At 42.0% G+C, this 258,455-nt stretch overlaps 20 protein-coding genes, 1 long non-coding RNA gene, 13 other non-coding genes and 3 pseudogenes across 38 annotated transcripts; 16 read left to right on the top strand and 21 right to left on the bottom strand.

Moving 5' to 3' along the window:
* Positions 1-6,055: 6,055 nt before the first annotated feature.
* LOC117086864 (histone H4) lies at positions 6,056-6,477 on the top strand. The gene has a single exon (XM_033216475.1). It carries the CDS (start codon positions 6,122-6,124, stop codon positions 6,431-6,433), a length of 312 nt encoding a protein of 103 aa, XP_033072366.1. The 5' UTR covers positions 6,056-6,121; the 3' UTR covers positions 6,434-6,477.
* A 1,929-nt stretch (positions 6,478-8,406) lies between these two features.
* H1-6 (H1.6 linker histone, cluster member) lies at positions 8,407-10,839 on the bottom strand. Its single transcript, XM_033216451.1, has one exon. It carries the CDS (start codon positions 10,080-10,082, stop codon positions 9,456-9,458), a length of 627 nt encoding a protein of 208 aa, XP_033072342.1. The 5' UTR covers positions 10,083-10,839; the 3' UTR covers positions 8,407-9,455.
* Positions 10,840-15,084: 4,245 nt separating this feature from the next.
* LOC117086837 (histone H2B type 1-C/E/F/G/I) lies at positions 15,085-26,595 on the bottom strand. The gene is made up of 2 exons (XM_033216450.1): positions 26,032-26,595; positions 15,085-17,043 (listed from the first exon to the last, which is right to left on the bottom strand). The coding sequence occupies exon 1, from the start codon at positions 26,419-26,421 to the stop codon at positions 26,041-26,043; it is 381 nt and encodes a 126-aa protein (XP_033072341.1). The 5' UTR covers positions 26,422-26,595; the 3' UTR covers positions 15,085-17,043; positions 26,032-26,040.
* Positions 26,596-26,665: 70 nt separating this feature from the next.
* Positions 26,666-42,057, top strand: LOC117086835 (histone H2A type 1-C). Its single transcript, XM_033216448.1, has 2 exons — positions 26,666-27,266; positions 40,981-42,057. The coding sequence occupies exon 1, from the start codon at positions 26,750-26,752 to the stop codon at positions 27,140-27,142; it is 393 nt and encodes a 130-aa protein (XP_033072339.1). The 5' UTR covers positions 26,666-26,749; the 3' UTR covers positions 27,143-27,266; positions 40,981-42,057.
* Positions 42,058-58,602: 16,545 nt separating this feature from the next.
* Positions 58,603-60,014, top strand: H1-4 (H1.4 linker histone, cluster member). Its single transcript, XM_033219526.1, has one exon. The coding sequence runs from the start codon at positions 59,296-59,298 to the stop codon at positions 59,953-59,955; it is 660 nt and encodes a 219-aa protein (XP_033075417.1). The 5' UTR covers positions 58,603-59,295; the 3' UTR covers positions 59,956-60,014.
* Positions 60,015-60,909: 895 nt separating this feature from the next.
* On the top strand, positions 60,910-75,031 carry LOC117088328 (histone H2B type 1-M-like). Of its 3 annotated transcripts, none has more exons than XM_033219530.1 (2): positions 60,910-61,387; positions 74,905-75,031. In XM_033219530.1, the coding sequence occupies exon 1, from the start codon at positions 60,926-60,928 to the stop codon at positions 61,376-61,378; it is 453 nt and encodes a 150-aa protein (XP_033075421.1). In that variant the 5' UTR covers positions 60,910-60,925; the 3' UTR covers positions 61,379-61,387; positions 74,905-75,031. The 3 variants fall into 3 exon arrangements, with proteins under 3 accessions (XP_033075421.1, XP_033075420.1, XP_033075419.1); XM_033219529.1 differs by lacking the exon at positions 74,905-75,031 and adding an exon at positions 74,207-74,577; XM_033219528.1 differs by lacking the exon at positions 74,905-75,031 and adding an exon at positions 61,685-62,940.
* A 380-nt stretch (positions 75,032-75,411) lies between these two features.
* On the top strand, positions 75,412-88,971 carry LOC117088337 (histone H2B type 1-C/E/F/G/I). Its single transcript, XM_033219541.1, has 2 exons — positions 75,412-75,546; positions 88,470-88,971. Exon 2 carries the CDS (start codon positions 88,485-88,487, stop codon positions 88,863-88,865), a length of 381 nt encoding a protein of 126 aa, XP_033075432.1. The 5' UTR covers positions 75,412-75,546; positions 88,470-88,484; the 3' UTR covers positions 88,866-88,971.
* A 2,091-nt stretch (positions 88,972-91,062) lies between these two features.
* LOC117088346 (histone H3.1-like) lies at positions 91,063-102,850 on the bottom strand. The gene is made up of 2 exons (XM_033219549.1): positions 101,939-102,850; positions 91,063-93,820 (listed from the first exon to the last, which is right to left on the bottom strand). The coding sequence occupies exons 1-2, from the start codon at positions 102,287-102,289 to the stop codon at positions 93,488-93,490; spliced, it is 684 nt and encodes a 227-aa protein (XP_033075440.1). The 5' UTR covers positions 102,290-102,850; the 3' UTR covers positions 91,063-93,487.
* Positions 102,851-103,433: 583 nt separating this feature from the next.
* On the bottom strand, positions 103,434-104,353 carry LOC117088333 (histone H2A type 1-D). Its single transcript, XM_033219536.1, has one exon. The coding sequence runs from the start codon at positions 104,306-104,308 to the stop codon at positions 103,916-103,918; it is 393 nt and encodes a 130-aa protein (XP_033075427.1). The 5' UTR covers positions 104,309-104,353; the 3' UTR covers positions 103,434-103,915.
* A 191-nt stretch (positions 104,354-104,544) lies between these two features.
* LOC117088336 (histone H2B type 1-C/E/F/G/I) lies at positions 104,545-105,006 on the top strand. The gene has a single exon (XM_033219540.1). The coding sequence runs from the start codon at positions 104,626-104,628 to the stop codon at positions 105,004-105,006; it is 381 nt and encodes a 126-aa protein (XP_033075431.1). The 5' UTR covers positions 104,545-104,625.
* Positions 105,007-106,558: 1,552 nt separating this feature from the next.
* On the top strand, positions 106,559-107,790 carry LOC117088327 (annotated as a pseudogene).
* A 1,638-nt stretch (positions 107,791-109,428) lies between these two features.
* Positions 109,429-146,956, top strand: LOC117088500. Its single transcript, XM_033219801.1, has 5 exons — positions 109,429-110,396; positions 122,170-122,249; positions 122,844-123,237; positions 130,990-131,342; positions 146,444-146,956. The coding sequence occupies exons 1-5, from the start codon at positions 110,087-110,089 to the stop codon at positions 146,774-146,776; spliced, it is 1,470 nt and encodes a 489-aa protein (XP_033075692.1). The 5' UTR covers positions 109,429-110,086; the 3' UTR covers positions 146,777-146,956.
* LOC117088338 (histone H2B type 1-C/E/F/G/I) lies at positions 122,139-122,562 on the bottom strand. Its single transcript, XM_033219542.1, has one exon. The coding sequence runs from the start codon at positions 122,519-122,521 to the stop codon at positions 122,141-122,143; it is 381 nt and encodes a 126-aa protein (XP_033075433.1). The 5' UTR covers positions 122,522-122,562; the 3' UTR covers positions 122,139-122,140.
* On the top strand, positions 122,804-123,357 carry LOC117088332 (histone H2A type 1-B). The gene has a single exon (XM_033219535.1). The coding sequence runs from the start codon at positions 122,853-122,855 to the stop codon at positions 123,243-123,245; it is 393 nt and encodes a 130-aa protein (XP_033075426.1). The 5' UTR covers positions 122,804-122,852; the 3' UTR covers positions 123,246-123,357.
* Positions 140,125-140,914, bottom strand: H1-3 (H1.3 linker histone, cluster member). The gene has a single exon (XM_033219525.1). It carries the CDS (start codon positions 140,838-140,840, stop codon positions 140,175-140,177), a length of 666 nt encoding a protein of 221 aa, XP_033075416.1. The 5' UTR covers positions 140,841-140,914; the 3' UTR covers positions 140,125-140,174.
* Positions 146,957-150,818: 3,862 nt separating the features above from the next.
* Positions 150,819-151,908, bottom strand: LOC117088330 (histone H3.1). Its single transcript, XM_033219533.1, has one exon. It carries the CDS (start codon positions 151,339-151,341, stop codon positions 150,931-150,933), a length of 411 nt encoding a protein of 136 aa, XP_033075424.1. The 5' UTR covers positions 151,342-151,908; the 3' UTR covers positions 150,819-150,930.
* Positions 151,909-152,365: 457 nt separating this feature from the next.
* LOC117088335 (histone H2B type 1-F/J/L-like) lies at positions 152,366-161,122 on the top strand. Its single transcript, XM_033219539.1, has 2 exons — positions 152,366-152,858; positions 160,695-161,122. Exon 1 carries the CDS (start codon positions 152,366-152,368, stop codon positions 152,744-152,746), a length of 381 nt encoding a protein of 126 aa, XP_033075430.1. The 3' UTR covers positions 152,747-152,858; positions 160,695-161,122.
* Positions 161,123-162,610: 1,488 nt separating this feature from the next.
* On the bottom strand, positions 162,611-187,998 carry LOC117088341 (histone H4). Of its 2 annotated transcripts, none has more exons than XM_033219546.1 (2): positions 187,462-187,998; positions 162,611-163,412 (listed from the first exon to the last, which is right to left on the bottom strand). In XM_033219546.1, the coding sequence occupies exon 1, from the start codon at positions 187,928-187,930 to the stop codon at positions 187,619-187,621; it is 312 nt and encodes a 103-aa protein (XP_033075437.1). In that variant the 5' UTR covers positions 187,931-187,998; the 3' UTR covers positions 162,611-163,412; positions 187,462-187,618. The 2 variants fall into 2 exon arrangements, with proteins under 2 accessions (XP_033075437.1, XP_033075436.1); XM_033219545.1 differs by lacking the exon at positions 162,611-163,412 and adding an exon at positions 183,250-183,783.
* LOC117088329 (histone H3.1) lies at positions 172,502-175,020 on the bottom strand. Its single transcript, XM_033219532.1, has 2 exons — positions 174,470-175,020; positions 172,502-174,162 (listed from the first exon to the last, which is right to left on the bottom strand). The coding sequence occupies exon 2, from the start codon at positions 173,709-173,711 to the stop codon at positions 173,301-173,303; it is 411 nt and encodes a 136-aa protein (XP_033075423.1). The 5' UTR covers positions 173,712-174,162; positions 174,470-175,020; the 3' UTR covers positions 172,502-173,300.
* On the bottom strand, positions 174,493-174,876 carry LOC117088499 (annotated as a pseudogene).
* On the top strand, positions 175,166-175,842 carry LOC117088339 (histone H2B type 1-C/E/F/G/I). The gene has a single exon (XM_033219543.1). The coding sequence runs from the start codon at positions 175,285-175,287 to the stop codon at positions 175,663-175,665; it is 381 nt and encodes a 126-aa protein (XP_033075434.1). The 5' UTR covers positions 175,166-175,284; the 3' UTR covers positions 175,666-175,842.
* Positions 187,999-189,005: 1,007 nt separating the features above from the next.
* Positions 189,006-189,077, top strand: TRNAM-CAU. The gene has a single exon. It is a non-coding gene; the product is annotated as a tRNA-Met (tRNA).
* Positions 189,078-202,076: 12,999 nt separating this feature from the next.
* TRNASTOP-UCA lies at positions 202,077-202,149 on the top strand. Its single transcript has one exon. It is a non-coding gene; the product is annotated as a tRNA-Sec (tRNA).
* Positions 202,150-208,392: 6,243 nt separating this feature from the next.
* TRNAS-GCU lies at positions 208,393-208,474 on the bottom strand. The gene has a single exon. It is a non-coding gene; the product is annotated as a tRNA-Ser (tRNA).
* A 6,279-nt stretch (positions 208,475-214,753) lies between these two features.
* On the bottom strand, positions 214,754-214,825 carry TRNAQ-UUG. Its single transcript has one exon. It is a non-coding gene; the product is annotated as a tRNA-Gln (tRNA).
* Positions 214,826-215,308: 483 nt separating this feature from the next.
* TRNAQ-UUG lies at positions 215,309-215,380 on the bottom strand. The gene has a single exon. It is a non-coding gene; the product is annotated as a tRNA-Gln (tRNA).
* Positions 215,381-216,488: 1,108 nt separating this feature from the next.
* TRNAS-UGA lies at positions 216,489-216,570 on the bottom strand. The gene has a single exon. It is a non-coding gene; the product is annotated as a tRNA-Ser (tRNA).
* A 443-nt stretch (positions 216,571-217,013) lies between these two features.
* TRNAM-CAU lies at positions 217,014-217,085 on the bottom strand. The gene has a single exon. It is a non-coding gene; the product is annotated as a tRNA-Met (tRNA).
* Position 217,086: 1 nt separating this feature from the next.
* Positions 217,087-226,357, bottom strand: LOC117088497. Its single transcript, XM_033219800.1, has 4 exons — positions 226,125-226,357; positions 225,536-225,810; positions 225,233-225,328; positions 217,087-217,325 (listed from the first exon to the last, which is right to left on the bottom strand). Exons 1-4 carry the CDS (start codon positions 226,340-226,342, stop codon positions 217,087-217,089), a joined length of 828 nt encoding a protein of 275 aa, XP_033075691.1. The 5' UTR covers positions 226,343-226,357.
* Positions 223,288-223,359, bottom strand: TRNAW-CCA. Its single transcript has one exon. It is a non-coding gene; the product is annotated as a tRNA-Trp (tRNA).
* Positions 226,358-226,960: 603 nt separating the features above from the next.
* Positions 226,961-227,033, top strand: TRNAR-UCG. Its single transcript has one exon. It is a non-coding gene; the product is annotated as a tRNA-Arg (tRNA).
* Positions 227,034-229,004: 1,971 nt separating this feature from the next.
* LOC117088351 lies at positions 229,005-236,446 on the bottom strand. Its single transcript, XR_004439170.1, has 3 exons — positions 236,166-236,446; positions 233,445-233,522; positions 229,005-229,312 (listed from the first exon to the last, which is right to left on the bottom strand). It is a non-coding gene; the product is annotated as an uncharacterized LOC117088351 (long non-coding RNA).
* TRNAS-AGA lies at positions 232,026-232,107 on the top strand. Its single transcript has one exon. It is a non-coding gene; the product is annotated as a tRNA-Ser (tRNA).
* Positions 232,571-232,643, top strand: TRNAR-ACG. Its single transcript has one exon. It is a non-coding gene; the product is annotated as a tRNA-Arg (tRNA).
* On the bottom strand, positions 234,736-234,807 carry TRNAM-CAU. Its single transcript has one exon. It is a non-coding gene; the product is annotated as a tRNA-Met (tRNA).
* TRNAW-CCA lies at positions 235,883-235,954 on the bottom strand. The gene has a single exon. It is a non-coding gene; the product is annotated as a tRNA-Trp (tRNA).
* A 7,787-nt stretch (positions 236,447-244,233) lies between the features above and the next one.
* On the bottom strand, positions 244,234-245,152 carry LOC117088321 (annotated as a pseudogene). The gene has a single exon (XR_004439161.1). The product of XR_004439161.1 is annotated as a 60S ribosomal protein L6-like (transcript).
* Between the last annotated feature and the right edge of the window lie 13,303 nt (positions 245,153-258,455).

Genomic DNA, 258,455 nt, shown 5'->3' with positions numbered 1-258,455 from the left:
CCGAATTAATTGTTTTTCTTCACACTAGGGACATTGTCATCTAAGTTGTAAGACATTGGTTATTTTACCAACAAACCATTCTGGAAGCATATGACAAATTCTTTCTCTCTTAATATGGTACTATACTGAAAGCAGACTGCTATAAGGCTTCACTTACTCTTCTACCTCATAAAGAATATGTTACAATTAATTAATTAGGTAAGCATTTGTTTTATATTGGTTTTATTTCACCTGAGCTGAGATTACAAGAAACACCCCAGTCTTCATAGTAACACATTTTGGTAACACATTTACTAAACATCAGCAACTGTGGCCTGTTAATTTTTTAATAGAAATTTTAAGTACTCATTTTCTTTCAGTGTTTTTTAAGCTTAATTTTTCTGGCTTTATTCATAAATTCTTAAGGTCAACTACATTTGAAAAATCAGCCGGGCGCTGTGGCTCAAGCCTGTAATCCCAGCACTTTGGGAGGCCGAGACGGGCGTATCACGAGGTTAGGAGATCGACACCATCCTGGCTAACACTGTGAAACCCCGTCTCTACTAAAAAATACAAAAAACTAGCCGGGCGAGGTGGCGGGCGCCTGTAGTCCCAGCTACTCGGGAGGCTGAGGCAGGAGAATGGCGTGAACCCGGGAGGCGGAGCTTGCAGTGAGCTGAGATCCGGCCACTGCACTCCAGCCCGGGCGACAGAGTGAGACTCCGTCTCAAAAAAATAAATAAATAGAAAAATCAAAGACCTCATTTAAAATTCTTTCTTACTCACCTCTGGCAAAAACCATTCATAGACCATGGGGGTAAAGAGAAGTGTGACACCTGGTGGCCACAAGTAAACATACCACGGTGGTCCGGTGACCAGAGATGCAGAGCTGAGGGTTTTCCTGAGGGTAAAGGAATAAACAGTGGGTGAAGGGATGTGCACTAGAAATCACTTGTAGAGAAAAGCCCCTGAAAATTTCAGAAAACAAACAAGAAACTACTTACCAGCTATTTGAATTGCTGTAATCCCAGGCCATTGCTGAGCTGCCTGAACTGGGAACACAACAGAAGGAAAACAAACCACTCTGATAATAATTGAGTCAAGTAAAGCAGGTGATTGAGGTCTGCTGAGAGGTACAGGCCAAAATTCTTATGTTGTATTATAATAATGTCATCTTATAGTACTGTCAGTATTGTATAAAACATTCTTCACAAACTCACACACATTTAAAAACAAAACACTGTCTCTAAAATTCCCAAATTTCTCATAAGCTATCAGTTTTAAACTAACGTTTTTCAAACCACAATCTGATTTAATCATGACCATCACTTAAATATTACTGACTTTCAAATTAAAGATTTTCACATACAGGCTGATATTTTTAATTGTGATTCTCTCTGTAGGCTTTGGGTATAATGTGTTCTTTTCCTTTTTTGCATCGGTGATTAACTTCTACACTCTAACATGTAGAATGTTAATACAATATTAAAGTATTTTGTATGACAATTTTATTTGAAAGCCTAGGATGCCTGGGCATCCTGCATACATTTATTACTTGATATGCATGCATTCTGGTATCTCAAGCATTCTATTTCTGAGTAATTGTTTAAGGTGTAGAAGAGATAGATATGGTAGATTTGGGGTGGATACTTATATATTTTCTATTTTTTGGATGAATGAATTTGTATATTAAAACTTTTCCATGGCAGAAATATTTTCAAAAACTTTTTTTTTCCAGTATGGATTGAAGGCCCTGATTTCACCACAGTGCAATATATCAATGTAGCAAAATTGTACTTGTACCCCATGAATATATATAATTAAAAAAACTATTTTTTCCAGCCAATTATTATTCCTTACTAGATATTAGGCTCTGTTCTGAATCTTAATTTAATTCCTCCAAAGAATCTTATGAGATAGGTAGGAATAATTGCTTCTATTCTGTTATCCTTATGTTGCTGTTATGAAACCAAGGCACGGAAAGGTTAGTTAACTTACTGAAGAAAATGATTGTGCTGGATTTTTATTCTAGCCATTCTGGAATAACAACTACACAACCTTGTCTGAGCCAAGGAAACATATGGTGTGGCAACTGTTACCATCTTTTTAGGAATAGCAGCACTCCTAATGTTTGCTGCAGGGAAAAAGGAATCTCAGAATTTGCCTGATCCCTATAATTTTTTTCCTAAATATTTTGAAATATCTTTTAGATGTATTTTAAAATTTAAGGATGTTTTGTTCCATTCGTACAGAATTTGTTTTTTTTTTTCTTTCTTGAGACAGAGTCTCACTCTGTCACCCAGGCTGGAATGCAGTGGCATGATCTCAGCTCACTGCAACCTCTGCCTACTGGGTTCAAGCGATTTTACTGCCTCAGCCTCCTAAGCAGCTGAGACTACAGGCACACACCACCATACACGCCTAATTTTTTTTGTATTTTTAGTAGAGATGGAGTTTCACCATGCTGACCAGGCTGGTCTCGAACTCCTGACCTCAAATAAGCCGCCCTCCTCAGCCTCCCAAAGTGCTGGTATTACAGGTGTGAGCCACTGCTCCTGGCCAAATTTTTAACTTGTTTTGTTATTGTTAAGACAGGGTCTCAGTCTGACACCAAGGCTGGTATGCAGTAGTGTGACCATGGCTCACTGCAGTCTCAACCTCCTGAGCTCAAGTGATCCTCCCACCTCAGCCTCCCGAGTAGCTGGGACCACCACGCCTGGCTCATGTCTTTCTATTATTTATTGAAACGAGTTCTCGCTATGTTGCCCAGGCTGGTCTTGAACTCCGGAGCCCCGGCGATCCACCCACCTCAGTGTCCAAAAGGTTTATCAGCTCTGAGACACCGTCCCTGGCCAGATTTCTAACTTTTGAATTCACATATTCATTTATTCTCTTTATCATTCAGGAAGAAATGTGGGGATGGGTAGCCTTGAAGCATCATCCACCAAGTTATTTTACACACCAGATTTAGATACAAAGTATTTTTTTATTTTTATTTTTTAAATCAAATGCTAACTTTTACTCTGGAGACACTAAAAAGAATTTTGGAGTCTTTAATTCATACTTTGGGGGCAGAGGAATAAGTACCAATATTTGTATAACTTTCAGTGCAAGTCACGTAAGCTAACGTTAGTCTATTGAGTTAAATATCCTTGATTTATTCCTTAAACTGAGTCACCACAACGGCACTTTTTTTTTTTTTTTTTCCAGACGGAGCCTTGCCTTGTTGCCCAGGCTGGAATGCAGTGGCGCGATCTCGGCTCACTGCAACCTCCGCCTCCCGGGTTCAAGCGATTCTTCTGCCCCAGCCTCACAGGTAGGTGAGACCACAGGCACACGCCACCACGCCCGGCTAAATTTTGTATTTTTAGTAGAGACGGGGTTTCACCATTTTGGTCAGGCTGGTCTCAAATTCCTGACCTCGTGATCCGCCTACTCCGGCCTCCCAAAGTGCTGGGATTGCAGGCGTGAGCCACCGCGCCCGGCCGAATGGCACTTTCATAAAACAGTAAATAACCAACTTCACTACTGCCCCAAGAGATTTACTATGTATAAAGGCACCTGTTTTAAGTATGAGTATAATGTTACACAAAGAAGTGTAAATTTGGGTTCACAATTTTATCATTAAAACAAATGTAAAATACTTTGTGTTTTCTGTGTACTATTAAGGAAGTATTCAAGGGAATTTTGAAAATCATATTTAATTACTATCATGTTTGTAAAATTTTTGAAACAAATGTTTAAGAGAGGATAATGTTAAAAATTATCTTTCCAGCCAGATCTGATGGCTCACGCCAGTAATCCTAGTAGTTGGGGAGGACAAGGTGGGCAGATCGCTTAAGCCCAGGAGTTCAAGACCAGCCTGGACAACATGGGGAAAGCCCATCTCTACCAAATACACAAAATTAGTCAGGTGTGGTCGTGCACAACTGTAGTCCCAGCTACTTGAGAGGCTGAGGTGGGAGGATCACTTGAGCTCGGGGAAGTGTAGCTACCATGAGCCATCGTGGTGCCACTGCATTCCAGTCTGGGAAAACAAAAACAAAACAAAACAAAAAACAAGAAAAGAAAAAGAAAAGAAATTTTCTGTCGAAATATCTTTATTTTTAACAAATCAAAATGTATTAATACTGTTTATGGGAGAGTGCCCACACAAGTACAGCAAGCCTAGGAAGTTCAAGTTAAGAAACCTTTTAGTAAAATAATTTAAGCTGAAAAGAAAAAGCAGAGATTTTCTCCTAGAAGAGTAAGGAGTGGAGGTAAAAGAAAAACCCAGCAGAGACATAGGTTATGCTACAGAACCAAAGATGTACCAATGGCAATGACAGTTTAATTCAGAAAAAAATAAATCAGAAAAATGGGTATTTTAAGATTGAATATGCCTGAATTCTTCCCAGAGTGGAAAAATCCATTTTAAATATATATATATATACATCCTTTAATATTTGTTCCGACATTCATTGTTTTTGAGTCATTGTCATTGAGAAAAGTTTAGAAAGGAGATATTAGGAGCAGGAAATAGAAAGTAAATGAAGTATCAAAATAAAAATGGGGTTTTATAAATGATATAATAGGCAAAATAAAGGAAAGGCATCCTAGACCTCTGGTTTAAATGAAGATGGCACTTGGCAAGATGTGTTCCAGGGTAGTTCACATGAGGTATGTTTTCAGAGAATTGTCATATTGCATATGTTGCTTTATTTTTTATTTTCATGAATTAAAAGGCATGTTGAGATTTCAGAGTTTTACTTATGATCTTGGACTCTGCACTTTTTCTCTGTAATGTTTGACATTTGTTCCTAGCTAAGTCTCTAGTTATAAGGTATGTGTTGTGGCATGTGGATAGTGAGTGGAAAAACCTAATAACTCAATTTGGGGCAGAAGAATGTAATCAATTATTTCAGAAGTGATACAAACAATATGACATTTAGAGCATTCTGGCCTTTCCTGGGTCTTTTTTCTCCATTCCTGGATTTCTTTTCATGTGAGCAAGTCTGAGGTTACTATATGATGTCTCTCACAGGCCACAGTTCATTATAAATATTACCAATGGATATTCAATTATTAACCAGAGAGAGGTGGGTGGGGTTGGGTTTTTGTTTTTTAAACAAAAGCGGATCTTATGGGCATTCTGGAAAGCTCCAGCAGGAAGCTAAGAATAAAATTTTGAATTGAGAAGTCCCTTTCTTCAAACCACATTCAGACCCAATTCTGCTATTCTATTTATTTTTCAAGGGGATTAGCCTTATTTTAACACCAATAATCTTATCACAAAAACCTCCCAGAAGAAGACCCTGTAGACTTTGTAATGACCTTAATCAAGTATTAGCCCTACACTTCAATTAATCCCCAACTGTACAAAACGTATGTTCTTTTCTCTAAAGCTGGAGCAAGTTGAAAGGGGATTAAAAATGGTGGGAAAGGAAGAGTGTTTGGAATTTTAGGCACACCAGACAGGCACAGCAGGCCAGGAAGAGCGTCCCGGGAAAACATTTTTTCCAAACTTAAGTTTATGTTTCCTATTTCTCTCACAGACTTCTGCACAAAAATGAGTCATTCAATAAATATTTGAATCGAGATAGGGAAGGTGACGAGGAAGAAGTTTGCACTTATGAGGTTTTAATTTGCAATTATTTGGCTATCTTTTTGCCTTCTCAAATATAGGATCTTTAGGAGTGAAACTTCATAGCCAAACTTGTACTTTGTCCAGCACAGAGAAGGCCATCAAAATGCCTGGTATAAATAAAAATATTAAAATGATTGGGAGGTTAAGTCCCTTGACCTATAAATCTGACCTCCTTTAAACATTATTTGTACTTTCCCCAATAAACTATTGCGTAATTTATTAGTTATTAAGTGGAAATAAAAAGAAATTTGGAATGGGGCTGTGCTTAGCGTCATTAAGCTGACAGGAATACAGTGCATTCAGCTTGTAGAGAACCTTCCAGTCCCACGAAGAGCGAAGTCTCACTGGCCAATCAAAACAATGAACTCTTAATGAAAGTTTTCTTGCTCCACCCACTTGGTGACCTAATTTGAAAAATAAAAAAATCCGCCTCAACTCATGTTGTTTTCAATCAGGTCCGCCAAGTCTGTATTTAAGGGACCGTGTGCTTTCATAACTTCCACTGCTGTGTGAATCATGTCTGGTCGCGGCAAAGGCGGAAAAGGGTTGGGGAAGGGTGGTGCTAAGCGCCATCGTAAGGTGCTCCGGGATAACATCCAGGGCATTACAAAGCCTGCTATTCGCCGTTTGGCTAGGCGTGGTGGCGTCAAGCGCATTTCCGGTCTCATCTATGAGGAAACTCGAGGTGTGCTTAAGGTTTTCTTAGAGAACGTTATTCGAGACGCTGTCACCTATACGGAGCACGCCAAGCGCAAAACTGTCACAGCCATGGATGTAGTATACGCTCTAAAACGTCAGGGGCGCACTCTGTATGGCTTTGGCGGCTGAATCTAAGAATACGCGGTCTCCTGGAACTTGAAAAAAAAAAAAAAGGCCCTTTTCAGGGCCGCTCACAAAGTCGTCTAAAGAGCTGAAATGCGTTGCGATAATGTGAATCTGGATGGCAGAATTCACTGATAACTTGCATAAGAATGATCTGTGTTTACAATGACCGGCCACCTTCTGACAAAATTTTGAAGCAGAAAGTAGGCATAGAGAGGTAAGCGCTAATAAAGTGGCTCCAGAAAAGAAGCATTTGCTGGGCTCACTGGGTCACAACTGTAATCCAAGCACTTTGGTAGGCCAAGGCGGGTGAATCACGTGGTCGAGCGTTCAAGACCAGCCTGGCCAAGACAGCCAAACCCCAGTCTACTAAAAATACAAAAATGAGCTAGGTGTGGTGGCAGGCGCCTGTAATCCCAGCTACTTGGGAGGCTGAGCCAGAGAACTGCTTGAACCCGGGAGACGCAGGTTGCAGTGAGCAGAGTGTGCCACTGCACTCCATGCACTCCAGCCTGGGTGACAGCTGGGTGAGAGAGTGAGTATCCATCAAAAAAAAAAAAAGTGGTCTAATAATCCTCAGAACTGGAGGAAGAACCACAACTGGTTGATTTTGTTTTTAACCTTATGTATGCCAGGCATGCTAGCCTTGTATACATACAAGGCTAAAGGAGCAAAGGTGCAGGAAGCCATCTTGAGGGATTCGCATATTCTTGAGAGACTGGCCAGCTGCTGAGAGAAGTCAGTTTATCCTCACTGTATATGATGAAAATCTGGTGACAGTCCATTGCTGGGCACAGAATTTAGACAAAAGGACTCTGCTATGTCAGGCAAGTGAGGCATATTTTTGCACAATCCTTGTCATTCCAAACTCATTGGGAAACAATACAATTACACGCAAACAGGAAAGGTCTGTGGTTGATGTTATCTATACAAGCTTAAAACATAATGTTTAGTTGCTTCTCATTATAGGACACAATTTTAAAAAAGATGCCAAACTATACAAATAAGTTCAGAAAAGTGAGGTACTATTGAACCATCTGGAAAACATACATGTATGTGAAATAATGCAATGCATAGTTTTGCAGGGGACTTTGTTCAAAGTTTCTTGAAATACCATGGTCCAAGATAGACTAACATTGACTGAATATTTTTGATGGTCTGTAAGAATACTAAATCACAAATCAAGGGAAAATTAAAATAAACTATGTTTGTTTAAAGAGAAACGTACTTTAGCTCAGACTTCGAGACTTAAAACAATTTTGTGATTCAGGAAGGTTGAATTCAGACCCTAACTGGACAGCCTCCAACATTTTCATTAAGGTTTGGATTCTTAAAATTTTTCAGTCTTCGGAATGCTCTGGCAGTCTGATGAAACTTACACTGTTTTATTTATTTATTTTTTTGAGACAGAGTCTCGCTCTGTCGCCCAGGCTGGTGTGTGCAGTGGCGCGATCTCGGCTCACTGCAAGCTCTGCCTCCCAGGTTCACGCCATTCTCCTGCCTCAGCCTCCCGAGTAGCTGGGACTACAGGTGCCCGCCACCATGCCCGGCTAATTTTTTTGTATTTTTAGTAGAGATGGGGTTTCACCATGTTAGCCAGGATGGTCTCGATCTCCCAACCTCGTGATCCGCCTACCTCAGCCTCCCAAACTGCTGGGGTTACAAGCGTGAGCCACCACATCCGACCCAGATTCTTTTCATAAATAAGATACGTAAAGTAATTCATAAGGTTACAACTGTATTAGATCAATAATATTAAAATAATTATCAAACCACTTGACAGTGTGTTTTTGTTGATATATCAAATATCTAATAATAATAGTACTTTGGAAATAAGCACGATTTTCAAGATTCTTGCAACAACTATAACCTACAAATTTGTTATTTCTATCAGTCACACTCAATGGAAGAAAATTATAAATTTCAGCTACAGTTAATGAATAGATAAGAAAAAAAAAAACCAACTCCTCTAATCCATATTCTGGGACACCTTGATTCCTATTTATTGATCCCTTGAAGTCGGTGGACAGCATATTAAGAAACAATAGTTATAATGACACCACAGAAAGACTAGAATGTAGTACTTGTGTTTAAAAAAATAAAAGTATCAGCAAATTGTTTGGATGCTGAATTGCTCTCCACTCCCTTCCTTGACACTGGCATTTCCAGAACTTAGATGCTCTTATATGTAAAAGCCTACTCTAGTGCACCATTGAGTTTTTCAGGATTGGACATCAGATTTTGTAGTTCTTGGACCTCTAGGTATACACCACGTCTCTGACAAGAAGCCCTTTTTCTTTTTTAACTTTCTTTTTTTTTTTTTTTAAGTTTTGAGACAAGGTCTCACTGTCATCCAGGCTGGAGTGAAGTAGCACGATCATAGCTCACTGTATCCTTAAAAGCCTGGGCGCAGGGACTAAGGGAGCGTGCCAACCATGCTTGACTAATTTACTTTTTTGTAAAACCAGTAGTCTCTAACCTTTTTGACACCAGAGACTGGTTTTGTCTAAGACAAATATACCACGGACGAGGGGATGCAGGGGCTGGGGGCGATGGTTTCTGGACTAAAACTGCTCCAACCTCAGATCATCAGGCATTAGATTGTCACAAGGAGCCTGAAAGCTAGTTCCCTTGCATGCGCCATTCACAATAGGGTTTGAGCTTATGAGCATCTAATGCTGCAGCTAACCTAACAGGCGGTGGAGCTCAGGTGGTTAATGTTCGCTCACCCCTCAGCTGTGCGGCCCAACTCGTAACGTGCCACGGACAAGAACCGGTACCGGTCAGTGGCTGGGGAAAATGGGGACCCCGGTATAGATGGTAGTCCGGCTATGTTGCGCAGGATGGTCTTGAATCCTGGACTGAATTCTCCCACCTCAAGACTTTTCAACTCAGCTGCATCACAACTTAAACCTATAGTTAACTGTCACAGAAAATAAGTTTCCAGTGTTACGCCATCTTAAAATAATGTGGGTGGCTCTTAAAAGAGCCTTTGGATTCTTTCGAAATAGTCCTCCTGGAAAGCTCTTTACTTCCTAGATGTGGACTTACTAATATTAGCTTTATGATGCTGAGTCAGTTTTGGCTTTGTGGCCCTTGCCTTCACGGGGCTCTTCTGCTGTTGCTTACCCTTGGCTCCTTTAGCCTTTCTCCCGCTCCTAACAGGTTTTTTAGAAGCTGTCGCCCTCTGCTTCTTGGCTCTCTTACTGGTTTTAGCAGTCTTTGGTGACTTGGAGTCCCTGGATAAAACCAGCTTCTTGGTCTTGGCAGAAGCTGACTTGTTAGCCTTCCTCCCGGTAGATTTAGGAAGGACCTTCTTACTAAGCTTAAAGGAACCGGAGGCACCAGTACCCCTAGTTTGCACCAGGATTCCCTTGTTCACTAAGCTCTTGAGGGACAGTTTGATGCGGCTGTTATTCTTCTCCACGTCGTAGCCAGCAGCGGCCAGTGCCTTCTTGAGCGCAGCCAGAGACATACCTACTCGTTCCTGTGACACTGAAAGGGCCTCGGTGATCAATTTGGACACAGAGAGATAAGATGCTTTGCGACTTGCGCTTGTCAAGCCAGCCGGCTTCTTCCCTCTTTTCTTGGTTAGAGATTTCTCCATGACGGCTGGAACAGCACCGGCAGAAGCTGCAGGCGCGGTTTCAGACATAACAGCAGAGAAACGCAAAATCTAATAACCAGCGAAAAGCGTAAAACGCTGCGGGGCCTCGGGGCCTTATATAGGGTAGGGCGCGCTGTGATTGGTGCATCACCTAGGCACCGCCCCCGCCCCGTGGAGGAGGAGTATTTGTGTTTGTTTTACCCGGAAAAGTTGACTATAACAAACGCCCTCTGTACAGAATCTCCCAGGGTCTAGTGCTGAATGACCTGGGGAGATTTATATTTCACATGACTTTTCGCTTTTTAATGAAAAATGACCCTGGATGCCAAAACTATTCGAGAAAGCCCTCGATTTTCAGTCAAATCAAGGAGAGGAACAAAACTTCCCCTTTCCCTTGTAAATTAATAAGTAATTTTTGGCAGAAAACTTATTTCGTCTCTTCAGAGTGGTCTTCCAAATGGATAGCTTCAAATCGGTAGAGGACATAAATTATTCACGCCATGATTTTTATTTAAAATTATTTATATATGTGATGGAAGTAACACAGATCTCTTAGCTGTCTAATTGCAGAGTCACAAAATGCTTATAGAATTGTCAAAAGACTGCAGAGGATGTCTTTATTTAGGCATGTGCAATCTAATAAACCATAATCCACAGGAACATGGGTTGTCTGTGATTAAAGGTGCTCCCAAGTCCCTGTAGCTTTATAGAGAACTCTCAAGGATGGGGTAATATCAAGATCTCACACATTATGTAAGATTGGCCATAATCAGGCCACTCTCATAACCGGTGTCCTCAACTGAGTTTTGCTTATGGTTTCATTAATTGAAGTCCCCTCTATCCCCCAGCCCATCCCTAACTCCCCAGATAAACCAACACAGCACCTCCCCTAAATTAACTATAAAACACGAGGTAGGGACCCTAGACTCAAGAACCTACTGGAAACTACAGACCCCATGTCTAACAAGACTAGGAGGGTTCGCTGGGCACAGTGGTTCATGCCTGTAATCCCAGCACTTCCGGAGGCTGGAAGCCAGGAGTTCAAGACTGAGTTGGCCTGGTCCCTACCAGAAAAAAAAAAAAAATTAGCTGGGTGTGGTGGCACATGCCTGCAGTCCCAGCTTCTGAGTAGACTGAAGAGGATCACTTCGAGCCCAGGAGTTTGAGGTTGCAGCTATTGCAGTCCAGCCTGGGCAGACCCCCATCTCTGAATTGCTTAATTAATTAATTAATTAACTGAGCTGGCAGATTTGGCTGCATAGCTATAGGGAAAGGGTTGTTGGAATAATGTCCACTATGCTCCCCTGAGCTTCTACTGGAACAGGTCTTTGTGAGAGGCCTGGAGATAAGAGATTGCTCACAAAGGCCAAGGCCTTTCTGGGATGCTGAGTAAGTTTACTGTGGCCACAGCATAGGGTCTCAGCAAAGGAAAACTCCGTAAGGGCTGTTTTGTGAAGATCCCCAAATACTTGTGTGAGACATTTGGTAGACACTGGAAGTTTGTTTTGTTTTGTTTGGGACAGAGTTTTGCTCTTGTTGCCCAGGCTGGAGTGCAGTGGTGTGATCTCGGCTCAGTGCAACCTCCACCTCCCAGGTTCAGGCAATTCTCCTGCCTCAGCCTCCCAATTAGCTGGGATTATAGGCGCCCACCACCACGCCTGGCTAATTTTTTGTATTTTTAGTAGAGATGGGGTTTCATCATGTTGGCCAGGCTAGTCTCGAACTCCCCACCTCAGGTGATCTGCCCGCCTCTGCCTCTAAAGTGCTGGGATTACAGGCCTGAGCCACCACACCCGGCCGACATTGGAAGTTTTTAAGCACATAATTTGTTGTATCGTTGTAGTTGTCTTGGGTTTAGATTTATTACATAAACAATCATTATTGAGAAGGGCCCACAGTCAGAGGTTGGGAGTCTGTTGCAATAGTCTCAGAAACATGGCAAAGACCTTGCCTAAGGGGACAGTGTGGTAAAGAAGAGAGTCTACATTTGAAATATTTCTGAAACAAAAGCCAAAAGATAAGACTTCAAACTTCTGATTGCAAAGTGAGGTAGAAAAGTTTCTTTCTTTCCCTCTCTCTGTTATACCCATACAAACACACATATGCAGAAACGCCTGAAAAAAAAAAAAAAAATTCAGGAAACAGGCCAGGTAAGGTGACTCACACCTATAATCCCATAAATTTGGGAGGCTGAGGCTAGTGAATCACTAGAGCCCAGGAGTTCAAGGCCAGCCTAAGCAACATAGCAAGACCCTACCTCTACAATTAAAAAATTACCTGGGTGTGGTGGCATGTACCTGTGATCCCAGTTACTCAAAAGGCTGAGGTGGGAGAATCACTTGGGCCCAGGAGGTCAAGGCTGCAGTGAGCATGATCGTGCCACTGCACTTTAGCCAGGGCAACAGAGTGAGACCCTGTCTCAAAAAAAAAAAATTTTTTTTTCAGAAAACACCAGCACTTTAGTATATTCTATTGTGGACTAGTTCATTTTTAAAAGAACACTGGCTTGGAAATCATGAGATTGATTTCACAACTCACTAAAGCACTGTGTCACTCAGTTTGGAAAATATTTCTCTTTAGAGAGATTACAGGTATATATTTCTGAGCACCTGTATGTTTTTACATTTGTTTGGCTTCTCTGACCTTTGATATTTTCTGAGTGTTGTACCAGTAAATATTAGTGGCTAGGGGTCGCATTGTGGATCAGGTCGATCCATATTTACAAGTTGACAGATATGTTACTCCATTGCTTTAAAACTAACACAGAATTAGAGAATTTAGAAAATTCTTACATTCCGTAATTTAAGATCCAGAAAAAAAAGATTCATATTTTGCATTAGATAGCTAAAAAGGTACCATAAAAACAAACGATATCCACATATATATTGTATATAGTGCTTCTCCTGTGCCAGTCACTATCCTAAGTTTTTCTCCCCTCCCCCAAAACTGTAGGAATTCACTTTATAGGTGAAAAAACTGAGGCACAGGAATGTCACATGACTTGCCCTCGCTGTGTTGCCCAGGCTGGTCTTGAATTCCTGGACTCAAGCAATTCTCTTTCTTCATCCGCTCAAAGTGCTGGGACTACAGGCATAAGCCACTGTGCCCAGTCAGGAAATTCAGCCTTCTAAACATTCATTATTGAAATCATACTTCCATAAACATTTTCTTAGATAAACTTTGTCATCTCTAACTTCTAAGTAGCAAAGTCATGGAAACAGTCACAAAGAAAATAACTATTCTCTTTTAAAAATAATAAATTCTTATCTCTGGTGACAAGAAAAGTATACAGCCCATTTTTTAAAGTATTAATTTTACATTCTAGTTTTTTTTATGTTTACCATATATTTCTCTTTCTACATATGTATGAGAGTGAATAAAATAAAGGCATCTACAGATTTTTACATGTTCAGTGAGATCAGCAGGGTTTCACTTGACAGCACTCTTACCATACTCACTTCTTGGCTTTTCCTGATATCTAACATTTTTAAAACAAGTACTCCCTTTTCATACGATTCTTCCTTCTTCAAGAACTATTTTTGAACTTTATATTTGATTTGCAATAATTTTTATACATTATTTTACCATTAACCTTAACTCTCTATTCAAATGATTTCTTCATTTTCAAAGTATTTTATTTGAACTGCTTTTTTTTGTTCAACTACTAAGTATTTAATTTGTCTGTTTTGTAGAAAGGGTGTGTAGATAATTCCATGTTTTGTAAAAGTTGTCTCTAAAAATCTACGAAGTGCAAGTACGATGCTATTACAGGGCTGAGAGACACAGAAAAAAAAACAATAAAAAAAATTTTTTTAAGTATTATTTGGTCTCTAAAGAATTTACCATCTATTTGGGGAGATAAAATCCAAACATAAGCAATGACAACAATTATTTTGCGCTTAAATCAACGTCCAAGACAATAATTGACCCAGGATTTCAAGGCAGGGTGTCTTGAAACACTGAGAGAGTATAGCAGAGAGGGTGTCCTCTCTGTTCAGATGAACCTGAATAATTTGCTCAGTAGGTTTCTGCTGCTCATTTATAAACTGCACATCTTCTGTAGTCCTGGAAAATGTCTAAGAGGAGAGAGGAACTAACATCAAGGCCACCATTTAATTAGGAAGTTCTGGAAGTACCTGACCTGGAAGAAAGATTAACATAGCTGAAAATCACCCATAGGGGAAACATCTAGGTAATCTTATTTCTGTTCCACCTGACATTTCAACCTCTCTTTTCAGCTGTAAGTATATAAGCACTTATATGTAAGTAAAGAAATGTACCCACATCATGTTGTTTTTTAAATCTATACTTAACATGTATAATGCTAACAACACAGACTGATGTCCAAAACATTTCTATGAACAGCTCATTACTGGATGACTGACATAATTTTTCCAAGCCACTTGGAGGCTAGTGAGTCAGTTTTCGAAAGCAAGGAGAGAAAAACATTAGAATTTAGGGTGATGTTTCTGTTGCATTGTAATCCAGAATACAGAATAGTCAGAAAAAAACAGAAAGTCTTTCTTCTTAAATTTTCTGAAAACCAAGGTGTGAATTAAGATGGTACATGCCTACTTCCCTTTGCCTTTAGCCTTTTTTCCTGCATGGAACATAGATATGACCCCTAGACATGCTGCAGATGACCATGAGGTTGAAAGCTACATGGAAGATGGCTAACACAGGATGATAGAAGAGACCTGCATACTTGGGCAGCCTAGACAGCTCCTGACAGCCCCCAACAAACCACGCTAGCCTTCTTGCCAATCGAGAAAAACAAATCCCTTTCTGGCTAACCCACTGCAGGTGAATCTCTGTAAAATGTGGCCCAATGTATCCATAATTGATATATAAATATTAGTTTAGTGGGTGGCACCTCTCCATGAGCATGTCGACTTCATGAGGCTAAAATTTTTGTCTGTCATGTGCAATTGTCCCATACAGTGCCTGGTACATGGGAACAGCTCAACTGTGCATACTCATTGAAGAAATAGATGCATGGTCAATCAAATTTCCAAGTATATCTCATATCTTTCCATAAAAAAAGTAAACATACAGCATATCTCCTTCCAGTTTATTTATTTTTCTCTCTAGGACCAATTTACAGTCTATCAGCAGTGCATGAGCACCTGTTTCAACACATACACAAACCCCTCCAAGACTATAAGGATATCATTAAACTTTATATCACTGTCAGTTAAGTGGTAAACATAGTTTTGTACATACTTTGCATTTTTGTTTTTCGTGAGGTTCAATGTTTTACATGGGGAAGTTGTTAGAACATATTTATTCAAGATGAGGCATTTGTCTCCTGGTGAGACATCTTGGTCTAATGCTGACTCTGGGACATTTGGCTGTTGACTGTGAGGTGGCTATCTCCATGTGGAGTGGAGGAGTCCTGACCTGGGATTGAGGAGAACAAGGTCAACTTCTCACCTCACTTGTTTCTGGCCTTTGTGACCTTGGACAAGTTTAACTTTTATCTCTCCTAGTCTTAGTTTTCTTGTCTGTAAGTGACAGCAATGATGCTGTCTTAGTTGGCTTGGGCTGCCAGAACAAAATACCATAGATTGTGTGGTTTAAACAACAAAATTTTATCATAGTTCTGGAGGCTAGAAGTCTCTGAGCAGGGTATAGCATGGCTGGATTCTGGTGAGGGCTCTCTTGCTGGCTTGTAGAGTGCTACCTTCTCACTGTGAACTCACATAGCCTTTCCTCAGTATGTATGCAGAGCTCTCTCTCTTTCTCTTTTTTTAAAAAAAATAATTTAATTTGGAAGACCACGTACAAAATCTTCCTCTTCTTATAAGGCCACCAATCCTGTCCAGTTAGGAACACATCCTAATAACCTCATTTAACCTTAATTACCTCTTATAAGTCCTGTCTAGGAATAGAGTCATATTGGGGCTTATGGCTTCAATATATGAATTTGGGGGGATGGGGAGACAATTCAGTCCATAGTAAACACTTTCTCAAAGAGTAGTTATAATGTTTATAAGAGACAATGTAGGTAACAGTAGTTTCAGTTGCATGCAGCTAAGTGCAGTTTAGTACCCCTTCAGAGTCCTCCGCAGAAGAGGCACCTGATAAATATTATTTATTTGGCCTTAATCTAAGGTATTATTCTTTATATAGTGCCTTCCCATGAAATGATTGATATCATGTTTATCATTTTGTAGCACAGTTTATTTCTAATAGGGTCATGGCTAACAAGAAACATGGGAAAAATGACCCTCACTAATAAAGTCATTAAAATAAAGAAATGTAATTGCAATTTTTTTTCTTTTTGGGGCCTATTAGGTTAACAATGCTTTTAAAAATCTCTTGTAAATATGAGTGCTATAAAACAGGAATTTCCATATTATGGTGGGATTATAAATTGGCATGATGCTGATAGCAATTTGGCAATGTACATATTAAGAACCTTAGAAAATGTTTTTCACTTTTGATTTAGTATTTCCACTTCATGAAGTCTATCTTTAGGAAATAATATTTGAACAAAGATTTATATAGAAAGATGTGTGAGCTTTATAATCTATAATGCATAAAATGGGAATCAATTGAAACAGTCAATAACGAATACATAATTATCAATATATTCATAAATTATACATCCATAAAAAATGTTTCTAAGTAAATTTATCTAAATATATATATCATATGCCACCTAATTTTATATATGATACATGATGTGAGATATAAATATATATGAATATGAATATATATGCTATACATATAAAAAGAATAGGAGATACTAGGAGTTATTTTAGTTTTGTCTTTATGTTTCTCATTTCATAAATTTCTATGAAGAACATTTTAATAGTTTTATACATAGAAAAAAACAAGCTAATTTTTCTTAGCCATGTGTTCATTGGTCTTTTTTTGATTGTTCAGAATACCTCCATTTATCTTCTTCTAGGATCACTCATTCTCATTGGTTCATTTGCAAGATGAAACAGTGTCCAGCAGTGACGACTGTTGGAAAAGATGTGTCTAAAAGCTGTTGTCTCCCCTGGAGAAAAGAGAGAGAGTGATTGATTCACTTCTGTAATTTATCAGATATGAGATATTATATTTGACTCTGAAAACAATGATAATGATGATGGCTAAAGTTCATTGGATGTTTGCTGTCTGCCAGGCAGTGTTTTAGATACTTCACATAATAGATACCAAGGCATTTAGTTGTTACAACAACCTTATGAGACACCTACTGTCATTCTCCCTGTGTTATAGATGAGGAAATTAAGTCACAGAGAGGTCAAGTTTCCCAGGTAGCACAGCTGTTGGATAGTGAGCCTGTGCAGTAAAGCCACACCCTCTAGCTCTTGAATTTCCATATGCTCTTAAAAGATGAACATAACCTAGTCATTGTCCTAAGGTTCCATTTGATCTAACCTTGAAGGATAAGAATTTGTCCAGCAAGGAAAAAGACTTAGTGTTTTTCATAAAGAAGATAGTGACAAAGGTCAGGTTGTGGGGACTGTCTGATTTTGAGAGCCTAGAACCCTGAGCAGTCTCTCTAAACCCTCCAAAATGCCCTTACTCTGTTGCCTGCTGAGCATCTTTGATCCACTCTTGAGGCTAGCAGTTTTCCTTCCATTCAAGATCTCAGAACCTGTATTGTCTCTGCAGAATTTTTAAACATGCAATTTTATTTTTTAATTTCTAAAAATATATTTATTTCAGTGCACTGAAGCTCAAATGTGTGTGTTTTAAAAACTAGTGTCCAAGGTTCATTACTCCAATTATTTAAGCAAGTCTAACAACAAAAGGGGCACATTTTAATTTTCAATTTTTTTTTTTGTTCTATCCTACAGCTGAGTTTGGTCCAATAATGGTAGACAAGAAAGTGAAAAGAAAACTAAGGACGAGACAATAAAGGAAGGGAGAACGGGGGAAGAGGAGGGAGACAAGTAAAAACAAAGTTTATTCATATTTATCTTGAATCCAATTCTTTTACCACTTGAAAACTTGATATGGTCAGAGAATAAGTCTAGAATTTTAAGTGATGAGGACAAGGTTTTACCACAGGTAGCCTCCTCTACATAGGTCTATTACCTCATAGAATGAGAGAAACTCCATCATTTCTATTATTTTACCCTTCTAAGCCAGCAGCAAGGACATCTAATATCAAGGCATGAGCAACTGTAGAAACATGAGACTAGATGTCTCTATTAATTATTCTACAAATTGTGCATTGGATGATAAGGTTACATGAATCTTTACATCAGCAAACCAAACTCCCATTATTATTACATATTTTTTCCTCCTCAGAACTGAGGTGAGGCAGGGTACAGTGACTCACACTAGTAATCCCAACAATTTGGGAGGCTGAGGCAGGAGGATCACTTAAGCCCAGGAGTTTGAGACCAGCCTGGGCAACACAGTAGGACCCCATCTCTACAAAAAACTTTTTAAAAAATTACCTGGGCATGGTGGTGTACACCTGTTGTGGGTCCAGATACTCAGGAGGCTGAGGCAGAAGGATCACTTCAGCCCAGAAGTTGGAGGTTACGGTGAGATGTGATGGTGCCAGTACACTCCAACCTGGCAGCCTGAGCAACAAAGCAAGACCTTGTCTCTGAAAAAAAGAACTGAGGTCAGGGAGTAGTAAGAAAGTGGCTCATCTCCAGATTTACTCCCTTTTTCTTGATTATAATGAACTCATGATACTTCAGACCCCAAAGAACTGACTCAGAGCCTAGAATACCTTTCAGGAAATGTTACAGTGGTACACTCTACTCAATTTAATTTTATGCTTGGTCATCCAGCATTGCACAGGCTAAAGGCAGGAAAAGGTTTACTAATTTTTAATGTCTTTTAATTTAGGACTACTGGGATTGTCTGGTAATGTGCTGAATATATATATCCTTCCAAATCTGGAAGATTTAAGAGAAATGATAGTTATCATTCTTTAAGTCCTTAGGAATATGCCTAGAGAGCTAATTTCATATGTGCGGGGAAAAAATATGTATTTTTTCTCAACATGTTGGACCCAGGTAAACATATTATGATCAACTGGCATTTTTATATCAAATAACTTATGAAATTCTTATAATTTATAGAAGGTCAACTCCTACCAAAGTTATCAGTCATAAGCTGCTTCAAGTCCTTTTAGGAGTGTCAAGATGGTTATAAATAAAATTTGTCAAACAGCAGTAAACACAGTGCTTCATATGCATTAAGGATCTTTAATCCTCACATATTTCTAGAAGGTAGGTGCTATTACCATCACTCATAAGGTATAGAGAAGGATACTAATGCACAGAGAGATTAAATGACCTGCCTCAGAGTCCCACAGCTGATATGTGGTGATCTGAGAGTCAAACTTGGAGTTTGTCTCCAGAGGCTTCACTTTTTGTCATCATTGAGCAATGCTGTGCAGCCATTTTAGTCTCATGATACCATGTCCGGAACTAGTGTTCTATAGTTGCTATTTCATTTAATCCTCACTTCATCTTTATGAGTAGGGCAATTATTACCACTCTATAGGCTCAGGGTAGTTGAGTTTGTTAAACTGTGACTCAAAGACATTTAATTATTGGCATACTATTTACTTGTGCACAGGGTATATCAAGCAATGGACTGATCTCACTCAACAAAGTATTTTAAAAAGATGATTTATAAAATAGAAATGTGAGAAAAAAACACCAAACTGTCTAGGAATAGGATATTATGTCTGCACATTATTTTCAGTAGAAAAGAGTTTAGTATGGATAGTCTCTTCTTGTATGAACCAATACTGTTAAAAGAAAACAATTACTGATTCTCTAGAAACACTTAAGATTGGCTGTGCAGCACTGTGGCTATCTCTGTGTAATATTTTCCACTGACAGTCAACATTTCCATGTTAGGTAGGCCATGTCTTCATGATTTCTGGTAACAGAGTTTTTCAGCTCCTCCATTTTTGGTAATAATAGCTCATAAAGGAGCAAGTCTAACCATGTGAGTTTGTTTATTTATTTATTTATTTATTTTTTGACAGTGGCTTTGTAACATCATTTAATCATTTGCATATTAGAGAAGCAGAGAAGTAGGGCAAAAAAAAAAGTTATGAGGGTAATTGCAAATATTATAAGAATTCCTTAAAGTCCAAATTGTCTTCAAGAATTTAATTAGCTTGTCTTAGCTAGATGAATAGGTCTCAAAGATCAGTTTGGTCAACTTTAGTTAAACAAGTTCATTTTTCCTCATTGATTTTTTGGACTCAAATGTGGCCCATAGGCAGAAATAAATTATCTAGTAAACATTCTTTAATAAATTATCTAGTAAACATTCTTATTTAGGAACTTTTAGTCAAGGTATAAAGGTCCTTGTTACAAACTGCAAAAAGTTAGCATGCCATTCTCTTAGTAAAATGTAACTGAGATTTGTTTATTTGCTTGTTTTTTAATACTTGGGAGGGCCAGATTAAAATTTAATAACTGGAAAGACAGATAATGGAGAAAAGGACAAAACAGAACAATACCACAGGTAAAAGAAGGAAGAAGCTGTCTATTTCAGACCTAATCTTCATCTGTAGACTTTGAAGACGAAACTTCCTACTTCCAGAATTCTGGAGGTCTTTTAATGACTCTCAGAATTGTATTTTCAGTGACAGTATATATCTCAGTGGGATTCCAAATGGGTTTACACTGGGAAGCACATATCCATCTGCTCTGAAGTATAAAAGCAGTATTTGTTGTTTGAAGTACTGAAAATGTAGGTTCCAGCATTGTTATAATGTTGCCAGAGAAGATTGGCTATTACATTAAGATATGAATATAAATCATGGCTATATAAAAATAAGAAAAAGATTGAAGTCTTATTTTAGAGTGACAATCCATAGTAAATTGAATGTACCGCATTAACAAACAGTAACAACTTTTTAAATAAGTAAAGGCTCAAGGTAGTCATTATCTTGAATGCTTACTTGTGTTTCTCTGTAGCTACAGTGCTTGGTAGAGTCATAGCTGTTTGGATTAACCATAGCCCTTAAACAAAGCAGGCAATTGTGTTCCCTCATAGGCATGAAGAAAACAGAGGCAGTCATCCAAAACCTGCATGGTCCTCTAGGCCCACAGGTATACAGCACGCGATTTACAAATCTAAAGTGGCAAAAGCAAGAGTATCTATTCTAAGGCAATCGTATGTTCTCTTATCTGTTTATCAATGGTTATTCTAAACTGTGTAAAAATGTTATTTGCATAAACTACACAGGTTTTTGTGATTTGTATTTTGTACCCTCTAATTTAGAAATTGTCCAGGTATCCAAAGATTAAGCATTAATTTACTTAATTTAATAATATTCACCTAAATGCTTAAAGTTATCACACATTGTGAATTCAGTACTTAAGCTCACACATTGAATCCTTATAATTAGTAACATAAAATTTAATTCAATTTTTTCAAATGACATTATCTACTATGATTTAATTTGGTTCAATGAATAATTTACAATTTTAAAAGTATAAATATGGTGATGTTAACTCATCTCACCAGTACAGCTAGTGGAAGAAATATAGTACACTCAAATTAAATTAGTTTTTGTTTTGTTTTTGTTTTTTAGAAAATGAACCCTAGGCCGGGCGCGGTGGCTCAAGCCTGTAATCCCAGCACTTTGGGAGGCCGAGACGGGCGGATCACGAGGTCAGGAGATCGAGACCATCCTGGCTAACACGGTGAAACCCCGTTTCTACTAAAAATACAAAAACTAGCCGGGCGAGGTGGCGGGTGCCTGTAGTCCCAGCTACTCGGGAGGCTGAGGCAGGAGAATGGCGTGAACCCGGGAGGCGGAGCTTGCAGTGAGCTGAGATCTGGCCACTGCACTCCAGTCTGGGCGACAGAGCGAGACTCCGCCCCCCCCAAAAAAAAAGAAAAGGCCGGGCGTGGTGGCTCAAGCTTGTAATCCCAGCACTTTGGGAGGCCGAGACGGGCGGATCATGAGGTCAGGAGATCGAGACCATCCTGGCTAACAGGGTGAAACCCCGTCTCTACTGAAAATACAAAAAACTAGCCGGGCGACATGGTGGGAGTCTGTAGTCCCAGCTACTCGGGAGGCTGAGGGAGGAGAATGGCGTGAATCCGGGAGGCGGAGCTTGCAATGAGCTGAGATCCGGCCACTGCACTCCAGCCTGGGCTGCAGAGCGAGACTCCGCCTCAAAAAAAAAAAAAAGAAAAAGAAAAAGAAAAAAGAAAAAGGAAAATGAACTCTAAACTTGTGTATACTATAATATTATACTAATATTATTTTTACATTATAAGAATAAAGAAGCCATTTTAAAATGAAATTATTAAGCCAATTTGTCCAAAAAATAATCTTGATTAGATATATTATATATTTTCCTATAAAAGAACATACCTAATAAAAAAAGGTATTAACATTTTTAAGTTATGTAAAAATTGTGAAGTATTTTTTTTTTACAAAATACTTTAACCTGTTAACTAAGACCACTAATGAAACTCACAGTTAAACTTCTTTTCTCTGAGTTACAACTTAAAGAGGTAGCACATTTAAAGCACAAGGAAAATTTTTAATTTTTTTTAGACAAATGAATTTTTATTTAAAATGATGTATTTTAAGTCTTTATGTAAGCCAACTAAAATTTAAGATTACATTATAATTAATTAATTCCCTGAAGTGGATAATTTCACAGTTATTTAATTTCATAAAATAAGATAGTCTTTTCTGGGCACGGTGGCTCATGCCTGTAATGCCATCACTTTGGGAGGCTGAGGTGGATCACCTGAGTTCGAGACCAGCTTGGCCAACATGGTGAAACCTCATCTCTACTAAAAATACAAAAATTAACCAGGCGTGGTCGTGTGCCTGTAATCATAGTTACTAGGGAGGCTGAGGCAGGAGAATCGCTAGAACCCGGGAGGTGCAGGTTGAAGTTAGCTGAGATTGTGCCACTGCACCCAGCCTGGGCGACAGAGCAAAAGTCTGTCTCAAAAAAAAAAAAAAAAAGATAGTCTCAATCTTATTGCCAATTAGAAAAGCTAACCGTGCTAATACAACAGAATTTAAAGTGGATTAAAAATAGAGCCATAGGTTTTCTATTTAGTATGTTGATCAGTTAAAGAAATAAATAAAGGTATGTAATTAAGATCAGATGTCCCTCAGGTGGCACCGTTGCTGAAAATATGAGTAATTCTCTGATTTTCAGTTTAGTAAAAAATTCTAGTTTCCAGCGTCATATCCCTTACAATAAACTCATTAAGGTTTAGAAAATATTAAATCTTTGTTTTATTCAGATATTGAAAGCACTCTTTTTTTTCCTGACTCAATAGTCCAATTTGTAACAACATTATGTTTCTTCTATCCTCTAACCTTGCTTAAAGAACCTGAAGGGGCAATAATGTGAAATTACTAAAATTAATAATAAGCTGTAGAGCCTTTGGCATAGCAGTTACTGAGACCAGACATTCGGTTTCCTTGATTTCCTTTTTGTCTCCTGCTAGTCTTAACACTTTCTTAAAGTCAAAAGTTACAACAGGGCAGCCATTTCATATTCATATCACCTTAACACAGGAATACTGGTTTTGCAGATATCGACAACTATTTGTACTCAAAAAAGACAAGTTTTCGAAGGTAGAAAGAGGCATACAAGCACAAAACATCAAATCCCGTATAAAGCCAGAAAGAAAAACACCAACTCTCTAACCTTGTGTTCTCAGAGAGAATATCGACATCTTCAAACAAAAACACCCCTAAAAAAGGTTAATAAATAAACCAGATTTCCTGTCCTCTCCACTGACTAATCACTTAATGATGTGACCAGAAAACCATAATTCAAATTCTACTACTGCTACCAATATGCAACCAATCAGCCAAGTTCAAATAGAATAACCAAAGTTTATTGTGGACGATAAACTTTCAGGATGCAAAAGCCAAAGGAATGTGAACAGAAAACTCAAAGGGTTCAGGGCTAGACAAGATATTTCCACGACACACATTTCTGTTGGTTCTTATTGTACGACTCACATAAACACTGTCTTGGTGGAAAATTCAGAAATAAATGACCAAGAAGTTAATGATTTGCTTACTGTGTACTTGTACAGAAGAGAGAACAAGCAATAGAATTATTTCATCTAACACAGGCAAAAACATAATTTACGTAAGAGAAAGGGGAAAAGGCGGAGAAAGAATCACCTTGGAAATACTGAATTTTGCTTGCAGATTTTGGTTACACTGATTAGTTAGTTGGCAGGTAGAAAAGAGGTCAGTCTGAATGTGAATAAGTCTTTGACCAGGTCCATTAGAGGCATAGAAAAAAAAAAAAATTTAGGTCCGGTCCGGGGGTTCACACCTGTAATCCCAGCACTTCCGGAGGCCAAGGTGGGCGGATCACCTGACGTCCTGAGTTCGAGACCAGCCTGACCAACATGGAAAAACCTCGTCTCTAGTGAAAATACAAAATTAGCCCGGTGTGGTGGTGCATGCCTGTAATCCCAGCTATTCCGGAGGCTGAGGCAGGAGAATGGTTTGAATCCGGGAGGTGGAGGTTGCTGTGCGCCAAGATCGCGCCATTGCACTCCAACCTGGGCAACAAGAGCGAAACTCCGTCTCAAAAAAAAAAAAAGAAGAAGAAGAAGAAAATTTACTTGTGAGGGACTCTGGAAATTTCATTTCTCATCAGAATTTCTCAGATAAGTTATCTAGGCAAGGCAGCCTGTGATTGCACAGCAGGGTTCAACTATAAGACCTTGTCTGACACCAAAGAGAGGCCTTAGTTTATTTTCCCGTTGTGAAAGAAATTGCAGATTTAAGATCACACAGTCCTTATGTTAAATAACTTTGTAACCTAAATTACATGGTATTTAAATTTGCAAAAATCTGCTTTAACACTAATTTTATTTATTGTATATTCCCAGTTTTTAATGGAGAAAGCAAACTTCACTTCAAGGTGCTAAAAACGTGTTCTAGACTTGAGTAAAAAGATAGGTAAACTACTTCTAAACTTTCATCTTAAAATCTTTGCCTGGAAAAGACCATGAGTAAAATACTTAAGGGAATGTGGCATTTCCCAGGCCATAAAGCAGCCTGCAGTTGTCTAGGAAGGGAAGGTCCTCTAGGAGACACAGCGTATGTGCTAAGTTTAATGGCGTCTCCTCTTCATTCTCTCAACCAGCGTCTAGTCTTTACTGGCCTTCAGTTCAGTGTTCGAATGCTTGTCAATTTACCGAAGTTAGAGTTGGCTTCTCCTAAAGCAACTTTCAACCTTTTCTGCATGTTACAAGCCCCCTACAGAGATTTTAAGTTTCAATCAGGCAACACACCATTTATGGCTGAGCACTGGGATTCAAGTAAAATTTGATTTGAATCTTGAATAAACCAGTTGAATAGAATAAAATGTATGAAGCAACATCTGGCGCGGTGCTTACATCTTTAGGTTCTTACTGCCTTACTCTTATCAAAACCGACGCGTATTATGTTAAAGGACTTTATTACTGGGGCAGTTGGAAACCAAGGAGACACACAGCCTTCAGTATATTAACGAAGGTGTGCGGCACGAAAACAGAGGGGGTGTCCTTTCTTAGCCAGTTAGTCCCCAGGTTTCCACTCCGGTCCGCTATGTAAATAAGGGTATCAAACCAGCTTTCTCTCGATTGGTTAATATTAAAAATGACAGGACAGCCTATTGGCTAGAATCTGATGGCGAAATTATGACTTTAGGGCAGCCGTTGAACCAGGCGACGTAACAGGGACAGACATGGGTCCGAAACCTACGCGAGCCTAAGGTTTCTTCCGGGAACGCAGGGTTAGCAAAATGGCCGCTTGTCTCCATTTTAAATTTAAGCGCAACGAATTGACCCCAAACCCATTTTTAGTGACTGGCTTCTTCCCGGCTCAGGCCCCTTTGTCCCTCCCTAAGTTGCAGTACTTGTCCCCACCCTTCGCCAATCCCTAATATTCTCTTCTGCCGCCAAAAAAATTTGGCGTCTGGCCACAGCTCTTTTAGTGGGTATGTGGGTGGCTCTTAAAAGAGCCTTTGGGGTTAAGTGTTAAGACGCTTACTTGAAAAGTTTACTTGGAGCTGGTGTACTTGGTGACGGCCTTGGTGCCCTCCGACACCGCGTGCTTGGCCAGCTCTCCGGGAAGGAGCAGGCGCACTGCAGTCTGTATCTCCCTGGAGGTGATGGTTGAGCGCTTGTTGTAATGCGCCAGGCGGGAAGCCTCGCCCGCGATACGCTCAAATATGTCGTTAACGAAAGAATTCATGATCCCCATCGCCTTGGAAGAGATGCCGGTGTCGGGGTGGACCTGCTTCAGCACCTTATACACGTAAACAGAGTAGCTCTCCTTGCGGCTGCGTTTGCGCTTCTTGCCATCTTTTTTCTGCGCCTTGGTCACCGCCTTCTTAGAGCCCTTCTTCGGGGCGGGAGCAGACTTGGCTGGCTCAGGCATCCTTAACACCAGGAATGTGTCGGAAGTAAACGGCGGATTTCTTGTACTTATAGGGCTGTTATGCTAATGAGGGATGGAGAGTACGTCTTAGTTAATTGGAAGACAAACTGCAGAGTTGTCATCCGTGGGCCGAGCTATGCAAATAAGGTATGAAAGTGCAGCTTTTCTATTGGCTACCTGACTAGTATTTTCTACCGACCAATCGAAAAGTCGGATTTACTCCCCAGCAACTACCTATAAAAGCAGCCATGTTTTACACATTTCTCGATTTTGTTTGTTTTCTCCTGAGCTTAGACTGCTTGTTTTGGTGCTGTTTTTTTTTATTGAGATGTCTGGACGCGGTAAGCAGGGAGGCAAAGCTCGCGCCAAAGCGAAATCCCGCTCTTCTCGCGCTGGTCTCCAGTTCCCGGTGGGCCGAGTGCATCGCCTGCTCCGCAAAGGCAACTACGCAGAGCGGGTCGGGGCCGGCGCGCCGGTGTACCTGGCTGCGGTGTTGGAGTACCTGACTGCCGAGATCTTGGAGCTGGCCGGCAACGCGGCTCGCGACAACAAGAAGACCCGCATCATCCCTCGCCACTTGCAGCTGGCCATCCGTAACGACGAGGAGCTCAACAAGCTGCTAGGCCGGGTGACAATTGCTCAGGGCGGCGTCCTTCCTAACATCCAGGCCGTGCTTTTGCCTAAGAAAACCGAGAGTCACCACAAGGCTAAGGGCAAGTGATTTGACAGGTATTTGAGTTTCCGGAAACGCTATCAAACCCAAAGGCTCTTTTCAGAGCCCCCCTACCGTTTCAGAGGAAGAGCTAACCTCACTGCTTGTACGTACAAGGAAAAAAGGTACTAAGGTAAGTTAATTCTATCCCAATCTGGAGCAACGTGTATTCCGCTTTTCAGTTTTTTGGGGAACGGTGTTACTAAAGATTGGTCTGTCTGTATGTATTAAAGGTCAGTTACGGATCTAATGTTCGCATGTACTATCATATTCTAACTAAATAGTCTAGTTAGTGTTTTATAATATCGACCATAGATGGTGCCTAACTAGTTTACATGCCAGGGATACCTGGTGATCTAAAAACTGATTACTTTAAAGATGTAAATTGAAGGTAAAACTGCAGCGTGACGGTAACCTTGTTCGGCCCTCCAACTAGTCCCCCTTCTATTTTCTTCTCATTTAGGCTGTAGGCAGCCTCACTTTCTAGGTTCCATTTCTTCTAAAGTGCAGGGTATACTGTCTAAAAGTTAACCAGGAAGTTGAAAGGTGTCTAAAAAACAGACTAATGTCCCTAATCTAGAGCGATGCCTGACACGCAACGTGCTGTTTTATTTTAAGAGACTCAAACGTCTAGGTTTCCAGCACGGCCAGAAAAGGAGACTGGGGCCTGTGGCCACTCAAAAACCTTTGCTTTCTGCTCACCCCTCTAATCCTAGCACTTTGGGAGGCCGAGGGGCGCAGATCACCTGAGGTCACGAGTTCGACACTAGCCTGGCCAACATGATGAAACTCGTCTCTACTAAAAAAATATTACAAAAACTAGTCGGGCGTGGTGGCACATACCTTTCAATTGCAGCTACTCTTGAGGCTGACTCAGGAGAGTCGCTTGAGCCTGGGAGGGAGGTTGCAGTAAGCCGAGATCGTGCCACTGTCCTCCAGCCTAGTCAACAGAGTGAGACACCGTCCCCCAAAAAGAAAACCTTTGCTTCTGTCTGGTAACAGCTGCCCCACCCACAAGAAATGGAGATCTGGGACCGTGGGCGAATTTCTAGGGACCTGTTTTCCTGGATTCTGAGTCTCGCCGAGGTTTTCTTCTGGATCTCGGTTTCTGCGCTTTTTGTCTGTTTGCTTTTTTGAAATGGAGTTTTGCTCTCGTTGCCCAAGCTGGAGTGCAGTGGCGCGATCTCGGCTCACTGCATGCAAACTCCGCCTCCCAGGTTCAGACGACTCTCCTGCCTCAGCCTCAGCCTCCCTAGTAGATGGGATTACAGACGCCCGCCACTAGTAGAAACGGAGTTTCACCATGTTAGCCGGGCTGGTCTCCCGACCTCAGGTGATCCGCCGGCCTCTGCCTCCCAAAGTGCTTGGATTACAGGCGTGAGCCACCGCGCCCGGCCGGTTTCTACTTTGATCGGAATTAAGTGGGCAGGGAAGTCTAGGCGGGCTGAGTCTTGCCTACGCCTCAGCGCCCAGCTCCTCAGACTGGCCAAACAGACCCAGTCATTTAGTCTAACGCTTCTGGAATTCAACTGAAACGTTTTGCATTGTTTCGTTTTGAGCCTTCAAATCCGAGTGTGTGGGCAGGAGATAATAATCCAAGCAGAGGCTGTTTACTGCTGGCGCTCCTCCCACTTCCCAGATACTGACACCGGCTTGGGGCGGGTCCAGCCTTTTCCGCTCTTTCCTCCTTCCACCCACTCCTTTCCCTACAACTACCCTCAAAGGAAAAGGGTTGGACGTCCCGTTTGTGAGAAAACAAAGTAGCATAAAAGCAAATGATCACCTTTGATAGCCACATGTTAGAATTTTCCGAGGATATTTTTAAATTACAACGATTCTAATGGGCAGTTGGGCTGAGAGTCATCAGATTGAGGAAGGTCTGGTTTCACATGGTTCTTGGGCTGAGAGGACCGAATTTTTTCCTCCCAGCATTTCCTGTATGTCCGAGAATTTGTTTTTTTTTTTTTTTTTTTTGAGACGGAGTCTTGTTTTGTCTCCCGGTCTGGAGTGCAGTGGCCGGGTCTCAGCTAACTGCAAGCTCTGCCTCCCGGGTTTACGCCATTCTCCTGCCTCAGCCTCCCGAGTAGCTGGGATTACAGGCTCCCGCCACCTCGCCTGGCTATTTTTTTTGTATTTTTTTTTAGTAGAGACGAGGTTTCCCCGTGTTCGCCGGGATGGTCTCGATCTCCTGACCTCGTGATCCGCCCGTCTCGGCCTCCCAAAGTGCCGAGATTACAGGCTTGAGCCACCGCGCCTGGCCGGAGAACTGCTTTATATGGGCCTTGGAATCCTTTTCATTTCCAGGCCAAATTGCCTTTGATTCCAGCTCTCCTGCCTCCTCCTCCTCTTCCTTGTATGCTTTTGCTCACCTTGAAATGAAAAGAATCTGGCTCAGCAAGTGTAGATTCTGAAATCAGAAAACAGGCTAAATAAGAGAGATGGTTTATTAGGCACTACTGTGTGCCAGGCACATTTCATGAGCTTCCAGTATGTTAATTCATTTAATCCAACAATCTTAGAAATAGGTTTTATCCTTATTCCGAATTTTGAGATGAGCAAACTAAGAAACGGCTTTTAAAAAGTTCCAAGGCCAGAAAAACAGTACTTATAACAGCTGGCTATTCTATAACCACACCTCCTTAAGAGATTATTGTCAGAAAAATAAAAAAGAGTAAAACATCCATACATAATGGGTAAACTTTGTCCACATACCAGAATGTTATTAATGGCTTTCTAACCTCTGAAGAATTTAAGAGAAGAAGGAAAGGTAATTTTCCCCCGGGAATCCACATGAAGAGGTAAATCTTGACAATGTATTAACACTGTAAATCCAGAAAAAAAAAAAGCCAGTACAATTTTTATTTAGGGTGTGACAAATGAAACAAGGGGACAGGTGAGAAGATGGCTCAGTGAAGAGCTACAGGACTTGGCGCAACTGACTTATTGTGGTGAGTGAGAAAAGGAGAGAAAACGAATTTCAATTCTCTGGGCACCAATAACAAGATTTTGTATTTGGTCTGTTAGTAGTGAAACATTGTTAAGTTTGTTAACCTAGAGGCTTTCATTTTAAGCAGTACTTAAGATCTGGACCCCCTCTTTCAATTACTGATAATCAGCATAGAACTTGGCATACAAGAGACACTTGGTTGTTGGGCATTGAGAAAATGTGAAACCGAATGAATCAATGACTAGGCAGCCAGGAAGCACTTTGTTCTAGACTTAGTTTATTACTAAGGAAGACATTAAGTATTAAACACTAAACTAATAGGTTGCTAATCATGTTTTCTCTTTCCAATAGAAAATGTCTTCTAAGGCAGGTATGGTGTCTCACATCTGTAATCCCAGCACTTGGGGAGGCTGAGGTGGGTAGATCACCTGAGGTCAGGAGTTCGAGACCAACCTGGCCAACATGGCAAAACCTCGTCTCTAATAAAACTACACAAATTAGTCAGACATGGTTGGGTTCACCTGTAGGCGCCTGTAGTCCCAGCAGTGCCTGTAGTCCTAGCTACTCAGGAGGCTGAGGCAGAAGAATCACTTGAACCCAGTAGGTGAAGGTTTTAGTGAGCCGAGATCATGCCACCACTGCACTGCAGCCTGGGCGACAAAGTGAAACTCCATCTCAAAAAAAGAAAACCAACCCCATCTCTAAAAAATACAAAAATTAGCTGGGCATGCTGGTGCACGCCTATAGTCCCAGCTACTCGGGAGACTGAGGCAAGAGAATCACTTGAACATAGGAGGGGGAGGTTGTAGTGAGCCGAGATGGCACCACTGCACTCCAGCACTCCAGCCTGGACGACAGAGTGAGACTGTCTCCAAAAAAAAAAAAGTAACAACAACAACAAAAAAGAAAATCTACTCTGAAAATCCAAATTGCATTGGCAGTTTGTTCTGGAAACTTCAGAGAAACAGAAAGTGCCAGTTAACCAGTTCTTACCTAAGAGGTACTGCTAAGGGCCTACTCCCTAAGCAAAGGATATTCCTCATAGCTCTGTCCTGTCTCCTTATCTCCAAAATACTTTACGTTCTACTTTGAAATGCCACTGTTATATCCAAAAGCCCTAGTTACTTCTGGGGAAAATTCTCTATTGAGCAATGAATTTCGGTAGCTTAAATTGGATTCCAACTCTTGAGCAAGTTTTCATCTACCTTGCCTGAATGGCCCTGGGGAGGACTATTTAAATTGGGGTGAGTGGATGAGAATGCTAAACCTAGAGGTCTCCCAATTACCAAAGGCACCAGGGACAAAAGTTTATCTCAGGAATTTACTGAGATAAAATCATTTTTTGGTACATAAGATATCCTGAACAAAGCAGATCAGTTAACACAAAATCAGCAGTTGTAATTTCCCTTTTTAAATTTCCAAATAATCTATGTAGCAATATCCTTTCCTTTAATTCATCCATCATCTCCATTCACTTTTTTTATTCTGTAAATCATTTGAACTCTTTTTTTATAAGAATTATATTTTCCCCTTGAGGTCACAAAAAAGAAAGTATTAGAAATTTTATAACTAATTTTAAAAAATTGTATTTTAAGGTTAAATACAAACCTAAAGGTTTGCCATCTGTTGATCCTAAATTATAATTATAAATTTATATATTCCTGTTAAATATAATGCATGTGTATCACAACATTATTAGCAATTTGAGAATTTTCCATGTGTATTGGAGATGAGCAAATGGAATAAGGGTTCATATGTAGCGACAGGATTCTCTATTTCACTACTTAATATTGTACCAAACCAAGTAAGAGGAGCATCATGAGAAAATGTACTAAAAGACAGTCATTACCTATATTTACACCTAGAAAAAACTATATTATTGATAAACAGATAATTCTATTTTATTTATTTATTTATTATTTTGCTCTGTCACCCAGGCTGGAGTGTATTGGTGCAATTTCCACTCATTGCAACCTCGTGCTCCCAGGTTCAAGCAATTCTCCTACCTCAGCCTCCCTAGTAACTGGGACTACAGGCGTGCACCACCATGCCCAGCTAATTTTTGTATGTATACTACAGACAGGTTTCACCATATTGACCAGCCTTCTCTCGAACTCCTGACCTCAGGTGATTTACCCACCTCAGCCTCTCAAAGTGCTAGGATTACAAGTGTGAGCCACCGTGCCCAGCCTGATAAATCTATATTAAAAAGAATAAATATAACCATTGTACCTTAAACAGAAATTGGAATATGGCATGTAGATTTCAAAATAAAATGAATTTTCTGGCATTGAATTAGTGTAGTCATGTTAAAGAAGTGTCAGAACTTCATTGGATGTTATTATATTACAGTTGTTTGATTTTGATTTGTAGTTTGGGCAGAGTAAAGGAGCCAACATGTCTTACGATTTAGAACTTGTGCACATTGCCTACAGTTGAAAGAAGAAAGTGTGCTACATTCCAGCCTCTTTGGTATGTGGTTGGGACCTAAAGTTTTACCACATCCTTCATCGTCTTAGCCTATTCAGGCTGCCATAACAAAATACCAGAGACTGGATCACTTAAACAACAGAATCTTCTTTCCCATATCTAAGAGGCTTGGAATGGAAATTCGTTTTCTCACACTTTTGGAGCCTGGAAGTTTAAGATCAAGGTACCAACATAGTGTATGGTGAGAATCTGTTCCTGGCTTACAGACAGCTGCCATCACTGTGTGTTTATATGGTGTTTCCTTGCTTCCTGACTGGAGAGAGAGCTCTAAGTGTCTCCTTACCTTCTATAAGGACACCAGCCCCAGTGGGATTAGGGCCCTATCCTATGACCTTTAGTTTTATGTACCTCCTACAGGCCCTATCTCCAAATACAGTCACATTGGGGTTTAGGGTTTTAATAAATGAATTTTGGGGGACACAATTTAGTCCATAACATTCTGTCCCTGGCCTGCCAAAATGTGTGTCCTTCTCCCATACAAGATAAATTTATTCCATCCTGGCCGGGCGCAATGGCTCACACCTGTAATCCCAGCACTTTGGGAGGCCAAGGTGGGCGGATCACCAGGTCAAGACATCGAGACCATTCTGGCTAACACGGTGAAACCCCGTCTCTACTAAAACACAAAAAAATTAGTCGGGCCTGGTGGCGGGCGCCTGTAGTCCCAGCTACTCGAGGCTAAGGCAGGAGAATGGCATAAACCCGGGAGGCGGAGCTTGCAATGAGCTGAGATCACGCCACTGCACTCCAGCCTGGGCAACAGAGCTAGAGTCCTCAAAAAATAAAAATAAAAAAAAATTCCATCCCAACAGCCCCCTGAAAGTCTTAACTCATTCTAGCGTCAATTCTAAAGTTCAAAGTGTCATCTAAAAAATCATCTAAATCAGGTTATGGGTGAGACTCAATGTGCGATTCATCCCGAGACAAAATTGCTTTCCAGCTTTGAACCTGTGAAACCAGAAATGTTACATGCTTCTGAGGTACAATGGTGAAACAGACATAAAAGACATTCCCATTAGAAAATGGAGAAATAGGAAAGAAGGAAGGTGTAATGTGTCCTAATCAAGTCCAAAACCTGGCAAGGCAAATTATATTCGGTCTTAGGAAAAACTCTCTTTGGCTTGATGTCCTCACTTTCAGGCCCAGTGCTGTCGCAGTGTTACCTCTGGCTCTGTGGGTGGCCTACTCCATCTGCCCTGCCTGAAGTCTCACTCTTTCAGTTTGGTGGGGTCCCGCACAGGCAGCCATCTGTGAGGGACTCTCCCGCCCAGTTCTTCAAGGCATCTTTGAAGAAGATGGTAGTCATCTTCTCTACTCTACCTTTGAGGTAGAGTCAGCCTTGACTACCTGTTCCCACCCCCACCCTATCCCATCTATACTCTCTGAGTCTTAAATCAAAGTGGCAGCCCTGATGTCTCCTGCCTGTAATCCCAGCACTTTGGGAGGCCAATGAGAGTGGATCACTTGAGGTCAGGAGTTCCAGACTAGCCTGACCAACATGGTGAAACCCCATCTCTACTAAAAATACAAAAATTAGCTGGGTGTGGTGGCTGGCACGCTACTCGGAAGGCTACAGATTTAGAGCCTGTCATCCCAGCTACTCGGGAGGCTGAGGCAGGAGAATCCCTTGAACCTGGGAGGTGGAGATTGCAGTGAGTTGACATTGCACCACTGCCCTACAGCCTGGGTGACAGAGTGAGACTCTACCTCAAAAAAAAAAAAAAAAAAGTGGCAGCCCTAATGATCTCATAAATTGCCTTTGGTGGGTCAGTCTTTCCTTTTCTTAAAGAGTAGTACACATTGACAGCCAGATAGCTCTATGATCCTGTTCTATACAATTCAAAAAGTCGACAACCTTCCTTTGTTCCTTTCTGGTTTTGCTGCCTACTTTAGTTCAAATTGGCAGTGTCTCTGCTGGAATAATCCCATCTCTCTTCATAGCTCCTGCTGAGATGGCTGATTAAATCCTTGGGTCACACCCATTATCTCTTTATCAAGTGGTTGTTCAGGTCAGGCTCAATGTCTCACGAAAGCCTGTAATCCCAACACTTTGGGAGACCGAGGAGGGCAGATCACTTGAGCTCAGGAGTTAGAGACCAGCCTGGGCAACATGTAAAAACCCCATTTCTATAATCAACAGCAACAAAAAATTAGCCAGGGTGTGGTGGTGCAATTAGCTGGGCATGGTGATGAGCTCCTGTAGTCCCAGCTACTTGGGAGGCTAAGGTGGGAGGATTGCTTGAGCCTGAAGGCAAAGGTTGCACTGAACTGAGATTGTGCCACTGTATTCCAGCCTGGATGATATAGCCAGACCCTGTCTCAAAAATTAAAAAAAAAAAAGAAAAAGAAAAGATTGTTCAACCATACCTCTTCAAGAAAAGCTTTCTCAATGTTTACAATATAGATTGAGAAATCTATCCCAAATCTCCAAGTTATGATTGTGTTTTGCTTAAAAATTCTTTCTTTATTTCAGCTATTTCCTTTCACATTTTACTATAAGCAATAAGGAGGACCTAAACCACACCTTCAATACTTTTCTTAGACATCTCTTCTGCTAAATATCCAGTTTTACTGCTTGTAAGTTCTTTCCAGTAAACGCTAGAGCGTAATTCAGCCAAGTTCTTGACACATTATAACAAGAACAGCGATTTCTACAGTTTCCAATAACCTGTCCCTCATTTTCATCTGAGATCGGAGCTCTGTCTCCCAGACTGGAGTGCAGTGGTGCGATCTTGCTTGTCTCACTGCAACCTCCACCCCCACCCCGCCCTGGGTTTCAGCAATTCTTCTGCCTCCGCCTCCGGAGTAGCTGGGACTACAGGAGCACATCACCATGCCCAGCTAATTGTTGTATTTTTAGTGGAGATGGGATTTTGCCATATTGGCCAGGCTGGTCTCAAACTCCCGACCTCGTGATCTGCCCCCTTCAGCCTCTCAAAGTGCTGGGATTACAGACGTTAGCCACCACGCCTGGCCTAATTTCCATATTTTAACCAACATATTTAACCATATTCTATTCATGATCGTTATAAATCTAAGTTTCTATGAAAATGGAAGCTTTCTTTCCAGCTGTCTTCCTTTCTGATCCTTTGCCAGAATTGCCTTTAATGTCCATATTTCTATCAATAGTCCCTTAACAATTGGCTTTTTCTAGTATGAACCTCAAACTCTTCTAGCCTTTACCCATCACCAATTTCCCAAGCCACTTCCCCGTGTTTAGGTATTTGTTGTTGCAGCATCCCGCGTCTGGGTACCAAAACCTGTTTTAGTCAGCTTGGGCAGCCATAACAAAATACTACAGACTGGTGGCTTAAACGGTAGACATTTATTTTCTAACAATTCTGCAGGCTGGAAGTCTAAAATCCAAGTTGCCAGCATAGTCAGTTTCTGGTGAGGATCTCTTCCTGGCTTAAATTATTTCACAGACACCAGGCAGATAACCATATCCATTCTTTCTTGTATTCATTAATAATCAGAGCTGAAAGTGTAGGGCTCTAAATTTACACTTCAGCAAATTGTTCTGTCATTAAGTATTCACCTCAAAATGACCAGACTGTACTATGCTCTAAATTTTAGAAACTTGTAGCTTGGCTCTGGTCCCTAGTCTTTGCTCTGTCTAGTTAATAGATTCATCAGTACAACGGTTCCAAAGACTGTCTATATGCAGTAAACTTCCAATTTTACATCTCCAGCCTGACCTTTTTTCTGAAATTCAGATGTGTGTAGCCACATTTTCATTTGACATCTCCATTTAGAACTCTAATAGGTCTTTCACCCTAAACACTTCCAAGACACAGGAATAAACATTGTGCTCCTTAAGCCTGTTATCCCTTCCAGTTCTTCCCAGTTCAATAACTGACACTACCATTTACTCAAATCAACATTCTAAGAGTGGCACTTGCTACATTTCCTTCATCTCTACAAATCCAAAGTTATCTGTGAGTCACGTCACCTACATATTCAATAATTCCTTCTCCATACTCCTTACCATGACTTGAGGACCCACTCAGTGACCACCTCTGACCTCTGTTCACCTCTTCTACTGTTCTCCTTTGCTGTTCCAACCACTCTGGTCTCTTTTCCCATCAAGCAGCTAAACTCTGCTGATTTAAGACATTTACCTTATTGGCCTCAGTCTCGGAAATGCCTGTTCTTTGATTTTTCTTCTGGTGAGCTCATTTTCACTCATCAGGTCTTAGCTCTGTTTCAGACAAGCCTATCTACAATAAACCTACCTAAATGGATTAAAAATCAATTTGTGTGTGTATGTGTTTGGAAATGGTGGTGGGAGAGTGTCTTTACTAAGTGAGGAGGAAACACAAAAGCCATTATAGGAAAGGACACAAAGTAGATAGGTCCAAAAGTGGTCTAAGACAGAATATATGTAAAGAGAGTTGTAGAAAGAGCAATAAATTGGGATAAAGGATTTTCAAAATATATACAGGGTTAGTAACCTCAATTTACAAGAACGAACTGGAAATGTTAGTAAAAAGGCAAACAACATAATATAAAAACCGATTAAATGGAATTTTATATCATGTATTAAATTCAAATGGCCAATACATATGAAAAACAAGAAACAAAAAACCTTCCTAGTAATTCAAAATTATGCATATTAATACAACAAAGGGATAGTATTTCTTTTTGAGACAGAGTCTTGCTCAGCTACCCAGGCTGGAGTGCAGTGGTGTGATCTCGACTCACTGCAACCTCTACCCCCCTGGGTTCAAGCGATTCTCCTGCCTCAGCCTCCCGAGTAGCTGGGACTACAGGCGCCTACTACCACGCTCAGCTAATTTTTGTATTTTTAGTAGAGATGGGGTTTTACCATGTTGGTTGGCCAGGATGGTCTCGATCTCTTGACCTCATGATCCGCCCACCTCGGCCTCCCAAAGTGCTGGGATTACAGGCGTGAACCACCGCACCCAGCCTAATTTTTGTATTATTAGTAGAGATAGGGTTTCACCATGTTGGCCAGGCTGGTGTCAAACTCCTCCTGACCTCAGATGATCCACCCACTTCAGGCTCCCAAAGTGCTGGAATTACAGGCGTGAGCCACCGCGCCTAGCCTGGGATACCATTTCTTACCTATGAATAGACAACCACTAAAGCCAGTAATACTCAGGACTGTGAAGGATGAGGAAGAATTGCCATTGTCATATAATTTTTCAGAAGTTTTCCTGGCAATGTCTATTAAATTTTATTAATAGACATTTGGAAAGGGAGAGTGTCAACAATAGAATAAAGGCCCCACTAGGTAAGGTTACATATGTAAGGTCTCTTTCAAAACTGTCACGAGAGGTCGGGTGCGGTGACTCATGTCTGTAATTCTAGCATTTTGGGAGGCTGAGGCGAGTGAATCACTTGAGGTCAGGGGTTTGAGACCCTCCTGGCCAACATGGTGAAACCCTATCTCTACTAAAAATACAAAAATTAGCCAGGCATGGTGGCACATGCCTGTAATCCCAGCTACTTGGTAGGCTGAGGCAGGAGAATAGCTTGAACTGAGGAGGCAGAGGTTACAGTGAGCCGAGACCGTGCCACTGCACTCCAGCCTGGGCAACAGAGTGAGACACTGTCTGAAAACAAAACAAAAAAAACAAATCAAAACTGTGATGAGGAAAAAAAAAAAAAAACTAATTATACATGTAAAATATTTAAGTAACTATAAATAAGAATACTGTTGACATAGTGAGACATCCATTTATACTGTGGAATGTTACACAGCTACCCACAACAATAATCCGGTAAAACAAAATCACACACACAACTGATGAGAGTAAAGAGAGAACTGTATGGAAGAAAACCTATCACATTAATTATCTCAGAGAGCTGAAACTAAGTTGGTGCAAAAGTAATTGTGGTTCTTACCATTACTTTCACTGGTAAAAACTGCAATTACGTTTGTACCAACCTAATAGAATGGGGTGAGGAGAGGTTAACCTTTATAAACATCTCTGTGTGAACTGTTAAAATGAGCAAGTATATATATATATATATATATTTTTTTTTTTGTTGTTGTTGTTGTTGTTGAGACGGAGTCTCGCTCTGTCGCCCAGGCTGGAGTGCAGTGGCGCGATCTCAGCTCACTGCAAGCTCCGCTTCCCGGGTTCACGCCATTCTCCTGCCTCAGCCTCCCGAGTAGCTGGGACTACAGGCGCCCGCCACTTCGCCCGGCCAATTTTTTTTTTTTTTTTTTAGTAGAGACGGGGTTTCACCGTGTTAGCCAGGATGGTCTCGATCTCCTGACCTCGTGATCCGCCCGTCTCGGCCTCCCAAAGTGCTGGGATTACAGGCTTGAGCCACCGCGCCCGGCCCAAGTATATTTTTTAAAAGTATAAAGAGAGAAACAAAAAAGTAAGCTTTCTCCATTTCCCACCTCAAATTATGTTCTATCACTCATTCTGTTTAGATTCTTTCAAATGCAGTTTGAAGTTTTATTTATCAGATTCCTTGTTGTTTGCCTCTTTCCATTAAACCTAGCTCCGCAAAGTGGGGACCTGATCTAGTCATTCACTGTTATGTCCCAGCATCTAGCAGAGGGCCTGACACATAGTGGGAACCCAAGTATCTGGTAAATAAACCAGAGAATAGATATTTTTTAGCCCAGAAATAATTTCTATATAAAAATGATTATATTTCAGGTAGGCACAGAGTGATTATCTGAATTTCTATATAAAAATGTCTTCCTATAAATCATTGTTAATACATTACCTACTCACCTTACCCAGCTACCAGGAACACAGTGAAGTTTAGAATTACACCCCATTTGTTTTCCACACTCTTACCATTTTCCCAGTTTCTACACTAACCTTTCCAGACATCATGTATACTGATAATTCTAAGTTGTCTAGATCGTTAATTCTTTTAAGGGCCAGTTCTCTGCTAGCTGGCATCATGCATAAAATAATTCTCTTTAATATACTCTGGGTCTAGGGTTAATAGATGTTTGCTTAAAATCATGAAAAGAAAATGGTCACACAACTGGTGGGTGTGATCAAATTTATGCTGTTTCATCCACTTAATGTTTGCTTTGTGATAATGGAACCTCCCAGCTTTTATTTTCCTTCCTTCCTTCCTTCCTTCCTTCCTTCCTTCCTTCCTTCCTTCCTTCCTTCCTCCCTCCCTCCCTCCCTCCCTTCCTTCCTTTCTTGACAGAGTTTAGCTCTGTTGCCCAGGCTGGAGTGCAGTGGCGCAATCTCAGCTCACTGCAACCTTTGCCTCCCGGGTTCAAGTGATTCTCCTGCCTCAGCCTCCCAATTAGCTAGGATTACAGGTGCGTGCTGTCACACCTGGCTAGTTTTTGTATTTTTAGTAGACGGAGTTTCAGATGTTGGCCAGGCTGGTCTCCAGCACCGGGCCTCAAGTGATCTGCCTGCCTCAGCCTCCCAAATAGCTGGGATTACAGGCCTCAGCCACTGTGCCCGACCCCAGCTTCTATATTCTAATGCTGAGATTACTCAGTTAACACTCTTACCTACTAAGATAAGTTTGTTGAAGAATTTTACCTTACCTTGTACCCTATACCTTCACATCCTTTCCATATAATAGGTCTGCAGTAAATACAGGAGGAAAAAAACCAGAATGATTATGTTGACAACAAAACATTTTTGTGCAAAAATGGAGTAGTCACTATCTAAGCTACAGAGACTTAGGATTGTATTCCTGAGTTATGTGTCATTTTAGCCATCACTAGATCTTAAATCCCAGTTGCTAAATTGAAGGGAGATACATTACTCTTTTTAGAGCTTTGCTCTCCAATATAGTAGCCATTAGCCACATGTGATATTTTAAATTTAAATAATTAAATCAAAAATTCAGTTTCTCAGTCTCACCACATTTCAAGTTACTGGTGTCTACTGTATTGGATACACATACATAAAACATGTCTATCATCACAGAAAATTCTATTGGATTGCACTGGGCTATGTACATTTTGTGTCCCTGGGCTAATAAGTTCAAGTGTGCTTAACTAGCCTCCTCCAGGTGGAATCAGAGGATAAATTTACCATATAAAATACAGGACACGCAATTATATTTGAATTTCAAACAGGCAACAAATAATGGCTTAAGTATGCCCCTCGCTGCACACCCAAATACTGCATAAGGCATCCTATACATTAAATATATATATATATATATGCTGTATATCTGAAATTCAGATTTAACTGGACATTCAGTATTTTTAATGTGCCAAATCTGGCAATCCTATCTGAAGAGCAACATTGAAGTGTCTAGCCTGGATAGGTCCTTTTACACCATAGGGAGTTATTTGAGAAATTGAGAAGGGCTGGTATCTGTAAAGAAGCTAACTCATTATGAAGAAAAGAATCTGTAAGTTTTTCTGTATGTGTAAGGAGGGCCAAGAAGGAGGTTTCAAGATATATTTACTTTTTCTTCTCTCTCTTAGGTTGCAAAAACTTCTCATTTCAGAGAGATGCCAGGATCCCGAGTGCCTGCCAGACCTACCAATTCTAAGGAATAAGTGGATGGATGGTGTCAGTGTTCCTACATCACTGATTGATTCTGCATCTGCAAATTTTTTAATTAAAAACATTCTACATCATGTGTGGGGGGATAAGGAGGGTAAAATGAAGAGAAAGAATATTATTGAGGGGAAGTTCTTCTGAGTACAAAATGTGTTTAATTTTTTAAATAAGTATTACATTCACAGGGTTCAAACGATTTGAAGTAAAAAGATAAATAGAAAGAATCCACCCCTCAACTTACCCCAGGTGATCACTTTTCTTTTTCTTGTGTATCTGCCCAGTATTCATTCCTGCTAATATCAGTCAATAATGAATGATACGTGTTATCCACTTTTTTCATCCTTGCCCAGATATCAGACTGTATACACTGTTCTGCACTTGCCCTTTTCATAACAATCTATCTTGGAGAACTTTCCCTGTGAGAACACACAGAGCTTCCTGTACATAGTTGCATGTATTGCGTTATGCAAATGCATTATATTTTATGTAACCTGTCTACTGTTGGTAGGCACTTGAGTTCTTTTAGTCTTTTGCTATCAAACAGTTCTGGGATGATTAACCCTGATTTACTGCAAAATTGAAATTGCTGTGCTATTCTGCTGGAATAGTGGTAAGTGAACAGGAAATTCCAGTTACTCTTGGGCTAGACTCAAGGTTCTTAAAAATTATACGGCCATCACCAAGTTAGTTGTTTTGAACCTTAATTTCTTCGCCTCTAAAATGGAGGTAATACTTAACCTTAATAGACTATGAGAATGAAGATCATGTATGTGAATTGCTTGGTGCTCTAAAGAACACCACAAATAAAATTATTTTGTTTTGAAATTAAATTTAATTTTAATTGTACTGTGTGTAATTTCTTAATTTTGAAATTATTTTATTTGTAATGTGCATAATCTTATTTAATGTATAATGTATATACTACATTGTAATAGAAGCAGATTTCCCAAATTCCAGCCTGGCATGAGGTAATAAAAGATAATGCAAAGGGAGAGGAAGGCATGTGTCATTAATTTTCTGCCTAGGTTACCTCCCTGGTTAAATTGCCATTTCCTGCCTTCCTTGCATAGAGATTAGGAAACATCCTCCTGACCTGCCTGCCCTCTTTTGCCTCCTTTTTCATTTGCAGTCAAGGTCTGGTTTTAAGACTGTCTGTTACTCTTACAAAATCTGTGTGTATTGGTGGCTAAGGGCCTGTATGGTCCACTGCTGTATTCCAGCTCCCAGCATGGTGCCTGATGCTGCGTGGCAAATAGTAGTCACTCGAGAAATGGCTGATGAATTCATGAGGCCTACTCTGGATGGAAATTTCAATTCTGGCCCTGAATTTTCAGGAGTTGACAAGACAGCCACCTTAATATCATAGGCTGAGTTGGAAGAAGGGAACACCCAATTTATTCTTAAGAAATACCTTGCCAGTTACTGTGGCTTAGGCCAGTAATCCTAGCATTTGGGGAAGCCAAGTTGGGCAGATGGCTTGAACCCAGGATTTCGAGAGCAGCCTGGACAACATGGCGAAACCTCATCTCTACAAAATATGTAAAATTTAACTCTGCGTGGTGGGCCTGCACTTGTGGTCCCAGCTACTCCGTGGCTGGGGTGGGAGGATTGCTTGAGCCCTGAAGGTGAAGGCTGCAGTGAGCTGTGATTGCAGCACTGCGCTCCAGCTCTGGGTAATAGAGCGAGACCCTGTTTCAAAAAAAACCAAAAATGCCTACACAATAAACCTGTAATAAGTGGGTTTTGTGTGTCTACACACGCACACATACATACCTGCATAGACATGCACTCAGGTATTCTGGAAAGACACAGGAATCTGAAGCCAAAATACCCGTGATTTTGTTCCAGCTTTGCCACTCACCAAGTGTCTGATGGGATTAGCTACCTGCCATCTCAAAATTTTTCTTTTGTAAAATAAGATAATAATACCTCCCAGAGTTGTGAAAAACTATCAAATGAGATGGCAGATGAGAAAACACTATATTCCTTGTAAAACCTGACATAAATATGTGCAAAATTATATAAAGACCATCTTCTGTCTGTCTCATTTTCAAATGTGGAAAAGTGAAAGCAGGAGAGAATGCTGGGATTTCTGTCAGAGATTTGCTGGCTTCCACCTGCAGAAAATGAAGTAATTGGGTATCTTACACCTAAGTACTAACAGATTCTGGTTGCAGTTTGCCCCCATAGCTAAATGAAGCTTGTAGAAGAGTCAGCCTGGTAGACATGGAATGTTGAATGGTGGTGGAGTGTACCCACTCACCTCCCACCAAGTCAGCTCCAGGTTCAGAAGCAGCAGTCCCTGTGGACGGCATGTGTGTTTGTAACTCAGCTGAGCCACCTTTCCAGAAGCAGAGGCTTTCCAAACAGGGATGCCCCCCACTCTGCCCATTCTGCTTTTAGTTCAACTTGACTTCCTACCTGCAGTGAGGAAATGGAGAATTCATCCCAACTGGGTACCTGAGCAAACTTGGCAGAGCAAAGAGAAATGAGGAAGGCCCTAGGTAGATTGACCCTGAGGAAGGAAACAATCAATGGAAGACCACAGAAAGAATCTTCCATTACTTTTAGCACAGTCCCTTCAGATTGAGGATGAAGAGGCTGGGGCTCTGAATTGGTTGGCCTTAGGTGTGGTCACAAAAACAGATCAATGGCTTTTCCACATCCACACACTGAGTTATATTTCTGCCCTTGGTATTATGATTTTCTCTGATCTCCAATTAAAGATCTATGTGTGATTTTAAAGCCTACCTTCCTTTCTACTCTGCAGTCAAACATTGGTAGTTTGAAACTGGCGCATGGGGACTAGCATATGCTAGGGGTTTTTTGTTTTGTTCCTCAAGAGCCAGTAAATATATATCAGCACACCACTGCCTTAAATATTCTCTGCTCCTTCCTAGTAAGGATATCCTTATCTCTCTCTCCACTCCCCAACTCCATCCAGCACATGCACATTGGGTCACTCTATTGTGCTGTTTTTCTTCCCAGAAGGCCCTGTCTCAAATGACCCCTACACTCCTGGTCTCATTTAAGTTCCCTACTCTTTCCTATGATCTGTACCCACTGCATATATTTCTATATTGTTTGCCACCTCCCCTGTTTTCATGTCTGCTCTCCAAATTTTACGAGGAAGCCTAGAACACTCTCTTTGCAGATACCCGCTTAAATGTCACCTCAGTGAGGCCCTCCATTGACCATTTTCCCATTCCCAGAGGGGCAGGGAGGCCTTCTGAGAAAGTGACCATCGTCTGGTGGATGGTGATGCTGGCAATGTGAACTGTCAGCAACAGCATAGCTAGGAATGCAGTGAGCAAAGGCACTGTGAAGACACAAGCAGAGCTCTTCAACCAATGACCCCAGGGACTTTCTCTGGGTTGCCTGGCAATGAACTGGGAACAATGGCTGCTTCTTTTCCTGTGGGAGGATCAGCCAATGTTCCCAGGTGCTGGAAGGCTGGCTTTCTCAGCTGACACCCACACAGAAAATGTTTATTCTCTTTATCAAGTCTGCTCTCATGCTTTCTCTATGAAAAGGAACAGCCCGGGCTGTGTGTGGGTCCCTTTCTGGAGCACAGCCTCTCTGTGCATCAGGCTACCCCCTTCCTGGGCTCAGGGCTCTGTAGGCTGCAGGAGAACAAGCACTGTGTATCTGCAACCCTCTGCCCACTAGTTCCAGCTGGCACAAGCAACACTGTGCCTGCTGACAAGAGAGGCAGAAGCCACGAGAGGAATTAAATTACCTCTGAAGGTGGTAGACAGTGGAAATGAGTGGATATAGGCTTTCATTAAGGGACTAGGATTTAACTTCTTAATCATTATTCCAATCACCTTGTATCTCGTCTTCTCAAATGCTCTTAATGAAAGTCACAAACCAATAGCTCTCTGTAATTTTCCATTTATGCCCCCCTTTCTGTTGTCCATTCTTTGCCCACTATCTCTCTTTCCTCTCTATTTAACATTAGCTATTTTTAAAGGAGCAAAAGAAACTTTTCTAAACTTTTGCACTGGGTAGTGTTTAAATATGTGGAGGCCCTACTGCCACATGCCACAGATGCCCCAGTGGCACTCAGTCATGTAGGACCTGAGTTGAGCTCCTAGTTTCTGGTGGGCCCACATTTGTGTTATAGTGCAGCATATGTGGACTGGTCGTCTGGCTCTGTGATTAGGAATCTAACTTTTAGTTCAGTTCTAACCTTCAGCTCGAAAGCTGAGCCTCAGGTTGAGATTGATATTCCTTGTTGCCCAAACTACTGTGGTTTGCTATGCTATCCAAACTACATGTAATTGATCCATTTCTAAGCTCATTCACATGATTCAGTGAATACAATTATTTCCAGGGCTGTTAGACCAAAGACCTCAAATCCCTATGTGGGCCTCTCCACAGGACAATGCACCACATGGCAGCTGACTTTCTTCCGAAAGAATGAGCCAGTGAGAGGGACCAAGAAAGAAGCCATAACCTTGTGTGACCTAATGTCAAAGATGACACAACATCATTTTTGACATATTCTATTTGTTAGAAGCAAGTCCTTAGGTGCAGCCCACAGGAAAGGAGATAATACCAGAGGATGAACCCTCAGAGGCAGGGATCATCCTAGAGAATACCTACCACACTGGGTAAATCACAACTTGTTTAAAATAAGGCAGAACTGTCTTCTTGATCTGACATCCTTAAAAATGGAAGTGCACCTCTGTGTTTTCTAGGGCACTTTGATAAGTGCAGGTACATGGTCACATGCAGGTACAGGGTCATAATCTAAAATTGCAGAAATATTTGTGGTGTTTGCATTTCTGTTTGTTTCTATCACTTGCCCATTTACTCTCTGATGCTGCTATATCTCACTGGAAACTACATTTCCCAGGTTTCCTTGCTCTCAAGTTTCCAGTAGATTTGGCCAATGGGTGGCACTGATGGATGATGATGGTGGGGCAGGATATTTCTCTTCTTTGTTTCCTGGGGCTTCTCCAGCCTCCTTGGTAGTTTGACTTTAGTCCTACCACAGAGCCTTTCTCCTGGTGGCCTCAGTTCCTGCCTTACCAGCCTGCACTCTTCCTGCTTGATTCCAGCATCACCTCTTCCCTTTGTTCCTAGAGGACAGAGGTGGCAACTTTCTGCTGCAGCTTATCTGTGGGTTGCCCTCACCCCCTCTCTGGGGTTTCTCAACTCTTTCATCACCTGTTTATCTAATTACCTCTATTTAATTCCTTCTATATGAAATCCCTAGAGTGGATTGTACTTGTACACTGACAAACAGTAGGACTGAATGAACATTGCCCTTTCCTGAGCAACTCATGTACAGAGAGCATGGTTTGGAGTGTTTGCTAGTCCTAAATGTCTGACCTGGTGCTCATGCTGCTGGAAATTTAGAGGATGGTCACTTCTTCAGGATGTACCTTCACCACTCTGAGCTCAAGTTTCTTGTTTTGTAAAATGGGAGGATTTGTGATATCTGTGGTCCCTTAAATCTCTGAATATTGGGGACTCTAGAATTTTTCCATAAGGAAGGTATAGGAACTGCATGCTGACTGGGAAATGGTGGAAGCATTTATATGAGACTAGCATGGGACGGTGAGGAGGAATAGTAAATAAGAGGAAAGGAAAGGAAAAGAAAACCCAAAACCCTGAATTGTCCATGTTCCAGAAGGTGAGTGCCACTGATGGACACCATGAAGAAAGCTAACATGAATCATGCCATGGCTTCATAAAATAAGTACATTATCTCACAAATCGCTTCCTGTTTTATATTCCACTTCCTGCTTTCTACCTCACCCCCAAATCAAGGAAGCATGCTTAGGAATAAAGTTCCAGCCTGGGCAACATGGCAACACTCCGCCTCTACAAAAAATACAAAAATTATTTTGGTGGTGTTCACCTGTGATCCCATTTTCTCTGGAGGCTAAGGTGGGAGGATTACTTGAGCCCAAAGGGCGGAGGCTGCAGTGAGCCGAGATCATGCCACTACATCCAGTCTGGGCAATGGGAGTGAGACTCTGTGTTACAGGGGAGAAAAAAGAATAAAGTTAACAAACAGGAAAATAACACTTTGTTGAACTTGGGATAACAATAATTTACAAAGAATGGTAGAATTCGTTACTAGAAAAATCTCAGGAAGAGAGGCAGCTATCTTAGCTGTAAGACCATGGGCAATTGACATCTTTGGGCATCATTTTGTCTTTTGAAAAATGGTTTTAAGAGTATAAGGGTTATTATAAGGACTACTTGTCAAGTGCTTAGAGCAGTATCTAGCACATAGTATCTATTCTATAGTAAACTTCATGAATATATTCCAATAGTCTGAATTGTCATCCACTATACTTATATTGTAACTGACATAATTTTTCTTTTTTTTTAAGATGGAGTCTTGCCCTGTCACCCAGGCTGGAGTACAGTGGCACAATCTTGGCTCACTGCAACCTCTGCCTCCCGGATTCAAACAATTATCCTCCCTCAGCCTCCCTAGTAGCTGGAATAATAGGCATGCACCACCAAGCCCAACTAATTATTTTTGTATTTTTAGTACAGACGGGGGTTTCACCATGTTGGCCAAGCTGGTCTCGAACTCCTGACCTCAGATGATCTGCCCACCTCGGCCTCCCAAAGTTATGGGATTACAGGCGTGAGACACTGCGCCTGGCCATAACTGACATAATTTAAACAGATATATTATACTTAAAACATGTTCCTCCATTAGCAGTTCTAAGCAAACCTGCCTCCAAAGACCAAGGAAACTGGGATGCAAAAGAAGGATAATGACAAATCAAGAAAGAAACTTTTAATAGGGACTTATAAACAGAAGCCATGTCTTCCATGGCATCTAGACAACTTGGTGAATCTGTCCACCCCACCCACCATTACCCCACCCCAAACTCCAGGGCTTATAGATGTAGGGAATTTGCCTAAAGGCAGGATTTATAGTAAGTATGTGTTTACAATAACATCAGGATTGTTTTGACTTAAGGGCAGGATTTATGATAAGTACTGCGAAGTAGAAATCTTAGAGGCATTCCCAGAACTGGAATTATTTAGAAGTCAATACAGCAGCCGGGTGCGGTGGCTCACGCCTATAATCCCAGCACTTTGGGAGGCCGAGGCGGGTGGATTACGAGGTCAGAAGATCGAGACCATCTTGGCTAACACGCTGAAACCCCGTCTCTACTAAAAATACAAAAAAATAGCCGGGCGTGGTAGCAGGCGCCTGTAGTCCCAGCTACTCCGGAGGCTGAGCCAGGAGAATGGCCTGAACCCGGGAGGCGGAGCTTGCAGTGAGCCGAGATTGCTCCACTGCATTCCTGCTTGGGTGATAGAGAGAGACTCTGTCTCAAAGGCAAAAAAAAAAAAAAGAAATCAATACAGCAGGTTAGCATCTCAGATTGAGTTACTTTAGTCTCCATACCACAAATACAGAGAGTTCATGTAAGAGCAACTATGATTAAAAAAAAAAAAAAAAAAGTCTGGTGATCACCTAGAAAATGAAGAGTTCATAGAATGGTGAATTGTTCACTGTATCTTTTCCACAGTGCAGAACGCAGTACTCAAGTGTCCCTGGGATAGAGGAGCCAATTGATCAGGAGACCACTGCTTGATGAAAATGTCTTTTATTACAACTCTATGCTCAGAAATTATCTTCTAATTTGTATCTTTGTCTCTAGACAAGAATGTAATTAAATAAACACACCTCTGATAAGTATTTTTAATATGTAGTATATCTTTCATTGTAAGTTGATAAAGTAATGGTATGGCTTATAAACCTATCTCATGTGAATTTAGGTTTGAATAATCGTAGTAATAGACATCCTTACTATGTGTCAGACATTGTTATAAGCACTTCAAAAATACTGTCTACTCCTACCAACAATCCTACTAAAGTAGGTAATAGTTGTAACTTAAGTTTTTGCCCAGTTATATAACAACTCCCCACATCTTGGTGGATAACAACAAGAAGGGTTATTTCTGGCCCAAATTCTATTTCTGTATGGATCAGCAATGGCTCTGCTCCACATTTTCTTCATAGACAGAACCAGGCTGAGAGAAACTGACATAAAGGGAACTCAATGCTCTCAAAGATTCTGCAGAAAAGTAGACACATGTTACTTCTACTCGTATTTTATTGACCAAAGCAACTCACTTGTAAAGACTGATATATAGATAGTAGGAAAGAGTGCTCCTTACATGGAGAGGAATATAGTAAACCCATATCAATGGGCAAGGATATATAATACTCCCCAAAAGGGCAGTACAATCATGGGAGGAATAGTACAATTTACCACAATATTCTTATCTAAATTTTAGGCATGAGAAAATTGAGAAATAGAGTTTAGTAAGTTTCTTAAAGTCACCTAGTAAATGATACAGGATTGAGATTGAAATGGAGTGGTCTGTCTCCATAACTCTGATACCCAGACTGCAAGATGGCTCAGTGAATTCTCACCTTCTGGCATTGACAGACTTAAGTATCTTGCGTATCTCCCTCCCAAATTGGATAGCTCTGACCTATGAAACTAACAAATATTGTGACTCCTGAGGTTAAGTCATAAATGATATTGTGACTTCTGTTTTGCTGTCTCTTGAATCACTCTGGAGGAAACCAGCTGCAATATACTGAACCCTTGTGTAGCCCTACAAAAGGTCTCATGTGCCAAGGAACAGAAGTCTTCAGCTGATAGCCAACATCAACTTGCCAGCCAGGTAAGCCATCTGGGAATTTTCCAGTTCCATTCTTCAGCTTAAGTCTGCAGATTACTAAAGTCCATGCAAATAGCTTGCCTCCAATCTCATGAGAGATCCCATATTGAAACTACTGTTCACTCACCCTCAAATTCCTTAATCATGGAAACCGTGTGACATAATGAATTTTTTCTATTATTTTAAGCCACTAAATTTTGGGACAATTTGTTTTGTAGCAATAGAGTCCATACCAGAGTCGATCTGTTTAAACACTATGCCAAGCTGCCACCGCATATAAATTAGTGATCATGTGTAAACAGATAATCCTTACATTTACAAACCAGCAAATTCATGTAATGTAAGGGGAATAGAGAGTAAAAAGTAAAGAGATATTAAGGAAACAATTACAGGAAGTATAATAGATAAAGAGAGAAACAGAAAAACTGAAGATACACAAGAAGGCCAAATACAATGTGTTCATTAAACCACCTCTTCCAAAGACAGTGGCGAGAACTTTGAATAAATAGATGCTGAAGAGATTCTTTGAAAAAAGTGATTATGGGTTCAATGTTAAAGTGAATGGAAAGGTTGCTAATATCTCCAAAACCAATGTTTTTCACCCTGCAGCCTATAACATAGTATTTCTTCAGTATTCTGATTGCTGTTCATGAAGTCCAATTAGTTGGTTGTGATCAGCTTTACTGAAATTAGAGAAGGGGGGGAGAAGAGGGAAAAAGTGAGGAAGGGAGGAGAGGAATGCCCAAACATGGTCCCCACATGCTTCTTGGCTTTCACAGACCACAATGGCCTCAGAATAATAAAATTTCTTATGAGATAGTTTAGAGACACAAGCCTGAAGAGTCAACAAAATTAAATATGCCAGCTTTTACAACCAAGAGAATGTCCATGAGGAGTAGACTAGATAAGTAAATACATAGGGCCAAATTCATAATATGAAATAGCAATGCAGATCAACAAACTTGAGCTTTCTGCATCAATATAAGAAAGAGGAATGGATCCTAGTGAAGGAAAAAAGAGCAAGGCACACAATAATACACTATGATTTCATTTATATATGAATTTCAGAAAGAGGACAAACTGAATCATACTGTTCATGGATACATATGTACCAAAAAAAACCTAGAAAATGATTTTAATAAAAGTTCAGATAATTGAGAGAAGGAGAGTACAAAGGGAATAGTATCTGGATGTCCAGTACCACTAAGCAGACATATTTTAAAAAATAAACTTTATCATATTTTTAAGAAAAACATATCGTTTGTTTTTGTTTTTTGTTTGTTTCTTTGAGACAGAGTCTCACATTGTCACCCAGGCTGGAGTGCAGTGACAGGATCTCGGCTCACTACAGCCTCCACCTCCTGGGTTTAAGAGATTCTCCCACCTCAGCCTTCTGAGTAGCTGTAATCATCACCACCACACCCAGCTAATTTTTTTGTATTATTAGTAGAGACAGGGTTTCACCATATTGGCCAGGCTGATCTCGAACTCCTGACCTCAAGTGGTCTACCCACCTCAGCCTCCCAAAATGCTGGGATTATAGGTGTGAGCCCAGCTCTAGAAACATGTTGTTTGCCAATAAAGAAATCCATGTTGACAGTAGAAATTTTGAAAACACATAAAGGTTTACATACAATAATAAAAATAATTTGTATTTCCACCACTATGGAGACTCTCTGTATCACAGTTTGGTGTTTTGCATTTTTTCTTTTTCTTTTTACCGCCTATGAAAAGCATTCTCTTTTTTTTTTTTTTGAGATGGAGTCTTGCTCTGTCACCCAGGCTGGAGTGCAGTGGCTCAATCTCAGCTCACTGCAAGCTCCGCGTCCAGGGTTCACGCCTTTCTCCTGCCTCAGCCTCCCGAGTAGCTGGGACAACAGGCATGCTGCCACGTCTGGCTACTTTTTTTGTATTTTTAGTAGAGACGGGGTTTCACTGTGTTAACCAGGATGGTCTCCATCTCCTGACCTCGTGATCTGCTCGCCTCCGCCTCCCAAAGTGCTGGGATTACAGGCGTGAGCCACCGTGCCCTTCGAAAAGTATTGTAACGTGGTGAAATACTAAGAGAATTATTTTTGCAAAAAATTGCGAAAAAAATGTTGCAAATATAGTATACAACGTTTCTTATTTTCAGCAACTGTTTTCTTCTAATGTTAATGTTTTGTATAACCATATACAATGATCAGAAATAGGAAATAGGCATTGCTAAAATATTAACTAAACTTCAGACCTATTCAAATATTACACATATTCCCACTGCTGTTCTTGCTGTTCTTTTTCTGTGTCAGAATCCTATTCTGGATCCCACACTGAATTTAGTCACTATTTGTTTCTTAGTCTCTTTAAGTCTGTATTAGTTCTGCAGTCTGTTCTTATATTTATCATGTTCACACTTTTGAAGAATGCTGATAGGTTATTTTGAAGAATATCCCCTTAATGAGTGTCCTCTTTTTTTTCTTTTTCCACTGGAGTGAGTTTCTGTGTTTTTGACAGGAAATACTACCAAAATGATAAAATGTCCTTCTCAATGCAATGAGTTTATGATACATAGATGCCTTCTTACTTTGTGATGTTTACTTAGCTAAGGTGGTGACTGCTAGTATTCTTCAATGTAAACTTATTATCTTTTCCTTTGTAGTTGATAAGGCAACTTGGAGAAGCAAATCATGCTTCCTAAAATTTGCCCACTAATTTTAGCATCCATTGATGGATTTTATGTGAAGCAGGATCACTATATTGTTTGCCTAATGACCATTTTCTGTTTCCCTCCTTCCTTCTACATTTACTAATTGCAATTGTACTGGAAGGAAGAATTATCGCTTCTTTTTATTTATAAACATATAAACATATAAGTTAAAATCCAATACTTTTTTTTTTTTTAAGACAAGTTCTTGCTCTGTTGCCCAGGCTGGAGTGAGTGATGCAATCACAGCTTATTGAAGCCTTGAAATCCTGATTTCAAGGGATCCTTCTACCTCAGCCTCCCATGTAGCTAGTACTACAAGTGCAAACTACCACACCTGGCTAATTTTTTTTTACAGGGTTCATTTTAGTTAATATTATTTTTCCACCAGTGAGAACACTGTCATTATCTACAAATAGATCATTTTACTTACTTGCTTAATAGTAACGTGCACATAAAGTAGTTTCAGAATTGATAACCCATATTAATAACAAATACTTTAACTAAATTATAGCATATACTACACTAATCCATATATACTAGATTACAGTGTACATGTATATGTATATATGTGGGTTTTTGTGTGTTTTTTTTTTTTTGTCTTTAGCCTTAAAGTATGCAAGTAAATTTTTTTTTGTTTGTTTTCTTCTTTTTTTTTCTTGACATAAGGTCTTGCTCTATCACTCAGGCTGGAGTGCAGTGACATGATCTCAGCTCACTGCAACCTCTGCCTCACTGGTTCAAGTGATTCTCTTGCCTCAGCCTCCCAAGTAACTGGGATTACAGGTGCATGCCACCACACCTGGCTGATTTTTTTTATTTTTAGTAGAGACTGAGTTTCACCATGTTGGCCAGGCTGGTCTCGAACTCCTGACCTCAGGTGATCTGCCTGCCTCGGCCTCCCAAAGTGCTGAGATTACAGGCGAAAACCACCGCGCCTGCCCAGGGAGTATGCAATTAATATTGTATTCCAATATTACTTAGGTTAACTTTTATCTCCTTCCCTCCCTTAAGTGTTACTATGTTATTAAGTTAATACAGCCGGGCGCGGTGGCTCAAGCCTGTAATCCCAGCACTTTGGGAGGCCGAGACGGGCGGATCACGAGGACAGGAGATCCAGACCATCCTGGCTAACACGGTGAAACTCCGTCTCTACTAAAAACTACAAAAAAACTAGCCGGGCGAGGTGGCGGCGCCTGTAGTCCCAGCTACCTGGGAGGCTGAGGCAGGAGAATGGCGTGAATCCGGGAGGCGGAGCTTGCAGTGAGCTGAGATCTGGCCACAGCACTCCAGCCTGGGTGACAGAGCGAGACTCCGTCTCAAAAAAAAAAAAAAAAGAAAAAAGTTAATATAGCTTGGTTTATTTGTTTAATTCCTTGTATTCCATTTTGTTTCCCCCATTTCTATCAGTTTTAATAGTTTGTATAATAGTTTATTTTGCTAGTATATGAAACATTACTATAGTTGTAAGAGTCACTTATATGAAAAGGTATACTCAAAAAAGTGTCAATCCCTTCTTATCCTTACTGTTTTTTCCCATTCCTCCTTCTTTCCCCGTTTCTTTCTCGTCCACCTCCCACAGGTAGCCAATGATTTTTAGTTTTTGGTTTATCCTTTCTATATTTCTTGTGCACAAATGAATAAAAAATTGTGTGTTTTCTTATATTCCCTTCTTTCTCAGCAAAGGTCATTGTATTTTGTATATTCCTTTGGACTTTGCCTTATCACTTAAACGTATATCCCGGAATTTATACTAGTTCATAGAGATCTTAGTTAGTCATTTTTGTAGCTGCATATTACCACACTGTGTAAATGCATCCTACTTTATCTAACCACTCTCTTATGTAGGGGCATTAAAGTTGTTTGAAATATTTTATAATTCCAAATATTGCTGTGATGAATAACCATGGGTGTGCAAATCACAGCTTTTATTTTGACTTAAGTAAAAAGAAAACAATGTTGAAGATCATATATAGTCCATCTATCTAGTATAAAGCACCTCTTTTCCAAACTCTGTCTTTAATGAAACAATCATGGTAACATTATATTAAAATACAGAAATTCAGAATTAAGCTCTTCGAGTGAAGAACTGTGAGGTAAAAGCAACCAAGCACAATCTTCTCTTTTCTTTCAACTTTTCTGCAAAGCACATTGTCCCCCTTAGTTCATAGTCATATTTGTAGCTGCATATTACTGCTATCATGTCCAAAATAAAAACAATTAGAGTGTCCCCCATTTTCCAATACTCAGGGTACCTTAGAGACTTTTAAAAATGCCAATGATAGGAAATTATTTTCTTAGCTCGTTAAAGAATAACATACTTGATAATATTTTATGACTATAAAAGCTCAAGAAATTGCACAAGGAAGACATACTATCACTGTAGTCATGTGAATAGGCACAGCAGAAATGTCTTTTACTTAGGGGCCTAAAACACAAAGAATTGTGTATATAACTAAAACTACATGCAGTGAAAACTGATATTTTATATTCTATTCTAATTCACTAAAAAGAGAAATAATTTGGCCTTGACAACTAAATTGATTTCACATCTTTTCATGCTTGTTCAGACCTGAAGCTTGAGAAAACACCGTTTAATAACACTGGTTTTTGTTTGTTTGTTTGTTTGTTTGTTTTGAGACAGAGTCTCGCTTTGTGGCCCAGGCTGGAGTGCAGTGGCCGGATCTCAGCTCACTGCAAGCTCCGCCTTCCGGGTTTACGCCATTCTCCTGCCTCAGCCTCCGAGTAGCTGGGACTACAGGCGCCCGCCACCTCGCCGGCTAGTTTTTTGTATTTTTTAGTAGAGACGAGGTTTCACCGTGTTAGCCAGGATGGTCTCGATCTCCTGACCTCGTGATCCGCCCGTCTCGGCCTCCCAAAGTGCTGGGACTACAGGCTTGAGCCACCGCGCCCGGCCAATAACACTGTTTAACATGCTTTGAAGTAAAACCAATGTGCGCTGGAATCTGGAATGTACCTCTTACTAACAGTTTTCTCAAGATAACTTCTTAACCTCTGCATGTCCATTTCCTCCTATGTAAAGTGGAGATTCTATCCATAACAGAGGATTCTTACACTAAGTAAGAATGCAGGTAGCTCAGGCTGCAGCCCAGTTGTAGTGGGAAAAAAAAAATTTGCAGATGGCACATAGTACAGTAGCCAACAAATGGAAAGGATAACTATCATTAAAAATGATAAAAAGGATAAGGAATGTAGATGCTGTACTAGAGGATTCAAGTAGTTCACAGGCAGCCAAGGTTCAGTCTACCTTCTGTGGTTGAAAAATAAAGACTTACTGGATGATTAACTTTACTTACTCTCCTTTCTCCTTCTTCAGCCCACTATAGTGGCCAGCCAGGTGTGAATCAAAAGAAGTCAAGGTTGGACTAATGCTGTCCCCATCTTTCCAATATATGGTCATATTCAGCATGGATATCATTTCTAAGATCTCCATAAATCCATGGGAGAACTCACATGACAGGAAGCACATTTGCCCTGTTGGTCGTCTCTAGTGAGTTCAGCAGAGCTCCCAAACTTGGACCGGCATAAGAGTGACATGAGAAACCTGGTAAATATTCAGATTCTGAGGACCTACTGAAGAGTTATGACATCAGAATAATCTTGAGCAAGGCCTCATAATCTGTTTAAAACACATGCATGACTGGGTGGCTCATGCCTGTAATCCTAGCAGTTTGGGAGGCCAAGGCAGTTGGATCACTTGAGGTCAGGAGTTCAAGACCAGTCTGACCAACATGGTAAAACCCTATCTCTACTAAAACTACAAAAAATTAGCTGGATGTGGTAGTGGGTGCCTGTCATCCCAGCTATTCGGGTGGCTGAGGCAGGAGAATTGCTTGAACCCTGGAGGTAGAGGTTGCATTGAGCCAAGATCTTGCCACTGTACTCCAGCCTGGAAAACAGAGCGAGACCCCGTCTCAGTTTCAAAAACAAACAAAACACATAGGCCAGGCGAGGTGTCTCAAGCCGGTAAATCGCAGCACTTTGAGAGGCCGAGGTGGGTGGATCACCTGATATCAGGAGTTGGAGACCAGCCTGACCAACATGGTGAAACCCTGTCTCTACTAAAAATACAAAAATTAGCTGGGCGTGGTGGCAGTCACCTGTAATTCCAGCTACTTGGGCTTTTGAGATAGGAGAATTGCTTGAACCCGGGAACCAGAGTTTGCAGTGAGCTGAGATAGCACCATTGCACTCCAGACAAGAGCAAAACTCCATCTGAGAAAACAATAATAAAATAAAAAATAAGACATATGCATGAACATGTGTGTGTGCACACACACCTAGTTCTGAGATAGCCAGCCCACTGATCAATAAGAAAGTGAGGCCTTTTGTTATTGTTCATATTTCATCACCAACAAATATCAAATAGATGCTTGATTTAATAGTGGCCAATCCTCAATCTCTGTCACCCAGGCTCAAGAACACGTTCACTGCAACCTCCAACTTCCTGGTTCAAGGAATTTTCCTCCCTCAGCCTCCCAAGTAACTGGGATTGCAGGCGCATGCACACCACCACACCTGACTAACTTTATTATTATTATTTTATTTTATTTTATTTTAGCAGAGATGAGGTTTCAGCATGTTGGTCAGGCTGGTCTCGAACTCCTGATCTGAGGTCATCCATTCGCCTTAGCATCCTAAAGTGCTGGGATTACAAGTGTGAGCCACTGCTCCCAGTCCATGCATTTCAAGGCAGAGACAGTGGTTGCAGTGAACAGAGATCCTGCCATTGCACTCCAGCCTAGGTGACACAGTGAGACTCTGTCATAAAAAAAAAAAAAAGAGAAAGAAAAGAAAACACACCACAGCTTAAGGGGGCAAGCAGTGGAAACTGAAAGACCACAGAATTTGGAGTTTAACTCCTTCCTAGCCATGAGGAATACACTGGATAAAGTGAGGCATGTGAAAGCAAACTTCCATGTGTTGTGTAACTTTCAGCCATTTACAGGAGTGGTTTTTGTTGTCATTAAATAGCTATAATGTTACCATTCTGGAATCAAATGCCCATATAATCAGTTTCCCTAGTATGTTTTGGAGATTTATCCATCTCCCTTTTTATTTCAATAAACACCAAAGGACACATTTATTTTTGCACTGCTGTGCAATAATTAAATTTTATTTATTTACACATGAAGATATTAAAAACATTGATAATTTACATCACTTTTATACCAAATTCAACATTAAACAGTATTGTGTTGACACATTTCACTCATGTTATATCAAAATTCTATATTCTCTTTATTTCAGTAGCAGAATTTTTGTCTGGAGATTTTGGGCAATGAAATTAAAATTTAAAGTGATATCCAACGCCATATTACAATCAGCCACGTCCACAGAACAGTATCATATCAACTTAGAGCATTGGGCAAAATTTTATTTTGTTTCCATGATAAGTGGCTTGTAGTTCCACCCATACTGTTCCAGCCATACCGTTATTCAGAAATAATTCTTTTAGTTGGGCTTTCATTGCCAATCTACATACACTCTTCTTGGTTGGGCAACTACCTAAAGAGATTTACTCAGACATTGTTCAAAGGATATTTTCAGAGGGCAATGATTTATAATAGCTTAGATAGACTCTCAAAGCTCTGCTTCTGAGATCGAAATTTGAACTTGTCATTTAATCACTACAAGTCACTTATTTTTCTTTCTATTGCGCTCTGCGAAGCGATGGGATACAGTCTTCAGGGGGATTGAAACCATACATGGTGAGTGGACTAGTCATTCCTCAACTACTCAGTAATAATAGCGGCTGGGCTTCTCTAATAATGGGAGTAGATATATTTCAATCTACAGTTTTTATTTATTTTCCCTTATCATCAATGTTTGAATTCCAGCTCTAAGCTACTTTATTGCAATTTGGTTCTGAAGCATATGCCAAAAGCACTCAGCAAGGCTGCAGACAAATGCTTTAAAGAAACGTGCACCTCAACTTCCAGTGACTTTATAAACATCACATTCGAAAATTAATCTTTTTTCAACTCTGTACCCTGAGTATATTTTGGACTTCCCTTCGTTCCCAAATACCCTGAATTCAAGGTATCTCAATCCATGGAGCAGTTGTCCAGAGGAAGAGAGAAGCAACAGCCCCGCCCCCAACCCTTGGGAGCAGAAAGGGAAAGAATTATCCAAAGGATTTGTTTAAAAACTTAGATATAGCGGACAGATGTAAAACCATGGCTGCATAGACTGATGTCCCAGGGGTCCAAAACTTAATGTCAAATGAGGAATAATTTGTTTAGCATTAAACTAAACCAGTTTGATGAACTCAAATGCCCTCGGCTCAATAGGCAGGACTCTCCGAGGAGCCTGTGTTACTTCCCTCACTTAAGTGCAGATTTGTAATAAAAATCTTAATGCCAGTGGCATGCTTTTTGGATATATCAGAAGCTAACCACTTGGAGAATCATATTTGAGAGGTCAGAAAACTCCACAGTTAAAGATCGGTTTATAATTTACGAAGAAAATAGAAAGTTTTGTTTCTCTGAGTTGAAATTTGCCAAGCACGGCGGGAAATATTGCAAGTTTTTGGCACAAGGCTTTGTGCTTTCCTCATAATTTGAGATCTGCGTGAAGCCTGAGGGTTCGGGGATCATTATCTGAGAAAAACCGGGTAGTTCGGTGTAGACAATTTTTATATTTTTGGCTTTTTTTGAGGTGTAACAAACACAACTCGGGATCCGAGAGGACACTCTGCGGCTGCCAGCGAGGCGGGCTGGACAGCGCACCAATCACGGCGCAGCTCCGCCCTATATAAACGGGCGGGCGCAGCGCCGCGGCCCGAGTCCCGGCCAGTGCCTCTGCTTCCGGCTCGAATTGCTCTCTGTCTCTCACGCCTGCCTTCAACATGTCCGAGACTGCGCCTGCCGCGCCCGCAGCTCCGGCCCCTGCCGAGAAAACACCCGTGAAGAAGAAGGCCCGCAAGTCCGCAGGTGCGGCTAAGCGCAAAGCGTCTGGGCCCCCAGTGTCCGAGCTCATTACTAAGGCTGTTGCCGCCTCCAAGGAGCGCAGCGGTGTATCTTTGGCCGCTCTCAAGAAAGCGCTGGCAGCCGCTGGCTATGACGTGGAGAAGAACAACAGCCGCATCAAGCTGGGTCTCAAGAGCCTGGTGAGCAAGGGCACTCTGGTGCAGACCAAGGGCACCGGCGCATCGGGTTCTTTCAAACTCAATAAGAAGGCGGCCTCTGGGGAAGCCAAGCCTAAAGCTAAAAAGGGAGGCGCGGCCAAAGCCAAGAAACCCACAGGAGCGGCGAAGAAGCCCAAGAAGGCGACGGGGGCAGCCACCCCTAAGAAGAGCGCCAAGAAGACCCCAAAGAAGGCGAAGAAGCCGGCTGCGGCTGCTGGAGCCAAAAAAGCGAAAAGCCCGAAAAAGGCTAAAGCAGCCAAGCCAAAAAAAGCGCCCAAGAGCCCAGCGAAGGCCAAAGCAGTGAAACCCAAGGCGGCTAAACCAAAGACCGCCAAGCCTAAGGCAGCCAAGCCAAAGAAGGCGGCAGCCAAGAAAAAGTAGGAAGTTCCTTTGGCCAACTGCTTAGAAGCTCACAACACAACCCAAAGGCTCTTTTCAGAGCCACCCACCGCTTTCAGTAAAAGAGCTGTTACACTATCAGGGGGCGTGGCTGGGAATAAGATGCCGCTAAGTAGGGGCGGGTCTCCCGGGAACAAAGTCGGGAGGGAGAAGAGCTGTTTTCTGACCAGGGGGTCGTTAGCGTTCCGTTGGCCAAGCAGGAGTGCAGCCGTGTCATTGAGCTTTTATTGCGTTCTCGAATGCTGGAGTTAAACCCACTTCGACCTCCCTAGTACTTAACACTTAGCAGGACCTGTCCTGCAAATAGTATGGGAAAAAAGTCGGGATTTTCCCGGGCTTCTAGGTTGGAGTTCCGAATAAAGAACTATCAACCGTGCTGGTTCCCTACCGAGTATGGCAGACAATGAAGGAGTGCAGAGGAGTATGTCTCAAGACACAGGTAGCATAGTGCACTATTTCAACCAATGGCCACAACTAAAAGTTAGAAATTGACACTGCAGAAAATACTTGGTCCTCAAATGTAGCATTTGCATAGATGAAGGACTTCCCAAACGCAAAACTGCCAGACTTCCAGGGATATCCCAATTACCATGGCTTATGTGTGCAACGAGTCCTATAATTTGTTAGAGGAAGAAAACAGAGAATGTGAGCTCTCCTAATCTGAAGTATCTTTCAGTATAAGTTCTGACACCACAACGCTAATAAAAAGTCTGATCTCAAAAACAACTGCTCCAAGAGAAATGCACAGCTGACTTGTCTAAAGAGGCCTATTTATAGTAGCCTCGGGTAGTCTGGTCTGGGCTTTCTGATTGGGTAAAAGTAAAGTAATGAAATAGCCAATGAAAAGGTAGACTTTTAAGTGTCGTTTACATTGGCATTTGTGACGACACACGAAAATTAATCCAATCATAAACGAAATCTGATTAACCTCATTTGAATACCGCATCTATAAATGAACGGGGCATCGGTGGGAGTGATTATTTTCTCAGGTGTTTGCGACAGTGTTGTAATTATTAACGTTACTATGCCTGAGCCTACCAAGTCTGCTCCTGCCCCAAAGAAGGGCTCCAAGAAGGCGGTGACTAAGGCGCAGAAGAAGGACGGGAAGAAGCGCAAGCGCAGCCGCAAGGAGAGTTATTCCGTGTATGTGTACAAGGTGCTGAAGCAGGTTCACCCCGACACTGGCATCTCTTCCAAGGCAATGGGGATCATGAATTCCTTCGTCAACGACATCTTCGAGCGAATCGCCGGCGAGGCTTCCCGTCTGGCGCACTACAACAAGCGCTCGACCATCACTTCCAGGGAGATCCAGACGGCCGTGCGCCTGCTGCTTCCGGGGGAGTTGGCCAAGCACGCCGTGTCGGAGGGCACCAAGGCCGTCACCAAGTACACCAGTTCCAAGTAACTTTGCCAAGTAAGCATCTTTACACCTAATCCCAAAGGCTCTTTTAAGAGCCACGCATGTTTTCAGTAAATGAGTTGTAATTTCTTTCAAAAGGGGGATTATTGGATTTCTCAGCACCATACTACCAATCTTTAATGTTACGTTAGTACTGCAGAGGAAATACTTGGAAATTATAGGTAATAACAATAGGTACCAGAAACTGAGTGCTATGGGCACGTACTAGATCATTAGCTCATTTAGTGTCAGATAACACTAACATAAACTGAAAGTACTGTAAGTGTACAGCTCTTTCGTTTCCGTGTGCAGATTTCCAAGTTGATCGTGATGTTGATCTGGGACTTCGCGTGGTGACGGCCCACCCTGAGCACAAAAGAGCACCCTTTTGCAACTTCCTTCTGTTTGGAGCTTTCTCCACCATCACCCCCGCCCCCCATTTTCTTCTAAAATTTTTACTATGCAGATACGTGATAACTGCAAGTAAAGGCTGAAGACAATGTGAGCTGAACACGGAAGTATTACAAAAGTTTCTGGTTTGCTTTGTAATTGAGCCAGTTTCTCTCTGAAGCTCTTAGGCGAGTAGGGGAGGGAAAGGCGGATCCTAGGCGCTGAGGTGCAGGAAAAAAGAAGCAGTTTCTGAGACACCTTAAAATTATTTTGCTAAACCGTCTTTTTCAGAAAGCCATTTAATTTATAGTTTTCTTTTGGCAGCTTTCAGGTTAAAAGTCCACTAGGTAACGGCAGAAACCCAAATAGTCATTAAGGTGTCTGACTGCAGGTAGGCAATAGTTACCGCAGGACTGAAGCCCCATTTGCAGTACAATTTACCCTTTCCTAGGTGCCCCTTAGTACCTAGGACTGGAGAAGGTAGAAAGGGAAAGAAAACCTCCTTCTGGCAGGATGTAGCTTCTGCTGCACAAGATAGAATGATGACAAAAGGTTTTCAATGCTGGGGAATGGATGATTGTGGGAGAAAAAGAATCCCGGAAGAGTCGAGAGGGAACAAGGAGGGAGTGGGCAGAAGGAAAGGAACCAATACTTAAGACGTGAAAAGTGTGAGATGGATGAGGCTAGGTTTGGAGTCAAATGTTAGCTGAGATGGAGAACTTAGGTGGTGGATGATCATTGTCTAAAAGACGAATGAATTTAGAAGTTCATTGTCCTCATGCCCTCATAAACAAACATGAAATCTGGGATTATGGGATACATTTTCCGTAACGTGGCAAGCTTGGTACTTGAACGGATAACTAAAAACCTGAATAACAGTTTCTAAATTCTTAAAAGTAACAAAGAGGGTCTAAAAAAGTAAAGAGAAATCAGAGCCAGGGATTTGGCCCATGTTAAACCCCAAGCACTACAGCTGGCTTTTACCCAACCCTTAACTTTCATTTTTAGGGTGTTATATGGAAACTGACCAGGGTATATAGAATCTGATAAGAAATCTTTTTAGGTGAAGGTGAGACACCAGACGAAAATCTGTCAACTCAGGGTAGAAGGATGAACTGGAAATAAACACACATACAAACCCATCACAGATGAATGCAAATAAAAGAGTCAGCTCTGCAGTTGGGTTCTAAGTGTTTCATGTGTCAGTGTGAAGACATCACCCAACAGGCTTTGTGTGAGCAACATGGCTGTTTATTTCACCTGGGTGCAGGCAGGCTGCATCCGAAAAAGGAGTCAGCAAAGGGTGGTGGGACTATCCTTGGTTCTTACAGGTTTTGGGATAGGTGGTGAAGTTAAGAGCAACGTTTTGGGGGCAGGGGGTGAAGCTCACCAAGTACATTCTCAAGGGTGGGGAGAATTACAAAGAAACTTCTTAAGGGTGCGGAGATTATAAAGAACATTGATTAGTTAGGGTGGGGTAGAAACAAATCACAATGGTGGAATGTCATCAGTTAAGCTATTTTCACTTCTGTGGATCTTCAGTTGCTTTGGGCCATCTGGATGTATACGTGCAGGTTACTGGGGATATGATGGCTTAGCTTGGGCTCAGAGGCCTGACATTGAGCAGTATAGATTCCACTGCTAAGGTCTGGACTACAAGCCATCCTTGATGCTTACTTATTCCTGGCATTCATACCATAGGGATTCAAACACCCAAGCTGAGAATTTAGGCGTATCCCAGGCTGGTTTTGTGCCCCTAAACACCCGGTAGAAACAAATACAAGTCATCTCTGGAAAACAAGCTTCACTTTACACCTCAACAAATTGCCACAGCTAAAATATACTCCCCAAAATGCACAAGCAGCTTCACAATCAAAATTAACCAAACATCGTGAAACCAGAAGTATGACTAATGAAAACAAAAGCAACAGACAAGGGGAGCTGGGTGTGGTGGCTAATGCCTGTAATCCCAGCACTTCGGGAGGCTGAGGCTGGAGGATTGCTTGAGACCAGAAGTTTGAGATCCTGTCTCTGAAAAAAAAAAAAAAAAAAAAAAGCAACAGACAATGGAAATGAAAGGAATGAAAAGGGAGAATTAACAAGATACATACTTGAGACCAGGCACAGTGGCTCACACCTGTAATCCCAGCACTTTGGGAGGCCAAGGCAGGCAGATCACGAGGTCAGGAGTTCAAGACCAGTCTGACCAACATAGTGAAACCCTGTTTCTACTAAAAATACACAAAAAAGTAGCCTGGTGTGGTGGTGTGTGCCTTTAATGCCAGCTACTCAGGAGGCTGAGGCAGTAGAATCACGTGAACCAGGGAGGCGGAGGTTGCAGTGAGCCAAGATCGTGCCACTATACTCCAGCCTGGGCAACAAGAGTGAAACTCCATCTGAAGAAAAGAAAAAAAAAAAAAAGAAAAAGAGTCTTATAAATATATTGAAGGACTAAAGAAATACAAAAAGTGACCACAGAGATTTGAAAAAAGAACCTAATAGAAATTATAGAAAATAAACATATAATTATAAGACAAATTAAAATAAAAGGTTACTCCATGAGTTTAACAGCAGCCAATTGGACCTACCAGTAGAAATTTAATAAACTATGTAATCAGCTCTTAAGGAATTATGTGAAATGCAAAGAGAAAAATGCAAAAGTGAGTTTAAGAAACCTGGAATTAGGGCTGGGGAAGGTGACTCATGCCTGTAATCCCAGCACTTTCAGAGGCCGAGGCAGGAGGATAGCTTGAGCTCAGGATTTGGAGACCAGCCTGAATAATATGGCAAAACCCCGACTCTACTGAAAATACAAAAAATTAGCCAGTCGTGGTGGTGCGTGCCTGTGGTTCCAGCTACTCAGGAGGCTAAGGTGAGAGAATCACTTGAGCCAGGGAAATTGAGGCTGAAGAGAGCCATGATCACACCACTGTACTCCAGCCTGGGCAATGAGAATGAGACTTTGTCTCAAATAATAAATAAATAAATGAAAAGAGACTTGGAATTAGTAGTAAAATATGATCTGGCATGGATCTAATCACAGTACCAGAAGAAACAATCAGGTAGAATGATGCAAGTATGAGATTTAAAAGATCATGGCCAATGATTTTCTAGAATGGATGGATTACTAATAATTAAAAATAATTTAAGAAAATAAAAATTGAAACTAATGTATTGCTCATCAAAGCAAGCCTTGGTTAAAAAAGTAAATATTTAAACAGAGAAAAATGATACCAAAAAAACGGAGTCACTGTGTGCTGTGAATTAATAAACTCTCCAAATTTTTACAAATGTAATACTGATTTTCAAAATATTGTGACTTCTGTTACATATTGACATATGACCTCACACTAAAGCACTGTTTGAAATTCTGCATGTAGGAGGATAATTGGACAATTGGTTATTTACGTGAATTTTGTGTCTAACTATCAAATTCTATTAATCCTAATCAATATTTAGACGACTGACTTGATTTTAATTGCACATAGTACTATCATTAGCAAATACAAATGTTTGATATTCTCTCCAGTAAGTATTTATTGTTTGCTTTAATCATCTTACTGTGCTAGCTACCATCACAAACAATATGTCATATTAGACATGCCAGCAGGTATTGTCTTTTTCCTCATGTTCATAGAAATGACTTCGGTGGTTGATAATTTATAATTCCTTTTGTGTGTATGTGCATGCATGTGTATGTGTAGTTTTCACTGTGTTAATGTAGTTTTTGGTTTTTGTTTCTTTGTTGTTGTTGTTGTTGTTTTGAGACAGAGTTTTGCTCTGTTGCCCAGGCTGGAGTGCAGTGACCGGATCTCTGCTCACTGCAACCCCCACTTCCCAGCCTCCCGCCTTCACTTCAGCCACCTGAATAACTGGGATTACAGGCACACACCACTACACTCGGCTAATTTTTTTGTATTTTTAGTAGAGACAAGGTTTCGTTATGCTGGCCAGGTTAGTCTCAAACTCCTGACCTCAAGTGATCTGCCCGCCGTGGGGTCCCAAAGTGCTGAGATTACAGGTGTCCGCTACCGTGCCGAGCCCTTTAGTTTCCTTCTATTCTTCTTTTAAGATTTCATATTGGGAATGATTTATGAATTTTATTCGATCACTTTGACATCTGAAGAAATCATATGCTTTTTCTTTTTTAACCCTGTTGCCATGAAGTATAGATAGATTTCCTTGTGTTGATTCATACTTTTATTCCTAGTCCAAATCTTATTTGGTCATGTTATATTATTATCTTAAATAATAGCTGGGTAAATTTTGTTAATATTTTTTATGGATTTTTTCCATTTCTATTCACATAAAATCATTCCATGATTTCTTTTTTTTTTCTTTTTTTTCTTTTTTTTTTTTTTAAGATTTAGTCTCTCTCTGTCACCCAGGCTGAAGTGCAGTGACATGATCTCGGCTCACTGAAACCTCCACCTCCTGGGTTCAAGCGATTCTCCTACCTCAGCCTCCTGTGTAGCTGGGATTACAGGCATGAGCCACTGCACCTGGCCCATTCTATGATCTGTTTTGGGCTTACCTTTATCAGGTTTCATTATAAAAATTATGGTAGCTCTGTAAGCTTAATTGTGGGGCTCTCCATCTCTATTAAGTTTTCTATTGCAGTGTAACAAATTATCCCAAAATAATTTCTGTGAGTCAAGAATCCAGAAGTGATTTAGCTAGGTGGTTATGGCTCAGGGTCTTGTTGAGGTTGAAGTCAAGTTGTAAACATAGGCTACAGTCATCCGAATCCTTGACTGTAGCTGGAAGATTCCCTTCCAAGGTGGCACATTCATATATCTGGCAAGTTCAAGCTGACTGTTGGGGTGGAGGCCTCAGTTCCTTGTCCATTAGACCTCTCTAGAGGAGTAACTGATTATCTTCAAAAACCAAACAACTGTTATCTCTTAGCAGGAGAAAACAGAAAGAGAAGGGGGAAGGAATAAACTGCAATGCCTTTTGTGAACAAGATTCGAAACTCACACACTTCACACTTTTTAAACATTATTTATTTATTTATTTATTTATTAGAGACAGAGTCTTGTTCTGTCACCCAGGCTGGGATGCAGAGACCTGATGTAGCTTACTGCACCTTGGAACTCCTGGGCTCAAGCAATCCTGCCTCAGACTCCCAAGTAGCTGAGACTACAGGTGTGAGCCATTTCATCTGGCATATGTTTTTCAATATAAGCAAGTCACTGAAATCTGGCACATACCCTGAAGTAGAATTAAGCTACACTTTTCAGATAAGAATAGTAAAAGAGTTTCTTGAAATATTCCAAAGCCAAAAATTTGGACATTGACCCCAACTGCAAAAATACCTCAGCAAGTTCCAAAATCTTGAAGACTTCTGAGTAGATCCCCCCATGGGTGAGAAGGCCAACCACAAGCAACACTCAGTGGTAGCAGGAGGTGGCAGGGGTGAGGGCAGGAAGCAGTGCCCCTCCCAGTCTCCCAGCAGATCTGTCACCATGATCAGCCAGCCCTCTATATCACCCACCAGCCAGCCCATCCTGGAAAATGACAAGTGGACAAGCCAACACTCCAATTTGGGGAAGTGAAAAACCATTTAGCCCTGGTGCTTGAGGCAGGGAAAGGGATGGGATGGGCAAGAGTCCATGGCCATGCCCAGTCCCAGGACAGGGAACAAAAAAAGGACAGGCCTGGAGTTATTAGCATGGGCCTTTGTACTGAGTAGCAAGGTGCACACCATTTGGACTATCAGAGTAGCCCTGGACAGGAGCCTCCACATCCCCTTCCCTCTCCTCTCTCTATGATTCCTTGCATCCTAACTTCTTCTAAGCGGGGAGAGCAAGGGGGAGATATACATAGATATATATATGTATCTATATATATAGCATATAAATATATATTTTTATATATATGTAAAATTATATATATATATATAATTTTAAAGTATTGATAGTTCATCTGGATTACCAAAATCTGCAGCCCTACCATAGCTAGTAGGCTGCAACCCTGGTCCCCAAACCTAATGTCTTCCTGCTCACCTTCCAATCCCTTCCAGCCAACTATGCAGCCCACAAAAAGGCTCTACAGGCCCCATTGCCCGACACCATCCCATGGAAGGCTCTGGTGGCACCCCTGAGCCCAGGAGAACCAGCACCTTGATCTTGTAGGGTTTGTCATCACTATGTTCTCTCTCTGCTGTCCCTACCATGCCCATCTGCCATTTTCTGGGAGAAGGAAACCAAAGGATCTAAACTTGGGCTTGGGGAGAGATTCTAGCCTCTCCTCACTCCCCTCTTCCCACACTCTTTACTCCCCAGCCCAGACAGATGCTCATATCAAGAAAGAGTATTGAAAGATGATTTCTTTTTCTCTGACCTTTCTGTCCCTGGAAAAATGGGAAAAAAAAAATCAACAATTAAAAAACAAGAAATCAGCTGGGCGCGGTGGGTTGCGCCTATAATCCCAGCACTTTGGGAGGCTGAGGCGGGCGGATCACTAGCTCAGGAGATGGAGACCATCCTGGCTAACACGGTGAAACCCTGTCTCTATTAAAACTACAAAAAAATTAGCCAGGCGTGGTGACTGGCGCCTGTAGGAGGCTGAGGTAGGAGAATGGCGTGAACCCGGGAGGTGGAGCTTGCAGTGAGCCGAGATCACGCCACTGCACTCCAGTCTGGGCAACAGTGTGAGACTCCATCTCAAAAAATAAATAAATAAATAAATAAATAAATCAGAAATCAGAAATCCCCCAACTAATCCACAGAAAATGATGTCTATCCTCTCCCCTTGGATTTTTGTTTTTGGAAATATTTTTAAGTTGCCTTATTGTGCCGTGGGAATCTAAAATACCCAAATGTCTGTTTTCCACGGTGGAGAGCCAACCTAAAGAGCTCCCACCTTCTCTGGATGTGCCTGGTCTTGGACTCCCTAGAATCTTTCTCTGGGCTGCTGCATGTACACAGCCTCTGTCCTGGAGGCAAGAGTTAGTGGTGGCTTGGATCAGAACCATGCCAAGATATCCCTGCTATTGCATCGTTTGAAGCTGACATCCTGTGTCTGCACACAGCTGCTACCGTTGTGTCCTTACTCTGCGTGCTTTTGCCTCATGCCAGGCCCCATCCTGCCATGACATCTTTCATCCTACCCATGAAACCCCAAGGCCAAGTTTGCTTCAAATAAACTTGAGCTGAGAAATATTTCACAGCTGAGGCTTGGAAATATTTCCTGTGTTGACCTGAAAGATCTCTGAGACCTCAAGGAGGCTCTGTCTCTCTTAAAAAGTGGAGAAGGTTGCCATTCTCCTACTAGAGTCTGGTGGAGTATCCCCATCTTGCATCCCCCCTCCGTAAGCCATCTATCTCTGCCCACCCTCCAATTGACCTCACCTGGGAATGAGGGATGAAAAGGAGGTGGGGGCTGGGAGGGATACCTGCCAGCTGGTGAAGCCCGGTGGCAGGAAAATGTATGTGGACATAGAGTATACCTGACTTCTCTTCTTCAGTCACTGACTGGGTTGGGCTGTGAATGACAGTGGAATGACTGAAATCTGCTGTCATCAGAAGCTAGGGAGTGTGATGAAGGACTGACGCACAAAGACTGGGATGTGTGTCGGGTACAGGGATAACTACATGTTCACTCTCGGTGGGATCTGGGCAACACAGAGGAGTTGGAGGTCCTGTTGCTCACTGACTCAATGTCTTTGACCCTCCTTTTCAACTGATTACTATGTTGAGCCCAAAGGCTGGGAGTACGAGACAGTATCACAGGCTGACAAAGGCTTATCTGTTACCTTGGACATCTCATTGCTTTTAGCCTGGGCCCTTCCCTGACTTTGACCTCTCAGTGGTTGGTATGTGGGAAGCCCATTTCAGTTCCTATGACCCATGTCTCAAACCATGGTCTCTGCTATGACAGTGGAATCTGAGGCCTTTCCCTGCTCAGTCTGTTGCCTGCTTCACGTCGTACCAGATACTGGGCTCCTGGATCCCCTCCTCCTTCCCTTTATTTCTCCTTTCCTTCAGGTCATGCAGTCATGTACTATATCCAGCACCACAGAAACTTCATTATTTTTCCTCTGCTGCATCTGGGGGTACAAAGAAACCTTGGGATGTGGGAAAAGGCTGTTCTTATCTGGGGTTTACTCCCAGGTCAGGGAGCTGCCATCTTCTTCACACACATTCCTCAAACAGGAAGCCCCTTTGGGGCAGGGAGGTAAGGACTTCATCTCAACATAGATTGGTGGTTGGCATGAGCAGAGGGGGCTTTTTTTTTTTTTTTTTTTTACACAGATTCTTGCTTTGTCACCCAGGCTAAAGTGCAATTGTTCAATCTCAGCTCACTGCAACCTCTGCCTCCTGGGTTCAAGCCATTCTTCTGCCTTAGCCTCCCTAAGTAGCTGGGACTACAGTCATGCACCACCATGTCCGGCTAATTTTTGTATTTTTAGTAGAGACAGGGTTTCACCATGTTGACCAGGCTGGTTTCAAACTCCTGACCCTCAGGTGATCTGCCCGCCTCAGCCTCCCAAAGTGCTGGGATTACCGGCGTGAGCCACCGCACCCGGCCTCTTTTTTGCTTTTCTTTACATTATTTTCTTTCTTTTTTTCTTTTTGTTTTCTTTTTCTTTCTTTTTTTTTTTTTTGTAACATGATAGCAGTTAATGTTGCAAAGAGTACTTTACATCTTCAACTTCTGAAGACACTTGAATTTAGGACCAATGTATCTGTGACAAGCATGCCAGAAGTGGCAGGGACCATCAGGGCTAGCTACTTCATACCTACCATCCTCCCATGGGGATCCAAGACCTGAGACACAAAGCAACAGCCTGCCCAGATCCCTCTTTTCATCATATCTCTTTCAAGGTTTGTCCATGCCAACACAACCTTTGGGAATCAAACATCAGAAGGTCTGTGTGTCTCAGCCCTGTTAAGGGGCAGGTTTCTCTTTCACCCGCTCTTGTACCTGGGAACAAATGGCCCTCCCCCAGCTTAGACCCGTGAGGCTCAGATAGAGGTGCTAAGCCCCTATGTCAAAGTTGCTAAATATTTTTGTGTTGTTCTATCAATCCTTTTCCTGGTGATTGATTTTACAAAAGTAAGTAAGCTGCTTAGAAGGCCCTGGAAGTGAGGAGAAGAGCAGAGGAAGATGACTATGGAGGGTGAGGGTTGTTTTTGTCAAAAAAGCCTAGGTAGAGTAATCTGAATTATCTGGTACCCTCCTGAATGGAATCCTGCCATGTTGAAGGATCCTTGGATTTTCCCCAGCCTGGACCCTATCCCCCTTCAGGCATGTTGATGGTTGAAAAGATAAGAACTCAGAGCCATTTCTCACTGGAGACAAAAACTTGTCATCTGGCTTCATACAGAAGGTTCCACCTTACGCTCATAGTATATCATCTTTACCATGGGCCAGAGTATCGTATTTAAAAGGACAAAAAAAAAAAAAAAGGGCAACGTAAAATACTTGAATGAGCTTGTATTATAACATTAATATTACTGAAGGTATCTGCTTTCCAGGCGGAAGTGATTCATTTATTATTCTAGTCCTGCTTTAGTCCTTTGTAATTTGTGGTAATTGTGCTTTCCTTTTTAATATAAAAAAAAGTGTATAAAAATAAAACCTTGGGCCGGGCCCAGTGGCTCACGCCTGTAATCCCAGCACTTTGGGAGGTCAAGGCGGGCAGATCACCTGAGGTTGGGAGTTCAAGACCACCCTGGCCAACATGGAGAAACCCCGTCTCTACCAAAAATATAAAATTAGCCGGGTGTGGTGGCACATGCCTGTAATCTCAGCTACTCAGGAGGCTGAGGTAGGAGAATCGCTTGAACCCGGGAGGCGAAGGTTATAGTGAGCCGAGATCACACCATTGCACTCCAGCCTGGGCAACAAGAGCAAAATTCCATTTTTTAAAAAATAAATAAATAAATAAATAAGTAAAAATAAAAATTTGATAAGGCAAAAAAATGTAAAAAAATTTACTGACATAATTTAAAACCTTTTTTATATTTGAAATGTTTGGATGTAAAAAGCATTTGTGCTTTAAAGACTACATAGAAATCAAATGTACAATCACCTGGCTCTACCTTTATAAATGGCAGAACCTTTAAGAATTTCGACAATTCAGACTAAAATTGACCACTATCCACAGAGACAAAGCCCAATAAAATCCCTTCATAATATCCTGATGGACTTTTCCCTGATATTGTAAAGGACAAAGTAGTGCCTCTACAGGTTATATAAAACATTATCCCAGCACATAGCAGGTACTTCTTAAAAAATATGCATTGAATGTATTAATTCATCTGACAAATCTTAAACTGCAGTCTGTAAAGCAATTCTCTAGTGTCTGATTGTTGTTAGAATGTCCAACAAACAGATTGGGCCTTTTTAAAGAAAACAACAAACTGAAGCAGAGAGATTAATACAATAAAAATTTTAAATCCTAGAAAATACTGTAGAGTATGAAAAAATTTTTAAAAATGGAAAAAACAAATTAATGAAATTTAAATTGCACAAAAAGTTAAAACTAAGTTAATAATTTAATATATAAAACTTAAGATTAATGATTAAGTAATAGTAAAAAAAAGTTCCAAGTGTAAGATTAATAAGATTAATAAGATTAACTCAGCAGAGAGAGGTATAAAAAAAAGAAACCAAATAGAAGAAATTAGTCGTGAAGGATTTGTAAGAAAATTCATGAAGTACGCAAAACTCCCTAGGTACTGGCTTGGGCACTGCAGATACATGGAGAGATATGGTGGTCCTTGACCTCCTGGAACCCTCAGTTAAGGAGACTTACAGCTAATTGTTTTCATTTACCTTTGTCTTTCACTAAAGCCTAAAGAAGTGTGTCTCATACTCTGGAAATCTTCAGCAAAGTCAAATGAACTTGGGCTCATACAGGAACTACCAAATTAATTGCATTAAGGCAAACATATTTATTCTAATTTTTGAGTAATAAAATATTCTGTTTTAAAATTTCAAAATATTAGTTATAAATACAAAACAATATTTTATAAATATTATAGCCAAGTTACAATTACTTTCTAGGAAATTGGGGACAGCATGAGAAAAAAGGTGAGAGAAGTTGAGAAGGACTCAGAAAAGGAATGGAAGAAGCAAACCCCTACTAAAAAAGGGAGGGGCCAGCTGCAGTGGCTCACAGCAATTTGGAAGACCGAAGCAGGCAGATCACGAGGTCAGAAGTTCCAGATCAGTCTGGCCAATATGGTGAAACCCTGTCTCTACTAAAAATACAAAAATTAGCCAGGCCTGCAGGCATGCACCTGTAGTCCCAGCTGTACATGGGAGGCTGAGGCAAAAGAATCGCTTGAACCCAAGAGGCGCAGGTTGCAGTAAGCCAAGAGGGCGCCACTGCACTCCAGCCTGGGCAGCAGAGGCTGTATCAAAAAAAAAAAAAAAAAAAAAAAAAGGTGGGGCGGGAAAGAGCTTGGAGACCTAAGAGAAACCAAAAGCAAAATATGGTAGAAAGACAGAGAGAAAACTAAAAGGGGACATAAGTACATAGGCCTTGTCACATATTTGGTGTCTCAGTTGTGTGTAATACCTGTCAAATAATAACTGAAATATTTCTGGCATTTCTTGGGTTTTGGATTAAGCGGATTGATGAAAATGTCACCATATCTGAGAGGTTTTCTCTGACCATCAAATGTAAAATGGCACCCTTCTATCCTCATTCTTAACTTGCTGTATGCATTCCTCATTATACTTAGCACTATCTTAAATTTGTTTATTGTTTGCCTCCCCTTCCAATCCTGAAGACCGTAAGGTCCATAAAAACAGGGAGTTTACCTGTTTTGCTGCTGGTTTCCTAATGCCTAAGGCTGTTCCAGGCACATGGCAGACTCTCAAAAAGTATTTGCAGCATGACATAATTTATAACATAATTGAAGTGCACAAATATCTATAACTACGGGAATAGAGGTCACTACTGAGTTGTCACAACGGTTCAACTGAATGAGTGACTCAGATTTTCTGGGTTTCACTTTCCTCATCTATACAAAGAGAATAATAATAGTAGATCACTTCTTAAAGTTATTTTAAGATAGTTCATGTAAAGCTCTTAAAACAGTGATGGACTTTTAGTAAGCACTTAGCAAAATTTAACAGTTATTATATTTTTCTTTTCACTGAGTTAAAATGCAAATTAGAGTGTTCAAATATTTTCAGGTCAAAAATGAAAGGGAGAGAATATGAGCTTTTGAACTATTTGAATCCCACCCAAGAAGGGTAGTTGGGGAATTTGAAACAAAGATCACATTATTCAGTGATATTTCTTGACTAAGCATGACTTATTATGTGTTAGTGCTACTAAAGTGTAGCTAGAACTGAAGTAGAAATTCCTATAGTTCATCATAGAAGCACATGTAAAAAGAATCCTCTTTATATAGAAAATATTAATGGTGATGGCAAAATGGCACCTAATAACTAAACCCTTCTTATTTCTTCAATCAGGGGAGAGACATGAAGGCAGAGGAGAAATGAATGCATAAAATAACTGGCAATATGAATCTATCCATAGAACTTAGGAAGTCTCGTCTGACTCAAAATGACTGTGTGAATCCCACCCAAATCCAACTCATACTGGTTTGCTACACACTGGTTCATCAAATGAAGGTTACCGAGGGGAAGAAACTAACAAGATGTTTGCACTTCATGTTACTTTTTGAGTTTATAAACATAAAAATAGAATTTACTTCCGTTACAGACCTAGTTAATTCATTACTTGCCATGGACTACCTTTGCTAAGAAAAGTCTGAATGAGAAGATGGCAAGAAGTCTGAAAAGAAAATTTATAATTAATAAAATCTGCGGAGAATTGTAAATTCTGCTTTCATTGTTGATCCAAACCCTTCTTCTAAGACCTCCCCTTTATAGACATGTATCTACCTACCTACCTACCTACCTATCTATCTACCTGTTTTCACTTTACTTTCCAGCATCAAGGTCTGAGTGGGTAAGGCCTAAGCACTGATTTGGCTTTGGTAATGAACCTGAAGTTATAAACAGATTAGCTTATGCTAAGCTGCCATTTGAAAGGTCTCCTCCAGCATCTGAATTAAGGGAAACAATGTTTTGAAGCAGTCACAAAACTTTTCTAATGCATTCGATCTGAGGTAAGACCTCATAATTTGTACTTCTAAATTATCCAGGTGATGCTGATGCTGCTGGTCCGGAGACCGTATCAGGAGAGCTTTACTTTAAAGGAAATGAAACTGCCCTAAAATGTTAATACTGAATAGCCACACAAAGCCGGAAAATCGCACAGAATTTCAAGCAGAAGATGAAAGGTCCTGAAAAATGGCAGCGGTCATCCTACTCCCGGTACGGCTATGCGGGCATGAAAAGGGGTCTTGGGGCCCATCGTGCCCCTCCATGCAGGCTCCCTCATAAGGTCATCCCATCAACCTTTGCCACAAAGGTCCGCCCCCTCATAGGGCCGTCCGGCCATGCCCCTCCGTGCCCTGACTACAGAGCTACACTTTACGCCGCTGCCACGTTACGCCCATCCGGCTCCCGCATACGGCGTCACGAACGTTTAACGTCCGGCCGGCGCGCGTCCGGGACGTTTCCCCGTAGGTCGCTAGCTGGTGGTTCCCAGTCCCCGGCGAGTGGACCTCTTTCTTCTGCGGCCACCAGATCGCCGGACATCGGAGACTTCGAACAATCCGGGGGACAGTTTAAAAACAGAGGACTGGCCGTCGCATTGGCTCACGCCTGTAATCCCAGCACTTTGGGAGGCCGAGGCGGGCGAATGACGTGGTCAGGAGATAGAGACCATCCTGGCTTACACGGTGAGACCCCGTCCCTACCAGGTGTACAAAAAATTAGCTGGGTGTGGTGGCACGCGCCTGTAGTCCCAGCTACTCAGAAGGATGAGGCAGAAGAATTCGCTAGAACCCGGGAGGCGGAGGTTGCAGTGAACGAGATCGCGCCACTGCACTCCAGCCTGGCGACAGAGCGAGACTCCGTCTCAAAACAAAAAAACAGAGGACCGGAAATTTTGAAGACTGAGAAGCCAGGCAACAATCTTCCCTTGATCTTTTTGCTCCTCTCACAAGAGTTTTACAGACTGCTGAAACCAACGAGAAGAGTGAGGAAGCAGGAAGGAAATTTCAGCTTCAGTCTCTCAGCATCCTCCTGCTTTCTTCTCAGAGAGCTGGCACTTCCCCCCCTTCTCTAGTAGCTGAAAATATGCCTCCCATCTCCAAGGAGACGTTTCTTGCACCTCCCTTACTGTTCTCACGCCTGTAGGGCTGTTCGTGTGAGGATTCGGTGTATGTATGTATATGAATGTGTGCGAATAATTATTTTCTAATTGAATTTTTTTTAAAAAAAATCATCTTCAGGTACAGTTAGTGCCGTCCTCCATTAAACAGCAGGCACGGTGTCTAGGACCCACAGTTCTTTTAGGGGCTCATGAAAACATTTTAATTTCTTCTGAAGTCAGAAGGGAAAAAGTGAACATTTAAGTCGAAGAAGACGTTATATATTAATCTTCATATGACTTTAATAAAGGAAGGTGCCCACGAAGGCAGAAGCACCTCAGGTGCAAAAAAGACAATGCAGCCGTTGGTGCACATAGCTGACAACCCTTACGAGTTATTTTTATTTCTTTTTATTTTTTATTTTTTACACATATATTTCTAAGTGATTTCCAGATACTAATGTCAGCCCCAAGACATACCTGTGCACTGTTATCCCACTTTTTTTTTTTTTTTTTTTTTTGACATGGAGTCTCCCTCTGTTGCCCAGTCTGGAGTGCAGTGGTGCGATCTCACCTCATTGCAACCTCCACCTCCCGGGTTCAAGCGATTCTCCTGCCTCAGCCTCCTGAATGGCTGGGATTACAGGCGTGCTCCACCATGCCCTGCTAATTTCTGCATTTTTAGTAGAGACAGGGTTTCACCATGTTGGTCAGGCTGGTCTGGAACTCCTGACTTGTGATACGCCCGCCTCTGCCTCCCAAACAGCTGGGATTACAGGTGTGAGCCACCACGCCCGGCCTGTTATCCCACTTTTGCCCATGAGTATATACCAAGTGAAGCTTAAAATAACTTGTCCAATGTCCTACGTCTAATACATGGCAGAGAGCTTTCTGACCTAGGCAGGTTAGCTCCAGGGTCCCTTCTTTACATTACAAATATTATCTCTTGGTAACTCTAAGGAATTAATTTAACAACATGTAAAAACAAAACCTTGCATTTCACATGATCAGTGAGATTTCTACTTTTCTCTCTGCCAGTAATAGTACTGCACATAAACATAGTACAGTATATACCTGTCTCTTTTTTTTATGGTACTCTCCCCATATCACTCTACACGCCCACGCAATTACCACTTCTCTCGTCTTCAGGGATGCTTCTCTCTTCATCTTGCTTCAGCACCCCAACACCATGTATGGAGATGAAGTCTCCATTCTCTGCATTGAAAACACACACCAACTTGAGTCAACCAGATTCCTATAGCAAACAGTGTGAGTTGAGTTTAGAATCAGAGAAATATTTTATCATCATTCACCCTCTCTACTCCCCTTATTCCCAGGGATACAGAGTTAAAGCATCCAGTGAAGAGCTATCTGTAGGCAATTAGAATATGTGAGCAAAGAGGCTCCTAGAAAACTCCAAAAATGCCTAACTCTGTTCTACTCACCTGCTGATTATGCCTAGACCAAATGCCACACTGTTTTAATTACTGTAGGTTCATATGTTTTCATATATAGTGCTAAGTCACGGTCTATCACTCTCTTCTTTCTTTTCCTTTTTCTTTTTTTCTTTTTTTTTTTTTTGAGAATCATCTTGACGATTTTCATTCATTGATATGAATTTTACAGTGCTCTACAAAATATTCATTAGGGTTTGCTTGACATTACATTTTTCAGTAATTTATAAAACTATCCTTTTAGGAGAGTTTATATGAACATTTTAGTATATTGAATCATCACAAAACATAAACATAGTACACTATAAAGCTGCCTCTTTTTAAAATGGATATTGTTTTATGTACTTAATGACATTACAAAATTTTTATCATATACATCTGGAATATTTACTCTTGGATTTAGAATCTGTTGTACTGTTGTGATGTCTGGCTTTTCTGTAATACCTTGATTTCAGATAGGTAATTGCTAGTGTATAAAAATGCCATGAATTTTTGTATGGTACTCTTATGCCCACTAATTCCAATTCTTTTTTTTTTTTTTTTTTTTTTTGACGGAGCCTTGCTCTGTCACCCAGGCTGGAATGCAGTGACTCAATCTCGGCTCACCTCAATCTCTGCCACCCAGGTTCAAGCGATTCTTCTGCCTCAGCCTCCCGAGTAGCTGAAACTATAAGCACGTGCCACCACACCGAGCTAATTTTTTGTATTTTCAGTAGAGATGGGGTTTTACTGTGTTAGCCGGGATGGTCTCCATCTCCTGACCTCATGATCCACCCGCCTCGGCCTCCCAAAGTGCTGGGATTACAAGCATGAACCACCGCACCTGGCCTATGCCCACTAATTCCAATTCTTATTTGATGTAATTGTTTATAGATTCTCATGAACTTTTACCTTGACAATTATTTTCAAAGATAATCATCTTTTCCTGTTGAATCCTTGCTCTTCTGACTGTCTGTTCCTATCTCATGGTATTGGCCAAACTCTGTGATGCCATGTTGAATAGGAGTAGTTTCACACCACACTTGTCTTCCTTCCACCTCTATGGGAATCCTTCCAAAATGGCACCATTAAGTGTTATACTCACTGTAGCTACTCCTTATGAAGTTCTCTTCTCATTGTAAAGTGTTTATGATGAAAGAGTGTTAAATTGTGTTAAATGCTTTCTCATTATCTTTGGAGATTATCATGTTTTTTATTTTTTTTATTTTTTATCACGTTTTTTATTAATCTCTTTTTTTATTTTATTTTATTTTTTTTTTTGAGATGGAGTTTCACTCTGTCACCCAGGCTAGAGTGCAGTGCCTTGATCTAAGCTCATTACAACCTCCACCTCCCAGGTTCAAGTGATTCTTCTGCCTCAGTTTCCCAAGTAGCTGGGACTACAGGTGCATGTCACCATGTCTGGCTAATTTTTGTATTTTCAGTAGAAGACAGGGGTTCCTGCCATTGGCCAGGCTGGCCTTAAACTCCTGACATCAAGTGACCCACCTGCCTCGGCTTCCTAAAGTACTAGGAATGCAGGCGTGAGCCACTGCTCTGGGCCTTCCTTTATTAATTTCTTAAACTGGCAGATTTAGAATGCTAAACTTCCTTCTATTCTTAGAATAAACCCTATATAATATGCTATTTATTTAAATAATATGGTCTCTGCAATTTCTCCTGGTTTCCATGTTTTCTCATAATAGGCATTTATTTCCAAAAAACAAAAATGAATGTTCATTAGTGAGACAAAGCTATAATTTTGTTTTTTTCTCTTTTTAAAATTTGTATTCTCCTCCAGTTTTGCTAATAACGTTATACAATTTTAAAAGAAAAAAGTAGGAGAGCTATTTTTCTGTAGTAACAGATTCTGTAAAATAGGTATCATGCCATGTGAGGTGGCATGTCCCTGTAGTCCCAGCTACTTAGGAGGTGAAGCAGAAGGACCACTTGAGCCCAGGAATTAGAGACTGTAGGGTGCTGCCATCATGCCTGTGTATAGCCACTGCACTACAGTGGAGGCAACATAGCGAGACCCATCTCAGAAAAAAATAAAAACTAAGAGATAATCTATTCCTTAAAAAATCACTAAAACTTGGAAAATCAGACTGGACTTGGCAGTATTTGGGTGGAAGGACACAGAAAAGATTTTTTTTTAACTGCCTACCTTATTTTCATAATCATAATTTGTTTACTCAGCTTGTCTATTAATTTTCTTCTTTTTCTTGAAAACTATTTTCCACTTGGCCGGGCGCGGTGGCTCAAGCCTGTAATCCCAGCACTTTGGGAGGCCGAGACGGGTGGATCACGAGGTCAGGAGATCGAGACCATCCTGGTCTACACGGTGAAACCCTGTCTCTACTAAAAAATACAAAAAACTAGCCGGGCGAGATGGCGGGCGCCTGTAGTCCCAGCTACTCGGGAGGCTGAGGCAGGAGAATGGCGTAAACCCGGGAGGCGGAGCTTGCAGTGAGCCGAGATCATGCCACTGCACTCCAGCCTGGGCGACAGAGCGAGACTCCGTCTCAAAAAAAATAAATAAATAAAAATAAAAAGAAAATTATTTTCCACTGAGTTTAATTTTTTGTAAACATTACACAGCATTCTCTTGTCGTTCTTTATATCTCCCCTTTTGTAGTTATGTTCCTTAATTTCTATAACTTTCTGAAACCAGGATTAATTTTTTTTGAAATTGTCCAATGTATGCTTTGAAAAATAGAAGGGATGTTTTCTGTGTCAAATGAAGGTAATCATAGATAGATCAAATTTGCTTATTGTCTTATTCAAATCCTAGACAACTATTAGCATTTTTCCTTGTTTGTAATATGAGTGTCTAACACTCATACAGAATATTGAAAGGTTACCCTACAATTGTAAATTTGAAATTCCCCTTCTAATTCTGTCAGTTATTTATTGACATAGTAGTGGTTCAGTAGTCCAGTGCATATAAGGTTTTGAATGTTACATCTTACTTTTGGATTTTTATTTTATCATTATGGAGTATAGCAAAGTTCTCTTTTGTTCTTTTTCAAATGTACTTGGTTTTGATTATCCCGTGCTCCTTGATTGTTTTATTATTCTATTTTGTATTTCATTAAACTTTTAGTAAGTAGTTATTTTTATAGTCTGTATCTAATCATTTCAATATCTGAAATCTTTTGTTTGCTTAGGGATCTAGGAGGAAATAGAAGGCTCTTCTTTTCTTATAAGCCAAACTCTCCATAGTGTCTGTTTTTCTTCAATTTTGTGACATTTGTTATGACCTTATATTTAAACATCCTAAGTTCCTGACAGAGTGTCTGGCATATAATAGGTGTTCAATAAATGATTGCTCAATAAATAGATAATGTGTATAAATGTAGAGAACTTGGGTTCAAGATGATTTCCTCCTGAAGGGGTTTGTGTTTGTCTTCATCAGGCACGAGGGGGCACTATAAGCCTGAGTCAATTTAATTTCAGGACGTCTTCATTGGAACTCAAGACTTCATTAAAATTTAGGGTTAAATCTTTGGGGCCAATTTTCTCCATCCACCTCCTCAGAGCCAGAGTCCTGTAGAGATAAACAAGGTTTTATCTCAGGGATGTTTACTAGTTTTTTTCTTCTTTTTTCCTTTTTTTCTCCAGGCTACCCCTGTTTTAAAGCATTCTGGCTTTATGCTATGTGTCTTCACTTTTGTTTAAGAGCCTAGAATTCTATTCCCCAAAGGGCAGACTTTAATTCCCAGAGCTCAGAATCCTGATTAATAGTATTTGCACCCAGAGAACAAAAGATGTCCTATTTGTCACTCTCGTTTCAGCTTCTAAATTTTATTGTTCTGGATGGTTTATGGGAATTTCCCTTGTGGTTTTTTCTTTGCTTTCTTTTTCTTTGGGGTGTGTGTGTGTGTGTTTGAGACAGTCTTGCTCTGTCACCCAGGCTGGACTGCAGTGGCATGATCTCGGCTCACTGCAACCTCCACTTCCCAAGTTCAAGCGATTCTCCTGCCTCAGCCTCCTGAGTAGCTTGGATTATAGGCGCGCACCACCACGCCCGGCTAATTTTTATATTTTTAGTAGAGATGGGGTTTCACCATGATGGCCAAGCTGGTGTCCAACTCCTGACCTCAAGTGATTCACCCGCCTTGACTTCCCAAAGTTCTGGGATTACAGGCATGAGCCACCGTGCCCGGCCCCTTGTGTTTTTTGTTAATTGAGTAACTAAGTACTAGTTTGTTGGTTGTAGTTTCTCTAGTTCATAGGTGTATTGCTTCAATAGAGTTTTCTGGAATATCTTGTTTTCCACATTGCAGATAAGAGTCCTTACAGTGTCCCTCTCTATCCCTGTAAACACCTTTGCTTTAATATTTTGTCTGATACTAATATTGCTAAACTAGCAATGTCTTGGTAAACATTTTCCGGGGATATTTGTCCCTCATCTTCTTTATGATTGTTATTATTATCTTTTTAAATCCACACATGATTTGTTTTTAGGCCCAAATAAGAGGAGTACTCTCTAAGGCACATTATTGCATATATTCTTTGCTTCAATTTAAAAAAAATGTAAAAAGATAAAATACTGTTCATGTTCAAAAACTGACATATGCTTTTTTTTTTTTAGAAAGGCAAAATAAAACTTCCATGAAATTACAACCATATAGCAAAATACCTTGGATATATTCCATTTAATTTAATATCTCACATTATTTTTGAGTTTCATTGTATGTAAACCTGAAAAAAAAGATCACTGTTCTTGGAGCTGGAGAGAACTTTTATGGGAAAGATGTCCATCAGAGAAATCAACTTATTTGTAAGCATACTAGCCAATTTTGCTTTTAAAGTAGTGATCCTGTGGTCCAGGTAACAGCACCCTTCAGCTCATCATCAAGTGATTACTACCTCAGAAGAGTTGAGAGCAATTGGGATTCAGGAAGTATGACTAGACAGGCAATTTTCATGATATCCAACATATATTGCTTTAAATAATATATGTCAGTAATTTCTGATTACATTAAAATAAAACCAAATGTATTTAATCTTTTACATTTTTATTTTTTTAAACATCAGACCCAGTGAGATTTAAATGATATGTCATTGATTGGAACTAATAATATTGATATTATTTTTCATTTTAATTTTGCCTATTTTATAGGCAGTGTTCAATGGCCTGTTGACCTTTATCTGAGCTCTGTGATCAAAAAACAGCAATGGTTAAAGAACTCCTCCCCACCTTCTTTTGTTCCAAAAATGGCTTACTGCAAAAACCACCCTTCATCATATGTGATTTAAAGAAGACTCATTGGTCGGGCCTGGTGGCTCAGGCTGGTAATCCCAGCACTTTGGGAGGCTGAGGCGGGCAGATGACGAGGTCATGAGATCCAGACCATCCTGGCCAATATGGTGAAACCCCGTCTCTACTAAAATTACTAAAATTAGCCGGGCATGGTTCAACCGATTATCCTGCCTCAGCCTCCCAAGTAGCTGGGACTACAGGCACAGCCACCATGCCCAGCTAATTTTTGTCTTCATCTCTTGACCTCGTGATTTGCCCGCCTCGGTCTCCCAAAGTGCTAGGACTACAGGTGTGAGCCACTGCACCCAGCCAGGGAGCACATCTTCTATAGGGAGGTTTTATCTCCTACTTCTAGGAAGAAAAATGGGAGATCAGAGCACCCCTCTTGCATCTGCTGTTTTTAAGTCCCTTTAGCTCAAAATAATCCTTATGCCAAAATGGCATATTGTAATCTGGAATATTCTGCCAGCTTTCACATGTTTATGTGAAGGTATTATGTGCCAGGCACTATTCTAAGTGCTAGATATACATCAATGGATAAAACAAGCAAAAATTCCTGCCCTCTTGGATCTTACATTTCTATAGGGTTGTCATTCATTTTGTTTCATTTCTTTAACTTAAACAACCAAATCCTACTTGAATTAACACTGAAAATTTTAATTACTGATGCTTTATCTGTGCTTTGATTGAATTATTTAAAAAATAAATTCATGCAATTTATCTTATCAATGAAGGCAACTAATCTAATAAGATTTAAATTCACTAATCCATCTCTACATAATTTCCAGGAAAAAGTGAACAGATTTAATTCATAGAATTTTGTTTTTAAAGATCCTATCATCAATAACAATCAAAATATCTTTAAAAGATTAATCAGGCCCAACCAAGAGTGGTGGCTTACACCTGTAATCCCAGCACTTTGGGAGGCCAAGGCCCGCAGATCACCTGAGGTGAGCAGTTCAAGAGCACCCTGGCCAACATGGTGAAACCTCGTCTCTACTAAAATATAAAAATTAGCTAGGCATGGTGGCATATGCATGTAATTCCAGTTACTGAGGAGGCGGAGGCACAAGAATTGCTTGAATCCAGGAGGCAAAGGTTGTGGTGAGCTGAGATCAAGCTACTGCAGGTGTGTGCTACCATGCCCGCAAAGGAAAAGGAAGGGGAAAGGATGGGAGGGAAGGGCAGGGAAGGGCGGGGAAGGGAACTCAGAAGGTGAAAAAAAATGTATTACCTAGTGAGAAATAGGAAATGGAAAATGGTTCTCTCCATCCAGACATTTCAAACCTTGCAAAGACATTAAGGGTTGAGGGATGGCAGGGTGGCCTGCCATTTTTCTATGCCAGGCTTCAGCCTTGAGCTCTAGATCTATAGAAGTATCTTTGCCCTGAGCAGCTCTATGTGAATGTCTCAACCAGCCTCTCACCTTGTTACATATATACTAGAGAAATGTGTGCACGTCTACACCAGGAAACATGTGCAAGAAAGTTCACAGAAGTAATGACCTCGATAATCCCAGATAGACACAATATGAAGGTCTGTTATAGTAAATTGAGTAAACTAGTGTTACTGTATATTTAACTATTTAAAATAATGAAACTATGGTACTGGAGTGACATATATGAACATGAATGAATCTCAGAAATGTTGGTTTGGATAAAAAACATCATAAAACTATATACAGCTTGTGATTCCATTTATGTGAAGATAAAAATAGGCAAAATGAAATGACTTACAATTTATGGATCCATTCTTAGATGTTTAAACCAAGAAAAACCAAAAAACAAACAAACAAACAAAAATAAGATTGATTAAAACAAAATGTAGGGCCAGGCTTGGTGTCTGACACCTGTAATTTCAGTGACTGGGGAGGCTAAGATGGGAGAATGCCTGGGCATTATAGTGAGATTCCCTTCTCTAAAAAAAAATATATATATATATTTTTTTTTTGAGACAGGGTCTCACTCTGTCTCCCAGGTAGGAGTGCAGAGGCACAATCTTGGCTCACTGCAATGTCCAACTCCTGGGTTCGAGCAATTCTCCTTCCTCAACCTCCCAAGTGGCTGGGATTGCAGGCGTGTGTCACCACGCCCAGCTAATTTTTGTATTTTTAGTAGAGACAGGGTTTCACCATTTTGATCAGGCTGGTCTTGAACTCCTGACCTCAGATGGTCCACCTGCGTTGACCTCCCAAAGTGCTGGGATTATAAGCATGAGCCACTGTGCCCGGCCTGACATTCTAGTTCTTAAACTGCCCTTTATTTTGATGATGTATATGTGTACTCTGTGAAAAGTGAGATATACTGTTCATAAGATTATGTGAGTGATTGCTGTTCGCCTAGCTCAAAGTTCTTCCTGTCTCTCCCACTGAATTGGGGAGAGTTATACAGGGCCTATTAATTACTAATGATATTTTACTTCTTTTTTTTTTTTTTTTTTTTTGAGACGGAGTCTCGCTCTGTCGCCCAGGCTGGAGTGCAGTGACTGGATCTTGACTCACTGCAAGCTCCGCCTCCCGGGTTTACGCCATTCTCCTGCCTCAGCCTCCTGAGTAGCTGGGACTACAGGCGCCCGCCACCTCGCCCGGCTAGTTTTTTTGTATTTTTTAGTAGAGACGGGGTTTCACTGGGTTAGCTAGGATGGTCTCCATCTCCTGACCTCGTGATCCGCCCGTCTCGGCCTCCCAAAGTGCTGGGATTACAGGCTTTAAGTACCAACCATTTGTTTTACAATTCTTGTTTATGTTGCATATACCCTTTTGTACAAATATATTCACTATAAAAAGTTTAAAACTCTCTTGAGATCTCAATCAGAAACAGGAAATCTCCATGCTACTCTACAGTTACTGTCATTTTTTAAATTCCCCATTGTCTTTTTCTTAATTATGTGCCATATCACCATTTTTATTCATATAGATATATAAGTGCAGAAATTTTAGTCTTTAGCAGGAATTTCAAAAATCACAAATGACAGTGTTACCTACCTCATTTAAATCATTTAAGGATCTCAATCCGATCTTGTCAGTTGAATATCTGATATGTGTAGTTTGGATGTAGTTAAGGGCCTTCATCTGAACTTTTCTGTTTCTTCTTGCAGTTGCAGATTGTATCACTGAACGCCTCTCTCTGTGGTTTTCTTTGTGTATGTACATTTTGTGTCTCTCCAACATATTAGTTCATCCTCTTTAGGTGAATTTCTTTCTCTTTTTATCCTACTCTTCACGTCTGTCTCTCCTTCCATTGCGTCTGTTTATTTTTTCTCTCCCTTTGCCACTTTTCCCTTAATACGGTTTAAATTTTCTGTCTCATTTGTCTTTCTCCTTTTTCTCTAAGTTATACCATAGAATCAAAAAAATTTTTTTTCATTTCTAACCTCTTTTAGTCGTTAAAGAAATGCTTCATTTTCTATTCTTTTAACATGAGAAGAACGCTGTTTCTCTTTTTGCAACACAGCCCACCAAGGTAGGTGAAGATGTCTTCTAAGGGACTAGATACAAGTCAGACTGCCTAAATCATCATTCTGGTTACACCTAGTATAAACGATGGGGTTTTAGGCAGGACGCCGCAACTTGGGTTCTCTAATTTCCCTTTCTGTTAAATGAGAAAAAAGTAATATTACATAAGTTTTATTTATTTATTTATTTATTTATTTGAGACAGTGTCTTACTCTTTCACCTAGGATGGAGTGGAATGGTGCGGCCTTGACTCACTGCAACCTCCGCCTCCCGGGTTCTCCCTCAGCCTCTCAAGCAGCTGAGACTACAGGCCTGCGCCACCACGTCCGGCTAATTTTTGTATTTTTAGTATCCACGGGGTTTCACTATATTGGCCAGGCTGGTCTCAAACTCCTGACCTCGTGATCCACACGCCTCGACCTCCAAAAGTTTTGGGATTACAGGTGTGAGTCATCACTCCAGGCCGTTTTCTTGTTTTTTTTTTTCTTTGAGATGGAATCTCTCTCTCTTGTCCAGGCTGCAGTGCAGTGCCAGGATCTCCTCTCACAGCAAGCTCCGCCTCCGAGGTGCATGCCATTCTCCTGCCTCAGTTTCCTAAGTAGCTGGGACTACAGGCGCCCGCCACCACACCCAGCTAATTTTCTTGTATTTTTAGTGTTTTTTGTATTTTTAGTAGAGACAGGGTTTCACCGTGTTAGCCAGGATGGTCTGGATCTCCTGACCTTGTGATCCGCCCGCCTCGGCCTCCCAAAGTGCTGGGATTACAGGTGTGTAATCCCAAAAGGAGAAAGACAAATGAGACAAAACATTTAAACCGTATTAAAGGAAAAGTGGCACCGCGCCCGCCCCAAGATTTTTTGATTAAATAAATACAAATAAAGCGTATTAGCTATTCTGAACACTGCTACATTAGCTAAATTGGAAATTAAAAAAAAAAAGATGTTAAACAGATTTTAAGGTTTTCTCGTCATCACTGAAGTGAGAAAAACAAATTACTTTGTGAAACAAACATAAGACACCATAAATTCAGAGTACACTTTTGTTAGATGCTAACCCACAGAGTGGAATACTTTTTGCGCAGCACCTTCATGTCTGGAGACTTAGGACCCAGGAAGTGGGAATGGTGGCAGGAGAGGAGAGGGGCTAGGGGCCTGGGGACGGTGGGGTGAAGGAGGGGGGCTTAAAAAGGACAGTCAAATTTAGGAAGAACAGTTTCTTAAACTGAACAGTTAGCTAAGATGCGGGCTTTAGCCAAAGATAATAATAAGTTGAAAGTAAATCTCGGCCGGACGCGGTGGCTCAAGCCTGTAATCCCAGCACTTTGGGAGGCCGAGATGGGCGGATCATGAGGTCAGGAGATCGAGACCATCCTGGCTAACACGGTGAAACCCCGTCTCTACTAAAAAATACAAAAAAAAAAAAAAACTAGCCGGGCGAGGTGGCGGCGCCTGTAGTCCCAGCTACTCGGGAGGCTGAGGCAGGAGAATGGCGTGAACCCGGGAGGCGGAGCTTGCAGTGAGCTGAGATCTGGCCACTGCACTCCAGGCTGGGTGACAGAGCGAGACTCCGCCTCAGAAAAAAAAAAAAAAAGAAAGTAAATCTCTTTGTTAAATAGCGGACTCTTTCATTTTAATTTTTTAAATAATATTTTCACTAGTAAGACTGAATATTTATTTCGGATCCTCGCTGTAGGGCTAAACTAGGTGTGACTTGCTTTTCCATTAAGGACTGAAGCCATTTTGGCTAAGACATTCTTTCCTGTCTTAGCTCTCTTCAAGAGATGCTATTTACTTTTGTTGTTGTTGTTGTTGTTTTTCTCCGGACCTTTATTGCCTGCCCTTTATTTTCATGATGTGTTTGTGCACTCTGTAAAAAGTGGGAAACACTGTTCTCGGGATTGTGCGGGTGATCGCCGGTCGCCTAGCTCGCCGTTCTTCAGGTCTGTCCTGCTGCTCTAGAATCTACATCAGAATGCCAAGGCATAGCTTTTCCAGGAGCTGTTAAACCGACCTTACAATTGGAAGACGTAACTGGGCCAGAAGCTTTGTCTCCCTGGCATTTAAAAGCATAGAGGAGAGCAACTTTTAATTTTTAAAATGAATAAGTAAACTAATCTGAATTGTTTGGAATGCCAGGAACGTGTTATATAAAATGTTAATTAGGTGACCCGACCTCGAAAACTGCTCTCAGGATATGACCAATAGGAGAGTAGACCTAGGCTCCTTCATTTGCATGCAGACTTCACGACAAAAGAACGAATCAGAGATAGAGAAACTAAATCTTTATTTACATAGCATTGTCTACAAATTCCGAGGATCAGGAACTGTAGATTTCATTTTGATTTCTACTTGCAGAACAGGGAAGATAGCATGCCTGAGCCAGCGAAATCCGCTCCGGCCCCAAAGAAGGGCTCCAAAAAGGCCGTGACCAAGGCGCAGAAGAAGGACGGCAAGAAGCGCAAGCGCAGCCGAAAGGAGAGCTACTCCGTATACGTGTACAAGGTGCTGAAACAGGTCCACCCCGACACCGGCATCTCCTCCAAAGCCATGGGGATCATGAATTCCTTTGTCAACGACATCTTCGAGCGCATCGCCGGCGAGGCTTCCCGCCTGGCGCATTACAACAAGCGCTCCACCATCACCTCCAGGGAGATCCAGACGGCCGTGCGCCTGCTGCTTCCCGGGGAGCTGGCCAAGCACGCGGTGTCGGAGGGCACCAAGGCCGTCACCAAGTACACGAGCTCCAAGTAAACTTAGCCCTGCAACTGCCTTAGTAAACCCAAAGGCTCTTTTCAGAGCCACTCACCTTTTCACAATTGGAGCTATATACTGACACGTGAAGTTACTGGAAACTCTTGCAGCTGAAATAGGCATGTTTTTAAAACTTAAAATGGTACTTGCTGGGCTGGTGGCTTTATGAAACTAGTTTCCGTGTTTTATGAGGTATCAGTCGATAGCACCTAAGAGACAACAGTAATTTCATAGTTTTGCTCTATGAAAACGAATTTCGTTTCTCTTTTTGAGTCCTTAAAAGTCTACGGGTTTTACAAAAGAAGCCCACAATATGGGGGACTGGAGCGGGGGTGGGGAAGGAGAGGAGACTGCTGCTCTCAAATAGTTCTTAATGTTGAATTTGCTTTTTTCCTTTCTTTCCTCAATTCCTTCAAAAGGTCTTAATTTGGATTTTTAGGTTCTAAAGGAAAAATAAAATCCTCTTCCCTCCACCGCCCCACCTCTGCGACCTGTCTGGTTTCACCAACTAGACAATTCTCAGTGTGCAACCACACTTGTGTTTGCACACAAACACACATCGTTCATTGGTCGACAATCCCCATCTCATCTTAATCATGTTCTTAGAGAAGTTGGGACTCCATTGTTAAGGATTCTCCTAATCACAAAAGCTGACTATATACTTATCCCCAATCCAATCATTAATAAGGGGCATGTGATCTTTAGGACAGGTGTAGTCAAATTAATCAGATCCTTGAGGCTAAAAGGAACTCTGCCTTCTCCGGAGAACAAGTCACGCAACAAAGAAATAAAGCTGTATTAGGAAGAAAGGAGGGGAAATGACTTTTGGGGAGAAGGCATCTGCACTGCCTGATACAAGCACCTTCCAGGAGAAGGTGGATGAAAGCAACATCCTGTAGGTTGAAAATGGATAGTCATTCATTCACATTCAAGTGCCAAGCAGTGAGTTTTGTACTGAGGACTTTTGCACTGAGAACAGTGGTTCTCATACTTGAGTGTGCATCAGAATCACCTGGAGAGCTTGTTAAAGGAGATTGCTGATATAAAGAATATGCTAACCAAGCCTCCTGCTTACATGGAGTTTTCTTGTGATAAAGATGTGGCAGAAGAGTGTGAAGAGTCTGAATATCAAACAATGAAGTTTATATTTATTTTGCAGACAGTTATAGAAAGCTTGTGAACAGGACTAACAAAATTATAACTAGTTCTAGGAATATGCTTCCGGTGGCAGGAGACTGGATGCAGTGGAGGGAAATAATGATGTTGAAAGAGGATAAAGTTTCAAGCCAAAGAAATGGCAGGAGTAATGGAGCTGGGGATACAATAAACAAAGCAGAAAGTAGTTGAAGGGATTTCATTCAGCATTTCATCAAATATTGATTGCATTCCCTCTGTGCCAGGCATTGAAATACTGCAGTGAGCAAGACGGACAAGAGATTTCTCTTCCTAGTAAAAGAAGAGAGACAATAGACTGGGCATGGTGGCTCAAGCCTGTAATCCCAGCACTTTGGGAAGCCAAGGAGGGCGGATCATCTGAGGTCGGGATTTCAAGACCAGCCTGTCCAACATGGCAAAACCCTGTCTCTATTAAAAATACAAAAATTAGCTGAGCATAGTGGCACAGGCCTGTAGTTCCTCAGCCTACTCGGGAGGCTGAGGCAGAAGAATCGGAGAATTGCTTGAACCCAGGGAGGCGGAGGTTGCAGTGAGCTGAGATCACACCACTGCACTCCAGCCTGGGCCAGAGGGAAATTACATCTCAAAGAAAAAAAGAAGAAGAACACATAGGTCTGTTTCACTCAGTATATGGTAACAAAATACACTCATTCCTGTTCAATGTATTATTTAGTATTATGTCTGTGATTCCTCTCCATCTTTAAATTTGGGATCTCTAGATCTCAGACCCTGAAATCCTAGACTTCTGGTTGTTGACAGGAATCCAGGGAGCCCTAGGAGTTCCTTGAGTTTCTGAGCATGAGCCTTAGAAAATGTCTATGTTCATATGTCTATTTTCAACAGATTCTCAAAGGAGTTTTTGATCCATCTATTACTAAAAACTACTCTTGTTTTTTTTGTTTGTTTGTTTGGTTTGTTTGATACAGAGTTTCGCTCTCGTTGCCCGGGCTGGAGTGCAATGGCAAGATCTTGGCTCACCACAACCTCCACCTCCTGGGTTCAAGCGATTTTCCTGCCTCACCCTCCTGAGTAGCTGGGATTACAGGCATGCACCACCATACCCAACTAGTTTTTTTATTTTTAGTAGAGACAAGGTTTCTCCATGTTGGTCAGGCTGGTATCGAACTCCCAACGACCTCAGGCGATGCCCCTGCCTCGCCCTCCCAAAGTGCTGGGATTACAGGTGAGAGCCATCGTGCATGGCAGAACCACTGTTTAAGGAAGTCAGCCCATGAAAATATATAGGTTACCACTGCTGAAGACATGTAGACTATTTAGTCTACCCATTGATCTCTAACTCTTTTTTTTTTTTTTTTTTGGATAGAGTCTCACTCTGACCCAGACCTGGAAGTTGCTGGAACTACAAGCCTGTGCCAGCATGCCAGGCCAATTTTTGTATTTTTATTAGAGATGAGGTTTCTCTGTGTTGGCCAGGAGGGTCTCAAACTCCTGACCTCAAGTGATCCACAAACTTCGGCCTTCCTAATTGCTGGGATTACAGGCATGAGCCATGTGCCCTGCCTGATCTCTAACTTGTAATTAGCCCCACTGTTCTGTCTATAATGGAACACAACAGAGGTGATACCAAGTCGACAGGCTCATTTGGCATCAGCTTTTCTGTAAAGAGCTTTTAGGTCAATGGAAGGACATTCCACAATACTAAATAAGTTCAGGAAAAAAACTGAATTTTGTGTGATAAAATTATGCTGCTTACAAAGAGACTCAACAATAAATAAGCTTAAAGACAGATATTTTTGTTTCATGGAACAAATTCATCGTGATTAGTCCAGCTTTGTGAAGCAGCTCTGCTCCTTCTGATCAATCAGGAAATTTCGTTCCTTCCAAGTCAACATTCTATCATCTCCTAGGGCCTAATGGTCTCTGCTTGCTCAAAACCAAATCAATACCATTATAGCTGGGGAAGAAGGTAACATGAAAGTTTCAAAGCCCAGACCTGGTAGTAACTTTTCTGTGTCTCACCTGTGTTAGAAATAATGTGGCCACATGCTTACATCTGCTCCCAGAAAGACCAGGAAATGTTGCCTCTTGCTAGAAAGCCACCTGTCCAGCTTTCTTTTTATTATGATAAAGTGAAAAAACTTTATTGGAAAAATGAGGGTTTATGCAATATTCTCCACAAACTAAAATCCGTTTTGAGGACAGTGAATAATAGTGTCATACTGATAGTCCTGAGATTGTAATTTTACAGTGATTAAGAACAAGGACTGGAGTAACCCACTAGAGAATAGCTTACTTATTTTTGTCTCATTTCCTGAGGTGTAGAGGGAAAGAAGGTGGGAAATTAATCATGATAACCTCGGTTTTAAATGCCCATTCATGCAACCACAGTAGCCTGATCTATGATTTAAGGTAAAATGACTTGTGTTAATAATAAAGTCTAAAACTATTTAAGATAAAAGGCCAACAACAACAACAAAAACTCGTTCAACATACCTTTAAATTGGCCGCGGGTACATTATTTTAATAAAAAGTCCTTTTAAATTCAACAACAGGGAATCAGTAGCTCCGGATGGAAGGCAGCTCAGAGGAACACAGCCAAACAAGTTGGCCTCTCCCCATTCCACTGAAAAATTTTGAGAGAATCTTATGTACTTTCATGGTTGTTTCTCCCATGGCAATTACTACTTTCTTCTTTAAAGATTGTATTTGTCAGTTAAGTGCCTCCCACACACCTCATATCCCCCTATACCCATAACCATGTGAACGCCATTTTGTCTTCCTTTCATATAACAATGCCTTGGTAGGAACCAGTACCGACCTCAATTTTTTTCCCTATTCTTCACAGCAGAATCAGCCTTTACCACTTGCCTTCTGTGATACAAGTTTTGTTACCTTGTTTCTCCAACAGCTACAGTCTTTGCTACTTTCTTTCTCTGATAGCCATGCAGAATGTTAGCGGCAGTTTGCCATCAGTCTCCTTACAGTAATACAGAAAACACAGGCCAAGCGTGGCGGCTCACGCTTGTAATCCCAACACTTTCGCAGGCCGAGGAGGGGCAATCTCTGAGCTTGAGTTCAAGACGAGCCTGGGAAACATGGCGAAAATCCATCGCTACAAAAAATACAAAAATTAGCGGTTGTTGGTGGAGCAAGCCGGTTGTCCCAGCTACGCGTAAGGCTGAGACACAAGAATCCTTTGAACCCGGGAGGCGGAGACTGCAGTTTGCCGAGATCGCGCCATTGCACTCCAGCGTGGGAGACAGAGCAAGACTGTCTGAAAATAAATTAAAAAATAAAAGATACATTATCCTCACTAGCCAGTAAGATATGAAGCCAAGACGTAATAAAACAATTGAACTTGCAAACCGAAGCTACTAAACACGTGAAACTACATTAATTTTAAGCAGTGACTACTACTCTTTCTCCTGAGTGGATAGGTGGCCCTGAAAAGGGCCGTTGGTTTTGCGATAGCTGTGGAGATAAGCTCAGCCGCCGAAGCCATACAGAGTGCGTCCCTGGCGCTTGAGCGCGTACACCACGTCCATGGCTGTGACCGTCTTGCGTTTGGCGTGCTCCGTGTAGGTGACAGCATCGCGGATTACATTTTCCAGGAAAACCTTCAGCACTCCGCGAGTCTCCTCATAAATGAGGCCAGAAATACGCTTGACGCCGCCGCGGCGAGCCAGGCGCCGGATGGCTGGCTTGGTGATTCCTTGGATATTGTCGCGCAACACCTTGCGGTGACGCTTGGCGCCACCCTTACCTAGACCCTTTCCACCCTTGCCGCGACCAGACATGTTGAAAGCACAGCTGTTAAGCTTGTAGCACAATACCTCTGGTACAGCCGCGCAGCACTTTTATAACAGTATGACGGACCTGTTTGAAAACCTCATGAGCAGTGGCGGGAACCACAGTCAGTTCCCGCCCTTCTGTGCAATTCTCCCTTGCTCAGAATGGAGGAGACCAGGAGGGGCCTGAGGCAACAAAAGAGTCTCAGTTGGGATTTCATAAATACTCCTAGGTATGTATGTGTATGTAGATACACACCATACTTTCAGCCATTAAGCCATCAGTTCATAAACTTTTGACAAAGCCTGACAGCTGTCCCCCACTTTTCCCAGAATATGAAATAATTAGTACACACTGTTTCCCTCACAAGGTGCTGTGTTTTGGGGGGTTTTTTGTTTGTTTGTTTTTGCGACGGGGTCTTGCTCTGTTGCCCAGGATGGAGTGCAGTGGCAGGATCTAGGCTCACTGCAACCCCTGCCTCCCGGGTTTAAGCGATTCTCCTGCCTCAGCCTCCTGAGTAGCTGGGGTTACAGGCGCACGCCACCATGCGCAGCTAATTTTGGTATTTTGTTAGAAGAGACGGGGTTTCACCATATTGGTCAGGATAGTCTGGAACTTCTGAACTTGTGATACGCCTGCCTCGGCCCCCCAAAGTGCTGGGATTACAGGTGTGAGCCAAGCGCCGGGCCACAAGGTGCTTTCAAAGTATTTTAAGCAAATCATATGTTTATTGTCTCTGAGATTATTTTTTATCGATTTATGCATTCCTAGTTAACCAAGCAGGGCTCTTCAGCCTGCAGGCTAGATAGTGCTACTGAGGGAACTAAAAGTATATGACAGTTACACATTTAGAGGTCAAATTAGGATAAGATCACTGAGGGCCCGTTGAAGATATGAATATGTACATCCCCAAAACAATTAGAACCTTGTTGGGCTGAAATTTATGAAAATTTATGCTTTGATTGTCTGCTTTGATTATGCCTTTAATCATGGACAGATTGTAGCCAGCACTGTATCATTCACCACATTCTATTACCCCAACAAATTGGCATCATAGTATCCAGTCAAACTATCATAGAGACAGCCTGCTCCACATACATGCTGTGGGGGTCACACTGGGCAAGCTATACTAAGTTTCCTTGTTTTAAATGTATTTTAAAATTCTAACTTGTAATTATTTGTTAAGTTGGAACGAGATAATCCTATCAAAATGCTTAAAATAATGTCTACATTCCAAATAAGCAATCATTAAACATTAATTATGGTATATTACAATATTGTGGGTGTTCTCAATTCCTATCCTTAAGGTTCATCCTTCCAAAGGGATGAGACAGAGTATTCTAATTTGCTAAAATCTGATTTTGAGAACTCCTCAAAACAATAAATAATGAAAAACTTAACTCATCGTTAATCCCCATAAAAAGTTCCAGGTCCTTTGGGTGGAATATTTGTTTTTTCTCCATGAGTTGTGAGGAGAACCAGGTTTATCACAGTTGTTTGCTGTTTGATGAATTTATGATACATGGAAAAAGATTGCAGAGTAAAGTTCTTAGCCTGGGATACATAGAAAAGCTTCAGGGGATCTCGGAATAAGTACAGAAAAAAAAAAAAAAAAAAAGTCAAAAAAATTTTTTTTATTACTATTCTCCAACAGAAAGTTAGCATTTTCTCTATGTATGAACTCAGGCAACAAACAGTATAATTGGCAGTACAAGTGCTTTTATTTGTATCACAATGCCATTGCCAATATCTCAAAATTGCATTTAAAAATCTCAATACTAAAGCTAGGCGCAGTGGCTCACGCCTATAATTCCAGCACTTTGGGAGGCCGAGGCAGGAGGATCACAAGGTCAGGAGATAGAGACCATCCTGGCTAACACAGTGAAACCTCGTCTCTACTAAAAATACAAAAAAATTAGCTGGGCATGGTGGCGGGCACCTATAGTCCCAGCTACTTTGGAGGCTGAGGCTGGAGAATGGTGTGAACCCAGGAGGCGCAGAGCTTGCAGTGAGCCAAGATGGCGCCACTGCACTCCAGCCTAGGCGACAGAGCAAGACTCCATCTCAAACATAAATAAATAAATAAATCCTTCCAACCTATAATAAGTCTCAGTCACATGAATAGATTATTATTTAATGTATTAATTTAAAAAGCACCTATGCCAGGGCATGGCTTATGCCTGTAAACCCCAGCTCTTTGAAAGGCCCAGATGGGAGGATCACTTGAGCCCAGCAGTTCGAGACCATTCTAGCCAACATGGCAAAACCCTGTGTCTACTAAAAATGCAAAAATTTATCAGGCATCTTGGCGCACAGCTACTTGGGTGGCTAATCTCTTGAACCTGAGAAGCAGAGACTGCACTGAGCCAAGATCATACCATTGCACTCCAGCCTGGGCAACAGAGTGAGACTCTGTCTCAAAATCAGTAAGTAAATAAAATAAAAAATGTTAAAGCACATATGTTAATATTTCACCAATTTGGATTTTTTATAATTTGATAATGGCATATTAATATAATTGTTTTATTTTGTTTTCCTATATATTATCTAATGCATTTAAAACCATTATTCTAGGCGGGGCACAGTGGCTCATGCCTGTAATCCCAGCACTTTGGGAAGCCAAGGTAGGTGGATCACCTGAGGACAAGCATTTGAGACCAGCCTGGCCAACATGGTGAAACCCCACCTCTACTAAAAATACAAAAATTAGCTGGGCATGGTGGCACATACCTATAATCCCAGCTACTTGGGAGGCTGAGGCAAGAGAATTGCTTGAACCTGGGAGACAGAATTTATAGTGAGACAAGATCACACCATTGCACTCCAGTCTGGGCAACAAGAGCGAAACTCTGTCTCATAAATAAATAAATAAATATTATTCTGGCCGGACGTGGTGGCTCATGCCTGTAATCCCAGCACTTTGGGGGGCCAAGGCTGGTGGATCACTTGAGCCCAGTTCAAGAGCAGCCTGGGCAACATGGAGAAACCCTGACTCTACTAAAAATACAAACATTAGCTGGGCATAGTGGCATGCTCTTGTAATCCCAGCTACATGGGAGGCTGAGGCACAAGAATCACTTGAACCCAGGAGGCAGAGTTTGCAGTGAGCCAATATTGTAGCACTGCACTCCAGCCTGGGCAAGAGTTAGACTCCATCTCAATCAATCAATCAATCAATCAATAAAATAAGATCATTCTTAGAAGAAGAGGCATAGTGTGGGCCACTCAGAGCTAAATGGTGAAAACTTGAACAAGTTACCTATTTCATAATTGATCTACATCTTCAATGGTGTATAATGCCTCACCCAGTTATTCAATTTAAAATGAAAAACAAGAGTCAAGCACTACTATGTCAACAATACTGCACAGGGCATACTGCTGCAGAAAACAAGCATTTGGGGAGTAGCCACAAAAGCATAATAAAGAAATGGAAAGTTAAGGACACTTGAATTATGTTCTGGTTTGACACAACTCCCTATATGTATTTCTGCAAGTTTTTTTACGTAAATATTTGTATGCCATACTATAATACCAATCTGTACTTTTAGTTGTTTGTAAACTAATAGAAAGATTTAAAAGTGGACAAGTATGCAGTTAATATGAAACAGATTATAATGGCCTTTTAAGAAATCAATGTAGGGAGCCTGGTGCCGTGGCTCACACCTGCAGTCCCAGCACTTTGGGAGGCGGAGGCTGGTGGATCACAGGGTCAGGAGTTCAAGATCAGCCTGGCCAATATAGTGAAACCCCATCTCTAGTCTCTACTAAAAATACAAAACTTAGCTGGGCGTGGTGGCACGCACCTGTAGTCCCAGGTCCCAGCTACTCTGGAGGCTGAGGCAGAAGAATTGCTTGAACCTGGGAGATGGAGGTTGCAGTGAGCGGAGATCACGCCACTGCACTCCAGCCTTGGCAACAGAGTGAGATTCTGTCTCAAAAAAAAACAAAAGAAAGAAATAAATAAATGTAAGAATTCAAAACAGAGAGAGATCTCATCTATTTTGAGAGACGGGGAATGAAAAATATAAACATTTCAAAATACATCATTAGATTAATTTGAAGTTTAAAACAGGGTGCGGAAGAGAGAAAAAAGAAGAAAAAAACTGAAAAAAGATACTCTGAAAGGTAATATAATTAGACCAAGATCACATAGCTCCTAAGGGGCAAAACAAGACTCAAATACATGTCATCATGTTTGCAAATTCCATACTTCTACTAAACCACAGTGCCAGAGTGTTGATTTAAGGCCATATAAAAGAGTTTGATTGCCATACTAAAGTTATTCTTAAATCTAAAGCTATATGAATCCAGCTTTTTCTCTCTCTTTTTTTTTTCTTTGAGACGGAATTTCACTCTTGTTGCCCAGACTGGAGTACAATGGCGTGTTCTCCGCTCACTGCAACCTCCATCTCCTGGGTACAAGCGATTCTCCTGCCTCAGCCTCCTGAGTAGCTGGGATTACAGGCACGCGCCACCATGCCCAGCTAATTTTTGTATTTTTAGTAGAGACGAGGTTTCTCTGTGTTGGTCAGGCTGGCCTCGAACTCCCGACCTCAGGTGATCCACCCGCCTCAGCCTCCCAAAGTGCTGGTATTACAGACATGAGCCACCACGCCCAGCCAAATCCAGCTTTTTCTTCATGGCTTGTAAGAATAGAGAAAAACAGTTTTTAAGTGAAGAAAACATAAAACTACAAAGAGATGGGGCATATAAATTTGAAGCTCATATGAGGAATATTTCACCCAGAGCAATGAAGAGGATGAATGACAGCAGAGAGGGATGAGAGAAAGGAACCACCTATAAGAAGGCTATAACGATAGCCAGTCCAAAGAAGAGATAGAAGAGCAAGAATTACAACCATGAAAAGGCAAATAAACAAGGAACGATGAATTTAGGGAGAATTCACCAAACTTAGTAACAGATTGGATTTGGCAACAAAGGAAAGGGAATAATTGAAGTGTCAGTTAACAAAGCAATAGTGTTGTTGTGAATAGAATATATAGGAATGTCACTTGAAAGGTTGTTTCCTAGATGTGGTTGGATATGTTGAGGGTGTGTTACAGGTAAACAATAAAGCCAATATCCAGCAATCTTAGTTAGACAGAAGCTACTTAGATGAAGATAGTCATACTGAGAGTCTGGTATAGAAGACGAACAAGCAGATATCCAGCAATCATCCAGAAATGCAAATTTGATACTTAGGCAAGAGGACAGGCCTGAAGGGAGAGACTTTAGTTACCTGCAAGAAACTAACTCCCAAACCTATGAAGGAAAATAGGACAGTACCTTAGAGAAGTCCCGCAGTTGGAAGGCTACAAGTCAGTTCTTCCTTTGTTGGTGCTCCAGGAAATCAAATATAATGGGTCAAAGCCATTTTAAGATTAGAAATACATGGGCTCCATAAAAAGTGAATACACACTCAAAGTAAATGTGATTCATATTTAGCTCATTTCTCATCTCAACCATTTGATTTTAATTTTTATTAACATTTATTAATTTGTTCATGTCCTAGTTGCATTTGCTACATGAAGTCATCTGTATTTTGATGCGATCAAAAAGTGTGAAACCCTCACCTTTTGGGCTTTGCTCTGTCCCCAGCATTTACCTCCTTCATAGTCTTAGTAAAACATAGAAATGTATATGCTCCCCAGATCAACATATGTTCAAGACATTGAGGAGTCAAGAAAATCAGTTAAATCACTTTCTGCCATCACTCCATTTTCCTCTCATATCGAACATCAGCTGTACTTCATTCACTATAAGCCTATATCGTTGTTTAAACAAGAAATGTAGTACTGAATATGAAACATGGTTGTTTTTTAAATTTCTCTCTCTAGGGAATTTTGTGTGTGTGTGGTGCTTGTGTGTATATTCCTTGATCCTGTTACTTGAATATTTTGCAAAAGTTTATCTTCCCCATGTCCCCAAGCATGACAGACCCCTGAACCCAAAGACTCATGAACATTTTAATAATAAATGTCCCCCAGTAAAAATTAAAAAAAAAAATTTTTTGACTCATAAACGAGTCAAACTCTCTGTCTTTTATGCCCTTTCCTGGATCTCTCCTGAGTTCAGCTATGCAAACAGTCCCAACATCAGGAGAATCACTGATCATTGTGTTTCCCATTTTCCCAAGGAAATGTTGAACATTTACTTGAACCCTCCCAAATTAACTAAATATCCAAATAGTAACAAGAAGCCATCATAAAACATTTTCAGCCCCAACTAATTTTATCAGAAAGACTTGTTGTTCTAAGTACCCGTACTGCTGTTCTTCTGGAGAAATTAAAAAAGAACCTGTTATTTCTCTTCTCATATAAAACAGATTTCCTCGTTAAATCTCAATGAAAATCAAGTAGTTGTTCAATGTATGAGATGGCAAAAACGCGTAGGCTATTACGAGACAGCAAGCAATTGAAGACACAAATGGAAGAGTTTATATTTGAAATGAAAATCAAGTTGTCCCTCTGAACTGTGAATCTCTGAAAGTTGGAGCTTTTGATAAAGGCCGAGGCTGCCTTAATACAAACTAGAGAAAGACAATGTAAAGATCAGAAAGGCTTAGCCGTTCCGGTTCATTGTAGAATAGAATTGGTGTGATTCTTCCTCAGGAAATTTAAGCTATTTTGCTTTTCTGAATTTCAACAACCAACTCAGAAACAGGGTTGAGACTAGGTTGCTGCCAAGCTGAAAGACTGAGCTGGGAACCAATCAGCGCGCAGCTTGTCTGTGTGTGACGTAACACGTAATCATAGATACACTCGCAGGCTGATTTTTTTTTTTTAACTATTAGATGTCCAAACCTACAATCAAGTCCGAAACTTTACATGCCGTGACTCCTGGTGTATCTCCCAAGTCAAAGACTGAAGTAAAGAAAAAGGTTTGCAAGCCCGAAGGTGCAGTGAAGCGCAAGACGTCCAGGCTCCTTCGGTACCTGAGTTCACTAATGACCTAGCCGCCTCCAAGAAGCACAGCAGCCTGTCTGTGGCCGCGCTCGAGGTGTTGGCGGCTATGTTAAGTAGAGCGGCCGCATTAAGCCGGGCCTTGCCGTTCGCGGTGTAATCTCAGCATTTTGGAAGGCCAAGGCGGGAGAATCTCTTAAGCTAAGGAGTTGTTTTTGGTGGTTTTGTTTGTGTTTGGGGATTTTTTTTTTTTTTTTTGACGGAGCCTAGCTCTGCTGCCCAGGCTGGAGTGCAGTGGTGCAATCTCGGTTCACTGCAACTTCCGCCTCCCGGGTTCAAGTCCTTCTCCCGCCTCAGCCTTCCATGTAGCTGGGACTGCAGGCGTGTGCCACCACACCTGGCTAATTTTTGTATTCTCAGTAGAGATGAAGTTTCAATGTGTTGGGCAGGCTGGTCTCGAACTCTTGACATCACGTTATCCGCCCGCCTTGGCATCCCAAAGTACTGTGATTACAAGACTGAGCCCCCTCACCTGGCCAAGCTGAGTTTTGAGACCAGCCTGGGTAACATAGTGAGACCTCGTCGCTAAAAATAAATACAAATTTTTAAAAATCATTTGAATAAGGTTGGGCCTTGAAAACAAAGGAGGGCATCTTCGTGCTAAGAAGAGCAGCCCCTCGGGTTCGTTCCCGCTAAACAAGGTGGTCTTAAGAAAATCAAGACCGAGGCCAGAAAAACCGCTACAGTCATGCCCAAGACAGCTGTCCCGGCAGCCGAAAGGCCCAAGAAAGCTTGGGGCGCCCTTATTCCGAAGAAAAGTACTAAGCAGACCCCAAAGAAGGCTTTTGCGGGTGGAGGCTGCTGGAGAAAAAGGTTGGTTGGTCAAAGGTGGCCAAGAAAGTTCCCAAGCCGGAGGTATCCAAGCCCCAGAAAGCGGCCCCCCAAAAACAGAAATTAAAATTAGAGTACCTTAAAGACTGTTTCAATAACTGCCCAATTATTAAATTTTTTACACCAATTCCGTGAAGGGAGGGGAGACGGATAGAGGTATGAATGTTTACTTACCTTGACTGAACAGAGATTCCAGTTTACGGACAGCAACAGTACACAGCAACTTTCATAGAAAAGGTGGTTGGCTCTGAAAAGAGCCTTTGGGTTTTGGTTAGCACACATTCACAACACAATTTACGCTCTCTCCCCACGAATGCGGCGAGCAAGCTGGATGTCCTTGGGCATGATAGTCACTCGCTTGGCGTGAATGGCGCATAGGTTGGTGTCCTCAAAGAGCCCCACCAGGTAGGCCTCGCAGGCCTCCTGCAGCGCCATCACCGCCGAGCTCTGGAAGCGCAGATCGGTCTTGAAATCTTGCGCGATCTCACGGACCAAACGCTGGAATGGCAGTTTGCGAATCAGCAGCTCGGTCGACTTCTGGTAGCGGCGGATCTCGCGCAGAGCCACGGTGCCAGGCCGGTAGCGGTGGGGCTTCTTCACGCCACCGGTGGCTGGAGCGCTCTTTCGAGCAGCCTTGGTGGCCAGCTGCTTGCGTGGCGCCTTCCCACCCGTGGACTTGCGAGCTGTCTGCTTGGTACGAGCCATTGCGAACTTCTAAGCCCTGCTAAATGACGAAAAACCGAAAGCCTAGGGTTTTCTACCCGTATATATAAAGGCAGCCCTGTTCTGATTGGACCAGGCAGCCTTTCCCCTGCAGCTCCATTGGTGGAGATGTCCACTCCCTGACAGAACATCTCCTGCCTGTAGACCAAATATTAAAACTTTCCTCCGTCAGTTTCCTTTAACTACTGGTGTTTTCAACCCTTTCCCCTCTGTGCCATCTTTCTGGCTTTTTTTAAAAACGTACTTTGATTTTCCTCTGCAAAATTTTACCTAGCTACTAGGATAACGTGTCTTACTTAATTTTTAAAAAAACGTTGGCGCCTGAAACTAGCTTTGATCAACGTTTTGAAAAAACGCGCGCTAGTTGTGATTGGTCAAGTGATTTCTTTTTACCCTCAAGTTTAGAAAGGCTAATTTCATATCTTGATTTGTCTATTTAAACTTGGAGATATTTTCAATTGTTTGTTCCAAGTACACCATGACTATTAACTAATAAGTAACTATTTGAAACCTGATGCTAAGCAACATGAACACATATTTAACTACAATATGACATCCTCATATGAAAGCACTCTTATCCTTTACAAGTTCAACTGGTATTTGTGTAATCTACTGTAAAAAAAAAGAAATAGCCAAATTTATAAATGGCACAAAAAGACCAGTGTGCCCTTGTAGTCATGCTGAACACTGCGCAAAGAAGCTCCACCTAAGGGCCATCTGGCTCCAGGGGATGTAGGTTTATATTCCTATTTATAATTAATGAGAGTTAGCTCAGTAGAGTGGAAAGTGGCTTGCAAAAAGCAAAAACAGACCTCAAAAATCCTTACAAATTGCAGGTAATTTCGTATCATTAAGATGCATACAAAAGATAATAAAAGGTTTTTTCCGGTTCTGCTGCTTTAAGTCACTACATTCGTATGTAAATGTAAACACGGACGAACATTAACCTCTCTCTTATACTTCTCACGCCTTTTAACAGCTTTGCAATCCTAAGGGGCTGCTGCATTGATCGATTTAAATTACCTGTGACACATACACTCTGCATTTTAATTAGTTTGCCTTTTTTTTTTTTTTTTTTTTTTTTTGAGACAGAGTATCTCTGTCGCCCAAACTGGAGTGTAGTGGCCCGATCTCGGCTCACTGCAACCTCAGCCTCCGGAGTTCAAGCTTTTCTCCTGCCTCAACCTTAGTTGAGCACCTTGTACACGTAAACGGAATAACTAAAATTACAGGCGCGCGCCACCGCGCCCGGCTAATTTTCGTATTTTTAGTAGAGACGGGGTTTCACCATGTTGGTCAGGCTGGTCTGGAACTCCTGACTTTGTCATCCGCCAGCCTCGGCCTTCCAAAGTCCTGGGATCACAGGCGTGAGCCACAGCGCCCCGCCAATTTGCTTAACTATTTTTATGGCAACTTTAAAATGGACGGTTAGTTTCATGGTGCACAGTGTAAGGACACCCACTTATAGGTGGAAGAATTACTAAAGAAAACTGCAAAATAGCTGACATACAAAAAACTGTGAGCCCTTTTAATGAATACATGGGTGGCTCTGAAAAGAGCCTTTGGTTAAGACTGCCTCCGTAAAAAATTAATATACAAATTCTCGTTTTACTTGCCCTTGGCCTTGTGGTGGCTCTCAGTCTTCTTGGGGAGCAATACAGCCTGGATGTTGGGCAGGACACCGCCCTGAGCAATTGTGACTTTACCCAGCAGCTTGTTTAGCTCCTCGTCGTTGCGGATGGCCAGCTGCAGGTGTCGGGGGATAATGCGAGTCTTCTTGTTGTCGCGGGCCGCATTGCCCGCCAGCTCCAAGATCTCGGCAGTCAGGTACTCCAGCACCGCCGCCAGATACACCGGCGCGCCGGCCCCAACTCGCTCGGAGTAGTTGCCCTTGCGGAGCAAGCGGTGCACTCGGCCCACAGGGAACTGGAGCCCGGCCCGAGAAGAGCGGGTCTTAGCCTTAGCTCGGGCCTTTCCCCCTTGCTTGCCGCGTCCGGACATTTTGATATCTTAAAATAGAGGTTGAGCATACGAAGTAAAAAACGTAAAACTGGATTTTGTTAGCAAGTGAGAAACTATTATACTTGGAGGCCGAATTGTAAATAACGCTATTTGATTGGCTAGAACAACCAACCAATTGCAAAGAAACGCAAGAATCACCTAATTTGCATACAACAGGGCACACAGAGACAATTTATCCAATCAATGTGTAAGTTTTTAAACGCCAGTTTAGGACACGAGCTCTAGAGATATTACGAGCTGCGGAGCGAAGATACTTGTCATTTCTCTTTAGGTTGTGGACGAGGTGTTTCTTTAACATGCCTGAACCTGCTAAGTCTGCTCCTGCCCCAAAGAAGGGCTCCAAAAAGGCGGTGACCAAGGCGCAGAAGAAAGATGGCAAGAAGCGCAAGCGTAGTCGCAAGGAGAGCTATTCCGTTTACGTGTACAAGGTGCTAAAGCAGGTCCACCCCGACACCGGCATCTCATCGAAGGCCATGGGTATCATGAACTCCTTCGTCAACGATATCTTCGAGCGCATTGCCGGCGAGGCTTCCCGCCTGGCGCATTACAACAAGCGCTCGACCATCACCTCCAGGGAGATCCAGACGGCCGTGCGCCTGCTGCTGCCCGGGGAACTGGCCAAGCATGCCGTGTCCGAGGGCACCAAGGCTGTCACCAAGTACACCAGCTCTAAGTAATTCTAACGTCTTCATACCCAATTCCAAAGGCTCTTTTAAGAGCCACCTACTTTTACAGCTATAGAGTTGTAATTACCTGCATATTTTCTGTGTTTACCAACAGGTTTGGTTTTATCCTGATTTGAGGGGGTTGCTGCTGTGTAGGTCTAGAGCACAGTTCTTTTGACAAAATGCTGTACTTAATCTTAAGTTAGTGGTAGCATATTTGTTTTGCCCCAAGTGCTAGTTACAAGACTAGCCCATTGTGCTGATGTGCACATTTTTCTTATGTTGTGCTGTGATGTGTCCCTTGTCAAACTGGTTTCATAAGAAAAGAACTTTTGAAATTAAGTAATATTTCTTTTGCTACTGACAGTGTGGGGGAAAAGAATGTCTTCCTTAATTCGGGTTTAGTCATAACAGCATTGGCAAGTTTCCCTGGTTAAAATAATATAATCAAATTCTTCAAAATATAGGGACAGCAAGACAAGCCATGTGCATGAAAACTGAAAAATGTGAACACCGGTACCTGGATGCAGCACTAATAATCAAAATTGTTCTTTGTTTAAAGAAAAGTTTGGCCACTGGCAAAATAACATTTGGGAGTAATAACTGGAAGTCCAGGAGAGAAACACCCTTAACCCTAAAATATTTTGTCACTTCCTCAAAGTTGTTTTTTACTTTTTTTCCTTCAAGGTTGACTTCATATGTGTTCATTTTATTCTAATAGGCAAAAATTGTGATTTTTAAATGAAAAAATAATTTATGTCATTCTACTTACAAATACCACAATTTTTCTATTCTATATACTCACATATAAAGATACTGAAGTTGTTGTATTTCTTGTAATTACAAACCTTACTTAAGATCATAAACTGTTATGAACGGCATCCATTGTAGAATACTTAGAATTTTTACAAAATATTTTTGTATTTTAAAAATATTTAAAATATTTTATACAAAATATTCTTAGAATTTCAACCCAGTTAAGAAAAAAGGAATAGTATTCTATATTACTTTCTTTTTTTTTTGTTACGAAATTTCACTATTGTTGCTCAGACTAGAGTTCAATGGCACGATCTTGGCTCACTGCAACCTCCACCTCCTGGGTTCAAGTGATTCTCCTGTTTCAGCCTCCCAAGTAGCTAGGACAAGAGGCAGCTGCCACCACGCCCAGCTAATTTTTATATTTTTAGTACAGACGGCCTTTCTCTGTATTAGCCAGGCTGGTTTCGAACTCCTGACCTCAGGTGATCCACTCTCCTCAGATTCCCAAAATGCTGGGATTATAGGTGTGAGCCACTGCACCTGTCCCACAATTTTTTTTCAACTTCCCACTCCCTGTCCGGCACATAAATGGACACAGAACACAGCACATACAAAGCATATATAAACATTCAAATAAACCCCAACTGAAAAAATGAAAGCAACAAGCTAGAAAAATGAAAGCTAAAAATACTAAATAGCTTCATGTGCAAATTTACATTGGTATAGCAGTCAATTTTTGCTTTCTGTAGTTCCATAAGTAAATTTCTAAACTAAGGTGTACATCAGCTTGAGGGGAATACAACAACTTTCTGAAATTATTTGCAAAAATGTGGCCATATGTGTTTCTCCTTCCCAGAACAAATTATATAGCTTTCTATCAGATTCTAAAAATATTGTGATCCACTGTGTTAAGCAGAATAAGGCTACCCCAGTGATGACCACGTCCTAATCCCTGGAGTCTGCAAATTCCTGCAGTCTTTGTTATGTTACGTGACAAAGGGCAACTAAGGTTTATATGGAATTAAGGCTACTAAATTGGCTGACCTTAAGGAGATTATCTTGCATGTTACGAGTTAACCCAGTACAATTACAAAGATTCTTAAAAGTGGAAGAGGGAATTGGAATAGAGAACTAGAGATATGGCAGCATGAGAACGATTTGGCCATAAATTTCCAGCTTTGAAAGTGAAAGAAAAGGACCATGATCCAAGGAGAGAGTGGCATCTACAGGGTAAAAAGGCAAGGGAAAAGATACAGGCTCTTTATTTCTTTAGTTAATATCAAGTCAACACCTTGACTCTTTTGCTCAGTAAGATCTGACTGAGCCCCAATTTTAAAAACTATATAATTACAAATTTGTATTTTTTAATCATAAAATGTGATAATTTTTCAAACCAGCAATAGGAAACCAGTGCAACCATACAAGTTTAAGAATTGAGTAATGTACCAGCCCTGGTCCGAGACCCCACAGTCGCCGGCATGTTGATGCCTAAGAAGAACCAGATTGCCATTTATGAACTCCTTTTTAAGCAGGGAGTCATGGTGACCAAGAAGGATGTCCATATGCCTAAGCACCTAGAAATGGCAGACAAGAATGTGCCCAACCTTTGTGTCATGAAGGCCATGCAGTCTCTCGAGTCCCAAGGCTACTTGAAGGAACAGTTTGCCTGGAGACATTTCTACTGGTACCTTACCAATGAGAGCATCCAGTATCTCCATAATTACCTTCATCTGCCCCCAGAGATTGTGCCTGCCACTGTAGGCCGCAGTGGTCCAGAGTCCAGAGCCTGGCAGCCCTCGGCCTAAAGGTCTGGATGGAGGGTGAGCAACCTGCAAGACTCACAATAGGAGAACCCGACAGAGATACCTACAGACGGAGTCCTGTGTCCCCTGGTGCCGACAAGAAAGCCAAGGCTGGGGCTGGATCTATAACCGAATTCCAGTTTAGAGGCAGATTTGGTCATGGACGTGGTCAGCCACCTCAGCAAAACTAGAGAGGATTATTTTGCATTGAATAAACTTACAGCCAAAACAACTCAAAAAACAAAAAAAAAACCAATTCAGTAATGTATTAACTAACGTTCTATTAAATTACAATTTTATACATTTCTTTTTTTTTTTTTTTTTTTTTTTTGAGACGGAGTCTCACTCTGTCGCCCAGGCTGGAGTGCAGTGGCCGGATCTCAGCTCACTGCAAGCTCCGCCTCCCGGGTTCACGCCATTCTCCTGCCTCAGCCTCCCGAGTAGCTGGGACTACAAGCGCCCGCCACCTCGCCCGGCTAGTTTTTTCTATTTTTTAGTAGAGACGGGGTTTCACCGTGTTAGCCAGGATGGTCTCGATCTCCTGACCTTGTGATCCGCCCGTCTCGGCCTCCCAAAGTGCTGGGATTACAGGCTTGAGCCACCGCGCCCGGCCTACAATTTTATACATTTCAATACAAATATATAAATACTATTAAAATTATTATAGAAGCATGTAAATTCTTCCTAAATATCACAGGCTCACAGAATTTTGATATTGGTGGGATTTTAACAGCAGCAATTTACAGTTCCTTTTTGTTTAGTTTCTACATATTTGATTTCTTTTCACAGTAGAAATCCTAACATTTGTATGTCTAGGAGGGCATTCAAATAACTAACATGTACACAGTAGCCTTCAAACTGAAGATCCAAAGATACAGGGGAAATCATACATATTTATGCTTAGATTCAACAAAATATGGACAGCTGTGTAGAAATATGATTGGACACAAAGGGTACGAGCTAATGCTAATAGACTGAGTTAATCATAATAGCCTAGCAAGGCCTGTGTGTCTAGATTCTTCTTGGACTTTCTAGGCAGCATTCTCTCCTCCTGGGCATAGGACAAGCCCTCTCTTGAATCGGGGTCTTATGACCTACAATCAAACGAGGTAGGCCAGACCAGATAATTTCTTTACTGCCAGTTTTTACACAAAAAGGCAGAAGGAGGAAAATTTGATTAATTTTTTTTAGGTTTTATGGCCAGCTTTGGGGCTAGCTTTGGTTTATATGTTCCATCGTGGGGAGGAAGGAGTCTAGTTCCTATAGCTAGCTTCTGGGGAGAATGGGAGGGAGAGAGAGGAATGTAGGAGGAGAAAAACTTACTGCTGAGGCCTTCATTTTGTAGTACTGTTTTCTGACTCCCAACACCACCTTTTATTTTAAAAGTCTGTAGGAAGTCGCCTATTTAATACCTTGGCCCACTACACGTTGCCAATTCTCTTGTGATAAAGGCTGCTACCAGCATCAAAGAGAAAAGAAAACTAACAATAGAGAAGTAAACATTAACACACCAGTGAGTTTTTAGGTTTAGATGTGCGAGTTAGCTAGTTGTTTAAATGAGAATTATAAATTTTAATAAACAGGGAAGAAAAGCCAAAAATGTAACACGGGCCTGCACAGTGAGGACTAGAATTAATGGGATCACTAATTTTCTTTCTTTTTTTTTTTTCTTTTCTTTGAGACCGAGTTTCACTCTTGTTGCCCAGGCTGGAGTGCAATGCTGTGATCTCCGCTCACCACAACCTCTGCCTCCTGGGTTCAAACAATTCTCCTACCTCAGCCTCCTAAGTAGTTGGGATTAGAGGGATGCGCCACCACGCCCGGCTAATTTTGTATTCTTAGTAGAAACGGGGTTTCTCCATGTTGAAGACTGGTATTGAACTCCCGACCTCAGGTGATCCGCCTGCCTCAGCCTCCCAAAGTGCTGGGATTACAGTCGTGAGCCACAGCTCCCGACGGATCACTAATTATCCATATTTTTCTCTTCGGGAAGAAAACCCTTTTGATCAGATTTCCCTTAGCTTGGTGCTGGAGAGGGTGAGATCTTGCAGTTTTCAAACACTTCCTAAGTGGGTTCGGTCCCCAAGAGAGCAAGCAGCAGAAATGTCAGAGGCATCATGCCTGTGGGGACAAAGCTGAACTCCTCACGGAAGGAGATTGCTACAGTTCCAGTCTTGTGAGCCGAAGCTCCTATTCAATCGTCCTCGAGCATCCAAGCAACAAATGATATTAACTTAAATATGTTAATGTATTTAATATCATTTAGTTGTTAAAATAGGCCTAAATTTCCTCTTTGGGGACGCAAGACTTGCAGAGATGCCGCCACCGAGAGCGCACTCTACCGGCGGGAACTGGTGTCCTTGGTGACGTCATCCGGGTCTGCGCTGTGGGGGGTGGGGCCAGCAGGCAGTACCAAAGTTCCCGTATGTGCGTTTCCAGTCTTCAATTAGGTCCGAATTCCCGGCATATAAGGATATTACCGTGGCTTGTCTTTCAGATTTCTCCAGTTTCTTTCGCAGGCTGGGTTCGTTATGTCTGGTCGCGGCAAAGGCGGAAAAGGCTTGGGTAAAGGAGGCGCCAAGCGTCACCGTAAAGTCTTGCGAGATAACATCCAGGGTATTACCAAGCCTGCCATTCGGCGTCTTGCTCGGCGCGGCGGTGTCAAGCGTATTTCTGGACTGATTTATGAGGAGACCCGCGGGGTTCTGAAGGTGTTTCTAGAGAACGTGATCCGTGACGCTGTTACTTATACGGAGCACGCCAAGCGCAAGACCGTAACAGCCATGGATGTGGTCTACGCTCTCAAACGACAGGGACGCACTCTTTACGGCTTCGGCGGCTAAGGCTCCTGCTTGAACGACTCAACAGCTCGACTTCCCAAATCAAAGGCCCTTTTCAGGGCCGCCCACAATTTTCCTTAAAAGAGCTAATGACTTTTCTTAACCACTTACTCACTTTATAAGTCATTGTTCTATTAACAGGTACGTATGTCTTTGGCGGTTTATTTTTTCGTTCCAAATTGTATTTGGTTTCAGCATACGATTTTTTAGGCTACGATTTCTTTGCATTTAGAATTGCTATATTAGGCATAGCTTTTTCAGGACGTATAGTAGGGCCTTAGGTTGCACTGAAAAGGTTAAGAGTGGTGTCTCATCTGTTTCTCTTGTCGCCTTTTTTTTTTTAATACTTAAAACTGCATCGTTCTCAACGTAAGTAGGAAAACTGCGAGAGAGTCTGCGTAACCGCTCAAAATGGCGGAGAGCGAGGAACAAAGCCGGTGCCTGGCAACAGGCAGATACGCGAATTAGCATAACGAATCTTCCTCCTGGGCGGTAATGTGGGCCTTAAATCCTGGCGGCCTGTTAACCTAAGGGTTGAGTTTCTGGTGTATAGAGGCCCCTGGGGTAGATGAGCTCACGCGAGGAGAGGTTGCAAGTATGCATTTCGTAATAATAATAATGAAGCCAGCCCAGTTGTCCCTTAGAAGTTGTAATGTCTCCTGTTTTTTGAATAAAGAAATTTGACCTTTCAACCCTACCCCTAAAGCTTGAAATTTAACATTTAACTCACATGAAACATATTAAAGTTTAGGAACTCATGTACCTGCATCAAGCGAGGAACTGAAACTCACCAGATCACTGCATCCACACCGTGAGACTCCATGTTTCTCAACCATCATGATTGCTTCCTTAGCACTCCCTGGTTTCCTGTTTTCTCGCTACATAAAACCCCCAATTTTGGTCGGGGAGACGGATTTGTGATTTCATCTCCCTTTCTCCTAAGCGGCAGCACGGGATTAAAGCCTTCCCTCCTCTAGGTCATTGACATTCTCTGGCGAGCAGCAGGACCTGGACTGAACCCTTGGAATCTCGATAGCAAAAACATTTTAAAAGTAGGTAGGATGTTTATGACAGTTTTTATAGTATACATACTATGCTATAATAGGACATTATACCCCAAATTGTTGAGTATACAGTAAACTCCACATAATCGAGTTGCATGGCTAGCAGAAAAAATGAAGGATTGATCATCTTAGTGTTAATTGCCATATGATTTCTTTCCTGTAAGCAGAAACCAGCTGCTGGAAAGCATTGTAGAAACTAGTTGGAAAATGTTCCAACGGATTCTGATTGACCAGCCAGAAACCGGTTTCCCCTGTTTTGCAGTCCTGCCACAACTCCAATTAGAGGACCAGTCTTACACATATTCGTTATTGATAAGTGGACATAGACCTTAAGCCAGTTTCAGCCAGCTTGTAGAGACTGAACAAATTGGCTTTGTGCCCTACGGTTCATCTTTTAGCATAGAGCTAAATCCCACCTCATTGTAATGCTAAAATCTTCCCCATGGTTCACATGAAATGTATGTTACATGTTTTGCCGAAGTGCAAGTGCCTGACTTCCCTCATGAATAATAATCAAAGAATTTTTCCAAACCTACTTAATCTGTGATGTAGGATTGACTGTAAGGCATGTATATATTCCAGCTCCCCTTCACTGTCACAGAGTGCTCACTACATCCTGGGATTCTTCTCCCTCTGAAAATAAAGCCTTCGTTACTTCCTACTTGGATCTCATTGTCTATTGTTCAAAACAGACGTACTCATTCCACATTGAAAACATCCTGGTTATGCCCCAGATGTCTTCGAGATGTGGTTTGTTTAAAGAAGGATGCCGCCATAACTTCGGTTGTGTCTCTAGTTTTCTTATCTAAAACAGGCTCCTCTTTCCTACTTCCCCATTTTTGGACGTTGGTTTTTTGAAGATCAGACTTACAGAATGGTTTTTTTTTTTTTTTTTTTTTTTGGATTGGCTTGATTCTTAATCATTTTGGCTTCTGTACTCTCCATGTCCTGTAAAGTACAAGTGACTTCCATACACTTAATTTGAAATCAGGTGAATATGCCTGTCAGGAACAGTTTACACATTTAATGTACATAGAACTACACTACATCAGAAGCACTTGATGTCTGGTTTTATGCAAATTCAAAGTGACAGAAAAATCGCAGCTTTGGGCTGGGCACAGTGGCTCATGCCTCTAATCCCGGCACGTTGGGAGGGCAAGGTGGGCCGATCACCTGAGGTCACGAGTTCAAAACCAGCCTGGCCATCATGGTGAAAACCCAACTCTACTAAAATTACAAAAATTAACCAGGCATGGTGGCAGGCACCTGTAATCCCAGTTAATCAGAAGGCTGAGTTAGGAGAATGGCTTGAGCCCGGGAGGCGGAGGTTGTAGTGAGCCAAGGTGGTACCACTGCACTCTGGTCTAGGCAACAGAGAAAGACTGCAAAAAAAAAAAAAAAAAATGGTGGTTTAGGGTGATAGTTCCACTGAAAATCAGATTTTTCTTCTAGCCAACAAGTAATCCGTAGGCTGATGCTTTGAAATCAGGAAAATAGTTATTTTGAATGTCATTTTTAAAAAGTGTGACCTTGTGCATATATATGAAAAGCATCGTGTTATTGGTGCTAAGGCACTGGTTTGAGGAGAAAAAGTTTTATGAGGATGTTAATGTAACAACAGCGACAAAAAGGAACACACAGCATGTGCCAAGCATTGTTCTACATTCTGGGAATTAAAGCAGTGAATGAGAAAGAACAAAACAATATGTCTGTGTGCATAGAATTTATATTTATTGGATGGTGGTACACACACAAAACAAGTAAACCCTACTGTGTCAGATGGTGCTGACTGCTATGAAGATCACTGAAGCAGGAAAAGGCATAGCATGTGGTGGGAAGAGGTGATATTTTAAATGATACTGTCTTGGGAAATTTTACTCATAAAATGATAAAGAAAAAATACATTGAGAAAGTGAGAGTGCCGACACTCCCGGCTGAATAAAAAACCTCTTCCTTCTTTAATCTGGTGTCTGAGGAGTTTTGTCTGTGGCTCGTCCTACTACAAGAGAATATTCCAAATGGAACACCAAGCAGGAAAGCCTGGAGGTAAAAAGCAAGTATTATGGCTGGAAAACGGGGCAGAAGTGAGGCAGACATTGGAAGGCAGGACAAGGGACCCCGCCACACTTCTTTACATGCTATGCTGACTACAGCAGCACCCAGCTCCATAACCTTGCAGGCACTGAAGCTTCCGCTCATAAAATCAAGCAATCAGACATCAAAGAAATAGAACACTCTAACCACAAACATCCTGGCCATCAGCAATAGGGACTTCCAAAAGACCTTCCCCAAACGAACATGCACTGTAGGGTCTTAGATTATCCTAACCTAAATTTTGCATCATGTTAATGATAAAAATCATACCCCTGCATGAAGATTTAAGACGCCAGTGAGGCCTGAGACACAGGAAAAAACATGACAAGGGACTGCAAAGGTGTTTCCAACAGACCACCCTAAACATGCCATGATGTCACCTGGACGAAGCCCAGAAAAGAATAACAAAGTAGACTAGCTTGCTTTCAAGGAGCCAGCTGCAAGTATACCTCTGGCTGCTGTCTCCCTTTCTGCTCAAGCCGAAAGCCCTAATAAACTGCCTTGCTCAAGTCCAGCTTATATTCTTTGTCGATTTCTATTTTCTGAGGGTCAAGAACCCACTGCCGGTATTGGAGAGGGTGCAAATTAAAAACCAATAAGATCTGCAAGGCAAATGGAGACGAGTCTCTATATGGCCTTGTAGACCATTATGACTACTGTTTCACTCTGAGGTGGGAGCCACTGCAAGGTTTTGAACAGAGAACTGACATACTCTGATTTATAGACACACACACACACATATATATGTGTGTGTGTGTATATATATAATTTTTTTTTTTCGAGACATAGTCTTATTCTGTCACCCAGGCTGGAGTGTAGTGGTGCAATCTCAGCTCACTGCAACCTCAGCCTCCCAGGTTCAAGTGATTCTCCTGCCTCAGCCTCCCAAGTAGCTGGGACTACAGGCGTGTGCCACCACACCTGGCTAATATTTTGTATTTTTAGTAGAGATGAGGTTTCACCATGTTAGCCAGGATGGTCTTCATCTCCTGACCTCGTGATTCGCCCACCTCAGCCTCCCAAAGGGCTGGGACTACAGGCGTGAGCCACCACACTGGACCTGATTTATATTTTTAAATGAGCTATCTGGATCCTGATGAAGAATAAATTGTGATGGGACCAGGGTAGTAGCAAGGAGACCAGTTCAGAGGGTACTACAGTAATGCAGTTGAGATGACAGTGGCTTGGACCACTGTGTTAGTAGTACAGGCTATGAAAAGTGCTTGGATTCTATATATATTTTGAATTAAGGTTGATAGTTCTTTCTGAGCTACTGAATGTGTAGAGTATGAAAAACAGACAAAAATGTATGGATGATTCCAATGATTTTAGCCAAAGCAACTGGAATTGGAGGTATCACTTGCTAAAATGTGGAAAAATAAGGAAGGAACAAGTTTTGGAGAGGATTCAAATTTTTATTTTTGGATATCCAGAGAGAATTTAAGATGCCTGTTACATACCTAAGGGAAAGATATGAAAGATATGAAATAGGCAGTTGGCTATAAAAATCTGCAAGTTAGAAAAGAAACATAGGGCCCGGCGCAGTGGCTCACGCCTGTAATCCCAGCACTTTGAGAGGCTGAGGCAGGTGGATCACCTGAGGTCAGGAGTTCAAGACCAGCCTGACCAACATGGAGAAACCCCGTCTCTACTAGAACTATGAAATTAGCCAGGGTGGTGGTGCATGCCTGTAATCCCAGCTACTTGGGAGGCTGAGGCAGGAAAATCGCCTGAACCTGGGAGGCGGAGGTTGTGGTGAGCCGAGATCGCGCCATTGCACTCCAGCCTGGGCAAAAAGAGGGAAACTCCGTCTCAAAAAAAAAAAAAAAAAAAAAAAAAACAAGAAAGAAAAGAAACATGGAAACATAATTCACAGTCAAAGCATAATTGCCATAAGAGAAAAAAAGCCACAAGATGGAACTAAATCTCTCAAGAAAGAAGGTAGATAATAAAGAGAAAAAGCTTTGGGTCAAAGAAGTAAAGAATGTTTGATTTGTATTAATGACATGTGAATTCCTAACTTACAGTTTTACAATTTCTTTCTCCAGTAATTTTCCTTTTCTCCTATAATTTTCAGAACAAACAATAAATATTATTCCTATTTTACAAATGTGGAAAAATGCCCTTACTCATAAGAGTATGAAATAACATTGGAATCCTCACTCAAATAATCTATTAAAGTTAGAGCCATGGGGAATAACTTCGGAGATCCAGTGATAGGTATTCACAGTTTTTCCAAAATACACCCACTGTCGTCACATAACTGGGGACATTTCAATCCCCTGATGCAATTCTATGTGTTCTCAGGCCTCCTGAAGCCTATTTGTGGAAACTGGATTCAGAGCTCTATCTGATGCTGCCTTTTCTCTTCCCTTCGCTCTGCCACTTCTATTCGCTCTGAGAAGATGGACCTGGAGAATGAAAATCTCCATCTGATTCTTTTGAACTGATGTTTCCTTGTTGCTGTGGAGATACTATACATATATTTATGTCATGAACACTAAATGACCAGCCCACAGCGTTGTACTCCATACTCAGAGACCCTGTTATTTACTTGACATCTCTACTTGAAAGTCCAATTAATATGAACTTCCAATTTCAACAGAATTTCGTTATCTGACAAAACAGCTAATCTCATCATCTTGAAACTGGTGAATGGCATTTATACTCTGTTAGTTGGAATCATTTTTGTCTTTTTCTTTCACATCCTACATAACAATCCATCAGTAAGTTCTATGAGCTCTTCCTTGAAAACACAAACAGAATCCAACCATTTCTCATTCCCACTGCTACTCCTCTGGTCAAGCCACTGCCATCTTCTACCTTTATTACTACAACACCGTCATCACCTGGTTCTCCCAGAGGAATTCCAATAAAGGACAATTCAGATCAGATGACTCCTCTGCTGAAACCCCCACAATGTTTCTCATATCACTTAATGAAAAACTCAAGGTCCTTTCAGTGGGTTACAGGCCACACTGTCTGATCCTTATTAACTCTTTGGCCTCAAATCCCGCTACTCTTCCACTCCTTCCTAGCCAACTCCACCAGTTCCTGGAACTGGCTAGAAGTACTCCTCACAGGAACGACATACCGATGGTTCCCCTTGAGTGGTCCAGTCAGATTCTAGGTTTCTGTAGGTGGTGTTCCCTCACTTCCTTCGGGTTTGTATTCAAATATCATAGTCTTCTTGAGGCTATCCATAACAACATTGTTTAGCATTAAAACCCCTCCCCACCACCTCCCTCTATATTTTTTTCCTGCCCTTGAGGAGCTTCCAGTCTATTTGGTCAGTCAGAATATGCCTTTATGGAAAGCAGAGCAAGAATTAAATACTATATAGAATGTCAGAAAAGTGGCCAGGCACAATGGCTCACACCTGTAAGCCCAGCAATTTGTGAGGCTGAGGTGGGTAGATCACATGAGGTCAGGAGTTCGAGACCAGCCTGACCAACCTGGTGAAACCCTGTCTCTACTAAAAATACAAAATTAGGCATGGTGGCAAACGCCTGTAATCCCAGCTACTTGGGAGACTGAGGCAGGAGAATCACTTGAACTCAGGAGGCAGAGGCTGAAGTGAGCAGAGATCGTGCCATTGCACTCCAGTCTGGGCAATAAGAACAGGACTCCATCTCTAAAGAAAAAAGAAAATAGAAGTTCAGACTAGTATAAATCATGTCAGTATTGGAACTGATGGTTGATGCTTGGACAAGTGGCTTTGTGCCAGGTTTGGAGGCATGTTAGGCCAATGATAGGAATGTGGACTTTCTTTTGAACAACAGGGAACCACACAAAATCCCTTTCCTAACTCAGCAACTGTTCTGATTATGTAAAAACAATTCTCATATCTTTTATAAAACTAGTTCTTGCATTTAGTATATTGAATTCAAATTATGTGTTTAATTTATCTGAACCATTGCCTGAATGAATGGATATGAATGAAATAAATGCAAATCTAAACAAATTTACAAATGATGAAATGAAATACTTCAGCGTATATGTGAAGTATTTCCTTTCCCTGGCAGAAAAGGAGTATATTTCAAGAAGAACCCCTTAAAAAACAAGTCTCACAGGCCGGGCGCAGTGGCTCACACCTGTAATCCCATCACTTTGGGAGGCCAAGGCAGGTAGATCACCTGAGGTCAGGAGTTTGAGACCAGCCTGGCCAACATGGTGAAACCCCATCCCTACTAAAATACAAAAATTAGCATGGTGGCACACATGTGGCCTGTAGTCCCAGCTAATCAGGAGGCTGAGGCAGGAGAATTACTCAAACCCGGGAAGTGGAGGTTGCAGTGAGCCAAGATCGCACCACTGCACTCCAGCCTGGGCGACAGAAAGAGACTCCATCTGAAAAAAAAAAAGAAAAAAGGGGGAAAAAAATCAAGTTTTATATAGTAGCAGAGATTTTTGTTAAGCACCCACTCTTTTTTCAGCATCTACAGTCTTTTGGAGTATAAGGAGAGTTTTCCTTTTTTATAACCAAATTTTTGCTATAAGCAATATTTCATAGTTTACAGAAGTTCTTTTTATAGAAGTTGAAGTGATTTTCCACAAATATGTTTGTAGATTATTTTTTCTTTACTTGCTTTTAAGTTTGTACTTCTAGATACATTTAAAAATGTAACAAATCGATATATAAGTTATAAAAAATATGATGGCCATGCTTGAACCCAATTGTCAATCAAATATATTGGTTATGTCTGTTATATTTGTTATATTACCAAGAACTGCTTTGACCTCATCTCTCATCTTCCTGCTACTGCCCCCAGAGGTAACCATGACCTGACCGTAAATTATGTCATTTTCTGGCCTTAATCCTTCTTGTTCCTCTGTTCCTTACAGTCATTTCACACTTTTAAAATTAGCCTTCCCATTTGATCCTCTTTGAGGTCATTAGGACATTATTTCATAAACATGAACATATGCTCAGAGTCACACAGATTATTAGGTGGTTCACAAATAATTCTTACTCTATTTTTTCCTGTTTTTTCCATTTTATGCTAGGATATTCTATTGTCTTGATTTTCAATTTCCTTAGTAAGTATATCTTAAATTTACTCTATTCATTTTTGTATTGCATAGGATAATAGCTGGTACATAGTTGGTGCTCAGTGATTACCTGTGGAATAAATTAATTATTCTTAACATAGGGCAGGGAGACTTGGAGAGGAAAGGGCCTAGGGAGAGTTTCCTATTTCTTAACCACACCATGGAGAGTTTTGGATAGAGACAAATAGAGAAAGTTACCTTTAGAGGAGCTATTGCACCAAAAAAAAATGTAACAGCACTCTTAACATTTTGGCATTGACCCTTATAGTCACTCTTTTTTCCTAAAACTATATAGTGTGTGTGTGCATGTGAATGTGTGTGTGATGTCACATAAATAAATAAGAATACGTCATTTGGCAACTTGGATTTACCCTATACAATGCAATGAGCATATTTTATGTCGTTTTTTTTTTTTAAAGCATTATTTTTAACAGCTGCATAATATTCCATTAGGGATAAAACCTAGTTTTAGGCAAAGTCTAACTCTTCAACATTAATATTTTCAGATTTTAGCCACAGTAAACAAAAATACGGACAATATTAACATAAAATTAGAAGTTAGAATCAGTAAGACATTATATATTTTTAAGTATTTGCATAAAAGGGAATACTCTGGAATGGGGACTAGATTTCAAAGTTGGATGAGTAAGTGAAGCTAGGTGGCGTATCATAAGGTCTGTTTTAGTTGCGCTGAGTTTGAGATGCCTGTGAAATATTTATTTCGTGTACTATTTACAAGCTTAATCACCATAATTTTTGATATCGACTGAATTTCCTGTCCCCAGCCCACAATTCAAACGTTGAAGTCCAATACCAAGTACTTGAAAATGTGACTTTATTTGGACATAAGGTCTTTAAAGGTGTAAAATGAGGTTTTAGGAGTGGATACTAATCTAATCTGACTGCTGTCCTTATAAGATGATTAAAAAACAAACCACACACACAGAGGAAAGACCAGAGAGGGGAAACCCCAAGGAGAGTGGTCCAAGAAAAAATCAATTGTGCTCACTGGGTTGATCTTGAACTTGTAGCCTTCAGAATTGTGACAAAATTAATTTTTTTAAGCCACACAGTCTTCGGTAGTTTGTTTTGGCAGCCCTAGCAAACACACTTCTCAAACATTTTCATTCTAGGATTACTTTTCTCCACACTTTTTCTATGTTATGCCAGTTTTTGTACTCCACAAAGACAAACACACAGAACACAGATGCACACCCACCCCTAGTGTGTGTTGTAGGGGAGGAGTGTTTCCTTTTACCCATCTTATGTTCATTGGCTGGGGCCCTGAAACAAAATACAGATAAACAAGAGAAAAACATACACGTTTATTTTTTAAATTTATTTATTTGTTTATTTTTTGAGACGGAGTCTTGCTCTGTCGCCCAGGCTGGAGTGCAGTGGCACGATCTTGGCTCACAGCAAGCTCCACCTCCCAGGTTCACGCCATTCTCCAGCATCAGCCTCCCTAGTAGCTGAGACTACAGGCGCCCGCCACCATTCCCGGCTAATTTCTTTTGTATTTTCAGTAGAGACGGGGTTTCACCGTGTTAGCCAGGATGGTCTCAATCCCCTGACCTCGTGATCCGCCCGCCTCGGCCTCCCAAAGTGCTGGGATTACAGGCGTGAGCCACGGCGCCCGGCCAAGAGAAAAACATATACATTTAATATAAAGTTTTACATGACATAAGGAAATAAAGACCTGAAGAACGGGTTAAACCTGAGTGTTTTTGCACTAGGTTTGCTGAAGAGTAGAGAGTCATGTAGAAATATAACGAGACAAAAATAATATGAGCTAAGGATAATAAACAAGGAGAAATCTAGCAATGTCTATTTGTTCCGATTCCTCTCATACTCTGCAAGACTCACAGGAAGGTCGTAAGACCTGCTTCAGAGGAAGGTCATAAGAACATTCCTGTCTATGTTGTTCTACTAATTTCTTAGAATGTTCGCTGAAAGGCACCATACTTTGAAGCGCTATGTTGTCGTTTTCAGAAACCTGAGGCTGCTCATGGAGTACTATGGAGTAGCGACGTGTTTTTTTTTTTTTTTTTTTTTTGGTCCCATTTTAGAAATTTGATTAATGAGTATAAACTAATGGTTTCTGTGTTTGAGACAGAGTCTTCCTCTGTTGCCCAGGCTGGAGTGAAATGGCGCGATCTAGGCTCACTGCAACCTCCGCCTCCCGGGTTCAAGCGATTCTCCTGCCTCAGTCTCGGTAGTAGCTGGGGTTACAGGTATGCGCCACCACACCCGGCTAATTTTGTATTTTTAGTAGACACAGGGTTTCACCATGTGGGTCAAGCTGTTTTTGAACTCCTGACCTCAAGTGATCCACCAGCCTCGCCTCACGAGTCCAAAGGTGTGTGTGTATATAAATATATATATATATATATTATATATAGTTAAATATTTATATATTTATATATATGTAATTTATATGTGTATATATTTTATATATCTATATATTTATATACACGGAGTCTAGCTCTGTCGCCCAGGATGGAGTGCAGTGGCGCGATCTCGGCTCACTGCAACCTCCGCCTCCCGGGTTCAAGGGATTCTCCAGCCTCAGCCTCCGGAGTAGCTGTAAAGTACAGGCAAGTGCCACCACGCCCGACTAATTTTGTTTGTATTTTTTTGGTAGAGACGGGGTTTCAATGTTAGCCAGGATGATCTCGATCTCCTGACCTCGTGATCCGCCCACCTCGGCCTCCCAAAGTGCTAGGATTATGGGCGTGAGCCACCGCACCCGGCCCAAAACGAGATTTTTAGCTCAACTTTACATTGCCAATGCCCATGGTAGTCCATCCACAACAAACTCCACAACAGAGTGCTCAGAAGTCAAACTTGTCAGGTGATCTTCAGAGACCCAAAGACTACTGTTCCTACCCCTACCAGTGTCGCCCAGGCTGGAATTGCAGTGGCGTGTTCACATCTTCCTGCAGCCTGTAGCTCTAGTTTAAGCTATCCTACCACCTCAGCCTACCGAGTAACTGTTAGTACAGACGCAACGAGTCACAACCGGTTAGTTTCATTTTTTGCAGAGATGAGTTCTCAGTATGTTACCCAGGTAAACCTGTTAACTCCTGAATCGAGCCTCATGCATCGGCCTCCCAAACTGCTAGGATTACAGGATCTTGCCAACACAGAATACGTGTATCTTGTGATTTTTTTTTTTTGAGACGAAGCCTCGCCCTTATCGCCCAGGCTGGAATGCAAAGGCGCCATCTCGTTTCACTGCAACCTCCGCCTTCCGGGTTCAAGATTCTCCTGCCTCAGCCTTTCAAGTAGCTGGGATTACAGACAACTGCCCCGCGCCCGGCAAATTTTTTGTATTTTTAGTAGAGACGGGATTTAACCATGTTAGGTAGGCTAGGCTAGATCCGCACACCCCTCGGGCTCCCAAAGTGCTGGAATGACAAAATTGGAAAATTTATTCCCTAGAAAACGGTGATATTCAGCATTAATGCTCTTTATGTGCGACTTGAGTGGCTCTGAAAAGAGCCTTTGAGTTCTAAAGTGCCTAAGCATACATTTACTTGGAGCTTGTATATTTGGTGACAGCCTTGGTGCCTTCGGACACTGCGTGCTTGGCCAGCTCTCCGGGAAGCAGCAGTCGCACGGCCGTCTGGATCTCCCTGGAGGTGATGGTGGAGCGCTTGTTGTAGTGCGCCAGGCGGGAAGCCTCGCCTGCGATGCGCTCGAAGATGTCGTTTACAAAGGAATTCATGATGCCCATGGCCTTCGATGAGATGCCGGTATCGGGGTGAACCTGTTTCAGCACCTTGTACACGTACACGGAGTAGCTCTCCTTACGGCTGCGCTTGCGCTTCTTGCCATCTTTCTTCTGCGCCTTGGTCACAGCCTTCTTGGAGCCCTTCTTCGGAGCAGGAGCTGACTTGGCTGGCTCAGGCATGTTGTCAGTAAATAAGAAGAACAGTAAGGACGAAAGCACTTAAATAAGAACTCGTGTCTAGAGTCTCTCCTTTTATACGTCTTTTATGCAAATAAAGAATTCAAAATATCCAGCACTGATTGGGCAATGTGTTAGTGACGCATACATGTAAAATAGCTTTCACCTTATTTCCTTTCTAATTGGTTGTTTCGTCAAAGAATAATTGTAACCAATCAAACTGAGCCTTTTACAATTCTACCGACGACTATAACTAGCTTCTTATTCCTCCATCGAGCACATTCTTTTTCTTTATCCTGTTGGTTGTTACCTCTTCTGCTGCTAGGAAGCCACTATGTCTGGACGTGGAAAGCAAGGCGGCAAAGCTCGGGCGAAAGCTAAAACGCGTTCTTCCAGGGCCGGGCTTCAGTTTCCAGTCGGCCGTGTCCACCGCCTCCTTCGCAAGGGCAACTATTCCGAACGAGTCGGGGCTGGCGCTCCCGTGTACCTGGCGGCGGTGTTGGAATATCTGACCGCTGAGATCTTGGAGCTAGCTGGCAACGCGGCTCGCGACAACAAGAAGACCCGCATCATCCCGCGCCACCTGCAGCTAGCCATCCGCAACGACGAGGAGCTAAATAAGCTTCTAGGTCGCGTGACCATTGCGCAGGGCGGTGTCTTGCCCAACATCCAGGCCGTACTGCTGCCTAAGAAGACGGAGAGCCACCATAAGGCCAAGGGCAAGTGAAATGATTACTAGTCAAGTCCATCAGTGACCCCGAGTTCCAGAAACCAAAGGCTCTTTTCAGAGCCACCCACGTTTTCTGTAAAGTGCTGGAATACACATACAATGCCTGAAACCCTGTCCTAGTTTAACGAACGCTTTTGACGTTACTGGTCAGTTATTGAAATCCTTGCTCACATTTCGTGCACTAGTTTGTCTTACTGGTGTGTCTTTGCAGTAAAAATGCGTTTATAAAGGTACACAAGAATAGGAACCGATGTTGTAACACCTCAAGGTGTGTCACTATGTTGTTTTGTGTATAAGTCCATGGTGTGTATACGTTTTATTATTTCACATAGGCTGTTTATTCATGTGCACTTGTCAGAAAAGGCTGAAATACTGATACAGTAATAAGAGAACAAAGAAGGATAGCTGCCCATTAGCATTTCAGGGCGGGCTTTTTAAGTTTTAAAGATGACTACATTCCGACTGGGCTCAGTGACTCATGCCTGTAATCCCAGAACTTTGGGAGGCCAAGGTGGGCGGATCACAAGGTCAGCAGTCTGAGATCAGCCTGGCCAACATAATGAAAGCCCGTCTCCACTAAAAATACAAAAAGTAGCCGGGCGTGGTGGCGGTCATCTGTAGTCCCAGCAACTTGGGAGGCTGAGGCAGGAGAAGCGCTTGATTCTGGGAGGCAGAGGCTGCAGTGAGCCAAGATCGCGCCATTGCACTCCAGCCTAGGCAACAGAGCATGACTACGTCTCCAAAAAAAAAAAAAAAAAAAAAAAACAAAGACTATATTCCTCCAGTGAGATTTGTTTGTTGGATTTCTCTTTTCAAAAAGCGCAATTAACACAGTATTCTAAAATCAACACTAAACGAAACTAAGCTGTAATGGCCTAACGCCCTGGCTCAGACCTGTAATCCCAGCAATTTGAAAGACCAAGGCAGAAGAATCGCTTGAGCCCAGGTTATCAAGACCGGGCTGGGCAATAAAGCCAGACACCCCCCTCATCTCCACAAAAAGTAAAAAACCTGCCCTGCCCGGTGGCTCACGCCTGTAATCCCAGCACTTTGGGAGGCCGAGGTGGGCAGATCACTTGACATCAGGAGTTTGAGACCTGCCTGGCCAACATGGCAAAACCCTGTTTCTACTAAAAATACAAAATAATTAGCCGGGCCCGGCAGTGGGCTCCTGAAATCCCAGCTACTTGGGAGGCTAAGGCAGGAGAATCACTTGAACCTGGGAGGCGGGGGTTGCAGTGAGCCAAGATGGTGCCATTGTACTCCAGCCTGGGCAACAGAGGGAGACTCCGTCGTCTCAAAAAAAAAAAAAAGGGAAAAGTTAGCCTGGCATGGTGGCTTGGTCTGAGATCTTAGGTACTTGGGAGAAGCAGGTGGGGGATTCATTGAGCCCAAGAGTTCGAAGCTGCAGTGAGCTATGGGGGACAAAGCAAGATCCTGTTTAGGAAAGAAAAAAAAAAAAAAACCCAGCAGCAAAAACTTAGTTTTATGACCGAAATTTATAAATGGACTACACTGTAAAGCATAATTATTCAACTTTACTAGAAATCCAATCACATTGCTCCACAAAAAAAATCTCAAAACTAATTGCATCACACCAGGCCCTGTAAAGAGAACTGATCTGTAAATCTGATATGAAAGGTCATGGCCTACACCAAGCCAACCACACGAAAGTCCACTGGTGGCAAAGAGCCTCCTAAGCAGCTGGCCACCAAGGCAGCCAGCAAGAGCACTCTGGCCACCAGCAGCTTGATGATGTCCTTCAGATACAGGCCCTGAATCATGGCAAACTCCGTCGCTACCAGAAGTCACTGAGCTACTTAAGGGAAAAGCTGCCCTTTCTTAAAGTTAGCACAAGGTTGCTGAATGAGATTACAAAAAAAATTAATGCCCCAAGGGTCCTAAATAATTGGAGTTATATCTGTTCCACTGAACAGAAATTATTTGCATCACAAATAATTTGCATCAAAAATAATTTCTGGTGATACAAATAACAGAAATTATTTGCATCATCAGACAAAAGCCTCCAAGAAGTAACTTCAAGAAGTGTGACACCTTTCATCAATAGTAAATTGTGAGATTATAAAAGCACATTTCCCTGCAAACTTTGTAAAAACTATAAATGTTTTATAGTGGGACACATTATGTCCCCTCCCGTTTTTCCTTAGAAATCTTACGATTTTTCTTAAACTACATTTTAAGTAAAACAAGATAAAAATATAGCAATTGTAAGAAAAATGTCTATGAAGCCCCATAGTAAAACTCCTTGACATCCTTTACTCGTTAATCAAATTCGGGCTCAGAAACAATACCCCAAAATGAAGGCCAAAGAAGCAACCTCAGAAGCAAAAATTTTCTCTGACTTTCTCCTGCCCTCCTGTCTCTCAGTCCCATTCTCTTCTGAGGCTAGACATAGAAACTAAAATTCCTCTTTCCCAGCATGGCTTACGACAACCAGAATCCTTTTTCCCCAAAGCCAGCCATAAAAACTAAAAATATTACTCTAACTTCCCTTCCACCTTTTTGTGTAACAACTGACCACAGAGAAATTATTTGACCCACCTTGTTTAATGCAGGTCATAAGACCCCATTCCAGAGATGGAGCTGTCCCATACCCAGTAACCAGAAGGAAGGAATGCATGTTCAAAGAGGTGAGGGATGAAATGAACATTCTAAACCCCTTTGACAGAATAATGGACGCTCCTTTGGCTAAACGACCCCAAAAGTTTAAGTTCCCAGGCATGACAGGATGGAGGCTACACATCCTGTTTGTTTCTACCCTTCTTCCACTTTCTAATCACTGCTAGATTTTCTCAAAGTCCGATTTGAGGGAATAATACACCAGAAAGCCCCTTTACTTAGTTTATCTGGCCCCTTCCACCCTTCTCCATGGCGGTCCAGATAAGACAGGTATTAAGGACCACAGAGTTTCTTGATAAATGACTGCAGACCCGCAACTGAATGTGACCAGTCTCCTCAGAATGCAGATCATAGACTTCTGCCCTACATTTCAGTTTTATATATAGGACCTAATTATAACTCATTTACATGTTAAATCTTCACCCCAAATTGATCATGTGGCATATGTTACATACATGTAAACCTAATACACATGTGCTTGGGTCTCCTTCATGAATATTCATAGCTCCTCCTATAGCCTGTTAAATATGTATATTTGGCCCACCCATTCCTCAAAAATTCCTGTTTTATCCCTCCCTCCTTCCCTCCAACTGCCTGTCTCTCAGCAAACCAAGGCTACCCTTCCCAGCCTGTGGTGGCCCAGAATGGCCACCTTGCAGGCTGCAATCCTTTGAGAAATAAAGCTCTCCTTTGCAAATGTATGAACCTTCTCATTCTTCAGCTGACAGAGGCCAAGAAGAGTCTAGACAAACAAGCCTTGCTGGGTTTCTCCACTCAGTTAATTAACATTACATCATACCCTTTTTATCCAATCAAATTTCTACAAGTTGTCCATATGTTGTTGAACCTAAGCATAACAGTGGACAATTTTTTCTTGTATCTTTGTGTTTTCATCCTAAAGGCTCCCTTGAACACGTTAATAAATTTGTGTAACTTTTCTACAATTAATCTGCCTTTTGCAAGCTAATCTTTCAGCAAAGCTTCAGAGCTTGCCTTGGCTCCTACAAAATAATAAACACTTTAACTTTGTATTCTTTTTAGACTTCAAAGTAATTGACCTGATGTTCTTATCTGAGTCTTTCTTGGAGTTTATGTAGCTTCCAGGAATAGCAAATTATTTTCTGGACTTTCTTCTTTTCATGAAATGGCATTGTGCTTCCACAGTGATTTCTCTTCCCCTTTTTTTAAACATCAGAATTAGCAGTTGTAGATGCTGTCCCTCAAAAACATACGATAGAGAGAAAAATATTCATATAATACTTCTCTTTTTTTTTTTCATTTTTGAGTCTTGCTCTGTTGCCCAGACTGGGGTGCAGTGTCACAATTATGACACTGCAGCCTCAAATTCCTAGCCTCAAGCAATCCTCCTACCCCAGCCTCTTGGGTCACTGGCATTATAGGCCTGAGCCACTGTGCCTGGCTAAAAAAATTTCAAATACTGTCCACTTACTGATATTTTGCCATGGAAAAATTCAAACATCAATAATTTTGCTAGTTACCCACCTCTTCTTGCCTCAATGAGTAATGGTTTAACAAGCCCCCTTAGTTCCCTAACACAACTGTATAGACATGTAGATGTAGATATAAATATAGATACTTATTGTAGATTAAGTCCAGATGCTATAACTGGGTTCATAGAAGTATATTGAATATCCTCATTGTTTCAAGGCGTATGCTGTCAAGATTTGGTAAAGAATCAAGAAACAGAGAAGAGAAATGGAGAATCCTGGAACAATGCTATTTGTAAAGAATAATGCAAGCCACGGCCAGATGCGGTAACTCACGCTTGTAATCCCAGCACTTTGGGAGGCCGAGGCAGGCGGATCACCTGAGGTCAGAAGTTCGAGATCAACCTGGCCAAAATGGTGAAACCTCGTCTCTACTAAAAATGCCAAAATTAGCTGGGTGTGGTGGCCGGTGCCTGTAATCCCAGCTACTCAGGAGGCTGAGGCAGGAGAATCGCTGGAACCTGAGAGGCAAATGTTGCAGTAGCTAAGACTGCAGCACTGCCCTGCAGCCTGGGTGACAGTGCGAGACTCTGCCTCAAAAAATAAGAATAAAATAAAAAAGAATAATACAAGCTGCATATGTAATGTTGATTTTTCCAGTAAGCACATTTTAAAAACTAATAAACAGGTAAAAGAATTTTAATAATTATATTTAACCCAAAATACGAAATCATTATTTCAAAATATAGTCAATATAAAAACATTATTAATGCAGTATTTCACATTCTTTTTTAAATCTTAAGTCTTCTAAATATGAGGGACATCCTATTCAGTTTGGTATTAAACGTTTGTTGGAAGTAAATGGAATTTCATTGTGATTTCATAAACTTCAGTGCTGTAGAATTAAATTCATATATGTGATAGTTCAAAACATATTTAACATTTTCCAATAACCGAAGTATCAGCTTTTGAATTAAAATAACGAAAAGTAAGTAAAATAAAAATTCAGGCCTGGCACAGTGACTCATGGCTGTAATCCCAGCACTTTGGGAGGCCGGGGCAGACGGGTTACTTAAGGTCAGGAGATGGAGACCAGCCAAGCCAACATGGTGAAATCCCGTTTCTACTAAAAATACTTCCCCCCACCCCCCTCCCAAATACATAAGCCAGTCGTGATGACGAGCACCTCTAATTCCAGCTACTCTGGAGGCTGAAGCAGGAGAATCTCTTAAACTCAGGAAGTGGAGGTAACAGTGTGCTGAGATCATGCCACTGCACTCTATCCTGAGTTACAGAGCAAGACTCCTCAAAAAAAGAAAGTCAGTCCTCAGCAGCAACAGCCACATTTCAAATGCTCAGTAGCCACAACTGGTTTCTGACTGTTTTATCACAAAACACAGATCCTACGGGAAATTGTGTTCAGGTAAGGAGATAATGATGGAAATTACTGATTAATACAAGTGAGCTGGTAAGTTCTTATGTAATCAGGTAAATTTTGCACTGAGTTCTAAAATAAAGCTTTACACATATTTAGAGATGAGGATTATGAAAGGAACTGAAGGTAGCTTCAGATGGCAAAATACCAGATTGACAGATTTAAGAACACCGGGGAGGAAATCAAACTGTGGGGCATAAAGATGGAATTTCCTTAATGGTTCTCACTGACTGTGTTTTGAACCTTTAACCTAAAGTGTATCTTTTGATTTTGGAAACACTTTTTAGATGTAGATATTAACATTCTCATAATAGAAATGAAAAAACTAAAATGAAAATGAGAAAACAGAAGATAATATCAATAAACAGGCCTTGGACCTCAGATGACATGTAGGGAGTGTGGAGAGGAAAAGCATAGAGAGGGCATAGCTCTCATTAACAAACAGCCCAGCCCACAGATACGTGATCATATTGTACAAAAGGATTTCAGTTCTTTACTTGCTTCTTATAAAACCATTTTCCCAACATATCTAACCGTTTTACCATGATTTAAAGTGTACAGAAGTTTCTTTTTCTGAAAAGGAGAGAAGCAAGGGACTCATAAATACTTCAGATGTGAGACTGAAACGCGTGACAACGTGTAACTTCAGTCAAGATTTGCCCATGAGTCCTAAGATAATTCAAATTTGCAAAATAGACACTAACTTGAAAGGTGCAATTGTATCAATCCTGTGGTTAGCAGAATTTTGATGAATGCCCTAAAATAGAGGAGGTTTAACAGAATTCAAGGAATGAACAGGAATGCACAAAACATTCTTTGTCTCCTCCCCCCGCCAGCTTGCAGACATCCGCGGGCATTTGCAGGCAGAGATAAATTTGGTTTGGCCGTCTCCCCTCCCTGGAGGGGAGACAGCATATTCATGATGTTAATCGCCTTAGACTACTTGCCAGCGTCATTGCGGACCTGCTACAACACTTTACAAAATAGCTTTCCAATAGGAAAGAAAACCTAATGGGAAAGAAAAACAAAAAGAAACTAGACCTTGCAACAGGCGCGCACGCGCACTATCCCTTTCTGAAATATAGTACGGTTACACAAACGCAAACTTGTAAATCTAAACTCTGCCTGAACCAAAGTAGCCAATAGATTAAAAGTATGTAAATTAAGAATTCCCAAACTGCTCTTTTTATTGGCTAGGAAAAGAACACCTTACAGGGAACCCGATAGGTTGATTTAAAATACTGTGTTAGGCTATAATGTCATTCCTTAAGAATCTTTTCCAGTAAACATTTGTTACATTTTCAAAGTAATTGGGAGCTGTTGAGTTTGGAAGCGAAAACCAAGTTAAGAAGTCCTGTTATTTGGGTGAGTCCACTCCTATAAAAGTTCTGTTGGACGTGTCTTAAATTGTTCAGGGCACCTCAATTCTCTCCCGCAGGGATCTGGAGAAACTGCGCCATTGTTGTCTTATAAAGAAACAACCTTCTAAGACTCTCTTCGCCGCCATCTTTTTCAAGATTCTATACTGAAAATACTTTTTTTGACGGCTCTTGCCATTATGTCTGAACATTTTAATTTCAACAAAACAAATAATACCGTTAAATGATATGAGTCAAACCTAGTATTACAGAGGTAGGGATTCCACGATGTTAGAATTTTACTCTAACACAAATGAAACACAAAGTTCCTTGTGTTTAAACTGTATCTTAGAAAACCTTGTTTGAATGAATTAGCTATGTACTCCATAATGAAACGAGGATTCATTGAGAGATACTTAGACAACGGATTTTAAATCAGTGAATAGGGAAGGGAAAAACTTCAGGAAAATTAAGCAGAAAAAAGCAGCGGAGATTTTTGAAAAAAAAAAATTCCAAAGCATTTTCTAATTCAACCACATTCGATTTTTTTATAGCTAAACAATAAAAGGTCAGTCTATTAAGTTAAATGATAAATGTCTTTGCAGGTCATGCTGCATGCCAAACATCAAAGATACCTGTAACAAAAAACAACTTGTTTAAAGGAGCCAGTTCTCTATCCAAATTTACCAATCAGAATCTTGCACTGAAAAAATAAACCAATCGTGAATCGCTCGGAGCACTTCCGGAATTTAGCAACCGATCACTAACAGGGATTGTCCACAATCCAATCAGAGTGATTCTGTTCCTATATAAATAGAGGGGTAAACCAATTTTCCTAACTCACTTACTTTGCAGGTGAGGTATGGCGCGTACTAAGCAGACCGCTCGTAAATCCACAGGCGGTAAAGCACCGCGCAAGCAGCTGGCCACTAAAGCAGCTCGCAAGAGCGCTCCGGCCACGGGGGGCGTGAAGAAGCCTCATCGCTACCGCCCTGGTACCGTGGCTTTGCGCGAGATCCGTCGCTACCAGAAGTCCACCGAGCTTCTTATCCGGAAGCTGCCGTTTCAGCGCCTTGTGCGAGAAATCGCCCAGGACTTCAAGACCGACCTGCGCTTTCAGAGTTCCGCTGTGATGGCGCTGCAGGAGGCCTGTGAGGCTTACTTGGTGGGGCTTTTTGAGGACACCAACCTCTGCGCTATCCATGCCAAACGCGTCACCATCATGCCTAAGGACATCCAGCTTGCCCGCCGCATTCGTGGGGAGAGAGCGTAAATCGTTTTGAGTGCTCAACCTTCAACCCAAAGGCTCTTTTCAGAGCCAATCACTTTCTCCATGAAAAAAGCTGTAATCCTTCAAGACACATTAGACCATGAAACTGCTCTGATCGAAACAGACCTTTGAAATAATAGCATTTAGCCCCCTCAATGTAATGCTTAATTTAAATTTCCAAATTCAAGCGCTTCCTCAGGTTTTACCTGGGGCTCCGCCTCCCTCCCCGGTTTTCCATTGGTTTAGCAGGCTTTGTTTTGCTGTTCAGGCCCTCTGCTTATTTCTTAACTGCTTATTTCTTGTACGTATTTGAGCTTGCCCGAGGGTCCAGCGCTTTTGGTATGCATCAGGCTGCCTTACTCCACAAGTGTTTTGAGACCCAGCTACTTGCCGGCGACGGTCGGCGGCTTGGGTGCGATCAAGGTTACCCTCTCTGTGCGCCTGATACTGGTCTAAGGCTAAGGTTATTAGCTGGAACATCCAGACCCGTGGCATTAACACAGCTCTTGCAGACTTGAAAGCCTTGCTTAGTTTCTAAACTGCAGTAGTCAAAGCAACGAAGGTACAGATGGGTGTGTCTGACATACCTGAGTGCGAAAGGAAAATGCAAAAATCATGAGCCTTTTCAACTTTCTAGCTGATATCTTTTGTTTTCTTTTTTTTCTTTTTTCTTTTTCTTTTTTTTTTTTTTTTGAGACGGGGTTTCTTGTTGCCCAGGTTGGAGTGCATTGGCGCGATGTCGGCTCACCGCAACCTCCGCCTCCCGGATTCAAGCGATTCTTCTACCTCAGCCTTCGGAGTAGCTGGGATTACAGGCATGAGCCACCGCGCCCAGCCTTCCAGCTGATATCTTAAAAGAACTTTTCAACTTATTAAATACCCTGTTTTAATCAAATCTCATTAAAAGTACCCCATATTTATCATCAAATGAAAATCCTTTGACGACTTCCAAGTTCTTACAGAAAAATATTCTGGCTTTCCATACAAAGGTACAGACAGCTTCGAAACTGGTAGATGAAGGGAAGGAAAATAAGGAATTCTGTTCCGAAATCATACAGGCTGTTATTTGGAAATGCAGAAGGGTGTATGTACTATATGGGATACTACGTGCTATTTGGAAGAATTTTGTATATTTAAACATTTCAGCAAATTCCTCAGTTTTGAAATGGGGTGGAGTAGTTTCAACTGTCATTGAGAAATTTCTATTAACTTTTTTTAATGTGCTGTTTTCCCTCAAGTTGCACTAAGGAAAGAGGTTAGTCATGTGGTAGTGACAAAGCTGTAAATAGCTATGCAGGCCAAGGTAGCCATAGTAAGAAGTCCTGGAGATTTATGGAAGAAATTTTTGTTCATGGAAGCCCGTCAGACGTAAAGACGTGGGTCCTGTGAATTACAGATTCAGTGTATGAGGAAAACAGTATAACTATCCATAATTAAGGTAACTGCTGTCAGATATTTGTTCCATAGTGAACATCCTATTATGCTGGATAAAAGCATTCTCTATTTAAATGTTGTTTCCTGTATCCTGTACTTTCTTTAAGATTCTACCTCAGCAAGTTTTAAGCTGTATTTCTGTTACAGCTGTTGGACTTCAATACATGAGGACTTGGACTTGGTGGGCACAGAATGCATCTTTTTATATCATTAAATCCACCAGAACACCTAGCATGGTCATTTGCCTACAACAAAGCCTCCGGAAATTTAGTCAAGTTGAGATTTAAAATAAATGATTACTGAACAGAATTTACCATTGAGTGAATTCCTATTTACAAAAATAAAAGATTAGATAAAGTTTTTATAATTTTAATATATAGTTTTTCTAAATAGGAAAAATCCACACTTATTGAGTGTCCGCAATGGGCCAGAAGTCATGCAGTGTTTTATGAAGTCTCCAAAAATGTAAGTTCAATAGTTATCTATTATCTAAAACAAATTAAAAAACTGAAACTAAGAAAATTTCAGATAGTGCTGGAGCCAAAACTTTCCCCACCAGGCATTACTGTTTTAAATAAAGAGCCTCAGCAAAATCTTCATCACTTACTCCTGAGGGCTTTATCACCTGGAATAGCTACTAACATGTTTAAATTTTTCATATACAATAAAATAAATGGATATCTTAAAATGTACAGGGTCTTAGGCCAGGCAAGGTGGCTCACGCCTGTAATCCTAGCAATTTGGGAGGCCAAGGCAGGCAGATCGCCTAAGGTCAGGAGTTCAAGACCAGCTTGTCCAACATGGCTAAACTCAGTCTCTACTAAAAAAATACAAAAATTAGCCCGGCGTGGTGGCACGTGCCTGTAATCCCAGTTACTTGGGACGCTGAGGCAAGGAGAATCACTTAAACCTAGGAGGCAGAGGCTACAGTGAACCGAGACTACGCCAGTCCACTCTAGGCTGGGTGACAAAGCAACATTCCATCTTAAGAAAATTAATAAGGCCGGGCGAGGTGGCTCAAGCCTGTAATCCCAGCACTTTGGGAGGCCGAGACGGGCGGATCACGAGGTCAGGAGTTCGAGATCATCCTGGCTAACACGGTGAAACCCCGTCTCTACTAAAAAATACAAAAAGCTAGCCGGGCGAGGTGGCTGGCGCCTGTAGTCCCAGCTACTCGGGAGGCTGAGGCAGAATGGCGTAAACCCGGGAGGCGGAGCTTGCAGTGAGCTGAGATCCGGCCACTGCACTCCAGCCTGGGTGACAGAGCGAGACTCCGTCTCAAAAAAAAAAAAAAAAAATTAATAACACCAGCCTAGCCAACATGGTGAAACACCGTCTCTACTAAAAATACAAAAATTAGCTGGGTGTGGTAGCAGACATCTGTAATCCCAGTTACTCGGGAGGCTAAGGCAGAAGAATCTTTGAACCTAGGAGGCAGAGGTTGCAGTGAGCCGAGATTACACACCACCGCACTCCAGCCTGGGCAACAGGGCGAGACTCCATCTCAAAAAATAATAATAATAATAATAATACAATGAAATGTACAAGATCTTATATGATTGTGAAGTTATACTATAATTAGTACTGCAAATTTTACAGATATGAAACTCATATACATACAGTAAAATATGACGTTAACATTCACAAATTTTAGCCTTACTGTGTACTATTCAAATAATAGCCTTGATTTAACCACATATACACAAGAAACTTTCTTCAAAGGCATACACTGAGAAAGTAGTAAATAATACTAGATGTTTTTAAAATAAATTGTGATTTTATTTGGGGAAGATCTCAAATCTTACTCATGTGTCAGATCATATTTTCTATGTACTTGTTGACACACTATAGTGTGTATCCATTTCACAGTTACATAGTTGCCTGCAAGTACTTATAATTAAAATAAAACAAGTATGTAATCTCTGAATAACCAGTAGTTTCTTCACATTATAAAGATAATAGCTAAAACTCAAGACAATTCAGAAATCCCATTTTATTATTTCTCCATACCCTCCCTACTCGACCTGCCAACAGTAAATATTGACATGTAACATTTGGGAATTTGAAAGGCAAACCTGAAATATTTTTTTCGTTTTTGTTTTGTAGTTGTCACCACTAAAAATTGCATATATATATAAAATGGTATACTTCTGAAGATAAGGAAGATAGTCTTGTAAATCAGGCCATGGAAACAAGAGTCATGAAAGGGGCAGAGAAATTTGTTACCCCTGTTTTCTCACACAGGAAAACAGAAAATGAAATCACTGAATTTGATGACCATCTGACAATAATGTAACCCATTTGATGGAATTTTTTAATTCAGACACACACACACATACACATACACACACACACATGCCCCTAGAGTAGTGGAAAATAAGACAAATGCTTTATAGTTCAGTTTAGTTAATGGGAGTAAACAATAGATGCATTAAAATTTTTCTATTGATAATAATTGTTCTCAATTATTAAATGACATGAAAGCACATTTTCAGAGATAAGTGTACGTTTTGAATTAGAGGGATTTTTGCATGGAGATGTAATTTCAGAAGGAATTGAGTATTATAAAGATTCTCATGGGGAATTGTTCCAGAACAAAGCTGTAAAATAATAATAATAATAATAAAAAAGAAGAAATAGAAAGATTACATTGTTATTAGTGTCTTTGAGTGCGAGCAGACAGTATTATGAAAAGGGGCTAAGAGGCTACAGGGCTTTCCCATGAACCTATGAGAAACCACTGACCTTTTCCATAAGGCATATTTGGTTTTTGTTTTTTAAAATGGGCCAGGCGTGGTGCTCACACCTGTAATCCTAGCACTTTGAGCGGCTGAGGTGGATGAATCAGCTGAGGTCAGGAGTTTGAGACCAGCCTAAACAACATGGTGAAACCCCATCTCTATGAAAAATACAAAAACAAATTAGCCGGGTATGGTAGCGTGTGTCTGTAATCCCAGCTACCTGGGAGACTGAGGCAAGAGAATCACTGGAACCAGGGAGGCAGAGGCTGCAGTGAGCTGAGATGGAGCCACTGCACTCCAGCCTGGGCAACAGAGCAAGACTCTGTCTCAAAAAATAAATAAGTAAATAAATAGTTAAGAGAAATTGGAGGCTAGAGGAATTAGGGAACTAGTTAGTAAGCATTGGAATCATCCTAGCTATGAGAGAATGAAAGAGAGAATGTAGAAGGGAGAATATGTAAGAATTATTTAGGATTCTGTAAAAATCAACCTGATTTAGTGACTATGTAACAGGGATGATTGAGGCCTCCCCACAATACCATGAAAATCTGCTTCCTCAAGTTAAAGTAGTGACTTCAGGTTGATTCTAAAAATTACTTTTGTGTCACACCTATGCTATACGCATAAGAACTCTCCAACAGCTAAGATAGTATGAAAATGCCCTTCACAACTTCCATGCTAAGACACTGTTAGTATTCTTTACCAATCTCAAGATATTTATTATAACTGCTACCAAAATTTTAAAATATGGAGAAAGATTTAAACAAGTTCAGATTTCCTTGAAAACAAGTGCATGTCCTCTGTGACAAACGAATATGAATATGAATTTATATAAATCAGAGAAACTCTGGAAGATCATTGATTGAGTCATTACATTTCATTGCTTCTGTTGCATACCAAACATATTGTGAAATGGATACTTCACAAGGGGCCAGAAGTAGAAATACATAAGTTCTGCTTCTTTCTCAATGAGCCTAAAAAGGAACTGGAAAATACCACTCCTTTTCCAGTTGATGTAACAGAATTGAAGCAGCCGAAGAACAATTCTAGGAATCAAGAAACTTGTTTGAGACCTAGGTCCACCATTTAGTGACAGCAAATCGTCATTTCTTACCATTTCACCTTTCTAAGCGCCAAGTTTCTTAACAGTAAATCAAGTATTTTAGCTATACCTGATATAAATGCATTGTAACTGCCCAAGTGAGGCACTTAAATAAGTGCTTTGCAACAGTAAGGAACCAGAATTATGTTATAGTCATTTGGACTGCTCTTGTGGAATGCCACATTCCCCACCTAATTATCTTATTCCTTATCACTTTTCATCAAAAGCCTAAATCTTGTCATTCTGGGTACTAAAGACCTCCCAGATCTCTTCTCCCCATTGGGGACTGGAAAATAATACCCCAAAAGGAAGGCCTTAGAAGCAGAAGTGAGTGAACTACTGCTATTTGGCTTCTCATCCTCCATTGAGGCTACACATAAAACTAGACTCTTCCCTCTTCCCCAGGGTGGTTACTGAAACTAGAACCTCTTTTTCTTCAAAGCCAGCCAGAAAACCTAAAAACCTTACTGTAACTTTTCGCCCTCCTTTCTGTGTAAAACCTAGCCATAAAAACGTGTATGTCTTATGTTGTTTGGCTGTAGATCATAAGACCTTCCCTCATTACAGAGAGGGTCCTCTAGAATGAGGAAGGAATATCCAGAAGGAAAGAATCTTGCCAGAGGCCAAGAAGAGTCTAGACACAGAGGCCTTGCTATGTTTCCCCAGTCTATTAGCATTAGATGACACCCTTTTTATCCAGTCACATTTCTACATGGCAGTTGGTACTTTGTTGAACCTAAGCATAAAAATGGACAGTTTCCCCTGTACCTCTGGGCCTTCATTGTGAAGGTTCCCATGTCACATAAACCTATGATGAATTTTGACTTTTCTATTAATCTGCCTTTTTTCCATTGATTTTCAGTGAACTTTCGAAGGGTGAAGAAATTTTGTTCACCCCTACATACCTGTATTTTTCACTCATTTTCAAAAAGATTATTTTGAATAAATATTTCAAATCCTCCTATTTATTCAGATCCCCTTCTCAATCAAGCCACTCTCATACAGGGAGGTATTTTGGCTTTCTCTACAAAGAAGAAATTGTGTGATGTAACCGTGGTTCTCAAAAAATTAAACTCCTGCTTATAACTAGAAACATATCACAGGCTACATCCTTTTTTGGGGGGGAGGGAGGCAAATAATAATGTAAAATATAATAAAATATTAACTAATAAGCAGAATATAAACAAAGAAGTAAGATTAAGAGGTATTATAATCATGAGGGATTTATGGTATTTGGTCCCACTGCAAACTTGTTCAAGAGTTCATGACTTGTTTTGTGCTATGTATTCTGGAGATTCTGGAAATCTATAGATGCCTTCTCAAAACCACGCTTTAAAAAAATACTTAAACGGGGTAAGAAAGGTGGTGACACTAAAATTTTTTTTTCTTAAAGTCTGTATATGTGCTTTAGTTACACATCAAATAAGATCTAGCAGCAAGTATAATGTTGGCTTGAAAGGTTCACAATTAGTGTAAATTATTTCAAGACACCTGTAATAAGTACAAAGTAATATGAAAAATCTATGATTATCATTGATGTGAAATCCAGTGATTAGCTGCCTGTACTCACAAAGGAAATAACCAAATTGCATTTAGGATTTGTAAAAATATAATTTTTTTCCCATCTAGAGTCCCATAAACATCTGTAGAAATCAGATTTTGTCGAGATTTCTCAGGACTATTAAGTGGGCTTTTCTAAAATCAAAAACAAAACAAAAAAGAATAACCTCAACCTCCCAAATACAATGGAAACAGTAGTACGTCCAAGTCAGCCCACCTTCCTACAACCCATTTCTTTGTCCACATAACCCCAATTTCGGGCTTCTTGCTCCATTCTCCAAGGTTTTTCATTTATTTTTCCTTCTCTGTTTCTTATCTAATCACCAAATATGTATTGGATAGCTAACTCTAGCTCCCTGGTTCATCTCAATCTGTGAGAAAGCAATTTGGGAAAGGAAGTAGATTATAAACTGACAGAGGTTCCTTTCATTCTATCTTTTAACATCAGGGTGGCAGCAATACTTATGGAAATTTATGCAGAATGACTAGGTGAATAGTCTCCAAAAAGAGAGTTCCATTTGGAGAATTCCATCTGAGGGGGAGGGGGAAAAAAACAGACTTTTCCACTAGGTCCCAGCATACACAACTTTTAATATTGCAACCTGATAGGTGAAAATTTTTGGCTCGGAAAAACCGCGCAAATAAAAATCTAACAATACGTTCTGATTGGTTAATTCAGCAGGCTCTCAAAACCAATAGAAAGGCAAGTTTTACAAAACTGTGTCAGAGACTATGATGACTTCTCCCTCCGATTGGCTTAACACTAGAATTGCATTTTTTTTCTAAAGTTACCTGAACGCGGGAAGCAAGACCAAACTCGCTCCAAACGCAAGACCTGCTTTGCCACGCGGGCCTAGTTGCCAGTAGGCCTAATACACTGAGTCCTCCGCAAAGACAGTTACTCCGAGCGGGTTGGGCCGGCACGTCAGTGTTACCTGGCGGCAGTGCTAGAAGGTTAAGAGTAGGCAAAAATAAATGAACAAGCAAGAGAGCCTCTGGGAAAATAAGTCCTGGAGACGCTGGTCACTGACAGAAAAAGACAATGGCCACACTTTTTGAGACAGGCTCGCTCTATCGCCCAGGCTGGAGTGCAGTGACGCTATCTCGGCTCATTACAACTTCCGCCTCCCGGGTTCAAGTGATTCTTCGGCCTCAGCACCCCCCAAATAGCTGGAATTACAGGCGCGTGGCACCACGCCTAATTTTCATATTTTATTTAGTAGAGACAGGGTTTCACCATGTTTTTCAGGCTGGCCTCGAACTCCTGACCTCGTGATGCGCCCGCCTCGGCCTCTCAAAATGCTGGGATTACAGGGGAGCCACCTCGCCAGGCAGTGCAGGCCCACACTGCCTATTTCCAAGTACGGCACCTGACGGCCCATATCCCAGAACTAAGGGGTATGTATCACAAGCCTGCTAAAAGACAGACACCGGGCGCCACCTGCAGTTGGGCCATTTTCAACGCTGCACAAGATGGTGGGGCGCAGGAACCTTGGGCATGCCACGTACTGCTCACAACCGGGACAGGCTGTGCTCAAGAAGTCACCTCAATGCTAAAGCAAACTAGAGCATTTACACCATATCCCTGGTGCCAGGAATAAAATTTTTTCAGAGCCACTTTTAAGCGCACGCTTTGAGAGAAAGCAGCCGGCCAATCACACACTACCGCGGGAATTTGAAGAAAAAGCAAAACCTAGTGGTTTAAGTAGCCTTAGCTACTCCGGTGGCTGTGGCTGAGGCGGAAGGATTCTCGCGCCCAGGCTACTGGGAGCTGTGAGTTACTGAACCCCAACCGGCATGACTGGGATAGACCGCGCCCGCACACCACCCCCGCACCCCCCTGGCCCCGCAAAAAAGGCGCCAGCTCTTTTGACTGAGACCTGTGGGTGGCTCTGAAAAGAGCCGTTTAAATTTTCAAAGCGGAAAGTCCCGTCAGTTTCACTTTTTCTTCGGAGCTGCCTTCTTTGCCTTTGTAATCTTCGGCTTCGCCGACTTAGGCTTGGCCGTCTTGGGCTTAGGGGCTTTGGCCTTAGCTGGACTCTTGGAGGCTTTTTTTGGCTGGGGTGTTTTCACCTTTTTCGCACTCTTGGCCACTTTCTTGGTCCCAGAGGCTGTTGCTGGCTTCTTTGCCTTCTTAGGAGTCTTTTTGACGCTTTTCTTCGGGGTGGCGGCGCCACTCGCTTTCTTGGGCTTCTTGCCTGCTGCAGCGGGCTTTCTAGGCTTGGCTGAGCCAGCCTTCTTGGCCTTGGGTTTGCCTTCCCCGGAAGCGGCTTTCTTGTTCAGTTTAAAGGAGCCAGAAGCACCGGTGCCTTTGGTCTGCACCAGAGTACCCTTGCTCACCAAGCTCTTGAGGCCAAGCTTGATACGGCTGTTGTTTTTCTCTACATCGTAGCCAGCAGCCGCAAGCGCTTTCTTAAGCGCAGCCAGAGAAACGCCGCTGCGCTCTTTGGAAGCTGCCACTGCCTTGGTGATGAGCTCAGACACTGGGGGTCCGGATGCCTTGCGTTTCCCAGCAGTAGCGCCTGCTTTCTTCGCCTTTTTCTTCACAGGTATTTTTTCTGCTGGTGCAGGAGTGATAGGAGCAACTGGAGCAGTCTCCGACATGTTTTTGTCTTGCAAGAAGAGACAAAAAGAACCTCAAACTTTCAGAACGGCGTGTCCTCTACGCCGGAGGCTGAGGGTTTATATAGAGAGACGCTGAGTGATGATTGGTTCCTTGCTCCATGCGCTGAGCTGCTGGAAAAGGACTCCTCCGATCTACCGCGCTGCTGTGTTTGTTACCCCTTAAAAAAGAGTAAAAATGTAAGAAATCTGGGCATGAAATAATGAGGAATTTGGGGAAAACTGATCCGAGAGACTTTGGGTTTCATTCCTGCCATTTTTCCTATGCATAGTTTTAAAAGCAGCATCTTGAAACTTTTCTTATTCCCCCAACTCTCTTTCAAACTTCGGTCAAATCGAGACAACTTTCAGGTTTTCCTTAAAAATACTATTTCTTCCTCTTTCATTTGCAAATGTCTCTTCCAGGGCATTGTTCTGTGAATTCTTATCGTCTCAAATTTATATAGATAAACTCATTTCTATTCAAATGTGTAGGGAAATTGTTTTTTTTCGCAGGAACAATAGCACAGGCTCTCTGGCGAGTTGTTTGCATCAACCTCTAGGAATTGCCACTGAGGTAGAAAGTTCTATGTATAAGAGGGGTGATTATTTTAGAAAAGATAGTTTAAAAAAATAATATTTGAGTTACCAGTGTGTAAGCTGGATTTGATCTCTATATTTCAGTGGTTTAAACATTTCCAGAAAGATAAGCGTGAGGCGACATCATTCCTCTTATAGAAAAAAAATCCTAAGTAGAGTCACCAACCTTCTCTTAAAAGTTAGGATCATGGATTTTTCCGACCTAGAATGGGCATTAAAGATCAACTTTCCAAAAAAGAAAACTGAACCAACAAATAATAGAATGGCAGGCCAACATCATTTTGCCAACTGTGAGCATTGAGAGCTTGTGTACATGTTCGTGTCCCATCACTTTATAAATAATTTAATGAAAGACACTATTTTTTTGCTAATATTCCTCATATGGCCGGGCGCGGTGGCTCAAGCCTGTAATCCCAGCACTTTGGGAGGCCGAGACTGGCGGATCACGAGGTCAGGAGATCAAGACCATCCTGGCTAACCCGGTGAAACCCCGTCTCTACTAAAAAAAAAAAAAAAAAAAAAAAAATGCTAATATTCCTCATATAATTTTGTACGTTTTTTATATTTTGAAATCACATAATACAAATTTCGCTTCCTCTGTATAGAAACTGTTTGAATAACTGGTAAGAATCACTTTAAAAAAATAAAATACAAACTTTCAACATTGCAAGTGTGGGCATTAAGGGTTAGAAAGAAAAAAATCTTATTTAAATCACTTTCTAAATTTTCATCATTCTCTTTGGCTTTTTACACACAAAATATGAACTAAGCTGTCACACCCTAAATTAACAGGTTGAATATGTCCACCTAAGGAGCTGAACAAATATTTCAGAGCAAACATGAGTAACTTCACTATTCCTTATCATTCCTTATCTGTTAGTTTGCAATACAGCTGATGGAATTAGGTTATTATTGGATAATTGAGCACATTAATATTCTCAAATAATCAGATGCTGAAATGAACTCCTATATTTGTTAAAGAAACAAGAGAAGTAGTTTGATCTTATGTTTCCTCTAACAAAAATACTCATTTCAAAAAACCAAGTTATTCTGGCCTACACTCAATAGTGATTAGAAGATTTTTTCATATAAACCCTAGATAAAATAATCAACTTTAAAGATGTCATCTTTCCTCATTCAACAAATTTCATAAAAAATTACTTAGCTTGTCTTGGCCAGATGCAGTGGCTGTCTCACACCTGTAATCCCAGCACTTTGTGAGGCCAAGGTGGGCAGACAACCTGAGATCAGGAGTTCGAGACCAGCCTGACCAACATGGTGAAACCCTGTCTCTACTAAAAATACAAAAATTAGCCGGGCATGGTAGCACACGCCTGTAATCCCAGCTACTTGGGAGGCTGAGGTAGGAGAATTGCTTGAACTCAGGAGGCGGAGGTTGCAGTGAGCCAAGATAGCACCATTGCACTCCAGCCTAGGCAACAAGAGTGAAACTCCGTCTCAGAAAAAAAAATTAGTAAGCTTTTATTAAGTAATTATTTACTCTCTTGCACGTATTGAAAACAAGTCTCTGGGACTTAAGACCGTGTTATATACCACAAAAATACAAATATGGTTTATAAAAGAGCTAAACTTACAGAATTGGATTAGTAGCACCCCATAATTCCAGTAGGGGAAGTATTTTATAGGTTTCTGGAGGCAGGGGCAGTGCATCTTCATGGATATCATTATTAACAGTGATAGTCACAAGCATAATATAAGTATTTCTTTTTTGGGACCATAGCTTTATATTGCCTAGACGTAAAGATACAATTAAAATTCAGATTGTTTACTGTTTATTATTTTGATCATTATTGTAATCTTAATATTTGTTGGGTAATTGTTGGAATTGTTCACCCTGTTAGATATAGTCAATTAACAGATGTCACCATTTCATTCTTGTGCAACACTGACTGGTTCCCACGGCTACTTAGGGTCTCAATAAGTAAAAAGGCATTGGGTTAACTAATCTCTGCCCTTTCTGGAGGGCAATAACTGAGACTCAGTTTCACCAACAAATTTCGCCAGATGTTCAAAGAGGAAAGGAACTACGTAATTGGGGACCTAGGTACTTATCTTCTCTGTAATTGCAGCATGGACAAGGTTCCTGAAAGCTGGATGACCCCATGGACTGTAAACTTGAAGTCCTGCAAAGTTTCACCTATTATGTTGGTAGTCCTCAAAAAGAGTTCTGTGTTGCTTTGGAATCCTAAATCTGAATATATTCTAAAACAGTAGATTTCCCATTACACTGAGGTTGGAAACGTTTATTTTATAGATGCAAAAAGTAGCTAGGAAAAACTAGTTTGATAAATGATAGCTGTCTAACTTATGGCTCAATGTTCTCTTCACTTTGGGTTAACTCCCCTATCCCCACCACCACCATAGTAAATGACTATGAGAGTTGTAGGTAGTATTCACTAGATCAATCCAGTGAGACAGTGCTTAAGCATCACACAAGTCAGATTTTAAAGATTATCAAAAAAAAAAGAAAGTATGTAGAATAAATATTAAAATGGGTGAAAACATATATAGACTATTACAGAAAGTAAGTCTTTGTGTTAGAATCGAATGTGTTCAGAAGGTCCATGAGAAATCACATCCATTATAACCGTCCTTGAAATTCCTCTTCAAGTACAACAGTATTGTATTAATTTTATTTCCTAAAAAGGCCAATACTACACTCAAACTTACAATTTTCTTTTTACACATCTCAGGCATCCACCAAACTTCCTGTTCCCTTCTAGACTGGATTAGAAGCTCTTCAGAAGAAACCCCCTTATCATAGATACAGCCCAAACTTTCTGCGATGATAAAAATGTTCTGTATTGACACTGTCCAATAGGTAGCCACTACCCATATGTGGCTATTGAGCACTTAATGTGGCTAGAGTAAGAGTACAAATTAGTTTTTAATTTAAATTAATTTAAATAAAAATGAGCACATGTTGCTAGTGGCTAATATAGGACAGCAGAGCTTTAAAACAATTATTCTCAAACTTGAAAGAACATACCCACCACCCACTTAGAAATCTCATTAAAAATGCAATATCAATTCCATTGATTTGGGGTTGAGCCCGAAATTCTGTATGTCTAACAAGCTTCAGAGTGATGCCAGTAAAGCTGGGGATATGGCTGCTCCACTCTTAAATACTCAACAGTAAGTAGAAGTATGCTGGTCTGATATCTGCCCCCTAACCCTGAGTTTACTTTTCCCTTTACTAAAGTTTTGAATTCTTTAAGGGAATAAATGTGATCACCTTTGTAAATCTGGTATTTGTACACCATTCTTGGCATGTAGTGGACATAGTGGACATTAAATTGTTGAATGAATGAATAATGCTTGTTTGGTGCCTACCTCAAAAAAGAGAGCATTTGAGATCCTCGTGTCTATTCCTACAGATAACTGAACCTAAGTCAAAATTTAAGTAGACTCTTAACTGCACAAAATGAATAATCTTCTCACTGCCTTTAGGCACCAGCAGAGAAGGAATTTTTAAGTTGCCCCTGCAGTATATAGGAGGCAATGAATGTGAAGGAGTAGAATGTAAGAATTAATGTTGAATCTTTCTACTACACATACCCTATATGTGTAGAACATTTCTTCAGGAATCTTTTATTAGGACAGTATTTCACAGAATTTATTAGTATTATTTTTGTTAATTTACAAACCTTTATTCACCATGATTTACCATGTATGCTTTAGTGGCATAAACTGGTAGGTAGCAAGGTAATGAGACTCCAGAATCGAGCCAACAATACAATACCATTTGTTAGAGGATAATGTCTTCAAGCCTGGGGTTCCTTATCGTTATGCCTCAGATATTGCATTATACGTTGAAAAAGAAAGAATGAAACTTCACTTAATATTGGTTTCCCTTACTAGAGGTCTTTCTTTATTAGGAATGCAGAAAACGATGTGAATGTATACGTCTCTGCCAAACGCTAAGTCCTATGATTGGCCACATTTAAGAAGTATTGCTACATTTTAAGAATCAATAAAAATGGCCGGGCGTGGTGGCTCACGCCGGTAATCCCAGCACTTCGTGAGGCCAAGGCGCGTGAATCACCTGAGGTCAGGAGTTCAAGACCACCCTGGACAACATGGTGAAACCCCATCTTTAATGAGAAAATACAAAAATTACTTGGGCATGGGGACGCGTGCCTGTAATCCCAGCTACTTGTGAGGCTGAGTCATGAGAATCACTTGAACCCAGAAGGCGGAGGTTGCAGTGAGCTGAGATAGCACCACTGCACTCCAGCCTGGGCAACAGAGCAAGACCCCTCTCAAAAAAAAAAATTAGTAAAAATACATTTTTCAAGAATCTTCACATTTACAAATTACAGCCAGTCGCAGTGGCTCATGCCTGTAATCCAAGCACTTTGGGAGACCAAGAGAGGTCCCCCGATCACCTGAGGTCAGGAGTTCGAGACCAGCCTGGTCAACATGGCGAAACCCCATCTCTACTAAAAATACAAAAATTAGCCAGGCGTGGTGATAAGCGCCTGTAGTAGCAGCTAATCCAGGGGCTGAGGCAAAAGAATCGCTTGAACCCAAGAGGCAGAGGTTGCAGTGAGCCGAGATCACGCCACGGCACTCCAGTCTGGGCGACAGAGCGAGACTGTTTCAAAATAAATAATAATTTTATTCTCTTGTCTATCCATTTGGTAGACAAGTGTAGCGTTACTGCCTCCTTTTGGCAAATGATACGGCTTTTAAGAGACAGACATTATCAGTTCTTCGAGAGCCCACAAAAACTGGGCTAGAGAACACAAAAACCTACACTCAAGACCCAAACGAGGAAAAGGGAAGGAGTCAAATCAAGTTGCATTTCCCCTACCCTCACCGCCCTCTTTCATTCCCAAGGCAATAGCGTAGGGGACGCCCAGTAAGGTATGGAAAAGGCGGAGACAGAGGTTTCGTTCCCGCCCCTCAAATTCAGTCTCCAAAAAGGTCCGCATAATTGATATATAAGGGGCTTCAGTGAGTAGCAAAGTTGCAGAGGTAAGACTTGGTGTTCATCTTCTACCATGTCTGGCAGAGGCAAAGGTGGTAAAGGTTTGGGAAAGGGAGGCGCCAAGCGTCACCGTAAAGTGTTGCGCGACAACATCCAGGGCATCACCAAACCCGCCATCCGTCGCTTGGCCCGACGCGGCGGCGTGAAACGCATCTCGGGCCTCATTTATGAGGAGACGCGAGGTGTGCTTAAGGTATTTCTGGAGAATGTGATCCGGGATGCTGTAACCTACACGGAGCATGCCAAGCGTAAGACAGTCACCGCCATGGATGTGGTCTACGCGCTCAAGCGCCAGGGTCGCACTCTGTACGGCTTTGGTGGCTGAGCTTTATTTAACAGCTTACCCATAAAAGGCCCTTTTCAGGGCCACCTTCATCGTCACACGAAGTGCTGTAACTGATTACAGCGAAGATAATGGCGATTTGTGTTTAGTTTTGTAAACCTTATTGGGTTGTGGCTGAGTTAAAAACAGCCGTTTTCAGCGATACTCCCAAGATGGCGGATGTGTTAAGGACAAAAAGCGAGAGAACATTAGAAACTTGTTAAGGTATTTCGATCTCAAACCTCACACAAAAAAATAGTGGAAATGATTCAGGAATACCAGCCATCTTTCGTGACGTATGGTGTTTTATTACTAGTTTTCTAAAATTTACCTACTCTTAAATTAGATGGCTAACGACAACTACACTAAGCATTACATTTTTTGAAACGGAGTTGCTCTTATCCAGGCTCGAATGCAATGGCGCAATCTCGGCTCACCGCAGCCACCCCCGGGTTTAAGTGATTTTTCTGCCTCAACCTCCAGAGTAGCAGGGATTACAGGCATCCACCACCACAGCCGGCTAATTTTGTATTTTTAGTACAGACGGTTGTTACGTGTTGGTCAGGCTGGTCTGGAACTCCCGACCTCAGGTGATCCGTCCGCATTGGCCTCCCCAAAGTGCAGGGATTAGAGGCGTGAGTCACCGTGCCCGGCCTAAGTGTTATTATTTATTAGCCATAGAACCTGAATGACATTAGGGCGGCTGTGGACAGATCAATTACTGGTAAACTTAAAAATCCATTACTTGTGCCCAGTCGCGGTGCCTCAGGCCTGCAATCACAGCACCTTGGGAGACAAAGGCGGGCGGATTACTAGAGCTCAGGGGTTCGAGGCTAGGCTGGGCAAACAAAATGGTGAAATTCCGACTCCACTAAAAAATGTGAAATAGGAAAGTTAGCACGGCGTGGTGGCGGACGCCCGCAGTCGCAGCTAATCTGCAAGGGCTGAGGCAGGAGAATGGCTTGAGCAGGGGAGGCGGAGATTTTAAGTGAGCTGAGATGGCGCCACAGCACTCCAGCCTGGGCAACAGAGATCATGTCTTGAAAAAAAAAAAGGCCGGGCGCGGTTGCTCAAGCCTGTAATCCCAGCACTTTGGGAGGCCGAGACGGGCGGATCACGAGGACAGGAGATCGAGACCATCCTGGCTAACACAGTGAAATCCCGTCTCTACTAAAAAATACAAAAAACGAGCCGGGCGAGGTGGCGGGCGCCTGTAGTCCCAGCTACTCGGGAGGCTGAGGCAGAAGAATGGCGTGAACCCGGGAGGCGGAGCTTGCAGTGAGCTGAGATCTAGCCACTGCACTCCAGCCTGGGCGACAGAGCGAGTCCGTCTCAGGAAAAAAAAAAAAAAAAAAAGTTTGCCCAGGCTCGGTGGCTCATGTCTGTAATCCCAGCACTTTGGGAGGTCGAGGCGGGTGGATCACTTGAGCTCAAGGAGTTCGAGACTAGCCGGGCCAGCACCGCAAAACTCCATCTCTACTACAAATTCAAAAATTAGACAGACGGGGACATGGTGGCGCGCGCCTGTAGTCCCAGCTACTCTGGAGGCTGAGGCAGGAGGATCGCTTGAACCTGGGAGACTGAGGTTGCATTGAGCCGAGCTCGTTCCACTGCACTCCAGGCTTAGAGCACAGAGCAAGGCTCTGTCTCAAAAAGAAAAAAAAAAAAAAAAGCCTAAGTTTTTGTCTTACCCAGTGAATTCTTTGCTGGGGCACTTACTGTGATTTCAGGTCATTGATCTCAAGTACTGGTAATTTATAACCTAAAGTGTTTCTCCTTGTGCTTTGTCAACCTACCGTGTTATCTCCTGTGATCCTGCCTCGTAACATTTTCATTTTTTCACCACATCGAAGAAGTGGCTTCTCATTTGTTTTTGTTTGTTTGTTTGTTTTGTTTTGTTTTGTTTTTTGTCAACGGTCAATCTACTGTGTAAACACTATGTCATACTTTATAGGGGCACAGAAAATTATGAAAATAATTATGGCCATTGCAGAAATGTTGTTTGACAACTCCTGCCCTCAGGTGATCCGCCAGCCTCAGCCTCCCAAAATGCTGGGATTACAGCCATGAGCCACCTCACCAGCCAGTTGCTAAACGAATTCTTATTGCCACAGACTTTTTTTACAGAAAAAATAATAATACACTGGTAAAGCACACCGAAGGATTTTAAAACATTGCCTTTGAAACACCAATACATTCAGTGTGTTCACTTATATTAAGCACTATACAATTAAACAATGAAGAATTGCCCAGAAAAAAATAATGTAAATTGCCAGAGGTTCCATGCCCTGTTCTTCTCATGTGAAGGACAGAAGGTACAAGGGGTGACTGTCTTCTGGGGTTGGTACAACAGGAAACTCAGGGAAAACTGCCATAAATGTTAATAGGAGAAAAAGGGAATTTGCACACAAAAAATACAGACTAAGCACCACTTTCTTCATCATACAAAATATTTGCTGAGCTAGTTAAATGAGAGCATTTAGGTGGAAATAAATGATGTGTCTAAAATAGAATGTTCAAAATAATAGTGGATTTTTTATTGTGCAGTTAGGATGCACCAAACACACAGTCCTAAAGATCATGGGTTTTTGAAGCAGGGTCAGCAATATCTAAGAAATCATGTACCTGCATAAATGAATTATGGCCTAATGAGCACATCACCACAACAAAAAGCCAAGAGTGCAAAGAACTATTTGTGGGGAAAACAAACAAACAAACTTGATAAACCATGGAATTCCAAGCAATAAAAGTAGCAATCCTATCACAGCCTATTTCTGCATTATTTTGAAATAACTAGAATTTTTTTTTTTTTTTTTTTTTTTTGAGGCGGAGTCTCACTCTGTCGCCCAGGCTGGAGTGCAGTGGCACAATCTCGGCTCACTGCAACCTCCACCTCCCAGGTTCAAGTGATTCTCCTGCCTCAGCCTCCCTAGTCGCTGGGATTACAGTGGCCTGCTACTACATCCGGCTAATTTTGTATTTATATCTCAGAGACAGGGTTTCGCCATGTTGGCCAGGCTGATTAAATAACTAGAATAACAAGAAATTGCGCTGGGCACGGTGGATTACGGTGCTGTAATCCCAGCACTTTGGGAGGCCAAGGCGGTCAGATCACCTGAAGTCAGGAGTTCCAGACCAACCATAGCCAACATGGTGAAACCCTTGTCTCCACTAAAACTACAAAATTAGCCAGGGTGGTGGTGCATGCCTGTAATCCCAGCTACTTGGGAGGCTGAGGCAGGAGAATCGCTTGAACCCGGGAGGTGGAGGTTGCAGTGAGCCGGGATCCTGCAACGCGCCACCGCACTCCATCCTGGGTGACAAGAGCGAAACTGTCTCAAAAAAAAAAAAAAGTTGCAGTAATATTTCCCTGAACCCAGTTTTCCCTGGGCATAGTGTACAGCTCCACCTACACCCTGGGGTTTTAATTGGAAGGCTCCCGTGCCACGTAAAGTTTGTTTATATTAACTTGTATACGTTTCTCCTGTTGATGTCTCAAATGAACTCTTAGGGCAAGCCAAAAAAAAAAAGATGATTTAATTCCCTATACTGTCACAAATAAAGCTTTCGTACACTTTTGTCCACAAGTTGTTTCCTTTCTCCCTGTAGTTTTGGTTTTGCCTCAGCACACAGCCGTTTTTTTGTTTTTTGTTTGTTTGTTTGTTTGTTTGTTTTGAGACAGAGTTTCGCTGTAACCCATGCTGGAGTGCAGTGGCGCGATCTCAACTTACTGCAGCATCTGCCTCCCGGATTCAAGCGATTCTCCTGCCTCAGTCCCCGGTATAGCTGGGACTGCAGGAGGGCGCCACTAAGCCCGTCATTTTGTTTTTTGGTTTTGTACTTTTCGTGAAGACTAGAGTTTCACCTTGTTAGCCAGGCTAGTCTCGAATTCCTGACCTTTGTATAAGTTATTCGCCCGCCTCGGGCTACCACAGTGCTGGGATTACAGGCCTGAGCCGCCGCTCCCGGCCATTTTGAAGACAATGGAAAAGAGAAAAAAGGCTAGAAGAGCCACCGGCCCTCCCCCTATACCCTAACCCTCCACGCTCCTTGTTTCAGGAGACGTTACTCTCTAGTGCTACCAAGCTTTCAACTGAAACTGTCGGTGGCTCTGAAAAGAGCCTTTGGTTTAAGTTGGTACACACCCTTAGTACAACTTATGCCCTCTCTCCGCGAATGCGGCGAGCTAGCTGGATGTCCTTGGGCATGATAGTCACTCGCTTTGCGTGTATGGCACACAGGTTGGTGTCCTCAAAGAGCCCCACCAGGTAAGCCTCGCAGGCCTCCTGCAGCGCCATCACCGCCGAGCTCTGGAAGCGCAGGTCGGTCTTGAAGTCCTGCGCGATCTCACGTACCAGACGCTGGAATGGCAGCTTGCGAATCAGTAGCTCAGTCGATTTCTGATAGCGGCGGATTTCACGGAGGGCGACAGTGCCAGGCCGGTAGCGGTGGGGCTTCTTCACGCCACCGGTGGCCGGCGCGCTCTTACGAGCTGCCTTAGTGGCCAACTGCTTGCGCGGCGCTTTGCCGCCAGTGGACTTACGAGCCGTTTGCTTCGTGCGGGCCATAGGAATGGGTTTCAAGCAACGATCACAACGGAATCAACAGTTGTTCTTACTCCTATTTATAAAGGCAAAGTCCTTCTGATTGGTCCGAATCTTCCAATTTCGCGCCCTGACTTGTGATCGGCTACTAAGTCTCATTTTAGAAAACCTTAACCTATCTAAATACTTTTTTTCCCCTAGTTCCTTACATTTTATTATGTTTTATGTGCCTACCTGTATTATGTACCTTCACTGATTTTATTTTAATCACTTTGGGATTACGTTTGACAGACGGAAATGAACTTTCTGCAGTTCCGGAGCGATTTCAAAAATTCCGCGTTTGAAAGTGATTGGTGCAGCTCAATTTGTCCTTTATATTTTTAAGAAAATTCTTACTTTGAAGAAATATTTTACTTTTAATGTAAGTACCCTATTCCTTATATTCTGAACCTTTCAACAAACACTGGTTTCACTTCCAGACACTCCGTTCCTAGGGGATGTATTAAAATCCCATCGCTCTTGAAATGTGTTCATCCTTTGATTATCGAAAAAGCTTAAATTTTTTGTAAGAATGCTGACGACCTTGATAGGATTATAAAAGAAAGCCGATGGTATAATTCTGGAAACATGCAAATCTTTAGGTAATTTCCATTTTAGAATTAGTTATTCATAGATAATTTTAAATCCGGAAGCTGCAATTTAGTAGGAAACTAGAAACATAATATCCGTCTTTGTTTCTGTTTAAATTCGCACCTAAGGAGACATAACTTATAGCTAGATGTTACTAACAAGGCATTAATTTTTCTAATGTTTTGAATAAAAAACTACGTTTTATACCCCGGGTGGTGTAGAAAAGGATATAAGGTAGGTTTCGCATAAATATCCAATCAAAAAGTGACTTGAATTTAACTTTTTTATTGGCTGACTTGGTCCAATCAGGAATTGAAAATGATTAAGCACCTATTTGCATAAAAGACCTACAAAAACGGCCAGCTGTGCTGTTAAGCGTCCACTCTTGGGTGTATTCTTATTCTTTAATTTTGTTGCAATGCCTGATCCAGCTAAGTCCGCTCCCGCTCCGAAGAAGGGCTCCAAGAAGGCGGTAACCAAGGCGCAGAAGAAAGATGGAAAGAAGCGTAAGCGCAGCCGCAAGGAGAGCTACTCTGTGTACGTGTACAAGGTGCTGAAGCAGGTCCACCCTGACACCGGCATCTCCTCCAAAGCCATGGGGATCATGAATTCCTTCGTCAACGACATCTTCGAGCGCATCGCGAGTGAGGCTTCCCGCCTGGCGCATTACAACAAGCGCTCTACTATCACCTCTAGGGAGATTCAGACGGCGGTACGCCTCCTGCTGCCTGGGGAGCTGGCCAAGCACGCGGTGTCCGAGGGCACTAAGGCCGTCACCAAGTACACCAGCTCCAAGTAAATGGACGCATGTTCAAACCCAAAGGCTCTTTTCAGAGCCACTTAACAATTTCAATTAAGAGTTTTAATGCTGGGTGCTGCTGTTTTCTACCGGAGAAGTGTGGCCAATACAGGTAAAATTCTCCTACATTGCCAGTTTATCCTGTGCCTCTGTTAAACACTAAGATTTTAGAGCTCATTTGTCTTTACAAAGGTGGTGTATAACTACATTGCCCAGGCTGCTGGTCTTTAAGTTTTCCCACCTCAGCCTTTCCTTGTATTGCTGAGCAGATAATTTGACACAGCAGGAAAAGTGGACATTCTAGTTTAGGAACAAAAAGTTAAGTTTGCAACCTAGAGGCAATCAACTTGGAGCAACACGTCCAGTCTGGAGCTGGTAAATTTGAGTATTCAAGATGACTTGAAAATACATTGAGCGCCTATAATAGTGAACCCACTCTAGATAGCATAATGTGATCTTTGTGGGAGCCTCCTAGAATTTAATGTCAACTGGGATATTGTAGTTTACCAAGTACCTGAGAAAAATTGAAATTTCTTAATAGATAAGGGTTAGATGACAAACTATGAAAATGAAAAAAAAAAATGCCATGGAATAAACCTTTAGTTATTCGGTAAGTAATATGAGGGGTTTTAGGTGTCTTTGAAAAAATTTAGATTTGTAAGACAAAGTAGAGCAGACAATATAAATACTAAAAGACCTGGCAACAATGTGTCTTTGTTTTTAGGTAACGTTGGTTGGCAGTCAGCAAAAAGGCCAGGCTCAGGGAGTCTTAACTTGAAAATGCTAACAGGAATCAGCAAAACCATGTACACAACTTCTGCTGTGGATTTTTTAAATACCAAGATTGCCAACTGTAATGGTAGGGTAATACAGACTGAAACCTCTACATTCCTCCACCCTCATGGGCATTTCTCTTGAATCATAAAATGTAGGGGTAGCAGGAGGTAAGGGAAGAGTATTTTAAGAACCTAGATCTGAGATGTACCTTCAATTTTTCTCAAAATATCTGGTGGATGGACTAGTACTTTGAGTTGATTCATTTACTGAGAACCTATTAAATTACAGAAAATACTTAGGAAAGAGCAGTGAAAAAGATAGAAACTATCCCTGTCCTTTACCTGGATTGAAATCTAAAGTGGATATTTATACAATAAACTCACAAACTAAAGAAAGAAACATAAGTCTGAAGGTCATGTTTTTCTTTTAAAACGGGCTTTTGATGGGACTGAATTTAAATTGCCAAAAGCTGAATTAACATAATCTTGAAAACTTGCAAGTTCCTGGAGGCAGTTCTGAAGGGAGGGTGGAGCAAAAGAGATGGCAGAAGAAGAGCCAGCAGCATGGAATTCAAAAGTAGATTTTCTTGCCTCCTCCCTAGTGGCCAGGGAGGAGGGGTGGGGAGAGAGCAAGAGAGTGATGACAGAGGAAGGGAGAGAGCACAGAGTTCAAGTCTATATTGATGGAACTATGGTTGGGGGCTACCCATTTATATTCTCATCTGGCCATGTCTCATCAGTGGTTTACAAGGATTTCATAGAATTGCTTTACTAAAATGTACAACCTCACTGAAATATAGAAAGTAATACTATAAGACAGCAAATATTGTATATTTAAGAAAATAATTTTTTAATAAAAGGTATTTTTAATGTCCACCTGTGTGAGTTAGTATATGATACTTGTGTGAGTTAGTATATGATAGTCCACCTGTGTGAGTTAGTATATGTCCACCTGTGTGAGTTAGTATATGATAGTTACATTAACTAGTATCTATCTAGTTACCTATCTAGTTACATTAACTAGTATCTAAGAGTTAATGAAAATGAAAATCTACTTTTCCCTCACACAAACCTAATACAGCTCAGACATGGGAGTTCCGATATCCTTAGAAATTCCCTCTGTCGCGGGCAGGCACGGTGGCTCACACCTGTAATCCCAGCACTTTGGGAGGCAGAGGCAGGCGGAGCACGAGGTCAGGAGACCATGCTGGCTACCACAGTAAAACCCTGTCTCTACTAAAAATATAAACAATTAGCTGGTCGTGGTCGCTGGGGCCTGTAGTCCCAGCTACTCGGGAGGCCAAGGCAGGAGAATGACGTGAACCCCGGAGGGGGAGCTTGCAGTGAGCCCAGATCTCACCACTGCACTCCAGCCTGGGCGACAGAGACTCCATCTCAAAAAAAAAAAACAAATTCTCTCTCTCTCTCTCTATATATATATCGCATACATACATATATACATAAAATGTGTTTGTCCTCTATATATAAATGTAATGTGTTTCTTATTATTTGAAATACTCTCAAATATATTCTGCTATTGAATTCTCCTATGGAATACCAACCCAACAAATGGGACAGATGAAATTCATAAGAAGTGTTAAGTATCACCTATACAAGAAGTCTGTGAAATGTAGACAAAATTCAAAACCTATATTCATAATCAATCATAAATGAGTAGCCTGTGAGATGTGTTAGACATAGAGAAAGTCAGCAGGGCTTGTGTGTGTGCTACTCAAGAGACAGGAAGAGATGAAAGAACCAAAAACCTTTGGATATTTGTGAGACACCACATATTTATAAAGTACTCAATATTTATGGGGTCATAAATTGACCGCCCACTGTTAACACCCGTTTTGGCTGGTCTCATTGGCCCTCTACAGACAGCATGAATATAAAAGGCATGGCTGGTCAGCATACCACTATTGAGCAATATAGGTGGCTGTATACCAATAGAGCAAGCGTGTGTTGGCTCCACATAATTTGCATCTGCTGACTTCTTTGCTTATCAGGAACTCTGTTTCTCGAAATCACCCTCTCAGTGGGCAAAATATACAAGAGGGAGAGAGAAACCTCACACATATGACATGCATAACCAAGGATTCAGGTAGTGAGACTGTGTCATTTGCAACCTATCTGAAATGTGTTCACTTGCCAAAGCTCTTTCTGCTTGTTTCTTGCTACATGTTTCAAATTCATTCAATAAAATTAAGCCATGGAGCTCAGGAAACTTGCATTGGGCTATGAGACTTTCTATTCACAGCCTCTGGAACAGCCTGCCTGGTAGTGTATTTGGAGGTTATCATTGCATTAAAGTAGTTTTCTGCATGACATTGTAATTTTGTCTTTCTGAATATATCCCTGTTCCAGCTCCAGCTATAATGTTCACATTTAATCCTGAAGGAAAGGAAGGCCTGTGCAGTGGCTCACACCTGTAATCCCAGCACTATGGGAGGCTGAGGCGGGCGGATCACCTGTCAGGACTTGGAGACCAGCCTTGGCCAACATGGTGAAACTCTATCTCTACTAAAAATACAAAAATTAGCTGGGCATGATGGCCTGCACCAATTATCCCAGCTACTTGGAAAGCTGAGGCAGGAGAATCACTTGAACCTGGGAGGTGGAGGTTGCAGTGAGCCAAGATTGCACCACTGCACTCCAGCCTGGGTGACAGAGTGAGAGACCCTGTCTAAAAAAAAAAAGTAAACATTGGCAAGAATTGCTTCAGTTAGGAAGATAAGAAAACAATGCATCTCTAACTAGAATCAAATGTTCGTTTTAACATGAACAGATGGCGCTGACTTCAAATGTAGCTGTTTGCAATCAGCATAGGACTTGGTAAATCAGAAAAACACCTTGAAAAATGAAGTCAGGGCTACATGGTCAGACTCAATGCCTAAAGTGAATGAGATTGGGCTGAGTTTGAAGTCCAATGGCACTGTTTTTTTTGTTTTATTTTTTGAGACGCTGTCTCACTCTGTCACCTAGGCTGGAGTACAGTGGTGTGATCACAGCTCACTGCGGCTTCAACATCCCTGGACTCAGGTGATCCCACCTCAGCCTCCCAAGTAGCTAGGACCACAGGCACACACCTACATGCCCAGAACATTTTTAAATATTTTTTGTAGAGATGGTGTTTTTGCCATGTTGCCCAGGGTGGTCTCAAACTCCCAGGCTCAAGTGATCCACCTACCTTGGCCTTCCAAACGGCTAGGATTACAGGCATGAGCTACTGTGTCTGGCTATGCTATTATAAATATCCATTCTAGTCAGCAATCAGGTACAGAAGCAGCTCCAATGCTACCTGCCTTAGTCCTGTCCTCTATCTTCCCGGATTTTCTCAACTCAGCATTGGAGACATACCTATTGGTGTCAATGTTCTTTATGCATTGACTTCCCCAACCCCCACCAATAAGATTCAACTTTGCCTTTTGCTTGCTTGCTTTATTTATTTATTTATTTATTCTTGGACATAGTTTCACTCTTGTTGCCCAGGCTGGAGTGTAATGGCATGATGTTGGCTCACTGAAACGTCTGCCTCCAGGGTTCAAGTGATTATCCTGCCTCAGCCTCCCGAGTAGCTGGGATTACAGGCGTGCACCACCACGCCTGGCTAATTTTGCATTTTTAGTAGAGACAGGGTTTCTCCATGTTGGTCAGGATGGTCTCAAACTCCCGACCTCAGGTGATCTGCCCACCTTAGCCTCCCAAAGTGCTGGGATTAAAGGCGTGAGCCACCACGCCTGGCCACCTTTTATTTTAAAACCTCAGCTTTCTCATTTCAAGGTAATCTGCCTTGTTCCTCAAAACCTTTCACATCTGAAATGCCCACATTACTTAAATCAAACCACAAAGGTGAACCACACATGGTCCTTATTATCTAGGACAGGAAACATTGTCCCATGGAGAAAATAATGTATACAACTTATCAAACAAAAATAACCAAAAGAGTCAGAATATATTTTTATTGTTTTTGTTTAAGCCCTTCTTCTTGCACACTGAAGAATATAAAGAATTTATTCAAGCACAAAACATAAGGATGGACCACCTGGAAACACCAACTCCAAAGTAATAGAGATAGCATTCTGAAATAGGGAAGTTCAGATTTCATTTATATAGGCAGAGTTAGAGGAGCTTATAGCAAGGGTCTGCATAACTTCGGGGGAGAATAGCTGAAGGCAGCTGTTAACCTTGAGGCAGAGGGTGAGGAGTATGTGCAAGGGAGCAAGGGGAAATTATCTTGATCAGGCTTGTTTGTTTGAAGTTATCCAGAAATTCACCTTTGAACATCCATGTGTGTGACATTCCCTGAAAGGGGAACAATAAATGTTAATTACCCACAGACTGTGTTTGCCCCAGGCTTTCGGCATTCTGCCTGCACTGAATAAAAGCAAGCAGCTCCAGCTTCTCGGGGTTGCACTTTGACCACTTGAGCCAGGTGTCTCCTAGCTGCTGTTGCACACTGCATACCTGTGTGTGAGTACTCTTCATCGTCAGTCAGTCAGGGTCTGCGGGACAGATCCAGCAGGTGGTGCCCAGTGTGAGGAACACTGCAACGGATCTGGACCGAACCCTCGAAAATGAATGTGAAGTGACTGCTCAGTAAGTAATTGGTCCCCGCTGGGGATTTCCAAGTTCAAGGGGATTTTCAAGCTAGGGTTTCATCATGGGACAACAGTTATCAGCTCAACAGCAACAGTATATAAAAATATTGAAACAGCTGCTTAAAGCTAGCGGAACCTTGGTTTCAGAGGCTCAATTAAGGGATGTAATGCAAACTGTTGTATTCTATAGCCCATGGTTCCCAGAAGAAGGCACACTAGACCTAGGGCTCTGGAAGCAATTGGGAAGAAATCTTGAGGCGGAGTCTCACTCTTTCGCCCAGACTGGAGTGCAGTGGCCGGATCTCAACTCACTGCAAGCTCCGCCTCCCGGGTTTACGCCATTCTCCTGCCTCAGCCTCCCGAGTAGCTGGGACTACAGGCGCCCGCCACCTCGCCCGGCTAGTTTTTTGTATTTTTTAGTAGAGACGGGGTTTCACCGTGTTAGCCAGGATGGTCTCGATCTCCTGACCTCGTGATCCGCCCGTCTCGGCCTCCCAAAGTGCTGGGATTACAGGCTTGAGCCACCGCGCCCGGCCGCAGGGAAGAAATCTTAAACAACATCATGTACAAGGGCAACAGGTCCTAGTAACATCTTTAATGTTATGGGCCTTGGTTAGGGCTGCTTTGGTCCTGCTCTACACAGAAGAGCCTAAAAAAGGAGGGGAGGAAGAACTATCATCTACCTTACTGCCTCCTCCTCCTCCTCCTTAAGCACCGCCATTACCCGGGTAAAGATACCAAAGAGGAGACGGAGGTTTTTCCTAAGTCTCCTCCCCCAATGAATTGGGAAGAAGACAAGAGATATACTACAGTTATGGGACCCCGTCTTAGGCAAGCAGCATTAGAAGGGGAGTTCCTGGCTTGTCCCATGATGCAAGATCAACAGACCAATTAGGTCCATAAGCCTATTACTTTCAACACTTTTAAGGAAATAACGAAAAGCATTAGAGAAAATGGACCTACTAACCCATTCACAAGAGGATTAATTGAGGCTATAGCAGATAACTACCATATTGACTCCATGGGACTAGTCAGTGCTAGCTAAAACAACTTTAGAGGCCAGTCAATACCTCCTCCAGAGGGCAGAATATAATGAATTGTGCGAACAACAGGCTAACCAGAATCAATTGGCAGGACAGAACATAGCTGCTGTGCTCCAGGGGAGGGGTCCCTATATTAATATATAACAACAATTAAATTTTGTCCCTCAAGTCTATGCGCAACTGTCTTTGTGCACTCACGGGGCCTAGGACCAAATTCCCGAAGGTGGAGTTCAACAGAGATCTTTTATAAATGTTCCACAAAGGCCTCAGGAGCCATTTGTTGAATTTATCAATCGGTTAACCCAGGGACTTAAGAGACAAATCAGTCATGCCAAGGCCGCTGATATCTTATTGTTGTAATTGGCCTATGAAAATGCTAATGTGGATTGCCAGCAAGCAATGCAAGCAGTCAGAGGGAAAGCAGCTACATCAGGGAACTCATATGAGCATGTCAGCTGGTGGGGACTGAAACACAGAAAGCCAGAATATTGGCTATGGCATTAAAGCCTCAAAAAGTAAAAAGGGATAAAAATTCAAATTGTTTTCAATGAGAAAAGTCAGGTCATATGAAACAGGAATGCCCCAATAGTAAAGACCAAAGTAACTCAGGAAAAGAACCCCCTTCTATATAAGAACAAGCCATAGTGGAACGTGCCCATTCCACCCTTAAAAATATGCTTAAAAAACAAAAAAGGGGGAATATGAGTAAGGACCCTACAACATTACTAGCACAAGCCTTATTTACCCTTAACTTCTTAAATTTAGCCTTATTTACCCTTAACTTCCTAAATTTAAACGATAAATTTCAATCAGCCATAGAAAAGCACTTTGCAAAAACCTTTCAGAATATGAAACCTTCAGTTTTTATGGAAAGATGTAAATAGTAATCTATGATGCAGTCCAAATGATTTGTTAACATGGGGAAAAGGATATTCTTGTGTTCACATCCCCTCAAGTCCTCTTTGGATTTCTGTGCGACACATCAAACCATACCATGGCGTGGCTGGAACCCAACCCGGTACCAAAAATAAAGGAAATGACCCTGCAGGACCTGTAGCCCCAGAACGATGCGGCTTCCATGGACAACACAGGCCCTGGACATTATGCTGAAGAAGACAACTCAGGAAGCTGAGCGAATCCCGCTCCAGACACAAACACCATTCACTCCAGATAATCTGTTCCTTGCTATGCTCTTTGTTGTACATTGCAACACTCATAGGGTATTGGTTTTTCTCTCACTCTGCCTGCAACTCGTACCTGCTACACTCTATTAGGCCCATCTTCTAGAGTCACCTTTCTTCTGCCCTGTTACTTGGGCAGACAGCCCCTTCCCAGCTTCTAACAACGTGACTGCTTTGGTAGGAGGGATTAACATACCCCTGGTGAGGTTCCTCAGTAACAGCCCTATAGAACAATGTGTAAAAACACCTCTCCTGGATAGACCCCCACTCCTGGGGGTAACTCTTTGATTGGAAAAGAATATTACTGATTATACTCATGGTTGTCTTATGTTATCTACTGCTTCTAGGATGCAAAGCTGGAACACAAGCTGGAACCGCGGCACCTGTCAAGCCTGTCACTGTGCACATCTGTATTCTTCAATCAACAAAACCTGATGCAAAAGACAAAAGGGGGAGATATAGGAGATCAGTCAGAGTGGTAGGAGAAACTATAAGGAAAGGAGTAGATCTTCTGAAAGGTCAGATGGGCTGCTCTTACATACTGCATACCTGTGTGTGAGTACTCCTTTCATACGTCAGTCAGCCAGGCTGTGCGGGACAGACCCCGAAAAGCACGACAACAAAGGGGAGGTTAAATCTTTAACAAGGATCATTAATTAAGAAGCCAGGGCCGGCCAAGGTGGCTCACACCTGTAATCCCAGCATTTTGGGAGGCCAAGGTGCGTGGATCACGAGGTCAGGAGTTCAAGACCAGCCTGGCCAAGATGGTGAAACTCCATCTCTACTAAAAAATACAAAAATTAGCCGGGCATGGTGGCAGGCACCTGTAATCCCAGCTACTCAAGAGGCTGAGGCAGGAGAATTGCTTGAACCCAAGCGGCAGAGGTTGCAGTGAGCCGAGATCATGCCACTGCACTCCAGCTTGGCCAATAGAGTGAGATTCCATCTCAAAAAAAAAAAAAAAGAAGGCAGGAGACTTTTCTCCCTAATGCCTAATGTTGCTTAATTCTAGACACTGTAGAGAACAAGAAAAAAAAGAAATCAAGTTTTCTCATCTCTCTCAATCTTAATGTGTTCTGGGAATTCCAACAGCTGGTTTTTTGTGTGTGTTTTTTCTTCTTAAGGAGATGAGGTCTCATTTTGTCACCCAGCCTGGAGTGCAGTGGCTCAATCATAGTTCACTGCAGCCTCCAACTCATGTCTCTAATGACTTTCCCACCTCAGCCTCCAGAGTAGGACGGGCTACAGGAATGCACCATCACATCAAATTTTATTTATTTTCACAAACTATAGCACAGCAATGGAATATGCTTAACATTAGGAGAGTTTTGAGACCTACTACCTGGGTTGAAAATTGTTACATCATTTATTAACTGGACGACTTTAGGCATTATGCAGAATCATTCAGCTTGTTTCCTCATTTATAAACCAGAACAATAAATTTTTGTAATGATGAGGCAATTGCTCAAGCTTAGAGTTGGGTGTAACAAAGAATTCTGACTTTTATTTCACTTTTGTTTCTACCACTATGAAGAACAACATGGGGGCTTCTGCACAGCAACTTCAGAAGATAAGCAGGTTTTCTGGAAATGGATTGAGAGCAAGAGATGATATCTAAAATCAAAGATATATGACACTGTTGGGGCTCAGAAACTGATATCCCAAAATATGGCACTTTGACATCCTGAACTGAAGAAGCTACAAGGTCTCTCTGACCTTCTCCCCATCCCTCCTGTCTCTCAATTCTCTGTGTCTCCCAAAGTACAGGATGAAGTTGTTTTCAGAAGTTCCTTATCTGCCTAAAGTCCAAACCTGCCAAAGAATACAATTATCTTTTGTCTCTATCCTGAGTTTTCATTAAATGAACTAATATCACAGGGAGAAACACAAGCCTGTCAACAAGCCTAGATAGATTCTGTCACAAACCACTGCCTACTCTGCAGCCCTAACAGACATTGTCCCAGGCTCTTGCATGTTCTTCAAGCCCACTGAATTCCCCTAAAAGTCATTTATTATGTCTGGAGGGAGGGAGAGGGAAACAAAGAACAAAGGTGACTAAAATGGCGTACTTCCGGGTTCTTCATCACCAACTTTCCCACGCCCGGGTCGGTGCAGATCAACCGGGAATGCGCCAAGTGTCGTCAATCCGAAGAGACCAAGATTTACCTGGCCGTGCCCACCTCACAGCCCTCGACCCGCCCGCGTCCCGCCTACTGCCCTCCCACTCCCAGGCCCAAAACATAAAAGCCGCTCCCGGCAGGCGCCGGGCGGGCCTCTCCTTGTACGCAGGACCCAGGAACCTCGTCGGAGAACGCCGGAGCGACTTCCTCGGCCTCTGCGGCCGGAGACCGGTGAACCTCGCTTCCTCTTTCTTTACATTGGCTAGGTAATAAAGTTTCCTTTTTTATCTTGCCTACTTGCCTTTTCCTCTGGCGCCGGCTCTAGTGGTCGCATAAAACAAATCATATTATACCCCTAAAAACACTTCTCAAGCTCCCATTTCCCTAGGAAGTAGGATAAACATCTATGTACATTGCAATATTGGGTGATCACTCTATCCAACGCCCTCTGCAGTGTACACGTTAATAAATTCATATGCTTTTTCTCTTATTAATTCTGGTCATTAATTTAACCTTTTTCTTCTTTTGGGCCCATGTTGAAACCTCTTTTTTCAGCTTCTCTTCCAATTAGGTGTGGCCTTTTAGCTAAGTTCCTGCCAATGGAACATAAATACAAGTAAAGATTGACATTTCCAGGCCTGGGACATAACAACTTTCCACGAAGGATTTTTCCATCTTCTTTCCCTTTGCAGGGCAAATGTGGAAGCCACATTTAAGACGGCTAAGCCACAAAGACAGAGGGAATTTGGGTTCCAGAACTACTGCTGGAACAAAGAGGGACCTATTGATCTAGAATACCCTTTTTGAACCTCATAGCCACAGAAAATAAACTTGTATTTATCTTAACTAGTATGCTCTGCACCAAAGAAGGGTCCAGATTATTAATTTCTAAAAGGAAATGCATTCACTTGTTGCTGGATGAATCTTCAGGTCAAAACACTTCATCTGTAAAAGAAACATAAGATTTCATTGAGGGAAACAAAGCAAAATGTGGACTTCTTAAGAGTTAACCAGAGGAGAGGAAGCTATATTCAACTCTATCAGCAGCAGAACTTCCGTCCACAGCCTAGTGATCTTTCAATGTGGATGTGACCATGAGGATGAGGTAGTTTCATAGGATATGTTGCCTCTTGGATCCTCAATTAGAAAAGCATAAGGAGGGCTGGATGCTGTGACTCACACCAGTAATTGCAGCACTTTGGGATGCTGAGGCATGAGGATCACTTGAGCCCAGGAGTTCAAGACCAGTCTGGGTAATATAGTGAGACCTCATCTCTATAATAAAAAAAAAAAAATTAAACAAAATCAGTAAGGAGGCCAGGGGTCATGACTCATGCCTGTAATCCAACACTTTGGGAGACAGAGGTGGGGAAGGTTGCTTGAGGCAAGGAGTTCGAGACTGCAGTGAGCTAGGATCACACCATTGCAGTCCAGCCTAGATAACAGAGTGAGACTGTCTCAAAAAAAAAAAAAAAAGAAAGAGAAAGAAAAGAGAAAAGAAAAGTTCAAGGAGAAAATAGAGACTCTATAATTTTGACATTGTTCCCCAAAAGCATCACAGAATAATCTGGGTAAATTTTGTAGGACCCCAGACACGTCTTTTTTCCTCTAACTGCACTTACCAAAAAAGTGAAAGTAATTGATAGTCCATTATTATCAGTTATAAATAAACTCCCTGGATCTCATATTGGACAATTAGTCTCACTCAATATGAAGGATTAAGAAGAAATGTGATCTCTCAATTTTTTGTCAAGGTTTATCTAGGGCTCAAAATCGGTAGTTGGGAACATGTATCATCTTCATAATTTAATTTTGTTTTATTAATTATGGATTCAGCCATCATATTATAACCATTATAGAAATTTTAATGTGGAGTTCTGTTGCCAGTAGGAGCAGTTTTCTTTGTACTTGGGAACTCATCCATAGATATCTAGTATAATGAAATCTCAGAAAATGTTACAGCATATAAAGCCTTTTTATAAAGACTACATTGGATTCTTTCATGTGAAAAGTAAAATGATAGCAATTTTGCAGATCTCTTATTTTGTATTTTAAATAAATTATCATATAATAATACTCTCTCCTTAACTACTGGTGTCCTTGAATAGGGTGAGCAGTCCTCCATGGGGTTAGCACTCATTGCTCATCTTTTCCTGCCCCTGCCTCTTGGTTCAGTCTTAACTGAATGTCCTTGGGGTATCTGGAACAACACTTTTGAAAAATGAAAATGTATGAATCAGGCCGGGTGCAGTGGCTCATGCCTGTAATCCCAGCACGTTGGGAGGCCGAGGCCGGCAGACCACCTGAGGTCAGGAGTTCAAGACCAGCCTGGCCAACCTGGCGAAACCCCATCTCTATTAAAAAATACAAAACTTAGCTAGGTGTGCAGGCGCCTGTATTCCCAGCTACTTGGGAGGCTGAGGCATGCAGCAGTGCTTGAACCAGGGAGGCGGAGGTTACAGTGGGCCAAGATCACGCCACTGCACTCCAGCCTGGGCAACAAAGTGAGACTGTGTCTCAAAAAAAAAAAAAAAAGGCTGGGTGCGGTGGCTCACTCCTGTAATCCCAGCCTTTGGGAGGCTGAGGTTGGTAGATCACCTGAGGTCAGGAGTTGCGAACAAGCCTGACTAACATGGCAAAACCCCGTCTCAACTAAACATACAAAAATTAGCCGGACATTGTGGCACATGCCTGTAATCCCAGCTACTTGGGAGGTTCAGGCAGGAGAATCACTTGAACCCGGGAGGCGGAGGTTGCAGTGAGCTGAGATTGTGCCATTGCACTGCAGCCTGGGCAACAAGAACAAAACTCCATCTCAAAAAAAAAAAAAAAAGTATAAATCAGTACTGAGTTACCTGGAAATTCCAGCTTAAGAAAAACAAAGACCCTGTATTTATGTAGTTGGCTATCAGAACAATGTCCATAGCCCAAATATGCACCCAACTCAGGATCCATGAATCAATGTTTCGTCTCTCTGGTATGATCTTCCTACAGATGTATATAGAACTCACTCTCTTCTCTGCTCAGTCTTGTCAGGACCAAGAAAAATCTTCCCCTTCACCCTCTGAAGTTTTTCTCAAATATCAATTAACAAAAAAAGATTAATAGGAGAGAAAAGGAAACAAGTTTATTAACATGCATGAGGGAGAACCACAGAGTAATTACCCCAACCCCAGCAGTGGGGTACAGAAGCTTAAATGCCATCTTAAGGTTAAAGAATGGGGGGGCTCAGAGCATGGCCAAAAACAGGTTAGGGTAGTCAATCATGCAAGACAGGTTATGGGAGGGCTTTGCTAACAAAGGTGGTCTTGTTATGTAGATGAAAATTCATAGGTAGCAGCCTCAAGAAGAATACATATATAGTAAATGTTTCTTTCAGACCTTTAAAGGTGTCAGACTCAGACATTTTTTTTTTTTTTTTTTTTGAGAGGGAGTCTCACTCTGTTGCCCAGGCTGGAGTACAATGGCACTATCTTGTCTCACTGCAACCTCCGCCTCCTGGGTTCAAGCGATTCTCCTGCCTCAGCCTCCTGACTAGTAGGGATTACAGACGCCCGCCACCATGCCTAGCTAATTTTTGTGTTTTTAGTAGAGATGGGGGTTTCACTACGTTGGCCCAGGCTGGCCTCGAACTCCTGACCTCAAATCCGCCTGCCTCGGCCTCCCAAAATGCTGGGATTACAGGCGTGAGCCACTGAGCCTGGCCCAGTGTCAGACTCTTAATCTTTCCTAGATTGGACAAGGTAAAGCCTCAGAAAAAAAAACCTGGCAGAACCAAAGCAGTTTTTCTCAACAGATGCACATCTCCACAAAAGGCAGTTCTGTAGGGCAACTTCTGTTTGCAGACCCTCCAAAGAACCATCTCAAAATATGTCAAAGATGAAATAGTTGATTTCCTTTAGCCTTGTTGGCCTAAAAGAAAGATGCGGAAGCACAATTCGTAATTTAAAGAATTTATGGTCGGGCGCGGTGGCTAACGCCTGTAATCCCAACACTTTGGGAGGCTGAGGCAGGTGGATCACGAGGTCAGGAGATGGAGACCAACCTGGCCAACATGGTGAAATCCCCTCTCTACTAAAAATACAAAAAGTAGCCAGGCATAGGGGCATGCGCCTGAAGTCCCAGCTGCTCAGGAGGCTGAGGCAGGAGAATCACTTGAACCCAGGAGGCAGAGGTGGCAGTGAGCTGAGATCGTGCCACTGCACGCCAGCCTGGGTGACAGTGAGATTCCGTCACAAAAAAAAAACAAAAAAGAAAAAAGAATTGGGGCCAGGCACAGTGGTTCACGCCCGTAATCCCAGCACTTTGGGAGGCCGAGGCGGGCAGATCACGAGGTCAGGAGATGGAAACTCATCCTAGCTAACATGGTGAAACCCCGTTTCTACTAAAAATACAAAAAAATTAGCTGGGGATGGTGGCAGGTGACTATAGTCCCAGTTACTCGGGAGGCTGAGGCAAGAGAATGGCGTGAACTCAGTGAGCCGAGATCACGCCAGCCTGGTTGACAGAGCAAGCCTGGGTGATGGAACAAGACTCCGTCTCAAAAAAAAAAAAAAAAAAAAAATTTACTCGAACCAAAGTCAGGACAGCAGCTCAGAAATCTCAGTCCCAAGTAATCTTGGATATGAGCTCCACTGGCCTTTGTTAAAAATAGGTTTTTAAAGACAAAAAAGGGGGGACAGAAGGTGGACTGATACAAAATTTTTTGTCAGGAATTGTCATGGGTTTACAGAAATAGCATTAATTAGTTATTGGCTATACATTGTAAAGCTACAGGGTGTGGGTTACTGCCGGGGTCCAGCCCTGGCGTGGTCAGGGTACCCCAAAGGGGAGAGGCAAGGTGGCGAGAGACAATAAAGACACCAGACACAACATGCAAGAGGACACAGACAAGACTGCAGCCCAGCAAAGGGCTGACAGCCCTGAATGATTTTTACTACAGGCTTATATAGTATCTTATAGAACAATTGTCCATTTGCAGAGCATCAGGCGATTACATAATTATATATAGAACAATTGTCAATCAGCAGAGCATCAGGCGATTACATAATTATATATAGATTATCAGGATATTCTCAGAAGTTCATCAAGAACAGTTCTCTTCATGGATGGTCAGTTTGTTCTTCTTTCCTTGGTTACCCTTTTGGGGAATCCTGATTTTCTTTCTATGGAACTAGATAAGCAAGCTTAATGGTTAATATAACAAAGTCTTATATTAGACTTGGTGGCTCTTGTGGTTACAGGTGTTAGACGGGACCATTGAAGTAAACCTGTGTGGCTTTGAGGAAAAGGTTGCAGGGACAATTATAGCAGCACAATTGTTTATAAGCTTTGAACTGGCGCAGCAGTTCCTTAAAGTGTATAGAGTGCAAGGTTATATTTTAACATTGATTAAATAACTATGTACAACAATTTTCCTTTTTTTGTTTAGGGCACCAAGTTTAACATCCTCGTCTTCTTTTTGCATCCCACAAACTTAAATCTTTCCATGGAATTAACCTTCCATTTATTTACACCATTCTTTTACTATATATATATAATCCCCAGAATATGAAATAAGTTGGGAACTTAACCATGACAAATTGTGCATAGAATTTCTGCCTATTAGGGGGATACCATATTTCCCTTTCTCTCTTATGTGTTTCCATCACATACCCCCACTGGCCATCAACCCATATTGTAGGGACATGCCCAGGGCCAAATTTTCCGAGGGTAATGTGGTAAGATCTCTCTTCTATCTTTTCAGCTCATGGGTATTGCCCCATTTTCCAGGATTTGGAGTGGGGGTGGGCAGTACTATTACCGAATGAGTAACACTCCCCAGACCTCACCGTGAATCCCCTCCAATAGTTGTCTGCATATATATGATCAACCAAATGCAAAGCAAAATAGCATAGATTATTCCAGTGATACAGAAGAGCCCACCAGTGCCACCTGCTGCACAGGCCTTGGAAGTGGCCTTGCCAACATCCAGAGGGCTCTGAGCCTTGCTCAGGAGCAGCCTTATGCGATGAGGGTCCGGGCCGTCCCTCTCCTGCATGGCCTGCGCCAGGTTACAGTGTGGGATGTGGCATTATTTGGTAAACTTATAGCTACTTATAATAACAAGCAGTATCTAGATATGAATACATATCTCAACGAGGGAAGTAGGTTGTGATTGTTGTCTCATTTTAGTGTTGCTGTGGGCCTGATCATTTAAAACGACTCCCATTCCTCAGACGAAAGTTATTTTCTTGGCCTGGTGTGGTACCTCACGTCTGGTAGCCCCAGCACTTTTGGAGGCTGAGGTGAGAGGATCCCTTGAGCACAAGAGTTTGAGACTAGCCTGGGCAACATAGTGAGGCCTCGTCTCTACAACAACAACAAAAAAAGTTATCTTCTTTTCTCAGTCTTATCTCACTTGTGAGTTCTTCCCTATCCACCCTTTTTAAAATTACAGCTGTCTACCACATTCCCTCACATCCTCTGGTTGTCATTCCCTTTATCCATTTTAACTTTTTTACATCTTCTTTACCTGAGAATATACTCAACTTTTCTTTTTCTTTTTTTTTTTTTTTTTTTTTTTGAGACACAGAGTCTCACTCTGTCACCCAGGCTGGAGTACAGTGGTATGATCTTGGCTCACTGCAACCTACACCTCCCAGGTACAAACGATTCTCGTGCCTCGGCCTCCAGAGAAGCTGGGACTACAGGCACGTGCAACCACGCATGGCTAATTTTTTGGTATTTTTTTTAGTAGAAATGGAGTTTCGCCATGTTGGTCAAACTGGTCTCGAACTCCTGACCTCAAGTGATCTGCCCACCTGGGCCTCACAGGCCATAGATTTTGTGTAACTTGTGTTTCTTTTTCCCAGACGCATCTTCAACCTTGGCAAAATAAACCTGTGAATTTTTGGTTTACACTATCAGGGAGAACAAAAGAAGTACAGAGAAGAGCTTTCACTCTTAAGGGCCTGGTGATGCACCAGAAGAATCTTAAAGCAAGCTTTACTAACTACGCTTTATCTATTTGTTTGCTTTCCCCAACATTGCCACCCCTGGAGACTCAAAGTACTTTTCCTTCGTCTTCTAAATTCTCTAAAAATTTACTGTTCTTTGTGGAAGGCACTACACAAAAGCTGGAATTCAAAGCCACCTCAATGTGTACTCATTCCCTGGGTGTCCTTCATGTATATGTAATATATACGTTAATACACTTCTGCTTGTTTTTCATTTGTTAATCTGTCTTTTGTTACATGGTTTGTTTCAACTAAGAACCTATGTGGGGGGTGGGAGTTGAAGGGAAAATTATTCTGCCTTTTCTCCACCTTCATCTCCTATTGTCCCCTGCTCATTCCCCATGGTCACCATGGTACCTCAGCAGTCTCCCTCCTCTTCTCCCTGAACACATCCACACAAATTGCTTCCTCATCTCTTTCAGCTCTTTGCTGAAATATTATCTTCTTAATAGGGTCTTCATTAGTTGCCTTATCTAAATTACAGCTTCCTATGACACTCTTTAGTCTTGCTTTATTTTTTTTTCCTTCTCACCATCTAACATATTACATATGATATTTACCTATCTAGCTTATTTTCTGTCTATTCCAGACTCAAACGTAAATTCCATGAGAGCAAAAATTTTGTGTTTCGTTCTCTGGGTGTATTTCCAATGCACAGACCAGCATCTGGTACATTGTAAATTCTCAACCAGTTATTTGCAGTAAATAAAAATCAATGTTAAAGAAATATGTCATCCAAAATGGATATTAAATTTTTAAAAAAAGAAATGCTATTTGTTATATAAGTAATGATGGCATCATAATTTATTTTTTATTTTTGAGATGGAGTCTCGGTCTGTCACCAGGCTGGAGTGCAGTAGCATGATCTTGGCTCACTACAACCTCTACTTCACAAGTTCAAGAGATTCTCCTACCTCAACCTCCCGAGTAGCTGGGATTACAGGCGTGCACCACCAGGCCCGGTCCAGCTAATTTTTATATTTTAGTAGAGATGGGGTTTCACCAAGTTGGCCAAGTTTGTCAAGAACTCCTAACCTCACATGATCCGCCCACATCGGCCTGCCAAAGTGCTGGGATTACAGGCGTGAGCCAAGGCACCTGGCCCATAAGGTGTTAAATAGCAGATAACATATATAAAATAGATGAAATGATATTGAAATTGCCATTGCAAAACTGTAACTGAGACAAAGAGATCTGACCTAAGCAACTCCATCTTGCTTCTAACCTTCAAGCTGTCCTTGTTCATTCCTGGGTGTAGGCTGACCTACCTTTGGGAGGAACTTAGTTTATAGTTTAAAACTAATATGATAACAGCCCTTTCCCAAAACAAACCTCCATGCCTGGGGACTAGACTGCCTTTGTAGATAGAACTAAGTAATTACTCACAAGATTAGAAATTACAGTTTAGGGGCCGGTCGTAATGGCTCACGCCTGTAATCCCAGCATTTTGGGAGGCAAAGGCAGGCAGATCACTCGAGGTCAGGAATTCGAGACCAACCTGGCCAATTATGATGAAACCCCGTCTCTATTAAAAATACAAAAATTAGCTAGACATGGTGGCACACACCTGTAATCCTAGCTGCTTGGGAGGCTGAACAAGAGAATGGCTCGAACCTGGGAGGCAGAGGTTGCAGTCTCCATCCTGGGCGACGCAGTGAGACTCTGTCTCAAAGGAAAAAAAAACACACACACACATTATAGTTTAGGAGTCCTGCAGCTGGAACCTATAAGATTCTGACCCTGCCTAAACTGCTCCTAAGATCAGTGCTTGAGATATTTTGCAGACCTGATGCTGGTACCACCCAGATTCGTAAACTGACTCATCAGATCTCCTGGCCTCCACCCAGAAACTGACTCAGCCCAAGGAGACAGCTTAGACTCCTTGTAATGACATCTCTGACCTAACCAATCAGGACTCCTGGTTCACCGGCTTCCCCCACCCAGAATGCTGGGGAGACTGATTTGAGTAACAATAAAACTAGGGTCTCCTGTACAGCTGGCTCTGCATGAATTACTTTCTCTATTGCAATTCCCTGCCTAGATAAATCAGCTTTGTCTAGGCAGCAGGCAAGGTGAACCCATTAGGCGGTTTCATTATTTGCTTTACAAAAATCAATAGATAAAACACACTTAAGCCAATGTTTTTATTGAAGCTGGATGAGAGGAACATAGGTTTTATTAAACTATTATCTCCTTTCCCATATATTCTGGAATGTCAAATAAGTTTTTAAAATAAAAGCAATATGTGAAAAAAAAATGACAAGTTGCTAAATTAATAAAGGTCATAAAGGAGGATCTGCTGAATACCCAAACAGGGCCTTGTGCTAATCTGTAAAGGAAGGGTTCTATATGCAAACAGATGTCTTGGTTGTATGCCAAGCAGCCCAGGATGTTATGTGTTCCTCCTTGTAACATCCCTAAAAACCTGATACTTTCACTGAAAGGACCTTGGTATCTCAAAAAAAAAAAAAAAAAAAAAAAAAACAACTTACATTAGAAAGAAGAAAGAAAAAAAAACAAAAAAAGAAAAAACAAGAACAAAAAAAAAAAAAAGAAAAGAAAAAAACAACTTACATTAGTGTTGCCCTAAGAAATTCGTATAAAAGCCAGGTGTTGAAAGATAGTCAAGCAAGCCAGCAAGTCTTTAGAGACCAGTATATTCTCTCTGAGGGCAAACTACAAGGAAACAGATTCAATTAGAAAACTGTGTTAAGTCTGGAGTCAAACCAGAGCTAATGAGAGTATTAAAATTTCTGTAGCAAGAAGTCTCAGCCCCAGCTGTTTGTTAGAAGCACCTGATCTTAATAATTACCATACCCTGGGCCCACTCTGCAGATTGCTATTAGTCTCATTGAACACCAGGTAAAGATTTTTCTAACGCCTTCCCATGTGACTGTAATGTTACATTGAAAAAATTGATCTGTAAAGAAATCAAACTATTTTAGGGGATTGTTCTGTGTACTTGCTTTAGAGAACATTTCATAGAATATTTCATTCTGTAACATAAACATGCATTTTGCAAACGCTCACTCCTTGTAACAGTTCACAGGCAGTATGCCTTTATTGATTAGACCAAAACCAACAACCTAGACTTCCTAAATCAGTGTTCATGACAATCATCTGAAGTATATACAGATTGACTCCAGCCCTAGATGGGGATTGAAACAAGCTTCTAACAAGTTCCCAGGTAATGCCCACGCTGCCAGTAATGTAGAAGCCAATCTGGCTTTGGTTTCTGCCACCAATTTCTGATATTGATATCGGTCAAAAATGGATCATTTCACAGAAAAGACCAAGAACTGTTAAAAAAAAAAAAAGGGGGGGGGTGGGGCGGGGAATTGTGGAAATAGCTTACTTCAGACAAGAAAAAGCAGCAACCAGGAACATCTATACCTATTCTCAACTGCCAATGCTCATTCACTGTAAAGTTTTAAAAGGGATTAACTACAAATATACTACGAAGAAACACCCCTTCTATAATGGGTATAAGTAGACAACGCGACTAACGCTTGAGACAAACCATGTATAACATGAACCCAGATGTCCCCTTCCGCTACCAAATCGAAGCACCAAACCCCAAATAGCCAGTACAAAATTAAAAATTTAAATTTGAATTTAAAAAAAAGGACGTTGACAATCTGGCATGTTCGAGAGAAAGCACGGAAACAAATATAGCAAGCTTACCATTAACTTTAGCCAATCAAATGAGTACTTAAGTACTACAACCAACGTTCAGTTTCAAAGATTCGATTAGTCAATCACAGCTATTTTCGGGTGAAAGTAGGCGGCTCTTAAAAGAGCCTTTGGGTTGGAGAGAATTATTACCCAGAAACCTTTACGCTCTCTCCCCACGAATGCGGCGAGCGAGTTGAATGTCCTTGGGCATGATAGTCACTCGCTTAGCATGGATGGCACACAGGTTGGTGTCCTCAAAGAGCCCCACCAAGTAGGCTTCGCAGGCCTCCTGCAGGGCCATCACCGCGGAACTCTGAAAGCGAAGATCCGTCTTGAAGTCCTGAGCGATTTCTCGCACCAAGCGCTGGAAAGGCAACTTTCGGATCAGCAGCTCAGTCGACTTCTGGTAGCGGCGAATCTCGCGCAGAGCCACGGTGCCGGGACGGTAGCGGTGAGGCTTCTTCACGCCGCCGGTGGCCGGCGCGCTTTTCCTAGCCGCCTTAGTGGCCAGCTGCTTACGCGGTGCTTTGCCACCGGTGGACTTGCGTGCAGTCTGCTTGGTGCGGGCCATCTCAGTTTAACTGGAAGAAAAACTCAGCCACTTGGCAGAGTGGCGACTACCCTTATATATACTCAGAAACATTCTAATGGCCTTGTTGATTTTCAAAAGTCCCGCGCAACAAAACCATTGGCTGAAGAGTCCAACGATGTGATTGGTGAATTACTGGAAAGTCTGATTGGATGAATCACTTCATTTTTTAATCCTCTCTTCTCTGTTAGTATGCGATCCAAGAGCGTTAATTTCCTAAAATTGTAATTCTGCGCTTCTCAAGCTGTAGTCCGTAAACGACTACTTTAAGACTTTGGAAGACGCTAATTCTCATTCAGTAGATGTGTCGTGGGGCCAGATTCGGAGAACCACGTTTTGAGAAGTTTATCTTGTGTGGTTTTCCGGAGTAACTTGAACTGCCGCTAGCTAGAAACCTTTGACCATTATAAGGCAGGATTCTTGGGTGGTGTACCTGGGAAATCACGAGCCAAGAAGTCACCGACATACAACAGTGAGCAACAAATGTTAACGGAATTGTATTTTTTTCCCAAATGACATTTTGCTTCGGTTGAGAATTTTTAAAAGGTAGACTGACTTTAGGTTTTCCAATGACTCTCATTTACTTTTCATTGAGTCCTATTGATATTCCAGGCTACCATCCCCACTAGCCTCTTCTGCAGGGTAACTTCAACATTGGAGTGGCCCTGTCCATGTAAACTTTACACGGTTTTGCAAACGTTATTGAACTTGTTTCTTCCCGAATACATTAAAGCACTAACTTGCGATATTAGACATTTTCTCATTAGTCCTGTTCGCCTAGTCAGTCACTTGTATAGACAGGGCCACAGTACGGCCTGAACATTGGGCAGGACACCGCCCTGCGCGATAGTAACTTTGCCTAGCAGCTTGTTGAGCTTCTCGTCGTGGATGGCCAGCTGCAGGCGTCGGGGGATGACGCAGGTCTTCTGTCGCGGGCCGCGTTGCCCGCCAACTCCAGGATCTTGGCGGTCAGGTACTCCAGCACCGCCGCCAGGTACACTGGCGCGCCGGCCCCAACCCGCTCGGCGTAGTTGCCCTTGCAGAGCAGGCGGTGCCCTCGGCCCACAGAAAACTGGAGACCAGCCCTGAAAGAATGCGTTTTAGCCTTGGCGCCAGCTTTGCTGCCCTGCTTTCCACATCCAGACGCAGTGATTTAAATAATTGTTTAGAAGAAGGAAAGTGATTGGTTCTAGTAAAACGCAACCAGCTAAACTGCTATAATCTATATTCGGTAAAGTGGCCTGTGCTAGCTCCTGAACACAGATGTCAGCCAATCGAAAAGCAGGTGTTTAAAAATAGTTTAAAAAAAAAAAAACAACCTTCTGACTTACATAATTATAGTTGAAAGGTCAAATTATGAGGTTGAGTTTGTGGGAGAGCCAATGAGATTTAGGAATTTAGAAATGGCCTATCGTATAGTCAGACATTAAAAGAACCAATCAGAAACCGAAACTCAGCAAGCGTCATTTGCATATGCACGGAATAAAAAAGGAGGGAGTTCGGGCTCGGCAGCATTTCCCTGTGGTTATTTGACGGTGTCTCTTCTGCTGCGAACATGCCAGAACCAGCTAAGTCAGCCCCTGCCCCGAAGAAGGGCTCGAAGAAGGCGGTGACCAAGGCTCAGAAGAAGGACGGCAAGAAGCGCAAGCGCAGCCGCAAGGAGAGCTATTCCGTGTACGTGTACAAGGTGCTGAAGCAGGTCCACCCCGACACCGGCATCTCGTCCAAGGCTATGGGTATCATGAACTCCTTCGTCAACGACATTTTTGAGCGCATCGCAGGCGAGGCTTCCCGCCTGGCGCATTACAACAAGCGCTCGACTATCACTTCCAGGGAGATCCAAACGGCCGTGCGCCTACTGCTCCCCGGGGAGCTGGCCAAACACGCGGTGTCGGAGGGCACCAAGGCTGTCACCAAGTACACCAGCTCCAAGTAAATAGTTACCTGAGTAAAAGCGCCAACGACCCAAAGGCTCTTTTAAGAGCCACCCATGTTGTCGTTTAAAGACCTGTAATTTTCCAGAGTTGGCAAGGTAAAATGGCTAAGCAACACATGGGATAGTAAGGGTTTACTAAAACGTCCAAGTTCGGCCGGGCGCAGTGGCTCACGCCTGTAATCCCAGCACTTTTGGAGGCCGAGCAGGGCGGATCACATGAGGTCAGGAGTTCGACACCACCCTGGCCAACATGGTGAAATCCCGTCTCTACTGAAATATACAAAAATTAGCCGGGAATGGTGGCAGACTTAATCCCAGCTACTTGGGAGGCAGAGTCAGAAGAATCGTTTGAGCCCGGGAGGCGGAGGTTGCAGTGAGCCGAGATCGAGCCGTTGTACTCAAACCTGGGATATAAGAGCGAGACTGCTGTCAAAAAAAAAAAGTCCAGGTTCGTTGTTTTTTCCCCTATAGATTGTAAGGGTCACCAAGGAGTAAGTGCGTATGCAGCTTAATATGAGACATTTCACTCAGCAGCTAAGGAAAAATCGTGTTCTAGATTGATCCCCACTTTTCTTCTCCCCGCACACCACCACCTTAAAGCTATGTTTTCGCTTTTAGTTTCACTTTAACATCCTATTGCCCTTGACTTGGAGTAGCCGGGTGGAAATCAAGTTTGGGGTAGTATGAAATCTAAAATAAGCTCTGAGAAAGCGAAATTCGTCTTGTAGTTCGTTGTTAACTTGTAAATGGTTGCAGCGGCATTAGATGGAGGAAATCACCTCTGTTGGTTGCATTTCTAAACCATGGCAGATCGCTACCAGACATTCTCATATCCCCCTTCCAAGTCCACTAATTTCTTTACAAATTTTACTGAGTTTATAATTATTGGATTACTTCACGTAGCTATATATATTACCTCTTGGCAAGATCAGGAACTCTACCATCTTCCTAGCTGAACATATTGAGGTTTAAGAGAAAGAACAGGCAACAGGATAGCCTGAAGTTGGAGCAAAGAAATGAAAATTCCCGGTGCTACATTCATATGCTTTATCTGTAAGCCTTTTTAAGGCTCCAAGAACTGTTCTCCCTCAACCACCTCCTCCGTGTCCTGGAACGACTTTGTCCACAGCAACTTCCTTTCCTGAAATTTCATTTTAAGAGAGGAGGGTTACAAGGAATTAACATTTGTGTGGTAGTCCTTAGAATGCATTCATTCATTGATTTTTTTTTTTTTTTTTTTCCTACAGTCAGCTGTGAAATGGAATCTCCTCTTTTACAGGTGGATGACTTCAAGAATTTAGGCTAAGTAACCAGCCCCTTACACATAAATAAAACTGAGATTTGAAGCTACTCTATCTGATTGTAAGGATTACTTCCCACTATTTGTTAGAGAACATCCCAAGCAGAAGCCTAGTTGCTGTCACAGGAGTCAGGAAATTTAGGCTCAATTAATAAAAGAAAACTGGTCAGGAGATACACATATTCTTTGTTGCACAGCAAAGTCCTTACACCAGCAAAAGTTTCTTTTAAAAATAAAATAATATTAATGGTGACCTTTGGGCCCTAAAGATCACCTGGCAGCAAGTTTAACTTTTCTGAGCACTATATTCTGGAGGGGAAACCATGGGCATTGTCAGTGTAAATGTGAGCTCTAAAATCTTATTTTATATTTATTACCTACATGTCATTATCTGCAAATACCCACATAGCAGCTTACTGTGAACATTAAGTGACCAAAATTTGTTTTTAATTTTTTGTTTTGAGACAGGGTCTCACTTTGTCATCCAGACTGAGGTGTAGTGACACAACCACACACTCACTGCATTCAACCTCCCTGGCTAGTGTTCCCACATGTCTCCCAAGGAGCTGGCACTACAGGCACACACCATCACACCCGCTTCATTTTTTTATTATTTTGTTTTTATGATTTTTGTAGAGCCAGGGTCCCACTGTGTTGCCCAGGCTAGTCTCAAAGTAAATTTGTAATGGAATTTGTGAAAAAAATTCTCTAAGCTCCATGTATAACTAAGGCATTCATTTCTCGCTCTCCAAAGCTAATTTTAATTAAATTATATATTCATGAAATATTCAAGCATGGATTAAGGGGGACATCACTCAGGAAGTGATATAGTCCTGATTGCCTGTTTCAATCCTAAGTTTGGGCAATTTATCTAATTCCTCTGTAAGCACTTCCTTACCTGTTTATTCCAAACAGGAATAATAATTAGTAACTACTACATGACACTGCTGGAGTGACAAATAAAAGGACACAGCTAAAGCACTTAGGACCGTGTCTGCACAGAGGATGACCCCCTAAATATTAACTGTGGCTAAAGCCTCTGGTTGAAATGATAGAGAAGGTGCCTTTCGTCCTGCCCACAATTAAAGCCCAGAGTCCTGAGGCCTGGAATAATTAGCGTTTGATGTGAAAAGGGCTTCTTTGTCTGGCAGTGTAAATAATACTCTTTGAACAGTTCAATCCCCTCTTTAAAGCCATTGCTTTCCTCTGAAGCATTTTGAAAACATCCTACCGCCTGTGGCTGTTTGATTTCCCTATAGTTGCTTGCCAATTCAAGCAACATGTGTCATATTTTCCAGGGACTGTCTCATGTCCTCAGTAGAACTAGGGGTGCCTCATTTAATGGTCACATGTGTTGAGTTGTAAGGAAGGAAACCTAGAAATTCACGTAAGAATAGCTTAGTACTTTTTTACTCCTTTTTTCTTCCCAAGTTTCCTATTAACTTTGCTAACCTTGCTACATGTATTTTGCATCCATTTGTTGACTAGGTTTCCCTCATATACCTCCAAATCACAGCCATGTTTTTAGATGAACTTCTGCACCTTGATAAGTATGTTCTTTAATTGGAATGTAGGAAATTGGCTGGCTGATGAGGGCCACACTTTCCTGAATCCATTGTATCCTTGAGACATATAGGTCACTTCAAAGGAAACTGATAGGTGTAAATTCCTGGCCTGAAAAGCTGAAGAACACCACCTCACCACTAAAGAAGTAACATCATTTTTAGGCTCTGATTTGAGTAGCTGCTACCACTGTATTTGTCACTCCTGCAGTAAATAATGTCTGAAAAGAACCAAGAAGTTACTATCTCCCATCTACCCTCAGCAGTGTATATCTTGATGGCATTCAGAACATACTATCCCAAAATATGGCCCCTTAACACACTGAATATTTTAAGGTGAAAGAATTTGAGAAGCATCATGGGCAGTAAGGTCTCTCTGACTTTTCCCAACTCTTCTCCCCTGAAGCAGGTCATAGGACCCTCATATAAGTCCTGCAGGGTCTGAGAGAAATCTGAACAAAAAGACCTTGCTAGGTTTCTGTTTCAACCTTAGCTCACAGTCTTCTTTTTGTCCTATTATATTTCTGCATGACTCTCCACTCTTCATCAAACCTAGTGTAAAAATACTCAGGTTTACCCCTTCTCCAGGTCTTCATTTCCTTATGAAGGCTCCCATGTCATGTGAAATTTATGTTAAATAAATGTTGCATTAGTCCATTCTCACACTGCTATAAAGAAATAACTGAGACTGGGTAATTAGAAAGACAAGAGGTTTAATTGACTCATAAAACCGCAGGCTATACAGGAAGCATAGCAGCTTCTGCTTCTGGGGAGGCCTCAGGGAGCTTTTACTCATGGCAGAAGGCAAATGGGAAACAAGGCGTCTTACGTGGTGGTGCAGAAGCAAGGGGGAGAGAAGGTGGAGGTACCAGACTTTTAAACAACCAGGTGACAAAACTCGCTATCCCAACAGCTCCAAGGGGGTGGTGTTAAATCTTGAGAAACCACCTCTGTGGTCCAATGACCTCCCACCAGACCCCACCTCCAACACTGGGGATTGCAACTGAACGTGAGATTTGGGTGGGAACACAGATCCAAACCGCATCAAATGTATATGCTTTTCTCTCGTTAATCTGTCTTTCGTTACAGGGCCCCCGCCAATGAATTTCAGATGGGTAGAAGGGAAAGCTGTTTTCTTCCCTACAGCACACAGTAGGTGTGGGCGGGCATCTGTGTTCTGTATGTCTGTTTTTCTAGGATAGAGAAGCAGACATAACATTGAAAAAATGCAGAGAAAAACAATCCCAGAATGAAAATGTTTGAGATGTGTATTCCTTTGCTAGGGCTGCCATAACAAAGTACCAGATTGGGTGACTTCAACATTTATTTTTTCACAATTCTGGAGGCTACAACTCTTAAGATTAACCCTGTGAGCAGGGTCGATTTCTTCTGAGGTCTCTCTCCATGGTGTGTCGATAACTGTCTTCTCCCTGTGTCTTCACATTATCTTTTCTCCGTGTGTGTGTCCAGTCTTCTTTACTTATAAGGACACCAGTCAGATTGGATTCAGACCCACCTCAATAACTTCATTTTGTATCTTTAACAATCCTAACTCTAAATGCAGTCATATTTTCAAGGACTTCAACATATGCAGCAGGGAAGAAGGTAAATCAGTCCATAACAAGAAGTGCAGTAATTAGTCTTCCAAATACTATATGAACTAAGTATTCCACAGATGGCTCAAACCCAGCAGGACCAAGCCTGGCCTCATTATCCTCACAGCTCTGCTTATCCAAGTTTGAAATTTGGTCCTCATCCTAGATTACCACCATTCATTTTCATCATATATTTAATAATATACAAATTCCTGTTCTATTGATTTTATTTTAACATATTTTTGCTTATCATGGCTAAAATTTGGAAATATAAATGTTGAAGAGTAGGAGTTTCACTAAAAATAGGTTTTATCAGGCCCGGCACAGTAGCTCACGCCAATAATCTCAGCACTTTGGGAGGCCGAGGTAGGCAGATCACTTGAGCCCAAGAGTTTGAGACAGCCTGGGCAATATGGTTAAACCCCATCTCTACAGAAAATACAAAAATTACTCCAGTGTAGTGGTGTGCACCTGTAGTCCCAGCTACTCAGGAGACTGAGATAGGAGGATCGCTTTAGCCTGGGAGGCAGTGGTTGCAGTGAGCCATGATCCCGTCACGGCACTCCAGCCTGAGCGACAGAGAGAGACACTGTCTTAAAAGAAGAAAAAAGACAAAAAAAAAAAAAAAGTTTATGCATAATGAAATACTGTGCAGCTGTTAAAACTAATGTCAAAAAAATAAACATAAAATATGCTTGAAGGATAGTACTTTGGGAAAGGTGCCAAATCATATATTCTCATTTATATTAATATATCATATACATGTATAGTATAGTTACAGGATAAAAAACTGACTAGAAGGCTCAATGCCAAAATGTTAACAATTCTGTTGCATTCTTTGGGATGAAAGGATCAGCTCCTCTGGAGAGAACTTTCTCTATCTGGCTGTCTCTAAAACTCCCAATAGTGTGGTTAAGAAAAAAGAAGTTCTCCATTAAGCCTTTTCCTTTTCCAAGTTTCCCTGTCCTGTGTTAAGAAAAATAAAAGTAATTTTTTTCTTTTTTCTACTGCCTCCATATTTGCAGAAAAAAGATAATTAATTGAATAAATAATTATTGAATACCAACTATATACACAGTATTATTCTAGGTTTGGTATATAAAAAATGAATAAGACAATTTTAAGATTCAATTCCTTACTAAGGAAATTGAAAAACAACGCAAGAGAAAAGTATCCTAGAATTAAAGGAAAGAATAGAGTAAGATTAGTGAACCACTTAATAATCCATGTTAGTCTATGTTCTTGTTTATAAAATAATGCACTAGTGGCCTCAAAGAGGATCAAATGGGAAAATCAAGCAAAACTTGCAATATTACTGTAAAGACCAGAAAAGCATAAGGAATTTTAATGCCAAGAAAGCAACATTGCAAGGCAATGGTTACCTCCAGGGGAAGTAGTGGGAGGATGAGAGATGAGAGAGATGTTATTTGTAATATTTGTTGTACCTGGTTGGCAACTGGGTTCAAGCATGGTCATTATATTATCCCTTATAACCTGTATATGGATTTAATACTTTTTTTTTTTTTTTTCAGACGGAGACTTGCTCTGCCACCCAGGCTGGAGTGTAGTTGCAATCTCGGTTCACTGCAACCTCCTCTTCCTGGGTTCAAGCAATTCTCCTACCTCAGCCTCCAGAGTACCTGGGACTACAAGCACGCACCACCATGCCCAGCTAAATTTTGTATTTTTGGTAGACATGGGGTTTCACTATGTTGGCCAAGCTGGTCTCGTCTCGAACTCCTGACCTCGGGTGATCCACCTGCCTCAGCCTCCGAGAGTTCTAGCATTACAGGCATGCACTACAGCACCTGGCCTTTTTTTTTTTCTTTTTTTTGAGACGGGAGTCTCGCTCTGTCACCCAGGCTGGAGTGCAGTGGCGCAATCTCAGCTCACTGCAAGCTCCGCCTCCCGAGTTCACGCCATTCTCCTGCCTCAGCCTCCCCAGTAGCTGGGACTACAGGCGCCTGCCACCGCACCCAGCTAATGTTTTGTATTTTTTGTAGAGACGGGGTTTCACCATGGTCTCCATCTCCTGACCTCGTGATCGGCCCACCTCGGCCTCCCAAAGTGCTGGGATTACAGGCGTGAGCCACTGCACCCGGCCTACATTCTTTTATATGTATCTAGAATTATAAATTTTGAAGCAAATAAAGAAACAACAATGAACAAATGTATTCATGGAAAAGTCATCTCGCCTTCCATAAAAACAGAACCTCCATAAATATTGCTTGTATTAGAAATTTGGTTATAAAAAAGGCAATCTCCCCTTATATTCCAAAAGTCTGTAGATACTCAAAAGACCAGGCACTTGACGAAAATCACTGCTAATATACAAGACTTGGCGTGTAAAGGACAGTTCTTGAAATTCCTTCCTTTTCTGCCAGAAGGCCATAACCTAACATGTATACTAAGGTATTTCATTTTATCAACTGTAAATTAATTTAGATTTATATTCATTTTATTTATATTCATCTAGGTATTTGTTAAGATAAACACATAATTTGAGTCTAATATGCTCAGTGTAAGAACTAGTTTTGTGAAAGATGGTAGAATTGTGACATAATCAGAACCAAAGCAGGTAGGGGAGATTTGGTATGGTTCCCTGCTGTCCAGAATAAAGTTCACATTCGTGTCATTGGCCTAACAGGCCTCCAAAATCTGGCACCAAGCCAGGAACTATCACTTCTGATACTGACTTGAATCACACTCATCTGACATTCCATATAATATTCCATTCCTGCTTTCCTTTTCATAAGCATGTTTTCACTCTCCAAATAGACTGCAGGATCATTAGTAGCAGGGAAAAATATAGTGGGAAGGCCGTGGGGAAGGGAGCAGGATTGTAATGCCAGTGCGGTCACAACACAGAAGGTGTCACTTGAAAGAAGTGAGGCAGCAACACTTAAATCTAGAAGCTGAGTTGCCCACACAAAGGGAACTGTCAGTATATAGTCCCTGAAAGAGATACATACTTCCAGCAAGTTCGAGAGGCTAGTGGAGCTGGGCAAGGAAGGAAAGAAGTAGTGGGATTTGAGGCCAAAGAGGTAACAACAGCCGGAGTGGGGACTTGCAAGGTACTGAAAGGACTTTGGGTTTTCCTTTTAGTGAAATGAGAGCCATTGGAGGCTTTTCAGCAGAAGAGTGACCTGATTTTACTCACCCTTTACTGGAAATCTGTGGGACAGAACTAGGCAATGAGGGTGCTACGACAATAAAGGTGAGCGTTGGCAGTGGTTTGACCAGAAGTGGGAATGAGAAACAGTTGGATTCTGTTTTCAAAGAGCTCATAGAACTTACTGATGGATTGTTATGTAGGATGTGAAAGGAAACGACAGAAATGACTCCAACTAAAACAGTAAAATGCGGTTCACTAATTTCAAGATGATGGGAGAAGCTGTTTTGCAGAGATAATGAAATAAATTGAAGCTTATTTAAGTTTGAAGTGTATATTTATTGGACTGTAAGTATGGATGGAATGGAATTCCATGGGTATTCAATGTATTCTCCTGGGTATGGAATACAAGGCTGTGGGCTACTGACTTAACATCCACAACATGAATATATGGGCAGCATCTCCATAGCAACAAACATCAGTTCAAAATAATCAGACAGATTTTCATCCTCCACGTCCATCTTCTCGGATCCATCAGGAGCCACAGAACTAAGGGAAGAAAAAAGGCAGCATCAAATATAGAGCTGTCAAGCTGAGTTCCACAAATACGTTTCAGGAGGCCTGAGAACTCCTGGAATTGCAAGCACAATATATGGGGAAAGTGGGCACATTTTGAAAAAGGTATGAATATCTATCACTGGGTCTCCAAAGTAACCCCTTCATGGTTCTAACTTTAACAGGTTATTTGAATGAAAATTGCAATATTATTGCATACTCTTATTACCAAGGGCATTTTCCACATTTGTAAAATAGGGATAACTTTTTCTGTGTGTTCCAAAAATTACAGAAACAATTACTAAAGAAAGCACTTGTCAAACTCCAAGTTAGGAATCCAGATGTCGTACGTACAAAGCAAACATTCCTTACTTCTCTAACCCAGGGCTCAGTCCTCGCACTGCTTATCTTCATTATCAACCCTCTTTTCCTAAGAGATGTCATTTCACCTTCTGGCTTTTGTACTCTCATAGGAGTAAAAACTCTCAATTATGTTTCCAGCCGAGACCTCTTTTCTGAACTCCAGATTTGTGTATCAAACTGCTTACCTTCGTATATCTTCCTCTTAGATATGTGTAATAGGCATCTCACACTCTCTCTGGATGTCCAAAACTAAGATATGGAATTCTTCCCAAAATTTGTTCCTTGAGTATTCTTCCCCGTTTTTAGCAACTGACACCTCCATTTCAGTTGCTGTCAATGAAATAACTGGAATCATCCATAAATTTTCTTTCTCTCATACTCTACACATTCAGTGGCTCAGAAACAAACTATCAACCTTCTTTCAAAATAAATAAAGAATCCAACAACTTTTCACCGCCTCTACCACCAAATACACAGAGCAAGCCACTGCCATCTCAACTCCTTTTTTTTAGTACCCTACTAACTGATCTCTGCTCCTATCCAGGCTCCATCACAGTTTATTCTTCATTAGGCATCCAGACAGCTCATTTTAAAATACAAATCAGATCATCTCAGTCCTCTGCTCAAAACCCTGAGTGGCTCCCACTTCACTAGGAATAAAACCAAAGTAGTTACACTGGCCTACATACAAGGCCATATAGGAACAGCTCGCCTCCATTTGCCTTCCAGACCTCATCTCCATTCCTCTGCACCTCTTCTGCCCTTTTGCCCAGCCACAATAACTGCTATCTCCAGGCTTTGCTACTTGGTCTTCTATTTGGAATATTCTCTAGTCTTTATTTCTCCAACTATCGCTTTATCAGTAAAGCTTTCCTTGACCCTATCATTTAAAATGATCACCTTCTCGGCTGGGCACGGTGACTCACACCTGTAATCCCAGCACTTTGGGAAGCCAAGGCAGGCGGATCACATGAAGCAGGAGTTCAGGACCAGTCTAACCAAATATGTACTAAAAATACAAAAATTAGCTGGGTGTGGTGGTGCATGCTGGGTGTGGTGGCGCAGCTACTCGGGAGACTGAAACACTAGAATTGCTTGAACCCAAGCAAGGTGTAGGTGGAATGTGCCAAGATCGCACCACTGTACTGCAGCCTGGGCAACAGAGCAAGACCCTATCTCAAAAAAATAATTAAACATCACCTCCTCCCTCTTTAGCCTGTTTCACTGATAGCACTTAGCACCATCTGATAGTTTTACTTGCTTTATGTGTGAACGCACACCCAATAGACTCCATGCATACAGAAAATACTGTTTTGTTCACTGTCATTCACTCCTATAATTCTCAGTCATTAACAGTACCTGGCATATGTTATGTGCTCAATTTTTGTTGTTGTTAAATTTATGTCCTTATACAAACCAGTGCCTTAGCTCCGATAACATCGTTCTTCTCATATTAATGCACAAGTCCGTATCTTTGAAAAAGATGACACTCAAAGTAACTCCATTGATTTTCCCAATTTCAAACTTACAACCCTACAATTTGCTTGCTGACCACAAAGAGGAAAAATCTGATTTTACAATGTAACTATCATCCTAAACCAGCAATTGTCCTATTATCTTCAACGTAGATAAACCAGGCATGTGTCTCTGATGTGGTGCACCAGTATGTACATATAAACTGTTCCTGACAAGAATATAAACCTGATTTCAACTAAGTATACAAAAGTAACTTCTGCTCAGGACAGAGTATAGAAACCAAGTAAAATGACACCATTGGGAGGCCGAGACAGGCGGATCACGAGGTCAGGAGATGGAGACCATCCTGGCTAACATGGTGAAACCCCGTCTCTACTAAAAAATACAAAAAACTAGCCGGGCGAGGTGGCGGGCGCCTGTAGTCCCAGCTACTCAGGAGGCTGAGGCAGGAGAATGGCGTAAACCCGGGAGGCGGAGCTTGCAGTGAGCTGAGATCCGGCCACTGCACTTCAGCCCGGGCGACAGAGCGAGACTCAAGTCTCAAAAAAAAAAAAAAAAGAAAAGAAAAGCCAATCCAGGCTGGGCGCGGTGGCTCACGCCTATAAATCCCAACACTTTGGGAGGCCGAGGAGGGCGGATCACGAGCTCAAGAGATGGAGATCATCCTAGCCAACATGATGAAACCCCATCTATTCCAAAAAATACAAAAATTAGCTGGGCATAGTGGCACGCGCCTGTAGTCACTTGGGAGGCTAAGGCAGTAGAATCAATTGAACCCGGGAGGCGGAAGTTCCAGTGAGCCAAGATAACACTTCACTGCAGCATGGCGACAGCGTGAGACTCCGCCTCAAAAAAAGGAAAAAAAAAGCCAATCCAAATCTCCTACAGGTTTGGTCTCTAGCAAATCATTGTCCTGATGCCTGAACGTATACTTTTTCAAAAGGCTAACACTGCTGGTTAAGAATTTAAGTTTTAGTGGCCGGGCGCAGTGGCTCATGCCTGTAATCCCAACACTTTGGGAGGCTGAGGCGGTCAGATCACGAGGTCAGCAGTTTGAGACCAGCCTGGCCAACACGATGAAACCCTGTCTCTAGTAAAAATACAAAAATTAGGTGGGCGACTGTAATCCCACCTATTCAGTGAGGCTGAGGCAGGAGATACCGCTTGAAACCGTAAGGCGGAGGATCGCGCCACTGCACTCCTGCCTGGATGAAAGAGCAACATTCCGTCTCAAAAAAAAAAAAATAGGTTTTGGTGATGTTTCTATATTGCTCACTAAGCGATACTCTACCTTTTAATGTTCTCATAATACGCAGAAACACATTTTACTAGGTATGTTGGAAGCAATACTTAATAGCTCTCGAATGAACATTTATATTGCCCCACACTACTTTTTGCTAACTAAAGTTTTGTCACCAAGTCAAAAGCAGCAGCGTACACGCCGCCTGTACTTAGATTTTCGATCCTACTCAGGGAGATCTGTTGCGCTCACGGATTCGCCTTAAAGGACCGCAGCCTGGGTGCGAGCCTTCTTTGTTCTCAGCCCTCCCCGCCATTTTGAAAACAGTAACGCGGAGTCTTCCCCGAGTTTCCTACAACTTCCGTAATCCTTGAGATCCTTACGAATACTTCAAGCTTAAACTAAAAAGGAAAGCCCCACGAGAATTATAAAGCGTGCCAATACAGCTTACTCACTGCTATCTAAAGCCCTAAGGTGTCCAAGAAAACTAAACGTTAAACGTATCAACTACCCCCAACTAGGAAACAGTAAACTTTTAAGTACTTTATTCCCAAATCCTAAACATGCGCGATTAACGACAAATTAAACGTTACCTGCTAAATGTACACTAGTGCACAACGACTGCTTTTTAGCAAAAACCTGGAACATAACAGGATAAACAAGATGTCCGCTCTTTTACGAAAAAAGTGGGCGGCCCTAAAAAGGGCCTTTGGTTGAAAAGAGAAATACTGAGTGAAGTAAGCATGAGCCTCAGCCACCGAAGCCGTAAAGAGTGCGTCCCTGTCGCTTCAGCGCGTAGACCACATCCATTGCTGTTACGGTCTTGCGTTTGGCGTGCTCCGTGTAAGTGACTGCATCACGAATCACGTTCTCCAGGAACACCTTCAGAACACCGCGAGTCTCCTCATAGATAAGCCCAGAAATACGCTTGACACCGCCGCGACGAGCAAGGCGGCGGATGGCTGGCTTAGTGATGCCCTGGATGTTGTCGCGCAAAACCTTGCGATGACGCTTAGCGCCTCCTTTACCTAAGCCTTTCCCACCCTTACCACGTCCAGACATGGCTGAGCAGGCTCCCAAAACCACTTTCAGGACTCTAATAAGCCGAGAAAAAGCAACGCCCTTATATGCAGGAAATTCGGACCTAATTGAAGACTGAAAGCGCGCATACGGGAACTTTGGTCCTGTTTCTTGGTCCCACCCTACGCAGCCCCGCCCTGGATGGCGTCACCAACAACTCCAGCCTTTGACATCTGAGCGCGGGCTCGGTGGAGGCGTCTCTCGCAATTGCTAGGAAATAGGAATAGGAATTTTACGGCTGTTTTAACAACTAAATCAGATTAAAGAAATCAACATGTTTAAATTATTATCAATTGTTGCTTGAGTTGCTTTAGGACGATTGGAGACGAGCTTCGGTCCCCGGGACCGGAAGCCTGAGGAGTCCAGCTTTGTCCTCAAGGTCACAGTGACTGGCATTTCTGCTGCCTGCTGTAAAGCACATGCAGAACGAAACCCCCTTCGGAAGTGTTTGACAATTGCAAGATTTCACCCTCTCTATCATCAAGCCAAGGGAAACGTAACCAAAACGGTTTATTTCCCTATGGCGAAGACATGGTAGGTTAGTGATTCGTGGTAGAATTATCCCCCTCCGCGCGGAGGCCTGATTCTATTCCCAGTTTGTTCTCTTCTTTCCCTACTTATTAAAATTTGTAATTGCCATTTCAATATCTGAGTGCCCCTCACAAGTGCACCCAGTGTGTGGGTTTTGAGGTGGGTTTTTTGTTGTTTTTTTTTTTTTCCTTTTTTTATTTTATTGAGACAGGGTCTTACTATGTTGCCTGCGTTGGTCTCCTAAAATGCAGTGACTGCAGGCATGAGCTACTACAGAGTGACTCTCGCGCCTAGCCCACTAGTGTATTGATGTTTACTTTTCGATCCCTAGTTTTGTTTTCTGTTTGATTCTGGTAGACGCCTTTTTCCAAAGTGAGTTGGCAACCTGTGGTAGCCAAAGTATGAAATAGGCAACTTATCGTAGGCTCTTTCTTAAAATACGAGGTGGTGTGAGCGCATCGCCTGTAAGTAAGCGCATCGCCTGTAAGTAGTTAAGAGTATTGTGAGAAGGGTCTGTCAAAAGAGTAGCAGAGTGGCGCAGCGGAAGCGTGCTGGGCCCATAACCCAGAGGTCGATGGATCGAAACCATCCTCTGCTAGGTCTGCTTGGTGTCCTTCGGACGACTCTTTCTGGTTACAGTTTTTTTAAGTTAAACAATAACTAAAGAAAACAAAATGAAGCCAAGTATTTTTTTTAATTCCAGAATTACAAGCATTTCTGAGAAATAATGTGAAACTACAATCTCTGCATGTACAATTTTTATTTTCATGGACACCCAAGTGTTATTAATCAATATTTCATCTCTAAACACAGCAAATTTCTCTTGTTGCCAAAGTGCCATGCCACTGTTGCAGCCAGTTATGACAGTTGTAAGTTAACCTGCAAAGCAAAGAAAATGCTTACATAAACCGAGTGCCAAGGGTGGAGTGGGAGCCCAGGAATGGGAGTTTTATATCCTTTGATACATAATTCAGAAAGCACTATTTGCCAAGTAGTTAAGGCGATCAACTAGGAATCCCTAAGTCCCCACGCAGATTCTCTGCACCTACGAGGGTCTTAATCTCGGGAAATGAGTTGCATTTTGAGGTGGGTGTGGAGTCTTCATAGCACTGATTGAACTCTGACCTGAGACAAACATTTCTGCTGACACTACTGTTAAATGTGTCTCTACTCTCCACCGTCCTTTAATATTTCAAATAGAACTATTCACTGTGCTTATTTTTTAAACATCTGTGTGGACTTTTTTATGCTTCTCCCTCTCAGAAAGGATTCCTATTCAGATATTTATGCATCACATACTGTATTAGGAACTAAGAAAAAAAAACCTTAAGTACCTTAAGTAGTTTACAGTCTAGATATGCTTTTGTTGTTTTTGTTTTTTGTTTGTTTGTTTGTTTTTGTGATGGAGTCTCGCTCCTGTTGCCCAGGCTGGAGTGCAGTGGCACGATCTTGGCTCATTGCAACTTCCACCTCCTGGACTCAAGCAATTGTGCTGCCTCAACCTCCCAAGTAGCTGGGATTACAGTTGCCTGCCATCACACCCAGCTAATTTTTGTATTTTTAGTAGAAACAGGGTTTTACCATGTTGGCCAGGCTAGTCTTGAACTCCTAACCTCAAAAACTCCACCCGCCTCGGCCTCCCAAACTACTGGGATTACAGACTTGAGTCACCGCTCCTGGCCCATATGCTTTTAAACAAACAAATATGTAGAGTGCAATACAGTAGTTCTGTGAAAGGATTGTACACTAAGTGCACTGGGAATAAGGAAAATGGTGCTTATAGTCCCATGACCACCCACTAATTCAGTAATTCACTGGAAGTAATCACATGACTCAACACACTCTCAGTTAAGATTTATTATAGCTATTGACCATTTTTTGTTTGGGTTAAAGAACATGTTTTAAAAATAAAAACAAAAAAGATTAATTATAGCACAGGATACAATGCAAAAAAAGCAGAAAAAATATATATACACAGTTGAATGTGGCTGTTACTATAGGACTGAACAAAGGAGGATGAACACAGAAATGAAGACAAAGACAAAAGGGTTTGTTTAAAAGAAGGGGTGATGGCCGGGCGCGGTGGCTCAAGCCTGTAATCCCAGCACTTTGGGAGGCCGAGACGGGCGGATCACGAGGTCAGGAGATCGAGACCATCCTGGCTAACACTGTGAAACCCCGTCTCTACTAAAAATAAAATACAAAAAACTAGCCGGGCGAGGTGGCGGCGCCTGTAGTCCCAGCTACTCGGGAGGCTGAGGCAGGAGAATGGCGGGAACCCGGGAGGCGGAGCTTGCAGTGAGCTGAGATCCGGCCACTGCACTCCAGTCCGGGTGACAGAGCGAGACTCCCTCTCAAAAAAAAAAAAAGAAGGGGTGAGGGGGTTCCTTGCTTCTGGAGAACAAGGGCCCTGAGCTTCTACAGCCCTTCGTATTTATTAGGTAGAGTTAACGGGGGGAATGGGTAACTGTCGGTCAGCTACTGGATGTATCACAGGCTCACATGATTGCTTTCTTTGTTCAACAGACTACAGATGTTCCTGTAGATAACCTTAAGGAACATGGTGCCTGGGACGTGATTGCCCTCAGCATTCCTTCTGGTGGCAGATGCAGTTGTCAGCTTGCCAACATCCTGCTTTCATGAGAACAGTTTGCTGTTTGCTCATATAGCCTCCAGTGGCATATTGAGTTGGTCATGTCTCTCATTCTTTGGCCTCCCTTTTTGTTTTTGCATTAATTGAATAAAGGCAATTCCAAGCTGTGCAGCTTTCAATTGCCAGTTGGTGGTACAGCCGATTTTACAGACTATGAACAGGAAACAGAGACACAGTGACATTATTCCTATAATTATAAAAGAGACGTTGAGGTGCTGTTTAAAGTAGGTCCAAGGTTTAAGGTTCTCTAAACCTTGCTGGAAATAGGTCCAGGTTTCTACAGAGGGCTGATACTCTTGAGTTTGCTTATTCAAATCAAGAATTTTACTCTGTAAATTATTAATATCGAAAGTAACAATGGTTGTAAAAGCCCCTGCAAATGGGCCTTTACAAGTCTCCTTGGATATTCACTTTGATTATATTCCAAGTTAGTTACACAAATATGAGTATGGTTAAAATGACAATGCAATTGCTGCTGCAACTGCAAACGTTGTATTTGTTCTTCTAGCCACAGGACAGTAGTCTTTAACATTGCCACCTCTGTTTGTATTTTGGTGTTAATTTTGTTTTGAAGCATCCATGCCTTGTTGGCCATCTGCGTCCAATTTTCCACATATTGGGCTGTTTGAATAGAGCTGTGCAGTGCTACTGAAGACAGTACAACAGAGGTTATTAGTGTAACTAGGGAGACTATAGCAAAAAATACCATAACTAAGGCTCTACGAGCACAATGAGTGAACTGAGTAAGAAGGAGTTGTACAAAATGTAAAGCGGGGGATAGCCACCCAAGGCTTGAACATATTGATAGGAATCCATAATCTGGGAATGCGACCTGGAATTATTAAGGTGGATATGTTGTGTGTTTGTATCGTGCTATGATTTAGGCAGTGATAGAGTTGACAGGAGTCACAAGTCAATTGGGTGACGTTTACCTGGAGTTGGTCGTTTTTAGCCACCAGAAAGTATAGGGATTAAAAACACAAATTGTAAATTGAGTGGTAATATTTCTTACAAAGGTAACATTAAAACTGTGTTGAGTCCTATTACTATTATTGGATAGTGTCCTGACCCAGATGCTGCCATTCATAAATGGGAGTGCTGACTTCCATATTGACTCCTAAACTGGGCCCCTCTTTCTTTGATTATGCCACTGAGGCAAAGATGGACTGAAGCCTGTTCCATGCCAAGCAAGTTGTGCGGTAGATTGGGATAAAATCCCAATGTGATAGAGCAAAGAAATGTTAAATATTCACCACCAGTGGCAGTGAAGTTTGTGCCATGAGGTCTGATTCTCATCTCTCCCATCCAAATGACCACAGGGACCCCAGTCAATAATGTCTCCCATTAACATAGACTGTTGTCTAGCTAAGGGGCCAAGACATTGGATCCTAGGCGGGGGGTGAGAATTATTGAAGGGAGCCCATTCTATATAATCAATACGCTTTGGGCGATGGGGCCAGGAGAGAGTAGTCAATCCACCAGCAGTATTAATAGAGCTAAGGCTTAAGAGGTAAATAATTTTTCCATGGTAACTCAAGTGTGCCTGGGATTGGACTGCAAGGCAACTGCCATTGAGCGACGTATCCTTGGTGATGCATAAAGGGAATCCCTCCAGTGGGGCAGTGTAATTGATACTATTGTTCTGAGAATCTAATTGTTCTCTGTCAGGGGGAGTTAAGGGTCCTGGAGTCCATGCTCACTGATCATGATATACCTCAGGAGGAGTGTTACTCCAGAGTACAAGTGACACTAGTCAGGGGTTAGGAACAGATGCCCAATATGTTTTTGCTTCTACACAGGGGAAACACACCGCACAGGACACTGCAGCTAGCATGGCCAAGACCATCGAGTTAGGAGTTTTTGCCTGACCCTGGCACTCCAGCATTTTCTCAGCTTCCTGCGTGGTTTTCTTGATCTGTCCCCATGTTATGAGGGTGGATGTCAATGTGACTCCAGTCGGCCCGCGTTCCATTTTCGCATTCAGATTCAACTAGCCTATGGCTTATACTGGGGGAACCGGGCCCATGGTTGTGATCCATGGATCCCACCAGTCTCCTGTTCCATGGTTGTACACATCTGGAGGGCACCTACACGGTTTGTCCATCTCCTGTAAAAACACAAGCATACCTTCATACCCACGTCAGCAAATCCACTGGGCCTTTCCATTGTCCTTCCGGGGATTTCCATAACACCTTTGGATAAACTTGCCTCTTTCCCTCTAACACTTGGCAGTGTCATTCTGCCGGAGTCTTACCATCCATACCAGGAGTCAAAAAATGTAAAGTAAACAAGGCTAAATGTGATTTTGTTTAAGGTGGTAGCTGGTCTCTTATTCTCCCGTTTTTTCTCAACATACACCGTAGTGTTTGATGTGCCCGCTCTATAATACCTTGTCCTTGGGGTTGTAAGGAATTCCTGTCTTATGAGTGATTGCCCATAACTGTAAAAACTTTTGAAAAGCACGACTAACATAAGCAGGTCCATTGTCAGTTTTTAATTGTTTAGAGACTCCCATATGGGCGAATGATGACAAACAATGCCATCGGACATGGCCAGCAGTTTCCCTTGTTTGATATGTGGCATGTAACATATGGGAGTAGGTGTCTATAGTCACATGAACATAGCTAAGTTTGCCAAAGGCTGCTGTACGTGCAACATCCATCTGCCAGATTTCATCTGGAGCCAAGCCTCATGGGTTGCATCCTTCCATGGGTGCAACACCAGGGACATGCTGACAAGTGGGGCAGGCTTGCACAATAGCTTGAGCTTGGCTGCAAGGCAGATGAAACATAGAAGTAAGGGCAGAGGTGTTTTGATGCAGTAATGTATGGGAAGCTTGGGCTTGTTGAAACACAGAACCAATTAATTTATCTGCTTTATCATTACCTTGAGATAGTGGTCCAGGAAGTTGCATGTGAGAGCGAACAGGAGCAGCAGGAGAGCAAATAGCTTGTTAAGTCTCAGAAACAAATTCAGCAGCTCTGGTTCTAGGGTGACCTTAATAGTGACAGTCTCAATGCGACTACCTGCATTTTCAACATAGGCTGAATCACAGACTACATAGGAGATAAAGCTGTGAGCTCTAAAACCTGAATAACTGCCATTAACTCTGAACACTGAGCTGAAACTCCAGAGGTCTTTATTGTTTGAGTATACTTAGTTACATAAATAGCCATGTGGCCTTTGTAAGAGCCATCAGTAAAATAAGTCTTTCTACCTGGAATGGGCTTGTGATGAGTAATTACAGGGAGGATAAAAGGGTGAACTTTATAAAATTACAAAATTTTGTCTGATGGATAATGGTTATCTATTATCCCCACAAAATCTGCAAAAGGGATTTGCCGTGCAGTTGACATTTCCCGTACTGTGGCCTGTTGTTGGGAATCCAAGGAAACAATAATTTTATCAGGATCATATCCTGTAAGCATTTTTTATCTATGCCTACCTATTGTTATAAGTTGAGTGATTAAAGAAAGATAAACTTGCACAGATTTCACTGTCTGATTGGATTTTAAAAAGCCATTATATTATCATTACAGATTTGTCTATGAATTGGCCTAAAAATCCTGATGGAGAATGAGGGGTAGGAAGAATAAACAAAAGCAAAGGCTTTTGCAGCTATAGCCGGGAGGCATGTTGTTGCTGTGAAGGATCTGTTCTACAAGTTGTCACTCAACTTCTCCCTCCTTAGTAAGTTGCTGAGGAGAATGTAATGAAGAATCTCCTTGGAGGGTTTGATAAAGGTGTGTGAGTTGGTAGATGGCAATACCTAGCATCGGGCACAGCCTATTAATATCCCCTAATAATTGTTGGAAGTCATTCAGAGTTTGTACTCTGTCCCTACAGAGAGTTACTTTCTGAGGTGGAACACGTCTTCCAGTAACAATAGTACCTAAGTACTGGTATGGGGAGGTTGTTTGCACCTTTTCAGGAGCTATTTTGAGATTCCATGCTATCAAGGCTACTTTTATTTCTCTGAATAACTGATGTAACATTTGATCTGTAGGAGCGGCCAAAAGAATATCATCCATACAATGAATGATATAGGCAGTGGGAAATATATTGCGAGGCTCCTTTAAAGCTTTTCCTCCAAAATGTAGACATAACATAGGACTGTTGAGCATGCCTTGGGCTAAAACTTTCCACTGATAGTGAGAGACAGCCTCTCTTTGATTAATAGAAGGCACAGAGAAGGCAAATTGAGGCTTATCCTTTTTGTGGAATGGTATAGTTTAAAAAAAAAAAATCTTTAAGACCTATTACTACAAGAGGCCAATCTCTTGGAATGGCTGCTGGGGATGGCAGACCTTGCTGTAATGCACCCATTGGTTTAATCTGTGCACTCATAGCTCTTAAATCATGTAGCAGTCACCATTTTCCGGACATTTTTGGATCACAAATACTGGTGAATTCCAGGGGGTGACTCTTCTATATGTTCTGCTTCCAATTGCTCTCTCACTAGCTGATGGAGTTGCATCAGTTTCTCCTGTGATAGGGGCCATTGATCTACCCACACAGGTTTGTCAGTCAGCCACTCTAGCGGCAAAGCAGTAGGTGGTGGAGAAATATCAATGACCCCCGCCCAAAATCCTGATGACCTAGCCCTTTTCTATCTGTTTTGTCCAGTTATTGATATTGGATCAGGGTTTCCCTGCATGGGCTTTCCTAAGTCTTTTCCACTCTGATATCCCATTTTCTTTAACATTTTAAATCCTGGATTATCAATAGTTTCATTTGTAAGTCTCATATCCCGTGCTATATGTAAATCTCGACCCCATAAATTAACAGCTATATTTGCGACATAAGGTTGAAAAGTACATGACTGTTCATCCGTTCTAGACAGGATAAAATCTCAGCACTCTATTGAACACTTTGAGCTTTCCTAGTCCCACTAGGGATGTAGAGGTTAATTGCAGGGGTCAAGATGGTGGGCCAATAGTGTTTGGATATTACTGATGCATCAGCTCCCGTATCCGTAAGCCCATAGAACTTCTTTCCGTTAATTGGCACTGTACAGGTGGGTTGATTAAATGCTATGGGTTGTGATAGATAAATTTACCACCTAGTTGTCCTTTAAATCCTTGATTCCCTCGTTTTTCCTTTCGTGGGGAAGGGTGCAACTTTCAGGGAATAAGCAATAGTTGAGCAATATATTCTCCCAGTTCAAAATCCCAAAGATCTTGTGACATTACTACTACTTGAATTTCTCCTTCATAATCAGTCAACAACTCCGGGGATCACAGTAATGCCCTGTTAAGTTAAGACGGCTTTTGCCCAAAATTAATCCTATATATCCTGTTGGCAAAGGTCCCCAAATACCAGTGGGAACCTTCATGGGTTTGTCTCCTCCAACAAATGTAACCTGTTCTCTGACTGGGAGATCTAATCCTGTGCTTCTAGGTGTTCCTGGGGAGAGGGAATCAAGGTTCTTCTGCGAACCCACCCCTGAAACGGGTTGTGGCCTGGATGGGGAATGCCCTCATTGTTTGAGGGGCCCGGATCCAGGCCCCCTTCTTGTTTCGTGACAAAGTGGTGACATTCCGATGAAATATTGAGTGGCATTGATAAACCCAATGATTTCCTTTATTACAATGAGGGAAAAGTCCTGGCGTTTTTTCTGTGAGGGGGGAACTGCTTTAGAAGATCCCCTCTGCCCAGAGGTCTGACAGCATTCTTTTTTGAAATGTCCAATTTTTCCATAATTATAACATTTTCCTACTTTAGGCCTTGACCTTTGGCCCTTTCTAGATTTGTTTACTACTATATTAGCCATTGCTTGAGCCAACATTATAGAACGATGGAGTTCAGTTCCCACATCCTGACAGGCTTTGAGAAAATTTCCTAAGATCTTTGTACATCTCACAGGTGCCAGAACACGTTTACAATCTGCATTTGCATTTTCAAAAGCTGGAGTCGAAGTAAGTGGTATGAGCAGCGGTATGAGGAATCTGATGCCACACTGCCTCTTGTAATCATACAACAAAATGTGCATAGGACTCCTCCGACCTTTGCATAACATGTAGAAAAGATTGTACCGGGACTCCTTCCTCTGGAATGGTGTCCCAGGCGGGTTTAGCGGGCAAGGCACACTGCTTGTAAGCAGCGCCTGGGAGTGTCAGTTGTTGTAGCAGATCTGAATAAGGGTCATTACCCAGTTGCATATCCTCTGTAATGTCCCGATGTCCAGCAGCACGATTCTGTCTAGCCTGGTGTGCACACATTCTAGCCAGTTTAAATTCCATGTCAGATATGCACTAGCAAACAAACAAGTGTGAGCCAAATGCTTTATATCAAAGGGTGGAAAGCACAAGCACATTGAATACAGATTCTAGCAATCCTAAAGTATATGGGCTCTGTATTCCATTATTAACTACACTAGCTTTTAATTCCTTCAACAACTGAAACTCTAGCAAGGTGTGTTCACAACTAAGCTGCTGTGGATTATTTGGATCGGGCCTTACGGAAATAGGAAAAGCACAAGGTCCTAGGGGCTCTCCAGTATGGCAGCAGCACAAATAATTCTTTGTACTGGGGTCTCTATTTCTGCTACTGAAGGAGACAGTACAGATGTTTCTGCTACTAGGGGGATGGTACAGGCCAATTTTCTTCTTTCCTTTCCTGTTTATCATGTTCAATGGGTGCTGTGGATGAGATAAAAGATTCCTTCAATTTTTGAGATTCAGAATGTGGCTCCTGTGGTCCGGCAGAATAAGAAGGGGACAATGGCAGAAGGACAGTACAGACTAAACCCCAAACAGAGAAAACAGAAGGATCAACTTTGAGACTTTTCTGATGAGCCCATTTTAATCCTTCTCCTACTGGGTCCCAATTTTCCACATTGAGAGTACCTGTCTGTGGAAAACCATGGGTTATATGTAATAAACTCCTGCAGAAGCTTAGTTAGTGTTTGAGAGCTAACCTGAGCATTAAGCAACTGCACATAATGTTGCTCCTCCATAGACAAATTCTGCCCCATGTTATCCTGATTCAGAAACTTCCCGCTCCCGGTACCTCCTCAGGGCACTGACTTTACATCCTCGCTGGCCGACTCATCCTGGGGTTCCTTGTTCATCTAATCAGTTTCACTTTCTCTGCTCCAGCAGACCTTCTTTGTTCAAGTCTCTGTTTGGGCGCCACTTGTGGCTGTTACTGTAGGACTGAACGAAGGAGGACAAATGTAGAAATGAAGACAAAGACAAAAGGATTTGTTTAAAAGAAGGGGTCGGGGGCTCCTTGCTTCTAGAGAACAAGGGCCCTGAGTTTCTACAGCCCTTCGTATTTATTAGGTAGAGTTAACAGGGAGGAAGGGGTGACTGTCGGTCAGCTACTTGATTTATCACAGGCTCACATGATTGCTTTCTTTGTTCAACAGGCTCCAGATGTTCCTATAGCTTACCTTAAGGAACACAGTGCCTGGGACGTGATTGCCCTCAGCATTCCTTCTGGTGGCAGATGCAGCTGTCAGTTTGCCAACATCCTGCTTTCATGAAAACAGTTTGCTGTTTGCTCATATAGCCTCCAGTGGTATATTGAGTTGGTCACGTCCCTCATTCCTTCGGCCTCCAACAGGTGAAGGCTAAAAGGTTTTCTCGTGCAATGTCTTCATTGAGGATACGAAAGCCCTTTCTCTCCAGTTGTGAACTGCATGCATGTGTGTAAGCTGTGCTTCCATAGCAAAGTCCACTTGAGCATTAGAGTCAAAGTTGTTAAGAGGACCGAGTCATAGCTACCACATGGCCAGCCATTTGGAACCAGACACCAGATGCACATCATAAATCATCATATTTACTTTAAATATGCTGACAACCTAGTTGATAGCAACTCACTACCTGAGATATATAGAATAACATTATTACCCAGTAAGTATGTGAACATTCCAATATTTTAGTAAGGGTCATCACCATGGCACTTATGTACAGAGATAAATGAAAACTAAAACAGGGTTGCTGCATTACTTTTGCCCTGGCAATTGTCTAATTCTGAAATGGTGGCAGGTTTTGAGCCAAAACTTGAATGAGTAAGAACTTGCCATATAGCCAAGAAGAGCACTCTAGCAAAAAGAAATAAATGCAAGGAAGCAGAATAGTTAAAGGTTTTTAAGGAACTACAAACAATTCAATGTGATGAAGAATGGAGGTGAGGTCGTGTGAGGGAGGGGGATTTGGAGAGAAAAGTGGCTGTGTTCTGACCACCTCCTATGCACCTGTAGAGAGACAATACCTTCTCCTGCCCTAAATAGTAAGAAGGCTGGACACATGACACTCAACACTGGATAAATGAGACTGGCAGAAATTTATTAGTCATATATACTCACAGCCTGGAAGAAGAGGGCACTGCACACCATGCAAGGCCACAGAAGGTTTGCACTCAGGAGCAGAATGAACCAGGAGGGGCTGTGAGAGGTAGGGTTTGTAGTCATCAGAGGGTAGGGTGACTCCTGGTTCCCTCCAGAGAATGTAGTTGGCTTGCTTTAACAGGTTGGGAGACTGGCAGTGAGACAAAACCCATTAGGTTGAGGCCTGAGTGAGATGCAGCTGGTCTGGCAGATAAGGGAACTGGCCAAGTAGGGAACCTTTCCTGCTTGTGGGAGTCATAGCTATCAAGACAGGGGAACATGTGGATAAGCATTTTTGGGAGCCCTGTGAGGGTCAAAAATCTCAAGGCAGCAGTTGAAATTTTAGGTCTTACAATACCTAAAATTGGTCTGGAGTTATGGCAGAACAAAAAGGGAAAGAACAGGTCATAAGGGGGTGAGTATACAAGGCAAACACTTAGATTTTATTTTTCAGTGGGCAATAGGAAACCACTGACCAATTGTGAACAAAGAATATTATTCCAATTCTCTCCAGAGAAAAAAAAGTCTCTGTCCCATTCCAGGAGGTGCATCAATCAATCAATCAATCAATAAGGGGGGAATAAAGGAAAAAAAGTCTTTGGCGTTTTCATGTTTGTGATCTGGTCCTTGATTGGTTTATTTTTCCTCAAGTCACTTCTTTTCTAACTTGGGAGAGGGAAAGTTTGGGACTATATATATTTGTTTAAGGCTGACCACTCCACACTAGTCGTCTCCACGTGAATGTTCAATACACAACTTGAAGTAAATGCTGAAACAGATTCTAGATCCCCACCACACACATACACACCCCACCCTCAAAATGCTCTTTCTGAAGTCATTCCTGTCTCACTAAATGCAAACTGTGTTGTTACAGCAAAAGAAACTGGAGATATATATATATGACTTTTCTATTTCTTTCACACCAATTTAATCACAAACCCTTCAAAACATACCCAGAATTCAACCATTCCTCGATACTTCTACAAACAGTACCCATAATGGTTTATGGGTCATCCAAATATTGCAATAGCTTTTCAATCAATCTCCTCCAGGAAGGAGGAAGAGAGAGAGAGAGCAACAAGGACTTTTGCAGAATAGAAGAATCTTGTTAAATACTTATCACATTGGCTGGGCACGGTGGCTCACGCCTGTAATCCCAGTACTTTGAGAAGCCGAGGTGGGAGGATCACCTCAGATCAGGAGATCGAGACCAGCCTGGCCAACACAGTGAAACCCCCGTCTCTGCTAAAAACACAAAAATTAGCTGGGCATGGTGGTGGGCGCCTGTAATCCCAGCTACTTGGGAGGCTGAGGCAGGAGAATCGCTTGAACTGGGAGGTGGAGGTTTCCGTGAGCCAAGGTGGCACCACTGCACTCCAGCCTGGGCTACTCTGTCTCAAAAATAATAATAATAATAATAATCTCACATTGGAGATGATTGCAGAATTCAAAAATAAGTGAGAAATTCAGCATATTTTTATTAAACTATTTGTCAGGTGTTATTCTATGGATAGGGAAAGAAAGACTATGTAAAAGGCCCAATTTCTGTGCACCAGAAGCCGCTATATTTGCTAATCAAGAGAAACCAAGACTCATCACAAATGAGCCAGGAGAACCATTATTCCCAGTATCTGGGGTTTAGGAAAATTAAGAAAATGTCTTATATGTAGACTGTTGACATTATCTTCAAATGAAGTACTTGACTTCACAGAGAGTCACTGACAGGCTTGAAAGAAGCCACCCAAAATAGAACTTTATATGCTATTATGGGGTCAAGACCTCTACAGAACATTATAAATTCTATAAATATATTCTCTGTAGTATGATACTAATGCATTACATTTTTGTGTTGATTCATCCATAAAATGTAAAAATTGTTAATAAAAATTTTTGCGTTTCTATTTCATGTTCCTTCACTTCTTAATATATGGGAACCTCAAAAAATGGTAATGGCTCTAGTCCGCTCGACACTCCTGAGAAACACCAAGGAAAGTATTTTCTTTCCTTTCTAAACAGGACCATACCACGAAAAGTGCTCTGATATCACATTATCACAATCAGAGAAAGTACCAGAACAACATGGGAAGGAGATAATTGTCTCCGGAGTCTGCAGATAACCATGCAGGATGGCGAGAAAGACCATGGTGCAGATGTTGCCTTGTGGTGAAACTGCCTTCCAGATGCAGTTTTCTTAACAACTGTCTGGGCAGACCCTGCAAGAACCTAGAGCCTGTAAATGATAAATGTGGATGAGCATCATAGGGAAGAAACATTGAATAAGCTTATTTTAAAATATCCTTTGATGCATTCACTATGCAAAATTTCAGCATGTTTTAGATGCCATAAACCCCACTTCTTCTGCCTTGGGAGTCATAGAACAAACGACTTTTCTTTCCAAGGAGTAGTCATATTACCACAAGACTGAAATAATTGTCGATCCCAACCATTTATAAATTCCGATTCTGTGGCCCCAAATATCCCACGTAATCTCAAGTTTTCATTTTCTAATTGGTGAAAACACGGGCGCTGTGGATGCCAATGGGGGGACGGGGATGAAGGAGAAGTTCCTTTTATTTTCTAAGTATTGCAGCAGCAAAAAAGGCACAAGGGACCATGTGGCCTAATGGATAAGGTGTCTGACTTCAGATCAGAAGGTTGAGGGTTTGAATCCCTTCGTGGTTAAATAAGGTTAGTTTTGGGGGCCTGAAAATTCTGTTACCCATTTCATTGCAAGAAAAAAATAAAAAATCATCCATTCTGTGGATTTTCTGAATCATTTTTTTCCTCCTTCTTCCTCCTCTCCTTTAAAGAGAATAAGGAGACATTCTCCAAGGCCTTAGGAGAACAAGTGACAGAGTGAAGAAAGACTGGAAAGTCAAAACTGAAATACAGCCATCCAGTATTTTGGAGCTGTCAGGTTCTCCCCAAATTTGGATTTTAAGCACTTGTGTTTCGGTTTTGTAGGCTTGGATTCAATTCAAGGATTGAATTCCTTGAAAAAAAGGAATTCAGATCTATAAGCCAAGCTTTCTCAAACTGTAGTGTCTCAGACTAATGCCAGGCCCCAATGGCTATCACAGTAGGAAACCTGTTGCTTCCTCTGATTTAGCACTAGGTCAAAACCTCTTCACACTTCACACTTCTTTTTTAGTCTAAGTGCGGGTGTACTAAGGAGTTTTGGCAGCTGCTGAAGCCTATGTGACTGGTTCTTATTCTCCATTTTAACTTTTTTGTTTTGGATGTGTTGCCATCAAAAGGATGAGAATAGCTAATATTGAATTTTATATTGCTAAGCAAAAATATAAAGGTAATTAAAATAGCCCAACTGGTTACAGTGTGTGTGTGCAAACAGGAAAAGACAGGGAACACACCCGTGCAAAATACATAAAAACACATTTTGTATTCCTAAATAACATTTTGTGTGCCTGAATTTAATAATAATTTAGGATTAAGGAAAAGTAATTTCCAGTTGCTGACATCGTGATGAAACATAAGACATTTGACTCCATCCAGATGAGATCATTGATTCAAATCACATGGAGTCTGTAAGTTTGTTTCTAGGTCAAAGCTAAGAATATTAAAACTAGTAACAATTACCTCTCCCTGTCCCCAGCTTCTTCCTTAGCTCTGTTTGATTCTAGTTTCTTCTAGTCATCTGTAGATTCCAAATTGTATAAAAAATGTATGGATTGAGCATTGGTTCCCAGACTTTGAAATTTATTGGATTAAAAAGTGTCAATGTCCTAATGTCATGCAAAACCATGTTCTCCCTTGTTAATGGCAAAACCCACCATTTGCACTGAGCATTCTTTTATAAACTAGAGAAAGTATATAACCTCAAAAGAAGAGTAACCTTTTAAAATGAATACAATGATACTTGAGAATTACATAGCCCACCTTTTTTCTTGATTCTAAGAACAGGAAAAAGCTTCCTTCTCTCTCTCTGATGAGTATTTAATCCTGTGTACCAGAGGATGAACAAGACTTTTTCCAGGGGCCCCACAGCCTCCCTCAAGCATTTAATGAAAGTGGAAATTCTGATGCAAGAACACAAAAATTTGCCTGTCATAACTCTTTTTCTTTTCTTTTTCTTTCTTTTTCTACTGCACTGAGAGCAAAGAATACCAAAAGGAGGAGAGAGCCTTTCCAGACTGGGAAGTGCCAGAAGGGAGAAAAGTGAAAAAGATGGGGAAATTTGTGGACATCCTGAGTCTTAAATGGTCACTGGAATTTAGGAGCTTGTCCCAAATCCACCAAAATAAAAATATATGCACCCTTTGACGAATGTGCAAGCCTTTCTGCTTTGGGAGTGGGATTCAGAAAAAAAAAAAAAAACATGAAAAACATCATTTGGAGGTGAATTAAAAAAAAGAGACTGGAAGAAAAGAAATCAAGAAGAAAGATTTCTAGATGTGTATCATAAACACTGGGAGTTGCGTCCAGTTGCACAGGGGATTAAGAGATTCATGAATTTAATAGAGTAGCCCCCCTTATTTACAGGTGTTATGTTCCAAGACCCCAGTGGATGCCTGAAACCTTGGATAGTGCTGAACTCTATATACACCATGTTTTTTCCTATACATACACTCGTATGATAAAGTTTAATTTATAAATTAGGCATTTAAAGAGATTATTAGTAATAACTAATAAAATAAAACAATTATAACAATCTACATACAATAATAAAAGTTATGTGAATGTCATCTCTCTGTCTCTCAAAATACTTTATTGTACATTACTCTCCTATTTTCAGACCACGGTAACAAAAGTACACAAAAACTCATGTCCTTAAGAGGTTTGGAGTTGAAGGAAGAGAGGCGGAGGCAACACAGAAAACACAAAACGAATAAGTAGATTATATAAGTAAATTATACTTTATATAGAAGAGATCTGTTCTGAAGGAGTTAAAAACTATGCCCCTCTGGCATAGTGACTATTTTGAGTTAAAGGCACTTGAAAAATAGCAGGTGCAAGAATATCACTCTGACTCTCACTCTGTTTCTTAAAAGCAGAAGATTAAATTCCTCTGTGAAATAAGTTCCCCCTAAACTAGAATGAAAGTATCATTCATTCCAATTTGTAGGAAAACTGAGGCTGAGGGAAATCTGTGTAAACAAATCTTATTAAATGAGCCTTTATCCTCTCAGCCACTTCTCTACCCAAGTAACTATCCAAGCCCAACCCCCTTTGCGGTGTTACATTTACATAGTTTACCACTTTCTATTTCAGCATGTAAGTGTTCCACTCTCACTGTGCTGTAGTATCTTCATTTTCCAATGAAGGCTCTTGTGCCACAGAAAACTTGTATTAAACGAATTCGTATGGTCTTTTTGTATTAATCTGCCTTACACCAATTTAATTCTCAGGTTCAGTTGGAGAAATTGTAATAAAAATAGAGGTAAAATTTTGCCTCCACTACAGTTCAAAAACGTAAAGATTATGGCCGGGTGCGGTGGCTCAAGCCTGTAATCCCAGCACTTTGGGAGGCCGAGACGGGCGGATCACAAGGTCAGGAGATCGAGACCATCCTGGCTAACACGGTGAAACCCCGTCTCTACTAAAAAATCCAAAAAACTAGCCGGGCGTGGTGGCGGGCGCCTGTAGTCCCAGCTACTCGGGAGGCTGAGGCAGGAGAATGGCCTAAAACCCGGGAGGCGGAGCTTGCAGTGAGCTGAGATCCGGCCACTGCACCCCAGCCTGGGCAACAGAGCGAGACTCTGTCTCAAAAAAAAAAAAAAAAAAAGATTGTATTACATATTTTTATGATGTAGGGTCTCTCTTTGTCACCCAGGCTGGAATGCAGTGGTGCAATCATGGCTCCCTGTAGCCTCAACCACCAATCCTCCTGCATCAGCCTCCCAAGTAACTAGAACTACAGGTGCGTGCCGTCACATCCAGCTAATTTATTTTTTGTAGAGACAGGGTCTCGCTACGTTGCTCAGGCTTATCTTGAACTCCTGGCCTCAAGCAATCCTCCTGCCTCAATTCCCAAAGTACTGGGTTACAGATGTGAGCCAGCATGCCCAGCCAAAACCATAAAGATTTTTATTATGACTTGCAAGGAGCAAAGACTATGTTTCAGTCAGCTATTGCTCCATTAAAACACACACACACACAAATGCTTAAAAACATATAATAAGCATCTGTGTGTGTCAACTGAAGGTCAACAGCTCTAGGTCAGAGTATATGAACGGCTGTACCTTAAGATGTAAGTACACTTCAGCTTACCTCCTCTGCGCTTCACAGTAGGAACTCTAGTTAGTTCAAAGCACATTCTTTCTGGGGCAAAGTGTGAAAAGACAGCAGCTACCCAAGGGAAAATTTATCTCATGAAGATGGCAGAGGTGCATATGGACACCCAACTATGCAGGCATATTTAAAGGCCCTAATTGACTCATCCCTGCTAACATTACATTGACCAAAGTCATTCTCACGCCCAAGGCCAAAGTCAAAGTGATATGGAAATATATTACATCTCTTTGGGAGGAATTACAGAGTTGTTAGGCAAAGGGCTTAGATACGGAAAGAAATGAAGAATTTACCAAACTTACAAATTAACCTATATCTTGAGGAAGACAAAAACAGCCCCGATAGCCAGAACTGGTCTGACATTAATAGATAGGACTTGGAGTTGCTAGGAGCTGGCCTGGCTCTCACAGCAAAGCTCTGGTCAACTCATATTGGGTATAACCAATCTCAAAATACACCAACAGGCAAGAACACTTTGTGGCCGTTATGACTTGAGATAAAAACAAAACAATTCATAATGGTGGGGAGTAAAAATAAGAAACAAGGACATCGTCAAATAACAAAAGTAACCAAACATCTCCTCCTTTCTGGTAAATATGACTACTACTTCTTTACCAGTTATAGAGAGAATCCTGCTTTATCCTCTCTGTTTATTTGTTTGTTTGTTTGTCTGTTTTTGAGACAGAATCTCACTCTGTCACCCAGGCCAGAGTGCAGTGACGCAATCTAGGCTCACCGCAACTTCCTGGATTCAAATGATCTCGGCTCACCCACCTCCTAGATTCAAGCAATTCTCGTGCCTCAGCCTCCCAAGTAGCTGGAATTACAGGCATGTGCCACCCAGCTAATTTTTGTATTTTTAGTAGAGAAGGAGTTTCACCATGCAGGCTCAAACCCTGACCTCATGTGTCTGCCCGTCTCCGCCTCCCAAAGCTCTGGGATTATAGGCTTGAGCCACCACACCCAGCCTATTCTCTCACTTTCTTTTTTTTTTTTTTTTTTTTTTTTTTTGAGACGGAGTCTTGCTCTGTCGCCCAGGCTGGAGTGCAGTGGCCAGATCTCAGCTCACTGCAAGCTCCGCCTCCCGGGTTGACGCCATTCTCCTGCCTCAGCCTCCCGAGTAGCTGGGACTACAGGCACCCGCCACCTCGCCCGGCTAGTTTTTGTATTTTTAGTAGAGACGGGGTTTCACCGTGTTAGCCAGGATGGTCTCCATCTCCTGACCTCGTGATCCGCCCGTCTCGGCCTCCCAAAGTGCTGGGATTACAGGCTTGAGCCACCGCGCCCGGCCTATTCTCTCACTTTCTAGATAAAAATTGTTAGGATACACAATCACAAAATTACGGTCAGCTGATGGTTCACCATGGCATTTTGTCTCCCTCATTGCAACAAACCAACAAATCTAATTTTGCTTTTCTACAGGTGTGTCTGTGGTGGTCTTTGTCAGGAATTTGTCAACAGTCTTGAATTCTGAAACATTAAACATCACAGACATAGAGGTAGCTAACTTTTATGTAACACCTCCCCTTTATCCACCACTAAACCAGATTAAGGGGAGATGTGTTAAACCTGGAGGACAACAGAGTCTCTGATAAACCACATGAATAAAAAAAAAGAAAGAATTTTTTTAAGTTGAAAAGTTTTGCACGGCATAAGCATAACCAATTTTTTGTGTTTTTTGTTTAGATATGGAATGTTTAGATACAGGCCAAATGGCAGTTTTAAATATTTATTTAGCAAGTTTAGCAGTCTTTTTTGTGTGTGATTTTTATGTAACATAAATTGTAATGGTCCTGTGGGCTTCATTATTTAGGAATGACAGGGCATATGTAACCAATTCCTTTTTTCTTTCTTTCTTTCTCGCTCTCTCTCTTTTTTTGTTGTTGTTCTTTTGTTTGTTGTGTTTTTTGTTTGTTTGCTTTTGTTTTTTTAATACGCGGAGGGTGGGGTTGTGGGGGGGGGGGCCTTGATATATTGCTCAGCTTGGTCTCGAACTCCTGGACTCAAGTGATCCTCCCGTCTCAACCTTCCAAAGTGCAAGGATTACAGGCGTGAGCCACTGCGCCAGACCCAATTCCTTATGATTACACATTTATGATGAAAACTGCCAAAACAGTGAAACCAAAACTAAGAAGGAAGTGAGGTCAGTGATGGTTCTTAACCCAGGAGACCCAAGGCACTTGCAAAACAACCACTAGACTCTACCCCCTAAAGATTTCGATTTAACTGGGTCTGGGGGAGGGGAGGAGACACGAGCATTTTGAGAAATATCCCCAGTTACGTATAATTAACAACCACCGGATCACAGCTAGATAAGGAGAAAGGCCAGGCGCTACTTAGGGGATGAAGCAAAAAATCAGAGAGTCGGAAATCAGTTTTCAACTACAACAGAGTCTTGCGAATCTGGAGCAGCAGTGGATACACCTCTGTCTGCGCAGAGGGAGCGGAGCTAAAAATACTGTAATTTTTCGGTCCTTTATAAAATAGGATCAGTATTCGTTACCGACAGAAGGTTGTTAGTGCCAGCACAGGTTAGTGTTCTACTACGTACTAAAGAATACCTCTCTTAAGGGAGCTAAATACACCTCATTCTCAGTGAGCAAACAGGAAGATATACCTGATGCCATCTCACTCAAGAGGAAATCTTAAAAAGCACAATGGGAAGGGAAAGCAGAGCGACGAGGATGGGATTCGAACCCACGCATGCAGAGCACAATGGATTAGCAGTCCATCGCCTTAACCACTCGGCCACCTCGTCACATGCCCTACTGTGCTGCGATATATGTGATGTTTCTTTTCTCAGCACTTTCACTTGGTAATTCCTATTCCTTTGTTAAATGTTTTCAGTGACGGAAATAATGGATAAATGGCCCTCTTACTCTCATAAAGGAAGAAAAACTAAAGAGGAGACTGGGAGGGAGGAATAGACCCTAATAAAGATGACAAAGTACACTTTCTTTTTTTTTTTTTTTTTTTTTTGAGACGGAGTCTCGCTCTGTCGCCTGGGCTGGAGTGCAGTGGCCGGATCTCAGCTCACTGCAAGCTCCGCCTCCCGGGTTCACGCCATTCTCCTGCCTCAGCCTCCCGAGTAGCTGGGACTACAGGCGCCCGCCACCTTGCCCGGCTAGCTTTTTGTATTTTTTTTTTTTTTAGTAGAGACGGGGTTTCACCGTGTTAGCCAGGATGGTCTCGATCTCCTGACCTCGTGATCCGCCCGCCTCGGCCTCCCAAAGTACTGGGATTACAGGCTTGAGCCACCGCGCCCAGCCGACAAAGTACACTTTCTAAGGGAAAAATAAGAGAAATTTAAAAGGAAAAATGAATTAGTGACTGCTCCTGTTTTTTAAATCAAATTGGATTTTGTCTTTTTTCTTACGTCATGTATACGAACACCATCATTAAACCACGTATGTCTATTGTTGCATTCCTGGACACTCCTCGGTAGGATTCCCAGAGGGATGCTTGCCATATGATGGCACTAATGCATCTGAGAAATAACCATTGTCTCTCCTAGAAGCCTAAGTGGGGGACTGGTAAAGTGTTGAAGTGATGGGTTACAGTCAAATTGTGATTGGTTCTGAGTGTCAGATCCTAGATTTTGGACTGTATCTTGAAGAATCGTGGAGCCATCTGAGGGATTTTTGTTTTGTTTTTGCTTATTCTGTACAAAGAAATGTGGTGAAAATGATCCTGAGTGTTGTCATTTTTATTATCTTTTTGTATTTCATTTAAATTCAAAATTTAAAAAAATAAATTTATTTTTATAGAGACAATCTCTCACTATGTCACTATGTTGCCCAGGCTGGCCTCAAACTCCTAGGCTCAAGCAATCCACCCACCTTGGTTTACCCAAAGTGCTGGGATTACAGGCATAAGCCACTGTGCCCAACCTTTCTTTGGTTGTTTCTGACTCATTTCATCACAATCAGAAAAGTCAGTCTGATGCTAATGTTCTGTGAGATTAGGCACAACAGAAGAACCCCATGGCCTGGCCAGTTCCTGACAATATGCAGGTCTACTGAATAGGGTCAGACCAGTCCCTGGATACCAGGGGCTGTTTTCTCACCTATACCCAATAAAATTACAAAAACAGTAATATTGTGTATGGGTGTGTTTTGACGTGATGTAGCATTAAAAAAATAAGGCCGGGCACAGTGGCTCACACCTGTAATCCCAGCACTTTGGGAGGCCAAGGCTGGAAGATCGCTTAGGCAATATGACCAGACTCCGACTCCACAAAATATACAGAAAATTAACAGGGTGTGGTGGCTGGTGCCTGTAGTCCCAGCTACTTGGAAGGCTGTGGTGAGAGGATCAGCTGAGCCTGGGAAGGCGAGCCTGCATCAAGCCATAATCATACTACCGCACTCCAGCCTGGGTAACAGAGTGACAGAGTAAGACCCTGTCTCAAAAGCAAAGCAAAGCAAAGCAAAGCAATTAAGGATATGATCAGGATTCAAACCGTATATCCTAAGAAGGTATCAAGGAATTACCTAACAAATATCAGACATATTAGGCATCAAATCATCATCAAAACATAGCAGGCCAAGAAATGTACGAATTCTCATTTTTTTAAAACTTCAGTTCGCAACAAATTCTGAAGTGTCCTCGAAAGAAAAAATACTGCTTGGTCTTGACTGTGTTTGGATTAGGAATTATAAAGCATGATAAACAAACCTGGACCTGAAGGGTTCATTGGTTCTTTGATTCATTCAATCTTTTGACGAATATTTACTGAGCATTTTGTATGTTCCAGGCATTGTTCTAAGAACAAATGTATATGCCACACACAAAATTCCCTGTCCTGGTGAAACCTAATTATGTAGAAATAAGCAATAAACAATTTATAAAGCTAAATATAGGCGAGGCACAGTGTCTCATGCCTATAATCATAGCATTTTGGGAAGCCGAGGCAGGCGGATTCTTCGAACTCAAGAGTTCGAGACCCGCCTAGGCACCATGGTGAAACCCTGTCTCTACAAAAAATACCAAAATTAGCTGGGCATGGTGGCACACATCTGTAGTCCCAGCTACTCAGGAGGCTGAGGAGGGAGGACCTCTTGAACCCGGAAGGTTGAGGTTCAGTGAGCCAACATTGCACCACTGCACTCTAGCATGGTTGACAAAGTGAGACCTTGTCTCATCAAAAAAAAAAAAAAAAAAAAGCAAAATACACAGTATGTCAGAGGATGGTATATGCATAGGAGTGGTGGCAAGTTAAATAGGGTGGGCAGGGGAAAATTAGCTCAGTGGTTCTCCATGCTGCACATTTGAATTCATAGGGAACTTTTGAGAAGTATTCATGTAAGGGCATTATCCCTATAGATTCTAATTCACTTGTTCAGGCATGATATTAAAAGAGAGTAGCAGTCGAGTTCTTCAATACTGGCTTGATTATAAAGGAAGATACACAGAGGAAAACTAGTTTTAAAAAGATGAGGGCAGCCAGGCGCAGTGGCTCACGCCTGTAATCCCAGCACTTTGGGAGGCCAAGGCGGGCAGATCACAACGTCAGGAGATTGAGGCCATCCTGGCTAACTCGGTGAAACTCCGTCTCTACTAAAAATACAAAAAATTAGCCAGGCGTGGTGGCAGGCACCTGTAGTCCCAGCTACTCGGGAGGCTGAGGCAGGAGAATGGCGTGAACTCGGGAGGCGAAGCTTGCAGTGAGCCAAGATCGTGCCAGTGCACTCCAGCCTAGGGGAGATCATGCCAGTGCACTCCATGCCAGAGACTCCGTCTCAAAAAAAAAAAAAAAAGGTGAGGGCAAGAGATAATTTTCCCATTTGAAAGGTACCAGGAATTGCTCCCAGTACAGCACTTAGTGACCAAGCAAAAGAAGGTGTCTGCAAAGTATCAGTCATAGCATTAGACCAGTTCCAATTGGGGCTTCTTCTGCCCTGAGGTCTCTAGAGTGTTTAACAGTGTGTTGGTCACACTTCCTGTGTAATCTCCTCCCTTTGAATGTTGGCTGGATCTAGTGACCTGCTCCTAACCTACAGAATATAGAAAATGTGATAGGATATCACTTTCATGATATGTGAGATATGTGTCTGTTGTTTTAAGCTACCCATTTGGGGGCAATTTGTTATACAACAGATAACTAATATATTCAGGCAGGCCTGATCAGCCAGAGAGCAGTGGATCCTATGGCTGGAAGGCAGTATAGTTGAGAAAAATACCAGACATCATAGTCATAAATTTGCCAAATCTGAGTTCAGATGCTAATCATTACATCATAGACCCTTTCCATAAGATTCTCCTATTGAAAGACTTGTGTGTAAGCTTGGTGTAAATCTATATATTATCTTTTTGAAAAAAGCCATGACCAATAGATTAAATCTAAAGAGCATTAACAAATGCCTCCTATTTATTAATAGAGTGTATGGTAGGCTAAATGATGACCCCCAAAATAGGTCCACAACCAATCACCAGAACCTGTGAATATCTTACCTTATGTTACCTTAGGCGGTCAAAGGAATTTAGCAAATGGATTTTCACTGAAGATTTTGAGATGGGGAGATTATCTTGTATTATCTGAGTGGGTCCAGTGTAATCAAGAGGGTCCTTATAAAAGGAAGGCAGGAGGTTCAGAGTCAGGAGAAGAAAATGTGAGTATAGAAGCAATAAGTGATGCAAGGAAGGGACCACTAGAAGCTGGAAAAGCCAGGAAAATGAATTATCTCATGATGTCTCCAGAAGATACACAGCCCTGCTAATACTTTTATTGTAGACTTCTGATATCCAAAACTGCAAAAAAAATTTAATTCATGTTATCTTAGCCAGGGATGGTGGTGTGCACCTATAGTCCTAGCTACTTGGGAGGCTGAAGGGAGGCGATTACTTGAACCCAGGAGTTTGAGGCTGCAATGATCTATGATTGTGTCACTACAGTCCAGCCTGAGTGATAGTGTGAGATCCTATTTTAAAAAATAAATAAAATAGGCCAGACACAGTGGCTCACGCCTGTAATCTCAGCACCTTGGGAGGCCGAGGTGGTCGGATCACAAGGTCAGGAGTTCAAGACCAGCCTGGCCAACATAGTGAAACCCCATCCCTACTAAAAATACAAAAAATTAGCCAGGCGTTGTGGCAGGCACCTGTAATCCCAGCTACTCAGGAGGCTGAGGCAGGAGAATGGCTTGAACCTGGGAGGCGGAGGTTGCAGTGAGACGAGACTGTGCCATTGCACTCCAGCCTGGGCGACAGAGCGAGGCTCTGTCTCAAAAATAAATAAATAAATAAATAACAACAAATACATTCATATTGTCTTAAACCACCAAATTTCTGGTAAGCAATAGGAAGCTAATAAAGAGTCACTAAGATAGCACCATGAATAGGGCTAAATAGGCAGAAGGAAGTCTACAGGGCTTTTTTCTGGAACAATTTTTAGAGGCCAGAGGAGTTCACGGAGCTCTACTTTTGCTGTCATTGAGAGCCCTGGAGGATATGTTTTGAACTGTAAAGAGAGTCAACAGAAGGAATTTAGAGTCCCACCGACAGTTGGGATTGCTGTATTTGGAGTCCAGAGTGTTAACCGTTATACCATGGTACCTTTGTATAACAAAGGTTCTAGTGAAGACTTGTAAACTATTGCATCTGGTCAGTTAATCTTTAAAATGGGCATAGATTCAATGTAAGGAACACTAATAGCTTCGCATGGGGAGAAAAATGCAGGCTCTCAGATGACTCAATTTGTGGTTTACACATTTTCATGCCCAAGTCCAAAGATAGCATGCAGAGCATATGGAGTGAGCTCTGAAGAAGACAAAAGTCATAGGTGGGTCCTCTGACACATGAACCTTTACTCATCCCAGCAGATGATTAACTTACAGTGATCTAACTGGCTTCAGGCTCCAGCAAAGCAAAGCAAAGCTTTCAAAAAAAGAGCTTCTAGGGATACATGCGGGTGATGGGCAGAGGACAACTTTCAGTAGCCAGAGGAAAGAGCAAGAAGCTGGATGTTGCTCCAGAAAAGAAGTGCAAGTATGTGAGACTGTCTATACATGCCCAAGTGTACTTCTCCATTTGGGTAAACTCAAGAGCAAGGTCACCAAAACTGAGACAGGTCCACTGAAATTTGAAGCCTAGGTGCTAGCCATTAAGTCACTAGGACATTGAAATTGAATCCCTACTGAAAGACTGATGTGTACTTTTAACATAACAGTTAATCTTTCAAATAATGTGGACAATGCATTAGCTTAAGGAGTTTGGGTGGAGCCCCAGCTGAGTAGAGATAGCAGAGGCTCTAAGATGTGTACAACTGTAGCGCTGTGCAGTCCAAACATTTTAAGGACAGTGTTAGTGATTAGAAGCAGATGGAATGCTTTAAACAGGCTCTAGAAAAGGAAGAAACTGAGATTGGGGGCTGTAAAACATGAACTCTTAATCACTGGGGCCAAGATTCTAACTTACCAGAATCTGAGAAACTCTGGGCAAAAAGGCAAAAAGAGACATCAAGTAAAATAGGAATAGGGCTAAAATTTCAGAAGTCGGTAGATAGAGACAGTTTTCTCCAGAACAGGGTGCCATGTTGATTGGCAGCACTTGCAGCCAAGTGGTACACCTCGAAGGTGAGTTAATGATTTAAGAGAATCACAGAGAAAAATTGACCAAGATGTTGCTAAAATCCCAAAGAGATTTGGACTCAAATTCCTGGATTCAGAAGCCATATACTATGGGACCCTTACATGAGGCAGTTGCTACTACAATTCTTATGTAAATCCTTGCATTTTGAGGGACCTCCAAAGAAGAAAAGATTCGCAGGAGGGGCCTCTGACACATAAACCATTAAGCACCCTAAGCACGCAAATAACACCCTGGCTGCCTTTGGGAAGTCAGGGAAGAGTGGATGCTAAGAGAAAAGACCAAGAATGTACAAGGACATGATACTAGTCAGAAGCTAGAAATGACAATCGGGAGTTACATGACACTTGCTAATCGGGAGAAGAAACTGCGAATGAGAAGGTAAATCCACAGACCAGAGTGTGTTGATGATTTAAGAGAAGAAAGAAGGATGGGTCACCAAAATTAGAACAGGTCCCACCGAGATTTGAACTCAGATTGCTGGATTCAAAGTCCAGAGTGCTAACCATTACACCATGGGGCCACATTCCATTATTGATTTCATGAATATCTATAAATATTGATTACAGAGCGTGTCATATATTCTATACAGTATTCTATTAATATTTATTAAATTAATACTATCTGTATCCCATATAGCAGAGGCTCCAAGAGACTCACATGCACTACAAACATACCTGGACCAAGTCCATCTTAGAAAGTGATAAAACTTGAAGCTGTTTGAGTAGTGTTCAAAAAAGGAAAGAACTGAGGTCTGGTAAGTGAAACACGTATCCTTAAATTTGCGTATGATAATCTAAATCTGAGGAACTTGCGTCCAACAAGAGAGGAGAGGCAAGAGAGGACAGATGTGAAATTACAGATGAAAAATTAGAGGATGCTGTTCTGCAGGGAAGCATCGTGCTGCCATACTGGGATGGGATGTTAAGGAGCTTAAGTGATCAGGTACACGCTCTTCTGTGTACAATGGTAATTTGAGAGAAGGAAAGAGCACTAAAAGTGTGACAGGTCCCACCGAGATTTGAACTCGGATCGCTGGATTCAAAGTCCAGAGTGCTAACCATTACACCATGGGGCCAACAATAGAGTGACATCCTAGCATATTTTTGTTTTTTTGTTTTTTTGTTTTGAGACGGAGTCTCACTCTGTCGCCGGGGCTGGAGTGCAGTGGCCGGATCTCAGCTCACTGCAAGCTCCGCCTCCCGGGTTCACGCCATTCTCCTGCCTCAGCCTCCCGAGTAGCTGGAACTACAGGCGCCCGCCACCTCGCCCAGCTAGTTTTTTGTATTTTTTAGTAGAGACGGGGTTTCACCGTGTTAGCCAGGATGGTCTCGATCTCCTGACCTCGTGATCCGCCCGTCTCGGCCTTCCAAAGTGCTGGGATTACAGGCTTGAGCCACCGCGCCCGGCCCCTAGCATATTTTTGATAGCATGAATGTAGTACGTGGAATTGCTCCATTGAGAGTGCTGTTTACTTTGGCCTCTCAAAATAGGTGCATAGTCCCAGATTCCGAGAAAGCAACAAAACTGCTCCGGCAGGCGGAAAGCAAGAACAGAACTCACCTTTCCCAAAACTTGTTCGGATCTGCCCAGAGATTATGAATAGGAGCGTTCCTTGATTAATCAGAACTGTGCATTTGCTGAACTTTTAGGTCATGATACGTTTTTCTACTTAAGTTTATAAAAGAAAATATCAACACTTAGACATCTCTTAAAACATCTATGCAACAGTTTTGGAGATTCTCTATCTGATGTTTCCTCTGCAATTCTGGCCTCTGAAAGTAGGATGGCAGGAGGCGAACCAGAAATGATCTGTCTGAGATATTGATTCCATAAGTTAAAGGCAAGCATGGTTTTGGAAGTCAGACGTGAGCTGAATTTCAGATAGGGAGACAGCATTTCAAGAAGACTTAAAGGCAAAACAACTTGAGCTTTTTTCCATCATTTTTATAGCAGTGTCAGAAATTACTTGTGTTTTCAAGTGCTTGCCCATGTAACACTTTGAAAGTCTTTCTCTAAGTCTTGTTACACAAAAGATCTAAAACTATCTGCTTCCACTTTTATGGAGAAAGATAATAACAGAAAAATAAAAAATACTACTCCATGTTATTCTGTGTGATTGCACAGGTAGTGTACCGCATTTCCTCTACCTGAAAGAAAAAAAATTAAAAAAAAAAAAAACACACCGTAGTCGGCAGGATTCGAACCTGCGCGGGGAGACCCCAATGGATTTCAAGTCCATCGCCTTAACCACTCGGCCACGACTACGTGCCTCCTCCAACACCCTTGATATATTCCCATGAGGAATATATGTTTCTTTTCACAGACATCTTTAAATTCATTTGACAAGATAACAACTCTGGAAAGTCTCTCTTCCTGGTTAAAAAAACAGAATCAAAATTTTAAAGATTTAGATATTGGCTAAAAGAGATATTGCAAATTGCAAGACTTGTCTGATGGAGGAAGTACGAAAGACTTTAGGAGGGGGCCACACGCCAACCCCTAAATGGTCTCCAAATCTAAGAGACTGGCTGAAAGGCTCTCCACACCTAATTAGTAGGATTACAGATATTGAAGACTGCAAATTTGCATTTCCACCAGACTACCTTGTGGATTCTTACACGGGTCAGGTCCGCTAATCGTTAGCACGCCTCATTTAAAACTCCTTTTCTGCAGTGTCCTAGTCTTCAAGCAAAATACACAGCACCACATAGCAGAGGATGGTTTCGATCCATCGACCTCTGGGTTATGGGCCCAGCACGCTTCCGCTGCGCCACTCTGCTGTCACAGCACCACTCTTTTCATGTATATATTAAAGGCTACAATTTTTGGCATTTTTCTAATTTTAAATGATTTGTTGTCCTTTGCCAAATTATCCTGGAGAATGAGAAGTGCACACTGGCCATCCATATGGGGCTGCACGCCACTTCCAAACACTAGCGGTTTAGAATTCTTCCTCGATAAATTCGAATCAGCTAAGGTTGAAGTTCTCCGGAGTTCCGACGGAAGCATGTTTCGAGTTACTGGAAAAACAAGTGCAGGCTAATTGGCATAATTTATAAAGGTGAAATTATAAATGCTTGGGCAAATTTCAGCCATTCCTGGATACCAGAGGGAGTCGTTATTACTTCCAAACATTTTTTACTTGCGATTTTCATCGAAAATGTTCAGTGGGAAAAAAAACTACAGTTGCATCGAGGGGGAACCGAAACTGAATCTCCCTCTCGGCAGGTGAGAATTCTACCACTCAACTACCGGTGCTAAAAGTAATTACATGGGTTTGTTTTCTTTTTTATCTATCATATCGTCCTTTAAAAAGTGACAATGTATGTTCTCTATCTATAATGTTTTAAAAATCCAATCAAATATTATGTCTAAATATTCTGAGTAAACCTTTGAACATAGAAGTAAGCAGAAAGTCTGCTGATACGTGACCCTTGGAGACTTTCGAAGTGAAAAAGACACTCAAGCCTGTAATCCCAGCATTTTGGGAGGCCGAGGCGGGTGGATAGCTTGAGGTCAGGAGTTCGAGACCAGCCTGGCCAACACGGTGACACCCTGTCTCTATTAAAAATACAAAAATTAGCCGGGCGTGGTGGGTGGCGCGCGCCTGTAATCCCAGCTCCTTGGGAGGCTGAAGCACGAGAATCGCTTGAACCCGGAAGGAGGAGGTTGCAGTGAGCCGAGATGGCCCATCAAATGCTCTCCAGCCTGGATGACAAAGGAGAAAGGGGAGGGGAGGGGAGGGGAGAGAGAAAGTTTGAGCTTCGGGAAGGAAATCAAGCTCATCCACTTGGCTGTTGAGTGGAAGCCTCAGTTATAGCTTTTTTTTTTTTTTTGACGGAGTCTCACTCTGTAGCCCAGACTGGAGTGCAGTGGCGGGATCTCTGTTTACTGCAACCTCCGCCTCCCGGGTTCAAGCAATTCTCCTGCCTCAGCCTCCTGAGTAGCTGGGATTACAGGTGCCCACCACCACGCCCGGCTAACTTTCTGTATTTTTAGTATAGACGGGTTTTCACCATGTTGACCTGACCTCAGATGATCCACTTGCCTTGACCTCCCAAAGTGCTGGGATTACAGGCCTGAGCCACTGCGCCTGGCCATGGCCTTCTATTAAAAGTTAATACGTGTTTCAAGAACTTCCTGGAATAAACAATAGGGTGCTAGAATAAATAAAATTTATTTGCAACCTTAGCTTCCTAGGCAAAGGTCTCTGGGAATGGTAAAGGTATGTTGATGAAAATAGCAGAATAGTAAAGTCATGTTAATATAGATAGTAAGTTAGGCCGTGGCTCATACCTGTAATCCCAGCAGTTTGGGAGGCCGAGGCAGGAGGATCCTTTGAGGCCAAGAGGATCCTTTAAGGCCAGGAGTTCAAGATCAGGTGATGAATTGCTCAAGGTTATATTTAAAAGGTGACTTCTACATGTTACTCTGCATCATGTTGCAAAAGCCCAACAATTACAGTTGCACTATGCAACGTATCTTTCCTGATACAGAATAATCTAAGTTTTACCTGTCATATATGAAAACAAACAAAACTACATCTACCTAGACTGTAGATCAGTATATAGGTTCTTTTCTCTGTCCTCTCACTCTTTTTTTAAATCATAGATAACTCTCATAATAGTCCAAAATCCTGCTTTGGTGTAAATAGTCTGTGATTTCCCCCCCTAAATCCCGCATTCTGCACTCTTGGCACTCACATTATCCAGGCAGAGGTCATCACTCTTTTTTTTTTTTTTTTTTGAGACGGAGTCTGGCTCTGTTGCCCAGGCTGGAGTGCAGTGGCGCCATCTTGGCTCACTGCAAGCTCCGCCTCCCGGGTTCACACCATTCTCCTGCCTCAGCCTCCCCAGTAGCTGGGACCACAGGCAACCGCCATCGCGCCCGGCTAATTTTTTGTATTTTTAGTAGAGACAGGGTTTCACTGTGGTCTGGATCGCCTGACCTTGTGATCCGCCCGCCTCGGCCTCCCAAAGTGCTGGGATTACAGGCGTGAGCCACCGCGCCCGGCCTATCACTCTTATATCAATGCACTACATCTGGGTCAAGCATAGGCTTATCCTTCTAAATTTCATCCTGTTCCTTAATTATGAGTTGATATTCTCTGTCTTTTCCACTGGACTACTATTTCCTCCAGAGCAAAAACTTTGTGTGATGCATCTTTCTATGGAGCTGGCACAGAGTGTATGTGCAGCAGTTTTTTTTAACATAATTTGTATATTTTCTTTTTTCAAAGAAAAACTTCTCATCTTAAAATATTTTAAAAATACAAGTCAGCAAAAAGCAAGCAAATTAAAATAATGTCTAATCCCACACCCAGAAATAATTACTACTACTATTGTAGTATAATCATTAGCCATACGGATCATACTGTATAATCTGACTAATCTATAATCATACATGGCAATTAATTGCTTAATACATCATTTGTCTATTTCAAGTGTCTTAAGCATCTTTCTACAACAGATATTCTTCAATATCACGTTAAGGGCTACATAATACTTTGCTCTATTATAAATAATAAATTTATTTAACCAATTCTCTCCTGTTAGTGTTCTGAGTTTCTTATTTTTCACTTCTGTAACTGAATAATACTGCTACTATTGCTCCCCGATCAAACCGAGGGTCAGATTGCTTATTCTTGGGGTCCAATAATGACATGCAGATGAACTGGGAAGTAAGGGAGAATAAGGGAGTTTATTTCTTTTTTCTTTTCTTTTTTTTTTTTTTTGAGACTGAGTCTTGCTCTGTCGCCTGGGTTAGAGTGCAGTGGCACTGTCCTGGCTCACTGCAACCTCCACCTCCCGGGTTCAAGTGATTCTCCTGTATCAGCCTCCCCAGTAGCTAGGATTACAGGTGTGTGCCACCATGCCCAGCTAATTTTTATATTTTTAGTAGAAATGGGATTTCACCATGTTGGCCAGGCTGGTCTCGAACTCCTGACCTCGGGCGATGTGACCGGCAAAGTGCAGGGATTGCAGATGTGAGCCAGGGCGCCTGGCCAGGAGTTTATTTTCGTAATGGGGTACGTGGAGAAGGCCAGAAATTATGGCCAGACCAACCCAAAATCACAAAGTTTTCCAGAGCTTATATACCTTCTAAGCTATATGTCTACATGTAAGTGTGCATGTATTTAAAGACATACTCTTGGCATGCATTTAAAGACATACTAAGCTATATGTCTACATGTAAGTGTGCATGCATTTAAAGGCACATAGCCTTTGTATAAGGGCACTGGCTTTTTTTTTTTTTTTTTTTTTTTTGCTTTTAATATTTAACCACTCAGTCAGTGCTGAAACTGTTGTCATGGAGGCCTGCTTGTTCAGCCATTAGGGAGACCTGGCCTGCCGCTCTATGTCTGCTGTGTCAAACAAAAACGATACTCTCCTTGACCAAACTCTAGTCAGGCTGCTCTGTACGTTCTTCTCAACTAGGCCTCAACCTTGACCTTTAAAGACTAAAGACACTAACATGATTTCTAACAGCTCAAGACCACATCCCTAGGATGACCGTAGTCCCCTTTAAAGTGCCTGCCTGAGAAAAATCAAGACTGCCAAAAGAATGCACTGTTGTTCCAAACAACACCTGAAGATAAAGCCCATCTCCCACTTCTGTGGGAAGGTAGGAGCTTAACTTCTGTAAGCACCAGTTAGCAAACGTAGATGGGTTTCATAGGAACTAATCTCCTCTTTCTGATTTTTGTAATTTTTCACTCCACTGAGCCCTGCTCACCCCCTTTTCTGTTCCTTCATTTTGTCTTTAAAATGCTCAGTCACAGGCTGAGCGCAGTGGCTCATGCCTGTAATCCCAGCACATTGGGAGGCCAAGGTGGGCGGATCACCTGAGGTCAGGAGTTCCAGACCAGCCTAGCCAACATGGTGAAAACCTGTCTGTACTAAAAATACAAAAATTAGCCGGGCATGGTGGCAGGTGCCTGTAATCCCAACTACTTAGGCGGCTGAGGCAGGAGAATCCCTTGAACCTGAGAGGTGGAGGTTGCAATGAGCCGAGATTGCGCCACTGTACTCCAGCCTGGGCAATAAGAGCAAGACTTCATCTCAAGAAAAAAGAAAAAAAAATACTCAGTCACTTCTGCACAAATTTAAGTTGAGTTCATTTTATGCTCTACTCTTCTTTATTGGAATATTGTATGGATTAAAATCTGTACTGGGTGCAGTGGTCTCAGAATCAAGTGGCATCTCTTGATCTCCTGAAAAGCTAAATCTCAGAAACGTCTCAAATGCCAGGTTTTCATTTTGTTTTTATTTTTTGAGATGGCGTTTCACTCTTGTTGCCCAGGCCAGAGTGCAGTGGCATGGTGTCAGCACACTGCAACCTCCGCCTCCTGGGCTCAAATGATTCTCCTGCCTCAGGCCTCCTGAATAGCTGGGATTACAGGCGCCACCACGCCCGGTTAATTTTTTGTATTTTTAGTAGAGACAGGGTTTCGTCATGTTGGCCAGATTGGTCTCAAACTCCTGACCTTAGGTGATCCATCCACCTCGGCCCCAAAGTGCAGGGATTATAGGCATGAGCCAACTCTCTTGGCCGGGAAGTTATAAATCTTACAACCCCCAGTTAGTGACCCTGGGGCAGTAAAAAACTTATAGAAAAACAAGCTAAGCAGTGGCAGGTTATTGTCTATGCCTATTCTTTAGCAAAGTTCAGGACCCTACCATAATTCTTAACTGTTCTTGTGAATGCAGCTTCAATCTCCACAAAAGAAGGTGGAGGCCAGTTTTCCTTGCCTCAAAGTGTATCTGTAAACTGAATTCCTCTTGTAGGTCTCTTGGCCTCTGCCCTAAAATAAGCAAAAACAAAACAAAACAACAACAACAACAACACAATTTAGCCTATGAGGTGTAAAAGCAAGATGGAATCAGTCATATTAGATTTCTGTCATTACTTATAATTCTGCCAAGGTGGCATCAGTGTGAGCAAATAAATTTCTGTCATTTAAGCCTCCCAGTCTACGGTACTTGTTATGGCAGCCCTAGCAAACTAATACAATTACTAACAGTGAAATCTGGAGCAAGAAAATAATTACTGTGCAATAACAGTATAGAACTTTAACAGAACTCTATACACTTTTTAGGAATACAGTAAAATAGAAAATGCTTGCTTGTTTTTAAAAAAAATGACAAGTGGACAGGGCGCAGTGGCTCACGCCTGTAATCCCAGCACTTTGGGAGGCTGAGGCAGGCAGATCACCTGAGGTCAGGAATTCGAGACCAGCCTGACCAACATAGTGAAACCCTGTCTCTACTAAAAATACAAAAAGTAGCTGGGCGTGGTGGTGCATGCCTATAGTCCCAGCTAGTCGAGAGGCTGAGGCAGGAGGATTGCTTGAACCTGAGAGGCAGAGGTTGCAGGGAGCCAAGATCCCACCACTGCACCCCAAGCCTGGGCGACAAAAAAAAAAAAAAAAAAGGTTTATGTCAATATCCTTGGCAAGAGATAATAAATGGAAGCAAATAGGCCACTGTAATAATTGAGAGAAGTGAATAAATGGGATATGAAATATGAGGAGATAAAACTCAGCACAACTTGGGACTCCAAGCGAAGAAGAAGTAATGTCCAGGATGGCTGCAAGTTCCTGACTCCAGGTCCAGTGGGGATGAAACTGAGAAGGCATGAAGTGTTGCAGGCAGATAAGCAAAGGAAGAGTCAGGCAGCAAAGAGGGCAGGGCATGAGCATGGAAAAACCGCCAACTTTTAGGGGGTTACGTGTAGGAAAAGTTATCTAATGCCAGAAGAGAGCATTTAATCTCCCTTTAAAGAGGTGGCCAAAGATAGACTGTCCACGAGGTGAATTCATTTTAGAGTCATAACAGCAAGCCAAGAGCAAAAGAGACAGATCTCACTCATCTGTGAGTGCAGAAAACAAAACGTGTCCTCTCTGTCAATGCCTTGAGTTCTTTATCTCGAGTTGACTGACTAAATATATCATTTTGCCCCCTTCCAAAATACAACCACCCCTGACCCCGACGTGATTTGAACACGCAACCTTCTGATCTGGAGTCAGACGCGCTACCGTTGCGCCACGAGGTCACTGAAGTACTAGCTTTTCGTTTTCAAGTAAGAATCTAATCTTATCTTCCTCCCAATTTCATTATTTGATTTGATCTCTTTTCACAGTTTCGCTAAGGCTTTGTTGAGAAAAATAAGGGAGTGGCCAGATTAAATATTAACCCCAAACCCAAATAAATGCTCCATATATGAAAAACAGTTGTTTCTCAAGTTCAAGTTTAGATTTGCGGTGAAACAGTGATAAGAACGGTTATGAAGTTTGTAATACCACTTTCTGTAAATGCGCTAGACCACTCCCTCTTCAGGAAGAGAATTCCAGGCTTGCACTGCCCCGCAGGACCTGGCCTAGCTAGCATTTACTTCCCTCAAACCTATCCGCACACCCGCCCCATCCTCAACCTACTGGGATTCAAAATCCTAACATGAATAATATCTCTTGCCTAAAGGCTCACCTCTCAGTCCAAATCCACGGGCCCTCTGGTCTCTACTGTGTACACGAGCCATTCAGTTCACAAAAATAACCCAAAACAAGCCGCTAACATTTACTGAACTCACCGTTTTCCTCTAGCCCCTTGGATTAACTTCCTCCAGCCTAGCTATTCTCAAGAAGCGCCTCAGGGTCGGAAGCAGCAGGGAAGCTAGGAAAAGCGGAACCTCACACCTACTGAATCAGAAACTGGGCGTGGGTCCCACCAGCCTGTTTTAACTAGCCTTCCAGGAGATTGGGATGTAGGAAAAAGTTTGAGAATGACCGTTCCAGCCTAGAAACCCGATATTTTGCTCTTTCAGGAAAATAAGGCCGGGCGCGTTGGCTCTGGGAGGCCGTGGCGGGCGGATCACCTGAGGTCGGGAGTTCAAGACCAGCCTGACCGATATGGAGAAACCCCCCCCACCCCACTAAAAATACAAAATTAGCCGGGCGTGGTGGCGCATGCCTGTAATCCCAGCTACTCGGGAGGCTGAGGCAGGAGAATCGCTTGAACCCAGGAGGCAAGGGTTGCGGTGCGCGGAGATCGTGCCACTGCACTCCCGCCTGGGCAATAAGTGCGAAACTCCCTCTCAAAAAAAAAAAAAAGAAAAGAAAAGAAACGCCCAGCCTTCTAAGATGGAGGAAGGACAGTGTATTAGTTAACTGTGCTTCTGTAACAAATACTACAGACTAGGTGGCTTAGACAACAGAAATCACTTTCTCACATTTCTGGACACTAGTAGTCCGAGATCAAAGAACTTATCTGTTTAATTTTTTTTTTTCTCCCCTGAGGCCTTTTTTGTTGGCTTGCAGGTGACTATCTTCTCCCTCTGTCTTTAAATGATTTTTTCTTTGTGTGTCCATGTTCTGATCTCTTCCTATAAGGACACCTGCCCTTATGATTAGGGCCCTACTTTCATGATCTCAAATTACCTTAATTACCCCCTTTAAAGACCCTATCTCCAAATACTGTCACATTCTTTTTCCCTTTATTTATTTATTTATAAACACTATTTCATTCTATTTCCCCATTTTGCAGATGAAATACTGTCACATTCTGAAGTACTAGAGATTAGGGCTTCAACATATGAACTTAAGGGGTTTGGAGGAAGGCTAAATTCAGTTCACACAGGTAGTTTCCAGACGAAGCTGTACTGACAATTTCCGAGCCTGGCATAGGGAAAAGGGATAGAAATGGGGGCTCCGTGGTGAAAATCTACTGTCTGTTTGCTTTTCCCACTCCTGGTTTAGGATTTAGCTTTCTCAGGGCTCTCAAAATCACTGACTCCTCAATCAGCTTTCCAGGTGACAAAATTTTGTTTCTGTTATCTCCTCTCCCTATTTGGATGTATATTTTAGTGTTGTTTGAGTGAGATTTGCGGAGTATGCAAAAGTAAATTCTTGTGTTTAACCCGCAATCTTTACCTGGAAGCATCGTAAGGCAGCGGTGGTTCCCTGCATGTGGGAAGAAGTCTGGTTCTGCCTTCGCCTCTCCAGCTCTCAACTCAAGCATTCCAAATGCTGGCATTGTCCAGAAAAATCTAACAGGTTTATTTATAATTATTATAAAGTTGAACCTGAAACTTGTTCACCGAAACATCTTAACTTGCATTAATGCTGTACGTTTCCGCATTTTTATTAAAAATTCACACCCAAATGAAAATGGAAAAACTGCCAATATCTGATTTCTGTCCCCTATTTTTCCACTCGAATCATACACTTAGGTACCTTTTGACCCTATGGGGAAAAAAATAACGTTCAGAACTACCAATAACAGGAAGAAGAGAATTTTTTTTAATGAAATGTTTCCCATCGTGGTGGATTCGTAGGCACGTTCTCCACGTATGCGGCGTGCTAGCTGGATGTCTTTTGGCATAATTGTTACACGTTTGGCATGGATAGCACACAGGTTGGTGTCTTCAAAAAGGCCAACCAGATAGGCCTCATTTGCCTCCTGTAAAGCACCTATAGCTGCTCTCTGGAAGCGCAGATCTGTTTTAAAAGTCCTGAGCGGCCGGGCGCGGTGGCTCAAGCCTGTAATCCCAGCACTTTGGGAGGCCGAGACGGGCGGATCATGAGGTCAGGAGATCGAGACCATCTCTGGCTAATACGGTGAAACCCCGTCTCTACTAAAAAATACAAAAAACTAGCCGGGCGTGGTGGCGGGCGCCTGTAGTCCCAGCTACTCGGGAGGCTGAGGCAGGAGAATGGCGTGAACCCGGAGGCGGAGCTTGCAGTGAGCTGAGATCCGGCCACTGCACTCCAGCCTGGGTGACAGAGCAAGACTCCGTCTCAAAAAAAAAAAAAAAAAAAAAAGTCCTGAGCAATTTCTCGCACCAGACGCTGGAAGGGAAGTTTGGGAATCATAACTTCACGGAGTGCCACAGTACCAGGCCTGTAGCGATGAGGTTTCTTCACCCCTCCAGTAGTGGGCGCACTCTTGCGAGCGGCTTTTGTAGCCAGTTGCTTCCTGGGTGCTTTACCACCGGTGGATCTGCCGGTGGATTTGCAGGCAGTCGGCTTTGTACGAGCCATGGTATAGAGACCTCCTTACTTACCCCGCTTCTCCTTTGGCTGGAGCTCAGCGAGCGAGAGGCGGCGCTGAGCTGGCGTTAGAGAGCGACGGCAGCACGGCTGCGGCTGCGAACACAATTGCAGTAATTTTTTTTTTTTTTTTAGACAGAGTCTCGCACTGTCGCCCCGGCTGGAGTCTGGAGTGGACACGATCTCGGCTCACTGCAACCTCCGCCTCCCGGGTTTTCAAGCCATTCTCCTGGCTCAGCCTCCCGAGTAGCTGGGATTACAGGCGCCCGCCACCACGTCCTGCTAATTTTTGTATTTTTAGAAGGGACGGGTTTTCACCGTGTTGGCCAGGCTGGTCTCGAACTCCCGACCTGGTGATTTGCCTACCTCGGCCTCCCAAAGTGCTGGGATTACAGGTGTGAGCCACTGCGCCCGGCCTATTGCAGTACTTCTGGTTTTTTTTTTTTTTTTTTTTTTTCCTACCATTAAACCTCGTCTCTCCCCAACCAGGCTGTTTTTTTCAGGGGTTGGAAATTCCTTAGTTTACAACAGTGATTTCACTAAGTACATTTACAGCTCATGAGGAGGAGATTATTTTCTGTCAAAAAATTGAAGCGCTTCCTAATCTGAGACCACGTGGCCTAATGGATAAGGCGTCTGACTTCGGATCAGAAGATTGAGAGTTCGAATCCCTCCGTGGTTATTTGGGCGACTGCTTTAGTACTATTTTCCGTCTTCAAAGCTGGTTATCAGAAATGTACTCTTTGCACGTACTTCACTAAGTTATCTTCATTGTAGATCCCTTCCTACAATGTACATCCTTTGCCTTTTTCCTGTACTTAGTCACTCCGTGTCTGTTTATCCTCTCTCTCTCCACCACAACGCCATACAGTCCATCTTCTGGGCCAGGGCTACTCAAAATTTGGTCCAGTCCCTGAACCAGTAACATCACCTGGGAGCTTCTTAAAAATAACAACTTTCGAGGTCGACCTCCCTTGCTAGTCGGCACTACACTTGACCTACTTAGAATCGCTGTGTGTGGGCCCTAGGATTCTGGGTTTTAACGAAGTGGTTCGTTTGCACGCTCGAGTATGAGAACCATTTATAGACCTTACAGGCTATAGAATGCACTCTAGACGATAAAGCACAAACACGTCAGACCCAATTACAATTTAGCGCCAACCTACGTGAATTTCAAGGCTGTTACGACAGGGGTAATGTGAAGCTGCCATGGGAACGTCTTGGAAAGACTGGGGTACGAAGAAAGGCAGAAAAGAGGTCCACACGTTTGACAAAAGTGTCTTCTAACAAATACAGAAGACTCGTAGAATTAGAAGAATCACCATTTGCAAACCTTAGAAAAATAATAGACCAAAGCAACGAACGAGCTTAACGACCTTACAACCATTAGGAAAAGGTGGTTGGGAAATAATATATGCTCATGGTGTTAAGGGCCACCCCAACATTACTTGTCAATTGCGAAGGGAGAAATAAAGAACCCTGGGGGGCACCACTCGGTCTTCACCATCAGCAGGATATCCCAACAAGTGCCTCCTGATGTGAAGCTAGTACAGTGTAAAGAACAGCGTCCGGGCAAAAATGTTTAACCTAAATCTAATCACTCAAATTAATCACAACAGCAATCATTTAGATTTATCTTCTAATTTAAAAGGAGTAAAAATAAATTAAAAGATGCCATAAGGAAATAATGAGACAAATCCAGAATGTAGACATTCTATGAGACAATTAGACTCTTTTTCTTATTTTGTTTTGTTTTGTTTTGTTTTGAGACAGGGTCTCGCTCTGTCGCCTAGGCTGGAGTGCAGTGGTGAAATCACCGCTCACTGCAGCCTCGATCTCCAGTGCTCAAGTGATTCTCGCCTCAGCCTCTGGAGTAACTGAGACCACAGGCACACACCACCGGGCCTGATTAATTATTTTTCTATTTTTTTTTGTAGGGACCGATCTCCCTGTGTTGCCCAGGCCGGGGGAAGAAAGGGAGGCAGGCAGGAAGGCAGGCAGGAAGGAAGGAAGGAAGAATTAAAAGATGTCATGAGGAAATAATAAACAGCTGGGAGACTGTTCTAATGTGAAAGAACGTAAGGAAACATAAAAACTGACTCTAAAAATAGATAAATTTAAATAAATGCTTAGATGTTTTTATTCACTTATTTAGAGTTTCTTTCGGTCGCCCAGGCTGGAATGCAGTGGCGCGATCACTGTAGTAACCTCCTGAGCTCAAGCCATCCTCCCGCCTAAAATTCCGGAGTAGCTGGGATTACAGGAGCGCGCCACCAGGCCAGGCTTATTTTTTAAAATCTGTTTTGTACAGAGGCACAAGAGAAGAGCTTGTTTTGTTACCGGTGCTCCCAAACCCTGGGGTCAAGAAATCCTTCTGCCTCAGCATTCCCAAACGTTACAGGAGTGAGCCACTGCACCCAACCAGATATGAGATATTTTTAAAGAATTGCTTGATTTTTTAAAGTTTTGTTAATGATATTGTAGTTAAATAAAAGACGCATGTTTAGGCGACACATGTTTATGGATTTTGTTGTGATATATCATAATGTCTGCAAGTGAATTTCATGAGATTCAGCAGAAATAGGTAGATGAGACCAAGATGGCAAAATGTTAATTATTGAATGTGGGTGATGAGTATACAGAAAATTGCCTGTTCTTTCACATTCTTTATATGTTTGAAAGTTTTTACAATAAAAAATTTAATTTTTCAAGAAGGCTTGACAGAAGCTGTGCTATTTTTAAAAAGGCCATGAAGGATGAGCACTGGGGCTCCAAGCAAACGTGGCAGAGGTCAGGGTAAAGAAACCCTCACCATCTGAGATAGCAGTGGTCCTTTCACGTCTCAGGAGTTCCAGGCTCCCTTGACAGAGTGACCAGAAAAGGAGCTGAAAAGGTCAGACAGATGCAGAAGATGAAGACCTCCCATGTCATCGGCAATCTTCTCGCTAGGCCACAGGGTACCTTAAAGGCATTAAATGAGGTAAGGGACACAGTCAGAAACACATTTTATGTTAGTGCTAACTTAGCTCTACCTACATAATCTGCCCTCAACTACATTACTGGTGTTCTCTCTCATCACTGCCCTTCCCAGGACCCCTCCAAAAAGCAATGTTTCAACTATAGGGAAGTTTCTTCAGTTTCTCCCATATTCCATGAGGTTTAGGTTTGGAACACCACCTTACCCCATTTTCTCACCCAACGCCAATTTGTCTCATTTTAACACATCCTTCAGATCCAGATCTAAGCTTAAGTATAATGAATTCCAAAAATACTTATTAGGCACCTATGGAGGACTCAGAGGTAAAGAAGGTAAAACTGGAACCTTTCTTCGTGAAGTTTGGAGTCTAATTAAGTGACCCTCCAGGCAACCAACTAAAACCTTTGTGGTTGAGATTCAGAACTCTTCCTGTGGGCTACTTACTGTGTTCCGGCTGCACTTACTTGCACTCAGTTGTTTCATTGTTTTTTTTTTTTTTTTTTTTTTTTTTTTGAGACGGAGTCTCGCTCTGTCACCCAGGCTGGAGTGCAGTGGCCGGATCTCAGCTCACTGCAAGCTCCGCCTCCCGGGTTCACGCCATTCTCCTGCCTCAGCCTCCCAAGTAGCTGGGACTACAGGCGCCCGCCAACGCGCCCGGCTAGTTTTTTGTATTTTTTAGTAGAGACGAGGTTTCACCATGTTAGCCAGGATGGTCTCGATCTCCTGACCTCGTGATCCGCCCGCCCCGGCCTCCCAAAGTGAGTTGTTTCATTGTTAACTTCTGTAATCCTTTAGAAATCTCGCTCTGCATTGCATGAGCAGCACCTAGCAAAGTGCTTGGCTTTTGCTATTTCACATATACACAATTTGAAAAAATAGGCAATTCTCTGGCTCACTACCCATATTCAAAGTGCTTATTTTTATTCTAAAAAAAAATGAAAATTTTGTAAGAATAAAGAAATGAATATATCATTTAAGGGATCAGGAACCGGAGGCCAAAAGACTAAGAAGTTGTTGGAATAACTTATGAGAACTTTCTCATGAGTACTTCTAAGTACCTAAACTAAGTACCTCATTTTAAAAAGTGGTCTGAGTAGCCGGGCATGGTGGCACGCGCGCCTGTATTCCCAGCTACTAGGGAGGCTGAGGCAGGAGAATCGCTTGAACCCAGGAGGCCGAGGTTGCAGTGAGCCAAGATCGCGCCACTGCACTCCACAGCCTGGACGACAAAGCGAGACTCAGTTAAAAAAAAAAAAAAAAAAAAAGGTGGTCTGAGGGCTGGGGAAGAAGAGCCAGATTCGAGAGAGCTAATTAGGTTGAACTGAAGGCCTGATGGCACGGGAATCAGAGGTAAAAGGAAAAGAAGGTTCTTTGGTCTTGGTAGCTAGTCTTCGGTTTTGGTATCTTATCAAAAATTTGAATTGTTGGAGGAAATTCAAGTTTGAGGAAAAGAATGGAACATTCCTTTGGGGATGCATCGCTTTTGAGATCCTCACGGACATACAAGAAAAAAAAAAAAAAGACAGCTGTATATTCTGGAGCCCAGAGGAGAGAGGTCTGGAGTAGAGAAGATTTTCAGTCCATCCGCACATGAGCAGTAGTTCATCAATCATTCCTTACCCTTCTTCTGTTCATAGAGTTGGGCCATTGATGAAATACAGAATCCCTGACTTGCTCACTAATACTCACACATACATGCATAGTATTGTGGTAATGGTAGTGTAGTTTTAGAAACTGGGGTTCTGCTCTTCCTTTGGAAGTGCTCTTTGAATATAATTTCAAACTATTCACAGAATACCAGATGTAGTTGTTCTTCCCCTTGTGAGAGAAGGCCCCATAAACGAAAGACGATTTGACCCACAAAAATGTTTTTTACTTTCTAGTTTCATTCAGAAATGTTCTTCCAGGTGGTTAAAATATTCTGAGTTTTATGAAAAGACAGAAGATAACCTTCACTGTAGAACATTTTGATTAATCTAGATTCTGGGATTTTACAGGGATAGTTACAATTGCACTGACATTTGTTGAGCCGTTAGTATATCGCAGGCACTGGACTCTGTCAGAAAATATAGGAGATCCTCTATGGAACATCTTTGTTGTTTATTGAGGATAATTTTCTTTCTTTCTTTTTATTTATTTTTTTATTTTTATTTTTTTACCCCCGAGACGGAGTCTTGCTCTGTCGCCTTGGCTGGAGTGCAGTGGCGCGATCCTCGGCTCACTATAACCTCTGCCTCCTGGGTTCAAGCGATTCTCCTGCCTCAGTCTCCCGAGTAGCTGAGATTACAGGCGTGCACCACCACCTTGGCTATTTTTTTTGTATTTTTAGTAGAGACGGGGTTTCGCCATGTTGGGCAGTTTCAAACTACTGACTTCATGATCTGCCAGCCTTAGCCTTCCAAAGTGCTGGGATTACAGGCATGAGCCACCGCACCCGGTCTGAGGATGATTTTCTTACTAGGCAAAAATACGAGAATTTTAAAAGTTGTTGAAACATATTCCCGATTTGCATTATAAAAAAGATCCAAATAACATTCTTAGCGTATCATGTGTGTGTGTCTGAACTTGAAGTTTGTTGATTCCTTGCAAGTTTTATTCTTAGGACATGAATTTAGCTATTATTAAATCCCTAATAAAACGAGTACAGTATATGACGTATAGAATCAAGCAAGACATTTAAAGAACATTTTCTCACTTGTAGTCGTGGCCGAGTGGTTAAGGCGATGGACTAGAAATCCATTGGGGTCTCCCCGCGCAGGTTCGAATCCTGCCGACTACGGTAGTGGACTTTTGCATCTTCAAGTAGGTCCGATCGATATTCTACATGTAAAAAAGCCATTTGATCTTTTACAAGTTAACATTAAAATGGATTTCTTGGTGATTCAGGGCAGGACAACTTGAACTTATGTCTCAGAGGTCCTCAAAATGGATTTCTCATAGCCCAAAGTAAACCTCATCTCTGATCTTTTACAAGTTACATCATAATGGATATTTCATTGTTCAGGAAGGAATCATTGTGCACGAGGATGAATTTCTCATTACCCACGAAAGAATCATACTTTGTGAGTAAACCAAATCAAAGGAACAAATAAAACTATATTTTGTTTTAATTGGAGGGTTTTGGGTTCAAACTCCTTATGATCAGAAAGAAATAAAAGTTTCATATATTCATGTTTAGGGCGACGCAATAATCTCAAGACATTTTTTTTCTATAGGCGTAACGCGAGCATTCGCTTGTGGGAGGGCCAGTGGCGCAATGGATAACGCGTCTGACTACGGATCAGAAGATTCCAGGTTCGACTCCTGGCTGGCTCGTTGGGTTTTGGTGGAAACCTTGAAATTTCCATAAATGCTCCTTCCGTGGGTATTTTGTACATCTTATGTATTTTATTATTTTAATTTTTAAAAGAATTACACAAGATGATAAAAATTTTTATAATATAGACTCCAACTTCAGTTCACTGTTCTTTTACACACAGAAGTATTTTTTTTAAATCACATCACTAAATTGATAAGTTTCAGTACTGACCAATTTTCATATGCTTGATACAACTTAATACAGGGGGATTTTTATTTTCTTTTTTTTTTTTTTTTTTTTTGAGATGTATCACTGCATCGCCCAGGTTACAGAGCAGTGGCGTGATCTCAGCTCACCGCAACCTCCGCTTCCTGGGTTCAAGCGACTCTCCTATCCTTAGCCTCCAGAGTAGCTGGGATTACAGGCGTGCGCCAGTACACCCACCTAATTATTTTTGTATTTTTAAGAGAGGGGGTTTCGCCATGTTGGCCAGGCTGGTCTGGAACTCCTGACCTCAAGTGATCAGCCCGGCTCGCCCTCCCAAAGTGCTAGATTACAGGCGTGAGGCACCACGTCCGTCCGGGAAAACCTTGTGTCATTCTGTGAAAGTTATGATTGATAATTCACAAACAGAAAATTTCTAGATAGCAAACAATTTTGGGTTCTTTTCTATCATTTTTATATACACATAATTACAAGAATCATTTAAAACAAAAATCAACAGTCTCTGCTCCCTGTCCTCCAGCAATTTTTAAAGTTATTGAAACATATTCCTGATTTGCATTATAGAAAACACCCAAAGAACATTCTCTTCTTACCACATATGCGCCTGAACTTGAAGTTTGTTGATTCCTTCCAAGTTTTGTTGGCAGGACGTTAGCTCAGCTATTAAATTCCTGGTAAAGCGAGAGGTACAATATGTGACATCTAATAACATGTACAATGTTTAAGAAAACTTTTGGCGCCTGTAGTCGTGGCTGAGTGGTTAAGTTTACTTTTTAAACATTTTATTTAAATGGCTTATTTTAAAATTATTTACCTACGTATCTCTAAATAATATGTTTGTATGGCCCTTTTGTTGACTTTATATAAGAGGAGTAACTGGTTCATTTTCTTCTTCACACCCTAGGACCCCCGACACACACATGCTCCCTTTCTATGTCTTCTCATATGGTTATAGCACAATACATGATACTTTACTATTTGTAGCTTAAAATATGACAACTGTATAAAAATAGTTCAGCAGGTGAGCAAATAAATACATTGTTAAGTTTTCCTTTCCTCATAGTTTTTATTTTTCCCTAGCATTAGAACATAATTGTCTTTTCTTGTTGTTTACTGCTTAAGCTTCTAGGCATTTATCATTAATTCAACCCCATGCATTTCGTCAGTTGTCTAAACATCTCTCCAAAGGTTCAGAAGCTTTGCACAGTCTGTAGATTTCATCCTACTTTAAACGTGTCTCCTTATGCATCTGTATTAGTTTGAGTAAACAAAAAAATGATAAGAAGAGGAAAAGTGTCTCCTACAGCCTGCTCAAATCTGGACATGTCACTGTATGTCACATATTGTACCTCTCATTTTACTAGGCATTTAATAACAGGTGAGTTCGTGTCCTACCAATAAAACTCGAAAGGAATAGCTGAAACTACGTCTGAAGTTTGCTGTAAATGTTAGTGTTTGTAATTATGCAAAAACGGTTTAGAGTTTTAGTTTTGCTCTACCATTTACTAGCTGCATGACTTTGGGCAAGTTAACCTCTGCAAACCCCAACTTGCAGACAAACCCCAATTTGTCTCATTTGTAAAGTAAGAGTAATAGCATGTATTTACTTCGTATAATTGCGAAGAATAAATGATTCAGAACTTGGAATAGTGTATGATACCTATTAAGCGCTCAAACAATAAAAGCTAAAACTACTGCTTTTGTTGTTATTTTAAATCTATTTAGGATAGTAATGTATTGCAGCCAGAGAGGCAGATCTCTGAGAGAGATGCAAGTCAAGGTAAGTTCCCTTACGGTGTCATGAAAATTATATCAGTTTACTACTCCTATGAGGTAGATGTATTTTGGAAGGGGGAAAAACAAATCCAGAAAGAATAAGCTCCTTAGCAGAGGATGGTTTCGATCCATCGACCTCTGGGTTATGGGCCCAGCACGCTTCCGCTGCGCCACTCTGCTACCCTAGGAAATGGTCTCATAATTAATAATCACCTTTTTTCTAGTGTGTCAAGTTTCCAAATCGCAAAATTATGTTTTCTCTTCTTTTTTTTTTTTAAAAAAAACCAGAAATCTGTTCGTAATATGGCTATAGGCTTAGACTACTACTAAGAAAACAGTAAATAAGAAATAGGAAAAAGGTTATGTTGGGTACACTTCTCCGGTGTAACATCTGTCACTATGTATTGTGTGAATGTGTACAGTAAATACATAACAGACCGTCTGCTAATATTTCAAATGTCATGTTTTAAAGTCACTGTAAGTTATAGAAATTTAAACACTTCTGAAGAAATAAACGTACTTTCCCTTTTTTCCATGTTGTAATTTGCTAATTCATAATCTGTAGGGGGTCTGGAGCCACATGTGGGGAAAAAAACGGCACATTCATGCACATTTTCAGATACTACTATTAGGGAGTTCACGGAATATCTAGCCTTCTCTGATGTAATGGTTCATTCCCTGTATGAATTTGGGGAAGTAACTGCATTCAGGTTTTCTGCCTCTGGAAATCAAGTGACTTCTTCCGTGATTTGCAGGGAGGGTTGAGGAAATCGTAGAGATCCAAGGAAATTCTATGGAATCGCTTTCGCCTGGAAGAGCTGATCCAAATATGAAGCAGGTAAGCTTAGATCATCCACTCAAAGCAGACTAGGTCTCTGCGAAGATCTGCTAAGCTTCCGAGGATTGGAGAGACAGATATGGATGAAAAGATAAGGCCGCGGGCGTGGGAGTGAGAATGGAGAGAAGTCCAGGAGAGTTTAACAACAGGGATGAGTTGCTGAAGAGTATAATTCAGAAAGTTTGCAATAAAAGAGTGAAAATGTTTCTATAAACCCAGAAATAAGCCCCAAAATACCGTAACATATTCCTGTGTATATCTGCCTATTAAAAAAAGAGAATGGGGGCGTTTTGAGGAGGCTAAAGTAATTGAGTATACAAGTGCCTAGGAGAAGCAGGAAAAGCAACTTTTTTCCCCCTGTAATATGTAATGTACTCCCCGCCATACAGTTATCTGAGCCAGGGAGCTAAAAACCATTGACCCCGACGTGATTTGAACACGCAACCTTCTGATCTGGAGTCAGACGCGCTACCGTTGCGCCACGAGGCCTCTGGGGAACCTGTTTTTTATTTACCTGTCATTCTGATTCATGAAAATAATTTTGGTGCTGGTGAAGACCAGGTAGCTATTAACAGACACAAAATAATGCCTAGCTGCTTCCCTCTCGGTAAAATTGCTGTCCACCCGATCACTGATTTTCTCTGCCTCCGAATTGCTTCATTTTCACCTTTTCTTGTTTATATTTCATTTCGTTTCTTACCTAGTTTTCTCCGTATATTCCAAATATGGAAGTTTTGGGAGTTTCGTTGTTTTTATCTTTTTAGAAATAGATTCTGTTGAAGGTCAGTCGCTTTGGAATGGGGTTGTAGAGAGGAGGTAGTGAAGAGGGAATAACGAGGATCCTTCCTCCCCCGACTCCTCATTAAGGAACGCTGATCAAGGTGAGTTTTAAATTAGTTTCCAAAGTTGACTGCAGGTCACAACCAGTGTTTCCGTTAACGAATTCACGCGAGGGCTGGCAGGTTGTTTGTGCTGCATCTTTTCTGCGAGATAACAACGCCTCCCTATAGCCTCCGTTCTCAGCTGATGAGAGAGTTGATTTCATACACCGACAATTCTTCAGAATCAGATCACTGGATCTGAAACTGACCCTAAAAAGAACAAGAAATCCTGTCATCAGGAGTGAGTGGGTTATTCTGGCACTGTGTTTTGTTTGGCTGGTTAAAGAGTCTGCCTTGGGTAACCAGAGATCGGAATTTTCTAAAGTCAGCGGGGTTTGTCTGGGGACCTCGAATTTACATATAGACGATCTCCGCAAATAATGCAGGGGCCGCTTTGAACTCTTAGGAAAAGATATTCCAAACAGTGGTCCACTGCTATAAAACACGCATCTTTCACTGAAAATGAAGGTCCCCCCCCTCCGCCGCCCCGCCCCACAGTTTCCCCCCGCCTTGCTATGGACTAGAGAAAGATTTCCCTTTCTTAATTCTGAAAAATCCGTCCAAAGCCCAAGGGCTCCAGCTGGCAATTAAGAACCATAAACACTGAATTGAAGAAGTTTGTGTTTAACCTGTAGATATCATAGTAGCTTTGGTAGGTTGTGTGCTGTTATTCGACTGTTAACAAGCTAAGGTAGTCATTCTACGGATTCGTGGAAAGAGATTGGGGGCTTGGGTGAGGGATGCGTTGGGAATCAGAAGCAGTGGGAGACGAAATGAAACGGGCGTTTCAGAATATAAATAACCGAGGGCTTAGGAGGATCTGCAGCAGGTTACAGAATGAAAGGATATTCCAGATTTGGTGTTGCCAGAGAATCCAGTGTGATCTGCTGTTGACTGAAAGTTGAAATACATACTTTTCTCATCTATAAAATTGTGATAACAATAATATCCACCTCACAGGATTGTTGTGAGTTTATTTACATAATGTGCGCTAAAAGAGTTTATACATGCTTAGAACAATGCTTGGCACATCAATTGCTCTCAATAAATGTTAGTATCACTCTAAAGTTTGGTGAAATTCTTACTTTTTTTGTTTGTTTGTTTGTGTTTGTTTGTTTGGTTTGTTTTGTTTTCAGAGACAGGGCCTCTCTCTCACTCGCTGTTACCATGCAGTGGCTCCAACACAGCTCACTGAAGCCTCAACCTCCAGGGTTCAAGCCATTCTCCTGCCTCAGGTTTCCTAGTAGATGGGACTACAGGGCCACTACTCACAGCTAAAGTTTGGTGACATTCTTAAATGCATTTGCTCACACCACCAGCCTCATTCAGCATAGAGTGTAGTAAAATTTACACTTATCATTTCTTGATTTCTTCCATAAATTTACATTTCGGTGTTAGCAAACAATTAAATACATTTGATCATTTTAGTTGTTAGAATTTTTCTGTAATGAGGATTAAAAAAAAGTAAAAATGGTCATCATCCCAGGTTGCAGCTAAAATTGGACAAGACATTGACAGCATCCAGCTGTGGAGAAACCTGGAAATGAACACCGATTTAGATCAGCGACTGGAATGAAAAACTCAGTGAAATACTTTAACTTATAGAAGTTTATTCACTCATTTAATTGGTATTTAATGGTGATTCACAACACAGCAGATTTCTGTCTGGTTATTTATAATGCATTGTTTCTAACATAGCAGCTAATCTGGGCCCAGCATGGTGGCTCACTCCTATAATCCCAGCACTTTGGGGTGCCGAGGCGGGTGGATCACTTGAGGTCAGGAGTTCAAGACCAGACAGGGCAACATGATAAAACCCCACCTCTACTAAAAAATTCAAAAATTAGCCAGGTGTGCCTGTGAGCCCAGCTACCTGGGTGGCTGGCTGAGGCACAAGAATCACTTGAGCCCATGAGGTAGAGATTGCAGTAAGCCAAGATCATGCAACTGCACTCCAGCCTGGGCGACAGAGCGAGATCCTGTAAAAAAAAAAAAAAAAATTATGAAGGCCTGTTTCTTTTCCCATCAGAAACACAGCTAATCTACATTTCCGATCCTCCCTTGTACTTAGATGTGGCCATGTGGCTGAGATACGGACAATGAAATGTGGGAAGAAGTCTTGGTTTAGGAAAACTTCTCATGAGTGTTCCTTTCTCTTTCTGTTGGTCAAATGCTGAAAATCCAGTGGAGAACTCCATGATCCTAGAGCCAAAGCCACTCAATGATCTCTTGGTGATTGCTGGTAAGACCAACCAGAAAACCTGCATTAGATGTTGCCTGAGGGAAAAAAGGCATTTATTGAGTTTAAAAACTGAGACTTATAGTTATAGCTGTGTTATAGCAACTCCATTATATAATAACACAAGTGTTATAGCTAATGGTATCACTAGCTGCTATTCATAACTAATATAACAATGCTTTATTTCCCCTTGCTCATTTGTCTCCCATGTTTTAGTGCATAAACTAATCTCATAATTACAGTCTTCTCATAAAACACCATGTAATAAGGTAACTAGAATCATTAACATGTACATGATAAACATATGGCAGAAAATACAATTTTCCAAAATTCTAAAAATCATTATCTCATTTAATAATGCACCATTGTTTGTAAATTAATTAGGATATCTTCCGCACTTTACTTTCTCACTCTAAAAAACCAAGCTGAGCAGATATATAAATAGATAATACTCTTTAGTAAACGCAATACAAGGCTGAATGTGGTGGCTCACACCTGTAATCCAAGCACTTTGGAATGCCAAGGCACACAGGTCCCTTGAGCCCAGGAGTTTGAGAACAGCCTGGGCAACATGGCAAAACCCCATCTTTACAAAAAATACAAATATTAGTAGGGCATGGTGGTGCACACCTGTAGTTCTAGCTACTCAGGAGGCTGAGGTAGAAGGATTGCTTGAATCCAGGAGGTCGAGATTGCAGTGAGCCAAAATCGTGCCACTGCACTCTAACCTGGGTGACAAAGTAAGACCCTGTCTCAAAAAAAGAAAGAAAGAAAGAAAGCTGGGTGTGGTGACTCACGCCTATAATGCCAGCACTTTGGGAGACTGAGGTGGGCAGATCATGAGGTCAGGAAATTGAGACCACCCTGGCTAACACGGTGAAATCCCATCTCTACCAAAAATACAAAAAAAAAAAAAAAAAAATTAGCCGGGTGTGGTGGCACGCGCCTGTAATCCCAGCTACTCGGGAGGCTGAGGCAGGAGAATCGCTTGAACCTGGGAGGCAGAGGTGGCAGTGAGCTGAGATTGCACCACTGCACTCCAGCCTGGGTGACAGAGCGAGACTCCGTCTCAAAAAAAAAAAAGAGTAAATGCAATACTACCTTAAAAAGGTTATATTAATGTGGACTTCATTCTAGGTATAATCTTATTTTAGCTTGACTCAGATTTCTTCCCACTCTCATCAAAGTAAATATATTTTTAAATTTATTTTTTAAGAAATTAGTAAATTTCAATCCCACATTTGTTTTTTTGTTGAACTCCTTACTGTCTTGGTCATTTCCAGATGGGTATACTGGTAAATGTTTAACAACCAGCTCTTGAGGGAAAGACACTATCTTAGCAAGTAGTGCTTGCAAATTCTCTCTCCATAACTGATTCAAACTACAGATGCAGAGTCACTGAATGTTAAGTTGGGAAGAGATGTGCATAGTTGGCTCCTGTGAGCCAGTACAAGGGGCTCTATTGTACCACCAAGGTCTAGTCTATAGTTTTTTCAACAGTAATGACACTTAGAATAAACTAAGTGTCTTAGCCTGTTTGTGTTGCTATAAAGGAATAACTGAGGCTGGATAATCTTAAAGCAAAGAGGTGTATTTGGCTCGTGGTTCTGCAGAATGTACAAGAAGTATGGTACCAGCATCTGCTTCTGATGAGGGCCCCAGGAAGCTTCCACTCATGGTGGAAGGTGAAGGGAAGCCAGTATATAGAGATGGCATAGTGAGACAGAGAAAACGAAAGAAAAGGAGACAGCAGGCTCTTTTTAACAACCAGTGCTGTGAAAATGAAGAGTCAGAACTCACTCCTTCCAGTGAGAATAGCACCAAACTATTCATGAAGCACCTGCCCCCATGACCCAAACACCTCCCCCAAGGCCCTGCCTCCAACATCAGGATCACATTTCAGCATGAGACTTGGTGGGGTCTAACAAACCACATCCAAACCATAGCACTGATGTTTATTAAGCATTTATTATGTGCCAATAATATTTCTCTGAATTTTTATATGCTGACATATAATATATTCCATCTTTACAATAAGCCTGTGAGGTTGGTGCTGAAAACATAAAAAATTGCCCAACATGTAGAAACTAAAAGCTAGGGCAATTGAACATACACAATTCTGACACACACAAAAATTGTTTTTGTTTATGTTGTTGCACCGTATAAACAATGATCACACAAGGCCGTTGTGTTACCTGAGGTGGAACAAGATAAAGACAAGATCACTCCATAATTACATATGACACAGGAAAGAAATAAGAACACTCTACACCCATAAAAAAAAGTAAATACCCCTTTTCCAGGATAGTAGAGTGACTATGATTTCTTACCAATGACATCCCCAGCCCCACTTTAATTCTTCTCCTGCCTCCTAAATAAAAATTCAAAAAAGTGACTCACACTCAGTTACTAAACTGCTCCACCTCCTGACCACACCCAGTCCAGAGCTGATATTTGATTCCCTTACACTCTCCCTAGAATAGTAAGCTTCTCCCAACCCCCCCTTACCTAGATGCCTTACTATTCCACCAGTGTTCATTCGCTCTTGCTGTAGCAAGTGTAATAAACCTAGCTTTGTTTGACCACAAGTGTGTTCCTAGAGGTCTTCGGTCAGCAGACTTTAACAGTGTCAGTAGTTTCATTTTACAGAAGAGAATATTAAAGTTTAAACTGAAGAGTTAGGGAGCCTGTTGTTTGAGATAAGATTTCATACAAGAGATCACTTTACCTTCCTGCAAGGAGCAGATGATCCAGGCTGAACTTATAAGACATCGTCACAAAGAGCAAAATGAACTGGCTACCAAGATAAGGATTCACAGATGGGTAACCCAGAGATTAAAATAGCCACAACAAGAAGCTATTATCACCCCTAAGGATGGAGGGGCAGCGGGAAGAGGCCATGTTAGAGCCCAGAGTGGGAGGTAGAAGGGTGACAGTGGTCTGCAGGAAATGACCCATCAGGAGCTAGAATTCCAAGGGGAGAATCTCAGACCTTGAAATGGATGCAGTTATTGCAGGCAATGCTACAGGAAGCAGAAAGAAAGAATATCCTGGCCTCAGAGTTCCTCTTGAATTCCAACCTTTTGTCGTTCTCCCATTGGCTAACCCTACCCAGAAGCCAGAAGGTAAGGATGCTCAGAGCAGAGGAAGGATGGGGAATGAATCTGACAACAAAAAGCCAACTTGATTTACAAGACAACTTGATTGACACCTCCCAATTATGATCAAATTATTAAATCTACTGAAAATGTTTTAATGCGGTCGGGAGCATGGCTATAATCCCTGCACTTCAGGAGGCCAAGGCGGGTGGATAACTTGAGGTCAAGAGTTCAAGACCAACCTGGCCAACATGGTAAAACCCCATCTCTACTAAAAATACAAAAATTAGCCAGACATGGTGGCATGCACCTATAGGAAGTACTCAGCCGCTAAATCCAAGGCTGAAAAGAAAAAGAAGGAGAAGGTTCTTGCAACTCTTACTAAACAGTTGGTAGTGATAAGAATGGCGGTCCCAGCTATAGTCCCAGCTACTCAGGAGGCTGAGGCACAAGAATCACTTGAACCCAGGAGGTGGAGGCTACAATGAGCCAAGATCGTGCCATTGCTCTGCATCCTGGGTAACAGAGGGAGACTCCATCTCAAAATAATAATAATAATAATAAATTGATAATAATAAAAATGTTTTAATGAATGTATAAGTGAGTCTTCTCATTAGAGTTTGCTCTTTGAACTAATTCCTTCTAATATGCAGATTCTAATCATAAGAACTCCAGTATAACACAGGGTTATATTTAATATGTATTTATAGAAGTGCCTAAGTTTTATAGCATAAAATCACAGGGAACAACAAATTACAAATATTCAATTTTAAAAAGTTTTCTTTTCTTTTCTTTTTTTTTTTTCTAGCTCTGTTGCCCAGGCTGGAGTGCAGTGGCACAATCTTGGCTCACTGCAGCCTCCGCCTCATGGGTTCAAGCAATTCTTCCGCCTCAGCCTCCTGTGTAGCTGGGATTACAGGTGCACGCCACCTCGCCAAGCTAATTTTAGTATTTTTAGTAAAGACGGGGTTTCACCATGTTGGCCAGGCTGGTCTTAAACTCCTGACCTAAGTGATCCACCCACCTCAGCCTCCCAAAGTGCTGGGATTACAAGCATGAGCCACAGCGCCCGGCCAAAAAGTTTTCTTTTCTAAGACATAATTATCAAGTATGTAAAACATTCCACATCCCAAGTATAAAAACAGTAATAATTCACTTATGAAAGAGTGGCATTTTAATAGTAGGATAGTTTGATGGTTTGGCAATAGGATTTTTGTTGGTTTATATTCAATATAAAGCACTTTAGCAAAAAAAAACCAGGCCATGATAAGCTAAAGGTCAGTTCCTTCACTAGATTTCCTTTCTTTGAGCAAAAAACTTTTAAAAACTTTTTTTGTAGAGTTCAAAAACCAGGCCTCATAAAACATCTCAAATATCCAACAGTCATTAGGGTAGATCAAGGGTCAGGAAACATGCCTGCAGGCCAGATGTGGCCTACTACCTGTTTTTGTACTGCCTACAGCTGTTTTTACATTTTTAGATTGCTGAATATAAATTAAAAGCAGAATAATCATCTGTGCCACATCCGTTATATGAAATTCCAATTTCATTTCCCATAGATAAGGTTTTACCGGGACATAGCCACGTCCATTCATCTATGGCTGCACTACAAGAGCAGTTACGAAAGACATAGAAGGACCTGCAAATCCAAAAATGTAGCAGAAAATACAAAGAAAAAAAGAGTTCAGGCCTCTGCACCAGAGGAAGGTGTTTTCTTGCAGACAGAGGCAGCTGTTCCCCACAGCATCAGATGCATCTCCAGAATTTCTTTCTTATTCTGGTGTTAGCACAGGTGTCAGTAAGCAGAAAGATTCAGAAACTTCCAACACCAAGGTCACAGCCTGTGGGAGACCTGAACTTGGGGTGTCCCCTAGTTCCAGCTGACTCCTCTGCTTGTCATCTTCACTCCCTCTACTCAGTTTCCCAGCTGTGATGAGGCCCAGCTGGAGCTCTGTGCTTGAGCTCCACAGTCCCCACTGTATCCTTGTAATAGTATGATACATTCCTTTTTTCTTCTCCTTAATTGAGTTTGAGTTGCATTGTTAGAAACAAAGTATTAGGATATGAAAACCACTTTTGTGTATGTGTATATTTGTTACTTTAGAAAAAACATTCTTTCCATTTTGCAGGGAGGGTAGGCCAGTCGGCAGAAAAGTAAACTGGCTCTTTTGTGGTTCTAGATCAGTGATCCATCCATCCATTCATTTATTCATTCAACAAATATTTATTGTTGGCCTAATGTGTGCGAAGCACTTTTCTAGACCCAAGGGATACTACAGTTAACAAACAAATGAAAACAAACAGATTCCTCTGTTGGGTGTTACTATGCCTGGATATGATCCTAGAGACAATCATAGCCATCTTATGACCATGAAGGGAGCTAAGCTGATGCATTACATTAACCTTGCAAAATGTAAAGACGGAAAGAACCTGGGTCTTTAATGAGGATACATTGGAATTGCCCTCTGTGTTGTCAGGGTTAAAATGCAAACAATCGAATGCACTTCAGATTGTTTGAACAGGAAAAGTTCTTTTTTCTTTCTTTCTTTCTTTTTTTTTTTTGTAGTTAGCTATTTAATGAGGTTCTTAAGACATTTAGAACACCAATTTGTGAGGATAAATTCCATTCGTCAGGGAAAACACAGATCTCAGGTAGCCCTGGAGCTGAGGAACACCTTTGATTTTTGGTAAAATTTGTGAGTCCACAGCTTTCTGATCAATCTTGCGCTGCTCTGTAATCTCGTATTTCTGTTTTTTTGTGTGAAGATCTCACCTTCCTGGTGTCTGGGCTTCCGCAGCTTCTTCTTTTTGAAGTAAGCATCAGTACGACGTTTTGGGATTTTTACATTGCTGATATCGATTTTGGTTGAGGCGGCAATGACAAATTTCTGGTGTGTTCTTCGTAGAGGAATTCGATTGAGGACCAAAGGTCCAGTCACAAGTAACAAGCCACTAGCCAGCTGCTTCAGGAAAACCACCCTCTTGCCCCTGTGGTGTCCGGTGAGGATGATCAGAATGGCCCCGGGGGTAATGCTGGCTTGCAGTTTTCTCACGTGCTGACTGAAGGGTTTTTTGCCGTGGCTCAACAGCTTTCGAGGCACATCTTCAGTAGGATAATAGCTAGGCATTTTGCGAAGTTTAGCCACCCGGGTACCGCCGTTCTTGTCACTACCAACTGTTTAGTAAGAGTTGCAAGAACCTTCTCCTTCTTTTTCTTTTCAGCCTTGGATTTAGCGGCTGAGTACTTCCTCTTGTACATGGCCTTTCTGGAATACATGGCAGATCAGGAATACCTGCCAATTCCTCTGACAGGGACAGGGTTGCGGCTGCAATGGGGCTTCCCCTTCTTGTGCTTCTTAGCCTTGAGGTTACCCTTTTTCACCTTGCCACCAGCATCAGCCTTCTTGGCTTCGGGTTTCTTCTCTTTAGTATCTGGCTTCTCAACTTTTTCACCCGCCATCTTGCAAGATCAGGAAAAGATTTTTTACAAGAAATTTTGTAACATTTCTATGTTGAGCCTTTGGATTGACTTCCAATGCCACACTGCAGAACTGGATCACTGAGGGAGCTGCTGGCTCCTCTAAAATCACTACAGTGTCACCACCACGGGCTACAGCATCACTGCCACAATCAAGAAAACCACCACCATCAGAAAGCTCCCGCCTGCTGCCAGCTCCAGAACCATGCAGCACCTGCATCAACACCAGTAAAACAGCTGCCTTATGGCCTGCCTCTCAAGTCTTAAAAATCCATTATGGGTCACTGGAGACTCTGCTAACAACAGTACACAGGAGAACCAAACAACAGTTGAAACTGCAGAAATGCAGTCCCCGCCTCATTTCTATCCTCCAAATTCCATGTGACTACATCTGATTTGCTAGATATAGTTTGTTTAAGCTACATTTTTCTTCCAAATCATGACTGCCTGAGAACCTGAGAGATGTAGTTTTTTGTTTTCCTGCCTCTACAATACAGAAAAGATCACTAGGAGGAGGGAGAATGACTGTGGCATGCCACCTTACTAGAGTCTCTCCATGTCCTACCTGAGAATGTCTTATGAATTGAGAAAACTCTTCTTTATTGTTTAAGCCAATAAATCAATCTGACACTCCAGGGTATGAATTCAGTTCATGCCAGAATTTAGGCCTTCTGAGCCCCAACCCTGTTCTCCCACACCTACCACTCCTCACTAACTTTGGTTTTCATACCCCTCCCTTCTCTCATGTGTGGTAGTCACAATATTCAACTAAAGAACTCAGAGATGAGACTTTCCAGAGAAGAGGGTATCACAACCAAGTTAAATCTATAGAGGTCTTCCTTAACAGACAACTGAAACAGAACTTCTGAGATCTGGTGAATTCAGCAAGAAACACAGGACTGACTTAGTTTCTTTCTCCATGGGTGAAGATAGGAAGACAAGTTTCTCAGACGGTAAAGGGAGATGCTTTAAGAAAGAAACTAAGGCCGGGCGCGGTGGCTCAAGCCTGTAATCCCAGCACTTTGGGAGGCCGAGACGGGCGGATCACGAGGTCAGGAGATCGAGACCATCCTGGCTAACACGGTGAAACTCCGTCTCTACTAAAAACACAAAAACTAGCCGGGTGAGGTGGCGGGCGCCTGTAGTCCCAGCTACTCGGGAGGCTGAGGCAGGAGAATGGCGTAAACCCGGGAGGCGGAGCTTGCAGTGAGCTGAGATCCGGCCACTGCACTCCAGTCCGGGCGACAGAGCGAGACTCCGCCTCAAAAAAAAAAAAAAAAAAAGAAAGAAAGAAACTAACAAGACCTTCTCCATCTGGTGAACTGTCCTTGACAATACCCTTATTTTGGGTTCCTTCCTAGTTACTCTTCCAAAGAAAATGACTTTCCCATTTCCATCCCCAAGTAACTAAAATGTCTAGATTTCCTGTAGAAACAATGGCATACTTCAGCAACTACCATATGCTGATCATTGTTTAGGAATGCACAAAATAAATCATTCTTGTAGAAGATGTTTATTTTCAGTCTTTAAATGAAGTCTCTCTTAATAATAGGCTCAATTCAAAATCATCTTCTAGTTTTTAAAAATTTATAGATACGTGGACTTTCAGAACATGTTTTCTAAAAAGACCTGAACCACCTTTTTATGGATTCAGTTTTGTGTCCCCCAAAATTCATATGTTGAAATCCTAATCTTAGTACCTCAGAATGTAACCTTATTTGGATATAGCTTTGGGAGGACCCAAGGCAGAGTTGTAGGGTATAGGGGAAGCTGTGAATGCTTCCTGCTTCCTCTGGGTGTGAATGTGGCTGATGGGTTCAGAGGCTGAGGATACCTCTCCAGGATATTGAGGAAAGAAGCCAGGATTTTAGTGGTTCTGAAATCAGAAACCAGGGCACAAGAACGCAGAGGGAGATACCCTAGTGGACAGACGACCAGGGAGGGCCAGCAATTATTTTCCATGCGTGGACACAGCAGCGGTTTTCTCTTCATGTCCAAACTGATATACCATCTGAGGAAAAGGAGGAGCCCAAAATTAATTAGTAAAGCCCTGAATTGACTAGGACGAAGACCATTGACTCAGGAGTAGCCTGGTTTGACTAAGTTGAAGGATATGCCATTAAGCGGGAAGGGGCTGAGGATGGAAACAAAGCTCAGTTTGTATTCATATAAACGTACAGGCACACGCCATCACGCCCGGCTAATTTTTGTATTTTTACTGGTCAGGCTGGTCTTGAACTCCCGAGCTCGTGATCAGCCCACCTCGGCCTCCCAAAATGCTGGGATTACAGGCGTGAGCCACCACGCCTGTCGACGTTTCTAGGAGCAAAACATGTGCATTTCAGCTTTTGAGGTTCCCTGCTGTGCACAGCCCTCAGCTTGCCATCTATAGGCCGCTGCATTGGCAGGGGTTGAGAGGGTGAGACTTTCTCGGGCCCAAGGCACATGCAGTGATGCATATCGGCCACGAGGGGACGGCGAAGCCTAGAGATAGAGAGAGAGACAACTGAGAAATGAGGTGGAAGAGGCGGGAGGAGGGAAAAAGCTGGGGAGGGAGGAGACGGGATGGGCAAGTAGGGATGGAGAGGAACAGAGAGAGGGAGGGAGGGGAGGAGATGATAGAGTGAGGGAACGAGGAGGAGACCAGGAGGACTTGTGGGGGGAAAGAGGAGAGAGCAGAGAAAAGGTGAGGAGTGGGAGGAGGGAGAGGAGAGAGGGAGGAGGGGGAAGGAGGAGAAGGATGGAGTAGGAGGGAGAGAAAGAGGAATGAGAAGTGAAAGGAGCAGGGGAAAAGGGAAAGCAAATTACTGAAGGGGAAAAACAGTTCTCTGGACAGCAGTTAGTGACAGTTGTAGGGTACTTTACAATTTACAGTGTGTCACAGATACTGGCTCATGTTTCCCTCACAGTAACAGCCCAATTAAGCAGTAAGCAGTAATTGCTGTCCACATATTATTTTCAATCTGAAATGTTATTTTTAACAAAACATACGTTATATATGACAAAATAAAGAGAAATATTGGAACAAGTGTACAGACTAGTGAACATTTACTACATTTTAGTTTAGTTTTGAGACAGAGTTTCACTCTTGTTGCCCAGGCTGAAGTGCAACGGCGCTATCTTGGCTCACTGAAACCTCCGCCTCCCCAGTGCAAGTGATTCTCGTGCCTCAGGCTCCTAAGTAGCTGGGATTACAAGCATGCGCCACCAAACCTGGCTAATTTTTTATATTTTTAGTAAAGACAGGGTTTCACCATGTTGGCCAGATTGGTCTTGAACTCCTGGCCTCAAATGATCCAGCCACCTCGGTTCCCCAAAGTGCTGGAATTACAGGCATGAGCCACCAAGCCCGGCCTTGTTTTTTGACAAAGGGTCTCAAAAACCAAGCCTCTGTTGCCCAGGCTGGAATGCAGTGACACAATCACAGCTCACTGAAGTTCCAAACTGCAGGGCTCAAGTGATCCTCCCACCTCAGCCTCCATAGTAGCTGGGACTATAGGCATGAGCCACCATGCTCAGCTAAATTTTTTTTTTTTTTTTTTTTTTTTTTTTACTTTTCGTAGACAGGGTCTTCCCAGGCTGGTCTTAAACTTCTGGGCTTAAGCGATCCTCCCATCTCAGACTCACAAACTGCCGGGATTACAGGTGTGAGCTACATTTCACAGTCTCTTTAAATGCATTTCTATGTTAATTCTCATGTCTCTGAATAGTGTGTCACCAAAAAGCATGCTGTCTAAGCATGTCAGAGCTCAACCACAGAGGCAAAGGGACAGAGCAGTATGCAAAACTCAACAGAAGTGCATTCTCAAGGAGTTGGCATGCTAATGGTACAGAGAGAAAATAAGTAACATATATAATGTCAGATGATGACTTAAATGTTATGGAGAAAAATTAAGCATAGGCATGGAAGAAGGATAAAAAGGGGCAGGGGAGAGGGAAGTGATTAGGGAGGGTTTTAAGCTGCCTCCTCATCTATCAAATGGGAATAATAGCCCCTACCTGCAGGCAACACACCCTCTTTCATCATCCTTGGACTCCTGTCAGGGAGTCAGCCGGGGCAGTACCCGGGGGAGTCATCTTACCTCTCCCCTCCGGCAGGTCTCCAATAGGGAAGGAGGGATGGTTACTGTACATGTTCCCTTCACAATTTCAGATCTTTATAACTGGAAGCCTCATTCTAAATGACTAGAAAGAGATCCTGAGGGGCTTCAAAACCTCATTTAGGGTATTTTCAGACCCATGACCCCAACTAAGCAGGTATCCAATCCCTTTTGAACATTGTTCTCACCTCTCAGCAGGAAAAAAACAAAAACAAAAACAAAAAAACGGAAAACCCAAAGCTCTGTTCTCAAAAAGGCTAGCGAGGAAGTGGATGGAGCCCACAGGGACAAGGCAAGCCATCCTTTTAAAAGACCAAGGAATGAGGCTGCACCAGACCTTGGCTGCCTTTGGGACCCTGAGACAGGGACAGGAAGGGCATGACTCAGTCCCTGTAGAGTGTTAGGATTAAAAAAATTGAGACCACAGGAAAGAAATCTACTAACTGAAGTTAGCTAAAGGAGAGTAATAAAGGACCCCAGGAGAGACAATCTATCTTCATAGTGAGATTTGAGGGAATGTCTTCCTATCTACACCAGCACTGACCCCAATTCATTCAAGGGGGGCAGAAGGGGTGGCTGTCTTAATAATCCCATTTCATATCTCAGCGTGCCCCTGATATTAGAAAAAAGTTACAAAAACTATAACTAGATAGAGCCAACAACTCTCTCCCACACGCTGGTGGAACTTGCCTTCTGGGTGTTCAACAACAGAGATGCAGAGGCTGATACCAAAGAGGACAAGAGGGCCAAGAAGACAGCCAGTCTTTTGGCTCTCACCCTCCTGAATCAGTAGGAAACCCAGATGGGGCCCACCAAGAAAAGGCCCTGCAACTCCCCTAAAGTCACTGGAAACCCCGACTAGGGAGATCTCGGAGGCTAGACACTAAGCAGTGTGCCATATGCAAAGGAAGAGGGTCACTGGAAAGGGGAATGTCTCCAGTGAAATTAGTGGAAGTTGCAAGAGTGGCAAGACCATGCCCTGCCCAGGCAGATGGTGCAAGTAGCCGAGCAAGGCTGCTGAAAAGAGCCAGGAGGCTCCTCACCCGGCCCTGCAATTCTCCCTGGAGGAGCCCCAGCTGACCTTAACAGTAAGAGGGGAGAAAATCTTAGTTGAAACAGGGGCTGTCCACTCAGTCTTGAATACCCAGCAAGGAAGTTTATACAAAAATAAATGCACTATTATGGGAGTAGAAGGGAAATCACAGAACAAATTCTTTATGGAACCATTAGAATGTGATTTAGATGGGTCAGTGATGTCACACGCTTTCCTCTTTGCCTGAGTGTCCTGTTTCACTATTAGGATAAGACTTGTACAAGCTGAGGGTAACCATATACTTAAAAGGAAAGGAATTGTAAATTGAAATTCTTGAAAATAGGGGCCATCTATAGCCCTGGCCTTCCTACCTCCTGAGAAGGGCGGGTCAGCCAGAGGATCTGACTTACCTGAGATGGATCCTCAAGTATGGACAACTCAGGAAGTTGGAAGGGCCAGGACTAGCCCCCCTGTGATTATCAAGCTGAAACCAGGATGTCGCTACCCAAATGAGAGGCAATACCCCTTGAACCAGGAGGAACTTTAGGAATTAAGCCTGTCATAGACAATTTATTTAACCAAGGCCTACTCAAGCTTTGTCAATCCCCTTACAATACTCCCGTCTTCCTTGTTAAGAAGTCAAATTGAAAATACTGACTAGTACAAAATTTTAGGGCTATTAATAAGGTCACAGAAGACATATACTCAGTGGTTCCTAAACCTTACACCCTACTGTCCACGCTGCCCCCTAGTTAGACACGGTACTCAGTCCTATGTCTAAAAAATGCCTTTTTCTGTATCCTGCAGACCAGACTCTCAGCTCCTCTTTGCTTTTGAGTGGCAGGATTCCCAGACAGGCAAAAAACAGCAGCTAAGATGAACTGTAATACAGCCCAAGGGCTCAAGAAGTCACCCACGATATTTGGAGAGGCCTTAGACAGAGTTCTGGAGGACCTGACCTTGGAACAGGGAACCCTCCTCCAGGACATGGACTACATTCTTTTTTTTTTTTTTTTTTTTTTTGAGACGGAGTCTTGCTCTGCCGCCCAGGCTGGAGTGCAGTGGCCGGCTCACAGCTCACTGCAAGCTCCGCCTCCCGGGTTGACGCCATTCTCCTGCCTCAGCCTCCCGAGTAGCTGGGACTACAGGCGTCAGCCACCTCGCCCAGCTGGTTTTTTGTATTTTTTAGTAGAGATGGTGTTTCACCGTGTTAGCCAGGATGGTCTCGATCTCCTGACCTCGTGATCCGCCCGTCTCGGCCTCCCAAAGTGCTGGGATTACAGGCTTGAGCCACCGCGCCCGGCAACGTGGACTACATTCTTATTTCCAGCGCCTCCAAACAAATTTCACATCAGAATACCATGCTAGTCTTCAACTTCTTAGCAGAAAGGGAAATTATAAGGTCTCCCAGGGAAAAGCACAGATTTCTCAGCAGCAGGTTACCTATTTGGGGTCCCTCCTAGAAGGAGAACAACGTTTGTCCCAAGACAGATGGGAGGTAATATGCCAACTATAAGCACCAAGGACCCAGAAGCAACGCTGAGGGTTCCTGGGAATGGCCTGGTTCTATCACCTCTGCACTCCTGATTTTGGCCTCATTGCCCATCCTTCGTATAAACAATCAAAAGGAAAGGACATGAGCCCTTTTAAATGGATGGTAGAATGCAATTAAGCAGTCCAAGAGGTTAAGACCCAGCTTATGACGACCCCAGCATCAGCCCTAATAGCTGTAAGCAAACCCTTCCATCCTTATGTCCATGAGAGGAGAAGGAATATCCCTAAGGATATTAGATGCTAACCCCTCTGCCTCAGGTGGTGGTCTACTTTTCTAAGCAATTGGACCTGGTTGTTAAAAGCAAACCATCTTGCCTCTGGTCAGTGGCAGCTACAGCCCTCCTCCTGAAGGAGACAGAGAAGCTAACCTTTGGGCAGCCCTTAACTATCTGGACTCCTCACCATACCCAAACTCTCATTAAAAAAAACGGGGAGGCAGAATGGCTATCCCTGGGGCAGGACCCTCCAGTTACAAGTAATGCTTATTGACAACCCCCCAAAATTTTAAAGGTGTGTAATAATTAGAACCCTACCACCCTATTTCCATCTAAGGATGGGCATTTATTCTACAACTGTCTAGAAGTGATGGAAGAAGTATAGTCCAGTAGACCAGCCCATTGAAAATGCAGAAACCGAATGGTTGACTGAAGAGAATAACTGTATGCAAGGGGGACAGAGGAGGACAGGTTATGCTATTGTCTGTCTCACCAAAGTTATAGAGGCCCATGTCCTCCCGACGGGATGCTCTCAAGTTCTCAAAAAGCAGAACTTACTGCACTAACCTGGCTGCTGGAGATGGGGGAAGGAAAAATTTCAGTGTATGCACAAATTCCAAGTATGCCTACTCTATGCGACACACATGGAGCTATTTGGAAGGAAAGGGGCATGTTAACATCTGGTAACAAACAGGTCAGAATGGTGCTGTCATTTTTAAAGCTATTGGACTTTAAATAAGAGAACCAGCCCATAGGAGAACAAGCCCAGGTGGTGATTGTTCACTGCAGGTGCCACCAAAAGCGGGAGCACAAATACAATCATTAATGATTATTTTTCATGGCATGTCCTCAAATTTTGACCCCAGGATGCATGGGACCCTGAAAAAGAACTGGAGTCCATACGGTTACATGCCTCCCACTTCCATGCCTGGTTACAAGGGCTTACCACTGCAACAGCTGTTCTTTCTCTTCTTTCTTTCTTTCTTTTTCATTCTTTCTCTTCCCGTTTCTCTTCTCTCTCTTTTTCTCCTCTCTCTCTTTTTCTTTCATAAAATAGAGATGGAGTCTTACTATGTTGCCCAGGCTGATCTTGAACTGCTGAGCTCAAGTGATCCTCCTGCCTCGGCCTCCCAAAGTGCTGGGATTACAAGCATGAGCCACCACATCTGACCTGCAATGTCTTTAAAAGGAACTGGAAACCTTTGGTTATGTGGCATAAACCTCTTTATTGCTATCTCTCAGTGTTAGAAGGGAGTTTGCATCAATACATCTCATCTAGGGTCCTCAGGGAAAGTATTTAACCTTAGGGTATTCCTTTCCACTGCTTTAAATATCACAAGATCCAAGGCTGTGGAGAAAGGAACCTATATGATCCAGACCAACTCCGCTTTGGGCCCTTAGCTACCTCTAATCTAATTATTAGTAGAAGTGGTATAGGACACTCCCTATACCAAAGCATTTTCTGGTGTCTAGGAATAGGTGACCTAGAGAAGTCCATTAAAAACATCTCAATCCATATTCAACAACCACAGAAAGCTAGAGTCAATACTCTGGATGCTCAACAGACAGACTTGAACTCCCTACTTTAATGCTAAAACAACAAATGACTCTAGATGTACTCACAGCAGAGGCAGGGACACATGTACCATGTGAAGAGAGGAATATTGCTTCTATATAAATACCTCTGGCCAAGTTGAAGAAAACTTAGAAATCTGTTATTAAAATATAGCCGTACTGGATAAGACAAAGGGAGACCCCTCTTCACCCATCCTAGGCAGGATAGCTAATGATTAATTAGGGTGGCTGGGACCATGACGAAGCCCCATTGTCTCAGTAATTGTCACAGCAGTAACCATTTTAATTTTGGGTCCCTGACTTCTGAACTCTGACACCAAGTTTGTTGCAAAAAGCCCAAAAGCCGTAAACCTTCAAATGTTGGGCTACTCAGGGGTACAAACAGCTAAGTCTATAGCCAGGAGAGAATCAAACCTCTCTGAAAATGACAGGGAAGAGTTTCACTCCTTTAACAGGATGATTACCTATGCCCAAACTCAGCATAAAGAAGCTACAGAAAATAGACTTTGCCCTTCAGCACCCCTCAAGAATGAGGCATGAACATTTAAAAAGGGAATTTGTTGCCCTTGCAATGCCTGCAAGACTTAGCTGGGCCCCTATTCTGCTTTTGTTGCCCAATGCAAGGTGTATGTGATATACCTAAATTCCTGTTCAGCTTAACTCTGCTTATTTTTAGGAAACAGGATGTCTGTGATCATGGATTTCTTCTTAGGCAGCTTATTCATCCCCTGAAGAACCCCTAGCTTCATTCTAATCCAATTTCTGTGCTAAATGACATTCGCAAGTGCACCATGATGGTTGACAATCACCATGACAATGACTGGAAGAGACCGAAAAAGGACAAAAAAGAAGAGGTTCCTTGATTCCAAGAAAATCTTCATCCCTTCCCAAGAAAAAGCAGGAATATTCCTTCCCTTGCTCTTAATGCCTAGCCCCTTTACTAAGTAAGATACAGTACATCTGTGACTTCCCAGTTCTCAGGGGTTGGAAAGTTATTTGCAAGCTATACTCCCACTTCTCCAACTCCATGGTCATTAGACAAAGCCTGCGCTGCTTGACACTTGGTTTTGTGTATTGGTTTCTGGACACCACACAGAAAAGAGGCCCTTTAGGGGTAACTGGGACCCCCAGTAACAATATAGTAGAAAGGAAGACTAAAGTCTGTCCAGAAACCTGAACAGATTTTTGTCAAAAACCATTGTCCACTCTGCGGGCCCAACAGACTTTGTCCCACACCACTGTATGTTTTTCAAACACATTGGATTCTCCCTAGAAATTATTTATTGCCCCTCAACAGAATTCCTCTTCATCCTGCTTCCATAACCTGTTTTGCCAGGATCCTAGCCCCCATTCTTTCTGTAACCTCAAGATGATATACAAGCTTCTATACTCATTGAGGGGTTGAGTCTATGATTGTGCAACTGTACTACAGCCTGGGTGACAGAGCAAGACCCTGTCACAAAAACATACAAAACACACACACACACACACACACAAATGCACAGAAAATGCTTAGGGGTGAAAACGTATGGCATGTGGGAAGAAGAGGGAGGTTAAAGAGACAGAACACTTTCCATCTGGCAAAATGTTAAAAGTTGCTGAAGTTGTGAATGGGCATACGAGGGCTTCTTTTGTTTCTTTGTTTGTTTGTTTTGCTTATTTATTTTTCTTTTTGTATAAGGGCTTCTTTATACTGTATTCTTTTATTTTTTTAATTTGTTATTTATTTATTTATTTATTTTGAGATGGAGTCTCACTTTATCACCCAGGCTGGAGTGCAGTGGCACAATCTTGGCTCACTACAACCTCTGCCTCTCAGGCTCAAGCAGTTTTCCTGCCTCAGCCTCCCAAGTAACTAAGATTACAGGCGCACGCCACCACGCCAGGCTAATTTTTGTATTTTTAGTAGAGACAGGGTTTCACCATGTTGGCTGGGCTGGTCTCGAACTCCTGAGCTCAGGTGATCAGCCTACCTCTGTCTCCCAAAGTGTTGGGATTACAGGTGTGAGCCACTGTGCCACTGAGCCTGGCAATTTTTTTTTTTTTTTTTTTTTTTTTGAGATGGAGTCTGGCTCTGTTGCCCAAGCTGGAGTGTAGTGGCACAACTCAGCTCACTGCAACCTCCACCTCCCGGTTCAAGCAATTCTCCCTGCCTCAGCCTCCTGAGTAGCTGGGATTACAGGCGCCCAACACCAAGTCCAGCTAATTTTTTTGTATTTTTAGTAGAGATGGGGTTTCACCATGTTGGCCAGGCTGGTCTTGAACTCCTGACCTCAGGTGATCCGCCTGCCTTGGCCTCCCAAAGTGCTGGGATTACAGGCATGAGACACTGCGCCCGGTCTGGCCTTTTTTTTTTTTTAAGACAGGGTCTAGCTCTGTTGCACAGGCTGGAGTGTAGTGATGCCATCTGGGCTCACTGCACCCTCTGCCTCCCAAGTAGTGAGATTACAGGCATGCGCCATCATGCCTAGCTAATTTTTGTATTTTTGGTAGAGATGGGATTTCACCATGTTAGCCAGGCTGGTCTGGAACTCTTGACCTCAGGTGATCCATCCACCTCAGCCTCCCAAAGTGCTAAGATTACAAGCATGAGCCACCGCGCTTGGCCTTATACTATATTCTCTACTTCTGTGTTTCTTGAAAATTTCCAAAATATAAAGTTTTAAAATAGAATTCTAAAATGACATGATAACGCTCCTAGTACATTGTTGAACCATAAAAAGACAGGTCACAGGCCGGGCGTGGTGGCTCACGCCTGTAATCCCAGCACTTTGGGAGGTCGAGGCCGGCAGATCATGAGGTCAGGAGATCGAGACCACGCTGAACACGATGAAACCCCGTCTCTACCGAAAATACAAAAAATTAACCGGGTGTGGTGGTGGGTGCCTGTAATCCCAGCTACTCAGGAGGCTGAGGCAGGAGAATGGCGTGAACCCAGGAGGCAGAGCTTGCAGTGAGCCAAGATCGCGCCACTGCACTCCAGCCTGGGTGACAGAGACTCCGTCTCAAAAAAAAAAAAAAAATTAAGACAGGTCACAAAGTATTAAGAATTCATTTAGGAATAAAAGTACATCATTCTTGAATCCATTCCACAAGTATTTACCAAATGCCTACTATGTGTCAGGCACTGTTCAAAAACAATGGTGTTCAGGCTGGGTGCAGTGGCTCACCTCTGTAATCCTAACACTCTGGGAGGCCCAGGTGGGAGCATCACTTGAGCCCAGGCATTTGAGACCAGCCTGGGCAGCATAGTGGGACCCTGTCTCTACAGAAAAAAAAAAAAAAAAGGCCAGAGGTGGTGGTGCATGCCTGTAGTCCCAGCTTACTCAGGAAGCTGAGGCAGGAGGATCACTTGAGCACAGGAGGTGAAGGCTACAGTGAGCTGTGATGGAGCCACAACATTGCAGCCTGGGCAACAGAAGAAGACGCTATTTCAAAAAAAAATGTTGGGGGCTGAGGGAGAAAGAGGATTGTTCTGCAGAAATGTCAGTCTCAGCTCCCAGGATAGTAATTTTCAACTGACAGGAAAAGTTAGAGCACTTCTAAAAGCTCATGCATCCATCAGATGTGGAACGTCTTTAAACTCCATTTCTGTTTGTTTCAAAAATAGACTGTACCTGAGGCCAATTTGTGGAATTTGAGAAGTTTGATTTCACAATATCCAGTGTCCTCTTGGTACTCAGTTTCACATACCCAGGACTTGCTGACTTTTTAACACTATCCCTTATCAGATAAACTCTGCAAGGCAAGGCCCTTATCTGTTTCACATTTGCATACTTGAAGTAATGAAGATCATGCCTGAAAGATAAGGTGTAGATGACCAAACCGTTGGTTGCATAAGGAGATAGAGAAAGAGAGAGAAGGAGAGAGGAAGAAATTATCATTATTGTTTACCTTTTACTTAAAAATTCATTTGCTCTAACTCATTTTACATTGCATCTGAGGTCTTTCATTCTAATTGTGGAATAAAAGGCTATCTCCCTCATTAAATAGACTTCAGGCAATAACAAGCAGGTTAGAAACATATTTTCGGGTATAAGGGAGTCTCCTCTATCCTAAACCATGCCCTAAAGTTAATAATGATTTTTAACATTTTCTCTGGGGTGCGGAGAGCAATATCTATTTCTCTTCATGTCCTTCCCCACCTTCACAGTAAGCAAGATGTTTAAGCTGTTCTGATCCACAAAATGGGGAACTCCAGACCTAGCTAATAGAGTCCTCCCTCTGATCAGTGGCAAGGAGTAGCCATTATCATTTTTTAATGGTAATAATATTTAATTACTTTTTAAATTTATTTTTTAATGGTAATAACATTTATATTATACTGGGTGTCTGTATATTGAGTTGCCATTCCGAAGGACTATATAAAAAAATTTTCATCTAAATGCTTGACAAAAAAAAAATACATTGTTTTTTTAAAAGGAATATATTTGGTGGCTGCCTCATGTAGCTTTAGGGTCCAAAATCTGAGAGACTGGTGTATCCCAGTGGTAGTTTTCTGTTGCCACACACTCCAATCAGCAGGAATGGGGGTTGTAACTCCTGTACAGTAGTTCTACCTTCTCCACAGTTCTGTTTTCTGCAGGTTGATTTGCTCCTGGCCAACCTTGGTCTAACAATTTTAAATGAAAAACTTCAGAAATAAACAATTCATAAGTTTTAAATTGCAAGTGACTCTGGGTAGGATGATGAAATACCACCCTCTCCAGGATATGAATCATCCCTTTGTCCTGCATATCCAAGCTGTGTATGCTACCTGCCCATTAGTCATTGACATCATCTGCCCCTGACATCCAACCACAGATGTTATCATGGCT

The sequence above is a fragment of the Trachypithecus francoisi genome, unplaced genomic scaffold (assembly GCF_009764315.1).
Source record: "Trachypithecus francoisi isolate TF-2019V2 unplaced genomic scaffold, Tfra_2.0 Lachesis_group10, whole genome shotgun sequence".
Taxonomy (NCBI): domain Eukaryota; kingdom Metazoa; phylum Chordata; class Mammalia; order Primates; family Cercopithecidae; genus Trachypithecus; species Trachypithecus francoisi.
Note: the sequence above shows the minus strand (reverse complement) of the source record. Positions and strands in the feature narration are given on the sequence as shown.

Bases quoted from the DNA above. Each gene is read 5' to 3' on its own strand.
- LOC117088336 (XM_033219540.1), top strand. From the start codon at position 104,626: ATGCCTGAACCTGCTAAGTCTGCTCCTGCCCCAAAGAAGGGCTCCAAA.
- LOC117088500 (XM_033219801.1), top strand. From the start codon at position 110,087: ATGTCTGGTCGCGGCAAAGGCGGAAAAGGCTTGGGTAAAGGAGGCGCC. The intron at 110,397-122,169 runs AAGGCTCCTGCT...ATTTGGTGACAG, and splicing joins TCTTTACGGCTTCGGCGGCT to CCTTGGTGCCTTCGGACACT. The intron at 122,250-122,843 runs GTGATGGTGGAG...TTCTGCTGCTAG, and splicing joins CCGTCTGGATCTCCCTGGAG to GAAGCCACTATGTCTGGACG.
- LOC117088341 (XM_033219546.1), bottom strand. From the start codon at position 187,930: ATGTCTGGACGTGGTAAGGGTGGGAAAGGCTTAGGTAAAGGAGGCGCT.
- LOC117088346 (XM_033219549.1), bottom strand. From the start codon at position 102,289: ATGGCTCGTACCAAGCAGACAGCTCGCAAGTCCACGGGTGGGAAGGCG. The intron at 93,821-101,938 runs GTGACTATCATG...TTGTGCTACAAG, and splicing joins GCGCCATTCACGCCAAGCGA to CTTAACAGCTGTGCTTTCAA.
- LOC117088329 (XM_033219532.1), bottom strand. From the start codon at position 173,711: ATGGCCCGCACCAAGCAGACTGCACGCAAGTCCACCGGTGGCAAAGCA.
- LOC117088333 (XM_033219536.1), bottom strand. From the start codon at position 104,308: ATGTCCGGACGCGGCAAGCAAGGGGGAAAGGCCCGAGCTAAGGCTAAG.
- LOC117088330 (XM_033219533.1), bottom strand. From the start codon at position 151,341: ATGGCCCGCACGAAGCAAACGGCTCGTAAGTCCACTGGCGGCAAAGCG.
- LOC117088337 (XM_033219541.1), top strand. From the start codon at position 88,485: ATGCCTGAGCCAGCGAAATCCGCTCCGGCCCCAAAGAAGGGCTCCAAA.
- LOC117088332 (XM_033219535.1), top strand. From the start codon at position 122,853: ATGTCTGGACGTGGAAAGCAAGGCGGCAAAGCTCGGGCGAAAGCTAAA.
- LOC117086864 (XM_033216475.1), top strand. From the start codon at position 6,122: ATGTCTGGTCGCGGCAAAGGCGGAAAAGGGTTGGGGAAGGGTGGTGCT.
- LOC117088335 (XM_033219539.1), top strand. From the start codon at position 152,366: ATGCCTGATCCAGCTAAGTCCGCTCCCGCTCCGAAGAAGGGCTCCAAG.
- H1-3 (XM_033219525.1), bottom strand. From the start codon at position 140,840: ATGTCGGAGACTGCTCCAGTTGCTCCTATCACTCCTGCACCAGCAGAA.
- LOC117086835 (XM_033216448.1), top strand. From the start codon at position 26,750: ATGTCTGGACGCGGTAAGCAGGGAGGCAAAGCTCGCGCCAAAGCGAAA.
- LOC117088339 (XM_033219543.1), top strand. From the start codon at position 175,285: ATGCCAGAACCAGCTAAGTCAGCCCCTGCCCCGAAGAAGGGCTCGAAG.
- LOC117086837 (XM_033216450.1), bottom strand. From the start codon at position 26,421: ATGCCTGAGCCAGCCAAGTCTGCTCCCGCCCCGAAGAAGGGCTCTAAG.
- LOC117088328 (XM_033219530.1), top strand. From the start codon at position 60,926: ATGAACGGGGCATCGGTGGGAGTGATTATTTTCTCAGGTGTTTGCGAC.
- H1-6 (XM_033216451.1), bottom strand. From the start codon at position 10,082: ATGTCTGAAACCGCGCCTGCAGCTTCTGCCGGTGCTGTTCCAGCCGTC.
- LOC117088497 (XM_033219800.1), bottom strand. From the start codon at position 226,342: ATGGCTCGTACAAAGCCGACTGCCTGCAAATCCACCGGCAGATCCACC. The intron at 225,329-225,535 runs GTACCTAAGTGT...GGACAATGCCAG, and splicing joins TTTCCCCATAGGGTCAAAAG to CATTTGGAATGCTTGAGTTG. The intron at 217,326-225,232 runs GTAAAGATTGCG...TTGTTTTTCCAG, and splicing joins CTGCCTTACGATGCTTCCAG to TAACTCGAAACATGCTTCCG.
- LOC117088338 (XM_033219542.1), bottom strand. From the start codon at position 122,521: ATGCCTGAGCCAGCCAAGTCAGCTCCTGCTCCGAAGAAGGGCTCCAAG.
- H1-4 (XM_033219526.1), top strand. From the start codon at position 59,296: ATGTCCGAGACTGCGCCTGCCGCGCCCGCAGCTCCGGCCCCTGCCGAG.